Below are 288,358 nucleotides of genomic sequence, written 5' to 3' on the forward strand. Positions count from 1 at the left end.
AAAAATGTGCAGGTTCGGTGGATAACCTATGGTAAATGCATGGGTTACAGAGATAGTAGGGGGTAGCCTGGGTAAGATGCTCTTTTAGAGAGTGTAAGCTCAATGGGTTGAATGGCTTCCTTCGGCATCATCAGATTCTATAGCTCTATACTAATCTCCACATCCAAGAATGAATAATAAAGGACCTGATAGCCCATTTGATCAACACCCCATCTGCCAGCTTAAACAGTCACTCCCTCCACCAACAGCGCACAACGTCAGAGATCTGGACTAACTGCAAGGTTCACTGCACCCATGTTCCTTCAAAACCACCTTCCAAATCACAACCTTTCCAAATCAGAAAGACAAGGGCAGCAAACACATGGGAACACCACCGCCTGCAAGCTCCCCTCCAAGTTAATAATGTTCTGACTTGGGATATTGCAATTCCTGCAGTCACAGGATCCATTCCTGACAGCATGTGGGTGTACATACACCACACAGACAGCAGCAGATCAAGAAGGAAGGTCCATCACCTTTAATGGAACAATTAGGGATGGACACAAATGCTGAATGAATATAAAACATCTGGCTGTCTTGGCAAAGTCTGAAAGGTTCAACTGATTATTTGTTGCTGCTCCGTGGGGTTCAGTTGGAAGGTGGACAAAACATTTGGACCTGGAAACTGTTGGTTCTACCAGGGCTGGGAACTGCTGGTATCTGGTATCTGCCATGCAGGAGACAGGCTGAGCTGGGAGCTGCTGGTTTCCTGCTGCAGGGGCTGGGCTGGGAGCTGCTGGTTTCCTGCTGCAGGGGCTGGGCTGGGAGCTACTGGTATTTACTGGTTTCCTGCTGTAGGGGCTGGGCTGGGAGCTGCTGGTATTTACTGGTTTCCTGCTGTAGGGGCTGGGCTGGGAGCTGCTGGTATTTACTGGTTTCCTGCTGTCGGGGCTGGGCTGGGAGCTACTGGTATTTACTGGTTTCCTGCTGTAGGGGCTGGGATGGGAGCTGCTGGTATTTACTGGTTTCCTGCTGTAGGGGCTGGGATGGGAGCTGCTGGTATTTACTGGTTTCCTGCTGTAGGGGCTGGGATTGGAGCTGCTGGTATTTACTGGTTTCCTGCAGTCGGGGCTGGGATGGGAGCTGCTGGTATTTACTGGTTTCCTGCTGTAGGGGCTGGGATGGGAGCTGCTGGTATTTACTAGTTTCCTGCTGTCGGGGCTGGGATGGGAGCTGCTGGTATTTACTGGTTTCCTGCTGTAGGGGCTGGGCTGGGAGCTGCTGGTATTTACTGGTTTCCTGCTGCAGGGGCTGGGATGGGAGCTGCTGGTATTTACTGGTTTCCTGCTGCAGGGGCTGGGATGGGAGCTGCTGGTATTTACTGGTTTCCTGCTGTAGGGGCTGGGATGGGAGCTGCTGGTATTTACTGGTTTCCTGCTGCAGGGGCTGGGATGGGAGCTGCTGGTATTTACTGGTTTCCTGCTGCAGGTAGGGGCTGGGTTACCTTTACGTTCGTGCACCTGACGTTACGCCAGGTCGCAGTTTGCGGAAGTTTCTCTGCGGAGTTTGCAGTTGGGGTGAGAGTGGGAATCGGAGCAGACATTTCAATAATATAAAAATTACAAACCCCAAAAAAAAGAAGCGCAATTTCACGGGCTGAAGGTAAAGGAAATTCTTATTTGTTTTTTCTCTCTGTTCAGCGGGATGAATCTCAAACGAAAGTGTTACTGATACAATTGGTTCAAAGTTGTGAAACATTTCCGGAAAGTTCCCAATAGTTTGAGGATAAATGTTTCTTTTGAAATGGGGAGTTTGACGGTTCTTTGGGGTGTAGAACATCTTCTGCTGTCAATTCCTGTCTCACTGAAGATTGATAGGGTTTTGGTTGAGGTTATTGTTACTGTTCAGGTGTCTTGCTGGCTTTGATTCAGGGGAGGGGCAACTCCCAGGACATAGGTAACAACAACATCTATTTATAATAAAGGCTTTCCTATAGTTGAACGCGCCCCCAAGGTTCTTCACATGTGTGACATGAATGAAATATTGACATCAATCCTAACTTAACATTTCTGTCAAAGTTTTTGGGAACTTCTAACAGCAGAAAGTTTTCTTTTGGTAATGTCTTTCACCGCCTGGTGATATCCCAAAGTACCTTCCAAACAATGAAATACTTCTGAAATGTACTGCTAGAAATCTGAAATGAAAACAGAAAATCCTGGAAAAACTCAGCAGATGTGGGCAGCACGGTGTCACAGTGGTTAGCACTGCTGCCTCACAGCGCCAGAGACCTGGGTTCGATTCCCGGCTTGGGTCACTGTCTGTGTGGAATTTGCACATTCTTCCCGTGTCTGTGTGGATTTCCTCTGGTTTCCTCCCACAGTCCAAAGATGTGCGGGTTAGGTGGATTAGCCATGCTAAATTGACCCGCACTGTCAAGGGGACTAGCTAGGGTAAATACATGGGGTTATGGAAATAGCGTGTGGGTGGGATTGTGGTCGGTGCAGATTTGATGGGCCGACTGGCCTCCCCCTGCTCTGTGTGATTCTATGAGGTCAGTTAGTATCTATAGAGAGAGAAAGAAAATCAAGTAAATGTTTCAGCTCGATGATGAAAAGTCATCTTGACCTGAAATGTCAGGTGTGTAATTTTGAGAGACTAAGCATCTGTCTATCCCGGTTTAATGATGAAACATCCACAACTCTTGAGGCAAAGAATTCCAATGTTTTGAGTGAAGAAATTTATTTTCATCTCAGTCCAAAGTAATCAACCCCTCATTCTGGGACTGTGCTTTAGATTCCCCGACCAGGGTAAACAACCTCTTAATGTCCACCCTGTCACAGAATCGTAGAAACCCTACAGTGCAGAATGAGGCCATTCAGCCCATTGAATCTGCACCAACAACAATCCCACCCAGGCCCTTTCTCCATAATTTCACAAATTTACCCTGCAAACCCCCCAACACTAAGGGGCAATTTAGCCTGGCCAATCAACCTAACTTGCACATCTTTGGGATGTGGGAGGAAACTAGAGCATCCGGAGGAAACCCACGCAGACACGGGGAGAACGTGCAAACTCCACGCAGACAGTGACCCGAGGCCAGAATTGAACTGGGACCCCGGCGCTGTGAGGCAGCAGTGTGCCACCCCGTTTAAAAAAAAATTTACCCCGTGACATTTAAGTGGCGTTTTGACAAATACATGATTGGGATGGGAAAAGAGGGATATGGTTCCTCCTACCGGTAGGGTAAGGGGTTTTGCTTCAGTCAGGCAGCATGGTCAGTGCAGGCTTGGAGGGCCGAAGGGCCTGTTCCTGTTCTGTAATTTTCTTTGTTCTTTGCTCTTTAATCCGTCTAACCTACACAGTCTGGGACACTAAGGGACAATTTACCAATGAGCCTAACCCGCACAGCTTGTCAAGCCTCTTCAGAATTTATACGTTTCAGGTCCCGAGGGAAAAGGAATTTGCACTGTTGGGATGGTTTGCACCTGAACTGTGCTGGGGCTGGCGTTTTATCGAGAGGGAAGCAGAGAGGTTGTTAAACTAAACAGGGGGGAAAGGGAATCATATTTGTGAAGATCTGGTAAATCAAAGACTAAAGACAAGGCTAAAGAAAATGTTATTATTATGGGAATGAAAAACAGACGGTGACAGGAAGAGATGGAGGGTTCAACTCCAATAGTAAATCAACAAATGAGACTAAAAGTTATTTAAAAAAAACATAGAAAATAGGGGCAAGTGGAGGCCATTCTTTAAACCTGCTCCACCATGCATTCTGATCATGGCTGATCATCCAAATCAATAATCTGATCCCTCCCCTCCCCCATATCCTTTAATCCCCTTTGCCTCAAGTGCTATATCCAACTGCTTCTTGAAAACACTCAACTACTTTCTGTGGTAGTGAATTCTACAGGCTGACCACTCTCTGGGTGAAGAAATTTCTCTTCATCTCTGTCCTAAACGGTTTACTCTATATCCTCAGATTGTCATCCTTGGTTCTCAACACCCCCCACCATCGGAAACATCCTTCTTGCATCTACCCAGTCTAGTCCTGTTAGAGCTTTATTGGTTTCTATGAGATCCCCCCCTCATTCTTTTGAACTCCAGCGAATATGTTCCTAACCGACTCAATTTCTCAGTCTGCACGGAATCTGCACATTCTCCCCGTGTCTGCATGGATTTCCTCCAGGTGCTCCGGTTTCCTCCCACAGTCCAAAAGACGTGCTGGTTAGGTGCATTGACCATGCTAAATTCTCCCTCAGTGTACCTGAACGGATGCAGGTTTGTGGCGACTAGGGGATTTTCACAGTAACTTCATTGCAGTGTTAATGTAAGCCTCCTTGTAACATGAATAAATAAATTGAAATTTCTCCTCGTATGTCAATCCCACCATCCCAGGGAATCAGTCTGGTAAACCTTTTCTGCACTCTGCAATAATATTCTCAAACCAAGTGCTCTGTATCTGAATGCACTAAACATTCAAACGAAACAGATGAACTGTGAGCACACACAGTAAATAAATATGATTTGATTACAGAGGTATGGCTGCAGGAGGATGTGGATTAGGACCTGAATATTGAAGGGTACAGGACAGGAAGCGAGGGAAAGGTGGAGGCCTGGTTCTGTCAGTTATGATGGGATTAGCACGAGAAAGAGAGATGATTTAAGTTGTGAAAACAGTTTGGGTAGAGATGAGAAATGGTATCGGCAATAAATCACTTGCAGTGGTCATGTACTAACAGTAACCACATAGTGAGGTGGATCATAAAGGGAGAAGGGATTAAGGGGATTAAGGGTTATGGGGAGAGGGCGGGAAAGTGGAACTGAGCCACGACAGATCAGCCATGATCTTATTGAATGGCGGGGCAGGCTCGAAGGGCTAGATGGCCTACTCCTGCTCCTATTTCTTATGTTCTTAAGAAATAATGAGAGCTCGTCAGAGAGGCGCAGTGATAATCATGGGAGATTTTAATTTACATACATGCAAAAGTCAGATGGACAAAGGTAGCCTAGATGAGGAGTTCATCGAATGTTTTCAGAATCATTTCTTTGGACAATACATCCTGGAGCCAATCTGAGAGCAGGTTATACTAGGTCTAGTATTGTGCAATGGTTAATTAATAATCTCCCAGTGAAGGTCCCCCAAGGTAGCAGTGGCCCTAGCATCCCTCCAGTGCAGTCGAGTCTGCACTGACTCTCTGACATCTTACCCAGGCTCTCTCCCCCACCCTATCCCGTAAAAGTAACCTCACACATTTACCATAGCTAATCCTCTGAATCTACATATCTTGGCACACAATGGGGTAATTTAGCAAGGCCAACACGCCTAACCCACACATCTTTGGACTGTGGAAGGAAACCCACAGGGAGAACATGCAAACTCCACACAGGCAGTTAGCCAAGTCTGGAATTGAACCGGGATCCTAGGCGTTGTAATATAATTCAAGTTTACATTTTGGCTTAAGGACAGTTATGAGGACACCAAAGTAAGCTGGGTAAAAAGAATGAGGTTAAGGGATAGGTCAACAGAAATGCCACAGCAGCCATTATGTGGAGATGCTGGCATTGGACTGGCGTGGGCACAGTAAGAAGTGTCACCCTTCATCAGATGAGTAACACCTTTCCTCACCTGATGAAGGAGCAGCGCTCCGAAAGCTTGTGATTCCAAATAAACCTGTTGGACTTCAATTATGGCAATCATTTACAGAGATATTTCAGAATACATAGTATAGATACATTCCAACGAGTCTAAGGGGCAGACACACCACCTGTGGTTAACTAGAAAGGTTAAAGATAGTATCAAATTTAAAAAAGAAGCATATAGTTGTGCAAAGACAGGCAGAATGTCAAAAGATTGGACAGAATTTCATGCACAGTGAAAGATGGCTGAAAGATTAAGGTGGGAAAAAAATAGAATACAAGAGTAAACTAGCCAGTAATAGAAAAACAGACCGTAAGGGTTTCTATAAATATTTTAAAAAGAATGAGTTAACAATGTGAGTATTAGTCCTATAGAAAATTAGTCTGGAGAATTGATAATAGATCATTTTGTTTAAGGAAAGATGTAGATGCTTTGGATGCAGTGCAGGGAAGCTTTGCCAGATTAACACCTGGAATGGGTGGATTGTCTTATGAGGAAAATTGGACAGGCGAGGCTTGTATGTGCTGGAGTTTAGAAGAGTGAGAAGTGACTTGACTGAAACATATAAGGTCCTGAGGGGTCTGGACAGGGTGAATGTGTCTAGAACTAGGGGCCACTGTTTTTAAAAAATAAGGGATCGCCCATTTAAACAAGAGATGAGACACAATAATTTCTGAGGGTTGTGATCCTTTGGAACTCTCTTCCTGAGAAGGTTTTGTGTGGAGTTTGGAGTCTGGAAATGCTGACCAACTCCATTCGCACACTTGTGGATCCAACCATGATGCATGACCTGATGGACAATGTTGCAGCTTCCGCACAAAATCTTACCCAAAATCTGAGTGCCACAGTAGGAGCTCAGAACATTGTTTATTTATTTATTAATGTCCCAAGTAGGCTTACATTAACACTGCAATGAAGTTACTGTGAAAATCCCTTTGTCACCACACTCTGGCACCTGTTTGGGTACATTGAGGGAGAATTTGGCACGGCCAATGCACGTAACCAGCATGTCTTTCAGACTGTGGAAACTGGAGCTCCCAGAGGAAACCCACACAGATACAAGGAGAAAGTGCAAACTCCACACACACAGTGACTCAAGCCGGGAATTGAACCCAGGTCCTTGGCACTTGAGACAGCAGTGCTAACCACTGTGCCACCGTGCCAGCCTCTTTTGGAGTTGGACAGAGAGAGAATGTCCCCTTCTCTTCATATTCTGCTTCTTTCTTTCAGCTCACGTCCAATCCTTGTCGCACCCTGTTATGTCTTGCCCTTCTACCGACATGGTGGCTGTGAATTCCCTTGTGATAATGGACTTGTGGGATCTCCCATCAGTTCAGCAATCTGATCTTGAACACATTACTAGGATTGCTGAGAGTTCGCCTGGTTCCAATGGAGCACAAACTTACTGTGGCTCTAAGGATGATAGCATTCATCCCTCACTATGGCCTCTCCACCATTGTGCTTACCCTTCAGTCAATGAACCTAGACTGCTGCTGCACACATCAACGTGACACAGTCCACGGCTGGACCTTCTGGCCGACAGTTGCCTGAAATTGGCCTTCAAGGCAGCTACAGACTCCACCAGTGGAAACCGGCATCTGTCTGGCTGTCGCCGCAGGTGTAGCAGTGCAAAGGAAGACTAGGACAGGCAAGAGCACTGAGGGAATGCACAAGGGGAGTTATCGACTTATGAAATAGGGTCATAATTTTGTTAATAAATCTAGTTTGGAATGAGTTTGTACTGTGGCCGGTCAAACCCATGATGGTCAGTGACAGGAGGAAGGTAAGAATTTGGGGCTGCTACTGAATGGCCAATCCAGCTATCACATCCAGAGGATTTTCCTAAGTGCTCAAGCAGAAAGAGGTTGTCCTGACCACCACCTCATGCTTGTCATGCTGCTGTTCCTCAGCTTCTCACTGGTGGCAGGAATTTTACGCTGCCATTTCCTTCATTCCTTAATAACCTGGCCTCTTCCCCAGGGGGCAGGAGTTGGAAGTCGGCAGATATTGGACAAGGACTCCCTTCAGCCTCCCCCCCAATAGGGAATACCTGAGATGTAGTCTTAAAGGGGCAGGCCAAGTTAAACACTGCCGCAGTTTAACAGCTGAATATACTCTGGGTCCCAGACCACCCTTGAGTGTTGCCGAGGGGAAACAGCTGGAATAATCGCACATGCTTTTATTTCCCAGTATTTTGTTTGATTAATCGTAGTTCTTTAAATGAAACTGAAATTAAGCTTTGCTATGCCTGATTACATGAAAACCGATCTTCTAATTCTACCACCAACTCTTGGTCGACCAGTTAGCTGTGGCTTAGTGGTAGCATTCTTGGCCCTGAGTCAGAAGGTTTGTGGGTTCAAGCCCAACAGAGATTTCTAGGCCAACTTCCAATGCTATACCGAGGGAGTGCTGCAATGTTGGTGGTACATTCTTTCAGATGAGATGAGACCAAAGACCTATTTGCCCTCTCAGGAAAAGATCCCAGGGCATTATTTTGAAGTTCAGGCTTAGTTTTCCAGTGTCCTGCCCATTATTTATCCCTCCAATCAACATCATTTAGAATTATAGAGTGCAGAAGGAGGCCATTTGCACTGACCACAATCCCACCCAGGTCCTAATACCATAACCCCATTTACCATAGCTAGTCCCCCTCAAACTAAGGGGCAATTTTAGCCTGGCCTGTGCATCTAACCCGCATATCTTTGGATTGTGGGAGCACAGTGGTTAGCATTGCTGCCTCTCAACGCCAGGGGCCCGAGTTCAGTTCCGGCTTCGGCTCACTGTCTGTGTGGAGTTTGCACATTCTCACCATGTCTGTATGGGTTTCCTCCAGGTTCCTCTTGTGTCCAAAGATGTGTGGATTAAGTTGATTGGCCACACCAAATTGATCCTAGCATCAAGGAGATTAGCAGGGTAAATACGTGGGGTTATGGGAGTAGGATCTGGGTGGGAATGTGAATGGTGCCGGCCAAATGGCCTCGACCTGCACTGTAGGAATTCTATGAAACTGGAGCACCAGAGAAAACCCACACAGACACGGGGAGTACGTGCAAATTCCACACAGACAGTGACCCAAGTTGGGAATCGAACCCAGGTCCCTGGCGTTGTGAGGCAGCAATGCTAACCACTGTGCCACCCAATTATCATCTGTTCAATATCTCATCGTTGTCTGCATTACAAGATGAATTTTCCTTGAAAGATACTTCAACCAATTGTAAAGCACTCTTAGGAAGTATTGAGGTTATGAAAGGCGTTGAAGCTCTCACGACTTTTAATTTCTGTGTGTTCTATCCCCTGGGAGCTGGTGTGGATGCAGGATTAGACAAAAGGGAGAATGCTGAGCGTGTGAGCACAGCTTCCTCGGCTGTGCTGCTGTAGGATGATTGGGGCGAGTTTGGAGCTGAATTTGGCAAACAGCTTACCGTGTGACTGAGCTGCAAGTGTGGTCTTGTTAGTCTGTCATAGAGGAGGAACCCACTCTTTCCCACGTTTCATTCTCAATTTCCTTGGGGCAGTGCAACTTTCTGTCAGTCGAAGAATCATCTTACAATTATTTACATCTTACATCTCACAGCCTCAGGATATCTGAAAGTAAATTCTGATAGCCAATTAAATCACTTAGAAGTGTAGTCGCAGTGACAATGTAGGAATCTCAGTAGCGAATTTGTGGACAGCAGCTCCCTCGGACAACACTATGATAGTTAGATAATTTTTTTTGTGTGACGTTGTTTGAGGGATAGCTTCCCTCTCCCCAACATTTGTCTGAGACTGAACCTGACTGCTCACAATTTTGGGTCATGTTTGACCCTGAGATGTGTACAACATTATGAGGGACGTAGAGTAGATAGAAGGAACTTTCGTCTAAGTAAAGGGGTCAATATCCAGGGGCATAGCTTTAAGGGAAGGGGCAGCAGGTTCAGAGGGGATTTGAGCAAAGCCATTTTCACCCAAAGGGTGGTGGGAGTCTGGAACTCGCTCCTTGAATCCACCATCTGCCATGGCAGGATTCAAACCTGGATCCCCAGACATTTGCTGTGTTTCTGGATTAATAGTCTAGCGACAATACCACTAGACCATTGCCTCCCCACTATTGCCCATCCTGAATTGTCCGAGGGCAGTTAAGAGTCAACCACATCACTGGTTCTGGAGTCACTTGTAGGCTAGACTGGGTAAGGATGGCAGATTTCCTTTCTTAAAGGACATTATTGAACCAGATGGATTTTGCCAACAATTGACAATGGTTTCAAGTTCATCTGTAGACTCCTAATTCCAGATAATTTTTATTGAATTTAAATTCCACCATCTGCTGTGATAGGATTCGAACCTGGTCCCCAGAACATTAGTTTAGTTTCTGGACTAGTAATCTGGTGATAATATCACTAGGCCATCGCCTCCGTTGAAGGCTTTGTATCCTCAAAGTTAAAGAACAAAGAAAATTACAGCATAGGAACAGGCCCTTCGGCCTTCCAAGCCTGCACTGACCATGTTGCCTGACTGAACTAAAACCCCTTACCCTTCTGGGGGCCATATCCCTCTATTCCCATCCTATTCATGTATCTATCTGCTTCCATGACCTCCCCCAGCAGCGAATTCCAGGCACCCCACACCCTCTGTGTAAAAAAAAACTTGCCTCGTACATCTCCTTTAAACCTTGCCAGTTGAGCCTTAAACCTATGCCCCCTAGTAATTGACTCTTCAACCCTAAGAACGTGCTTCTGATTATCCACTCTGTCCATGCCTCTCATAATCTTTAGTCTTCTATCAGGTCTCCCCTCAACCTCCATCATTGCAGTGACAACAAACCGTTTCTCCAACCACTCCCCATAGCTTATGCCCTCCATACCAGCAACATCCTGGTAAATCTTTTCTGTAGCCTCTCCGAAGCCTCCACATCTTTCTGGTAGTGTGGCGACCAGAATTGAACATTATGTTCCAAGTGCGGCCTAACTAAGATTCTATAAAGCTGCAATATGACTTGCCAATTTTTAAACTCAATGCCCCAGCCGATGAAGGCAAGCATTCTTGACTATCTTCTCCATCTTAACCTTTTAGATACTGCCACTTGAGGACATTACCCTTCATCCAAATCTTTGAGTCTATCGCTGGAAACTCGACTTAACTCGTTTTAGGTGTTGACCTTAAGTTCAGTGTTGTTCAGAAGTTCAAAAGGCTGGGTGTTCAAATCCCACTCTAGAGACTTGAGCGTAATGTCTAGGCTGACACTCCAATGCAGTAAGAACATAAGAACATAAGAAATAGGAGCAGGAGTAGGCCAACCAGCCCTTCGAGCCTGCCCCGCCATTCAATAAGATCATGGCTGATCTGTCGTGGCTCAGTTCCACATTCCCGCCCTCTCCCCATAACCCTTAATCCCCTCTCTTATCAAAAACCCATCAACCCGCGTCTTAAAAATATTTAGCGAGGCAGCCTCCACCACTTCAACGGGCAGAGAATTCCAGAGATTCACCACCCTTTGAGTGAAGAAGTTCCTCCTCAACTCCGTTCTAAACCGCCTCCCCTTTATCTTGAGGCTGTGCCCTCTAGTCCTACTATCCTTTCTGAGCGGGAAGAGTCTCTCCACCTCTATCCTATCCATCCCATTCATCATCTTATACGTCTCAATGAGATCTCCCCTCATTCTTCTAAACTCTAACGAGTACAAGCCTAATCTATTCAGCCTCTCCTCATAGCTCAACCCCCTCAACTCCGGCATCAGCCTAGTAAACCTCCTCTGCACTCCCTCCAAGGCTAAAATATCCTTGCGTAAGTACGGCGCCCAAAACTGCACACAGTACTCCAGCTGCGGCCTCACCAATGCCCTATACAGCTGCAGCAAGACCTCCCTACTTTTGTATTCAATCCCCCTCGCTATGAAGGCCAGCATCCCATTCGCCTTCCTGACCACCTGCTGCACCTGCAAGCTGGGTTTTTGCGACTCATGCACAAGGACCCCGAGGTCCCTCTGCACCGTCACCTGCTGCAGTTTTTCTCCATGTAAGTAATAATCCTTCCTACCATTATTCCTACCAAAGTGGACCACCTCGCACTTGCCAACATTAAATTCCATTTGCCATTTCCTGGCCCATTCGCCCAGCCTATCTAGATCCTTCTGTAGACTCTCCCCATGCTGCAGAGTACAAGTGAGATGTTAAATTGAGGCCATGAATGTTCTTCATGGTCAATGGCCATGAAGATCTTGTGGCATTCGTTCAGAGAACTGGCTAGTATTTATCCCTCAGGCAGCATCCTGAAACAGGTTATCATTATTGCATTGCTGTTAGTGGGATCTTGCTGTGTGCAAATTCTATATTACATCAGTGACTACACACCAAAAGGTGCTTCATTCACTGTGAAATGCTTCAGAGGTCCTGAGGTTGTGAAATCCATTGTAAAATGACTCAAATTCGAACCCTCTAATTCTCAATCCCTCCATCGCCACCCCTGACTTTGTTATTTCTGCAAACGCAGGGGACAGGGTGACTCAGGTGAGATTAGTTAATATGTTCCCACCTCTGAATGTGAGGAGAATATAAAGCTTTAGATAAGACGACTGCTGGTCCAGCCCCCAAAAGTTTATGTTTGGAAAATGAAAATGCTATGTTGTTGCATTTTGACGGTTTGCCTAATTTTGGGGATAAACATGACCTTTAACTGGAATTCTGATTCAGCATGCCATAAACCTCCTGTTATTGGCTGGGAAACGTGCAGCCAATGATGAGACAAGACAACGCCTGGCTTTTCTTTAGCCCTGTCACCCAACTGCTGACTAATTTGATGACTTTTCAACTGATCCTGGGCTAGCCCAGGCTTTTTTAAGGATGGTGCAGTGGTCAGCACTGCTGCCTCACAGTGCCAGGGACCCAGGTTCAGTCCCAGCCTCGGGTCACTGTCTGTGTGGAGTTTGCACATTCTCTCCGTGTCTGCATGGGTTTCCTCTGGGTGCTCCGGTTTCCTCCCACATTCCAAAGATGTGGAGGTTAGGTCGATTGGCCATGCTAAGTTACTCCTTAGTATCAGGGGGACTCGCTAGGGTAAATGCTTGGGGTTATAGGATAGGGCCTGGGTGAGACTGTGGTTGGTGCATTCTTGATGGGCTGAATGGCCTCCTTCTGTACTGTAGGATTCTATAACTTTGTTACCTCATTGATTTTTCTCAATGCCTGATGACAGCTGAACAAAAATGCAATTTTATTTTCTCTTTTGGTTTGCAAAAATCTGCCACAGTTTGAAAGGTTGATGCTTGGCAAGATCTGGTACAAGTGGCCATTGTGTGTGTCAGCCTGGACAGTAAGCTATCGGACTGTGGGAGGAGAGGAGGAGGGTGAGGGAATGGTCAGACCCTGTCCTTCTTTGCACTTTCAAGATACGGTCACTGGGAATCATTGAGGAGCAGGAATCTAAATGATAATTCCCTGCATGCCTTAGACACTAGATAACAATGTCAAGTGTGAGACCCGACACTATCTAACTTGGCACCGCAAAACTTCAAAACTGGGATCTTAGAATCCTACTGTGCAGAAGAAGACCATTCAGCCCATCGGGTCCCCACCAACCACAATCCCATCCAGGCCCTATCCCCATAACTCCATGCATTTACCCTAGCGAGTCCCCCTGATACTAAGGAGTAATTTAGCATGGCCAATCCACCTAACCTGCCTATCTTTGGACTGTGGGAGGAGACCGGAGCACCTGGAGGAAACCCACGCAGACACGGGGAGGATGTGCAAACTCCACACAGACAGTGACCCGAGGCTGGAATTGAATCCAGGTCCCTGGCACTGTGAGGCAGCAGTGCTAACCACTATGCCATCTTGCCAACCCTTCTTGGCCTGGGTAGCTCAGTCCCACATCTGACAGTGATTTTGCCAACCAATCTTGCTTGATTGATAAGGGGATCGGGGGTTATGGGGAAAAGACAGGAGAATGGGGATGAGAAAAAAATCAGCCATGATTGAATCTGCTCCGCCATTCAATGGGCCGAGTGGCCTAATTCTGCTCCTATGACTTATGGCCTAACCAAAACATTAGGGGAGTTCATGAACTCTGACCTGGATTAGATTCCAGTTAGAAATGACCCCCGTCTCTCTCTCTCTGTCTCTCTCTCTCATCCATATTGAGTTTCTTTATATGTTGCAGTGTCCCCACGGTAACCCAAATAATTCTCCACCGCACAATGTGCTCACTCGATTAGAACGATGTGCGTTGGGTGACATTGAGCTGTCAAAGCTGAACCTTTTTCCCTCGCTCTGAATGGGGATCGGTTCCAATCTCCCAGTGACTAACATATTAAAATTATGCCCTGCTGGTGCGATATTGACTTGAGAGGCGAGAGTGGTCTGTGCAGCTGGCATTCCCCTCACTGCCCCCACCCTCAACTCCTCTCAAAAGGACAAAATGTTGTTTGGCTGATTAATAATTCCACTCAAAAGTTCTCGAACCGACGCCTGAATGTCTGCCATGACCTTTGATCCTGTGGGTGTCTGCTGGTTCAAAATGATCTTTTTGTTTCTGAGAACCGCACAGTTTGTGTTCGAGCAAAGTTTAAGCTTTACTGACAGCCTCCCCCCATCATGGCAGTTGCAACCCAGGGAAACGCTCTCGGCCATCCAGGGAGGTGAGTCACCCTATCGGAGAGCCTGACTTCATACAACTTTATTAGTCTGTAGCATATGGGGAAAACATCACCTGACCCTTTTCAAAATTGTAATTCGTTCAAAGATTAAAGCTGATTTAGCAACACGAGGTTTATTGGGCCTTTAAACCACACGTAGTCTCACATATGTGCTTAAAATAATTAAAAAGCTTTTCGGAAGCTTGCAGCTGTAATGAAGGGAACTCCCTGATAGAGGCTGGCTCTAGTTTCTCCCTCCTCCTGAAAGTGCTGACTCACTCCACCATTGCGGGATGAGTAGGCCCCAGTCACCCCATAATAGTTCATCCAAAGGTCTTTCTCCTCTCGTGAGCATCATTAGGTTATGGGGAAAAGCAGGATTAACCTATTGAGTTGGACGATCCACCGTGCTCAGAATGAATGGCGGAGCAGGCTCCAAGGGCCAAATGGCCTACTCCTGCTTCTAGTTTCTATGAATTGCTTGTTTGGAGCAACTAAGGAGCTTTGCTCACCACGGGATCTGTCATTTTTTAAAATTCATTTGTGGGACATGGGCATCGCTGGCTGGCCAGCATTTATTGCCCATCCCTAGTTGTCCGAGGGCAGTTGAGAGTCAACCACATTGTTGTGGTTCTGGAATCACGTATAGGACAGACCAGGTAAGGATGGCAGATTTCCTTTCCTAAGCAGCATCAGTGAACCAGTTGGGGTTTTCCGACAATCGACAATAGATTCCTGGTCATCAGTAGATTCTTAATTCCAGATTTCTTTTTTTATTGAATTCAAATTCCACCATCTGCTGTGGCGGGATTCGAACCCAGGTCCCCAGAACATTAGCTGAGTTTCTGGATGAATTGTCTAGTGATAATACCACTAGGCCATTGTCTTCCCATGAATCGGTTGTGATCTTGTGCTTCATTTTTCTTGCTTTATGAAGATGAGAAGTTTGCGATTGGACGATCACGAGGCCTCATGAGGAGATGACAAGTTGAGGAAGCAGTCCGTCCAACTTGCTAGACTCCTGACTCTTCCATCACTGCTACCTAAAACCCTCGCACAAAAATGTCTCAACGGCATTCAGACAGTACCCTGGACGAAAAGTCCCAGGCCTTGATGTTGGAGCAAAAGTTTGGATCCAACTTTCGGATTAACTCTGATTCGGAGAGGTTGACTCCCATGAGTGGCAAATCTTCACTGCTCGGAGTAGACAACCTGGGATTGGACAACGCCACTTCCATGCCATCACTCTCGGACATGCCAAATGTGGTTTTGAGCACTGACAGTCCAGCTGCACTGAAGACTGGGCACCAGCAGATTATCCCCAGTAAATTAGCCATGGCCACCAAGACAAAAATGCGGCCTCAGGGCAGTTCGCCCACTGGTCGGCGGGACAGCGGACGGAGGGAAGTTCAGAGCATGCCACCGACTGACTTGCGGTACGAAGATGGAAGGGAGATGGGGGGCTCGGGTGGGACCCTGCAACGGAATCGACGTAATATGTCGTATAAAGTGGCCACGGATGGATTCTCCGACTTTGCGGATGAGAAGAGGCTGTTACCTCCTGCCACACTGCAACCACTGACAGAAACAGCAACAGTACACCGAGCACCAAGTCCATCCAGGTCCAAGGTAGGGGAAAAATTCTTATCATGGATACAGTGTGTGTCTGTCAACAGTGACATCTCAACCAAGTCTGAAATATTGATCCCCCACCCACCACCACCATATTAAAGACCCTTCCCCCAGTCCCAACAGGTTCTAGCCCCTCCCATGACCCCCCATAATCTCCCACCCCCACCCCCCCACCCCGGGTTTTCTCCCCCCAATAATCCCACCCCCCCGGTTCCCCTCGCCACAGTCCTCCCCCGCCCCCCCACAGTCTGCACCCTGCTGCCAGCCTGTTGCCCCCCCTGCCCTTTGCCAGCCCCTCTGCCCCCCCACCCCCAGCCTTCCCGCCTGGCCTTCCCCCCCCCCCGCCTTCCCCCCTCCTTCCATCCCAGGCCATAGTGATGAAGCAGATCTTCATGTAATAGTGCATATTCCTGATTGGCTTTCCACAATGTTGACTGACTGTTTGAACCTGAGGAACCAGCAAGTCACAGGCGCCAACTCTTCCCACCCCCGCCCCGGGAGAGCCTGCACCTTTGGGACTGCAACCTGGGGTGAGGGGTTCAAATAGATTTGGTGTTGGGGGGAGTGGGGTAGATTTTAATAGTTAATGAATATCGAATCAATTGTTGGTCTCCTCTCTTGCAGCGAACACTAGGACGAAAGAAAGGGCCCAGAAATCGGAGCTCCTTTAAGGATGGTAAGGAGTGTGAGAGTGGACTGTGTGGGAAAGTGACCAATCTCATTGAGAGAGTAGTTTGAACAGGGCGGGTTGGATATGGGTGTGGGGGGTGGCAGGGGAGTGGGTTTGGGTCCAAAGCCTTGGCAATATTATGTTTTTCAGGCAAGTACACCATCCATTCCCCCTGAGAAACATCCCACTCTCAGCACTGAGACAAAAACCCTGCTAGCCTAAATTTGGTGGTTGAGGGAGGGTTATTGCCCTGGGGAGAATTTCCTGCTAATCTTCTTCAACAGTTCGAATCTTGTTTGGATGTCTTGATTTTTCTGTATGGGGGAGGGGAGAATGGAAAGGGATTTATTATCACCTTCCCCAGGGAAGGGGGAAATGTTCAAGTGGTTTTAATGTTCTATTTAAAGTTGCATGGCTAGCCTCTAATTTTGAAACATTGGATAGATCAATGAATGGGATGTGAGACGTGTTCGAGAGTTTTTTTCAAGTGAATAAAGTATATTTTTGAAATTTAAAAAAAACACACACTTTAGAAACACACTTCTCTAGGAAAACAGTATAGAAATGATCCCTAAAAGTATTCCCAAGGGGTGGGTGAAATTTTGCTTTGCTTCTGGCAGTAATTATCCCGAGTTTAAATCTGGCTGCTGGGGTTAATGAGGCGGCAGAACAATACTGTCATTAGTTAAACATTAATTGGCACTTGAAGAGGTTACAGAATTGGCTGGTGTGGGAATTGGAAAAAGTGCTATTTAGTTCCTGTAGGGGGAGCTCACTAAGGAAGGCAAGGGTAACCAAGAGATAGATAAATGTTTGCTCAAAAGCAGGGTAAAGGGCTATGGAGAAAAGGCAGGGATGAGATGGAGATCAGCCATGATCATATAGAATGGCGGAGCGGGCTCAAAGGGCTGAATTGCCTACTCTTGCTCCTAATTTCTATTTTCTTAACCGTTACTATGTAACCATGTCATCTATCTGACACACAACCCAGCACTGATAGCCTGAACCTGGATGAGTGCAGCAAACGTAATTGAACAGGAAGCAAGTAGAGTTTGCCATGGCTGGTTGATGCTTTGGTCATCTAGTTGTTAGTGGCTGGTTAGAATCCAGCAGTATCCTTGCTCCCATTTGACTCATAGAATCCCTGCTGTGCAGAAGGAGGCCATTTGGCCCATCAAGCCTGTACTGACAACGATCTTGCCCAGGTCCTAGCCCTGTAACCCCACATATTTAATCTAATCTAATCTCCCTGACGTTAAGGGGCAATTAGCATAGCCAATCAACCTAAGCCTCACATCTTTGGAGAGTGGGAGGAAAGCAGAGCACCACATGGACACGGGAAGAACATGCAAACTCCACACACACAGTCACCCGAGGCTGGAATTGAACCTGGGTCCCTGGCGTTGTGAGGCAGCAGTGCCAACCACTGTGTCGTCCATTTGGTTCTGCTAGTCTATGCCTTGGCTCTGTGGACTGTGAGGAAAGTGAGCTGTGTGCCTCTCAGAAGAGACTGCACTTTCAATACAAGAGAACACAAACTTTACCTGTGTGGACCCTCTCAACGGATTTTGAAATATCACAATGGACTTTCATGCATTTCTAACATTAGGTTTGACCCTGAAGATGGCGGAGAGTTAGGAGAGAGTGGTACATCCACTATTGAGAGTCAGTACCTTCAAGAGAGCGGAGAATTGGAATTGATTAAAAGTCAGTGTCCTCAGGAAAGATGTACTTTAAATTACTGCACAGTGTCAACAGGTTAAACTGGAATGTTTTAGGGATAAGTGTCAGGTGAGCTGGTTGGAAACCCTGGGATTTGTTTATGGTTTGCCTCTTGTCCAATGTGTTGAGAGGGTTTTAATGAGGTGATTTGTAAGTCAGAATACTTCAGCAAAGTTCCTCGAGCTAACCTGTCACATTCCCCATCAACACGTCACCTTCACAGAGCTCCCAGAACAGGACAAGAACCAGAGTGAGGGATCCAGGCCTCCGGTACAAGAGGAAAGTTTATTTATTCAAAACCAGTTGGTCAGATATTTTATCAGGAAGTGATGGATCCCGAGCAGCCAGCAGAGAATCCCATCCTGGGGGCTTTCCGGCGTCTCTCCCTCTGGCAGCGGGAAGGTTTGGCAGTAGGTTTGTTCCAGGGCTCAGAGGAGGCCAGCGATAGCCAGGGTGGTGGGGGAGGGATGAGTTACCTGTGCGAAACCTTCAGCTCCTTCCTGAGTAAACTCCTGTCTTCAGACCCGAGGTTATACCAGGAGGTACGGGAGAGAGGCCTGACCAGCGTTCCTGAGTCGGACGATGACTTGCTGGATGACACCGGACATTTGGAGTCCACAGAACCAGATGAGAAGATTGTGGTTCAGAATTACCGCCCGGCACAGATGACGTGGAGTCAGTTACCGCAGGTGAGTGCGAGTTCGAGGGGTTGTTTTATCCTGATTGTTGCAACATGAAGTGTCTGTTAACTTTATAATCGCTACCATTAGAGGAGCTGTAAGCCAGCACACAATCCATGCCAACTCTCCTGGTGCAGTGCTGAGGGAGTGTGACACTGTCTGGAGTACTATCTTACAGATCAGATCTTAAACCCAGGTCTATGTACCCATTTAAAAGATTTTGAAAAGTAATTAGTTGGCTGTAAAGTGCTTTGAAATTTCCTGATGACTTGAAAGATGCTGTATAAAATACATAGAATCCATACAGTACAGAAGGAGGCCATTTGGTCCATCGAGGCTGTACTGACCACCCAGGCCCAATTCCCATAACCCTCCTTTACCCTGCTAATCCCCCAACTCTATGAAGAGTCAACTTTGAAGGTCGAAATGGAGAAGGGTTCCATGTGAACAGCAGTTGAACATGGGTCAGTCGGTCCTAAGACTGACCCATCAACCAAACCCGCACATCTTTAGACTGTGAGAGGAAACCCACGCAGACACAGGGGAAAGTGCAAACTCCACACAGACAGTGACCCGAGGCTGGAATTGAACCTGGGTCCCTGGCACTGTGAGGCAACAGTACTAAACCACTGCACCACCAGGCAGCCCTGGCACATGGTTCTTACTTTACCCATTGAGGGCAGAGCTCTGATTACTGAAAGCTGCTTAATGATACTTGTCTCTTCTTACTGCTTTCAGGTGTTAGAGCAAGGGATTCTACAGAAACTGTCTGCTGAGGAACGCAAGAGACAAGAGGTACAGACCCGTGTTACACTGGAATGTGTGGGACAGCAGGGAGTTTCCAACACAAGAGGACGTTGTGGGAAATAGGCTGGAGGGTAAAGGGCAAAGGTCAGACCCTCGCGTCACTCTGAAAAAGCAGAGCAAAGGGCCAGAGGCCCTGCTGCTAGGCAGATCCAGAGAGAAAGGCCAGGGCCCCCAGTACATGGTGTATCCAGAGGGTGAAGGGCCAGAACCCCCAGTGCAAGGCGCTGCTAAAACAGGAAAGAGGAACAGATGAGCAGGATAATTTGAGAAGTAGTTTGGTGACAGCAAAGGATTTGGGATTTTAAGGCCTGTAAGCAAAAGGGGTGGCTTCAGCCAATGAGATGGAGAATCTGCAGTGAGAGGTTTGGTCAGTCAGTCAGTGATGAGTAGTGTGAGGGAAATGTCAGAATTCCACTTGTGGAGACAGTTTTTGGGTAGCATTGTGATGATGATCCCCTGATACTCCAGCGGGTGAAAGGAAACCGGGATTCTCAAAAGGGCACACGGTTAGTTCCTGCACACTGGGGGCGACGCTGCGATTAGCATCAACTGATTGTCACCCTGTGAGTGTGCTGTTAAAGACACTTTCTGTCATTTAGTATTCAGCACAGAAAGAGGTCAACAGCTCGGTGCCAATCTGAGACTCCACGTGAGCCTCCTCCCATCCCACTGAATCTCATCTCATCGGCCTATCCTCCCATTCCTTTCTCAATTATGTTTATCTTGTGTTTCCTTAAATCCTGTTCACCTCCACTCTGGCTGTGATCACATTTTACCATCTTCTGGGCAAAAAAGGTTCCTCTGAATTCTACAGAAGGGAATCCCAATTGGTGCAACTTTCCTGATCGATGTAACTTTTACAGTTATGCTGTCATCTTTGCAAATCTTTCTATCTTCTCCATTTCTTCCATGGTCTTTATTCATTGTAATATGGAGACCAGTACAGTGCACAACTCAAACATAACTTCTGTCTTTTTCAGTTCTGTCCCCCTAGAAATAGTTGGAGTATTATTGGGACAGAACCGAGGGGGCAAAACTCTGTATTCCTGCTAAGTGTTTGATGCTTTCATTGAGTGTCTGAAACAGAGTGTGTTGGAGATTAGAATATCTGAGATTAAAATATCAGAGGGTCCCAAGGATTAGAATATTTTAAATTAAAATATCAGAGGGTCCCAGAAGATTAAAATACCTGCTAGACTTCCCTTTCCTGGTTCCTGCCCAGGAAATGTGTGGATTTTTGGTGGAAAGTTGCTTGGTCTGAAATGTGAGGTTTCAAGGGTTGAATATCCACCAGGTACTCTGTCTGGACTTGCATAAGAAAACAAGTCACTTTGGGAGACACCAGAGTTGTGTCCTACAGGAGTAGGCTGATGATTAAATGGAAAGAGTTCCCTCTTTACTCTTTTCTTTCCCACAGGCCATCTTTGAGATCATTGTATCTGAATATTCTTACCAGCACAGCCTGACCGTCCTAATCAATATGTTCAAGAACTCAAAGGAATTGCAGATGACTATGACCACCACCGAGCACCATCATCTCTTCTCCAACATCTGTGACATTCAAGAGGCCAGTAAGAGGTAGGAGAGGATGTTGGGGACAGTGTGTAGGGGAGTTGGTTGGAGAGAGGCTTGGAGGAGGGAAAGGATAGGAGGGAAAGATTGATGGAGGCAATGGGGGAAATGGAGGGCAGTGTGGCGGGGGAGTGGATGGGGAGAGGGTGAAGGAAGGTGGGAGAGTGTCTCCTGCGCTGCTCTGGTGGGTCTTTTATGGGATGCACAATCTCTCTACAAGCTTCAAATACACAGACAATCGCAGACTGTGGGTGTTTGTTAAGAGGCTCCCAGTTCGTTAACTCTGGTGTGATCTCAGCTAATCCATTATCAGCTTCAATTGAAAGGAAAACTTGCGTTTACATAGCACCTTTAATGATCTTTGGACCGCTACTGATTTGTCACAGCTGTGATATATTTATTTATTAATGTTACAAGTAGGCTTACATTAACACTGCAATGAAGTTACTGTGAAAGTCCCGTAGTCGCCACACTCTGGCACTTGTTTGGGTACACTGAGGGTTAATTTAGCATGATGTGGGTATGCCGGCGTTGGACTGGCGTAAACACAGTAAAAAGTCTGACAACACCAGGTTTTAGTCCAACCTATTTATTTGATAATATACTCACTAGCTTTCGGGGTTACCCCCTTCGTCACCTGACGAAGGGGGTAACCCCGAAAGCTAGTGAGTATATTATCAAATAAATAGGTTGGACTAAAACCTGGTGTTGTCAGACTTTTTACTAATTTAGCATGGCCAGTGCACCTAACCAGCTTGTCTTTTGGGCTGTGGGAGGAAACTGGAGCACCCAGAGGAAACCCACATAGACATGGGGAGAATGTGCAGACTCCGCATAGACAGTGACCGAAGCCAGGAATTGAACCCAGGTCCCTGATGCTGTGAGGCAGCAGTGCTAACCAGTGCACTGTCCAGGTATAGATGATGATGTGGAAGATCTGATTAGTATCTCGGATATTCCAACACATTAAGTTGACCTTTTGTTCTCCAACATCACACTGCTGAAGCTGCTAACTCGTGCTGTGCTGCATTCCAATGGCACCAGGAACCTCCTGAGCAACGGTGACATGAGTGAGCTATTTGACTGCAGGGACATCACATAAATTGAGAAATCCAGCTCTCATCTGGCAGTCATACTTGGGCAAATCACAACTGGGAGTTTGACAGGTGATGCTTGGGGGTATCCAGAGGAAACCCACGCAGAAACGGGGAGAATGTGCAGACTCCACAGAGACCCAAGCTCCCAGCCCCCACCCTTACTTAGCTCAGGAGCAACTTGAAACCAGTTTGTATCTCTCCAGTGAAGCTAAGCAGAGGTTGTTGGGTGAGGGATGGGATTGTTAATGTCCCACCATCACTTCATGTTTAGGCTGCAGAATTGTGCATGTTCTCGGCCACGAGGCAGCGAAAATTAGTGGAACTGCCCCCGGCAAGTCAACAATTTGCCAAGAAAGACTTGTATTAAAAAAAAAGGTGAAGTATAGTGACCTCACCTTGCTTAGCAGAAGTGAAATGAATGAGTCACACCTGGAAAACTGAGTGGTTGGAATTGAGTTTATGCCAATAGTTCATGTATTTTCCATACATTGTCTTACAGTGGAGAATTAACACTGCTTTGTTGGGAGATTTTTCTGTCTATTCAGCCATGTTTTCAGAAATAGTGTTTCCTCTGCCCAGCATTCAACTCATTGGCTGACACAGTGCTGTAAATATTCACCCCAGGAAGTATCATCAACTCCTCAAAATGGCACTGTTTGGATGGTAGTTTGTGTCAGTCCTGGTATCACTCATTCTTTGACCCCCTTCTCTCCCCCCCCCCCCCCCAAACTCCATGAACTTGAATTAATCCAAAAACCCTGCGTCCCATATCCTAACTCTTTCCAAATCCCTTTCAGCTATGTTTCCTGTGCACACTGCTTTTTAATCCTGCAATGCCTCAGTTACGAAATGTGCACCCTTGTTAACAAATCCATCCATTTCTTCATGCCTCCCTATCCCTAAATCTCCTCCAGCTTCACGACCCTCCGAGATTTCTCCATTCATCCAAGTCGGAGGTCACGCTCCAGCCCACTGAAAAACAGCTCCTTCCCTGCCGCCATCAGAGTTTTGAATGGATCCAGCTCACATTAAGTTGATCTTTCTTTACACCCTAACAATGACTGTACACTACATTCTAGAACATAGAAAAGCTACAGCACAAACAGGCCCTTCGGCCCACAAGTTGTGCACTCACTCCTTTCCTTCTCTATGAACGGTATGCTTTGTCTGTATAGCATGCAAGAAACAATACTTTTCACTGTATGTTAATACATGTTACGATAATAAATCAAATTAAATCTTGTGCATCCCCGACTTTAATCACTTCACCGTTGGCTGAATGCTTGTGCTTCTGAGTTCCCGCATTAAAACTCTTCACCTCATTCTTCTTCAAGCCACTCCTTCAAATTTCCTTCTTTCACCAAACTTTTGGTCATCTCTGATGTCCTCTTCTGTAGCCCAGTGTCAAATTTTGTTTGATTGTTGTCCTATTGAAGCAGCTTGGGGGAGTTGACTACATTATAGACGCTATATAAATGCGGGTAGTTGTTGTTGGCCTGGGCTGCACGAGACAGTGTCTGGATGTTGGTGAAAGCTGAATGGGTTTTGTGCTTTCCACTCGTAGCTGCAATTAGCGTGTTGGGGCAGGAAAACCACCCAAGCTGCTTCATGTGCAACAACTCCAGCGACAGTTGGAGGTAGGCCAGGACTTGAATGTTCTCAGGGTGTTTTTTCTGAAAGAGGTGTTCTCCGTGCTCCTGAGAGGCAAATCAGGAGTTTCACCAAAGCAGTGAGCAAGGAAGTTGACTTTTTGCGGGGGATATAGTGTGGTACCTAGTCCATGAGGCAGTTGTGTGTGTTCAGGTCCGATGCCAGCCTGGGTTACAGGACGTGGCTTAAGTCGGCAGCAAGTTTACCAGGATCAGGTTACAACGCTGGTCTGGAAAGCTGACAAGCTTGGGTTAGCCTGGTTTTGTCTGGTGTTAATGTTGTTTGTGAATGTGCGAGCTCTATTCCTTCATTTCCTGATGATGCTGAATCTTGCCTCATTGGTGTGGCGTGCACCCCGTGACCTCTGCCCTGTAACCTCTGCCCCATGACCGCTGCCCTGTGATAGCTGCCTTTCCCGCTCCAGTCCTCCTTTGAGAGAGTTTGGATAGTGAGATTCAAAGGATTGCATTGAATCTGCAGGCCTATTTAGTCCATCCTGTGGTTTATCCTCCCAGTCTAATCACCCTCCCCAAACCCCTCTATTCTCTTCTCCCTCATCAAACCTCCCCTTAAATGCTTAAAGTTTATTTATTAGTGTCACAAATAGGCTTACATTAACACTGCAATGAAGTTACTGTGAAAATCCCTGAGTCACCACACTCTGATGCCTGTTCAGGTACACTGAGGGAGAATTTAGCATGGCCAATGCACCTAACCAGCACGTCTTTCAGACTTTGGGAGAAAATCAGAGCACTCGGTGGTTGGATCACTTATGTTACAACAATGACTATTCTTCCAAAAAAGAGAGTACTGCATTTACTGTAAAATACCTTGAGATATCCTGAGAAAGTGAACGGCGCTATACAAATACAACTTTTCTTTTCACCTAATTCTTGTAAATCATTGTTGTGCTGTGGAGACCAGAACTGTGCCTGATAGTCCACAAGTGTGGTCGAATCAATGGTTTATATGAATTTAACATTACCTTCCTGCTTTTATATTCTAATCCTCTACCTATCATCTCCAACTTTTATGTGGGTGAGGCCTCACTGCCAGTCACAGTGCTATCCTCACTCACTGTCTATTCTTATGGGCCTTTACAACAACATCCGAAGTTGCGTTTATATAGCGCCTTTCAGGTAGCAAAATGTCCTAAAGCATTTCACAAAAAGGTATTATGGTCCAAAATTAGACACCATAGAATCATTACAGTGCACCAACTGCAATCCCACATAGGCCCTATTCCCGTAAACCCCACATATTTACCCTCTTAATCCCTCTGACACTAAGGATCAATTTAGCATGGCCAATCCACCTAACCCACACATCTTTGCACTGTGGTAGGAAACCCAAGCAGACACGGGAAACTCCACACAGACAGTGACTAGAGGCTGGAATTGAACCTGGGTTCCTGGTGCTGTGTGGGAGCAGTGCTAACCACTGTGCCACCGTACCGCCCATGTGCCACTGTGCTGCCCAAGTCACATCACCACCAAGTCTCAGGGAGGCGATGGCCTAGTGATATTATCGCTGGATTATTAATCCAGAAACTCAGCTAATGTTCTGAGGACCTGGGTTCGAATCCCACCATGGCAGATGGTAGAATTTGAATTCAATGAAAAAATATCTGGAATTAGGAATCTACTGATGACTATGAACCATTGTCAATTGTCAGAAAAACCCATCTGGTTCACTGATGTCCTTTAGGGGAGGAAATCTACCATCCTTATCTGGTCTGGCCTAAATGCAACTCCAGAGCCACAGCAACGTTGTTGACTCTCAACTGCCCTCACCCTACTAGGAGTGGGCCACAAATGCAGTACATTTTGGGCAGTACATTTATATAAAGGTGTTTCTCTTTCTGTCGGGGAGCACTTCAGCGGTCATGGGCATGTGGCCTCTGATCTTGAGGTAAGCGTTCTCCAAGGCGGGCTTCACGACACATGCCAACGCAGAGTCTCTGAGCAGAGACTGATAGACGAGTTCCACACGTGTGACAGCCTCAACCAGGGTCTTGGGTTCATGTCAAACTGTCTGTAACCCTCACGATTTGCCTGGGCTTGCAACATCTCGCTAACTGTCCCGGCTGAAGACAATACACATCTCTTTAACCTGTGGTTGACGCTGTCTCCACTCACATTGTCTGTACCTTTAAGACTTGATTATCTGTAAAGACTCGCATTCCAAACATTATTTTGTAAATTGAGTTTGTGTCTTTATATGCTCTGGTTGTGAACAGAACTCCCACTCACCTGATGAAGGAGCTAGTGGCTTGTGCTACCAAATAAATTTGTTGGACTTTAACCTGGTGTTGTGAGACTTTTTACCACAAATGCTGGCCAGCCAGCGACTCCCATGTCTCACAAATGAATAAAAAAAACGATATTAGGACAGGTGACCAAAAGAGGTAGGTTTTAAGCAGTAGCTTAGATGAGGAGAATTCGAGATCTTTAGGGAGGGTGTTTCAGAGCTTGGAGGCAACTGAAGGCATGGCTGTCAGTGGGTGTCTGATTAAAATGAGGGAGGGGAAAAATGAGTGAACCCACAGAGCTGTTGGGCTGGAGGAAATTAGAGATAAATGGGGGCAAGGTTAGGGAGGGATTTGAACCCAAGGATAAGAATTTTAACATTGAGATGTTACTGGAACACCAGGCTGGAATGTGACCAGGCCTTGGAGCGAGTTAAAATGCAAGCAGCAGGATCCCAGAAGAACTCGAGCTTGTGGGACTGGGGAATATTTGAGCGTATGGAGATTTATAAAGGCAGAAATTTGGATGAGCTGAGACAAGAGGTCACACAGGTGAAATGAGGCAGTGAAATGAGGCAACTCCCTGAACTGGGCCTTGAACTAATAACCTTCAAGGACAGCGTGCTGCTCACTGAGCCACAGCTGGGACTTGGTGTTTTCTGTGGCTGTCGCTTAGCATATTGGGCTTTGAGAGATATGAAACTATGTCATTCACTAACTGTGAGAGAATTTGATAGTTGGGGGTGTAGGGTACGGGAGCAAGACCATTAGAGATTGGAGTTAAACCAAATTGCTACGAGTGGGGTAAATATTAACCAGTAGGTCCACGGGGCAGATAACAGAATCTGATTCCTTGGTTGTAAGGCACAAAGGTCACCTTCTGGAAACTTCTGTTGGGTAGTTGAGAAGTATTAGAAAAGCAGATGGGATAAAGAAGTTAGTGATCAGAGTTTGAGCTCCTCAGTTTACTGTTAAGAATAGTAATTCCTTAATGCCTATTTTTTAAATTAGAGAAACATCACACACACACAAAATGACCATCTATTTAATCTGAACAGGTGAACATTTTTCCAAGATTTGAACAGTGTGTTGTCAGGATGGTCTTTGACCGAGACCTCTGTTTAAACCTCAATCTCTTGTCCTTGAAGAAGCTCCTTCACCAATATGGAATACACGGTGGCACAGTGACTAGCCAGGGACCCAGATTCAATTCCAGCCTCGTGTGACTGTTTATGTAGCGTCTGCATGTTCTCCCCAAATCTGCGTGAGTTTCCTCCGGGTGCCCCAGTTTCTTCCCACAGTCCAAAGATGTGCAAGTTGGTTAATCGGTTGGCCACTTTAAATTGCCCCTTAGTGTTAGGGGGACATACAGGGTTATGGAAATAGGGCCTGGCTGGGATTGTTGTTGAAGCAGGCTCGATGGGCTGACTGCCTCCTCCTGCACTGTATGACTACCCACAAAACATCTTGGGATGATTTGCTGCGTTAAGGTCTACATAAAGGCAGGAAAGTTTGGCGGCGATAACTGCTGCAGAGTTGGCCCTTAGTTTGATTTGGCCGAGTTTAGTTTCTGGAACATCCTGGGGTCAATGACCGATTTGTTGGCTGTTGCTGGGAGATGTTCAGGAAATGTTGCCTGTTAATTACTCTGTCCTTCTCCTTAGGTTTTTTGATGACCTCGAAACGCGGCACAAGCAGCACCCAGTTATCCGGGATATCAGTGACATTGTGGAATATCACACATCACACCGCTTTGATCCTTATGTCATCTACTGCTCAAATGAAATTTACCAGCAAAGAACACTCCAGAAGCTGCTGTAAGTCCAGAGTGGTCTGAGGCTGAAACTTTCGCATGTTGTCAAGTCAAACATTGTGTCAGGACTGAGAGTGAAGCCTGGGCCTACCAGGTTAGGCTGTGTTGGTGGGTCACTGATGCCGAGGTGTTGGTTAATGCTCTTTCTCTGTCTCTCGCAGCAATTCAAACACACATTTCAAGGAAACCCTGCAGCAGATTCAGAGTAAACCGGAATGTGGAGGTTTGCCGATCATCTCCTTTCTGATTTTACCCATGCAGAGGGTGACCCGACTGCCACTCCTGATGGACGTAGGTTGCCTGGAATCTCTGTTATCTGGTTTTTGATCGCTAGCTGGTGGGTTATTGGTGACTAAAATCATGACAGTTGATGGTTGACATCTTTACTCATAATCCTTGATAGGACAGGGGCTGGAATAGAGACGGGCTCCTGAACTGCTGAGACCGTTAAAATTCAGGCCAGCTGATGGAGGTGTGTCATGTGTGAAAACTCAGCCCAAAGATGTGTGGGTTAGGTTGATTGGCCATGCTAAGTTGACCCTAGTGTCAGGGGAATAGCAGGGTAAATATATGGGGTTACGGGAATAGGGCCTGAGTGGGATTGTGATCGGTGCAGACTCAATGGGCCGAATGGCCACCTTCTGCACTGTAGGGATTCTATGACTGTGGAACTCTTGCTGGGTGGAGTTGAGTATGTGATGGAGCAGATTGCTCATGAATTATGGAAGGAACTCGATGGGCTGAAGGAATCCAATCTCATTTCCAGTGAATGTTCAGTACCCAGTCTGTTACACAGTACACAGGTACACTGTACTTACAGCACAGAAATGGGCTACTTGGCTCAAGAAGTTGTTTAATGCTCCATGTCAACCTTCACCCACCCCATCAAAATATCCATAATTTGGGGAGGTGATGGCCTAGTGGTATTATTGCTAGACTATTAATCCAGAATCTCAGCTGATGCCCTGGAGACCCGGGTTCAAATCCCATCATGGGATTAATAAAAAATATCTGGAATTCAGAATCTACTGATGACCATGAAACCATTGTTGGTTAACCATCCGGTTCACTAATGTCCTTCAGAGAAAGAAGTCTGCCGTCCTTACCCAGTCTGGCCTACGTGTGATTCCTGAGACACTGCAGTGTTGCTGATTCTCAACTGCCCTCGGGCAACTAGGGTTGGGCAGTAAATGCTGGCCCTGGCAGTGACGCCCATATCCCACAAATGAATTTAAAAAATACTAAACTAGGTACAAGCGGGTTCCCTGAAACTACAATAGTCTCTGATAAAGCAACCCCTTCACATTTCAGTTAGAAGAACTGTGAAGCTGTATTGGGATTTGCGACCAGGGAGACCAGTGGGTTTCACAGAATCCCCACAGTACGGAAGGAGGACATTCAGCCCATCGAGTCTGCACTGAGAACAATCCCACCCAGACCCTGTCACCATTACTCCCTGTATTTACCCTGCTAAACCTCCTGACACTCAAACAATTTATTACGCCCAATCAACCCAATCCGTACATCTTTGGACTGGTGCATCTGGAGGAAACCCAAACAGACATGGGGAGAATGTGCAAGGCTGGAATCGAACCCAGGTCCCTGGCACTGTGAGGCAGCAGTGCTAACCACTGTGTTGCCCAAGCAGTCCCTGTTTCACTCATCACTTTAAGGCTAGGGTGGAATGTCCGTTTTATTCCTCACTAAGGACATTGCCTGATGAAGTGGAGGGGGCTCCCTGAGAGTCTCCCAGCCAATATTCCTCCCTCAACAAACTGTTTCCAAATCACATTGGCTCATTCATCTCAATGCTGCTTGTGCGAACTTACTATGCACAGATTAGCTACTACATTTAGGTCTATGCACTTGGGATGTTTCTGAGGGACATGTGGAAGGTGATGGCTCCAGTATCGTGCCCTTGTCTGTTTCCCCACACCCCCACCCCCTACTTTGCTTCCATCAACCTGGAATAAAACATCACTGGAAATGGAAGTGAAAAGCGACAGGGAATCATTTGCCATTCCAGTAATGGTTTCCAGAAAATTCTCCCCCCACCAAGGATCTGATACTTCTACCAAACTGCTCCCACCACCATTGCTATTGACCCTCGCTGCACCATGTATCTACATGGTGTCAGTTCAGTCAGACTGGGAAAGCTCCCTCTGCTGTGACCACTCCTCTCTGGACCTAGCCCTTGTGCTGCAGAGGGAAGCTGTGGGCTTTGCTGGCAGTCAGTCTGAGTGCAGGTGTAATCCAGTGCCCTGTGATCTGGACTCTCAAGTACTTGAGTATTTGGCAGGGAGAGCGAACGGTTGTTTCACACTTTCAAAGGGGAAAGCTGGAACGTGTATCTTTTTTTTCCCCCCAAAAATAGACTTTATTCATAACATTTATAAAAGTACATTACAAAATGTTACAGAGAGTGCAGTACAATTCAGCTGGTCTCCAGACAGCATGTTCCATTCTGAGGTGCCTCAATCCAATTAGAATATAACCAGGTCACAGCATGGCCTGGCTCTCAATCCCTGATCATTACCTGTACAAAGTGACTTCTGTGCCTTTCCCTCTAATGTCGCTGTGTTCTCACACTAATCCTTTCTCATTTGTCTTTCAGACGATTTGTCAGAAAACAAACCGTTTTCAAGCGGAGTACGATGCAGCCACCAGAGCTTTGAAAGCCATCAGTAAGGTGCAGGACAAGATTATATAACCATCAATTCCCCTCCACCCCCACTGCCAAACACACACACACACACACACACACTCTGTGCAGTTTAATAGTTGGCCAATCCCTCATCCTCAGTAGAGACAGCATGGATTGGGAACAGGCAACTGTTCATCAGCCCTACCGTCACGTTCTGCCAGCTGCTGCGTTTCCATTCAATGGCTTCCCCCCAACCCACTTTCGATCCGGGCTTTGGAATCTTGCCCACACCAAGCAGACTCCTCTGATATCCCACTCGCGGTGCTGGAACAGATACAAGTTGTTGGAGGAGCAACACCATCCATGTTCTCGTTTGTGTTTCTCTGCACCCGTGTGCCTCTTCAGTGTCGTACTGAGGGGGTGCTGTGCTGTTAGAGGTGCCGTCTTTCAGCAGAGACATTACACTGAAGCCCCATCCTCCCTCAGGTTTTAAATAAGTGCAGGGAATTGCCCCAACATTAGAGAGTCGTTATTGCTACTTGTGGGATCTTACTGTGCACCAATTGGCTGACGAAAGCTCTTCATAAAGTGTTTGGTTGGTTGTGAAGCACTCTGGGATGTACTGATAAGATGAAAGGTGCAAAAAATACAGGGGTTTTTTTTGCCCTGTGCCCTCGTATCCACACTGACCCTGCCTTGCATTTTGTTTTGGAGTGGTGTGTGGATGTGGGGGGGCTCCCAAATCTCTCAAAGTCATTGCAGAGAATTATGGGGGGCAATGTCCAACTCTATCTTTGGAGATGATGATTACCTGAATAGGAGAGGGAGAGATCAGGTTCAAATCCCTTCTCCTCATTACCTGTATGTCAGATACACTGGGGCCAGCACTGCATCTGGGTTTGATCCCTGTTACCTATGCACAGTTTGTCTTCTGGTGAAGTTCCTGCTGTGGAACTGGAAGAATAATCCAGAGAACATCGAGTTAAACTCCTACCAGGACAATCCGAGAATCTGAATTAAATTTTAAAAACGAATCCTGGAGATTAAAAGCCAGTGTTGATGAAGTGACAGTGCAGTTGGATTGTCTTCATAGAATCTATGGCACGGAGACAGGTCCTTTGACCCAAACTGGTCCATGCTAACCAAAATGTCCATCTAAGCTCATTCATCTGCATTTGGTCTATATCACTCTAAGCCTTTCCTATTCATGTATCTGTTCAAATGCCTTTTAAATGTTGTCAATGTCCCTGCCTCAACCACTCTCTCTGGCAGCTCATTCCACGTACATACCATCCTCTGGGTTAAAAAAAAGTTGCTCCTCAGGTTCCCAATAATTTTTTCCCCTCTTAGTTTAAACCTATGCCCTCTAATTCTCAATTTTTGTATAATCCTCAGACTTTTGTATATTTTATTCCCAATGGAAGAAGGTGGAACAGAGAACGTTTGGGGTGTGTGGGGTCTTTGATTATGCTGGCTGCTTTGCCAAGGCAGCGGGAAGTGTAGACAGAGGTTAGTTTGCATGATGGATTGGGCTACATTCATGACCTTTTATTGTTTCTTGCATCTTGGGCAGAGTAGGAGCCATACCAAGCTGTGATATAACCAGAAAGAATGCTTTCTTTGGTGCATCTGTAAAAGTTGGTGTGAGTCGTAGCTGACGTGCCAAATTTCCTTAATCTTCTGAAAAAGTAGAGGCATTGGTGGGCTTTCTTAACTATGGTGTTGGTGTGAGGGGTTGTTGGTGATCTGGACACCTAAAAACTTGAAGCTCTCGACCCTTTCTGTTTCCTCCCTGTTGAGGTAGGCAGGGTCATGTTCTCCTCTACGCTTCCGGAAGTCGAAGACAAACTCCTTAATTTTGTTGACATTGAAGGAGAGATTATTGTTGCCGTACTAGCTCACCAGATTCTGTATTTTATCCCTGTACTCTGTCTCATTATTGTTTGAGATCTGACTCACTACAGTGGTGTCGACAGCAAACTTGAAAATTGAGTTGGAGGGGAATTTGGTCTGTAAGTCACAGGTGTATAATAGGCAGCTGGGGGCACCGGTATTGAGGCTGATTGTGGAGGAGGTGTTGTTGTCTATCCTTACTGATTGTGGTCGGTGGGTTAGGAAGTTTGGGATCCAGTAGCGCAGAGAGGAACCGAGACCCAGGCCACGGAGTTTGGAGATGAGTTTCATGGGAATGTTGAAAGCTGAGCTGTAATCAATAATTTTTGGAAACAGTCACAGTAAGAACGCTTTTTTCCCTGTGGCGGCCATATGTAGCAGCAGTGAGTGTGCCGGGGAGCTGGGGACAAGATGCACTCCTGGAGTGGGAGCATGGGAACCAGAGATAGGGATGTGAGATGGCTGTAGGCCTTAACACCCAACATTATCTCCTATAATCTGTCCATTTTGGCTGAAACTGCAGGAGCGAATTTTCCCCGGTGTTTTTATGAAGTTATAACAATGAGAGGTTAGTCTCACATTTACTTCTTGACACTGTCAAGCCAGGTCTGTAAGAAATGATGGTTTTTACCACAACCTGCACTAACAGGACATGGAATGTTGGAGATAAATGCAGCTTAGATTCTGACCTCCTGAAATTTAACACAAATTATCGCCTGGTTTTTGAATTCTTTGCCAACTTTCCAAGTTGTCGATCAGTTTCTGTTACCAGTAACTATGGTAACAATTTCTCCAAGGCTTGAATCTTTGAACCCGAATGAACCCAGCAGCTTTCTGTTGTAAGGTTGTCTGATGTCCCAATAAGAGGCTTGTATGGTTGTATAATAACTGTTTATTAATAACACACAGGACTGTATCCTGTATATATGTAAACAGTTAATAAGGTGCTATTTCCATGCTGACCTCTACCAGACTACACCACCACTCCCATATGACTCTTTATATCATAATGTGGGCAATACTGTTTCCCCAGCCCCACATTAACCCTTGCAGTCCCAAACACCCTAATACTACACTACCCCTCAAGTCTTTACCCAAATGTATTTATAATAATATTTACATGCTACCCCTTCTCCACCCCCATATAAAGTCAGTCTGGAGACTCTCCAACTCTTCTAGATGGTGTTCTTTTCAAGTTTTAGGGAGGAATAGTTTCAGCTGCTTTGGTCTGGAGCTGGTGTTATAGCGCTGCTGTGACGCCAAATACTCGGGTACCAACATCTGATTCACTTCTTATGCTGCTGAGTGTTGTTATTTATCTTTGTTGACAATCTGTCTTCCTTGCTTGGACAGCATGAGCTCATCCCTCTTGTTCAAGAGGGAATATTTGCTCTGTTCGTTCATAGAGTGGACTTGGGTTTTGTTTCTCAGTGGGGTCTGCCAGGTTCTTCTGGAAGTTGAAGGTTTACCTCTCTTATGTTTGCTTGTTTCTCATTCTTGAGCTCAGCCTGCAGTTTGGCTTTTAAAGCTGTGCTCTCTTTCTTCATATGCATTTGTGCTTCTCAGAAATTTGTCTGGATAACTTGGTGGCTGCTTCTGTTCTGCTCCAGGATTGATTTCATGTTGTGTACGGGCTTGAAGCTCCAATTTGCTCACTATAGTTTGTGACATGCTTGCCTCGAGATTCGGGCTTGACTTTCTTACTGCTGCTCCTTCTCCTCTGCATCTTGTGTTTTAAGTATGTTGGTGCTCATCCAGAGTTTTGGCTGTCTGACTGAAGGAGAATAATGTTTACTGCCTGCAAAGGACCTGAAATAACTGCCCTTGTAAAGAGTGGGAATAATTCTCCACTGAAGTCCCAGCTGGGATTGTCAACACTGGTGCATCTATTGGGAGTCTCCACTTCAGTATAGGTGACTGCAGTGGTTGTTTCTGCTGCTCTGAGGAGGTCGGGGGCAACACAAGCATCAGGGCTGAGGAGAAGAAAAGGATGTTTGTGGATGACATACAGAATTTCAATTCCCTGCTTATTGCCAATCGAGAGTGGCTTTTGAATCACTGCCAGTGACCGATAATTGTATTCCTCTGGAACTATACAGTGCTGTGGCTGATGTCTGTAGTAGAGGTTGTTCAGCTGTGGTTTCTGATCCAACAGATCATTGCATTCGCTCCTGTTTGAAATTTGTGAGGTGTCCATTTATAGATATGTCAGAATTTCAAAATATGTATCTGGGATCCTTAATCTCTCCCAAGAAGCATTCACAGAATCATAGAATCCCGACAGTGCAGGAGGACGCCATTGACTGTCTGACAGAGCATCTTACCCAGGGCAAACCTCAGCCCTATCCTCATAACCCCACATATTTACCCATTAATTCCCCTAACCTGGGAAACTAAGGGGTAATTCGGCATGGTCAATCCGCCCAGCCTTCACATCTTTTAAGTGTGGGAGGAAACCAAAGCACGCCGAGGAAACCCACGCAGACACTGGGAGAACATACAAACCACACAGTCACTCAAGGCCAGAATCAAAGCTGGGTGCCTGTTGCTGTGAGGCAACATGGCTGGACTTCCTCTTAGTGTGGCTAATCTATCCCATGGATCCTCTGCACGTCTCGAGGTTTTGGACTTGCACATCTTTCCAAAGTGTCTCGGGCAGTTCCGCTGGAAGTGCTGCAGACTGAATGCTGGACATTGCTCACATCTGTGAGCTCCTTTGACACCATAACGTTGACAAATCTGCCACCATCTCCAGTTTCACTTGCTCTGGAGTTTCCTTGTCCTTGCCTTGATTTATCAGCTGGACTGCCGGGTTGGACAGTCCCATCATTTCCCTTAGCCTCGCAAAATAGATCAGTTTGCTGGTGAACTGTCCGCGAATTAGATGACTTTTTCCCAAAATCAGATCATCTTTAGATTGGAGCAGGATATCATGGCCACCCTCACTACTGTTCAGTCTGAGTTCTGACTTAATGTCACCATAGTTACAGCCTTCAGCCAATCTGAATAACTCATTGATGTGAGGGGTTTCCTGGATTTTCTCTTGTTAAGTTTTGCTCACTCCAATGCTGTTGCTTCTTAACAGCATTAAAGTAGGTGTCAAAGGACTTTGTGACCTTTCAAAGTTATTCAAATGTCTATTTATTTCTTGCCTGGTAATTATGTCACCGGCTATGGGACTTTCTGAATATAATAGTGTATTCACTTGTATTGTATTCACTTGTTCAGAATCTTTTTCATTCAAGTCTGATGCTATCATAAATCATAAAAGTCACCTTCTTCATAATGCCCAAATTTAACGCTCAGGTTTGGCCTTTCCATCTGAAAGTAGTAACTACTCCTCCAAAGTGATTTTTAACACGATAGAGGTGCTGCTTTAAAACATTATTCTTTCTTTCTTCTCTGGATTGTTGGGATTTGACAAGCTACAGCCACACTGAAGGAGCCGTTTTAAATTTCAGCGATCCTGCAGAAAATCTTTTGAACAAATTGGTTTAGCCAGCTATCTGCTTTCCTGAGTTTGGAATATTGAACTGACGCTGGATTTTCACTCTGGCTTCTCTTTGTGTGCGGTTGCTGTAACTCTGGATCTGGGTACAGTTGTGCTGATGAAAACATTTGGTTTGCCGGAACTGCTTGATTATTGTGCCAAATTTTAAAGCTTATTTCTGCCTTTTTTTGGGGTTTGCTCAGTCTTTTGCTATAAGGCTAGATCCTTTGACTCTGCTTTCAGCCAGTTCTCACAGGGACCCTCCCCACGCTCTGGTAGAGTCGATTTATGCTGCAAAATGGATTTTTCTTCAGTCTCCTTTTAAAAAAAAAAGTTTACTCCATCCTTAAAGTTACAAAAGCCAATGCGCGGGGTGGACTGGGTGAACCCGAATCCTTCTCCTTGCTCCAAAATCCAAATTAAAATTGAATCCGCTCCATGGTCCCCACCAGAATCATAGAATCCAGCAGTGCAGAAGGAGGCCATTCAGCCCATCGAGTCTGCACTGACCACAATCCCACCCAGGCCCCATCCACGTAATCCCATGCATTTACCCTAGCTAGTCCCCCTGACACTAAGGGGAAATGTAGCATGGCCAATCCACCTAATCTGCATATCTTTGGAGTGTGGGAGGAAACTGGATCACCCAGAGGAAACCCGTGCAGATACGGGGAGAATGTGCAAATTCCACACAGACAGTGACCCGAGGCTGGAATCAAACTTGGGTCCCTGGCGCTGTGAGGCAGCAATGTTAACCACTGTTGCCACTGTGTCTCCAAAAGAGAGAGACAAACACGATTCAAGCTGACAAGAAAAAATTGCACCCCGTCATAGAACGTGGAACAGTACAGCATGGAAACAGGCCCTTCGGCCCACGATGTTGTGCTTGATCTTAATCTTTGTTCTGTCCTTCAGTCTGTATCTGATAAGCAGCATCTTGGCTGCGATCTCCAGCTGTGTATTTGAGATTTTGAAGTTAGTCAGACTTCCAGTCAGACTGTAGTTCCATTATGTCTACATTCTTGGGGTTTTTGCTTTTGCCGTACTGTGAAGTTTTACGATGAACAATAACTGTTTATTCATAACACCTACAAGTATATGCATAAATACATCTGTACAAGTTGCAATCCTGGTGAGGTGCTATCTATATGCTGACTTCCACCACACTCTCCTACTCCCCTGTGACAATCCACATTGTGATGTGGCTGTTGCTGTTTCCCCAGACCCACATTAACCCTTACCATTCCAAGTACTCTAAGTGACACTTTCTACTCCTTTCCAGCTGGTTAAGACGTGCAATGAAGGAGCTCGGAAGATGGAGCGAACAGAACAGATGTTCACGATCCAGACACAACTGGACTTTGGGAAAATCAAGGTAATGTATTCTGGTCAGATTGGGCCTGTATTTTGTGCGATTGTTTCCCTCTTTGTGCTCACTTGTTCATTATTATCCTGTCATCCATTCACTCAAACTTTGATTCTTTTCCATTCGGATCCACAATTACTCACTGACCGTGTTTAGTTTAGACATTTCTGTCACTTCTCCTTGTTTCCCATTTGTCCAGAGATGTGTGGGTGAGGTGCATTGGCCATGCTAAAATCACCTCTGTGTCCCGGGATGCGTAGGTGAGAGGGATTTGTGGAGTTACAGGGATAAGGCCTGGATGGGATTGTTGTTGTTGCAGACTTGATGGGCCAAATAGCTTCCTTCTGTGCTGTGGGGTTTCTATGTTTCTGTGGTTTTTCATCTATTGTTTCTCTGTTGCTCCCTCCTCGTCCTCCCTTCTCCTCCTCCTCCTCCTCCTCTCACTCCCCCCTCCTCCCCCCATCTTTCATCCCCAGCCCTCTTTCCTTGCCTTCACCCCCTCCCCGTCCCACAGACGGTTTTATGTGAATCTCTCTTGTGTTCCAGGGTTTTCCTCTCATCTCCACTTCAAGATGGCTGCTGAAAAGTGGAGAGTTGACCGTGTTTGTGGAAGAATCCGGAATCTTTCGCAAAGTGTTTGGGAAGCAAAGCTGCTTCCTCTTCCTCTTCAATGATGTGTTGATTCTTACTCGAAAACGAAGGTATATTAGTCTGAGCTGGTTGCCCTAGAAACGCAGAGTTTGTGTAGTAACCAAGAGCAATTGTTGGCCCTGGAGGAAGACCAGTTAGGGAAGGGTGGGTGGTGGGCAGGGTTGGGGTTGGTCCCAGCTAAACTCAATGTCCTCATTCACGCACTGCACCCCCCACCCCACCCCACCCCACCCCATGTCATTAGATAGTCATCTAACACTGGTCCTGGCTGATAGATCCCTCTGCGGCCCACCAGACCCTGGGACGCACCACAGTGTCTTTCCTGCCGATCAGCTAGACATCTGAAGTACTTGTGAATCCCTTGGGCCTCAGTACTGCATCAGCAGCAAGGTGGCACAGTGGGTTAGCATTGCTGGCTCTCAACGCCAGGGACCTGGGTTCGATTCCCGGCTTGCGTCGCTGTCTGTCGGAGTCTGCACGTCTGTGGGGGTTTCTTTTTGGGTGCTCCGGTTTCCTCGAACAGTCCAAAGATGTGCGGGTTAGCTGGATTGGCCACTCTAAATTGCCCCGTCATGTCAGGGGGATTAGCTAGGGTAAATGCTTGGGCTTATGGGGATAGGGAGTGGCTGGGATTGTGGTCAGTGCAGACTCGATGGGCCGAATGGCTGCCTTTTGCAGTGTATGATCCTAGCTGCCTGAAATGAATGGGGAGGGGTGGGGGTAAAGGTGAGTTTGGGACTAATGATGTCCAAATCCCAGTGAGTCACATGACTCCATGTGCTGGTGGAGGGAGGGTCAGGTGACTTCTGCTCTGACTCACTGTGGGAGGATCCTATCTTCTGTCTGGAAGGGTTCCCTGGGTTTGGGGATGTTGGAAGTCTGATGTTGAGTTGCTGCTACCTGTGGTTTTGTCCTTTTCTGGCAGTGAGGAGAGTTACACGGTGCAGGACTACGCCAAGCTCGACCAAGTGGAGGTGGAAGCGGTGGAGACTAACGAGTCACTGAACTCTCCCCCAGGGAAAGCCGTGGGTGGTGGAACCTTCCCTCGCAGTGGCTCCAACACTCATCTCTTCAAAATAACCATGAAAAAGAACAGCGCCGGTGAAATGGAACAAATTGTGTTGGCCGCAGATTCCGAGTGAGTGCAACCAACAAACTGCCTGGATTGGAGGTTATTGGGTCGACCAGGGCAGAATGTTCCAACTCTGGAATAGTGGAAATCCTTCTCTGACAATCTATCCTTGTTTTTAGGCCTTTTTCTGTTGCTGGAGCCTCCTCTCACATCAGGTTTTTTTTTAGTCAAAATTTGCAACTTGCCCTGGTGGGATTTGAGTTCAACACCTCCAGGTGATTGAGCCGTCACTTGGCAACTGCTCCCATCTTATCTATTGGTCCAGTGGGAGCCAAAATGGCCAGATTCGGGGAACATGCGCCATGAAACATAGGGAGAGTCAGAGACCAGAATCCGCAGGGATTTTCCCATCCTGCTATAGTGAACGGAGATTTGGCCGGACACCAAATTCTCCAACCTTACTGCAAGGAGAGCGTGACGTGAATAGCAGCAAGATCGTGCCCGTAGAGTTTTATAGCACAAAAAAGAGGCCCTTCAGCCCATCAAGGGTGGCATGGTGGCACAATGGTTAGCACTGCTGCCTCACAGTGCCAGGGACCCGGGTTCAATTCCAGCCTCGGGTGGCTGTCTATGTGAAGTTTGCACATTCTCCCCGTGTCTGCGTGGGTTTCCTCTCACAGTCCAAAGATGTACTGGTTAGGCGGATTGGCCATGATAAATTGCCCCATTAATGTCAGGTGGACTAACAAGGATAAATTCATGGGGTTTTGTGGATAGGGCCTGGGTGGGATTGTGGTCGGTACAGACTTGATGGGCCGAATGGCCTCCTTCTGCACTGTAGGGATTCTATGATATCTGTGCCAGCCATCAAGCACCTATGTATCCCAGTGCCATTTTCCAGTTGGTCCAGGGCCTTGTATACTGTGGCATCTCAAGCGCTCCTCTAAATGCTTCCTGAGTGTTGTGAAGGTTCCTGCTCCTACCAGCCTGCCAGGCAGTGAGTTCCTGATCCCCAACACCCTCTGGGTAAAAAAAAATGAAATGAGATGAGTATATTTGCAGAGCAGAGCAAAGATCCTGCCTCGAATGGATATCACAGGGTCATGTTCAGGGTAAGGGGTATAATGTTCCTGTTGCTATCCTATTTTGATCGCTTCAATGCTCAGTTTAATCGCAAACCGCCACTCTGATCATCTTAAACCTTTGTTGGAGGAGAGACAAACGTTTGTAGAATTGATGGCTGCTCAATATATTAAAATTTAGACATGGTAACTCTTCAAACACATAAATACATATCCTCCATTAGCATTGGAAAGAGATTAAATGGAATATTTGCTTTCGGGAGGTTTAAGAGATGCAGGAGATGTTGGTCAGATACCACCATCTGCTGGATGCCAGAAGTATTGCATAGAAGTGTCAGTTCTTGGTTGGGTAAACATTACCAGTGAGCTGCCAAGGGGCCTTGGGAAAGTGTATGCGTGCATGTGCATGCACACATGTGTGCATTAGAGAGTGTGCGTGTGTGTATGTTGGGTGTGGGGCGGCACAGCGGTTAGCACTGCTGCCTCACAACACTAGGGACCCGGGTTCAATTCTGGCCTTGGTGACTGTGTGAAGTTTGCACATTCTCCGTGTCTCTGTGGGTTTCCTCCGGATGTTCCGGTTTCCTCCCACGCTCCAAAGATGTGCAGGTTAAGTTGATTGGGCACGCTAAATTGACCCTCATGTCGGGAGGAATAGCAGGGTAAATATGTGTGGTTACGAGAATAGGGCCTAGGTGGATTGTGGTTAGTGTAAACTTGATGGGCCAAATGGCCTCCTCCAGCACTGAAGGGATTCAGTGATCCAAAGCAGAGGCAACTTGGGTGGAAGCACATTATGCTCTCCCTGGCAGGTGCCACAGTGGGACAGTGGTTAACACTGCTCTCTCAAACACCAGGGACTAAGATTCAATTCCTGGCTTGGGTCACTGTGTGGAGTTTGTATGCTGTACCCGTGTCTGCGTGGGTTTCCTCTGGGTGCTCAGGTTTCCTCCTGCAGTCCAAAGATATGCAGGTTAGATTGATTGGCCATGCTAAATTTCCCCTTAGTGCGCCAAAATATATAGGTTAGGGGGATTAGTGGAGTAAATATGTGGGGTTATGAGGATAGGGCCTGGGTAAGATGGTCTGTTGGAGAGTCAATGCAAACTTGATGGGCTGAATGGCCTCCTTCTGCACTGTAGAGATGTGATGGTGCCTTCAGGCTGTGGGGTAATGTGGACACTATTTTTCTTTACGGCAGGAGTGACCAAGCGCGGTGGATCAATGCCCTCCAGGAGAACCACGATGACCTCGTCAACAAGGAAGGTACGGACCCCAGTGGGTTCACACGGGAGAAACTGAAGCAGCAGCTTCACACACACAGCCAGACTCCAGCTGGGGCCTGGACAGACAGAACAAACACAATCCCGCTCCCCACAATGATAACAGTAAAATACTGCGGATGCCAGAATCTGAAACAAAATACTGGAAAATCTCAGCAGGTCTGGCAGCATCTGTGGAGAGAGAATAGAGCCAATGTTTCGAGTCTAGTTGACCCTTCGTCCATTCTGACAAAGGGTCGTCCAGAGTCGAACCGTTGTTTCTGTTCTCTCTCCACAGATGCTGTCAGACCTGCTGAGATTTTCCAGCATTTTTCTGTTTTTGTCCCGCTCTCCACAAACTCTCTCACTCCCACCTCCACATGGCCTTCACTTCAGTTTGAAAACTGGGTGTGATTGTCCTGAAGGGCTCCAGAATTAGGAGGAAAGTTTTGAATTATTATTGCTAATCATGGGTCAATTTTCTGACAGTGACTTTAAATTGCTCCTTGTTTGTTGAGGTAAGGAGGACTCTGCCATGCTCCATCTCTCGTTTCTTTGCGATGTCATAGAGGAAATCTGGAGATGTTTCTGCTCATAGGGCAATTCGGTAAAAAGCAAGTGAATCATTGGGCAGATTGTTGCTGTTAGTTGAGAGATGAAAGGTTTGCTGGAACACCAGATGGAGTCCCTGTCCCTCCTGAAATAGTGTCATTAGATTCACCATTAGGAGTTTTGTTTAATGTCTCATTGAAGTCACACCTCTCTCAGACTGCGACATTCACTCAGTGCCAGCCTAGTTAGGACCTAGAGTAGGGGCTACATGGGGTACAACCTGCATGCAATCGAGGGACATATGAGGAGAGGCTGAATAAACTGGGCTTGTACTCGTTAGAGTTTAGAAGAATGAGGGGAGATCTCATTGAGACGTATAAGATGATGAATGGGATGGATAGGATAGAGGTGGAGAGACTCTTCCCGCTCAAAAAAGACAGTAGGACTAGGGGGCACAGCCTCAAGATAAAGGGGAGGCGGTTTAGAACGGAGTTGAGGAGGAACTTCTTCACTCAAAGGGTGGTGAATCTCTGGAATTCTCTGCCCGTTGAAGTGGTGGAGGCTGCCTCGCTAAATATTTTTAAGAAGCGGGTTGATGGGTTCTTGATAAGAGAGGGGATTAAGGGTTATGGGGAGAGGGCGGGAAAGTGGAACTGAGCCACAACAGATCAGCCATGATCTTATTGAATGGCGGGGCAGGCTCGAAGGGCTAGATGGCCTACTCCTGCTCCTATTTCTTATGTTCTTATGTTCTTATGACACAACCTGACTTGAAACTGACAAGTGGGCACCCCGTTTTTTTTTAATTCACTTGTGGGACATGGGCATTGATGGCTGGCTGACATTTATTGCCCATCCCTAATTGCCCTTGGAGGGCAGTTGAGAGTCAACCACATTGCTGTGGCTCTGGAGTCACATGTAGGCCAGACCAGGTTAGGATTGTAGATTTCCTTCCCTAAAGGACATTGGTGAACCAGATGGGTTTTTCCAGCAATCGACAATGGTTTCATGGTCATCAGTAGATTCTTAATTCCAGATTTTTTTATTGAATTCAAATTCCATTATGTGCCATGGCGGGATTCGAACCCGGGTCCTCAGCATATTAATTGAGTTTCTGGATTAATAGTCTAGCGATAATACCAACAAGCCATCGCCTTCCCTGTCAGCTAATTACTGATGTGGAGATGCTGGCATTGGACTGGGGTAAACACAGTAAGAAGTCTCACAACACCAGGTTAAAGTCCAACAGATTTATTTGGTAGTAAATGCCACTAGCTTTCAGAGCGCTGCTCCTTCGTCAGGTGAGTGGGGAGTTCTGATCACAAACAGGGCATATAAAGGAACACACAGTTTACAGAAAACTGATTAGAATGTGAGTCTTTACACCTAATCAAGTTTTAAAGGTGCAGACAATGTGAGTGGAGATGGCATTAAGCATAGGTTAAAGAGATGTGTATTGTCTCCAGACTTGCCTGAACTTGCAACATCTCACTTACTGTCCTGTCTGGAGACAATACACATCTCTTTAACCTCTGCTTAATGCTATCTCCACTCACATTGTCTGCACCTTTAAGACTTGATGTAAAGACTCGCATTCTAATCAGTATTCTGTAAACTGAGTGTGCTTTTACATGCTCTGTTTGTGATCTGAATTCCCCACTCACCTGACTACCAAATAAACCTGTTGGACTTTAAGCTGGTGTTGTGAGACTTCTTACTGAGCTAATTACTGAACAGCAATTATAAAAGAATTAGAAAGTTAACACCTTTTCCCAAAGGTAGAGGAGTCTAAAAGTAGAGGGCATAGGTTTAAGGTGAGAGGGGAGACATACAAAAGGGATTAGAGGGGCAATTTTTTTACTCAGAGAATGGTGAGTGTCTGGAACGAGCTGCCAAAGGCAGTAATGGAGGCAGGCACAATTTTGTCTTTTAAAAAGCATTTAGATAGTTACACTGGTACAATGGGTATCGAGGGATATGGGCCACATGCAAGCAATTCGGACTAGCTTAGTGTTTAAAAATAAAGGGCTGCATGGGCAAGTTGGGCCGAAGGGCCTGTTTCCATGTTGTAAACCTCTGTGACTCTAAATGTTGGACCCCAGACATTGTTAACAGTATGTGTGAAGTTATTTCAGGTTTGTGGAGACTGGGGGAGTTGTGAGGGTAAAGGTTTCAGCTGGAATTCGCACTGTGTGAGGGATGAAGAAGATTACCCAATATTATTCTGCAGCATCCTAATGCTGCCAGTTGGACCTGGAGGCTCCCTGAATAGTGACTCAGCTGGAAAGGGGCAAGAAAAGCAGATCAACAGGTGGAACCATTCCACCCTCGCACCGGGGAAGTGGCAACACCAAGAGATTGGGCTGTTCACACACAACTAAGTATGGGTGTGAACGTATACTGCAGGTTGGGAGTCAGGCCGCAGTGATCTCTTGTGCACTGGTTTCCTGGTTCTTGCTAAACTGATAGTGACTCCTGGATAAAAGCAAATGACTGCGGATGCTGGAATCTGAAACCAAAAGAGAAAGCGCTGGAAAATCTCAGCAGGTCTGGCAGCATCTGTAAGGAGAGAAAAGAGCTGACGTTTCGAGTTCAGATCACCCTGTGTCAAAGCTTGGACAGATATTTACAAAGTTTTGACAAAGGGGCCATCCAGGACTCGAAATGTCAGCTCTTTTCTCTCCTTACAGATGCTGCCAGACCTGCTGAGATTTTCCAGCATTTTCTCTTTTGGTGACAGTGACTCCTATTCCCCAAACACCTTTTTAAAAACTTCTGATCCTCTTGTCCCTCAGTGTCAATGTTGAGATTGTGAATCACTCCTGTGAAGCTGCTTTTGGGAATCTATTGTATTAAAGGTGTTTTTATTAATGCAGGGAGTGACTGTGTTTCCATTCTTTCTCCTAGGTCTCCCACAGGTAGAGATTATCAAAGCGTATCTTTCCAAGCAGCCAGATGAGCTGTCGCTCCAGCAGACAGATGTGGTAGTCATTCTCCAGAAGGTTGGCGGTAAGTCTGAGGCTGTGAGCTCTGCCCTATAGGTAGTGTTTCTCTGCCGCGAGTCTCGAGTTAGATTTCCAGAAAGGTGCGGAGCTGAATGATTCCCAAGTGAGGGAAACCTGTGGAAATTTCACTGTTACAATCGGGTCTTGGCCTCCCAGGACAACAGCGAGGGAGAAACACAGTGAAGAGGGGTGGTAACACAGACAGTGATCTACGTCACCCCCTCTTGGAAATCATGTGCTTGTAGCCATTGTTTGGGAACAGTTTTGGATCAGCTGTCATCCCTCGAACATTGTCAATGACGATGGCTGCTGCTACATATGGAGTCCCAACCCCTCCCTCCTGTAGCTTTCATTTTGAATTAGATTTGATTTATTATTGTCCCGTGTATTGGTTTGGGCCCCATATCTAAGGAAGGATGTGCTAGCCTTGGAAGGGGTCCAGAGGAGGTTCACAAGAACGATCCCTGGAATGAAGAGCTTGACGTATGAGGAACGATTGAGGACTCTGAGTCTGTCCTCCTTGGAGTTTAGGAGAATGAGGCAGGAATCTTATTGAAACTTATAGGATACTGCAAGGCCTGAAAAGAGTGGACGTGGAGAGAATGTTTTCACTAGTAGGAAAAACTAGAACCAGAGGGCACAGCCTCAGGCTAACGGGACAATCCTTTAAAACCGAGATGAGGAGGAATTTTTTCAGCCAGAGAGTGGTGAATCTGTGGAAGTCTTTGCCACAGAGGCCAGGTCATTGAGTGTCTTTAAGACAGATAGGTTCTTGATTAATAAGGAGATCAGGGGTCATGGGGAAAAGACAGGAGAATGGGGATGAAAAAAATATCAGCCGTGATTGAATGTGGAGCAAACTCAATGGGCTGAGTGGCCTAATTCTGCTCCTATGTCTTATGGTATACAGTGAAAACTATTGTTTTTTGTGCTATACAGGCAAAGCTTACTATTCATAGAGAAGGAAACGAGAGTGCAGAATGTAATGTTACAGTCATAGCTTGGGTGTAGAGAAAGATCGACTTAATGCGAGGTAGGTCCATTCAAAATTCTGATGACAACAGGGAGTACAGAGGGTGGGACAGTATGAACAGAAAGGAGAGAATCATACAGCACAAGACAAGGCCATTTGAAACTGTCTACCAGTTTCATAAATGCTATTAATTAGTTCCATTTCTCTGGTCTTTTGGATGTTTTAATTTTCAAATATTTTCCCAATTCCCTTCTAAAAGCTTTAAAAGAGGTTTCTAGCTTCTAGTCAAACATCTCTCATCCTGTGTGTGTGTTTTTTCAAGAAGACCCAGCTGTTCCTTGCCTTTCACCATTTCCTCTGAATTCCACTTGTGGAGCAGATAAGGTTTGGTAAACGGAGTGATTACTGGCTGCTTCACTCACTGAGCTAAAGGCTGGGCTGTTTATAGGAGTCTCCCTCTGAACCTGTGACTCAAAGTATAGCAAAGTTGCCGAATTTAAAAGTGTGTTTATATCCCCAGAACATCACAGTAAATTACAGATAAATAATGTGCTTCGAATTGACCCAATCGCATCTGGCAGTGCAGTCTCCCAGTGTGATTGGGTAATTACCCTGTCAATCATGCCCACCAGAGCTTGTGGACTAATTCTGTGCGACCAGTAAATTTTGCATCCAGATATTCATTTCAGATAGCTTTCTCTCTCTGGAGTGTTCACCAGTCCTGGGTGAGAGACAGCTCCACTGATGCCAACTGCCCCTTGGTACCTTGGTCCAGCGACTGACAAAATCCACCCTCGCCCATCAATCTCTGCTGGGCTGTGGGCCTTATGAAGTGATCCAATTGGTTTTATCACTCCAGGGTTAAGGTTGGAATTGGAGGCTGGAAAGTGGACATGGGCAGTTGTGTGGTGAGAGCAGGAATGCTCAATTTCTGTGATGCCCTGCAGCCGAATTGCCTGTGTGAGGTCGAGGTTACCCGGGCAGAATATTTGGGGTTTGTGATGCCCTCACTATTGTGAATAGATCAGCTGGCTGCCACTTGGGCAAAGTACCCTGTTCCCTCATTACCAGCTTCCTGCACCCTCCACCCTCCCTCCCTTCTGTGAGAGTTTTCTGGAGACTGCTCCCTGCCTCTGACAGGATATCTCCTTTGTCCCAATAGGTTGGTACCGGGGAGAGAGGATCCGTGATTGGGAGAGAGGCTGGTTTCCTGAGTCGTGTGCCAGGGAGATAACCAATCACATTGCAGTACAACGAAACGTCCAGCGAATGGAGAGGCTGCGGATCGAAACTGACGTCTAGTTCTTACATCCGAACCAAAGTCCCATCTGCCTGGGTGCCAGGGCCTTGTCAAGATGGAGAATGGATTTAACCAACTGCCAAAGCTGTGGTTACGGACTTGGTATTTGGCTTTTGCCAGTAGTTGTTGCCACTCGGCCTGGTAATTGTAGCACCCGGGCTGAATGACCTGTTGAAATGTTTGACGTGGATCCCTGAGAATTGAAAATATTAGTAAGGGGCAGTGAAGCAATATTTTTTTGAAAAAGACATTTGACTATAACCCTCGTCACCACTCTTTGTTGATGGTTATGCCACATATGTGCGTGTGTGCACGTGTGTGCGTGTGTGAGTGTGTGCGTATGTGAGTGTGTGTGTGTGTGTGTATGCAAGCGCGTGGCAAGGCACATTCAGAAAGATAATTTGAGATGATTTATGTTTTTAACGCCAGATCCCCAGATCAATGTGAATGTGGGGGTGAAGGGGCTGGGTGTGGGATTAAACCCACTGTTACTGATCTTCCTGTATATGAATTTAACTCTGTTTGGGAGTGTAATTCCAGACTTGTGGAATTAGATCCAGCGCGGGTGATTTTGAGCATTTTGTACAGTTTGCTTTGCTGTAGATTGTTGCCCATCAGTGGGGATTATTGTGGAGATCCTGTTCCAGCAGACCAAACCACTGACCGTTCTGGTTAAGAGGGCCTGCTGATCCATGTTGAACATTGAAGGGTCGAATTTGAGCTAAGTTCCCTGTGTGCGTTTCCTCCAATGTGGAGGAGGGAGGCGCGGTTGTGTGTATGAGGGAGAGTGTAACAGGGAACTTCAGGCCCTTGGCTCAACTTGCTTACAAATCATTGACTTTCCCAAAGATTCTTGATCAAATCTCTCTCTTCACAATCTTGTGACTGGCATGCATATTCCCAGCTACAGAGTCCCTGGATTCTGGTTCTCTCCCATCGTAATTGGCCGTGTTTGGGAGGGAGGGTGAAAATTTTAGGCTGCAGATTCTCTCCGTGAATCCCCAAATCCTCCTGCTCACTCTTCACACCAGTCTGGTGCTCACTGTCATTGGGTGCTAACAAAGCGGTTGCCAACTCTGCTTTGCTGTGTCCCTGGAGGTGACATCAAAACCTGCCTCCAGACATCCCACCTCAATACTCCTGCTATTAACTGTCTGATACAGCCATCATATATACATCAAGGCACAACAGTCATTCAATCAGAACGGACTCTTCATTGCCAATTGGATCATTCTTGACTGTTGACCAAAACTCTTCCTAATCCATATCCAATATTTTTGTCACCAGTAAACACCTATTTTTTCTCCTAGGGTTTTGTTTATTGCAGTGTCCTGGAGATTAGTCTTTAACTCTTGGGGGAAAAAAACAGGGCATTCCTGGTGGAGTCAGCATCCCTACCTCCCATTTGGAATCATCCAGTCCTACATAATCGAAATTCTTGGTGGCGGGGGGGGGCTTGTACATGTGAACTGATCACTGGGGGTGTCTGGAGTTACAGAAAGGAAATTGACCTAAGAGTTTGAGAGCATTGGCAGCGTTCAACTCACCTGTTTGAAACGATTATCCCAATAAATATGAAGATCAGGAAGGTGTCTTTTTGACTCCTGCTTCGGTTTGTGAAGAAAGTGGGTAGAAAGGTAAAGATTTGTTCAGGCCTGTCTGTGTTATGTACCAGGTACATTTTCTGCTGGTAATTTGTACGAAGATTTTAGAGAATGATTATCCCTTGACTTCACTCTCCAATATCCACAAACTGCCTGCTTCACCTCACAGAGACACTAATGAATTATGAATTCTGTCACTGAGAACCCTTCCCTGTGGCTTGACCTGGTGTTGCACTGTAGTTCCTCGAATGACTTGATCTGTTATTGCACTGTCCACCTCCCCCGGTCCCCTGTGTGATTCCAGCTGGTGAGTGTTGGGACACCTCCTGTCCATTCCAAATATGAATGGTTTGTGAAATCACCACCTCCTCTGCCAGGGCTTCTGTTGATCTTCCAAAATTATGGACAGAAAGCCTTCACCAAATACCCCGTCTGCCCACCCCCTGCCCCTCAACAACGTGCTCCAGAGCCAGGTAGAGTAGGAGATTCCCCAGGCCTGATTCCCACCCTGAGCTAACATGTTTAAGGATTTAGGAGCCAGTTAAGGAGAGACTGCATCAACATTCCTGGTCTTGGGAGCTGGGAAAAGACCAGTCAGGGTCTCCCCCCACCCATCTCCCTGTAATGCCGGCTGTGCACGTGTATGTGGTCACTGGGTAATGCTCTCTCCACCATTCCTAGCTCATTTTCCATCTCATCCCATTTCTCTTCCCAGAATCAGTGAGAAACGTAATGGGACAGGTGTACGATGGATGGTTGTTTCACTGTCACCTGTTTTGCATCGCTGCCCAAGACACATTTTAGTCTCAGTACCTTATGGGCAAAGGATTTGGAGTAAAGGAGAATTGTTTAATTTTGAGCAAGGTTTTGTGGTTGCCTAGTATATTTTAACAAAACTAACCTGCAAAAGACTGAAATGTAGAAGTGGGCTAAAGGCTGAGAGTCTGAAGAGGGTAAACCCCACTTTGGTATCGATGTGCTAAGCTCCCCTTTGTGAAGATTCCTGGCTCGTAACTGAACTCCTGCCACCTAGTGGCCAGGCTGGAATTTGCCAAATGTTTATCAATTGAATGCCACATTTTCCTGAGATTGGCAGGTTTTAAATAATGCACAAATAAATGGTTATTTTGATTTGTTTTGTGTTTTTCTGGAATTCTGTCCAACATTTTCCTCTGCCCTGTGTTAGGGACTGGAGAATTAAGTGAAACAAAAGCCAGGAAGAACTCTATTACACATTGCTGTTTCCAATCTTAACTTGATACACTTCGCAGCCGAGTTAGAGAAGGTTTAATTGCTTTGTAATGTTGGAGGTTGCAGCAGCTAATCACGCAAGGTGTCACAAACAGGAATATGATAATGAGCAGAGAACCTGTCCTAAAGTGGTGATTGTTTAAGGATAAATATTAGGCTGGGACACCAGCGATAACTTCCTAGTTCTCTTTGTAGGTGTCATCTGATTGTTTACATTAGCCTCAGAGAGAGTTAGTACCTCGTGAAAACTGGCACCTCCAACACTGCAGGACTCCCTCAGCGTTGCAAAGGAAAACAGAAAATGCTGGAAAATCTCAGCAAGTCTGACAGCATCTGTGAAGAGAGAATAGAGCCAACATTTCGAGTTGGGACCCTTCGAAGGGTTGGCCAGACTCAAAACATTGGCTATAAATGAACATCGAAACATTGGTTCCATTCTTTCTCCACAGATGCTGTCAGTCCTGCTGAGATTTTCCAGCATTTTCTGTTTTTGTTTTAGATTCCAGTATTCGCAGTATTTTGTCTTTTCCTCTGGGATTGTTAGCCAATGTCCTGTGCAGTGGGACTTGAATCTATTACCTATTCGTTCAGAAGGGACAGCAATAATAGTGTTGACCTTGGGTAATGGTCTTTATCTGGTCTTAATGATACTTGTTGTAACTTTTGGCTTCAATTTACTTGAAACAGGATTTCGTCATAGAATCCCAACAGTGCAGAAGGAGGCCACTTGGCCCATCGAGCTTGCACCGACGATAATCCCACCCAGACCTTATCCCTGGTAACTGCGTGCATTTTCCCTATTAATCCCCTGACATTAAGGAGCAATTTGGCATGGCCAATTAAGCTAGCCCATGTATTTTTGGACTGAGAGGGGAAAGCAGAGCACCTGAAGGAAACCCACGCAGACACGGGGAGTATGTGCAAACTCCAAACAGACAGTTACCCGAGGCTGGAAATCGAAACTGGGTCCTTGGTGCTGTGAGGCAACAATGTTAACCACTGTGCCACCCTTCCTAGCAGCTGTCAGGGTGTTTGCCCCTGTGCACGTTTCATTCCATTAATCTGAGTTCATCACAAACTCAAAGAACAGCAAAATGCTGGAAATCTGAAATAAAACCAAAAAATGCTGGATAATCTCAGCAGGTCTGGCAGCAGCTGTGGAGACAAACAGAGTTAATGGAACTGATGTTACCGGCATGCCCACCCCGAAATAGGAGCAGGCAAGACTCGCAGAATAGCATTCTCCGTTGGTCTCGGGCAAGATCTTACAAACTCAGGTGGGTGTGCCAGTAAAATTCCGGCCAATGTTTCAGATCTAAATCAGGCCAAACTCTGAAGTTCTGGTATTTTCAGTCAATGGTCCCATTCCTTTTAGTATTAACGCTGTAAATGGATGATTTAGCCATTCTTCTGGAGACAGCAGCATGGACTGAGTTCTTTTAATACTCATAGAGTCATAGAGGTTTACAGCATGGAAACAGGCTCTTCGGCCCAACGTGTCCATGTTTGTTTAAACCCTGAAGCTAGTCCCAATTGCCCGCATTTGGCCCATATCTCCCTATATCCATCTTACCCATGTAACTATCCAAATGCTTTTTAAAAGATAAAATTGTACCTACCTCTACTGCTACCTCTGGCAGCTTGTTCCAGACGCTCACCACTCTGTGGAAAAAAATTGCCCCTTTGGACCCTTGCATATCTCTCCCCTCTTACCTGAAACCTACGCCATCTAGCTTTAGACTCCCCCACCTTTGGGAAAATATATTGACTGTCCAGCTGCTCTATGCCCCTCATTATTTTATACCTCTCTATAAGATCATCCCTCAGCCTTCTACGCTCCAAAGGAAACAGTCCCAGTCTATCCAGACTCTCATAACTCAAACCATCAAGTCCCGGTAGCATCCTAGTACATCTTTTCTGCACTCTTTCTCGCTTAATAACAGCTTTTCTATAATAGTGACCAGAACTGTACACAGTATTCCAAGTGTGGCCTTACCAATGTCTTGTGCATCATCAACATACACCCCAAATCCTGTATTTAATGTTCTGACCAATGAAACCAAGCATGCTGAATGCCTTCTTCACTACTCTGTCCATCTGTGACTCTACTTTCAAGGAGCTATGAACATGTACTCCTAGATCTCTTTGTTCTATAACTCTCCCCAATGTCCTACTATGAATTGAGTAAGTCCTGCCCTGGTTCAATCTACCATAATGCATCGCCTCGCATTTATCTAAACTAAACTCCATTTGCCATTTGTCAGCCCACTGGCCCAATTGATCAAGATCCTGTTGCAACCAGAGATAACTTTCTTCACTGTCCATTATGCTACCAATCTTGGTGGCATCTGCAAACTTACTAACCATGCCTCCTATATTCTCATCCCAGTCATTAATATAAATGACAAATAACAATGGCCCCAGTACTGATCCCTGAGGCACATCGCTGGTCACAGGCCTCCAGTTTGAAAAACAACCCTTGACAACCACTGTCTGGTTTCATCAATCCATTTTTGTATTTATTTAGCTACTTAACCCTGAATCCCATAAGATTTAACTTACTGCATGGTAGGTTGTTGCATAATCTTGTCAAAGGCCTTGCTAAAGTCCATGTAGACAACATCAACTGCACTCATCTACCTACTTGGTTACCACTTCAAAAAACTCAATCTAACTTGTAAGTCATGCTTTTCCACTCACAAAGCCACGCTAACTGTCCCCAATTAGTCCTTGCATCACTAAATGTCTTTAGATCCTGTCTCTCAAAATGTCTTCCAACAACTTTCCTACCACAGATGTGAGATTCACAGGCTATAGTTCCCAAGCTTTTCTCTGCAGTCCTTTTTAAACAAAGGCACAACATTTGCCACCCTCCAATCTTCAGGCACCTCACCTGTAATTGATGATTCAATAGTCACTTGGGTAGTCAAAATTAGCACTCTGCATTCAACGTGCAAATTGGATGGTGAGAATGGGGTGGGAAGGACGCTACCCAGGATCTTGTTCCTTCAACATCTTGGTGTTTAAAAGACACTGTCATGTGACCTTTTTCTGTCCAACTGCCCAGTGAGCCAAATATGGTCATGGCTAGTGTATCTTGATTAGATCATAGCTGGGAACTTCTCTCTCAGTCAGGATCTCAATGTCCCAGTGATCATACCTAATGGCTTGTCTCCATCCAGCTGAGTGCTCAGGTCATTGCCTGGCTGCGCTGTTAATGGGATAGGTCAGGAGATGTCTCCCTATTTACTGCGACCAATGCAATTGTTCCTGGTGCAGCTTTGTGGATCAGTTGCCTCCATTTCAATAGTTTTGGAATGCAGAAGGCAGAGTGATACAAATGTGCAGCCATCTTGGACTGTGATCCCAAGTCACTGGAATCTGGCTTTAAATAAAATCAGTGAGGAGTTACCACCCAGTAAATTTGAGAATCTTTTTTCTTTATAGAAAGCATGGTTTCACAACAGTGATATATAATACAAGTAATTGTTCAAATCTGCAGGTTAAAATAGCATCAATAGAAATGCAAGACAAATGCAATAACCATTGTATTAACAACTGGGACCATGGGGAAATCAGAGCTCCTTGATCTATCTTCTATGAATCATTAAGCACTTAAAATTCAACTGGATTTCCCCATTGCCAGATTAAAACAGAAACATGCCAGGTGAGTTCAAAATCCTTTTATTATAGTGTAACTGTGTACACAGGAATATAAACAGTTTCACTCGAAAACCATGTGTGTATAGCACATCAGTACAAATAAAACACAAATGCCCTGATAATTTATTCATAATAGCACCTTTTAGTTTTTACTTAAAATCAATTGTTGCTCTTTGTGAGATGTTTGGGTTCAATCTGTGAGAATCCTGTCCATTGATTCAATAAGGAACAGGTTCCCCTGATCCACTGAATCACAACTCTGATGAACTTGTTCCATCAGCAACTTAAAGAAAAAAAATTGATATGTATCTGTTCACTATTATGTCACTGGGCACTACTGGGAAAAGCAGCGAGATATCATCGACGAGACTGATGCTTTCTTTTTAAAAATTGTAAACCAACTGATAACTACAAGCCAAGCTGGGTCATGTGGAATGTTGGGGTTGGCACTTTTTAACTGTTCTAGGACTGAGCCAATTCTTAAGTTTAAGTGTGTATTCCACTACTGGTGCAAATGCAGTGAAAACTTATAACAGGAGGGGAGAAAATCTACCTCCTGTTTATAAACCAGAGTGTAATGACTTCAATTAGGCCTATTGGAGTATGAGCTCCCTGATTAAGAATCCAATTGCTGGGCCAATCAGGGAGTTTTTACTTTTACTGAACCAGGAGCTTCAACTCCTCTGGGAGTCTGGAGTTAGACTGCTATCCGATAGCACTCTGCGTACTAGTGTTAGAGTTATAAATAAAGGGATTTTGGTGAAGGGACTTCTGTGGCATAGACATATTACACAGAGCAGTGTGGGAGAGACTGCTGTTACTCAGTGCTCCTACTCCACCCTAATGTGCAGTTGCCGGCATTGGACTGGAGTAGGCACAGTAGGCAGTCTCACAACACCAGGTTAAAGTCCAACAGGTTTATTTGGTAGCACGAGCTTTTGGAGCGCTGCTCTTTCATCAGGTGATCAGCACTGTTGGTTATGTATAAATCTGTTTGCAATATATATAAATGATTTGGAGGAAAATGTAACTGGTTTGATTCGTAAGTTTGCAGACAACACGAAAGATTAGTGGATTTGCAGATAGCAATGAGGACATAGACCAGTTGGAGACATGGGCAGAGGATGGCAGATGGAGTTTAATCTAAACAAAGGTGAGATATTGCATTTTGGAAGGTCTAATACAGATAGGAAATACAGTAACTGGCAGAATCCTTAAGAGTATTGATAAGCAAAAGGATCTGGGTGTACAGGTACACAGGTCACTGCGAGTGGCAATGCAGGTGGAGAAGGTAGGCATGCTTGCCTTCATTGGCCAGGGCACTGAGTTCAAAAATTGGCAAGTCATGTTGCCGCTTTATAGAATCTTAGTTAAGCCGCACTTGGAATATAGTGTTCAATTCTGGTCGCCACACTACCAGAAGGATGTGAAGGCTTTCAAGAGGGTACAGAAAAGATTTACCAGGATGTTGCCTGGTATGGAGGGCATTAGCTATGACGTTGGAGAAACTTGGCTTGTTCTTACTGGAACGACGGAGATTGAGGGGCAACCTGATAGAAATCTACAAGATTATGAGAGGCATGGATAGAGTGAATAGTCAGAAGTTTTTTCCCAGGGTGGAAGAGTCAATTACTAGGGGGCACAGGTTTCAGGTGCAAGGGATAAGGTTTAAAGGAGATGTATGAGGCAGATTTTTTACACAGAGAATAGTGGGTGCCTGGAACTCGTTGCTGGGGGAGGTGGTGGAAGCAGCTACAGCTGTAACTTTTAAGGGGCATTTTGACATACATGAGTAGAATGGGAATAGAGGGATATGGTCTGCATAAAGGTAGGGGGTTTTAGTTCAGTCAGGTAGTATGGTCACTGCAGGCTTGATGGGCTGAAGGACTGTTCCTGTGCTGTATTTTCTTTGTTCTTTGAAGAGGCAGCGCTCCGAAAGCTCGTGCTACCAAATTAAACCTGTTGGACTTTAACATGGTGTTGTGAGACTATTTACTGTGCCAACTCCACCCTGACTCATTTCCCTGGAACATTAGTGATGTGGGGTGAGTTGCCAGAGGAATTGCTGTCTCTAGCAGGGAGTTCAGCATTGTAGCAGCTGTGAGGAGGCATGAGTACCCGACTGGAGAATCTCAGATCTACTTTAGAAGCTTTTCTGGCTGAAATTGAGGTAGGGGAGATCTTTTGGCGGGGCCCTTCTTTCACTGTCATTGGGGCCGTTAGCACTCAGTGCCCCAGGCCAACTGCAGCCTGTATCTGGCAGTTCGAGGAAACAGTATTAATCAGGGATGAGGGGAAGGGAATAGGCCAAAGGGCAGATCAAACCAACCCTGGCCAGAATTTGCATGGGGTGACCAGGGGAAGGGTTGCAGCAGGAGTGGGAGGGGATGAGAAACACAAACATGAGGCGAGTAGCTGCAGGAAGCCATTTGTCAACCACAATCCTGTCTGATTTAGGGATGAGTTAGAACGTCCAACCTTTAGTGTCCAGACTTTTCACTCCAGAAATTAAAGTTTAAACATTTATTAGTGTCACAAGTAGGCTTACATTAACACTGAATGAAGTTACTGTGAAAATCCCCTAGTTGGCACATTCCGGTGCCTGATGGGTACACTGAGGGAGAATTTAACGTGGCCAGTGCACCTGCAAGTCTTTTGGACTGTGGGAGGGAACCGGAGCACCTGAAGGAAACCCACACAGACATGGGGAGAATGTGCAGATTCTGCACAGGCACTGACCCAAACTGGGAATTGAACCCAGATCCCTGGCAGTGTGAGGCAACAGTGTTAACCACTGATCAAAGTCTGTTCAACATTTGGCACGGGTTTGAAGACAGGCCCTTCCCAGCTCACCATCAAACATTCTCCAGGAGTTACCCTGGTCTCATGCACACCAGTGGTGAAGTCTTTGAAGTTCATTTACATAAAGCAAAGCCTGAACACCTGAGCTAATTGACATGGAAGGTCCCAGTCGGAAAATACATTTCTTATTTCCCAGTCTTGACTCTTTTTTCCCTCCTGGGCGGGGAGGTCACAAGGTTATCTGGTGTTGACTGGGATTCATTTTGGAATACTGAGGTGGTAGATACATGGAATTATATGGCATTTAGAGTTAAAAATCTACTGCTGCAGTTAAACAGAATAAAATGCAATTTTTAAAAAATCTTAATCTAATACTGTGGTTGTCATGGAATCTAGTCAGGTTAATACGTAACGGTTGATTCTTTTAAATCTACTTAAATACTGAAATGACCATAACACATTATATTACACACTTAATTATTGAAAGTCAAGTGATATGAAAGGAGGTTGTCATGGAGACAGCCAGCTTAGCTTGTTTCGCAGTGCGGCACCATCCCTGATTCTCTCTCCCATTTTAATTTCATCCGTTCTTGTGCAGGAGAGGAGACAATGGCAGTGAGTGAATTTGCTTCTGCTAGTTTGCTGGTTTACACAGGGTGGGATCTAGCAGGCCTGTCCGCCATGGGCTCAAATCCCAATATGTCTGTTAAATCTCACAAGAGGGCCAGAACTGGGATTTCTGCCGGTGAGATCTCCGTTTGAGGTCCGTCACTCTGAGCCCATTGTCCAAACCTGGAGCTTCGCTAACACGAATTAAAAACTGTTACGCCCTCATTGCAAGGCCTCCGATATCTGCCATACTTGTGGGAGGACCAACTCTATTGGATAACTGACCTAAAAGTTTACAGATGTTTGAAACTTATCGTACATCTCATAGTACAGAAGGACGCCATTTGGCCCATCAAGTTTGCACCAATCCCATCCAGGCCCTATCCCCATAACCTCTCATACTTACTTCACTAACTCTAGGGTCAATTTAGCATAGCTAATACACCTAACTTGCACATCTTTGGACTGTGGTAGGAAACCGGAGCACCTGGAGGGAACCCACACAGACATGGGGAAAATGTGCAGACTCCGTATAGTGACCCAAGGGCGAAATTGAACCTGGATCCCTGACACTGTGGGGCAGCAGTATTGACCACTGTGCCACCGTGCCGCCCAGTATTGCAGCTGGGAGTAGGGTATGGTGGGGAGGGAGGCCGTAAGGGAATAGGTCAAGCTTGAACATAGCAGAAATGGAACAGCTGCAGCAGGCTATGCCTGGGACCTGAGAGGGAGAAAATAAGGGAAAAAAGCACTGGGAGGCTTTAAGAACATAAGAAATAGGACCAGAAGTAGGCCATTTGGCCCATTGAATGTGGAGCAGGCTCAATGAGATTATTGCTGAGATCTTTGACCTCAACTCCACATTCCAGCCCAATCTCCATTTCCTTGGTGTCCAGAAGCTACCAATTACAGCTTTGGATATCTCCAACCACAGTGCAACTCTCTGAAGTAGAGAACGCCAAAGATTCCTCATCTCAGTCTTCAAGAGCTGAACCCTTACCTTGCTTAGTTCCAAACTTTCCAGTCAGGAGGGACCACCTCAATGTGTCAAGTCCCAGCAGAATATTATGTTTCAATAAGATCATCTCTCATTCTTCTTACCTCCAGAGGTCAATTCTATTCACTCTCTATATGGGACAGCTCTCTTTACTGTAACACCTCCAAAGGCAGGCATATTCTTCCTATAGCAAAGAAGTCAAAGCTATACTCCAGAGGAGGTCTCATCAATATCCTGGATAATTGTAACAAGACTTGTGTATTCCAACCTTTCCTTTCAGTAAAGACCAACACGTCATTTGTCTTCCTAATTACTGGCTGTATTTGGATGTTAACTTTATATTAACTGCATAGTTCTGTTGCAAGGTCACAGGCCTAGAATGTTAACACTGTTTCTCACGCCAAAGATGCTGCCAGACCTGTTGACTATTTCCTGCATTTTCTATTTTTATTTCAGATTTCCAGCATCTGCTTTTTTTTTAACATTTGTATCAACTTTATGTTTCTTGTATAAGGACACCCAAATACCCTCTAAACAACATTTATAAACTTTTCACCATTTAAAAAATTTCAATTTTCCTCTGAGTAACCTTACATTTCCCATATTGTATTCCATCTGCCAGCCTATTTAGTTAGCTTGCCTATGTCTTTTTGTGTCCTCCTCACAGCTTAATGTCCCATATGGCTTGGCATCATCGGCAAACTTAGATGAAGGCACCAAGAGTAATGTATCCAAGTCATTTATATAGATAGTAAATAGCTGAGGCCCCAATACTGATCCTTATAGCAGACAGAACAATAATAGCTGCTAACTTGAAAATGCCCTGTTTATCCCTACTCTCTGCTTTCCATCTGTCAACCACTCCTCTATCCATATTACCTCCAATGTCACAAACCATGATCTTCTCTAACAGCCTTTCGCAGGGCACCGTGTCGAATGCTTTTTGGATATCCATGCCAAGGTGCCATACAGCAGGAAGGTGAATTTTTTAATTACTTGGTGACCTAGCGAAGTTGCTATTTTTGACAAAGCTTTATTCAATCATTCAGTGTGGGTTCTGTCTAAACCATGTAATCTCCAACTAGCAGCGCAGGATAGCGATCGATCAACAGGTCCCACTCGGCCAGAAGGTGAAACTAGGATGTGTTGGTCAATAAAGGGAGGCAAGGCAGACTGACCAACACTGAGGATGGAATCAGTTTTGACTTGATAAATGAAGCAGTCTGTGATGGGGAGTTCATGTCCAGATCACATTCTCTCAACAAAATCCCATTCCAATCAGCTTCATCCTGAAAGTCTGTGCAAAGGCTAACACTCATCATTTACACTGTGATGCAGAGTACGTTGAACTCCACATTATCTGCTCCTGAGGTCCTGTGTCGTGGCCACGTTGCGGTGAATGAGAACCATTGGTGTCAAGTTGTAAATGCCCACCTTGTGATGAAAAAACACACACTGGTCAACGCACCCTGCCAGCTACCATGTGATGGAAGGTTTCATGTATAACTTCCTTGGTCAATTACTTTCGTGCTTAAGTATCAGGATTACTATTCACCGTCTCACCAAACTGGAACTTGGTCGCAATCTCTATTAATCTTGCCTTCTGGAACTCGGTTTATAAAAATAAAATATAATATGTATATGTAAAAAAGAGCAGTCTTGAAGGTATCCAAAATGTTTTCAATGCCTATAGAGATTGAGCCTGTTCATTGTTCAGCAATTCCGATCCTTGCTGCCTGACAAGGGTCTATAGGTTTGAAGGTCTTGCTTCAATGCCTGGCTCTTGAGCCCAATGGGCAGCTGGGTCCATCGGCATCTCCACTTTTTAATGCAATATCACTGTTCAGAATAATGGCGGGGGGCACATGGCCATTCCTCCAAGTCTTCCATTGTGGTTTCACCACTTCATTGGTTTGCTTTCAACAATGTCTCGGGAAGCTGGTTTTTGATGGGCGGGGGAATGTGCAGAAGCAGTCTCGTTGGCACTGGTCAGAGTGAGGGCTGGCTTCGCGCTCGCTTAAGTGACAATAACCCTGATGCTGAGGCCGATGCCACATTTCCCTGGGGCGCAGGTCACAGGTGGTGCGGTAGTTTGGGAGGCCCTCCTGGAATCAGAGAGTGGAAGGTGAGGAATGAACACCAGCCCAACTTACATCAACAGAGCAACGTATCCAATACCAGTGTGGAACTATTCTAATCACTGAACGTTGTACCAAACTCTGGCCACCAGAGAGTTAACAGTCTTGACCTGTAACTTCTACTGAGAGAGTAGGAACTTGCGTTTCAATAGCAACATCCAACTTTGTGGGGAAGCAATGGCCTAATGGTATTATCGCTAGGCTATTAATCCAGAACATCATCTAATGTCCTGGGGACCTGGGTTTGTATCCCGCCATGGCAGATGGTGGAGTTTAAATCCATTAAAGAAAATCTGCAATTAAGAATTTAGACTTCATGGTCTATTGACACTATTGTTGGAAAACCCCGTCTGGTTCACTAATGTCCTTTAGAGAAGGAAATCTGCTGTCCTTATCTGGTCTGGCCTACATGCAACACCAGAACCACAGCAATGTATTGATTCACAACCGCCCTCCAAGGACAATTAGGGATGGGCAATAAATGCTGGTCAGCCAGTGACGCCCATGTCTCATGAATGAATAAAAAATAACCTCAGAATATACCAAAATCTTCTACAGCGAATGAAGTGAAATTTTTTGAATTGTAATCACTGTATACAGGAAATGTAACTGTCACTTTGTCCACAAACAGCAAGGAATGGCAGATGGTCTGTTCCCCTGTTGCTGACTGAGGGATTGATATTGTCCAAGATATCAGAGAGAATTCCCTCTTCTTCAAGTGGGATCTTTCACAATCACCTGAGCAGGCAGTCAGAGCCACTCTTACTATATCAGCTGCAAGATGGCACCTCTGACAGTGCAGCACTTCCATGATAGTGCACAATCTGGATCCTGGAGTCAGATCCCTGGAGTGGGAGCAGCACAGTGGTTAGCACTGCTGCCTCACAGTGCCAGGGACTTGGGTTCAATTCCCGGCTTGGGTCATTGTCTGTGTGGAGTTTGCACATTCTTCCCACGTTTGCGTGGATTTCCTCCGGGTGCTCTGGTTTCCCCCAACAATCCAAAGATGTGTGGGTTAAGTTGATTGGCCATGCTATATTGCCCCTTAGTGTCAGGGGGATTTACAGGGTAAATGTGTGCGGTTACGGGAATAGGGCCAGGTGAGATTGCGGTCGGCACAGATTCGATGGGCTGAATGGCCTTCTTCTGTACTGTAGGGATTCTATGAACCAACAATGTTTGTGTTCAGAGGTAAGGCACAGAAGCACAGCTAACAGTTAGTTAGCTTATTGCAGCAGGAGCAGAATTGAACAGTCCTATATCGGGGGACTGGGAATCCCCACTCCCATCACTATCCGGAGATGCTGCTGTACAATGTGCTCGTTTTAACTAACCTGATACTGATCACTGGCTCAAAGATGAAGGAAGAGATATTTTAGGAACTCAGATATTTGGAGCAACAGTCAACAACTTTCTAAGATGGGGGAGAGAGGATGGAGTGAAAATAAAAACATTTTTAGCTGAAGCAGTAAAAGTGACGCTTTAATCACCAATATTCATTCGAGTGATACACTGGAGCTCTGACGAAAGGTCATCCAGACTCGAAACATGGGCTCTATTCTCTCCCCACAGATGCTGTCAGACCTGCTGAGATTTTCCAGCATTTTCTGTTTTTGTTTCTGATTCCAGCATCTGCGGTATTTTGCTTTGACTTCATTGGAATGATTCCGGGGAGAGCAACTGGCAAATCAACTCTTTCACCTCCCTAAGACAAGGTGGGGAGTCAAGGTTCAGTGCGACACTGAGTTCAAATCCAAGCACACTCTCGAATGATTATTTTGGAGCTGGGGCTGTTCAGGGTGGATGTCGGGAACCACCTCTTCTCCAAAAGGGCTGTGTCAATTTGCAATTCTCTTACCCCAAAAACCAGATGGTTCAGCTGAAAAATTCAGAACTGACACTGGTTGTTTTTTGTTCGACAAAGATGTTAGAAATTGTGGAGCTAAAGTGTGTTGATGGAGTTAGGATCAGCCATGATCTGATTAAACACGGCTTGAGGGGCTGAATGGACCTCTCCTCCAAGGATGAAGAGTTGATGAGAAGACTTAGCACACCAGGCAGATTAAGTTCAGCCCAACATGAAGATTCCTCCCCAGATGCTGTTGAGGATGTCAACAAGTCCAAGAGTAGTTTTTTATTTATTCACTCGTGGGACATGAGCGTCACTGGCTGGCCAGCATCTATTGCCCATCCCTAGTTGCCCTTGAGAAGGTGGTGGTGAGCTGCCTTCCTGAATCACTGCATTCCCTGTCTCTATCTCAACCAGCAGGCAGTTGGTGAAGGGTTCGATTTTGAATGAAAGGCAACATCTTTACCTTCCTCACAGGTAGGCCCAGACCAATCATACAGGCAGGTACAGTGTCCATTCCGAGAGTCACAGCGAGCATTCTTGGAGCATCTGCAACTTAAGGAGCAGCTTGGACCATATCGATTGGCTCGGCAATCTGAGGAGGGCAAGAAATCAATCACTCACTAACTGCAATGTCTGCTGAAGTTTCAACCTCTTCAATACTTTAACGCGCAGAGGCCTGTGTAAAGCTCTCTCTTGTTAAGGATCCTGATGGACCCATACCTGTACCCCATCTTCAATCTGTGGACAGCCAATCTTTATATGTGGGTGAGGAGGAATTTGAGATACTGAGACTCTTTTTCCTGTAGAACTGGAGGCTACATTAAGAAGAAGAGAGTAACTAAGGAAAAGCTAAGGCCTATCAGAGATATTCATGATAACTTATTGGTTGATGCAGGGCAGGGTTGTCAACGAATACTTTATCTCTGTCTTCACTAAGGCGAAGCGTGACGCAGACATTCTAATTAAAGAGGAGGGTGAAATATTGGATGCAGTAAGTATAGTGAGAGAGGAAGTGCTGGGAGGATTGGTATCCTTGAAGGTGATAAATCACCAGGGCCAGATGGATTGTATCCCAGGATACAATTGAAGGAAGTCAGGGAGGAACTAGCAGATGCTCTGAATTATTTTAAAATCCTCATTAGGTATGGAGGAGATCCCAGAGGATTGGAGGATTGCAAACTGGGGACGAAGTAGAAAGCTTCAGGTTTTTAGGTCACCAACCACAACATGCTGAAAGTATAGATAAGAAAGCCCACCAATCCCTCTACTTTCTCAGAAGACTAAAGGAATTTGGCAAGCCAGCTACGATTCTCACCAATTTTTACAGATGCAGCATAGAAAGCATTCTTCCTGGTTGTATCACAGCTTGTTATGGCTCCTGCTCTGCCCAAGACCACAAAGAACTATAAAAGGTCATGAATGCAGCTCAATCCATCACACAAACCAGCCTCCCATCTATTGACTCTGTCTACACTTTCCGCAGTCTCAGCAAAGCAGCCAGCATAATTAAGGACCCCCACGCACCCCAGACATTCTTTCTTGCACCTTCTTCCTTCGGGTAAAGGATACAAAAGTCTGTGGTCCTGTATCAACCAACTCAAGAACAACTTCTTCTCTGCTGCTGTCAGATGTTTGACTGGACTTACCTTGCATTAAGTTGATCTTTTTGTACACCCTAGCTATAAATGTAACACTACATTCTGCACTCTCTCGTTCTCTTCTCCATGAACAGTATCTTTTGTCTGTATAACGCGCAAGAAACAATACTTTTCACTGTATCTTAATACATGTTACAATAATAAATCAAATCACAATGTTGTACTATCATTTAAAAAGGATGGAAGGGATAGGCCAGTCCATCTGATCTCGGTGGTGGAAAAATTATTGGAATCAATTCTGAGAGACAGGATAAACTGTCACTATGAAGGGCACAGATTGATCAGAGATAGTCAGCATGGTTTTGTTAAGGGAAGTCTGTGCCTTTGAGGAAGTAACAAGGAGGATTGGTGAGGGTAGTGCAGTGGATGTTGTCTATCTGGATTTCAGTAAGGCATTTGACAAGGTCCCACATGGCAGATTGGTCAGAAAAATGAAGTATCATGGAATATACGGAAAGTGGCAAGTTGGATCCAAACTTGGCCCAGTGACAGGAAACAAGGAATGATGGTTGATGGATGATTTTTGGAACGGAAAATGGTTTCCAGCAGTGTTCTCCAGGGCTCAGTGTTATAGGCCTTGCTGTTTAAATCTAAATCATATTCATGATTTAAATTTAAATGTGGGAGGCATGATTGGAAAATTTGCAGATGACAAAAATTGACTGTGTGGGTGATAGGTTTTTGAGTGCAGTAATCACCAAACCAGGCGATAGCTTCTGCAGTGGCTAAATGGAGCTTTCAATGTTATCATAATAATGTGAATTATTGATTGGGGCATCACAGCTGCAGTCTGGGTTCCCTGCAAGTCCCCGTTTATACCAATCCACTGTACTAAGGTCTTAGCCAGTGAGGAGATGGTAGTGGAATGCCCGAAGTGGAGACTGAGAGTTGCTCTAATTGAGGTTACAAAATTATGATGGGCCAAGGCAGGGAAGATGTGTTTCCCCTGGCTAAAGGGTTAATTACCAGGGGCATAGAATTAAGCTGATTGGTAGATGGATGAGAGAGGGCATGAGGAAAAGCTTTTTCACCCAGAGGGTAGTGGCTATCTGGAATTCATTGCCCAAGTCAGTGGTTGAAGTGGAAATGCTCCATTCACTTAGAAGGTACCTGGATCCACGCAAACCCACAAAGCTACAGAGCAGGTGCTGGAACATGGGATTAAAATGGCCAGTTTGTTTCCTTTTGGCTGGTGCTGACATAATGGGCTGAATGTCCTCTTTCTGCACTGTATCCTTTCTATGCTTGTCTGCTTCTAAAAAGAGATTTAATTGAGATTTTTATTTTTAAATTTTCAAGAGCTTTAACATGGCAAATGTATTCTGGTTGGGTAGTTGGTAATGACCAATTTAAAATAGTCACTGGGAATAAAGAGAGATTGGGGCCATTGACTTTGTACAGTGCACTCCGCCTATAGTGATATGGCACAGAGAAATGACAATACTCACCGATATCACACCTACTGCCAGTTTTCCCTGGGGGACAGACACACTGCCCTGTTGCAGGTTCACAAGATGCATCTCCCTCACAGTCACACTGCTGCTGGCATCTCTCCCCGTATTGTCCTTCCTGGCATCCTACAACGAAAAGTAAAACAACTCAGATGGCTGAATACCTCAATGGCAGAGGGGCAAGTTTTTCACACACACTGTGTCTGGAACGAGCTGCCAGAGGGAGAAGTGAAGGCGGATACAATTTTGTCTTTTAAAAAGCATTTCGACAGTTACATGGGTAAGATGGGTATAGAGGGATTTGTGCCAAAGAGAGGTAATTGTGACTAGCTTAGTGGTCTAAAAAAAAGGCAGCATGGACGAGTTGGGCCGAAGGGGCTATTTCCATGATGTAAATCTTGATGACTCTGTGGCTGCTGTCGAAGCTGGCTGCACAGACTAATAACTTTAAGGCAGACAATGCTCTTCATGTAACCTCAGACAGTCACCATGTCCTTAGGGAAGGTAGCACATTTTTGCCCATCTGGACAGGCAACAAACGTTGATTACCCTTAACAGAGGCAACATTATCCCAATTGTGAATCTTTCTGAATTGATCCTTAGACTGGGTGAGGAAGACTGTTCCTGATGGTGAGGGAGTCGAGAACTAAGGCTCATAGTTTGAGGATAAGGGATATGCCTTTTAGGACTGAGGTGAGGAGACATTTCTTCACCCAGTGGGTGGTGAATGTGTGGAATTCACTACCACAGAAAGTAGTTGGGGCCAAAATGTTGTCTGATTTCAAGAAGAAATTAGATATAGCTCCTGGGGCTAAAGGGACCTAGGGATATGAGGGGAAAAGAGATCGGGATATTGAATTTGATGATCAGCCATGATCAAAATGAATGGTGGAGCAGGCTCAAAGGGCCGAATGGTCTACTCCTGCTTCGATGTTTCTATGTTAGATGGAGAGTCACAGGGCATCTCCAGAGTTTATATTTGCAGGTATCTTAAGTTGCTGCGGGTTATCTTGCTGATTTGCTGATAGCTTTAAGAGCAGCTTTTTGCAAATCTTCACAAAAAGGCAGAGAGTTTAGGACAGAGTTGCCTTAGTTCTAAGGCCTGGGGTTAAGTTTCCTGCTCCAGCCAGCAGTCAAAAGTGTCATGGAAGAGACGGACAACTGGATGGACCATTGAAAGGTCGGTTGAACTCAAGTGGGGAATTTCCACCTCCAGTTGGGCAGGACCTGAAAATTCCACCTTGCTAAGACTCAGTGGCCTACAGCTGGCCAGCAACACCAACGCCAAGTAATGAGGTCCATTCAACCCTGGAGGGGGAGGGAGCAGCAGTAAAGAACTCAATAACACGTCACTGTGGCCGTAACCAAAGAATGCTTTGCTAGAACAATTTACCTTTTTCACAGCGCTCTCCATGATAACCAGCTGAACACAGGCATTCTCCCGTCACTGGGTCACAGTGTTCATTTCTGCAGTCACACAGATGCTGACAATTTTGGCCATAAAATCCAGACGGGCAGACTGTAAACAGAAAAAAGCCGATACTCAGAGTGGGTGAGGAAAGACAAAAGTAGACATCTCAAGGGTGTTACAAATGTTGTGCCAACCTCTATCTCTCAAGGGACAAAATGTTGATATAATTGGTGCAGTTCTGAGGGAGTGCTGCACTGCCTTTTGGAAGAGGCATTTAACCCGAGCTCTCTCACGTGAATGTAAAAGATCTCATGGTACCAACAGAGGAAGAGAACAGGGTGATCTCCCGTTCTGTACCTGTGTGGAAATTGTCTGTCATTCCTTATTATTAAAGCTGGATTCCCACCAGCAATACGGGACACGCAACCCACTCTTCAACCATCACTGTGCCCCCTGTCACTGTGCAGGAACGGGAAGTCAGTGCTGATAATGTCACAGCCCCTCATTGGTCCTGGTCAACTCCCCATTCCCAACCCCTCGCCACCTGCTGCACCCCCTCACTGCCCTCACCGCTCCCCTTCCAGGCAGCGAGGGCTAAGGTGTTGGGAGCAGGGCAGAGGGTCAACAAGATGGGCGGCGAGGGGACAACTACCTGAGGTGTTGCTGCCAGTGAGATCATAGGCACTGCGACTACTTGCGCAGTGAGTGCGTCCCCGACAATTGCACCAACAGCAAATTCAGCCTTTTTAAAAAATCCTTTTGTTCGATTTCTAGATATTTTGGTTTACACAGGGAATGTAAATGTAGGGAGTGAACTGCCATCACTGAACTGCAGATGACTGAGTTAAATCTCCTGTCAAGGCAAACCCAAGCAGCAGGTGGCGATGTTGTACAATGAATATAACTTTGTATCCTTGTGGAATGGAGGTTAGTGTAGCAAAGAGTGAGGCCATTCAGCCCCTCAGTTAACACTGCCCAAGACCGTGTCCAGGATCCAACCTGGCTCTTGTTCAACCTTTTCTACCACACAACTTGCAAACCCCTGCAGAATAAGGAATAATTCCAAATCCCCTTTAACTTGCTGTCCCATTCCACAAGCTAGTCACGCCATACAACACTGGAGGCCACTCAGCCCATTGCCTCTATGCAGGCTCATGATGTTTCTGAATAAGTTCAGCTGATCTCAGTTATCAGTTTTGCCTTTACATTCCTTCATTTCCGAATCACCTGCCCACGATTCGCATCGTCAGCCACTTCCATTAATGTTTTAATTTGTTTAAACTCTGAACCCAACTTCATTTTGTGAGATCCACACTGGAATTTTACTGCCCCACCTGCCACGGGAACTGTAGTGGACATGGGGGGGAGGGATGGGGGTGGCGGTGGGGGCGGGGTGTTGGACCATGAGAAGGTCTGTTGACCTCGGGTGCGATTTTCCGGATTTGGGGCCAGCGCGCCCAGAGAAACCCTCTCCTGATCTTCATCCCTTAAGAAGGGTCACAGAACGCAACCCATCCTGTTCTTCCTCCAGCTAACTCTCACTCCAATTGCACATAAAAAGAATATAAACGGCAAGTATTTCCGGAGAATATCTTTCCAATTCTAATTTAACCTGACCATATAGGGTGAAATATTCCCATCCCACCCACCCACCCACCCACCACAGGAATTGAAGCAGGTGGGACAAAGAATTCTGTGTAACATGCAAAGACCTGTTGACCTTGGGTGGGAATGTCCAGTCTTGGGGCGAGCGCGGCTGAAAAATCCCACCCACAGTGTTTGTTTACCACAATACTTCCAAACACACCATGGCCAACATATGTCTTCCTCTCCTCAGCACTTGGTCTGGTGTTCCTTAACTCTCTCTCTCCCACTTTATGTCCTCTCTCAGGATTTCTCCCATTAGGCATTTCATGCCACAGTTTCTGCAACCCCCCGCCAAGGCTGAAACCCAATCCAATCTTCACGTGGATGTAAAAGATCCCATGGCACCAACAGAGGAAGAGAACAGGGCGATCTCCCGTTCTGTACTTGTGTGGAAATTGTTTGTCATCCCTTTCCATTTAGGCCGGATTCCCACCATTCATTGCAGTGCTAATGTGAAGCCTTATTTATAACTAATAAATAAACTTAAAAAAAATCACTCCTGGAGCATTCACAATTCTACCCCTGATGGACAAGTTTAATAGTGAATCCAGTTATGAATCTAGTGGTGCGCTGGCTATATCAGTGGGTCAGTAATCTCACTGGGGAAGTTTGAGAATTTGAATTCAGTTTTTTTTAAATTCTGGAAATTCAGTGAGATTGACAATGAAGCTGTCATCGGCTGTTGTCCCTTATGCAAAGGAAACCAGCTGTCCTTCCTCAGTCTGACTGATGTGTGACCACAGTCGCGTAAAATGACACCGCTGACTCTTCCCTCTGAAACAGCTGTGGAAAATGACTCAGTTGTAACAAGGGGTTTGCCGTGTTGAAGAAGGAGGATGCACACTACTGCCATCTTCTCAAGGACAATGACACACAGTGCAGGGAAGGGATAAAGAATCTGGTGAATTGGTGAGATGGCAATAATCTCTCCCTCAATGTCAGTAAAACGAAGGAGATTGTCATCGACTTCAGGAAGCGTCATGGAGGGCATGCCCCTGTCTACATCAATGAGGACAATGTGGAAATGATCGACAGCTTCAAGTTTCTAGGTGTCCAGGTCACCAACAATTTGGCCTGGTCCCCCCATGTTGACATGGTCAACATTATAGTTAATGTTAAGAAAGTTAAGAAAGCACATGCCTTTACTTATTCAAGAGGCTAAGGAAATTTGGCATGTCAGCTCTGACTCTCACCAACTTTTACAAATGCACCATAGCTAGCATCCTTCCTATTGTATCACAGCTTGGTATGGCTCCTGCTCTGTCCAAGACCACAAGGAACTACAAAGTGTTGTGAACATAGCCCAATCCATCACACAACCAGCCTCCCATCTATTTCTCCGTCTATGCTTCCTGCTGCCTTGGCAAAGCAGCCAGCATAATCAAGGACCCCATGCACCCTGGACATATTTCCTTCCACCTTCTTCCATCTGAGGTCACGTACAAGAACAGCTTCTTCCCTGCTGCCATCAGACTTTTGAATGGACCTACCTCGTATTAAGTTGATTTTTCTCTACACGCTAGCTATGACTGTAACACTACATTCTGCACTCTCTCGTTTCCTTCTCTATGAACGGTATGTTTTGTCTGTATAGCGGGCAAGAAACAATACTTTTCACTGTATACTAATACATGTGACAATAATAAATCAATTCAAATCATAAATCTTACCATGCTCACAGTTGTGCCCGTAATACCCTCGGGCACACTGACAGTACCCGGTTACACGGTTGCAGGTTCCATTATTTTGGCAGGCACACTCCAGTTGGCAGTCTGCACCGAATTTCCCGAGGGGGCATTCTGGAAAAGATAAAACCAAACTGGGAATGCCGACTCTGTGAATTCGATCTTAATCCAAACCGTCGGCAGAAAGCAAAATACTGCGAATGCTGGAATGTGAAATAATTACAGAAAATATGGAAAATACCCAGCTGGTCAGGCAGCATCTCTGGAGTGAGAAACAGTTAACGTTTCAGGTTGGTGGCCTTTAGTCAAAACTGGAAGACTTTGGGAATATAACAGTTTATACGCAAGCACAGAGTCAGAGGAAGGGGCTGTAACTCAAAGAGAATGGTGACAAGAAATGCTACAGAAGAAGAATAATTAAAAGTAAAAATAGCAGCATGCTTTTACACATGTTTGTCTTGCTGCCACATTTTCACCCAGTTTTCTCTCGTTCTTCTCATTGCCTCTGCTTCTATCTCTGATTCGGTTCCTGTCTCTCTGTCACTGTCTCTACCTTCTCCCCGTGTCTGCCTGGGTTTCCTCCGGATGCTCCGGTTTCCTCCCACAGTGCAAAGTTATGCAGGTTAGGTGAATCGGCCATGCTAAATTGCCCCTTAGTGTTCTAAGATGTGTAGGTTAGGAGGGTTAGCAGGATAAATGTCTGGAGTTAAAGGAGTGGGACGGGGGTGGGTCTGGGTAAGACGCTCTCTCGGACAGTTGGTGCAGACTTGATGGGCCAAATGTCCACCTTCTGCACTGTAGACAATCTATGATCTTTTCCAGTCTATGTCGCACTCGCTGCTCTGTTTTGTTTTGAAGCTAAGATGTCAGACATGGTTCAACTGGTAGCCTTCTCCCCTGAGTGGGCGGCACGGTGGCACAGTGGTTAACACTGCTGCCTCACAGCTCTGGGGACCAGGTTCGATTCCTGGCTTGGCTCACAGTCTGTGCACATTCTTCCCATGTCTGCATGGGTTTCCTCTGAGTGCTCCAGTTTCCTCCCACAGTCTGAAAGATGAACTGGTTAGGTTCATTGACCATGCTCAATTCTCCCTCAGTGTACCCAAACAGGCACCAGAGTGTGGCAACTAGGGAGTTTTTTACAGTAACTTCATTGCAGTGTGAATTTAAGTCTACTTGTAACACTAATAAGTAAATGAAATGAAACGAAACTAAACTAAACTGAGTCACAATTTCATGAGTTTAAGCCCCAGGAACCTAAGTTGGTGACTTGGGCTGGTTCTCCAGTACAGCCCTGAGGGAGGGCTGCAGTGTTGCAGGGAGTGCTGCAGTCAGGGGGGTGCTGTCTTTGACGGATAGCTGGGATATTCATACACCTCTGTTCCCAAGGTTAAATTGCTCTTTCTGACAGCTCTGTCTGCTCTGGGAATTTCCAGCTTTCCCTCCTTCTCTGTTGATTTTTTTGGAGGGAAAAACAACTTCTTGTTAAAGGAAGAGGTTTTACGTGCTGGAAACCAACTTTAAACACATGTTTACAGCCAGTGAAAAGCACAGAGCTGGAAAATTAACAGCTGACAGAGCAAAAAAAAACCTAAACCAGATTGCCAACTCTGGTCATATTCCTGAAGGTTTCATCATGTGACCTCCAAGAACTCCACTCGATTAAACAACCTATATTCACAACCTCCTTTTTTTTACAATTAACAAAGTGTTCAAAAGATATTTTAAAAAGTTTAAATTTCTTGTTTTTTCTCTTGGGATCTCGCAGGAGCTTAATTTTTTAATTCTGGAGTCTCCAGGGCAATCCTGGAGGGTTGGCAACATAACTACTGCTGATAAGAAAATCCTCAAAGAGTTCTGTGCACTGAATATTAGAATAATTAATTTCAGTTTAGAGTTGATTCCTCATCAAGTTTAACCCCAAATTTCAACTTCAGTTTTTGCATAGGGAGGCTTCAGGAGTTGTCCTCAAATTTAGGTGAAGCTTTTCCTGGTGAGTGTTTCCAGGCTTGTGTTGAATGTGTAAAGCACTCACCCTGTCCACACTGGGGTCCCGTCCAGCCCAGGCCACAGGAACAGGAGCCATTGGCCGGGTTGCAAGATCCTCCATTGCTGCACCTGCAGTCATACCGGCATCCCTCTCCATACCTGCCCTTGGGGCACACTGCACAGACAAGATAGTGATACCATTACCAAGGAAATTCCAACAGCACATGGCAACACAGAGTTCCGAGGCTAGAGCTGAGAACTCATTCAGGTTTCAATTCACCTTTTAGGACCTAAGGGTGGCACGCTGGCACAATGGTTAACACTGCTACTTCACAGTCCCAGGCAATTCCAGCCTCGGGTGACTGTCTGTGTGGAGCGTGCGCATGTTTGCACCGTGGGTCTCCTCCGGGTGCTCCAGTTTCCTCCCACAGTCCAAAGATGTGTAGGTTAGGTTGAGTGGCCATGCTAAATTGACCCTGGTGTCAGAGGATTAGCAGGGTAAGTACATGGAGTTACAGGGATACAGCCTGTTTGGGATTGTGGTTGATGCAGGCTTGATGGGCCAAATGGCCTCCTTCTGGACTGCATGGATTCTACAACTGACCAGCTGTGATTAGATCAAGTGTTGGTGTCACTCTTCTGTGGCTCATCTGGACATTCTAAAGGCTGGTGATCATCTGTTACAATTTTACTGGTGGGGGATGTTTGGATGTTCCAAGGCACACTGGATCATTAATAATTTTCCCCATTGAACAACAAACCAGTATATATTCCGCTCCCTTCGAAGGCAATAACAGCCTGGAGGCCTCACACTTGAATAACGCACAGGACAGACCTGCTCACACACAGCCCGATTCCATGGGTGGCGCTGAATGTGCATACGTGACCCTATTGGTGGACCGGCATGCACATGTATGAACACGTGGTGTAACTGCTGGCATACGTTCAAAACATGGCTTCAAATCTTGGGATTGAGCTCTGAGCAGTCGTTAACTCCACAAATGGCCCAACCCCAGTCTGATGCCAAATTGGGTGGTTGGTCATACATTGGCATTACCCACTCTGCAGTCTGTCAAATGGCAAGTGCCCATTGCCCAACTTACTCACCATGCTGGCATTGAAAACCAGTCCTGCCTGGTGGGCAGATGCATTTTCCAGTCACATGGTCACACTTTGCACCTTCTCCACAAGAACAGGCCACTGCGCAGTCCATTCCATAGTGACCAGCTGGACAGGCTGTAGGGAGTAAAGAGGTGCAGCATTATAGAATCCATACAGTACAGAAGGAGGCAATTCGGCCCATTGAGCCTGCACTAGCACGTAACCCCATATACTTACCCTCCTAATATCCTTGACACCAAGGGACAATTTAGCATGGCCAATCAATGTACTCTGTACATCTTTGGACTGTGGGAGGAAACCGGAGCACCTGGAGGAAACCCACGCAGACACAGGGAGAATGTGCAAACTCCACACAGTCACTCGAGGCCGGAATTGAACCTAGGTCCCTGGCGCTGTGAGGCAGCTGTGCTAACCACTGTGCTACCGTGCTGCCCATTAACCTGATGTAACCCAGTTTCTCTATAAACCAGATAGAAACGAGCAGATTTATGGCAAGGGTGGATGCCATTCAGCCCACTATGCTCACCTTCACTCTCTGCAAGAGGTGTTTACTTAGCTCCAATCACCTTCACCTTCTCCACGTTTTGCTTTTTCAAAGATTTACCAACCTCTTATTCAAAACCTGACGTGGATTCTGTTTTCATCAGTGGGAACACAGGATGAATGGAGAGTGATTTTGCCTTATTGATTTGATTCTCAGTTCAGCTGAGGGTTGGAACGTAACACAAAGTGGTAAATCAGCCCCTCCCTCCAATGTCGCTCCCTTCAAGAGCAGAGTCACCTCGGTTCACTTACTTTGATTGCAGTCAGCTCCGATATACCCAGGCGGACAGACACACGTCCCAGTCACTGTCTCACACCGGCCTCCATTCAGGCAGCGGCACGCTTGGGCGCAGTTGGATCCGTACCTCCCATCTGGACATCCTGGAGCGTTAGAGGAGAAACAGGGCATCACGTCACCGGACACTCTGGGTATCTGTCTGCCTCTGCTGGGAGTTCACATTATACTTAGTGCACATTCCCCCATCACCCTCTATCATTCTGGGCTCCACCCTCAAGGGTTCAATTCTTCTTTAGCATTGTCTCGTCTAGGCATTTAAGGCAGAGGCAAAGTATTTCTTGCCCGAAGTACTCTGATAAGGAATTCTCTTCCCCAGACACTGTGCTGTCTGATTCTTCGATTAGCCCTGAGGAAGAGCCAGCCCCTAATCTGAAGGAGCCTGTTTAGGAGGCCTGAAACCTAGTGTAATGGACAGCCTGAAGCTGCCCAAGGGGAGAACTGGGGAAACCTGAAAAATTAGGCAGGTTTTTAAACAGCATTTACAATCAATGGCCCTCACAGAATCATTGAACGATGCAGCACAAGAGGCCATTCTGTCCATCGTGGCTGTATGAGTTCTTTGTGAGGGTTGTTTGTTAGTCCCACTCTGCCTTGCCCATTCTCCAGAACCGTGCAATATCTTCTAAAATATTCACCCAATTCCCTTTTGCTTCCAATACTCTTTCATGTTTTTTGGCACCTTGCTATTTGTGGAATCTTGCTGTGTGCAAACTATGGTCCCTGTACTGAAACATGTCAAAAAAGTACCTCATTGGCTGCAAACATCTTAGAGATGTCCCGAGGATGTGTAAGGTGCTATAAAAATGCAAGTTCCTATCTTTCCTTTATCATTGCTAATGAGATCAACAGATAGCCATCACATAAACCAGCCTCCCATCCACTGACTTTGTCTACACTTCCCGCTACTTCAGCAAAGCAGCCAGTATAATTAAGGGCCCCACGCACCCCGCACATTCTCCCTTCCACCTTCTTCCATCAGGAAAAAGATTCAAAAGTCTGAGGTCATGTACTAACCGACTCAAGAACAGTTTCTTCCCTGCTGCTATCAGGCTTTTGAATGGACCTACTTTGCATTAAGTTGATCTTTCTCTACACCCTAGCTATGACTGTAACACTACATTCTGCATTCTCTCGTTTCCTTCACTATGAGCAGTATGCTTTATTTGTATAGCACGCAAGAAACAATACTTTTCACTGTATACAAACACATATGATAATAATAATTCAAATCAAATCATAATCAAATCAGGGAATGAACACAATGTCACACACTGTTCAGGTAGCACATTTACCCACCGAACAATTCAAGAAGATCTCTTGGTGTCTCTCTCTCTAGTTTATTTTGACTGATGTTGAGGATACAGTGACCCTTTCCAAATCATACAATCAAATTGAGCAAAACTCACTCAGGTTACAGCCGTCTCCATGGTAACCGGGTGCACAGACACATTCCCCGCTGACTGGGTGGCACTGTTGGTTCTGAGCTGAACACTGGCATACCTGGTTACAGTTCTGTCCGTAAGTACCCGGCAGGCAGGCTAAGGAAGGAGGCAAGAAATGGAAAAGTTAACTGGAGAGACGAGCCACGGGACCCCCAGAAGGAAATAAAAGCTGCAGTTGTTGGAAAGACGGAAGGTGCTGGAAAGGCCCAACCAGTCCAGTCAGCATGGAAAAGACAGGTCAACAAATCCGGTTGGTCTTTCAACCATAAACCTCAAGGCTGTTCCTGCAACCCAATATTCACGCTGTAACTGCTGCCAATTGTAACTGTGGCACTGGGTGCTCCTTGATCAAGCTTTTGGTCACTTGTCCTAATTAAAGTTTTTAAAGTTCATTTATTAGTCACAAATAAGGGTTACATTAACACTGCAATGAAGTTACTGTGAATTTCCCCTAGTTGCTACAGTCCGACGTCTGTTTGTGTCAATGCACCCTAACCAGCACGTCTTTCAGACTGTGTGGGGAATCCGGAGCACGTGGAGGAAACCCACGCAGACATGGGGAGAATGTGCAAACTCCACACAGACAGTGAATCAAGCCAGAAATCGAACCCAGGTCCCTGGCGCTGTGAGGCAGCAGCACTAACTACTGTGCCATCATGCCTAACTAGGCATAAACATTTGTCTCCTTACCCTCACATGAATGTTTTACAACAGTAAAGGCAGCGGTATATAAATGCAAGTTGAGTAGAAGGTCGTGGGTTCAAGCCCTGCTCCAGGACCCAGTGGCTCATCCGTGCAACACTGCCGTATTTCAGCTGAGTCTCTCTGTGTTCCATAATTGAAGATGGGCAGAGAGTTTTCTCAGTATCCTGATCAATAGTGTTTCATAGAATCTACAGTGCAGAAGGAGGCCATTCGGCCCATCGAGCCTGCACCAACAACAATCCCACTCAGGCCCTAACCCTGTAACCCCACGTATTTACCCTCCTAATCCCCCTGACACTAAGGGACAATTTAGGTCAATCAACCTAACCTGCGCGTCTTTGGAGTGTGGGAGGAAACCTGGAGTGTGGGAGGAAACCTGAGCACCCGGAGGAAACCTGCACAGACACAGGGAGAACGGGCAAACTCTCCACAGACAGTGACCCAAGGCTGGAATCGAATCTGGGTCCTTGGCGCTGTGAGGCAGCAGTGCTAACCACTGTGCCACTCTGCCACCCGTAATGACCAAAAGCAGATCATTTTACTGTTGTGTGTGTCTTACATAACAGTCACAACACCGCTAAATAATGTGAGGTGAACTGGGTTGGGGTATTAACCAATGCCAGTCTCTCTTACATTTGCACGAGAAATAGTTGGACCGTGATGTAAGGTCACAGCTCGAAGGTTAACCTAGTGTTTCCCTTCCAGACATGAATCAGCTTAATTTCAGTTTTTCCAACAATTTTATTAATGGCTGTTTTCCTGAATAGCTCCAGGATAAAGGCAAAGGTTGTGGAAAACTTACTCTGTTCGCAGCCATTGCCCATAAACCCTGGAGGGCAGCCGCATTCACCCGTCACATGGTTGCAGGGAGTGTTGGGGGAACAGTTACAACGCTGCACACAATTGTCACCATAGTAACTAGGCAAGCAAGCTGGAGGAGAAAATAAAATGAGGATTAGAATCAGCAACAACCCTAATAGTAAATCATAGAGTTTGCATACATGAGGAATAAAAAAATCCAGTTATCTGGATAAAAGTCTAAGTCAAGATAATTCTCTGGGTGCTCCGGTTCCACCCACAGTCCAAAGATGTGCAGCTTAGGTGGATTGGCCATGGTAAATTGCCCCTTAGTGCTAGGTGGATTAGTGGGGTGAGTATGTGGCATTACAGGAATAAGCCTGGGTGGGATTGTAGTCAGTACAGATTCAATGGGCCAAATAGCCTCCTTCTGCACTGTAGAAATTCTATGATTCTAAGATCAGTTGGGCAAATGATTTTGTTCCATGAAATTTATTATACAGTTCAAATACCCTACAGCCTGGAACAATAGCAGTTTCTGAGCAGCTTACAGTAATAACAAATCATTAACCTAACGGACAGGTGACACTGTGCTTGGCTGTTTAAACCCTGTCACTCAAACCAATGAGGTAAAATTGAGAGAGCTGAAAAACAAATTAAACTCTGCTTTTAACTTAGGTGATTTCCGATAGTTCCAGTAACAGGATGAAATGAAAAGCTGAACCTAGCTGTACTTGGAATAATAACCCTTTGCTTTGCGGCTTCATCAGACTCACAACTGGAGAACTCTGCTTGGTATATTGGGATTCGGTTGCCATGTTGGCAACCGAATCCCAAAACTTGAGTTGGCAAGGTGAGGTTGAGAGGTTGTTGGAAACATATGAGTGTAATACAGATGAGGCTTGTTTCCTGAATCATTAGTAAATGGTTTGATGTAATGTTTATTCGTTGTGGACATCTTTGGAAGTTATGCATTTATTTCTCAGAAAGACACCCTTGTAACTCTAGGTCAAAGTCTCAATATCTCTATCAACATATAGCAGGGGCTAATAGGGGTAAGGTGATGAAGCGTTTCCATCTTAGGTACCATTGGAAACAATATTTTCAAGAGTTTGCGAAGAAGCGACTGTAAGAAGCATTGATTGGGAAAATAATACATGAATTTCATCTAGACCAATTCTAGTTCAGCCGTTTTCATCTGATGCTACTTTCAATCCTCACTGGCTCCTTTAGCTTCTCTGTATTCTTTCTGCTATAAATAAACTGTACCCAGTAGTTTTAACCTGTTGCCATCAATTAGAGGGGGAGTTGATTTCCACCTTTTGGAGGTGACAGGAGCTTGAAGTGGTATTTCTCCAGTACGTGTATTACTGCAATTGGGGATGAAGTGTTAGTTAGGGCATCCTAACTTGTGCACTGTGATGAAAAATGACATTGATTGTGAGTCACATAGATTTATTATTATTACACAGAATCGCTACACTGCGGGAAGCCATTTGGCCCATCGAGTCTGCACTGACTGTCTGACAGAGAATCTTACCCAGGCCCTATCCCCATAACCCCATGCTAACCCTGCTAACCCCTCTAACTTACACATCCTTGGACACAAGGCGCAATTTAGCATGGCCAATCCACCTAACCTGCACATCTTTGGGGTGTGGGAGGAAACCGGACCACCTGGAGGAAACCCACGCAGACACGGGGAGAATGTGCAAACTCCATATCGACAGTCATCAGAGGCCGGAATTGAACCCAAGTCTCTGGTGCTGTGAGGCAGCAATGCTAAGCACTGTGCCACCGATTCAGTTTGATTTTGGAAGCTGCCACCTAAATGGGAACATCACCAGTTAAAAATGTTGGTCGGTGAGATGATGGTAAAATCTGAACTGTAACAGTAAGAAGTTTGATAGATACAAAGTCCTCATTAGAGAAGGGGGCAGTGGGAGATGTAACAACAGCACATTCCTGATTCTACAGAATATGAGATATTGTCAGAGCAGAAAACAGTCATGAAGACAAAGTAACCAATCCACTTCTCAAACCCACTCCCATCCTTGGCACCACATCACCATTATAATGCCCAGGCTTATGAGCGGCACAGTGAAATGATGGTAGGAGTTTTAAAATCAAGGCTGTAAGGCTGTTTATGAAATTCTGGGACATGATTCTCACAGAAACCACTTCCCTGACCTTTCTCACACCGTCTCCCTCTCCATCCCTTGGTGCATTGGCAGCTTCCTGTCACATGATGGCACAATGATCCGTGCTCACAGTCGCAATGTTCCTCACAGCGCTCTCCATAGGTACCCTCAGGGCAAGCTATCACACAGAGAAACAGATAGGGGTTAGGGTCAGAGGGCAGTCACAACAACAGACAGATGGTGGTTGTTGGGGAGCCTAAAGCTAGGGACCTTAAAATAACAATCACTAAATAACTTAATAAGGAATTCAGGAGAATCATCTTTAACCATGTGGAACAGCTGGTGGAATTTGAATTCCATAAAACATATCCAGAATTAAGAATCTACCGATGACCATGAAACCATCGTCAATTGTCAGAAAAACCCATCTGGTTCACTAATATCCTTCAGGAAAGGAAATCTGCCGTCCTTACCTGGTCTGGCCTATCCTGACTCCAGAGCCACAACAATGTGATTGGCTCTCAACTGCCCTCCAAGGGATGGGCAGTAGATGTTGGCCAGCCAGCAATGCCCATGCGCCATGAATGAACAAAATAAACATGCTACCACATAGAATGATTGAGGCAAATTGCTCTTGTGGTAAAATTAGACAAGTGCATGAGGAATAAAGGATTAGAATAGGCTGATCAGTGAGAAGAAGAAAAGTGGGAGGAGGCTTGTGTTGAACATAAGCATTGATATGAAACAATTGGACAGAATGGAATGTACTATTTAATGATCTACATTGTGATTGATGGACAACCACATACCCAATAAAACCTGACTGATATCTACCTGAGCTCTTGTTTCTAGAAAAGAAGAGGAAACATGAATGAGGTTTTTTTTAAATTATGAAGGGATTTGAGAGAAGGGATGTGAAGAAACTGCTCCACTGTGAGTAAGCCAGAACAAGGGGTTTAGATGTAAAACAGCCACAGACTTAATGGAGTATTGAGGAGATTCTGTTATACAGAAAATGGTGAGAATGTGAAGCTACATAGAATGATTGAGGCAGGCTGCACTGATGCATCTAAGGCGATACTTGATGTATAGGGCATTGGTGAGGCCACACCTGGAGTATTGTGTGCAGTTTTGGTGTCCTTATCTGAGGAAGGATATAGTGGGGGTACAGCGAAGATCTACCAGGCTGATTCCTGGAATGGCAAATCTGTCATATGAGGAGCGACTAAGTCGGTTAGGATTATATTCACTGGAGTTTAGAAGAAAGAGAGGGGATCTCATATAAAATTCCAACAGGGTTACACAGGGTAGATTCAGAAAGAATGTTCCCAGTGGTGGGGGAATCCAGAACTAGGGGTCATAGTTGGAGGATAAAGGGTAAACCTTTTAGAACTGAGGTGAGGAGAAATTTCTTCATCCAGAGGATGGTGAATGTGTGGAAATCACTATCGCAGAAAATAGTTGAGGCCAAAATGTTGTCTGATTTCAAGAAGAAATTAGATATAGCTCTTGGGGCTAAAGGGATTAAGGGATACAGGAGGAAGGAGGGGATCAGGATATTGAATCTGATGATCAGACACAATCAAAATGAATGAGCAGACTCAAGTGGCCAAATGGCCTACTCCTGCTTCTAGTTTCTATGTGTATACAAGAGAGGTGGGAATACAGGGATACGGAGAGAGGTGGGAAGAGGTCATCAGAATTGAAAAGGCTCATATGAAGTATAAACATTAGCATAAACCACATTTGGGCTGAATGGCCTGTTTCTGTGCTGTAAATTCTACATCAGTAAAGTGGTAAAGGTGAGGTAATACAAAGCTTGGGTTTTATAGGCTGCAGAAAAAGCAAAGACTGCGTGAAATGAGATGGCATAACGTTTGGAGGTACGGATAAAAACTGAGTAAAGAACTGTTGATGGTACAATAATCCTGACTTTAACACAATAAATATATCGGGAAGAGGGAAAGAGTGCAGGAGCGATGAGAGAAAAGACTGGGAGCACTGACGCCTACAGCATAAAGAAAGGCAGGATTAGTAATAAATTTCATTAATTTTTAAAATCACACAAGTCGTTGATGAATTCAGAAGGCCTGTTTATGAAATGATAGTGTTGTGGTTAGAATTATTGGAAAAAGTTACCCATGAAACGTAAGTTCCAATCTCAGGAAAGCAGTTTCCTGAAAGCACGGTCAGTAAAAATGACCATGTTATGAAAATCCAGCTTGATCACTAATCTCCTGCGGGGAAGGAGACCCTGTCACCCTTACCTGGTCTGACAGAATCACAGAATTGTTACGGAGCAGCAGGAGGCCATTTGGCCCATCATGCCTGCACCAAAATGGTTGACTCTTAACCACTCTCTGAAGTTATCTAGCACACCATTCACAATTGTACCAAACCATCACAAAGAAGAAGGAAGCCCACAGTCACCTTCTGCGAGGGAAGTAGGGATGACCAATAAATGCCAGTCTTGCTAACGGTGCCCACAGCCTCAGAATGAGTGAAGCAATGATCGGCTGGTGGAACTTCTTTATTTATTCAGTTGTGGGCTTTTGGTGGCTAGGCCAGCATTTATTGCCCATCCCGAACTGCCTTTGAGAAGGTGGTGATGAGCTGCCTTCTTGAGCCACTGCAGTCTGGGTGATGTAGGTACACCCGCAGTGGAAGGCATTAACAAATGCCCTCTCTGGTTGAAGACAGTGTATTTTTACTCACAGATTTCACATTTGTCACCTATCCATCCTGGACGGCAGGTACATTGACCACTCTGCCGATTGCACAGCCCCCCGTTTAGACAGTCACACAGTTGTTGACAGTCCAATCCGTACTTTCCTGGGGTACACTCTGTTGAAAACAAGAGCAGGTTATCTGATATTGATAAGCTAGTCAGACACTGGGGGCGATAAGCATAAATCAGTCCAATTCTTAAACCCAGAACTTAATTCTGTAATCTGAGCCTTTTCAAGGCAAATTAAAGCTTTAAATTTATTTATTGGTGTCACAAATTGGCTTACGTTAACACTGCAGTGAAGTTACTATGAAAATCCCCCAGTCACCACACTCCGGTACCTGTTCAGGTACACTGAGGGTGAATTTAGCATGGTCAATCTACCTAACCAGCACGTCTTTCGGGCTGTGGGAGGAAACTGGAGCATCAGGGGGAAAACCACAGAGGCATGGGGTGAACATGCAGACTCCAACAGACAGTGACCCAAGCTGGGAATCAAACCCAGGCCCCTGATGCTGTGAGGCATTAATGCTAACCACTGTGCCACCGTGCTGCCCCAGGTGTGCAAAAGATCCCTTGGTACTATCCAAAGATTAAATGAGTTATTTTCAGTATCCTGACCAAACAGGGACAGCGCGTTGGCACAGTGGTTAGCACTGCTGCCTCACAGCACTAGGGACCCAAGTTCAATTCCCAGCTTAGGTCACTGTCAGTGTGGAGTTTTCATGCTCTCCCTGTGTCTGCGTGGGTTTCCTCCGGGTGCTCCGATTTCTTCCCACATTCCAAAGATGTGCGGGTTAGGTGAATTGGCCATGCTAAATTGCCCCTTAGTATCAGGGGGACTAGCTAGAGTAAATGCATGGAGTTAAGGGGATAGGGCCTAGGTGGTATTGTGGTAGGTGCAGACTCGATGGACTGAATGGCCTCCTTCTGCACTGTAGGATTCTATGATTCTAAACAGAATCACCACAAACAGACTATCTGACCATCAGCCCATTGGAAATTGCTGCTACATGATAATTGTGATTACATTTCATGCGAGGAGGTCCTGTGGAGCAGTGGGTAGCACCCCTGTTCCTCCCCCCCACCCTGCTTTTGAGCCAGAAGCTTCAAGTTCAAGTCCCACCTTCGGACTCAATGGCCAAGAAAGATATGTTCGTAAGATGGTTGAATATCAACCTGTAAATCTTTCCAAGCATGCCAATGGCTGATGGTAAGAGTGGGTGAGATTTCTAGTCAACCACTTTTGATATGGGGTGGCACCCCTCAAGCAGTAAGCCTCGGGTGACAGGCTAGTGACATGTTCCAGGAATAACTAGCTATGGACACAGACAAACATCTGCCTTAATGCACCACTAGGTGCAGGAAGAGAACTGGAGTTGAAACATTTCATATGGATGACATTTCATTTTGGTACCATAAAACTGCAAATCTGTCATTCTTCTTATATTCACTCAGAGACTTCAACGACCTCATAAAAAATTGACAGGCAAGCCCAAACCTGTAGAGCTTGTTAATTTTCAGTACTTACCCAGCTCGCATGCCACTCCTGTCCACCCTTCTAGGCATGTGCAGTGACCAGTCACGTGATCACACGTTCCGCCATTTCGACAGATGCATCTTTGTAAGCAGCCAGCGCCATAGAAACCAGCCGAACATGCTGGGAAATTCAAACAGTGGCATTTAGATCGGGATGTTGTGTTTGTCTTCAAGGTGCTGCACACCAAACTAAGCACTGGTGAATTCTCCAAACAATCCAAGAACACCACGGGCCCCACACAACAACATTCAGGAAATGGACACAGTTAGGTGCCAAAATTGGTCACAACTGATGTGCAATTCAAGGGGAGGCATTGGCCTAGTGGTATTATCACTAGGCTATTAGTCCAGAAACTCAGCTAATATTCTGGGGACCGGGGTTCAAATCCCACCACGGAGGATGGTGGAATTTGAATTCAATAAAAAATATCTGAATCTACCATGAAACCAGTGTCAATTGTCAGAAAAACTCATCTGATTCACTAGTGTCCTTTAGGGAAGGAAATTTGCCGTCCTTATCCGGTCTGGCCTACATGTGACTCCAGAGCCACAGCAATGTGGCTGATTATCAACTGCCCTCTGAAATGGGCTAGCAAGCCACTCAGTTCAAGAGCAACTAGGGATTGCCAGTAATTGCTGGCCCAGTCAGCGACACCTATGTCCCACAAATGAATTAAAAAAATGTAAATTATGAAATTCTCCCACCACGTGCAGGTGAGAGTTGAAGTCTTTGAAAATTGCAGTGAGTTACATGCGACCAATGGGGTTTGAGTGTCGAATTGCCAATTCCTGTTGCTGCTTTCCTGAAGGGTCATCACACATGTACTAGCAGCAAGGGGTGGGTGATGGGATAGGATGACATGGGGGGGAGGCGAGAGAGAATGAAGATTGAGAAGAGGAGGAGGCAGGGAAGTCAGTGATGGGGAAACAGGAGTGAGGAGAGGGAAGAGAAGGAAAGAATGGGGAAGAGGGAGATGGACAGGGAGAAGGCAGGTAAGGGGACAAAGGGAAGGGGAGAAGAAGAGATGTGGGTCCTCAGAGAAGAGTCTTTCTTAGAGAAGCTGTGGAACTTTATAGCCAATTAGTTGTGATTGGCTCCTGGTCACAGGGCATCTCTTATTGAACTATGAAGCCGACTGAAACTGACACATATATAGACAACTCTGACACAGACTGGTTAGAACCCTCCCTCCGTAATATACAGCCTGTATAGCAGGCCACAGAGAAAACCTCAGAAAACAAGTTTCCTTTCCTGCATTATGCCTGTTTTTTATGACCCATTTTACAGAGTGGTGGCCACGTGGATTTAGTATAAGGCAGGACATACCTGTCTGGCATGTGGTTCCTGTCCAGCCAGGAGCACAGCTACACTGACCGGTCACGTGATCACAGCGGGCACCATTGTTACAATGACAAGACTGGCTGCAGTTCTCCCCAAATGTTTGCCCCTGGCACGCTGCACCAACCGGAAAAAAAACATAAAGGGCAGAGAATAAGGATCTTCTCTGAATGCACAAAACCTTAGCTTAGCTTACCAACAACTCAAAATTTCACACAGCACCTTTAACATAATAAAAATATCCCACAGGCATTCCCCAGGATTGATCACCAGACAGAATTTGACACCAAAGGAGATATTAGGACAGTTGAACAAAGGTTTGCTGAGGCAGAGCTTGAGGGAGGGAATCCCGTTGCTCAGGGCCTCAACAACAGAAAGCATAACAGTCAATGGTGGGGTGATTCAAATTGAATATACCCCAGTAGAGTGCTATAGGGGGTTGTATAATATTTATGTTACTGAGCTCTTGGTAATCCAGAGAAAGGAAGTTTGAATGCACCTTGGTAGCTTGATGATTTGAATCCTAAAATCTAGAAATCATTGAATCCTACAGTGCAGAAGGAGGCCATTCGGCCCATTGAGTCTGCACTGACCACAATCCTACCCAGGCCCTATCCCCATGCATTTACCCTAGCCAGTCCCCCTGATACTAAGAGGCAATTTAGCATGGCCCATCAACCTAACCTACACATCTTTGGAGTGTGGGAGAAAACCGGAGCACCCGGAGGAAACCCACACAGATACGGGGAGAACATGCAGATTCATACAGTGACCCAAACTGGGAATCGAACCTGGGTCCCTGGCGCCGTGAGGCAGCAGTGCTAACCACTGTGTCACTGTGGCACTATGCCGCCCAAAAAAAGTGGTGGTATCTGTAAAAGTGAGCACAAATTTGTCAGGTTGGTATAAAAACTCGAGTGGTTCACTGATCTCATTTGGAGAAGGAAATCTGCCGTCCTGATCATTCAGTCAGGGTCTGCGAGTGAATCAGTTTCACATTTTCTGATTCTGAACTGCCCTCTGAAATTTCCTCATACTTTTTCCAGGATAACTGGGGTCTCCTTCCAATCAGGCAGGGACATGGGGTGAGGTCAGGACTCAGCCTGTCAGTCATGTCCTCACACTGAAATAGCCTGTTAACAACTCACTGTTTAGGCCTGCATCTGTAGAATGACAGACCGGAAGGGATATTGAGCATTCCTGTAGCTGGACATTAATAAGAATCATTCTTGAGAGGACAAAACTGGACGAAGATATGAATTTAGGATCAGTCAGAAAGACTAATTAATGACCAGTTCCTACCTGCCAATCAATCCAATACTATTGGAGTCAAAACACACTGATATTACTGGCATGGTGAGAACTTGCTACTTTGGATCGGAGAAACAGGGCAACAATCAAAAACTGACAGCAAAGGAAGACGTGAACAAAGGCAGAATAAAATGGATAAATTTGCTGTGGCATCCTCAATACCAGTGGATGACTACATTGCAGCCAGGAAAAGGATTTCAGAAACATGGTCTATAGAGGAGGAGGTGATGGCCTAGTGGTATTATCACTAGACTACTGATCCAGAAACTCGGCTAATGTTCTGGAGACCCAGCTTCGAATCCCGCCACGGTAGGTGGTGGAATTTGAATTCAATACAAAATATCTGGAATTTACCATGAAACCGATGTCGATTGTCAGAAAGAACCACCTGATTCACTAATGTCCTTTAGGGAAGGAAATCTGCCATCCTTACCTGGTCTGGCCTACATGTGACTCCAGAGCCACAGCAATGTGGCTGACTCTCAAATGCCCTCGGCAACTAGAGATGGACAATAAATGCCGGCAACACCCATGTCCCATGAATGAATTTAAAAAAACCCAAAATGGACAGAGTGTTTAACTATATTAGAATTAAAGGATCATATGGTGTAGAAGAGGCCCATTGGCCCATTGAGTCTGTACCGATGTGCAAGAAAACACCAGAGCTCGTCCCATTTACCAGCACTTGTTCCACAGCGTGACATGGCACAATTAAACAGAAAATGTTGACATAGCAACTATAATGGGAAATGTTAATGGAAAGGTACACGTGACAAAAGAAGATGGTAAGAGAGAGCAAGGCTCATGGACAGAAAGTCCTGTCCTATACAAGGTTTTGAATAAGATAAACGTGCAGAAACCAGAGTTTGGTGAACTCACACTGATTGCAGCTCAATCCAACCCATCCAGGAAGGCATGAACAGGATCCTGTCACATGATTACACTGTCCACCGTTGTGGCAATGACACATCTGCCGACACTCCATGCCATAAAACCCATCTGGGCACGCTGGGGAATAAACATTTAGCAGATCAGCACTCAGTCCGTTCATATTGTATCAGGGTCCAGGGAAACGTAAGGAACTTTTTAACCCAGTCTACTGAATTGAGACGTGACAGTTTGTATTCCAAATGCCCCATTCACAAAAGGCAGGGTGCGATTATAGAATCCCTTCAGTGCAGAAGGATGCCAATCGGCCCACTGAGCCTGCATTGACAACAATCCCACCCAGACCCTATCAACATAACGCCACGTATTTACCCTGCTAATCCTGGGTTTCCTCCAGGTGCTCTGGTTTCCTCCCACAGTCCATAAATGTACAGGTTAGGTTGACAGGCCATGCTAAATCGCTCCTTAGTTTTAGAGTGCTGTCAGGGGGATTAATAGGGTAAATATGTAGGGTTGTGGGGATGGGGCCTGGATGGGATTATTGTCGGTGCAGACTCAATGGGCTGAATAGCCTCCTTCTGCACTGTAGTGATTCGATGATTCAATCCTCTATAATCCCCCTGACACTAAGGGGCAATTGAACATGGCCAATCTACCTAACCTGCACATCTTTGAAGTGTGGGAGAAAACTGGAGCACCCAGAGGAAACCCACGCAGACACGTGGAGAAGGTGCAGACTTCACACAGACAGTGACCCAAGGCTGTAATTGAACCTGGGTCCTTGCGCTGTGAGGCTGCATTGCTAACCACTGTGTCATTGTGTCGCCCATAAGTAAAAGCTTTTTGCTTTTAATTACTTTGCCCCTGCAACATTCACATATCTCCATTTGCAATCACTGCATCTGAAAAAAAACAGTCAAAATGCAACGTACCTCTTTCACAGAAGGTTCCGAGCCAGCCAGCTGTACAGTTACAGGCTCCACTCACGTGATCACAAGCAGCTCCATTGTCACACTGACATCGGGATCGACAACCTGCTCCATAACTACCTTCAGGACACTCTGAGAAAAGAGAAAAGGCCTGAGGTGCTGTAACTGGGTTTGGGCCAATACTCCTTTTAACATTCGCTGTGCGTGGTCTGGCTTTTCACTGCGCCGTCCCTTGAAATTTTTTTGGTGACAATGCTCCTGTGGCATTTCAAAGAACAAGGCCCTTGTGGTATCGCTTTTCAGGACGCTGTGTGACCACACATTCACACAGCTTCGCGGAAACTCTGGTGATGCAATAGGCCTGAGACATTGCAATCAGGTTAGGACTAGGCCTGTAGCACTGTAACCAGGTTAAGATCAGGCCTGAGGCACTGTAACCAGGTTAAGATCAGACCTGAGGCACTGTAACCAGGTTAAGATCAGGCCTGAGGCACTGTAACCAGGTTAAGATCAGACCTGAGGCACTGTAACCAGGTTAAGATCAGGCCTGAGGCACTGTAACCAGGTTAAGATCAGGCCTGAGGCACTGTAACCAAGTTGGGGCTAGGCCCAATCAAAGCAATGTAGCCGGGTTATGAGCCTGAGACACCGTAAGCAGGTGCGGATTAAACTGGAGACTCTGTAATCGGGTTAGGGCTGGGAATGGAGATAATGCAACTGGGGTTACGCTGGGACAGAGGCATCTGCTGAGATGTTTAAATTTAGTGGAATTGGAACACATTTTGTGGCGTTCCAATTGAGTTTCTGTCTTTAGGCTCATGATAACTATGAGGGATATGCAGTCTCCAATATACACATTCCCTGGAGAAGGTGTGGGAGGATGGTTGCAGGAGTGGAAAGCATGATGCAATGTTTGTTACTATCTGAAGAACACAAACAGGAGAAATAGTTAAGCCCGCTGAGTACACCACTCTATGTTCACTGTATCTGATGTTCCTACTGGTGAAATTAAAGAATTGATGTAGGATGACACATTTCTTTAAATTTTAATATATCCACCCAGGCGTCATTGGAAGATGAGTGAGAGATCCCAGCCCCTGCCATTAAATTGAGGCTGGACCTAACATTGTAATCTCGCTTCTCCATTATGTGTTAGCTTTGGCCAAGTTACATAGCACCTTTTTCAGAGACCTCAGCACATATGCAGGCTAACCCTACAGAGATGGAGCAGCCTTCTATTATGGAAGATCCTGTCGTATGGATGAGATGTTAAACTTCAGCCCCCTTTGCTGTTCAAGGTTAACATGGCGCAATGGAAACCAGGGCAGAAAGGTCTTCCAATATTCACCCCTCAATAAATGCCAACAAAATATTTGGTTATCCAACTCATCTGGTGTTTGTGGAAGTTTGCAGCGCACAAACAGGCTTTCATATTTGTCTAGAAAACATTAAATGCATTTCAAAAAGTACTTCATTGACTGAAAACACTGCATTGAGATGTCCTGAAGTCATGACAGAAACTATAAATAGTCAACTTCTTTTATTCCTGAGCTGTACAATGGGTCTCAGTTTTCACCCATGTTTGTTGGTGTTCCAACATTAGTATCCTGCATCATGAACACAGAAAATGCTGAAACACTTAGCCTGTCTGGCAGCATCCATGAGGAGAGAAACAGAGAGCAGGGCTGTGCTCGCCCCAAAAGCGGAAAATCCCGCCCGAGGTCAACAGACCTTTGCATGGTCCACCGCGCACCACCCACCACCCCGCTCCTCCTCCAGGCACTCCACCCCCTACAGACACTGTCAGACCTGCTGAGTATTTGCAGCACTTTCTGTTTCTATTTCAGGTTTCCAGTATCTGTGGTGCTTCACTCTTGTACTGGCATCCCATTAAAAGCTCCTCTCATCTCTCTTTGTGAACGAACAAGAACTCCTGAGTTTGGATTTTTTTCTTTTATTCATTCGTGGGACATGGGCATCACTGGCTAGGCCAGCATTTATTGCCCATCCCTAGTTGCCCTTGAGAAGGTGGTGGTGAGCTGCCTTCTTGAATTGCTGCAGTCCACATGCTGTGGGTTGACTCACAATACCCTTAGGAAGGGAATTCCAGGATTTTGACCAGCAACTGTGAAGGAGCAGCGATATATTTCCAAGTCAGGACGGTGAGTGGCTTGGAGGCGAACCTGCACGTGGTGGTGTTCCCATATATCTGCTGCCCTTGTCCTTCTAGATGCAAGTGGTCGTGGGTTTGGAAGGTGCTGTCTAAGGATCTTGGATGAATTGCTGCAGTGCATCTTGTAGATAGTACATTCTGCTGCTACTGGGTGTCAGTAGCGGAGAGACTGAATGTTTGTAGATGTGGTGCCAATCAAGTGTGCTGCTTTGTTCTGGATGGTGTCAAGTTTCTTGGGGGAGGCAATGGTCTAGCGATATTATTGCTTGACTCTTAATCCAGAAATCCAGATAATATTCTGGGACCTGGGTTCGAATCCCGCCATGGCAGATGGTGGAATTTGAATTCAATAAAATATATCTGGAATTAAGAGTTTAATGATAACTATGAAACATAGGGTGGCACGGTGGCACAGTGGTTAACACCGCTGCCTCACAGCACCAGGGTCCCAGGTTCAATTCCAGCCTTGGGTCACTGTTTGTGTGGAGTTCTCCCATGTCTGTGTGGGTTTCCTCCGGGTGCTCCAGTTTCCTCCCACAGTCCAAAGATGTGCAGGATGGGTTGATTGGCCATGCTAAATTGTCCATTTGCATCAGGGGGATTAGTTGGGCAAAATGCGTGGGGTTGTGCGAATAGGGTCTGGGTGGGATTGTGGTCAGTGCAGATGCAGTGGGCTGAATGTCCTCCTTCTGTACTGTAGGGATTCTATGATATTGTCGGAAAATTCCATCTGGTTCACTAATGTCTTTTAGAGAAGGAAATCTGCTGTCCTTACTCGATCTGGCCTACATGTGACTCCAGAGCCACAGCAACGTGGTTGACTCTCAAATGGCGTAGGAAGTCACTCAGTTGTACCAATTGCTATCTGACTGCTGCTAAACTTAAATCAAACCATTACTGCACGGATGTGATTCATCAATCTAATTGTTAGTTAAACAGGAGTCTACAACTGCATCTCAATTTCCCATTCCATCCCCACGGTCATCACTTACAACTGAAAATAAAAACAATTATGATACGTAGGCAACCTTATTTCACTTAGTGACTGACCTAGGGGCTCCTTCTCTGCACACACAAAGTCCCTATATACCAAAATTAATTATTATTTTTAGCATTCATCTTTGGAATCCAGTTTTGCAGATGTTTGGCGATATTTATCAGCACTTTGAAAGCTCTGGAGGAAGTTCAGTATTTAAAGTGCTACAGTTGAAAAGATTTTCATTAGTCTTCCTCTTTCACCACTTGACTTGCTTTCTATTGAATTTGGCATCGAAAGATGTACCTTTATGTGCCACAGTGCTGGGCCAAACAAGCTCACTGGGACCAAGCGCACACTAAATCTCTCCCAGATGTGGACTATTTTATACTCGAACTATGATTTTGATAAGAAAAACAGCCCAACATCACAGATAGATTGTGATTAACCAGATCAGAGCACAACCACAAAGATATGACAGCAATTCTGTAGGCATTCTCAAGACGGCCTTCACGATACACGGCAGCGCACAGTCGCTGAGCAGAGACTGATAGCCAAGTTCTGCACACATAAGGATGGCCTCAACCGGGATCTTGTGTTCATGTCAAACTATCTGTAACCCCCACGACTTGCCTGGACAAGATCTGTGCTGTGCTGGCTGGAGACGATACACATCTCTTTAACCTGTGCATAACCCTCTCTCCACTCACATTGTCTGTACCTTTAAAACTTGATTGCTTGTAAAGACTCGCATTCCAATCATTATTTTGTGAATTGCATTTGTGTCTTTATATGCCCTGTTTGTGAACAGAACTTCCACTCACCTGATGAAGGGGCAGTGCTCCGAAAGCTAGTGGCTTGTGATACCAAATAAACCTGTTGGACTTTAACCTGGTGCTGTGAGATTTCTACAGCAATTCCAAGTACAGCATAGTTACCTTTACTCAGGCAACACGGAACACACTAGAAGTCTTTTCTCTATAATAGAGAAAACGAGGCAGGGGCCTGACAGGGAATCATTACATTTATGATGGGACATGCTCGGCAAAGAAGGTTTCCATCTGTGGAAAATCCAAAACCAGGGAATCATAAATATAAGATGGCTCATAAGAATTCCAATGAGGAATTCAGGAAAAGCTTTTTCTCAAAGAATGGTGAGAACATGGAGCTTGCTACCACATGGAATGGTCGAGCTGAATAGCAAAGAGGCATTTCAAGGGGAAATTGGATAAGTTTATGAGGAAGAAAAAGATAGAAGGATACATCAACACAGTGAGATGAGGGAAGATGGGAATTGAGAGCAAACACCAGGATAGAAGGTCCATTTCCATGCTGTAAAATTAATCTAATTCTGCAATACAATTTCTGGCAAATTTTGCAATGCATTCAGTTTGGTGTAATGTGGTGTTTTATTACAGTAACACTTCAATTTAAATTTAACACCTCATTATGTCACTGGAAATATCACAAATAATTAATTACTTTTGGAGTTCAGTGATTGGGTGGCACGGTGGCACAGCGGTCAGCACTGCTGCCTCACAGAGCCAGGGACCCGGGTTCAATTCCGGCCTCAGGTCACTGTCTGTATGGAGACTGCACATTCTCCCTGTGTCTATGTGGGTTTCCTCCAGGTGCTCCGGTTCCCTCCCACAGTCCAAAGATGTGTGGCTTAGGGTGATTGGCCATGATAAATTGATCTTAGTGTCAGGGGATTGGCAGCGTAAATATGTGGGGTTTTGGGAATAGAGCCTGGGTGGGATTGTGGTTGGTGCAGATGCGATGGGCTGAATGATCTCCTTCTGCACTGTAAGGATTCTATGATTATTGTTATTAGGCAAAATATTTAAATACTAAATACCGTAAGAAAGAAGGAACTTAATAAGGACTATAAAACCATAAGACAAAAGAGCAGAAGTAGGCCATTTGACCCATCAAGTCTGTTCCACCATTCAATGGCTGATCTGATGTGATAATCCTCAACTCCACTTTCCCGACTTATCCGCGTAACTCTCGATTCCTTTGCTGATTAAGAATGCGTCTGTCTCAGTCTTGAACAATCTCTACAGCACTCTGCGGTAACAGATTCCGCAGAATCACTCCCCTCTGAGAGAAGAAATTCCTCTTCATATATGTCTTAAATTTTTAAAGTTTTATGTTTTTTACTTATTAGTCACAAGTAGGCTTACATTCACACTGCAAATTAAGTTCTGTGAAAATCCCCAAGTCGCCACAGTCCAGCGCCTGTTCAGGTACACTGAGGAAGAATTTAGCATGGCCAATGCACCAACCAGCACGTCTTTTGGACAGTGGGAGGAAGAATGTTTGGAGTGTGGGAGGGAACTGGAGCACCCGGAGGAAACCCACGCAGACATGGGGAGAACGTGCACACTCCACACAGACAGTCACCCAAGCTGGGAATTGAACCTGGGTCCCTGGCGCTGTGAGCCAACAGTGCTAACTACTGCTGCCCTTTAAATGGGTAGCCCCTTACTCTGAAATTATCCCATCTGGTCCAAGACTCTCCCACAAGGAAAAACAAACTCTCAGCATCTGCCCTGTCAAACCCTTGAGGATTTAACATGTCTCAATGAGGTTGCGTCCACAAAGCATCTTTCATGACCTCAGGTTGCTTTGAAGTGACTTACAGCCACAGAACTACTGTTGTAATGTTGGGCAATCCAAGTTGCAGACAGCAAGATCCCAGAAAGTGTTAGAAGATAAATGATATTTTAGGTGAGGGTGTTTTTGTGATGTTGGATGAGGGATAAAGTTTATTTATTAGTCACAAGTAGGCTTATCTTAACATTGCAATGAAGTTACTGTGAAAATCCCCTAGTCACCACACTCCAGCGCCTGTTCAGGTACAATGAAGGAGAATTTAGCACGGCCAATGCACCTAACCAGCATGTCTTTTGGACTGTGGAAGGAAACTGGTGCGCCTGGAGGAAACCCACACAGACAGTGACCCAGGCCAAGTATCGAACCTGGATCCATGGCACCATGTGAGGCAGCAGTGCTAACCATTGTGCCACCGTGCCGTCCCGGCACAAACTGCTCCTGTTAAGCTTCTGCACATTGCCTGCAGGTACACTAACAAGGTCATTTATGCTCCAACTGGAACATGCTCCCAATCAAAGGTCCATCTGTGAAAACCAAAAGTCATGGGAAGTAGATCTGCATTCCTGGTGTTTGCTCTGGTGATGTGAAGGAATGTTCATTAAATGAGCACCAGTCTCCCAATTGTAAAAGATACTTACTCTGATCACAGTGCTGAGCAGTAAAGCCTGCCTCACAGATACACTGCCCTGTGACACTGTTGCAGCTCCCATCACTGTTCTTGCAGTCGCAGATGTTCACACAGTCCGGACCCCATCTGCCAGCATCACAAGCTTGAAACAAACAATACAAGGATTAATGCCCTGGCCAATATACTGAGGAGAATCTCAACAGGACCTACTTCTTACTTACTAACTACTGTAAGTCCCTCAACATCAGCACTTGGATAGTCACTGTTGACCAGAACTTTCATTGGACTAAGCACAACAATACTGCGCTACAAAAGCAGGGCAGAGGCTGAAAACTCTGTTTTCTCCTGGCTCCTTAAAGGCCAGTATATAATCAAACACTCACCATCCATCTGGATGGGAGAAGCAGAATACCCAAGAAGCTCAACACCATCTGAGGCAGAGCAGATTGATTTGATTAAAAGCAACAGACGCGGATGCTGGAATTGGAAACAAAAACAGAAAATGTTGGAAAGTCTCAGCAAGTCTGATAGCCTCTGAGGAAAGAGAATAGAGCCAACATTTCAGGTCTGGATGACCCTTCTTCAGAGCTAAAGGCAAAGAAAATCAGAAATGGTTTATACTATGAGGGTGGGGGAGCTGTAATTGGGCAAAGGGAATGCAGGACTGGAAAGGGACTGTTCTAGTTCAGTCAGGCAGCATAGTCGCTGTAAGCTTGGAGAACCAAAAGGCCTGTTCCCATGCTGTTATTTCCCTTGTCCTTGTTCTTTGTAAATGAGGATAAAGACGGCTGAGAGACGTGCTAAAAGAATCATAGAACCCTACAGTGCAGAAAGAGGCCCTTCGGCCCATCAAGTCTGCACTGAACACAATCCCACCCAGGCCCTATCCCCATATCCCCACCTATTATACCCACTAATCCCTCGAACCTACGCATCCCTGGACACTAAGGGCCAATTTCTTAGCATGGCCAATCAACCTAACCCACACATTTTTGGACTGTGGGAGGAAACCCATGCAGACACGAGGAGAATGTGCAAACTCCACACAGACAGTGACCCGAGCCGAGAATCAAACCCAGAACCCTGGAGCTGTGAAGCAGCAGTGCAAATCACTGTGCTACTGTGCTGCCCTAAGAGATCAGAATGTGTGAATGACAGAACAGAGGTAGAGATGGTTATGGCAGTTGGCGTGAAAGGGATGGGGTGGGAGGTAGTAAATTCCCCCTGACAGTGTGGCCTCAGTCCCAGGACAGTCTGTTCAATATTCCCCCCAACAGTGTGGCCTCAGTCCCAGGACAGTCTGTTCAATATTCCCCCCAACAGTGTGGCCTCAGTCCCAGGACAGTCTGTTCAATATTCCCCCCAACAGTGTGGCCTCAGTCCCAGGACAGTCTGTTCAATATTCCCCCCAACAGTGTGGCCTCAGTCCCAGGACAGTCTGTTCAATATTCCCCCCAACAGTGTGGCCTCAGTCCCAGGACAGTCTGTTCAATATTCCCCACAACAGTGTGGCCTCAGTCCCAGGACAGTCTGTTCAATATTCCCCCCAACAGTGTGGCCTCAGTCCCAGGACAGTCTGTTCAATATTCCCCCCCAACAGTGTGGTCTCAGTCCCAGGACAGTCTGTTCAATATTCCCCCCGACAGTGTGGTCTCAGCCCCAGGACAGTCTGTTCAATATTCCCCCCAACAGTGTGGCCTCAGTCCCAGGACAGTCTGTTCAATATTCCCCCCAACAGTGTGGCCTCAGTCCCAGGACAGTCTGTTCAATATTCCCCCCGACAGTGTGGTCTCAGCCCCAGGACAGTCTGTTCAATATTCCCCCCAACAGTGTGGCCTCAGTCCCAGGACAGTCTGTTCAATATTCCCCCCCAACAGTGTGGCCTCAGTCCCAGGACAGTCTGTTCAATATTCCCCCCCAACAGTGTGGCCTCAGTCCCAGGACAGTCTGTTCAATATTCCCCCTGACAGTGTGGCCTCAGTCCCAGGACAGTCTGTTCAATATTCCCCCCAACAGTGTGGTCTCAGTCCCAGGACAGTCTGTTCAATATTCCCCCCAACAGTGTGGCCTCAGTCCCAGGACAGTCTGTTCAATATTCCCCCACAACAGTGTGGCCTCAGCCCCAGGACAGTCTGTTCAATATTCCCCCCAACAGTGTGGTCTCAGTCCCAGGACAGTCTGTTCAATATTCCCCCCAACAGTGTGGCCTCAGTCCCAGGACAGTCTGTTCAATATTCCCCCCAACAGTGTGGCCTCAGTCCCAGGACAGTCTGTTCAATATTCCCCCCAACAGTGTGGTCTCAGTCCCAGGACAGTCTGTTCAATATTCCCCCCCAACAGTGTGGCCTCAGTCCCAGGACAGTCTGTTCAATATTCCCCCCAACAGTGTGGTCTCAGTCCCAGGACAGTCTGTTCAATATTCCCCCCAACAGTGTGGCCTCAGTCCCAGGACAGTCTGTTCAATATTCCCCACAACAGTGTGGCCTCAGTCCCAGGACAGTCTGTTCAATATTCCCCCCAACAGTGTGGCCTCAGTCCCAGGACAGTCTGTTCAATATTCCCCCCAACAGTGTGGCCTCAGTCCCAGGACAGTCTGTTCAATATTCCCCCCAACAGTGTGGCCTCAGTCCCAGGACAGTCTGTTCAATATTCCCCCCAACAGTGTGGCCTCAGTCCCAGGACAGTCTGTTCAATATTCCCCCCAACAGTGTGGCCTCAGTCCCAGGACAGTCTGTTCAATATTCCCCACAACAGTGTGGCCTCAGTCCCAGGACAGTCTGTTCAATATTCCCCCCAACAGTGTGGCCTCAGTCCCAGGACAGTCTGTTCAATATTCCCCCCCAACAGTGTGGTCTCAGTCCCAGGACAGTCTGTTCAATATTCCCCCCGACAGTGTGGCCTCAGTCCCAGGACAGTCTGTTCAATATTCCCCCACAACAGTGTGGCCTCAGCCCCAGGACAGTCTGTTCAATATTCCCCCCAACAGTGTGGCCTCAGTCCCAGGACAGTCTGTTCAATATTCCCCCCCAACAGTGTGGCCTCAGTCCCAGGACAGTCTGTTCAATATTCCCCCCAACAGTGTGGCCTCAGTCCCAGGACAGTCTGTTCAATATTCCCCCCAACAGTGTGGCCTCAGTCCCAGGACAGTCTGTTCAATATTCCCCCCAACAGTGTGGCCTCAGTCCCAGGACAGTCTGTTCAATATTCCCCCTGACAGTGTGGCCTCAGTCCCAGGACAGTCTGTTCAATATTCCCCCCAACAGTGTGGTCTCAGTCCCAGGACAGTCTGTTCAATATTCCCCCCGACAGTGTGGCCTCAGTCCCAGGACAGTCTGTTCAATATTCCCCCCAACAGTGTGGCCTCAGTCCCAGGACAGTCTGTTCAATATTCCCCCCAACAGTGTGGCCTCAGTCCCAGGACAGTCTGTTCAATATTCCCCCCAACAGTGTGGTCTCAGTCCCAGGACAGTCTGTTCAATATTCCCCCCAACAGTGTGGCCTCAGTCCCAGGACAGTCTGTTCAATATTCCCCCCAACAGTGTGGCCTCAGTCCCAGGACAGTCTGTTCAATATTCCCCCCAACAGTGTGGTCTCAGTCCCAGGACAGTCTGTTCAATATTCCCCCTGACAGTGTGGCCTCAGTCCCAGGACAGTCTGTTCAATATTCCCCCCAACAGTGTGGTCTCAGTCCCAGGACAGTCTGTTCAATATTCCCCCCAACAGTGTGGCCTCAGTCCCAGGACAGTCTGTTCAATATTCCCCCCGACAGTGTGGCCTCAGTCCCAGGACAGTCTGTTCAATATTCCCCCCGACAGTGTGGCCTCAGTCCCAGGACAGTCTGTTCAATATTCCCCCCCAACAGTGTGGCCTCAGTCCCAGGACAGTCTGTTCAATATTCCCCTGACAGTGTGGCCTCAGTCCCAGGACAGTCTGTTCAATATTCCCCCCAACAGTGTGGTCTCAGTCCCAGGACAGTCTGTTCAATATTCCCCCCAACAGTGTGGTCTCAGTCCCAGGACAGTCTGTTCAATATTCCCCCCAACAGTGTGGTCTCAGTCCCAGGACAGTCTGTTCAATATTCCCCCCAACAGTGTGGCCTCAGTCCCAGGACAGTCTGTTCAATATTCCCCTGACAGTGTGGCCTCAGTCCCAGGACAGTCTGTTCAATATTCCCCCCAACAGTGTGGTCTCAGTCCCAGGACAGTCTGTTCAATATTCCCCCCAACAGTGTGGTCTCAGTCCCAGGACAGTCTGTTCAATATTCCCCCCAACAGTGTGGCCTCAGTCCCAGGACAGTCTGTTCAATATTCCCCCCCAACAGTGTGGCCTCAGTCCCAGGACAGTCTGTTCAATATTCCCCCCCAACAGTGTGGCCTCAGCCCCAGGACAGTCTGTTCAATATTCCCCCCCAACAGTGTGGCCTCAGTCCCAGGACAGTCTGTTCAATATTCCCCCCAACAGTGTGGCCTCAGTCCCAGGACAGTCTGTTCAATATTCCCCCCCAACAGTGTGGCCTCAGTCCCAGGACAGTCTGTTCAATATTCCCCCCAACAGTGTGGCCTCAGTCCCAGGACAGTCTGTTCAATATTCCCCCCGACAGTGTGGCCTCAGTCCCAGGACAGTCTGTTCAATATTCCCCCCAACAGTGTGGCCTCAGTCCCAGGACAGTCTGTTCAATATTCCCCCCAACAGTGTGGCCTCAGTCCCAGGACAGTCTGTTCAATATTCCCCCCAACAGTGTGGCCTCAGTCCCAGGACAGTCTGTTCAATATTCCCCCCAACAGTGTGGTCTCAGTCCCAGGACAGTCTGTTCAATATTCCCCTGACAGTGTGGTCTCAGTCCCAGGACAGTCTGTTCAATATTCCCCCCGACAGTGTGGCCTCAGTCCCAGGACAGTCTGTTCAATATTCCCCCTGACAGTGTGGCCTCAGTCCCAGGACAGTCTGTTCAATATTCCCCCCAACAGTGTGGCCTCAGTCCCAGGACAGTCTGTTCAATATTCCCCCCAACAGTGTGGTCTCAGTCCCAGGACAGTCTGTTCAATATTCCCCTGACAGTGTGGTCTCAGTCCCAGGACAGTCTGTTCAATATCCCCCCCAACAGTGTGGCCTCAGTCCCAGGACAGTCTGTTCAATATTCCCCCCGACAGTGTGGCCTCAGTCCCAGGACAGTCTGTTCAATATTCCCCCCCCTGACAGTGTGGCCTCAGTCCCAGGACAGTCTGTTCAATATTCCCCCTGACAGTGTGGCCTCAGTCCCAGGACAGTTGTTCAATATTCCCCCCCAACAGTGTGGCCTCAGTCCCAGGACAGTCTGTTCAATATTCCCCCCAACAGTGTGGCCTCAGTCCCAGGACAGTCTGTTCAATATTCCCCCCCAACAGTGTGGCCTCAGTCCCAGGACAGTCTGTTCAATATTCCCCCCAACAGTGTGGCCTCAGTCCCAGGACAGTCTGTTCAATATTCCCCCCCAACAGTGTGGCCTCAGTCCCAGGACAGTCTGTTCAATATTCCCCCCAACAGTGTGGCCTCAGCCCCAGGACAGTCTGTTCAATATTCCCCCCAACAGTGTGGTCTCAGTCCCAGGACAGTCTGTTCAATATTCCCCCCAACAGTGTGGCCTCAGCTCTAAGACAGTCTCAGACCTTTATTTGGACACTCTTATAATTCTTGTCCCTGGATAGTCTTTCATCACTCCACTGTGATCCCCAAATCCTGTCTCCATCTCCCTTATCCCCTCTCCGCCCTGGTCATGTCTCTGTCTCCCTCTCCCCCTTTTGTGTACCACCACCCCCTGCCAGCCATGCCTCCATCTCACCCCCACCCCCACTAGTCTTGCCTCCTGTTCCCAGGCTTGATGCAGCTTGTGCCACTGGGCCACTCAGTATCTAGCAGCTGCACTCTGAAAGGAAAGTGGAGGCAGCATCTGTTGAGGTGAAGCTCATCAGCTGCACGCCATTTAGATACCGCTGTGAAATAAGACCGTCCTAATTCTTCACTGGCAGGGCATTTACTTTGGAGGGGCAAAGTAATTCTAACAAGTTGGCCTTTTAATGAGCATTCATGAGATGTAAAAGAATCCAAGAGTGGTTCCCGATGGAGATGGGGAGAGACCTGCCTTTACAAAGAACAAAGAGATCAAAGATCAGTATAGCACAGGAACAGGCCTTTCAGCCATCCAAGCCTGCACTGACCATGATGCCTGCCTAAACTAAAACAATGCACTTACAGAATCTGTATGCTTCCATTCCCATCCTATTCATGTATTTGTCTAATTGCCCCTTAAATGCCGCAATCGTACTTGCCATTTAAACTGCCATTAAAATCAGGAGAACAAAGTTCCAAACAAATTTATTTTTCCGTCCACCGAATTTAAGTGCCCCCTGGCTGCCAAGATTGGTGTCGCTGGTGGGAGTGGAAAATCCCACCCAGAGGATCTATTTCCTTTGGTGAGGAATCAGCTGCGTTGGGAACGTAATCTTAAAGTGAGAGCTAGACCATTCAGGAGTTAAATCAGGAAACATGGTTTTCCACAAGTGGTTTTGGAAATCTGAGATTCTCTCCACCATGAGGTGGGTGCTGGGGAAATTTGGAGCTTTCAAGGCTGATGTTGATTTATTTTTGTTGGGTAAAGATATTAAGGGAGCAGAGGCAGATAAGTGGAGCTGTGATAAGGGTTCAGCCCTGATCTAACTGTACGGATGGAATTCCTGGAGGCCAGGAATTCACACCCGAGGTCAACGAACCTTTGCATGGTTTGCCTCCACACCACCTGCCCCCCCCGCCCCCCACCAAACCACCACCACTCCGCCCGCCCGCTACAATTCCCTTGCAGGATGGGAAAATTCTGCCCCGTGGCATAACAGGCTCAAGGGGTTAAATCACCTGTTGATGTTCCTCACACAGATATCCTTCACCACCTACATACCACCATGTATTACATGATATTTTGGTGGATTCTGTGGACAGCACCTCTTTGTATTAACCTTGTTGCGCCAACTACATTTAAATAGCACCATTAATGTTGTAAAGTATCATAAGGCACTTTACAGGACTGTAATCAGGCACAACATTGACTGTAATCCAAAGGGAGGAAATATGACAAGTGACCAAATAACTGATCAAAAGAAGGGCTGCAAAGGGAAGTGAGGGGAATGTGGGGAGATTTGGGAAGGGGAATTCCAGGGTTTATGTTGGCTGGATATGGATGGTTCTTACCTCTCCTGCAATTATGGCCAGCCCATCCTGGAGAACATTTGCAACGTCCTGTCACTGGATGGCAATCACCCTCATTCTCACAAGTACATCGCATCTGACACCCTTGGCCATACTGACCTGCGGGGCACACTGCAGAGAAAAATAACTCATGTTCGGTTCCGGTTCCCAGTTCTCAAAAAGAGTTACAGTGAAAATATTACATTCTTGCCAGAGATTATTTTTTGTATAATTTTTACATCAAACCCAATTGTTATCCAGCAGCTGTACTTCTTAGAATCCTACAGTGCAGAAGGAGGCCATTCAGCCCATTGAGTCTGCATTGACCACAATCCTACCCAGGCCCTATCTGCAAAACCCCGTGCATTTACCCTAGCTAGTCCCCCTGTCACTAAGGGACAATTTAGCATGACCAATCCACCTAATCCACACATCTTTGGACTGGGGGAGGAAACCGGAGCATCCGTGGGAAAACCACACAGACACGGCAAGAACATGCAAACTCCGCACAGACAGTAACCCAAGCTGGGAATCCAACCTGGATTACCTGGCACTGTGAGGCAGCAGTGCTAACTATTGTGCCACCGTGCCACCCTTTGTATACTCTTTGTGTTAAGTACCTGGTTTTTGAGTGTTCCTCTAAGCCCTGGCTGGCACTTGCATTCTGACTTTCCTGAGAGAAGGGCTCCAGGAGTGTTTTGAAAGGAAGGCAAAAAATATCACGAGGAGGGGCCTTGCAGGTGGGATCAATGAAAGGGAAGCACTGAGATGGACAACTGAAGAGATGAGGACAGAAGTTAATGCTGAGTTAAGGTTGGTCAGCAAGAAAGAACCATCAGCAGCCCCAGAAGTTATGAAAAGAACACCATCAGAGGGGGTTGCTGGAACAGAAATGGGTAGCAGCTAGGTGCTGAGTCATGATTCCTGCTGCAGTACACATAGCCGACAGGTATTTACACGCACCTTCATCATATTCCAATGCTTTTATCACAGAACATCACAAGATATATAAAGATAAAAATGAAAGCAAATCACAAATGCCAAAGAGCAAAATAAACTCACATCGAACTGGCTGAGCAGTCAGTCATTGAACATCTATGTCAGAAAGATTGTTTAATGAGTGTCCTTGCTGTAAAGGGAGTACAGCAAAGGTTTACTAGGCTGATTCCTGGGATGGCAGGTCTGTCATATGAGGAGAGACTAAGTCGGTTAGCGTTATATTCACTAGAGTTTCGAGGAGTGAGAGGGGTTCTCATAGAAACTTACAAAATCCTAACAGGATTAGACAGGCTAGATTCAGAAAGAATGTCCCCGATGGTGGGGGAGTCCAGAACTATGGGTCATGGTTTCAGGACAGACAGTAAGCCTTTTAGAACCGAGGTGAGGAGAAATTTCTTCACTTAGAGAATAGTATATGTGTGGAATTCACTACTACAGAAAAGCCAAAACATTGTTTGATTTCAAGAAGAAATTAGACACAGGTCTTTGTGCTAAAGGGATCAAGGGATATGGAGTGTATGGGGAAAGGGGTGCAAGATATTAAATTTGATGATCAGCCATGATCATAATGAATGGTGGAGCTGGCTGGAAGGGCCGAATGGACTACTTCTCCTTCTAGTTTCTATGTTGCTATGTAAAGGAATTTTCAGAGTTCCTTCTCTTCCCTCACTCCCCATAGTTTGCTGAAGTGCACTCCCCCACCCAACCCCCAGTTCCAGAAGATGAGGAATCTTGCTGAGATTCCCTGGCGATCCCACATACATGGTCAATCTTCCCATGTAGGGGCTAAGGAAGTGAATCCATTGACTAGTCAGCTGTGGAACGGTAGTGGAGTGGAGAAACTCTGAGAAATTCCAGGCAAGTAATCCCTGGAGATTCTACGATTTCAGTGTTGGGACGTTGGACTCACCAACCAAAGAAAGCAACGTAACTAAAGAACAAACCTTTCCAAACATTCCAGGAAATTCAAGGACAAAAAAAAAATAGGCCATAGGCTACAGGTAATCTGAAACTCCCTCAAAGGCTGCTGAGGCCAGAAGCCAACTGAAAATTTCAAACTGAGATTGCTAGACTTTCGTTGGGTTTTAACGATGACAGAACCAAGGCAATGGAGTTATGCAAAACAGTGAGAAATATAAGCACAAAAGGGAATGAACTACCTTGCATTGGAGGCCATTCTGATGAGGTATACAGGCCCTATTTGTATCAGGGGTCTGAGGGGAGCACTTTACCCAGAGGTTTTGATGGAGAGAGCTAGATGGTCAGGTAGGCACGTATGAGGTTCACCGAGCTACACGTGGCAGAGTACCTACTGTTCTGACACAGCCTCCCCATGAAGCCTGGTGGACAGGTACACAGCCCAGTCTTCTTACTGCAGGTCCCATTATTCTCACAGATGGGGCAAATCCCCTTACAGGCAATGCCCCAGTGACCCGCTTGGCACTCTGTGCAAAGAAATCAGAGGAACACACACATGTCACAAGTTAATGGGAAAGATCCGGTCAAAGTTAATGTAGCTTAAATAACAACTGGATGCAAAAAATGTTTTACTTCATACTTTGGGAATTGGAATTTCCGAGCCTTGTTCTGCAATCTTAAAGAAATGGCCCAATAATTTTGAAAAAGCACTAAGTTCTAATAACTCTGCCTCTACTGGCAGCCTATCCAATTCAACTTTCCCCTCTTCCTGTCTTAAAGTTTGTTTATTAGTGTCACACGTAAGCTTACATTAACACTGCCATGAAGTTACTGTGAAAATCCCCTAGCCACAACACTCCGGCACCTGTTCGGGTACACTGAGGGAGAATTTAACATGGGTCAAGACACCCTAATCAGCACATCTATCGGATAGTGGGAGGAAACCAGAGCAACCGGAAGAAACCCACACAGACACGGGGAGAACATGCAGACTCTGCACAAATAGCGATGCAAGCCGGGAATCAAACTCGGGACCCTGGCGCTGTGAGGCAGCAGTGCTAACTACTATGCCACCGTCGGAAGGGATTGACTCAGGCTCTAGGTCCACAAGTACCAGGCACTCTCTGGGACCTCACCACAGTGATCTGCTGAGTACAACTTGTACAGGAGGTCTTTCCTTGTGATGATTAGTATGGATTAAAGAACTTGTCTTGGTGCAAGGCTCACTCAAACGACTCAAAAACTCGTGCAAAACTAAAACCCAAGATACAAAACAGTCCCCAAAACTTATCACAATCCCATTGATGTTAACCTCAGTGGGCAGATGATCAAACTGAAAGGGTTCAGTTAAGCAACATATTTTTTATAAAAACAAGAATCCTCCATTAACCTCTCTTAATGGTTAGCTGATGCTGAGGCAATTGAACTTGAACCAGGTGCAAGTAGCTGATTAAAACCACTTGAAGACAAGACTGGCTGACATCAGCAGAGCTTTTAAAATGGCAAATTACTCATAAAACAGCCAAAGTAGCCAGCATGCTTATTAAACAGTAAGTACGCCTCTGCCATCAAACTCCTGCGGCGATGACACATGGTTAGTGCTATTTGCTTAACACAACTGGCTGTTGTTTGTGAGTGTGGATCGTGTAAGTGATGGGGACTGGATACATGACATTCCCTGAAGCAACTGGGGGAAGGATCTTTACACAGTGCTGTTCAGAGATATGGTGCACAGAGTAACATTTCTATTATTTACAAATGTTTCAAAATTTACCTCTAAATAATAATTCTGTCCAGACTACATTAATGAGGGGAACACAAAACAAAAGCAACGTTGCTCGTGATTTTTGCTCTCTCACCTTTCTTGCAGCCAGGGCCCATTTTCCCAGGCGGGCAGCTACATCGTCCGGTCACACGGTCACATGGAGCTCCTCCGCAGTCGCATGTCTGCAGGCAGTTCACGCCAAACCGGTTGCTGGTGCATTCTGCAATCAAGAGACATGGATGGAGTCAGTTCTTTGGTCCAATGCCTCCTAGTTCCATGCAAATGACTTCTATCAATGTATCTTTCAGTTGTGCTGGCTTTTAGGGAAAAAATCTACCATCTGTTTATGGCTATTACATTGAAACGCTGTCATCGGCCATTGCCGCATTTGGCTAATTTGGGAATATAGATGTGACTGAATTGCACTCTTGATAAAAAGTTTGAGTATTGGGTATTGCTGTTGGGACCCAACAACGCATTATTGTAATTTCCTGTGCATTTATTGTTCAAAACATTCAAAGGAAATCAGGCAAGACTTTAACATCATGGATGTACTAACACCAACGTAATCTAGGTGACCATTTGGGATAACTCCTCTGGATGGATAGGGAGCCGTTCCCCTTAGTTGAAAGATCATTTACGAGGGAATACAAGTTAAAGTGAGAGGTGGGAGATTTAGGGGGCATTTGAGGAAAATCTTTTGTACCCAGAGGGTGGTGACAGTCTGGAATGTGCTGCCTGGGTGGGTGGTGGAGGCGGGATGCCTCATGTCCTTTAAAAAGTACCTGGATGAGTACTTGGCACACCAGAACATTCAAGGCTATAGGCCAATGCTGGCTAGTGGATTAGGTGGGTAGGTCAGGGCCTTTCAGGCATCGGTGCAGACTCAATAGGCCAAAGGGCTTCTTCTGCAGTATAGTATTCTGTGATAAACCAGCAGAAAATAAGAAATCCAACCAATTACAAGCAGCTCCAACAACACAAAGAATGAAAAACATCCAACTGAGTTGTAGATAGAGAAGAGGGCGTCGCTCCAGATGGAGATGGGGGCCACGGGGGGGGATAGTTCTGGAAACAGAGCAGGAGTTGGGGTAGCTTTGGCTGGACAACAGGGGTGGGGGGTTGAGTTTTTTTATTCACCCATTTGAAATATCCCTCAAATCTGGTTCCAAGTGAGTATGATCCCAGTACAGTCTCTAATCTGCCAGGCTGGGAAACCTTGAGGTATGGAGCTAAGAAGTAGAAGAAGCTTTACTCTGATCGGACTGCTTGGGAATATTTGACGCTGACACTGAGCACCTGAATGAGGAGTGTTCCATTCCCCAGTTTGATGTGCGGACATCGTAGTCGACAGAAAGATCTAGAGGGAAAAAACAAACAGGCGAACCACTGGGCTTCCATTCTCCTGTCCAAACCTCAAAGCAACTTCAAAGGTAACTCAGCTGCACTGATGTAAATGGATTTGCAGGTGCTGGTGATTTTAATGACTGCTTCAATAGGTTTCATGTCAAAATGTACTTTAATAAGTTTGAGATTACCATCCAAAAGGAACCTGCTGGGAGGTTCATTACAACCATAAGGAGACAAGGGAAAACACAAAGCGGAACCAACAGAAGCATTTCCAGACCTGGCAAGGGATGGCCTTTGATCCGCATGACTCCTGCTGTGATCTCGAGCTTTTATCATTTAACTTATTAAAAAAAAGGACTTGCATTTATATAGCGCCGTTCACGACCTCAGTGAATCCTAAGATGCTTTATAACTAAGTACTGTTGTAATGGGCACTAAAGCAGATAGTTCAGCTGTAAACCTCACATAGTTTGCAAAAGAAGGAGGTTGATACAGAATTTAGAGTGCAGGAGAAAGCCATTTGGCCCATTGAATCTGCACTGACAACAATCCCACCCAGGTGCTATCCCCGTAACTCTACATTTTTACCCTACTAATCTCCCTGACAGTAAGGGGCAATTTAGCATGGCCAATCAACCTAACGTGTACATCTTTGGACCGTGGGAGGAAATGGGGGCACCCGGAGAAAACCATACAGGGGAGAAAGTGCAAACTCCACACAGTCAGTCACCCAGGGCCAGAATCGAACCTGGGTCCCTGGCACTGTGAGTCAGTGCTGTGTCACCGGGCCAACATGAAAGAATGACCTTCTGTAAAGCTTTTCTTTTTCATTCGTATATACTCTTTGGGATAATCTATTGTACATGAAGGTTGCCCTATTAACATTGCTCAGTACAGATGTCCAGTTGGTGAGGTAAAGACTGTTTCAAATGATGGATAAAGTGACATTTGTTCTCAAACTTTTATATCCCAAGATGATGTCAGAGGTTACATGACTATGGAAAGCCACATTTCACACAGGCTCTTCTCCAAACATCCCTCTTTTCACAAAAAAGAACTCTGCATATACTTTCATTTGCAGTTGTAGGTCAGTGTAGGTCACGTCTCCAATGAAAATCATCACACATGTACAGAAAACTGTGGGTCATGTCTGACCCACTTGTGTATGTCCCTGCACATGCACTGTACACACAATTCTCAAACACCTTTCATTGGTACAGGTGTGGATTATTATTGGCTGTATGTCTGGTGTCTGCTTGTTCCTGGGGTGATCTTGTCCCTCTGGACAATGCTGTTGCTGCTGTGGTAAATGTTGCTGGGCAACTGTTGACCTCTGGGACTGTTGGTCATTCAGTTCCTTTGCAGCTGATAAACTCACAACTTCCTTATCAGCTGTCTATTGTGAAGGAACAGCTTCTCCAGCTATACACATATGATTCCGGTTACAACAATATATTTGGCTGCTCTTTTTCACTGTGTACGATCAAGATGACACTTCTCTACACAGGTCTCAAGTTGCCAAGTGGACTGACTTTATCTTCAGTGCGGGCCCATATTACGTGGCTAGGAAAGCAGCCCAGAGGAACGTTGAATGATCAGCTAGTGGGTTAAGGTTGGTCTGTTTCCCTGAATATCTGAGAAGGTCCTTCCTAATTATTTTTCAATATCTAGCATAGAAAGCATTCTTTCTGGTTGTATCACAGTTTGGTATGGCTCCTGCTCTGCCCAAGACTACAAGGAACTTCAAAAGGTTGTGAATGTAACCCAATCCATCATGCAAACCAGCCTCCCATCCATTGACTCTGTCTACACTTCCCACTACCTTGGCAAAGCAGCCAGCATAATTAAGGACCCCAGTCACCTCAGGCATTCTCTCTTCCACCTTTTTCCATCGGGAAAAAGATACAAAAGTCTGAGGTCACGTACCAACCGACTCAAGAACAACTTCTTCCCTGCTGCTGTCAGACTTTTGAATGGACTTATCTTGCATTAAATTGATCTTTCTCTACACCCTAGCTATGACTGTAACACTACATTCTGCAGTCTCTTGTTTCCTTCTCTATGAATGGTACATTTTGTTTGCATAGCGCGCAAGAAACAATACTTTTCACTATGTTAATATGTGACAATAATAAATCAAATCAAGGACATCAGCGTTACATTTTAGGAATTGTTATCTTCTGTCAGACTGATCAGTCATTACTGGCTAAAGTTTTTTTTATTTATTTTATTAGTGTCACATGTAAGCTTACATTAACATTGCAATTAAGTTATTACGAAAATCCCCTAGTCGCCACACTCCGGCACCTGTTCAGGTACACTGAGGGAGAATTTAGCATGGCCAATGCACCTAACCAGCGTGTCTTTCAGACTGTGGGAGGAAACAGGAGCACCCAGAGGAAACACATGCAGACACGGAGAGAACATACAGACTCCGCACAGAGAGTGACCCAAGCCAGGAATTGAACCCAGGTCCCTGGCGCTGTAAGACAGCAGTGCTAACCACTGTGCCACCGTGCCATCCAGACAGTTACATAGTCATCACTATAACAGGAGCCCCTGTAAGAAGAAGTCAAGAAGTTGCAATCAAAATCTGAGTAGGTGTTATTGGCACAGTACTGAGCTAAAATTTAAGAATAACTTTTCATGAAGGAAAATCTCCAACAATTCCATTAAATTATTCTGCCTGTTGCAGCAAGACTATATCTGCCAAAAATCTCTGACCTTGCCTGTGGCTGGGATTGTCTGGTGCTGCTGCCACGAATGGAGTTTTGGTTGAGCGCCAAATTCTCTATTCTTGCTGGCAGTGGGGCGGGGTTTTTTAAATTCATTTGTGGGACATGGGCGTTGCTGACTGACCAGCATTTATTTCTCACTCCTAATTGCCCTTAGAGGGCAGTTGAGAATCAATTACATTGCTGTGGCTCTGGAGTCACATTGAGGGCAGAGTAGGTAAGGATGGCAGATTTCCTTCCCGAAAGTGAACCAGATGGGTTTTTCTGATAATTGACAATGGGTGCAGGTGATATTAGAGAACCCCGCCCATCCTTATCTCATCACCAAACAACAAAAGTGATGCATCAATCGGTGAACTAACATAGGATAACTGATTCTAATTAGGGTTTACTGTTGATACTTTCTTATAGCATTAACGAGGGCAAACTCAGCACTGCACGTCTCGCAAAGAGCTTGGTCAAAAAATTAGGTTGTGCAGTTTTTGTGTGATTCATCTTCATTACGTCTCAGAGCCTAGCACCATCTGGGTTTGTGGACAAGCAAGAATATAATGCTGAAGTTCATTTCATTGCACAGATATTTAGGTTAAAAACATCTGGGGTAGGATCATAAAAACTGCACGTGCCAGGTCAGGTGTTTAGATATTGCCAAGAATTGTGTTAAGCAATTTCTATTTTCCAAGGCTTTTTTTAAAATCAGAGTACTAAGGTTCTTGAAGCATCGATGAATAACATTTCCAATGTCAACACTGGGCAAATCTGATCTGTGAGATTTTTAGTCATGAATCTTATACTGCGGAACTGCTCACTGCCAAAACATAAACATAGTCAAAGGTTAAAATGGTGATTTCAAACGGGGAAATTTTCTTGTCATTTTTTTCCCTTGTATTTTCTTCCTTTCACTTTCCTTCTTCTAACTCTACACAGCTATTCGAGAAGATATTGTCATAGCAGTAGTGAAAGCCTTATATTAAAACTACAGACCCTATTGCTTTAACTGAGAGATGTTATTACTGCAATAGTTGCATGCTTCTAAGCAATATCAAAATCAGATCATCTGGGACTCAAAGAGAAAACGCTGGAAAATCTCAGCAAGTCTGGCAGCATCCGTAAGGAGAGAAAAGAGCTGACTTTTCGAGTCCAGGTGACCCTTTGTCAAAGCTAAAAGGCATAGAAAGTGGGAGGTATTTATACTGCAGGGTTAGGGAATGAAAGATGAGTCATAGTCATAGGAAACGGGGAAAAGACTGCTAATAACTGTCCTGCTCCTGTGCCCACATGTCTGTCCTTGGCTTGCTGCAATGTTCCAGTGAAGCTCATCACAAACTGGAGGAATGGCATCTCATCTTCCAGCTAGGCACTTTACAGCCTTCTGGTCTCAACATCAAATTCAACAACTTCAGATGATCTGCTCTACCCCACCTCAACCCCCTTGTTTTCATTTTATTTTATTTAATTTTTTACTGTTTTCTACCTTTTATTTCTTTATTGTCTTTCTTCATTTCCTTCCCCCCCCACTTCATCCTCCTTCCCTTTTCTTTTCTCTCCCCGCTTCCCCTTTTCTACCTCTGTCCCATTCTCCCCCCCATCCCCCACTTCGCCGAACATCTCCACCTGTCACAGCTTACAGCTTCTCTGCTGTTTAGCCATTCACACCCTTTAGAACATAAGAAATAGGAGCAGGAGTAGGCCATCTAGCCCTTCGAGCCTGCCCCGCTATTCAATAAGATCATGGCTGATCTGAAGTGGGTCAGTTCCACTTTCCCACTTTCTCCCCATAACTCTTAATTCCCTTGTCTATCAGAAATCTATCTACCCATGACTTAAATATATTCAATGAGGTGGCCTCCACCACTTCAATGGGCAGAGAATTCCAGAGATTTACCACCCTTTGAGTGAAGAAGTTCCTCCTCAACTCTGTTCTAAACTGTCTGCCCCCACCCCCCCCTTATTTTGAGGCTGTGCCCTTTAGTTCTGTTTTCCTTTCTAAGCGGAAAGAATCTCTCTGCCTCTACCCTATCTAGCCCCTTCATTATCTTGTAAGTCTCTATAAGATCCCCCCTCATCCTTCTAAACTCTAACAAGTACCGGCCCAGCCTATTCAATCTCTCCTCATAAGCCAACCCCCTCATCTCCAGTATCAGCCTGGTGAACCTTCTCTGTACTCCCTCCAAGGCCAATATATCCTTTTGCAAATAAGGGGACCAAAACGGCACACACTACTCCAGTTGCGGCCTCACCAGTGCCTTGTACAGTTGCAGCAAGACCTCCCTGCTTTTATATTCTATCCCCCTCGCGATAAAGGCCAGCATTCTATTTGCCTTCTTGATCACCTGCTGCATCTACAGACTGAATTTTTGTGATTCGTGCACAAGGACCCCCAGGTCCCTCTGCACAGTAGCATGCTGCAGCTTTTCACCCTTTAAATAATAATCCCTCCTACTATTATTTCTACCAATTTCTATTTATTCTCTCTGTGGACAGATTTTAGTAATTTTTTCCCCTGTTTTCATTCTCTCACCTTGCAGTATAAATACCTCCTACTTTCTGTGCCTTTTAGCTTTGAGGAAGAGTCATCTGGGCTCGAAACATCAGCTCTTTTCTCTCCTTACAGATGCTGCCAGACCTGCTGAGATTTTCCAGCATTTTCACTTTTGGTTTCAGATTCCAACATCCGCAGTAATTTGCTTTTATTCAGATTATCTGGGCATTAGCATGTTGTTGTTTGTGGAAACTTGCTGTGCATAAATTGGTTGTCATGTTTTCCACATTAGAACAACAATTACACTTCAAAGAATATTTAATTGGCAGCCAAATGCTCTGGGACATCCTGAGGTTGTAAAGTACACTGTATAAATGTGCATTATTTTCACTTCTCAACAACCTCACCAATACAGTGATCAAATGAATCATTTTCACAAACTCTCTAGAACAGTATATATATGTATAAGAGGGGACAGAACAAATACAATCTCAAATGTGAATCTCATGTTTAATGTGGCAGCTTCTGTGAACAGATGCAGGTAACCTAATTGAAACGTGGGTAGAATGGTGGAAATTAGATTGAATAAATCAGTCCGTCAGGTTCATTCTGGGTTTCATTCGTCCGTACCTGCCATTTAATCACACCTCAAACATTCTGGCCGTAACGAGCTGTGTCTCCATAAGTATTTTTATTTGCGTGTTGTTTTCACGGTCAGAGATTTTGCAGCATTCCTCATGAGCGTGTGGAGCACAATTGTGACACTTAAAGTGTGACCTTAGCGGTTGTTCACGGCACGCTCCCGTTGCAGCGAGGTCAGAGAATTTGGCGCGCGGCCAGATCTCCGCTCACAACAGCGGGATGGGAAAATCCCATCGGCATGAACAGCTGTAACATCCCAGCCGTAGTTCTTATTCCCACTAATCCCTTTAAGGCCAAGGACTGCCTGCAGAGCAGAGGTGTGAACAGGCAAATCCAGGTAATTGGAGCTAATCGTGAGGTCGTGAGGTCAATCAGAAATGACTGGAAATTTTGCTTCTAGATATAGGACTGAATTGGTAACATCTATACATTGCTGAGTTCAGGGAGTGAGGTGGAGCTGGGGGGAGGGGGCAGGCTGCACATTCCTACATGAAGGATTTGGAATGACCATTGTGGGAGATCTGCTGTAAGACAGTTAAATAAGTGTACCTTGATTGGTTTCTGGAATAAATAGTATTGTCCTTAAATAAATACAGTAATAAGTCTTACAACACCAGGTTACAGAAAACGGGTTTATTTGGAGCCACGAACTCTCAGAGCACTGCTCTTTCCTCAGGTGAGCGGAAAGGTCAGTTTATATGCCGTGTTTGTGAAACCTACCTCTCCACTCACCTGATGAAGGAGGCCAGACCCCGGTGGGGGGGGTCTGCCAGGGTGATGGGAGAGGGGGGATTGCTTCAGCTGGGGGGTGGGCTGGACATCAGGGTGCTCTGGGATGGGGGGGAAGTTGGGGCTGGCCCTGGAATTGTTGTGGGGGCCACGATTAGGGTGTGTGGGGGCTGGAGGGGCATCACTGTGGGGGTCCCGGGCTGACCAGCAAATGGGGAGGCCGACAGATCGGGACCATTGCACATCCACAGAATTCCGGAACTGTCAGATTCCGGGGTGAATAGGTCCCGACTCCTGGGTTTTTAATGAGATTCACAATTGTGACCTCTGCAGTGCAGAGTGGGGAGATTCGAGTGACAAGCTGCAATTTAAAAACAGTTGTGATGTAGAGCCGTTTTCCCACCGGTTTCACACTTTTGGGAGAATCACTCCCCTTGTTTCCTTCTCCAGTTCCCATATTCCAAATTGTGTACCTTAATTTTATATCAAAAATGTTTCTTATATTGGCATTAGATGTGTCAAGTTCTGATATTCTTTTGTTAAATGCATATCATGCATTTGGTTATGGATCCCATACTCTGATCCTATGCCTATATACATTACATTGCATCACAGGCAGCACGGTGGCTCAGTGGTTAGCACTGCTGCCTCACAGCACCAGAAACCCCAGTTTGATTCTGGCCTTGGGTGACCCTGTGGTTTGCAAATTCTCCCCGTGTCTGTGTGCACTTCCTTTGGGTGCTCTGGTTTCCTCCCACACTCCAAAGATGTGCAGGTTAGGTGGATTGACCATGCTAAATTGCCCTCTGGTATCCTAAAATGTGCAGTTTGGGGGGATTAGGGGATAAATGTGTAGAATTACGGGAATAGGACTTGGGTGGGACGCTCTTTCGGAGAGTTAGTGCAGACCTCCTGCACTGTAGAGATTCTAAGGACCTATGATCTGTTACATTCCAAAATACTTTGCTGTTCCATGATTTTATGTTACTTCCATATCTCTGAGCTTAATCACTCTAGCTGCTTCTGTCACCTAACCCCATGCTCCATCTGCTGCCCCTGCCTCCTACGTCTTTGCTCCAAATGCCTCACATGGGGCAGTCGTGTTTCACAGCTCAGCTTGAGGTCACCCTTTCTTTCAGCACTGTTAAACAGCTTCTTTCCTATGCTCTCCTTCTCTCTAATTGATGGCAGATGTCTATCTTTGCTTGTTTAGCAAGGCTGTAAGCATTTCCAGATCCTCTCAGTGGCCCACAAACCAAATGTTTCGACAAAATATTTCTGTTATTTCCCGTTCCTCAGCCGGAACAAAGAGATCGGCGTGTGCTGGAAAGAATTCTCCAATTGAATATTTCCAATTTTGTTGATGGAAAATTTACTATTAATGCCAACACAATCCAAGTGTGTGAACTTAAAGGGCCTGGATGACAGCCTAGTGGCATTATCGCTAGACTATTAATCCAGAAACTCAGCTGATATTCTGGGGACCTGGGTTCGAAACCCACCTTGGCAGATGGTGGAAGTTGAATTCAATGATAAAATATCTAGAATTAGGACCCTACTGTTGACCATGAAAGCATTGTTGGAAAAACCCATCTGGTCCTTTAGGGAAGGAAATTTGCCGTCCTTACCTAGTCTGGCCTACATGTGACTCCAGAGCCACAGCAATGTGGTTGACTCTCAACTGCCCTCAGGCAACTAGAGATGGGCAGTAAGTGCTGGCTAGCCAGTGACGCCCAACGTCCCATGAATGAAAAAAATTCTGACTATCTTTTGGTTCTTTTGACCCCTTCGATACCATTTGATAAACATAGGTTACAGATTTCCTCTGCATACGTGTTAGAGTTGGGGATGTCAGCTCAGCCTTGAACTTAATGTCACAATGCAACTTATTGTAAGTTGAAATGGATTTTGGTTACATGGAAAATAAAAGGCCTTCTGGATCATCCATTCTCAGTCTCACAGGTCAGAATAAATGTTGAATAACACATTCTCCAAACTGTTCCATTAAGAAGCCATTCGAAGCACCCATTCATAAGACCTCAAAACTGGGATTCATCGTCTTCCCGCCAATTTCACATCTTTCTTCTACCTGCTAATTTTCAAAACTCAGGCTATCACCTAACTACCATTAATTGTTGATCATCTATCTTTCTCAATGCAAAAAGGGATCCATTTCACAGCTCCCATTACAACGTCCCATTCAGCATTTCTTGGTTATTTACAGCATGGAATCATAACCAGGCGAAACACTGCTCCTGAAAGCATTCAAGTATAGCATAAGTGATACATGGGGTAGAGCTCTCTCCACAAGCCTCCATCAAACACATGGATTAGATACCTTAAGGATTAAATAGAGGCTAACTGACTCTCTACATTGTTTTCTTTATCCATTCATGGGACATGGGCATCGCTGGCTGGCCACCCTTTATTGCCCATCCCTAGTTGCCCTTGAGAAGGTGGTGGTGAACTGCCTTCTTGAATTGCTGCAGCCCACGTGCTGTGGGTTGCTGAGACTTTGTAGCGATTGATACAACTGAGTGCGGCTTGCTAAGCCATTTCAGAGGGTAGTTGCGAGTCAACCGCATTGCTGTGGCTCTGGCGTCACCTGTTGGCCAGACCTGGTGAGAAAGGTGGATTTCCTTCCCTGAAGGAAACATGGCGGCACGTTGGCATAGTGGTTAGTGCTATTGCCGCACAGTGGTTAGTACTATTGCCTCACAGTGTGAGGGACCGAGGTTCGATTCCCAGCTTGGGTTACTGTCTATATGGAGTTTGCACATTCTCCCCACATCTGCGTGGGTTTCCTCCCACAGTCCAAAGATGTGCAGGTTAGGTGGATTGGCTGCGCTAAGTTGCCCCTTAGTGTCAGGGGAACTAGTAAATGCATGGGGTTATGAGGATAGGGCCTGGGTGGGATTGTGGTCGGTGCAGACTCAGTAGGCCAAATTGCCTCCTTCTGCACTGCAGGATTCTGTGTTCTCCAAATGTGTGCTGGCTAATATTTTTCCTTCCGACAACATCACTAAAACACAAATTATCTGGTTGTTATCACACTGCTCTGTGTCTGCACCTGCTGTGTGCAAATTAGCTGGAACATTTCCAATGTTCTAACAGTGACTACACTTCCAAATTATATCCTTGGAAGTCCTGAGGTCATGATAGGTGCTATATAAATGCAAGTTCTTTCTCTTTACTCAATAGTTGCAACATAAACTATTCCCTCTTTCCTGGCCAATTCAGGTTAGAGATTTATGCTAAACTGAAAAATCATCTGGCAACAATTAATTGGGAAGGATTTGAATGGAGATTAATTGAGTGGATTAAATGGGAACATGGCTTGTAAATTCTATTCATTTAAATGCAGCAGATACTTAAACAAACAAAAGAGTCTTGTTCTCACTCCATTAAAGACATCCGTTGGGGAATGAAGTACAGTGATCGGCATCCAGGGTCAGGTAAAGAAAGAACAAACTTGCATTTTATTGAGCACCTTTCACAACCTCAGGACACCCTACAGCACTTTGAAGCCAATGAATCATTTCTGAAATGGAATCTCTGCAGTTGTGTGGGCAAACGTGAAGGACAAACAGTGCACAGCAAGTCTCGGCAAAGGCTTTCAATCATCAGCTAACCTACTTAGTGCTATTGAGAGAGAGGTCAATGCTGAGGCCCAGTCACCAGGAAAACCTTCCACTCCCTCACTGAAAATGTACCACTGGATCTTCTAAATCCCACCAGACAATCAGGGGAAATCAATGGCTTAGCGGTATTATCGCTAGACTAATAATCCAGAAACTCAGATAATGTTTTGGGCACCTGGGTTCGAATCCAGCCATGGCAGATGGTGGAACTTGAATTCAATAAAAACTATCTGGAATTAAGAACCTATTGATGAAAATGAAACAATTGTTGATTGTCGGAAAAACGCATCTGGTTCATTACTGTCCTTCAGGGAAGGAAATCTGCCGTCCTTACCTGGTCTGACCTACACGTGACTCAGAGCCTCAGCAATGTGGTTGACTCTCAACTGCCCTCGGGCAATTAGGGATGGGCAATAAATGCTGGCCAGCCAGTGACACTTGTGTCCCACAAATGAATAAAAAAAAGCCAAAGCTGTGGTTTAATGTCTCATTTAAAAGACCTCTCAGTCAAGCAGCACTTCCTGCAGTACTGGAATCTCATTCTAGATTATGTGGTAACTAGATGCAGAGTAAAATTCTCTTTATTCCATGTGCACAACAAGGAAAATCCCTTGTAATATTAGCATACAAATATCGAAAGATACATCTGAACTATCTGATGTAAAATAGGTTGAGTGTGTTGGCCAGTTGATCCTTTTGGCAAGAGGATCTTATCAGTGCACTGCAGGCATGTAGATGGGAACTCACAGACTGCAGACCGTGGCAGTATCATGGGAACTGGAAGCCAATCTGGTTTTGTCTGGGGGAGCTGATGGCAGAGGGAAAGAGCCTGAGGAAACAGCGGCCACCATTATTCTTGTGGAGTATTCCTACGTCTCCTGGCCTAGGTTTTATCTTCAGAGTTCTACCTCCATCAGGCAACTGCATGACTGAGAGGTGTGGGCTGTGGGATAGGTGAGGGTGGTGGTGGACTGTGTATAGTCTAGTCATGGTATTCTGGTCATCAATTACCATACCATAGAACCATAGAATCTGCTAAAGTGTAAAAAGAGGGTCATTTGGCCCATCGGATCGACGATACCAGCTCTGCAAAAGAGCACCCCACTCAGGCCCTCCCTTCTGCCCTATCCCAATAATCCAGTGTATTTAGCATGGCCAATCTACCAAAACTACACACCTTTGGACTGTGGGACGAAAAATAGGCCAAAGGGCCTGTTTCTGTGCTGTACTGTTCTTTGAAACAAGAACACCCAGAGGAAACTCACGCAGATGTGCAAACTCCAAACAGGTCACCCAAGGACAGAATCAAATCCAGATCCCTGGCGCTGTGAGGCAGCAGTCCTGGCCACGAGGCCACCGTGTCAAAAAAATTCAGAGTGTAAAGTTTGCATTCACATGTTCTTTGCACTGTTTGGTTTTTCCTTTCATTTTGTTTTCGGACAGGAACACACCAGCTCTTGACACATCTTCTGAATCTTTTCTTGCCCCATAACCAACTCCTTGGCTCTGTAATTTCTGTCATTCAATCCCTCTTGTCTTCCCCCCTATTAGAGGCCTTTCTTTGTCCTTACCCCAGTGCAATCCTTAATCAAAACCATTCCATCTCTAACTCCTCCCAATTCTGATAAAAGGTCAGTAACCTCAAATGTAACCTCTGCTTCTCTCTCCACAGGTGCTGCCTGAACTGCTGAGTGTTTCCAACATTTTCAAATTTTGTTTGCATTATCCTGCACTGTGGGCTCATATTCAGCAGGACAACATGGTGGCACAGTGGTTAGCACTGCTGCCTCACACTACCAGGGACCTGGGTTCAATTCCTGGCTTGGGTACTATCTGTGTGAAGTCTACATGTTCTTCCTGTGTCTGCGTGGGCTTCCTCTACGTGCTCTGATTTCCTCCCACAGTCTGAAACCCATGCTAAATTCTCCCTCATTGCACCTGAACAGGAGCCAGAATGTGGCGATTAGGGGATTTTCACAGTAACTTAATTGCAGTGTTAATGTAAGCCTACTTGTGACACTAAAAAAACCTGGTTTTGTAGCTAAAGAGGGCAATTGATTGATCAGTTTGATTTTGATTTTGGAATGTATGACTAATATGACTCCAAGTGTACAGAAACATTGGCTTGTCTGCCTGCTCCAGTTCACAAGAACCTTTGCAATGCCACATATCATAATCAGAGATTGACTCTGATAATATCATAATGTGAATCTGAAGAACTGATAATAATGTATAGGATGAAGAAATGAGGATTAGTATAACTAATGCTGCCTGTCAATGCTTTTCATTAACACCAGGGTTTCCTTGATCATTTCTGAAAAGTGAAACATTATGATTTATGATATTTTGCATCTTAATATTTTTCTGTTGCTCCAATGACAAAGAGCAAAGCGCCAGCTCGGCTGAATGCACAGAAGATAACACGTAGGATGGGATTTTATGGCCTTGCTCAGGCGAGATTGTAAAATCCCACCCGAGCCAACACATATTTCCGTTCTGTGGGCCTTGCCTGCCTGAAATCGGGGCTGGCGAGGCGGTAAAATTCTGGCCATAGACTTGGCAGCCTTGTGCCATTGTTGAAATGCAAAGACTATACTCTGGTTTATTATTAAAAGCTGATATCCCGTGGCATTGCCCGCAGTGAGGTGTGAACTTTAGCTGCTGGAATGGACAGATACCAAACCTGGCCTGTCTCTTTAATGCCAATGTATCGCATGTCTTTGTAGGGATGCTCTGCAATGATCAGAACATGATCCTGCAGGTTGGAAACTATTGTTAAGTCTCTGGTTACTAGAAGGAGCAGGTACTCATGCACAGAAATGTAAAAGTTAAAAACTGATTTTCGTCTTTTTAAAACTTCTGACAATTTAAAGTGTGATGATTGTGCTCTGGATGAAAGGTAAACACTTACAAATCACATTTTTAAAAATGAATTTTCACTGTCGAGGTTGTATTTACTGCCCATCCCTAGATGCCCAGGTTACAGTAAGAATGGGTGGCGGGGTTGATTACGAGTCAACCATGCAACTTTGGGACTGGAGACTAGACTGTCTAAGAACTGAATGAGCCAGTTGGCATTTCTACAATGATTCAGTGTTAATTTTACTGGTCCATTTTTATTTGCAGATTTAAAAAAAACTCAATTAAAATTCTTTATCCGCCATAATGTGATGTGAATGTTTGGATTATGAGTCCAATTTCCATAACACTTCATGCACCTAAATACAAAGTGGAAAAAATCATGTTGGCACAAGATTGTCGCTTGGTGAGGCATGTGGGTGACTCAGAGGCCATTCACCTCTATTCTCCTAAGTAGAGGTGTCACAAAGGCTCCCTATAAAAATGCAGTTACTTGTTTATTCTTTTCCTTCCTGTCCTCCTCTGTTCTTAGGAGGTGTTAGCCTTGCCTCAGTGGGTGGTACTTCCACATCTGAGTCACAGTAAGAAGTCTCACAATCTCAGATTGAAGTCCAATAGTTTTATCTGGTAGCACGAGCTTTCAGAATACAGCCCCGTTATCAGATGAGTCATTCACCTGATGAAGGGGCAGTGCTCCGAAAGCTCTTCCTACCAAATAAACCTATCGGACTTTAACCTGGTGTTGTGAGACTTCTTACTGTACTTACCCCAGTCCAACGCCAGTACGTCTACATCATGACCTGAGTCAGAAAGTTGTGGGTTCAAGGCCCACTCCAGCCTTGAGCACGTTACCAAGCTGACACTCCAGGTAGTACTGAGTAAGAGCTGCATGACAGGTCTCATCTTTTGAGTGAGATGTTAAACCATCAGGTAGACATTAAAGATCCCATGGCACAATTCAAGGGAGTGCAGGGGTGTTCCACCTGGCCACCTGTCCGATATTTATTCCTCTACCAACTACAAACAGACTATCTAGTCATTACCTCATTGCTATCTGTGGGACCTTGTGTGTAAAGTGGTTGCCGTGTTTCTTACATTACAATAATGCCTACACTATACCTGTGCTTCATTGACTGTAGAGGACTTCAGAACAGCTGGTGGTTGTGAAAAGTGCAATGAAAATGTAAATTCTTTCTTTTGTACAGGAGTGAAGATGGCGAGGATTCCCCTTTTCCCCTTACAGGGAACATGCCCAACAAAAATGGCCTTTCGGAGAGGACTGGGAAGAAACCTTTCACTCTGAATTCTAAGTTTGGCGGTGGGTGTGAGATTGTGAGTGATTGCTGCAAGGGGAGGCCGGGGGACAGGGGAAACTGTGTACTGCAATCTTGCGCTCCTCAACTCACCACATAAACATCCATTTGGCGGATCTCACAGTGGGGCAGGCAAGAAGTCGCCTTCTTTCAAAAAGGTCCTTCTGTCATTTTTAAAGGGCCATACAGCCTCCCTGCTTTATCCGCTTTAAATTGCCTCCCAGGCTCAGCCTCTGCTCCACCACTCCACCCTAAACCCCCTTCTCACCTTGGCACAGCCTGTGTTATGAGTGAAGTCATGAGTGGTACCCAAGAAGGCGAAAGCAGCATCCACTGACGTCAAAGTCGCATAACACTTACATACAGTCACAAAACTGGACGTACTCATTTCCTGCTGCTGGTGGAGCTTAATTCTGGCGAGGTGTCCTCTTAATGGACGTGTTTGACACGGTAATGCAGGCAAAAGGGCTTCCAGACATCATTCATCGGGAAGCTTAACCTGTAGTTAATGTCCTGAGAACTTAACTCCGACAGTTCAACCTGGCCTTGGGAAAATGATTTTTGGCCTCACACCAGGTTCCCCCGCCCGCAATACTTCCTGCTGCTGGCGGGACCGGAAGATCCCACCCTCGGAATCAGACCATTTGGATTTAGCCGTGCTTGTCTCTTCAGGCCAAAGGATGTCATTTCCTGCCTCGTGGTATATCATGCTGCTGAAAACACTGATTCTTCACAGGCCTCTCCACTGCTCTGTGTAAGGGAGTAACTGTCAGGAAGGTAAAGTCTGTTTGAATTATCTGGTTAATTTTATCTTGAGATATTGCCTCTCTGAGCTGTCAGTATACTGACTTGCCTAATGGTAAATCATTCCAATCTGTACACAATGCAGCCCAGGGGGAATTTAACAACAAGTTTATTACTCAAGTTTACATTCAATCTTACTGTTATGATTTCAGTCCAATTCCAAACTGCGCTGTGTGAAGCTTGATACAAAACTCAAATCCCCTTGGGAAATCAACACCCACTGTCAGCATTAATCACTGCCAGCAAAGTCAGGTATAGCCATTTCTTAATAAACTTCCCCGTAATGTAATACGAAGGGCAGCACGGTGGCACAGTGGTTAGCTCTGCTTCCTCACAGCGCCAGAGACTCAGGTTCAATTCCCGGCTTGGATCACTGTTAAAGAACATAAAACATAGAAAACTACAGCACAAACAGGCCCTTCGGCCCACAAGTTGCACTGGTCATATCCCTACCTACTAGGCCTATCGATAACCCTCAATCCCATTAAATCCCATGTTTACGTGGAATTTGCACGTTCTCCCCAGGTCTGTGTTGGTTTCCTCCAGGTGCTCTGGTTTCGTCCCACTGTCTGAAAGACGTACTGGTTAGGTGTACTGGCCATGCTAAATTCTCCCTTAGTGTACCTGAACAGGAGCCGGAGTATGGTGACCAGGGGATTTTCACAGTAACTTCATTGTAGTGTTAATGTAATCCTACTTGTGACAATAAATAAAAACTTAACTTTAAAAAGAATTCCTTTGGTCATGATAGGCGTGAATCAGTGATTCACAATTTTCCAGTGGGTGTACAAGTCAGAGGTAAGGCTTTTTAAAATTCATTTATAGGACATGGGCATTGCTGGCTGGCCAGCATTTATTGCCTACCCTAGTTGCCCTTGAGAAGGTGGTGATGAGCTGCCTTCTTGAATCGCTGCAGCCCATGTTCTGTGGGTTGACTCACAATGCCATTAGGGAGGGAATTCCAGGATTTTGACCCAGCGACTGCGAAGGAAAGGCAATATATTTCCAAGTCAGGACGGCGAGTGGCTTGGAGAGGAACTTGCAGGTGGTGGTGTTGCCATGGATCTGTTGTTCTTCTCCTTCTAGATGGAAGTGTTGTGGGTTTGGAAGGTGCTGTCTAAGATCTTTGGTGAGTTTCTGCAGTGAACCTTGTCGATAGTACACACTGCTGCTACTGAGCAGCCCCAAGATTCGCATGCTTTGGCCCAATTGGCCAAACAGCTCACGTGACTCTCCAAATCCTCACCCCCTTAAAGGGGCTCACTGCTACAGGGGTGAAAGCGTGAACATGTTCCGACAAAGTGGATGGTGACATAGCAACATGGCAGTGTCCAATTCCCCCATCAGCCCCTCTGTAGGAGAAATGAGAATGAACTATTTTACAGAGTTGCCTCGTTCTTGCCAAGATGCAGGATGAGAATTTTCAAACAGATTTCACGAGAATCATCTTCCTTGCTTGTGCTCCTTCTTTCCTCATAAACTGCAAATCCCTCTGACCGTTGCTCTCTTTTGTCTTTATTCTCAGAATTAAGACTTGTTGCTCCACCTCCTCCTCTAACTCATTCCTTTCCGACCTCTCAGGAGCATCCATCGTGTCTGCAATCAGCCAGCTTTCCAAACCCAAGCATGATATCACCCAATAACTACTTCCTGTATCTCATGTTCTTTCCCATTGGCAAGGAAATGGGGAGGAGATGAGAAGCAATTTAGTTACACAGTGAGTTGCTGAAATCCGGAAAGCCCTGTCTGAAAGCATAGTGAACGGATATTCAAAAGTATTTGTTACTAAGGGAGTTGGGTATAGACTTCAAAAGGAAAAACTTATATTGTTAAGGGGAGAGGACAGGGGAGTGGAACGGTTGGAAAGAGCTATCACGGACACGCTAGGTTGACTGATCGCTTGTGTTGTTTGGAAAGGCTTTCAGACTTGCTAATGTTACAAAAATGGACCCACATTTCTCAATTTCTTTTCACAAAGTGAAAACCTCCACTTACCTTGACTACAGTTCCTTCCGTGATATCCCTTGGGGCATCGAATCTCACACTCGCCAGTCACGTGGTCACACGAAACGCCAACTGAGCAGTTACACTTAGCGTTACATCCAACGCCATAAAAACCCTGATCACAAGCTTGGGACAAAAGGAGAAAAGGATGAAACTTTCATAAGTCCAAGGATGTTATTCATTCACTCATTCCTGAGGGGATTGGATGAATTTTACTCCAGTATCCAGGCAAACATCCAACCCTTTCACAAATAATCCCAAAGCAAAGAAACCTAACTATGCTGTTGATTAGCTAGCTTCATGCCTTATTACAAACTCTTGTTCTGTTGAAATGTTAATTAATGATTTTATGAATTATAAAAATAAAGTGAGGGCAAGGAGATGAATTTATCAATTATATTTTACTTATTTATTTAAAAACATTTTTTAATCCATTCTTAAAGTTACAAACCCAGGGCGCAGAGTGGACTGGGCAATCCCAAATCCATTGCTTGCTTGCTCCAAAAACCAAAATCAAAATCTAAGAACATAAGAACATAAGAAATAGGAGCAGGAGTAGGCCATTTGGCCCTTCAAGCCTGCCCCGCCATTCAATAAGATCATGGCTGATCTGTCATGGCTCAGTTCCACATTCCCGCCCTCTCCCCATAACCCTTAATCCCCTCTCTTATCAAAAACCCATCAACCCGCGTCTTAAAAATATTTAGCGAGGTAGCCTCCACCACTTCAACGGGCAAAGAATTCCAGAGATTCACCACCCTTTGAGTGAAGAAGTTCTTCCTCAACTCCGTTCTAAATCGCGCCCCCTTTATCTTGAGGCTGTGCCCCCTAGTCCTACTGTCCTTTCTGAGCGGAAGAGTCTCTCCACCTCTATCCTATCCATCCCATTCATCATCTTATATGTCTCAATGAGATCTCCCCTCATTCTTCTAAACTCTAACGAGTACAAGCCTAGTTTATTCAGCCTCTCCTCATGGATCAACCCCCTCAACTCCAGTATCAGCCTAGTAAACCTCCTCTGCACTCCCTCCAAGGCCAAAATATCCTTGCGTAAGTACGGCGCCCAAAACTGCACACAGTACTCCAGCTGCGGCCTCACCAATGCCCTATACAGATGCAGCAAGACCTCCCTACTTTTATATTAAATCCCCCTCGCTATGAAGGCCAGCATCCCATTAGCCTTCCTGACCACCTGCTGCACCTGCAAGCTGGGTTTTTGCAACTCATGCACAAGGACCCCGAGGTCCCTCTGCACCGTCGCCTGCTGCAGTTTTTCTCCACGTAAGTAATAATCCTTCCTACCATTATTCTTACCAAAGTGGACCACCTCGCACTTGCCAACATTAAATTCCATTTGCCAGTTCCTGGCCCATTCGCCCAGCCTATCTAGATCCTTCTGCAGACTCTCCACACCCTCCGCGCAATTTGCCGTTCCACCAATCTTGGTGTCATCAGCAAATTTCGACACCATACACTCGGTTCCCTCCTCCAGATCATCTATATAAATGGTAAATAGCTGAGGCCCCAGCACCGACCCCTGGGGCACTCCACTAGTCACCAACCACCAATCCGAATAGCACCCATTGACCCCCACTCTCTGCCTCCTATTTGACAACGAGTCCTCTAACCACGCTAACACCCTACCCCCAACTCCATGTCCCCTGACCTTCTGCAATAACCTCTTGTGAGGTACTTTGTCAAACGCCTTCTGAAAATCAAGAAAGACCACATCAACCGGCTCTCCTCTATCCACTGCCCTAGACACATCCTCATAGAACTCCAGTAAATTTGTCAGACACGACTTCCCCTTAACGAAACCGTGCTGCGTCTGCTCTATCAAGCAATTCCCCTCAAGATTCCTCGCTATTTCCTTCTTGACGACGGATTCTAACATTTTACCTACAACAGACTAATTGAATAGCGTTACAAATCTAATTGAATCCAATTCAAGGTCCCCTCAGGAGAGACAAACAAGATGCAAGCTGACAAGATCAGACATTGCAGCCCATCTTAGGCTTGATCTGACACTTGATCTTAGCCAAAAGGCCGAGAAGTGGTATTTTATTAGGGACATAAACTTGGCTTGTGTTCTCTTGATTTCTGATGTTTGAGGGGGTGATCTAATTGAAGTGTTTAAAACAATTAGGAGAATCAAGGGGGAAGATATGGAGAAGCTATTTCCTTTGGCGGAAGAATCCATAAGAGGGTATATTGTTAAAATTAGAGTTAGGCCTTTCAGAAATAACTTCTTCACACAAAGGCTAGTACAAATCGTACACACTCTCACAAAAAACTGCAGATGCCAAGACAATTAAAGCTTTCTAGAATGCGATGAATATATTTTTATTAAAGTTTGTTTATTAGTGTCACAAGTAACCTTACAGCAATATGGTTACTTTGAAAATCCACTAGTCACATTCCGGTCCCTGTTCAGATACACTAACGGAGAATTTAGCATGGCCAATACAGCTAACCAGCACGTCTTTGGGATTGTGGGAGGAAACTGGAGCACCCAGAGGAAATCCACCCAAACACAGGGAGAACATAGACAGTGACTGGGAATCGAATGTGGGTCCCTGGTGCTGTGAGGCAGCAGTGCTAACCACTGTGCCACCGTGCCACCCCCATTAGATAAGGGGAGGGTTTTAAGGGGTATGTGCAGAAGCAGGTAAATGGAGTCGAGCTGCAGAATGGCCATTATCTAATTCGTTGGTAGAACTGGTTTGAAAGGCTGAATGGCCTCCTCCTGTTTCTATGACCTCTGCCCCAGCCATTTTGGAAAAGGCATCGATTGTTCCCATGCAGTATTTACCGCAAGCAATGGTTTCAGGTTTTTAAATCTGTATTTTTTGAAACAGAGTACATTTTCACAGTGCAATAAAAAGTATATATTTTGTGTTATCAACACCCTTCAATTTTCATCCCAATGTATATTGTTGCACATATTAAGCTGGCAATTAGAACCGCGAACACTTATAGCACCAAAGGAGGCCATTCAGTCCACTGTGTCAGCTCTTTGCTGACCCAATCAAACACTAATTTCACTGGCCTGTTACCCCCAAGTGTGAGATGAATTCCAGAATATTGCTCCACCTTCGCTGTCCCTTTCCACAAACAACATTTCTTGTTCCTGGAAACGGAAGGAGCATTGTATTCCATGGAGTATTTGATCATCTTCACTACCCTTCAAACTGAAATAACTTTCCTAACAGTTGGGCACTCACCTTTGTGGCAAGTGTCGCCCTGAAAGCCGGGCTTGCAGGTGCAGCTTCCATCTTTGCGGTTGCATTGCAGCGTGTTGCGCTGTTCACATCGGCATTCCTTCGAACAGCCAGGCCCATGTGTCCACTTTGGACATGCTGGTGGAACACAGGAAGAGAACAAAGGAGAGGTTAGCCATGCCTCATGGTTAAAACAGACACTTTGGGTGAAATTTTCCCAACCTGGGAATCGTAGCGTGCAGGGCAGACCATGCAAAGATCTCAGGCGGGAATTTCCAGCCTTGGGTTGAGCATGGCCAGGAAATCCTGCCCTTTGTTCTTCAGGAAGACCTCACACAAGTACAAACATTATAAGCAAACTCAACTGCAGCAGGTTTAAATCAAAACCACTAAAACAAGAGGAAAAGTGCTTCTAACATGAAATAAGGAACTTGATTTTAGTAAATTTGGTGCTGAAAGAGCAAGCCCAAAAGTTTCCAGGAGGTTTCTTTTCTCCTATCCTTTAGGAAATGGCACTGCCATCTTTACCAGTCTGGCTTACACGTGAATCCAGTTCCACACCACAAGTGGCTTGCTGTTGGTTGCCGGCGGGATCATAGAATTCCTACAGTGCAGAAGGAGGCCATTCGGCCCATCGAGCTTGCCCATCGTGCAATCCCACCCAAGCCCTATTCCCCTAACCCTATGTATTTACCCTTCTAATCCTCCTGACACTAAGGAGCAATTTAGTGTAGCCAATCCATCTAACCCGGAGGGTAGGAGGAAATCAGAGCACCCGGAGGAAACCCATGCAGACAAGGGGAGAACGTGAAAACTCCACACAGACAGTCACCCAAGGCCAGCACAGTGAGGCAGCAGTGCTATCCATTGTGCCTCCGTGGTGCTAATGTCCATGCCAATTTGCATGGCTCACCTGTTCCGTCACTGGGGAACCTACTCTGGATGGTCACCTTCAGTGGAACTGGAAGATCCCAGTAGCAGGAAGGACCGGAAATGACATTTTTAAAAATTCATTCATGGGACGTGGGCATTGCTGGCTGGCCTGCATTTATTGCCCATCTCTAATCGCCCTTGAACTGAATGGCTTGTTAGGCCATTTCAGAGGGCAGTTGAAGTCAACCGCATTGCTGTGGCTCTGGAGTCACATGTAGGCTAGACCAGGTAAGGATGGCAGATTTCCTTCCCTAAATGACATTAGTGAACCAGATGGGTTTAACATAATTTGGGCAACAACGGATAGACAATAAATGTTGCTTACCAAAGTTGCCACAATGTGGATTCCCTTCTGGAGACCTGAGCGCACAACCAAGACTGACACTCCAGGTGTATTACAAAGGGAGTGCTGCGCTGTCAGAAGTGCCATCTTTCCTCTGACACATTAAACTGAGGTCCTGGCTACCATCCCAGTTGAAAGGAAAAAATTCAACAGCACTGTTTCAAAACTAACATGGAGTTCTCCGGGTCTCCTGGCCAATATTTATCTCTCAACCAACATCAGAGCAGATTCCTTAATCATTGTCATATTGCTGTTCATGGGAGAGTGAGTGTACCTTGTTTCCTACTTACTACAAATGCTTTAAAAGTAATTCATTCATTATAAAGCACTTTGGGATGTCCTAAGGTCACAAGAAGCTCCACCGAAACATAATATTGTCCTTTGTTTCTAGCAGACTTGATGCTACAATAACCTTTGACTTTTTACTCTGATACCATTCACCTGTTGTCTTTTACACTGGGCACCACTGTCTAATGTAACTGCTTTATTCTTTTATCCAGTGTGTAATGTAATTGCTTTATTACTGTCTGTACAACAGGCTCATTGTTGGTGTGGGACACTCTGCATCATTGCCAAACCAGCTGGCAACCAAATTCACCTTAGTAAAACAGAACTCAGCAAACTCCAATAAACATTACATTCCTTAATCGCAAGGCCCAGCTTTCAGGAAGCCAGCTCCGACGTCGCAAAAGACGTGCCAACCCGAGCCACACTTTACAAGAATGGAAACACGCCAGGTGCCAAAGAAGCTAGACACAACTAAAACTGACTGGCATTTTAGGCCCCAGGAGATTTCAGCTGCTGCAGAGTAAGTGATGGATTTGTCTGATGCTAAATGAAGTAATTAGGTGTAAGAAGTCAAAGTGATTGCTCAAAAACAAGGCTGAATTAGAAGTTCTGCCTTCGGATCTGAATCCATCCTGCAGCAGTGACAGGACTTTGTCCACAACATTCTGTTATCGTTGTATGTCTTAGATGGGGTTGTTCATGATCTGGACTGCTTGAGGTAAGGCTGTTAGTAAACTCTACCTTATTAAACATTATACTAACAATACACAATGCAGACACAGCACAAGGCTCTACATAAAACTTTCTCCATGCTCTGTTTCATGTGATCTTACATCATTGATGATATACACTTACATATTTAACATTAACCATTTATTCCACAGTTGCTACTCCAGAGAGACAGGGTTCTGGATCTTCACAGAGTTATGGAGGTTATGTATCTTATCCAAAATGAATATAAATATCTATTTTTATAAGGGATTAAGTACTTGAGGTTGCTTGAATGTTTTAAGTGGACTTTTATCAATAAGAGTGTTTTTTATACAGTGCAGTCTGTAATAGATACATTGAACTTTATTTTCTTTCATCTCAGCATGGATCCTGAGGTCTGCCCAGGATGGATACTGGGTGAGTTAGCATGGAGGGTGTAAGGGTAAAGAATAGGGTCATGGGTTGGTATAGAGGCTAAAAGTGGTCATCAGGATGGGTTGGGGGGGAAATAGGTTGGCATGGAGGGTATTAGTTTGGCCATTGCTGTTGAGTGGAGGGTTGTGTGTTGGCATGGAGCGTATGAGGGAACATTTAGGTGGGTGAGGCATGGGGTGACATGAGATTGAATGGGTGGGGCATCAGGACTGAGTGGAGAGCTATGAGGTGTGTGCTTTAAAGGGCCTAGTTTTCAAATACATAACTGGGACGAAGATCCAGAGTACCAAATTAGGCTTTTTAACAAGCCCACTCAGCACTGGCTGCCTCCAAACTGTTTCCAGAGACAGTATGCCCAAAGCCAGCATGCAATCCACCCTCCGGAACAAAGATCCCATTAGTCGAAGCACTCAGAAATTTCCCAATTGTGCATTTGCCTCAGGTGCACAAATTCAGGCCAACACAGCGACCTGTGGATTGAATTTGGATTCCACTGTGTACAAATCTGCAGAACTCGGCAGGCCATTCTTTTGCAACAAATTGACCTTCACTTGAAGGGGCCACTTGAATACCAGGTGTAGCAAATAAACAATGGGATGCTGGTACCACTGATAATTAATGGCTAGAAATTCCATGTATGTTAGAGTTATTGTCCAATTCACATTTCTCTTCCATTTAAACACGGGCAACTTTCTGTACGTTCCCTGCAGCCTGTGATGTACCCTGGTCCTGGGATATGAGACCTCCGCCACAGCTAGTCCACAGATCACTGCCAGAGGGAGCTCAGTAGAGAGACCCAATACCTGCCCCACACCTTTCACCAATAGCCGCACCATTTATTTAGTGTGTTGCTGGGTTTTTTTGGCTATAATTAAGCACTGGCAGTGCCAGCCTACAAAAGACACAGGCCACTAATAGTACAGTTAGAGGGCACAATTCATTGATGTGGAACACAGAATCCCTATAATGCAGAACCGAGGCCAATCGGCCCATCAAGTTTGCATCGACAACAATCCACCCAGGCCCTATCCCCGTAACCCCACATATTTACTCCTAATCTCTCTAACGTATACATCCTGGGACACTAAAGGGCAACTTAGTATGGCCAATGCACCTAACCCACGCATCTTTGGACATGATCTGTATTTGTCAGAAAGGGTCCCTGGGTGAAAATTTAAGGTATTGTTCCTGTTTGGTTGAGAAACATTGAATTACAATATGACCAGTATGATTCCTGAGATATGGGCAATAGGTACTGTGATGATAAACTGCAGTGATTTATGCCATTATCCATTTGTGCATGTTTGTGTGTGCAAGTGTGTGTTTGTGCACACATGTATGTGTGCATACAAGTGTGTGAGTACATGTGAGTGTGTGCACCTGAGAATGTGTGTTTGTGTGTGTGAGTGTGTGAGTGTGTGCGCACGCCAGTGAGTTGGAAAAGGAAAGGTTGCCCATAACGGGTACTCACTCACTAGGGGAATGGCAGGCACCTGTGCACCCTGCCACCCCTCCAATTTCTAACAGACAAAAAGAGGAACCAAACTTCCCAACTTACGTAGATGGCAGAAGCGCCCGTAGAGGCCTGGATCACAGAGGCAGGCGCCATAGATGCGGTGGCAGCGCCCATTGTGGGCACAGTTGCATTTCTTATTGCAGGTCTTCCCATACAATCCCTTGGGGCAGCCTATGAGAGAAGGCAGTCAGTCCCTGGACATCAACCAGTTTTACTTCAAAGCAAAATTGAGACATTTTAACATAAGATCAACCGCACAGGGAAGATGTGAGAAATGGAAGGGGGGGAATACAGAGAGTCTGGGCTCAGGGTGAGTGTGGGGATGGGGTATGTAGGCAGTTAGCACGGAATTACAAACATGTGAACACACACATGCACACACACCACAAACAACATAGATAAGAACACCCACATAGAGCTTCACACACAAAGGAACAGTATTTATATAGGGCTTCTAACCCTCGGCACTGTCCGTGGAGTCTCTGGGAATTGTAGATTAATCTCCCTGACACTGCAGTGAAGGACCCAGGAGAAAAATCATAGAGGCGTTAAATAAAAATGTTTCTTCTTTTTGTTTCTTTGAAGACTTTTGTATATTATAGCTGTTGTCAAAATATTGTAAGTGGGGATAATGGTTTTTTGATTGACAGTTAAGATTAATCTAATTGGATCACAGAGAGACTATTAGGTATAAGAAAGGAGCGAGCCCAGAGGACGAACCATGTCAGGACTGTGGAGTTGGGATGGTTTCAGACAGACCATGCGGCAATGAAACCTTCAGAAATGCACCCAAGCAAAGTTGGCAAGGCTTTGGGGTTTCTGTTGAGACCATAAGACTCAATGACCTGGCCCCCACAGCCTCTGTGGCAATGAATTTCACAGATTTCGTCACCCCCTGGCTGAAGAAATTCCTCCCGATCTCAGTTTTAAAGGAGCATCCCTTCACTCTGAGGTTGTGCCCTCGAGTTCTTGTCTCTCCCATTACTGGAAACATCCTCTCCACGTCCACTCTATCTGGCCTCTCAGTAAGTTTTGATTAGATACTCCCTCATCCTTCTAAACTCCATCGAGTATAGACCTAGACTCCTCAGCCACTCCTCATATGACAAACCCTCCATTCCTGGGATGAACAAGGGAAGGCCCCGAGGAGATTAAAGACCAGATAAAGTCAGTATGCTCTTCATCATTGGCCTCACCATGGATTTTAATGCAACAATGGAGGTCAATTGTATTACAATATAATGTTCCATCAGATACAAGCAGCTTACCGTCCTCACACATCTCCCCACTAACTCCTGGAGGGCAGCGGCATCTCCCAGTCAGGGGGTCACACGTGGCACCGTTCTTACACTTGCACGGGAAGCTGCAGTTTTTGCCAAATGTTCCCTCTGGGCAAGCTGGAGCAAAGGAAAAGAGAAAGAGCAGAATATTATTCACCGAACACAGTTTGCATAATTGGGCAGAGACAGCAAGGCCTGGAGACAATGCCTTCTTCATTCATGGGACGTGGGCCTTGCTGGCAAGGCCAGCATTTTATTGCCCAAGACTAACAATAATAAATGTGCCAACACCATATTAAACAGGGTCTGTTCTATCTGGTTGGCACTTTCTAACATAGACTCAGCTTGGCTCAGTTACTGGCATTCTGGTCTCTGAGTCAGAGGTTTGTGGGTTGAAACTTCACTCCAGGACTTGATTGCACAGTCTCGACTCAGCGGTATACTCTGATTGTTTGTTTCCTGTTTTATCTGTAATGTCAAAGATTTGCATTGATTTGTGTTTTTCACGAATTCAGAAGATCCTGGAATGTAAAGTGTTGTTACTGTAATAATGTCAGAAGTACATCAAGATCACACAAATTGGGAATGATAATTACCAGCTAAGCCAGTGGCATGGTGGTACAGTGGTTAGCACTGCTGCCTCACATAACCAGGGACCCGGGTTCGATTCCCGACTTGGGTCACTGTCTGTGTAGTGTCTGCACATTCTCCCCATGTCTGCGTGGATTTCCTCCGGGAGCTCCAGTTTCCTCCTACAGTCCAAATATGTGCTGATTAGGTGCATTGGTCATACTAAATTCTCCTTCAGTGTTACCTGTACAGGTGCCGGAGTATAGCGACCAGGGAATTTTTGCAATAACTTCACTGCAGTGTCAATGTAAGCCTACATGCAACACTATTAAATAAACTTTAAAACTGATGTGGATAATATTAGCAAGGACACCCAGAGAACTCCCCTGCTTTTTTGTTAACTTGTACTGTAGGACCTTTTAACATCCATCAGTGAAGGCAAACAGGGCCTCCTTTTAATATCTCATCTGAAAGCACCTCTGCCAGTGTAGCATCCCCTCAGGAATGTTAGCCGGAACTTGCTCAAGAATCTGGAGTGAGACAACTCTCTGATTCTGAGGTTAGAATGCTTCCTCTCAGTCTGGGTGGGGGGTTTGCAATAGGTCACAGATTCCCGCTGTGGCTGGGGGTACTGCTTTATAGGGGCCATGAAGACTGGCTAAAAGCAGCAGAGGCTGAGTGACAGGACTTTGCTGCTAGAGAACTGCACATGTGCAATAGTGCCCTCTGCTGCTCCTAGCCAGCTTTTGGGCGATTTACGCCCCGCCCCTTCCTCTAAAGGTAAGAAACTATTCTGCTGTTTTATTCATGCACTGAGTGCATAAGATCGCAGATTTGAACTCGCCCAAAAAAATGGATCTGAAACTCTCCCGTTTTCATACACATCCTGGACTTAGAATTTTTTTGGTCAGATTGCCCCCAAATCTTTTCGACTATTTCCGCGATTAACCTTAACCAGTTTTCCTCTCATGTCAATCTAATTAACTTTGTTCAAGATTAATTTTCTTGTCTACGATTGGAATATGTCACTTTCAAACTTAACATGGAATTCAACGGATCACTTTCCCAGTAGATCTTTCATGATGATGTTACTAACTAACCCTGCTTCATTACACAATACTAGCTCTAAGATAGCATTAGCACTAATCAATTCCACCACATACTGCTCCAAGAAACTGTCACAAAAGCATTCCACAAACTTATCTTCTAGTCAAAGTGGGGCAGTAGTTAAGGAGGGGAGATTAACCTGGGTCATTCTGAAGAATTGGGCAGGATACTGGCTGGCCATACTGAGCTGTCACATCCACTGGCCCAACTCTAACCTGACTTGTTCAACCCAAATTCTATGATCCGGTGATGCAGAGCTCACACCCCCAGTAGCTGCTGCACCCGTGTACAGCCTGCTGAGCACCTTCTTGCACTGGATTTTCTGTCTGGTGCCATCAGTTGTGTGAGTCGATATCACCAGACTGGGGTGAGAGCGGATTGGAAGGAGATTAAGAGCAAAGCCGGTATTGATGGAGGCCAGAAACAAGGTGGTGGTTGGGCAGGATGAGCATGAAAGCGGAGCCAGGGATAGGGGTGGAGGTGGACACTGACAGTGGGGCCCTGGCTGAGAACCGGGAACTGGGGTTCGGGCTCTGATAGTTGACCCTCTGAGTGAGTGGGGACTGCGTTGGATGGAAGGACACATTAGTGTATGCAATAGCAAAATAAAATATGCTTGTAAAGGTTATCATGGTCCTGCGACATTCAAATGTTTGAAAATAATTGTTTGCAGCTCCAAGGTTCAGATAGTTCAGCATGCCCTGGTCTAATTGATAGAGATCGATTGCTACAATTAACTGACAACTCCATTATCATCATATCTTGCGCCTAATGGGATGGTAGAAGGTGAACTACATGAACCTTGGTCTTTATATGTGTAATAATCCCTCTGTTCCCACAAAGAGTAGCAGGCTGGCATTTCTAGTGTCCACAAGTGACTCACACATCCCCAATGGTTGTAGCTGGGATGTTTATTCTCTCACTGAAATAGCATCTACTGTGCATTCAATTAATTCTGGAATTCTAGCTGCAGGGAATGTGCCTGTCGTGAGGCTGAGGTGAAGTGAATTCTTCCACACTTCCAACATCTCCACACCAAAGTGATCGCTTGCTATGTCCCTTATAAACAGCATTCCTCCCCTCGACTGTTTAAACCGCCTGCTGCTGAATTCAACCTCTTTAATGTAACGCAGGCATTTAATTTTTGAAATACATAAAAAGAATGCGCTCCCCTGTTGGTACTGTGAGGGTTTTGAGCCTCACAGATCCAGATGGTCCACGGTTCAATCTTGGTGTTTGGAATGAGTTAACTGATCTCACTCAGGGCAGTATTATTGATGCGAGAATTGGCTTGGAGATGGGTAAGGGGAGGGGGGAAATCAGTCAGGAATCTCATACTTATTGCAACCCAGTGATAATTGCTGAAACTTGTGGATATGACATAAGGACAGGTTTGGCATTTATTTCCATTTTAGTGAACCTGTTGGTCTCCCGATTTGGGTTGGGAAGCCATGATCTTGGACATGTTGATTGGCCAATGGCAGCAGCAAGTTGATTGGAGGCAGGAGGACATGTGACAGAATCTCCAGGAAGATGTTAAAACAGAGTTGGCAAGTTTCCAAAAAGGTCTTCTACAGGCCAGACCATTACTCCCAATAGTTTTAAAACTGCTCAATCAGCGACCTTTCATTTCCCTTTTTTTAAAACACAAATACCCTCAGCCAAGCCACACACATTGCAGATTCACGGAAATGAATAATGGCCACCTGTATTCTATCTGTTAAAATATAAACTGAGAAAATGGTTGATAACTCATCAGTTGACTTTCTTCTACTTCAGCTGAGGAAATAGAACCAGGGATATGGTCCCCAGAAGGGTGTGGGGGCTTTAGTTCAGATGAACAGTATGGTTGGTGCAGGCTTGGGAGTCTGAAGGGTCTCTTCCTCCGCTGTAATTTTCTTTGTTCTTTGTTCCTTTTATGGTTCAATCTCACCATTTCCAGGTCTGTGTTTCTCCTTCCAAACTGACCACCTAAAGATTCAGGTGTCTGGAGCTGGCTTAACCTTTGGTTCTCCATGTGGGAAAGCACCTTTTCTCCACTATGTGAGAAACTCCAATCGTGACCTTACTTCCAACAGTCATATATCATTTCACAGAGATAAAGGTAAAATATTGCGGGCGCTGGAAACTGAAACAAACACAGAAAACGTTGGAAAAACTCAGCAGGTATGACAGCATCCGTGGAGAGAATAGAGCCAACATTTCGAAACATTGGCTCGATTCTCTCTCCACAAATGCTACCAGACCTCCCATTTTTCCAGCATGTTCTGTTTATATATCATTGCACGCTGAAACTTCCACGCACTGTTGAGAATTCTTTGACTCTAAATCTTTTTCCTGACACTGCCACACAGCAGGTTCAGTTGTAGTTCCCATGTTTATGAACTGACAAGATGTATACATGGCTCAAAAATATACAAGTGTCACATCACGCTTCAGAGTTTAAGATTTACTTACTCTGGTTACACAAGATCCCGGTCCAGCCCTCTGGGCAAATGCATCCATCTCGAGCCTCATTGCAAATGCCACCACTCTTACAATCCTCACAGGTCAAGCTGCAGTCATGTCCAAAGGTTCCATCCCAGCACACTGCAAACAATATCCAGAGAGTTATCCAAATAAATCCCATATAGAATTTCAGTGAGATATTATAACTATATTATGGCTGTGGAGGCCAGGTCATCGAGTGTTTTTAAGACAGAGATAGATAGGTTCTTGATTAATAAGAGGATCAGGGGTTATGGGGAAAAGGCAGGGGAATGGGGATCAGGAAAATATTAGCCATGATTGAATGGTGGAGCAGAATCGATGGGCCGAGTGGTCTAATTCTGCTCCTATGTCTTATGGTTTTATGGTCTTACAATATTGCAATGTCCCTCCAAACCCATTGCAGAATTCTACCTGCATATAATGGTAACCTGCTGTATCCAAAGTACTGATCTCTTCAAAACTACTCCAAAAACATCCTACCCTTCCAAAATAATGACCATCTTCTCATCCATTCAGAACTACTCCAGAACCATCTCCCTGTGCTGATTAAATCATTACATGACCTTCTCATTCTCCCTGCAAATGAAATCCTGTCTCACTAGCCATCAAAAACCACCAGACTACCTTTCTCAAACCCAGTAATGACCATCTCTCAATGTCCCCAAAACTGCTTCATTAATAATTACTGATTTCTCTCATCCCATTCCAATTCTATCTCCGTATCCCTCCACAATTACTCTGTTACCATCTCACTCAGCTGAAACCAACCCCCAAGCATCACCTATCCCTTAACACGCCCCTCCAACCTCTTCAAAGTTATTCAAAAGTTAAATTTGCTCACCTTTTCTTTCTTAAACTCTGAAAGCTAAGCCATATGAAGCCTGAAAATCTGTTCTTTCTGCTATTCAATAGTAGAATATAATCTGTTTCTTGTGAGGGGTTCACTGATTCAGCTGCAAGTTCTTATACCAAACACCCACATATTAGGCTATCAAACACACTTGAAACACTCCAAAGCTCAGTCACAAAGCTACAATTGTGCTAAATCCTATCCTAAATACATCAAGACAACGTCCTACATACTTAGAATAATCAAAGACCTCAAGCTCATATCCCACATGTATTTGGGTTTAACTCCTACACTGTGGAATGTGTGAATCAACGAATGTATATTGTTGTTCAGCAAAATAAAACGCACACCATACTCCATTTGCCAGATCTTTTCGCACTCACTTAAGCTATTGCTATCCCTCTGTAGTCTCCTAATGTCCTCTTACTTTCCTATCTATCTTTATACCATCAGCAAATTTAGTAACCATACCTTTAGTCTCTTCATCCCAGTCACTCATATACATTGTAAAAGGTAGGGCACTGATTCCTGTGGCAGACAACTCGTTACATCTTGCACACTAAAAAATATCCATTTATGCCTACTCTGATTCCTGTTAGCTGGCCAAACTCCTGTCCATGTCAATATATTACCCCCTATACCATGAGCTTTTATTTTCCACAATAACCATTGACATGATAGCTAATAAAATGCCTTCTGAAAATCTGAGTACAGTACATCCACTGTCCTCCCTTTATCCACTACACATGCTGGTTCTTCAAAAAACTCCAATAAGTTGGTTAAACATTGATTTCTCTTTCACAAAACCATGTTGACTCTGCCTGATTGTCGTGAACTTTTCAAAATGCTCTATTAAAACATCTTTCATGATAGCTTTTAATATTTCCCCTATGACAGATGTGAAGCCTGTAATTTACAGCTTTCTGTCTCCTTTGCTTTCTGAATAAAGGAGTCACATTCACTATTTTCCAATCTAGTGGAACCTTCCCCGAATCTGGGAATTTTGGAAAATTAAACCCAACACCTCAACTATCTCACCAGCCAATTATTTTAAGATCCTAAAATGATGTCCATCAGGACTCAGGGACCATAGTCCTTAATGGTATTTAAGTGGTTCCATCAAGAATTACTGCACAAGTATAAAATACTGAAGTCCCCATGCCTTGTGGAACTGAGAAGGTTACAAAGACCATAGATTCCCTACAATGCAGAAGAAGGCCATTCAGCCCATCGAACCTGCACCACCAACAATCCCATTGAGGCCCTATCCTTGTAACTCCATGCATTTACCTTGCTAACCCTCCCCTGACACTAGGGGGCAATTTACCATAACCAATCCATCTAACTTGCATATGTTTGGAGTGTGGGAGGAAACCAGAGGATCCAGGGGAAACCCATGCTGACACGGGGAGAATATGCAAACTCCACAAAATTACCCAAAGCCAGAATCAAACCCAGTTCCTTGGCGCTGTGACGCAACAGTGCTAACCACTGTGCCACCATGCCACCCAAAAAGTTTATTGCACTGACGGCAGTCTCACCAAAGCTTTGGGAAAGGGTGAATTCCCCTCGTGCTTCCCCTTCCCCGCCTTCCTCGTTGCCATCATCGAACAATTGGGTTAGTTCCTCTCCGTGGTAGAATGTCACCTCGGGAATAAATCTCCCAAAGCCAGGCCGACCATTCAAAGCCTCCACGGTGTCTTCCAGAGCTGAAACGGAAGAAAGAATCAAGCCACGCTGAAAGAAGCAACACATTTCAGAGTTGTCGCGTCAATCACTCATCCCACCCGTCTCCAGATAGTATAAAATCTAACCTTTTACCTGGCTTGGATTTCTCTCTGACTGAACCCTGATCATTTCAACTTAGAGCTGCCAAAGAAAACAAGAATGTTCCAGGATTCTCAGTTCACTGTTGCTGCATCTCTCCCGCAAAGAACTTTCAATAAAAAACAAAAGACTCTCGAGGGTAAAATATAGAAATAACGTTCGAAGATTTATGCAAAAATAATTAATACTTTACACATGGCGCAGATCATTGCAGTCAATTCAGCCCCAAAGTTCAGAAAATCCTACATATTACTCTCATAACTCAATCACTTTCTATGTCAAACATGGAAACTGTTCTGTCCTGAATGTGTCACCACTATTCTCCAGCATGTTCCCTCTTCCAAGCATTCATCATCCACTTTGTAAAGCAGTTAAACCTGTTCACCTTGTCTCTACTGAGTCTGAATGCAAGTCATTTTGTAACGGCTGTGATTATTTTAATGTTGAGCATATTACTAAAGTTCCATTCATCAAGATCCCTCGCCACCACAATTAGATTTCCCACTTGAAAAAAATATTTAGAATAGTGATTCCTTTCTTTATAACAGAGATCTAGGCCTGACTCCTCCTGCACCACCTCAGACTGTTTTTTTTTGTGTTGGGGCTCACAATGTCACCATGGTCAAGGGGGGAAGGACTAGAGTGAAAGGTGGCGAATGTAGGAGGCCAGAAGGTCACTGGGGAGACCATAAAGGAACACAGCTTTCTTTAACAATGATGTGGAGATGCCGGCGTTGGACTAGGGTAGGCACAGTAAGGAGTGTCACACCACCAGGTTAAAGTCCAACAGGTTTATTTGAAATCACAAGCTTTTGGAGCACTGCTCCTTTGTTGGTGAGCCGCCTCAGATTTTCTCACAGGCTTTGCAGAGACATTGGAGGGACAAGCTTCCAGGAGGTGACCTGACAATTAACTGCCTCTTCACTCACTGTCCTAGTAAGGACAACAGGCATGTCCTGATGCTGCAGGCCCAAGCGGAGGATTCAGGAGAGATGAGTGCTGCTGACATGAGAGGACAAGAGGACAAGGCACCACAATTAGATTTCCCACTTGAAAAAAATTTTTAGAATAATGATTCCCTTCTTTATAACAGAGTTCTAGTGAGGCCTGACTCCTCCTGCATCACCTCACACTGTTTTTGTGTTGGGGCTCACAATGTCACCATGGTCAATAATAATAAGAGGAGTCCTCGCAAAGACTTTGGCCAATACCACAACTTTCAGGAATGAAGTGTCAGGGAGCAACTGGAGGGAGAAGGGTTCAGGACACGGTCACTACCAAAAGTTATTTGGCAGATTGTGATCAGGGATAACTGTGCCATCCATCAAAAATGGTCCCTGGGTTAGACTAAGAGGGATCTCTAAGCAAATGTAGCATCGCCACTAATACCAGGTGCTGGATTTTCCTGGGGTTGTGGAGATAGGATAGCAGACAGGTGTGCTGGGAAAACAGAGGGAGCACAGCCAGGATGGCACCTCGATGAGTTCCCACCACTGGGGACTTTCCTGGGGTCAGGCTGATCATTCCATCGAGGTGGGTAGCTGATGAGGCTGGTTAAGGCTTTAACCAGCGATGATTTTGCATCATCACTGGAACTTTTCCACATGTGGGACAACCTCCATCATATGCACAGATTGCCAGCTCATTGGAGGCACCTCCATGCAGCAGGCCTGGGGGCTATCAGAGTTGGAGGCCCCATGATCCTATGACAGGATATTATGGATGATTGGCTGCAAATATGGCTGCATCCAGTCCTGCAAAGGCAGTTCCCCTCCTTCCTGAGGTCCTGCCAGCTCCTGGAGCATTTCAGCACTTCTCTATTGTCCAGCAACAGTGCTTCCATGTTAAAGTTCCTTCTTCATCATTGAATTCCTACAGTGGAGAAGGAGACCATCCAGCCCATTGAGTCTGCATTTACCACAATCCCACCCAGGCCTTTCCCCGTACCCCAACATATTTACTCTGCTAATCCCTGAAACTGGGGTCAATTTAGCATGGCCAATCAACCATCTTTGGACTGTGGGAGAAAACCAGAGCACCCAGAGAAAGTCCATGCAGACATGGGGAGAATGTGCAAACTCCACACAGACAGTGATCCGACGCTGGAATTCAACCCAAGTCCCTGGTGCTATGAGACAGCAGTGCCACTGTGCCACCTTGTCCTCTTGTACTTTTTGTCAGCAGCACTCATCTCTCCTGAATCCTCCACTTGGGCCTGCAGCATCGGGACATGCCTGTTGTCCTTACTAGGACAGTGAGTGAAGGGGCAGTTAATGGTGAGGTCACCTCCGAGAAGCTTGTCCCTCCAATGACTCTGCAAAGCCTGTGAGAAAGTCTGGCCCCCAAAGGTCCATAAACATTAATATATGCAATCTTTTAGTATCACTGACTATGAAATGGTCCAAGACTCAAATATGGTATTCCTTTTTTAACATTGCAAGCAATTGAATCTAATCACAGTTGATTTTAAATGGGGTCTCATTCTATATGAAAATGCCTCCGGTATTGTTTTTTTAAAATTTTGCTTCTGTCCCATAAGAGCTTTGGCCATCTCCCAGTGTAAATCCCTGGCAAATAAAAGTTGATGCAAAGCATGTGAACGCTGGTTATTTTTGGTCAAGTTTAAGTGTTGGAGAGTCCACAATGTGTAACCGCAGACAATACTCTTTAGAATGACAAACACATCTTCAAATGATTTGCCACACGATCTCCAGGAAGAATGTTTCTGTTATTCAAATCCTGGTTAAACATTAATTCTTTTTCCATTGTCTTTAAAAGCATGCCTTAAATATTTGAATCATAATAGACTTCAGCATCCTAGGCTCTTGGAATTCTACAAAATGTCTAATTGCAACAAACTGCTGAGGGGCTGACAAAAGAAGCAGCTGGACCGAGTATTATTTCCGTGCATACTGCTTATTCGACAGCTTTGCTTTGGCAGAGATTTGTGCTGGAGTGGAGATGGGCCACTTCAGTCAAACTAAATAACCTCGACTCCATTAATATTCGGCAGGCTCTGAAATGACAGAACGAGTAAAGAGTGGAACAGGCGAAGCTGTGCTGGCGACAGCCTTGTTCGCTGCAGTCGAGAGCTGCGGCCAAAAACAACTGAAGGCGAGGGAGAGGTAACAAAAAAATGTCCAACACAGCAGAGGTACGGGGCTAAAACCTGGTGAGGACAGCGATGTTTATAGGACTATGGGTGATAAGGAAGAGAAACTTCCCACTGGGATTACACATGGAAATGGTGGGTGGAATTTTACCGCCATGTCCGCCCGCGTTTCACACGATCCTGCAACAGGCCAACAGAGAATGCTGTTCTCCGAGCCTCACCCACCCCCGGAATTGAGGCGGGCATGCCGGTAACATTCCAGGGAAGATGTTGCAATCTTGTTTAATTAAAGTTACACTGAGGAAGAGATTGCTTTGCAAACAGATTTGATTGAAGTATGAGCTCTGTTCACTGGTGTTGCTGCTGAGGCAGGACAAGGTGGGTGAATGCTTGAGCTGGGTTCAGAGGTGATGGTAGGAGAGAGAATTTGCGTTTATGCAGCAATTTTCCATATCCCCAGAGTGTCCCAGAACACCAATGAACTATCCTTCGAAATGGGGTCACCGGCGCATGCAAAACAGCAAGATCATACAAGCAGTTCCCCAGGAATGACTAGTAAATCCACCTTCACTGAGGGGTAAACAACACATGGAGAAATCCCCTGTTCTTTAAATATTATGATGTGGGTATGCCGGCGTTGGACTGGCGTAAACACAGTAAAAAGTCTGACAACACCAGGTTTTAGTCCAACCGATTTATTTGATAATAGACTCACAAGCTTTCGAGGTTTCCCTCTTCGTCAGGTGAATGGAGAGTTCTGGCCTCAGACACAGCATATAAAGCACAGACAGTTTACAGATTACTGATTAGAATGTGAATCCTTACACCTAACCTGCTGTTCAAGACCTGAAGTGGCTGACAATGTGAGTGGAAGGAGCACTGATCACAGGTTACAGAGATGTGTATTGTCTCCAGACAGTACAGTAAGTGAGGTTTTGCAAACCCAGGCAAGTCACGGGGGTTACAGATAGTGCGACATGAACCCAAGATCCCTGTTGAGACCGTCCTCATGTGTGCGGAACTTGGAACTTGAGACTGATAGCCAAGTTCTGCACACATGAGGACGGTCTCAACAGGGATCTTGGGCTCGTGTTGCACTATCTGTAACCCCCGTGACTTGCCTGGGTTTGCAAAACCTCACTTACTGTACTGTCTGGAGACAATACACATCTCTGTAACCTGTGATCAGTGCTCCTTCCACTCACATTGTCAGCCACTTCAGGTCTTGAACAGCAGGTTAGGTGTAAGGATTCGCATTCTAATCAGTAATCTCTAAACTGTCTGTGCTTTATATGCTCTGTCTGAGGCCAGAACTCTCCATTCACCTGACGAAGAGGGAAACCTCGAAAGCTTGTGAGTCTATTATCAAATAAATCGGTTGGACTAAAACCTGGTGTTGTCAGACTTTTTACTTTAAATATTATCCAGGATCTATCTATGTCTACCTGAGGGTGCAGGCAGCTTTAATCTTTTCACGTAAGGGGCTACATTTCCATTTTCTTATCACTCAAAGGGGATAGTGAGCAAATTTTGGAATGATAAGTTTTGGTATTGAACATGAATTTCAAAGCAATAAACTGATCATTTAAAAAAACCAGGTTAGTAATAAAAATGCCCATTAAAATGTGCCAAGCAGCAGAGATAACCAATAAAATCATGTTTGCCTGTTCATTAAGAAGTAGAGCTAGTGAGAGGCAGACTAGGTGCCAAGTCCTGGTCGCCCGGGAAGGTAATAGCACTGGGGCGGAGATAAGGAGTTGGATTTAACTAACACAAGCCTTGTTTTTGTCTCTGGTGGCACACACTCTGAGCTGGCCTCGGCAGGATCCAAATTAAATCGGGGATTGGAAATGGGTTGCCTTTCAGCCTACGTCTTCCTCCTCTGCCAGCCTGCTTTGTCTGGGGAGGGCGGAGGAGGAGAGGAAGAGTGTGTGTATGTGTCTGGCTCATTCCCAGTCTCAGATTCTCACTCGTGCATATTCACACTCACTCACACAAACTTTCACTCTCTCACACACACTCTCATATCACCAAAATTTGCCTGATTTCAAGAAGAAATTGGATATCGCTCTTGGGACCAAAGGGATCAAGGGATATGGGGGGAAAGGCAGGGTCAGGATATTGAGTTCAATGATCAGCTATGATCATAATGCCAGAGCAGGCTTGAGGGGCCGAATGGCCTACTGCTGGTTCTATATTTCTATAATGCTTCTAGTGTCTCTATGTTAAAGGTGCAAGAGAATTGCTGTTGTTGGAAATTTTGTAACAATAGTTTAACATTCATTTTGGATCTCGACATGGCTACATTGGGCTTAGACAGAAGTCACTGGTTATAGAGTCATACAGCCATACAGTCGTAGAGGTTTACAACATGGAAACAGGATCTTTGGCCCAACGTGTCCATGCCGCCCTTTTTTTTAAACCCCTAAACTAATCCCAATTGCCTGCGTTTGGTCCATATCCCTCTATACCCATCGTACCCATGTCACTAACTAAATGCTTTTTAAAAGACAAATTGTACCTGCCTCTACTACTACCTCTGGCAGCTTGTTCCAGACACTCGCCACCCTCTGTGTGAAAAAATTGTCCCTCCGGACACTTTTGTATCTCTTCCCTCTCACCTTAAACCTATGCCCTCTAGATTTAGACTCCCCTACCTTTGGGAAAAGATATTGACTATCTAGCTGATCTGTGCCCCTCATTATTTTACAGATCTGTATAAGATAACCCCACAGCCTCCTATGCTCCAGATTCATTGAATAGACAGTGTACATCCCACCCCACCTTCCCTTTGTGATTAACTCCTGGGGCAAATTTCCTAATACATCTCAATGTGACCCAGCCTTTGCAAAACGGAATGTAAGCAGTTGTGCAAATGTGAAATCCTCTCAGTAGTGCTGTCAGTGAGAAAGAGAAACATACGTGCACAGCTCCTCCGGTCCTCCTCCAGCTTGTGTCCGATGTCACAGAAGCACTGGAAAGATCCAGCTGTGTTCTGGCAGGTGTGCTCACAGATGTCATTTTCTGCACTGCATTCGTCAACATCTGGCAAGAAAACGCAAAGAGTCGTCAGTGCGGACGTCAGAAACGCATCGATTCATCATTCCATTAATCTCAAAGCTCTCACTGAATTGAGAAAGAACCAGCTGCAGGGGAAATGAATATTGCTTCACTTGGTCAAGACTAAACTTTACGGCCTGAATTATATCGAATACTCTGGTGGCCACATCAGTCTGTTCTCTAACCTAATATCTTCAGGCTTTTAAAATCCAAGCACTTTTTGATAGATTTTTTCATTCATTCGTGGAATATGGGTATCGCTGGAGGGGCAAGGGGTGCGACTGGACTGGGTAGCGGGGTGCGGGGAGCTAAGGGGAACAGTTATGTTGTGGGGGTGGGGCTGTATGTGTGGGGGCTAGGGGAAGGCATTATCCGGCCTGGGCACGAGGTGGAAGGGGAGCATTTTTCAATATTTTTTACTGCGCATGCGCAGTTGAAGGCCCCGATCGGAGCTGCTGTATTTCGGGTGCATTAAGCCCCGGCCACAGGCATCTGCAGGATGATTCCGAATCACTGCTTTCTTTTTCAGGCAGAGTGTGTATGCGGTTGACGGGGGGGGACCGAGAACAGGTCTAAAAGTTGGATCTGAAACACTCCCAGATTCAAGTCCCCCCAGTACTGAAAATCAAAACGGTAAAATGGGGTCCATTAGCTCCGAGCAGGATGCAGCTGTCAAGCCAAAAGGATGTGCTGCCTATCACACTATCGAGCAATGTGGGAGGCAGTGGCATAGTGGTATTGTAGCTGGACTAGTAATCCAGAGGCCCAGGGTAATGCTCTGGGGGCACGGGTTCGAATCCCACCACAACAGAAGGTGCAATTTGAATTCAATACAAATCTGGAACTAAAACTCTAATGATGATCATGGAACCATTGTTGACTGTGATAAAAGCCAATCTGGTTCACTAATATCCTTTGGGGAAGGAAATCTGCTGCCCTTACTCGGTCTGGCCGATGTGTGACTCCAGATCCACAGCAATGTGGTTGACTCTTAAATGCCCTCTGGGATGGGTAGTAAATGCTGGCCCAACCAGAGACACCCACATCACATGAATAAATTAAAAAAAACATGTCCCCTCCACTCTTTACAAGGAACAGACCATATCCACCTCAAAGCACAGTCTCCAACATTAGATGTGATATTGTGATTGGACAACCATTGTTAAATAATCCTCAGTATGCTAAGAATGACTCTGACAATCAATTTAAGGTTGTCAGTTGGGGCTGCAGTGTGACACATCCATCTCTACATATTTATGTTCATTAATACACAGGACCCTGCTCTTTACAGACAGAAACAGCACAAAAACACAGTGAATAAAATAAGTGACAGCCAACCAATCAGCCCTCTCTCCTCACAGGGTATACATTTGTTGGCTGGGATTTTTCCCAAAAAATCCGAAGTGTCAAATTTGGGTAAAAACTAGAGTAAGTCACACTGGTTATTTTTTCAGCGGGAGTTTAAAAAAGAATCTCCCACACACTGTGACTGCTGAGTACACTAGCATAAATCATGCTAAAAATCAGTGGGTGGGGCCTATTCCTGTTGGAGAGGCCGGCAGCATAGCCCTGAATGGGCCACGGCACATGCGCTGATCTGTCAGCACTGAGATCAGTGCACGCACAGTGGCCCCTGTCTGCCGGCCTCCTGATCGCTGGCCAGCCCCATGATCCTGCAATGCCGGCTGTGTGACACCCCTCCCCCCCCCCACCCCTACTGCCTGATTGCTGGTCTCCCAAATATGTCTGGGCCAATCTCAACCACCTCCCCACCCTCATCAGACCCCAGCTCCATTAGGCTCTGCCTCTGGGCACTGGCCCATGCCTGGTAGGCAGTGTCAAGGTGCCCACTGGGCATTGACACTTTGCCCTTTGGGCAGTGCCAGGGAACCCAGACTGGCACTGCCAAGATGCCAATGCACAGCGGGTGTGTCCCCTGTTGCCTGACCCTCTCGGCGGAGGCCTTGATTCCCCCCCCACCCTTCACTCCAGCGAGGTTGGGCTGCCAGCTCCCTGCATGTGGGGGGCTACTGTAAACCCCGCTGGATTGAACCACTCCTGGCAGGGTGGGGGGAGATGCTAACAGGCCCAGAGATTTCAGTCCGGGGTCCACTAATGGCATTTAAATAGTATGCAAATCAGGCACTGCATACATTATACAGCTCTGCACCAATTTCCAGCGCAGAGTTGATGGCATTGGAAATCCAACACTAGGAGACACGCTCAGGCCCAAGCGCTCAGCAGGGAGCTCACATAATGACCCCCGCTAGAGTCTCCCAGCCCGCTGTGCTAAAAAAAGCAACGCAGCAGGATGGGAGAATTGTCCCTGTTGTTTCCCCTCATATTGGTATTCCTGCAAATAGTCCTGATGAGTGCAAAACAAAAAGCTTCAACAAAAAATTTCAGCAATGTTTCAGTTCTGTACCAGTAAACAATTATTCTTGGACATTCGATTTTATTCCAGTTTCTAGCATCCTTAGAATTTTTTTGACCCAAAAAACCCAGTTTTTGCCAGGGTTCCTGTGAATGTATCAATGTTTACAGAGGGTTTCTGGGAAGATGCCAATGTATGAAGGGAGATCCTGGGAAGATGTCAATATTTGGAGGAGGTTCATGGGAACATGCCAATATTTGGACAGGGTTCTTGCAAGGTGTGAATAGTTATATTCCTTGATTGTGTCAAATTTCTCTATAGTTGTGAGGGGTGGTGGTGAGCCCTTAGGGTTGCTAACTGTGATTAAATGTATTCCAGGAGGTTTCATCACATGGCTTGCCCTCATACTCCAGCCATTCATTGGCTGACACATCCATATTTGTGGTGCACTGTCTTCTTACGCCAATTGGAAAGCAAAAAGACTCAATTGGATGATGCTCAACTGTCAGCCTTTCCTTTCCCCATTTTCAATATTTTTATACCTGGTGAAGTGAAATGTTCAAAGAAATTTTTAAGAAAGCAATCTTTTTAGCTGCCCCGATGATTTTTCTCCAAGGTTGCACACAGCAGTATCTTAGAGATTGAGCTTCAATCCAGACCAACTGTGGAGGGTTGGCAACCCCACACAAAAACACTCAAGACCCATGTTATCATAGAATGTTGACAACTCAATCTACTTCATCCAAGAACACCTGTTTCTCATTGCCTAATAAGGCCAAACCAATTAGAGTTAAGTATAAAATCCCTTCCAGCCATGAAATATTTTATAGAATCAAAGAATCCCTACAGTGCAGAAGGAGCCTGCACCAACAACAATACCACCCAGGCCCTATCCCCATAACCCCATGTATTTACCCAGCTAATCCTCCTGACACCGAGGGGCAATTTAGCATGGCCAATCAACCTAACTTGCATATCTTTAGAGCGTGGGATGAAACCGGAGCACCCAGAGGAAACCCACACAGAAAGAAGAACGTGCAAAGTCCACACAGATTTGAAATATTCACTCCCCTCACACCACCAACCACCTGCTTTGGTTAATTATGGACAAATCTGCGAGGGAGGCTGCTCAGAGGAAAAGCAACGAATTCTAAAAATTATGACCAAAACATTTAAAGGGTTAAAAAGGAAATAACCTTACATGAAATAAAATTGAGTTCGTCTCAAGACTGACTAAAATTACAGCTCACAAAGCTTTCCTATCACCCCGGGACTTGGGAAAGTACATGCATCATTTCAAAGTAAATTTGGTACAGAATTTCCAATTACTGCTTCCAAGGACGAGCAAAGTCCCTTACCTCCACACGTCCCTCCTTTTGGAACTGGTTTCAGTGCAGAGGCAGCAGATGGAACCTGCTGTCTCAGAAACATTCACATCAGCAATTTCTCAACTGCTCACACAGCTAATTGTTACAGGTTTTTAAAAACTGAAATATTCTATTTTTGTTTTGCTCTGTTGCTTCACAACCACTGACTCCTGTCCAACATCAACAGTTCAAGAACCACTGGAGATGGATCTCAGTGAGCACAGTCCCTAGTCTGCCAGCTCAGTTAGGTAGAGTAGCAATTTGGGCTTAATTCATTCTGCTCTGGAAGAAATTCAATCCTAAATGCATGAAAAATGAAATGGGTGAAGTTCTTCTCTTTGGTGAAAATGTTCAGGCAACTGAAAGGACAGACAAGGATATTGCACAGGCTAAGCTATAGCAAAGATAAGCTTAAAAAACAGCAGAGTAGAAACTACCAGTAACATTAAAGTCCAGACAAGCCTGAAGCACAGGCAAGTAGGTATAAAGTACATGCAAATATAGGATACAGATAAAAGTAACGAACACTACCCTACTTTCAGTATAATGACACAGTGGTTAGCATTGCTGCCTCACAGCACCAGGGGCCTGGGTTCGATTCCTGGCTTGGGTCACTGTGCAGAGTATTCATGTTCTCCCCATATCTGTGCGGGTTTCCTCCCACAGTCTGAAAAGACGTGTTATTAGGTGCATTGGCCATGCTAAGTTCTCAGTGTACCCAAACAAGTGCCGGCGTGTGACTCGGGGATTTTCACAGTTATTTCATTGCACTATTAATGTAAGCCTACTTGTGACACCAATAAATAAACTTTAAAACTTCAAATCTATATTACAAGCACACTTAAAGTACAGGCTCACCTATAGCACAGGCCAATCTATAGCACAGACAAACCTATAGCACAAACCTAAAACAAGGGCTGGAATCTTACTGCCATGTGATTTTCCCATCCCGCTGCAATGAATGTAGAGTTGGCTGAACGCTAAATTCTCTGACCTCACTGCCGCGAAAAATGGCGTGAACAACCAGTAAGATCACGTCCAAGCAAGCATAAAGTACAAGCAAGCCTAATAACACAAGCAAACCTAAATAACAGACAAATCATAAAAGTAAAAATGTGTGACAATCACACCAATTTTATTATTAAGATTAACAACAAGGTTTTCACCCAATTGGAGTTTAACTCGTACTGAAAGTAAATTTACAATCTTGTCACAAAACAAGATCCCATGTTGTTACTGCTCACAGTTATCACTCAGGCCATCTTTGCAAAGAGTTTGTGCATTGTAATGTCCCACAAACAATAAGAAAATTAAATGATCAGCTGATCTATTTTTGGTGGTGCTGGTTGAATGAGGAATATCAGCCAGGGCATTAAAAGAGCTTAAAAGCAAAACACTGTGGATGCTGGAATCTGAAACAAAAACAAAAAACGCTGGAAAATCTCAGCAGGTCTGACAGCATCTGTGGGGAGAGAATAGAGCCAACAGGCCTGATTTTACTGGCACGGCTGCTCTGAATTCAGGGTGGGCGAGGCTCTCAGTGTGGCATTCACCATTGGCCTCGGGCACGATCTTATAAGCCTTGGCCAACCGTGCCAGTAAAATCAGGGCCAATATTTCAAGTCTAGATGACCCTTCATCACAGCTCTGACGAAGGAGCATCTGGACTCGAAACGTTGGCTCTATTCTCTCCCCACAGATACTGTTCGGCCTGCTGAGATTTTGCAGCATTTTCTGTTTTTGCATCCTGTTCTCCATCAAAAAGTGCTGTGGGAGTTTTTACATGCACCTGAGCAGACAGGTGAGGCTTAAGTTTAACAACTTATCTGAAAAATGGCACCTCCAAAATGTTGCACACCCTCTCTGCTGCAATGACCAAGCTACGTTGTGTAGATATTGAACCCCAACTACCCCAACCCCAAAAGACTAGGGTCAGCTGAGCCAGGCTGATATTTATCTCAGGGGTTTCCAGTGGCTAATTCAGCAATATCGGATGGTTCTTGCAAATTTGATTTGACCTGAAATGAGGAAGAGCTCGAGTCGATGAGAAGAGCGAAATAGGTGGAAATGGTGTGTACTAAATATTGCTTTCTGCATAGTGAAGATGCCAAGGCATGGTACAGCGTGTAAGAGGGGCACTTGGAGGTTACAGAAAGAATGGAATTGCTACATGTATCCAGACAGATCTGGATGCGTTCCTGCATTAATTCATTAATTCAAGCTATAGAGGGTATCAGGTTCACGGAAGAATTACACTGGCCATCTCCAGTTTTCATTCTTCGAATTTTAAGGAATATCCCAGAGTTTATTCCTAAATTTCTCTAATTTTTTTTCCCTCTGATGTTCTTATCTCTCTCCCAGGGAATTATGTGCCCCTCATCCAATCAAGGGAATTGGACGATACACATAAGGGTGAGTGTAATGACTTTAATTAGGTAATTGAGGTGGGCCTGTAAGAATATGAGCTCCCTGATTAAGGGTCAAATTGATGGCCAATCAAGGAGCCTCTTGTTTTGTACTTAACCAGGCATGTCAGTTCCTCTGGCACTCCGAGTGTAGATTGCTAACTGATAGCACTCTGTATGCTGCTGAAAGACTTGTGAATAAAGGGATTTTGGTGACTTCTGCCTCCGAGAACTATTACACGAATCAGCCTTCATAAACTAAAAGAACATTTCTTCTCCTTTCTCTTATGATCAGCAAAACAAGGAAGGGAATTAAAAGAACAATGATACCGGAAAGAAAGTCTGAGCAAAACTGGAGTATAAAGCTATCAAAAGACAATCTTTGTCTTGTTGCATTTGGCTAGAAGCATTGTGGGTATTGAGTTTAAATCCAGCCACGTTACATCCATAACTGAACGGTCAATTCTCACCTTCACATGTGCAGCCGTCCAGACTGAGTCGGTAGCCTGCATGACAACCACACTCGTATCCCCCAGGAGTGTTGAAACAGTCCTGTTGACAGCAGCCAGCACCAGCGTCACACTCATCCTCATCTGTATGAGACCAAGACAAAACGTCAATCAGCCTGTCTGTGTGAAAGGGGTCACTTGGCATTGTTGGTTATTACAAAGAACAAAGAAAATTACAGCATAGGAACAGGCCCTTCAGCCCTCTAAGCCTGCACTGACCACGTTGCCCGACTGAACTAAAACCCCTTACCCTTCCAGGGACCATATCCCTCTATTCCCATCTTATTCATGTATTTGTCAAGACGGCCCTTAAAAGTCACTATCACATCTGCTTCCACTAGCACCCCTGGCAGCAAGCTCCAGGCACCCACCACCCTCTGTGTAGAAAACTTGCCTTGTACATCTCCTTTAAACCTTGCACCTCACATCTTAAACCTATGCCCCCTAGTAATTGATTCTTCTACCCTGGGAAAAAGCTTCTGACCATCCACTATATCCCTGCCCCTCATAATCTTGTAGACTTCTATCAGGTCGCCCCTCAACCTCCGTCGTTCCAGTGAGGACAAACCAAGTTTCTCTAACCTCTTCTCATAGCCAATGCCCTCCATACCTGGGAACATCCTAGTAAATCTATTTTGTACCCTCTCCAATATTGTTGGTTATTATTGATTATTGGTATTAGTTGCCATCCAGAACCTGGGTTTAAATTTGACACACGGTGCACTGGTTCAGGATGATTCATGCCTCCATACCTGAATAAGCTATTGAGAGTTCCATGTCTTTACATTTTATTGCTGCCCCCAATCCTCCAATAACTGCACTTGCCTCACCCCAGCATTTTGATGCTTCATCAAATCCTTCCCTTCCCATATCTGAGTTATACTCTTCAGCCCTCCAACCACAGGCAGCAGCCAACAGATCCCGAGGCTTGAGATTGTTGATCCACTAGATATATCTGCTCAGGATTTGGAGACATCACAATCTCAATCAAAATATGCTTTTAAATTATGATCTGAGTTCCAACAATGCTGTATAATTTAAACAACTTAAAGAAGGAGGACGCATTTATATAGCGCCTTTCATGATCATTCCAAAGCACACTACAGCCAATTGGGTACTTTCTTTGGAGTGAGGTCTCTGTTGTAATGTATTTAAAAGATGATCATTGCTTTTATTCATTGACCGATTGGTAACTTTAATACCACTCAGGTAAGGCAGCTCAATGTAAAGTGGCAGCTAGGGTGCTACATAGAACACAATAAATACCCAGGCTGGGGAATTCCTCAGAATTGCTGCTGACCTGTGAGGAGTGCAGCGAACACGGTTTACATGAAGTAACGTTGGCGGTGTGGGAAAAAAGTCAAGCAACTTCCTGCCACGGTGTTCCGACTGGGAATGGAGTAAGCCGGCACCAAGCTTTTAATCCCCATGGATTTTCAATTCATTGATCCTCGAATGTGCTTTCAGGAAGGAAATCGGCCGTCCTTTCTCGGTCTGGGGCTTCATGTGACTCCAGACTCACAGCAATGTGGTTGACTCTTAAACCCCCTTTGGGGTGGCAATAACATTTTAAAAGTTTATTTATTAGTGTCACAAGTACGCTTACATTAACATCGCAATGAAGTTACTCCAACATTCGAGTACACTGGGGGAAAATTTTACCAGGCCAATGCACTAAACCAGTATGTCTTTTGGAGCATGGGAGGAAACCGGAGCACCCGGAAGAAACCCACACAGACACAGGGAGAATGTGCTGACTCCGCACCAACAGTGACCCAAGCCGGGAATTGAATCCTGGTCCCTGGCGCTGTGAGGCAGCAGTGCTGACTACTGTGCCACCTAAATGCTGGCCCAGCCAGCAACACCCACATCCTATGAATGAAGGAATATATTTTGTATATTTCACACCTTGAACACTTATCTGGAAAAACTGGACTCGGAACTCGTTCAAAACTTGAAACCAAGGGAGAAATTATATAATCTCCCACACACATCGCAGAGGCACACTACAAACTGTAGAGAAGCATGTGAGGGGATTACAAAGCTGTGTCTCAATGGGGTTTAGAATTTTGGTGTCGCTTGATATCATTCGCACCCGATATTGGTATTGGTATTGATACAGCGTTGGTATCTGCATGTTACAGGTATGGGTACTGGTATTGATACACCAGGCTTTGGTTCCAATACCACTACAATGAGGACAGAAAGGAAAACAGGAAGAACAGGACTTGGGTACAATTGGGGGAAAGAATTACATTCCACTGCTATAGAACCATGAAACACTGAGGTCAATATCACTTTTTTTTAATGAGCCAGACTTCTTTCTGCCTTGGTTATGTTTTATTGGTCCAAATTTGTGTACCTCAGTTTATTGTATGCAGTACTCTGCAAAATGCCACAAACGTTTGTGCTGTAGAGTACCTGGAATTGATCAGAAACACACATGTAGATATGTGGTAATGCTGGTTTGCAAATTCAGACAGTGCACGAACATGTAACCTAATCACATCCTCAATGTTCCCCTCTGGGAACCATCAGTGTAATAACAGTGAATGCAGCAATAAACCGCAAATGAGGTTATTAATCACTGGGCTAGTAAAGCAGTAACAAAAACAGCAACCTTAACTCTTCCCATCACTGAATTCTATTCGTTAAGCAGAACTGGTTTTATGGAGAAGGGGTGAATCTCCCCACGCCCAGGCTTTTTCCAAACATGGTGCTGCCCTCTAGCTGTGGTGGGGGTCTTGCACCTGCTGACTGGAGTCCGAAGTTGTGTCTGCATTTACCATGTAAACTTTCGCCATGACCCAATAGTCAACTACTGGCCATGGGGTGCGTCACATCTGAGCCTGTTCCTCTCCTCAGCCCCTGGCCCTATTGGTGCATTTTCCAGCATGGGTCTTTGGACAGTGATCAAGAGTTTGGCATTTTTGTGGCATGGTTGTGTTACAGGCCTAATAAGAAATTGAGTTCAAATCCACTGTTGCATTTTGAGAAAGTAAATTCAGTTTGAAAACAAGCTGGAAATAAAAATGTAGCATCAATAAGAATGCTTAAATGTAGCATCAACAAGAGTGTTTAATTGTTACAAAAATGCATTGCTCATTTAGGAAAGAAAAATTGCTCTTCCTTAACCAAATCTGACCTATTTGTGACTTCAGCTCCCACTATAAGGGTGGGACAGTGGTTAGCACTGCTGCCCCACAGCGCCAGGGGTGTGGTTCAATTCCTGGCTTGGGTCATTGTCTGTGTGGAGTTTGCACATTCTCCCTGTGTCTGCCTGGGTTTCTTCCAAGCGCTGCGGTTTCTTCCCACAGTCCAAAGATGTATAGTTACATAGAAATATAGAAGGTAAGAGGAGGACGAGGCCATTTGGCCGTTTGAGGCTGCTCTGCTATTCATCCCGATTATGGCTGATCATCCAATTCAATAGCCTAATCCTGCTTTCTCTCCATAACCTTTGATCCCACCCACCCAAGTGCTATATCTCTTGAATACATTCAAGGTTAGGTGGATTGGCCATGCTCAATTGCCCCTTAGTATCAGGGGGATTAGTTAGGGTAAATGCATGGAGTCATGGGGATAAGTCATGAGTGGGATTGTAATCAGTGCAGACTAATGCTGGTTAGGCTACAACTGGAGTACTGCATGCAGCTCTGGTCACCACATCATAGGAAGGATGTGTTTGCACTGGAGATGTTGCAGTGGAGATTCACCTGCATGCTGTCTGGGCTGGAGGGTCTAATCTATGAGGAAAAACTGGATAGATTGGGGCTGTTTCCTTGGAGCAGTGAAGGCTGGGAGTGGGCCTGATGAAGGTGTATAAAGTTTTGAGGGGCAGAGATAAGGTGGATAGGAAGGCATTTTTCCCATTACTAAAGGGGTCAACAACCAAGGGGAATAGATTTAAGGTAAGCAGTAGAAGGATAAGAGGAAAATTGAGGAGAAAGAGAGGGGGGTGAGAGTCTGGAACTCACTGTCTGAAAGGGTGGTTGAGTCAAAAACTTTCATAATACTTAAGAAGTATTTAGATATTCACTTATACTGCCATAGCCTCCAGGGCTACAGGTCAAGTGCTAGAAAATGGGATTCGTGTAGTCAGATCTTTGTAAGTTAAGCTTTATTTATTAGTGTCACAAGTAGGCTTTCATTAACACTACAATGAAGTTACTGTGAAAATCCCCTAGTCACTGCATTCCAGCACCTGTTCGGGTATGCTAAGGAGAATTTAGCATGGCAAGGCACCTAACCAGCATGTCTTTTGGACTGTGGGAGGAAACCGGAGCACCTGGAGGAAACCCACGTAGACATGGGAAGAATGCGCAAACTCCGCACAGACAGTGACCCAAATCAGAAACCAGTTCTATCTTATATTCATTCAGTATCAAACTATTCACACATCTGCTACGGAGGAAGCTTGATACAAAACATTTATCGCCAAGAATGCATCTTAACCCCAATTTCAGAAGCGTGTTCCTTATTGCACCAAAGCAACATTTCCCACATTAACCATTCTGTAGCATCTCCAAAAGCAAGTGTTGTTTCAGTGTCAAAGTGCAACTGAAATCCTCTCCCAAAATCAATGGACGTTTGGGCTGCCTCTCTGAATTTTGCATCCTGCCCATGACAAATCCCATCCGGAAAATCCCAGCCAAAGTGTCTCCCTAATTATGGTAGATTAATGCTATGCGCTGAAATTATTGACAGTAATTCCTTAACAAACTCATAGTCTGTGCAATTATCATCAGGACTGAATTCCAAACCCAGATCCTAGAAGGAAAGACTCCTTTCTAACCTCAGTGTCAGACTCTGGAGCGATAGATCACTCAAGGTACCACCTCAGTATCAAACAATCAAGTATGGTGTGTTATTTTCTATTTAATTGTGTTGTTGTACGTTAATTAAACCCTCACTGCTGAGGTACACAAACATGATTCAACAATGACTGATGAAACATCACCTTTGTTAAGCACTACCTACCCACACATGTCTTCTGATCAGTGTCTAGGTGAAAGCCTTGATTGCAGCTACAGAGAGGACCACTGGATGTGTGGCGGCAGTGATGGGAGCATCCTCCATTGTTTGATTCACAGCTGTTGACGATTTCCATCTCAATTCCTGAAATTGAAGCAGTCGGATCACTTCACTGCTCCGTTAGCACCTTTTTCACTCCTTTCTATTCTGGTGGGCAAGCTGACTGATTTGTCAAGGTTTGCCTGAACGCAGTAGAATATTTATCAAAGAGCAGGCTCCTGCCTGATTCCTGGCCAATGTTTATCCCTCAATCAACATCACCAGAACTGACTATCTGGTCATTACTGAACAAATGCTCAATTACACTCATCCAACATGTGATAGAACATTTTGTAATCATTTCACAAATAACTCCAAGCGACAGAAGCATCCCAAAGTACTGGGTGATCGATAAGCTTGGTGTAGTCACTTTGTGATGTAAAAAACTCGACTGTCAGTTTGCATTCTGCAAGGTTCCAACAACAGTCAATTAAATAAAATACTCGATCAACTGTCAACTGAAAGGAACTCTTCTGCAGGTATTTTGCTGATGTATTTTTGATCATTTTAAAGCTCCCTCTCCACTATCCCCATCAAAAACTCTGAGGACAAGTACAGCGCAAGATTAGATACAGAGTAAAGATCCCACTGAAATGTCCCCATCAAACACTCCCAGGACAGGTACAGCATGGTGTTAGATACAGAGTAAAACTCAATCTATGCTGTCCCCATAAACACGGTAAGAAGTCTCACAACACCAGGTTAAAGTCCAACAGGTTTATTTGGTCATAAACACCACTAGCTTTCGGGGTTTGCCCCCTCGTCAGATGAGTGGGAGTTCACCTGACAAAGGGGCAAACCCCGAAAGCTCGTGGTGTTTACTACCAAATAAACCTGTTGGACTTTAACCTGGTGTTGTGAGACTTCTTACCGTGTTTACACAGTCCAACGCCGACATCTCCACATCACAACTCCCACCAAATACTTCCAGGACAGTACAGCATGATGTAAAGCTCAATCTATGCTACCCTTATCAAACACCTCCGTGGCAGGTATAACATGGGTTAGGTACAGAGGAAAGCTCCCCCGACACTCCCAGGAAAGGTACAACATGGAGATAGATACAACGCAAAGCTCCCTCTACACTGTTCTAATCAAACACTGCCAGGACAGGTACAGCACGGAGTTAGATACAGAGTAAAGCTCTATCTACACTATCCTCCATCAAATTCTCCCAGGACAAGTACATGGGGTTCGATATAGAATAAAGGTCCCTCTACACTGTCGTCCATCAAACACTGCCAGGACAGGTACAGCATGGTGTTAGAAATGGTGTAAAACTCCCTCTACATTGTCCCCATCAAACACTCCCAGGACAGATACAGCATGTGGTTAAGTACAGAGTAAAGCTCCTTCTACACTGTCCCCACGAAACACTCCCAGGACAGGCACAGTATGAGTTAGGTTCAAGATAAAGTTTCCTCTATGTTGTCTCATTCTTATTTTAACATTACAGCCAATAAATAAAGGAGACATTAAACTCCTAGGCCTGGGCTGGGTTCAATCCAGCCTCACCAGATAAAATAGCACAAACTGGACTAACTAGTTCTCAATAAAATATATTTATTGTGCCTTTCTTGCAGCTGCTTTTACAGTGCACTGTGTCATCATCCCTTAGTGACTCCTAAATACAGAAATGAGATTCTCCCCTCCATTTATAGAATGGCAACTTACAATGCTTCCTTGTGTGTACAGGGAAGTTATTACTATTAATGCTTCACCATTTCTGTCCTTCAGTACAGACTGTCCTTCAGTGGGATATCATTGAGGTTTTTGCAAGATGGGATGAATGGCCTTGCAATGAATTGTACTCAGGAGTCTATATGTCAGTGGGATTGGTCTGTTCATCCTTTATCCTGATATTTTTCTCACTGCTGATGGCTCTGTACCAGTATGAAGGATCAACAGGTTAACTTACGATAGCACTGCTTCCCATCGGCACCCAGTTCATAGCCTGAGTTACAGACACAGGAAAAGGATCCACGAGTGTTGAGGCATCCATGCGAACAATCAGCTAATCCAGTCTCGCACTCATCAATATCTGGGGTGATGGGAAGAGAGAGACAGAGACCTACAAATTACTGGCCTGGTTATGTACAGTAATAGCAATAATTCACCCATTAGCCCTGTGCTCAGTGACCTTGACTCAGACCCATTCCAGCAATGTCCCAGTTTTAAAATTCTCACCTTTGTGTTCAAATATATCATAACCTCACCTCTCCCACTTGATGTAGTCCTAAACTCTGGAAGCCTCTCCAATTCTCTGCCACAATGTTCTCCTTTAAGATACTCATTAAAACCTGCCTTTTTGACCGAGCATTTGGCCACAGACTGTTTGATGTTACCTGGGGAAGGTTGTGGTGGCACTCTTCTAGTGATCCAGAGGCCCAGGCTACACTCTGGAGAAAAGAGGTTCAAATCCTGCCATGACAGCTGATGGAATTCAATTAATAAATCTGGAATTGAAAGCTCATTTCAAATCTGGTGGCTATGAAACTACCATTGGCTGTTATAAAATCCTCATCTGAGTCACTAGGGGAATTTGCATGTGACTCCAGATTCACAACAATGTGGTTGACTCCTTACTGTCCTAGCAAGCCACTGAGCTCAAGGGCAATCAGAGATGGGTAGCAAATGTTGGACTTGTCAGTGACACACACATCCTATGAAAGGAAACTTATCCTTATTTGTCTTGGTGACATGTTTGCTTTGTTAACACTCCTGTGAACTTCACTGGGATGTGTTTAGAAATTCTATACGAATGCAAGTATTTCTAATATTGGTCATAGTAGCACTGGAAAAACATTGAATGAGACATTGATGGTCTGAATGTCTGAAATAATAAACATGTCTGAATAATAAATGAGGATGTTACTGTGGTACATCCATGATTTCCCAGGATGTGGACAAGGCTCCCTGACAGCCTAGTGATAATATTGCTAGACTATTAATCCAGAAACTCAGCTAATGTTCTGGGGACCCGGGTTCGAATCCTGCCTCAGCAGGTGATGGAATTTGAATTCAATACAAAATATCTGGAATTAAGAACCCAGTGATGACCGTGAAACCATTGTCGATTGTGGGGAAAACCCAACTGGTTCACCTGTGCCCTTCAGGGAAGGAAATCTGCTGTCCTTACACAGTCTGGCCTACATGTGACTCCAGAGCCACAGCAATGTGGTTAACTCTCAACTGCCCTTGGTCAACTAGGGATGGGCAATAAATACTGGCCAGCCAGCCATGTCCCACAAAGGAATAAGAAAAAAGGATCCTCGGGTCTCTCAAATCCAAATGATGGGAAATGATGGGATGTTTTCAAGGCGATTGATCCAAGCTAATTGTTCACATTGGGAAGGGTTCAAAAACTTGGAGATACCAATAAATTCACACTCTGAGGAAATGCATCCTTTAAACTGTGTGGATTTCCCCAAATTTTGTCCCAAGATTGCCCTTGAGAATGTGGTGGTGAGCCACCTTTTTGAATTGCTGTTGGCTGTGCGGTGAAGGCACTCTACACTGCTGATGGGGAAGGAGGTCCAGGAGTTAGGTCCAGTGATGATGAAGGCATGGTGATATACGTCCAAACCAGATTGGTATGGAGGGAACTTGAAGGTGGGTGATTATGTTCCCATGCACACATTGCCTTGTCATTCTGGGAGGTGGGAGGTTGTAGGTATGGGATGTTCTGCTTCACTCATTGGGAAGGTGATGTGTTGCCACTCGGAACTTACACTCCACAATGACCTTCTGTGCACAATTATAAAATACAAATTGTGTTGTGTGCTACAAAATGTAAACATTTCCAGGATTTGTGGCACTCATTTCCAAATCAGTTGCCAAGTTCCATGTGTGTGTTGAGTTTGTTGGAACAGGATATGTGTCTAGGTTGCACTGTACATGAGGGGCTAGATTGTTAGCTCCTCCTCATGTTCCACTGAGATTTTGATGCTGAGTGGGTTACAAGAACAGGAACACAAGAAACAGAAGCAGGAGAACATCACACCACACACTGAGCTTGTTCTGCCACTCTTGCTGTTGTTTCTAAGAGCAAGATGGCGCCAGAGCATGGCAACTTCTTGCAAGCTGTGCCCAGTGTACCTACAAATTCTATTTTTCACTCTCGTTTTATGCTTCTCAAACTTCATTCTAACTCTTTTAAACTCTGTAACAATGCTTTAATTCATTAAGTTGATCTTTCTCTACACCCTAGCTATGACTGTAACACTACATTCTGCACCCCCTCCTTTCCTTCTCTATGAATAGTGTGTTTTGTCTGAATAACGCACAAGTTACTTTTCACTGTAAACTAATACATGTGACAATAATTAATCAAACAAATCAAATTACTCAATACAGTTATGGTTGATCCATTCTCCCACCACTCCCCATATACTTTAATTCCCTTGAAAACCAAAAATCTGTCAATGCCACGGAAGGCCTGATAGAGCATGCTGTAGGGTGTAAGTACAAGTGATAACAAAACCTTTACCTTCACATCCTTTGACATCATTAGCCAATTCGTATCCTGGGTGACATTCACACTTGGCAACTCCATGGTAATTGCGGCACTTGTGCATACAGCCACCATTTTTATCTGTACATGGATTCTTCACTGTAGAGAAGTGAGTACACAATTAACGTAGGCTCCAACAGTTTATATTACTCGTAGTGCTTCTTTTGCACCTCCAGGATGCTCGATGGTTATTCTTGTTTGTAACCATGGTAACTATCCCTCAATGGCCAATCTTCATGTGTGGCCCTGTGCTGGGATAGCCTGTGGGCCAAAATCCAGCCTGTGCACATCCAGCAATCCTTCCAGCAGGTGTCCCTAGAGAGCTGTCAAGACTGAGAACATCCTTTTGCAATCATAGAAACCCTACAGTGCAGAAAGAGGCCATCTGGCCCATTGAGTCCGCACCAACCACAATCCCACTCAGGCCCAACCCCCACATCCCTACATATTTACCCGCTAATCCCTCCAACCTTTGCATCTCAGGACACTAAGGGGCACTTTTAGCACGGCCAATCAACCTAACCTATATATCTTTGGATTGTGGGAAGAAACTGGAACATACGGAGGAAACCCATGCAGACATGAGGAGAATGTACAAATTCCACACAGACAGTGACCCAAGCTGGGAATCGAACCTGGGTCGCTGGAGCTGTGAAGCAGCAGTGCTAACCACTGTGTTACCATGCCGCCCCAACGTAGAAGCTTGTTGTAGAATCACATCACTGCATTGTTCTAATCAGACCCATATCCTAACTTGAGAATGAATAGCAAGTTTGAACGACCAGGCTTCTTGGTAACACATTACTCCCGTGGCGGTAATGAAAGTAGATCGTAGAATCAAAGGAGCAGATTTTCCCCAGGCTCCATTTTTGGGCTCAGACCTGACACCATGGGTGGGATTTTACGGCCTCGCTCAAGCGAGACTGAAAATTCCAAGGTCAGTGGACATTTCCGTTGTCCATTCCTCGCCTGCTCCGATTCTGTGGCGGATGAGGTGGTAGAATTCTGGCATACGTGGGGATCATTCACCTGAACCAAGCCATCCAAGGACCTATGTAAGTTAGTCTTCAAGCTTTCTCAGCACCATGGAGAAGGCAGTGGCGTAGTGGTATTGTTGCTAGACCAGTAATCTAGAGACCCAGGGTAAGACCAGGGTTCAAATCTCACCAAAGTGAAATCTAAATTCAATAAAAACCATGGAGTTAAAATCTAAAGATGGCCATGAAGCCTAGTGATGACCTGTGACCATGGATTTTGACAATTGTCAGAAAAACCCATCTGGTTCATTGATGCCCTAAGCTGTTCAGAATGAAATTAGTCGTCCTTACCTGGTCTGGCCTACACGTGACTCTAGATCTACAGCAATGTGGTTGATTCTTAACTGCCCTCAGGAATGGGTAATAAACGCTGGCCCAGTCAGCGACACCAACATCCCATCAACTAATAAAACGGACTATGCCTGAGCCGGACCAGGTAAGGACGGCAGATTTCCCTCCCTAAAGGACATCAGTGAACTAGATGGGCTTTTCTGACATTCATTTCATTGTCATCACTAGATTCTTAATTCCAGATTTTTTTATTGAATTCAAGTTCCATCATCTGCCATGGTTACATTCAAACTCAGGCCCCCAGAACATTAGTTGAGTTTCTGGATCAATAGTCCAGCAAAAATACCACTAAGCCATCATCTCCCCTGAGAAGGATAGGTCCTGGATGCCTAAAATAGGATTCCGATGGGTATATAGGTGAAACCACTGTCTGTGTAAATTGGCCGCAGGCCGTCCAGCTGCGAATGGAATGCTTTGCAGCCGGAGAAATGGTGAAACACATATCTAGTTCAACTCTACGGACATTTACAAAACAGGAGGCCATTCAGCCCATTGTGCGTGTACTGGCTCTCTGAAAGAACCTTCCACTTAGTCCTAGTCCCCTGTCCTGTTTCATATTCTTTTAAATATGCAAATATTTCTCTATTTCCCTTTTAGATATTGTCTTCCCTGATGTTTCTAGATCAATGATTTATGATCTATGATCAAGAAGGCGGATGGGATGCTGGCCTTTATAGCGAGGGGGATAGAATATAAAATTAGGGAGGTCTTGCTGCAACTGTACAGGGTACAGGTGAGGCCGCAGCTGGAGTACTGTGTGCAGTTTTGGTCGCCGCACTTGCACAAGGATATTTTGGCCTTGAAGGGAGTGCAGAGGAGGTTCACTAGGCTGATACCAGAGATGACGGGGTTAGACTATGAAGTGAGACTAAATAGACTGGGTCTGTACTTGTTGGAGTTTAGAAGGATGAGGGGGAATCTTATAGAGACATATAAGATAATGAAAGGGATGGATAGGGTAGAGGTAGAGAGATTCTTCCCGCTTAGAAAGGATAGCAGGACTAGAGGGCACAGAGTTGAGGAACTTCTTCACTCAAAGGGTGGTGAATCTCTGGAATTCTCTGCCCATTGAAGTGGTGGAGGCTACCTCGCTAAATATATTTAAGACACGGGTAGATAGGTTTTTGACAGACAAGGGAATTAAGGGTTATGAGGAGAAAGCGGGAAAGTGGAACTGATCCACTTCAGATCAGCCGTGATCTTATTGAATGGCAGGGCAGACTCGAAGGGCTAGATGGCCTACTCCTGCTCCTATTTCTTATGTTCTTATGTTCTAGTTGAGCATTTTATGCCTTAGCCCCCTTTATAAATCTATTTCTCCTGGACTCCCAGTTTGCTTTTTGAGGGTGACATAGTAACTAGCCCTGCTGCCTCACATCTCTAGGGACGTGAGTCCCATTCCACTGTCTATGTGAAGTTTGCACATTCTCCCTGTGTCTGTGTGGGTTTCCCCTGGGTGCTCCAGTTTCCTCCCGCAGTCCAAAGATGTGCGGGTTAAGTTGATTGGCCATGCTAAATTGCCTCTTAGTGTCCTGAGGTGTGTAGGTTAGGCAGATTAGCAGGTTAAATGTGTGGGGTTGTGAGGATCAGGCCTGGGGTGGGATTGTGGCCAGTGCAGATTTGATGGGCCATATGGCCTCCTTCTCCATGTAGGGTTTCTATGAAGTTCTATTCTATGATGATGATCCTAAAATTCTACCTCTGACTGGCAACCTGAGCAAGAGCCAATGTTATTCTTCTGGAAATGGGCAATTGTGGCACTGCCAGGCCAAACCTGTCCCATTCTCTTTTCAAATCCCCATTATATTCTCATTTGTAAAGGTAATTTTTATGACTACAGTTCATTTTGTTTATTGTTTAAGATTTGAATGACTTTACTTAATCAACCCTTAAAAAAATCACTTGACCTTTCCCACTGAATGAATATAAAGGATAGTTTATTTGTTCTGGTAACTCAGTGTATCAATAAAAGAATGTTGGAATTTTTACCGCACAGAAAGATGCCCTTTTTTTTAGAAAAATCCAAATGTACAGCTGTGGCCCAGTTCCCTCAACATAGCCTTGTATTTTTACTTCCTTCAGACGTTTATCCACTTTAACCCCTAGCTACCAACTCACTAACTAAAACTCAGCTCCAGTAAAACTCCCAAATCCTTTTTGTCTTTTTATATGTTATGGAATTAGAGAATCCAACAGTGCAGAAGGAGGCCATTTGGCCCATTGAGTCCGCACTAACTACAACCCCACCCAGATCCTATCCCCATAAACCCATGTATTTACTCTAGCTAATCCCCCTGTCGCCAAAGAGAAATTCAGCATGGCCAATCCCTCTAACCCGCACATCTTTGGACTGTGGGTGGAAACCAGAGCACCCAGAAGAAACCCACGCAGACATAGGGAGAGTGCGCAAACTCCACACAGACAGTGTTCCGAGGCCGGAATCGAACCCAGGTCCTGGCATTGTGAAGCAGCAGTATTAACCAATGTGCCACCATGCCGCTCTCTCTGTTTATCCCACTCTGCAACACCTCAACCATTTCTTGTAGATACAGTCACTCTCGGACTAAAGAATATTTTCCTTATTTCCCTATGGTTGTGTGAGTAATTAGCTTGGATTTATATTACGGATTGCGGAGCCAACACGGATATGGAGTTAAGTCACAGGTCAGCCATGATCTCACTGAATGATGGAACATGTTTGAGGGGCTGAATGGCCTGCTCCTGTTCTCCTCTTTTCAATTCTTTCTTCTTCTTTTCAAATCTTAATTGGCTGCGAGATTTGCAAGTGTTATCCCTGTTGCCGACTGGGGGCAGTATGGTGGCACAGTGGTTAGTATTGCTGCCTCACAGTGCCAGGGACCTGGGTTCAATTCTGGCCTTGGGTGATTATGTGGAGTTTCCACATTCTCCCCGTGTATGCGTGGGTTTCCTCTGGGTGCTGTGGTTTCCTCCCACAGTCCAAAGATGTGTGGGTTCGGTGGATTGGCCATGATAAATTGCCCCTTAGTGTCCAAAGATGTATAGGTTATGGGAATTAGCAGAGTAAATGTGTGGGGCGATGGGGAAAGGGCCTGGATACGATGCTGTCTTGGGGGTTGGTGCAGACCCAATGGGCTGAATGGCCTTCCTCTGCACTGTATGGATTATATGGATCTATGACTGGGGAGTGAATGCAAACAATATTTTGGAGGTGTAACTATTCCAGCATGCATAGCAATACTGAAAGCCCTCTATTGAAGCTATGAGTGGAATATATTGTCCTCCCCAATACCGAGTTTGGTGGTGGGTGTCATTTAACCAGGCAGGAGGGTGTGGGGACGCTGCCACCTTCCCACCTCCACCCTATGAAGCCCCTTAGGAGCCTTCAATTGGGCACTCAGCAAGTAAGACTTCCTCACCCATCCCCTCCCCTGGGACTTGGGGAATGTCTGGCACTGACCTGTCAAATGCCTGAGTGGCTCTCCAGCCTGTGGCCAAGGATCCCATCACCTCCATCAAATCCAGCACATAAGAACAGAATTTATCATTGACATATTTGCAAATACTTCATTCGATGTTTTAAACAGATTAATGGCACTGTTAGCTTTTGCGAAGATTCATTTGACTTCCCCTTTCATTTTCCTGCCCGTCTTAAGGTCAGGATGAACCTGCAGAGGGGGCAAGAGAGCAGCAGAAACATGGGATGGGACCGGGGCTTACACTTTAATGTTTGCTTGGCTATTATTGAAATTGATTAAAGATGTTAGTAATTATGTTTCTGATAGTTAACTAATAAAGACCTCCACATTGCAAAATAGAGTCAATTAACAGAAAACCAGATATTATAGAAATTTCTGGATTGTATGCTCATGAACTGTGTTGTCTGGTTGGCCAAGGAGTGGGTGACAATCTTAGTGAGATCTCCTCACAGCATATAAGGTTCTGGTACATGTCCACGTACAGCAGGATAAGCAGATAGTTACCTCCCTCTCATCACACTCTGGCTGGTACTCACATGTGCAGTGCTTTCCATCTTCCTTCAGCTGGTAGTTGTGTCGACACCTACACTGGTAGTGTGCTAACGACAGCTGAACACAGTCATGCTCACAACCTCCATTACCAATTGAGCAGGAGTTGACACCTAGGAAATGAATAAAGTTATTGTCAAATATGCCTATCACAAGAAATACACAGGACATTGAGTCAATTTTGTACATGACACATTGGTGACTATAATCCCTAATTGCTCAACTCTGTTATCTAAGAGTTATTCTGTCGCTTCTTGTCTTCTTCCTTGTTTTTCCTCTTATTCTTCTTTTAGGTTTTCTCTTTCCCTTATCTACTTGTCTGTCTTCATTTCTTGATTCCTTTTAAAAGGCAGGAGCTTGAATACAATTCTGTCTCTGCAGACAGCCCACAGCACCTCATGGATTCCTAATTTTAACCTTTTAGATCTGTTCTAAATCTATCCCATCTATCACTGTGACAGTGATGGATAGTATCCTCAGTTGAGGACAGGACTTTGTCTCCACAGGGTTGTGCAGTGGTCACCCGTACCAACACTGATATGGGTAGTTTCACCTATGGGCTTTTCCAACACTTTCAAGGTTGCTTTATCAAAGAACTTCTAACAGATTTGTTCAAGACAATTTCCCTTTCGCAAAGCCATGTTGGGCCCACCTGATCAAATCATGATTATCTAGATATCCTCCTTAATAATAGATTCTAGCACTTTCCCTATGACAGATGTCAAGCTCATTAGCCTATAGTTTCCTGCTTTCTGTCTCTCTCCTTTTCTGAATAAGTGTGTTACATTGGAACGGCACGGTGGCACAGTGGTTAGAACTAGTGCCTCGCAGCACCAGGGACACGGGTTCAATTCCAGCCTTGGGTGACATTCTATGTGGAGTTTGCACATTTTCCCTGTGTCTGTATGGGTTTGTCCTGGCTGCTCCGGTTTCCACCTACCGTCCAAAGATGTGCAGGTTAGCTGCATTGGCCATGCTGAATTACCCCTTAGTGTTTGGGGGATTAGCAGGATAAATATGTGGGATTATGGGAAATGGCCTGGATGGGATTGTTGTCACTGCAGGCTTGATGGACTAAACGGCCTCCTTCTGCATTGTAGGGATTCTATGATTAGCTATTTTCCAGTCTACAGGAATTTCTCCAGAATCTAAAGAATTTTGTTCCTTGGTGCATTACCAGCGCATCTGCTATCTCTGCCATCCCTTCTTTCAAGATCCTAGGGGGCTTATCAGTGTTTAGTTTTCCTAACACCCTCCCCTGGTGATAGTTATAGAGTCATAGAGGTTTACAGCATGGAAAAAGGCCCTTCGGCCCAACTTGTCCATGCCGCCCTTTTTTTTAAACCCCTAAGCTAATCCCAATTGCCTGCATTTGGCCCATATCCCTCTACATCCATCTTATCCATGTAACTATCTAAATGCTTCTTAAAAGACAAAATTGTACCTGCCTCTACCACTACCTCTGGCAGCTTGTTCCAGCCACTCAACACCTTCTGTGTGAAAAAATTGTGCCAATGGACACTTTTGTATCTCTCTAGTTTTATTTAGTTTTGTATCCCTCTAGTTTTAGACTACCCTACTTTGGGAAAAGATATTGACTATCTAGCTGACCTATGCCCCTCGTTATTTTATAGACCTCTATAAGGTCACCCTTCAGCCTCCTACGCTCCAGAGGGAAAAGTCCCAGTCTATCCAGCTTCTCCTTATAACTCAAACCATCAAGTCCCAGTAGCATCCTAGTAAATCTTTTCTGCACTAGTTTAATAATATCCTTTCTATAACAGAGTGACCAGAACTGCACACAGTATTCCAAGTGTGGCCTTACCAATGTCTTACACAACTTCAACAAGACATCCCAACTCCTGTATGCAATGTTCTGACCAATGAAACCAAGCATGCCGAATGCCTTCTTCACCATTCTGTCCACCTGTGACACCACTTTCAAGGAGCTATGAACATGTAGCCCTAAACCTCTTTGTTCTGTAACTCTCCCCAATGCCCTACCATTAACTGAGTAAGTCCTACCCTGGTTCAATCTACCAAAATGCAGCACCTCGCATTTGTATAAATTAAACTCCATCTGCCATTCGTCAGCCCACTGGCTCAATTGATCAAGATGCAATTGCAATCAGAGATAACTTTCTTCACTGTCCACTATGCCACCAACCTAGGTGTCATCTGCAAACTTAATAACCATGCCCCCTATATTCTCATCCGAATTATTAATATAAATGACAAATAACAGTGGACCCAGCACTGATCCCTAAGGCACAATAGTGATTGTAATTGTATTAAATTTGGTGCTCCCTATCATCACCCGATTTGGGAGGTTTTCTAAGTCTCTATCTTGAAGTCAGACACAAAATACCTGATAAGCGTTGCACCATTTCTCTGTTTTCCATTATCGATTCCCTAAATTCACTCTCTCAGAGGACCAACACTTGCTTTAGTTACTCTTTTCTTATTCAAATAATTATAGAAACGTTTACAATTTGGGCAGAGTTTTAGCCATCTATGGGTTGCTTTATGCTTGTTAGTTTGATAGCGGTAAGTCATAACTCAGGATGTAGCATTTGCATTTATGTGACAGAGGGTTGTGATACAGGCATAACCACAGCGGGTGGTGATAGTGAAAGGCATCACCAAGCAGGGGAACTGGTGGGCCCTTGCGGGAGCAGTTTCTTTGGCAAAAGCTTCTAATGTTGGCTGGAGAAATGGGAAGGTGAATTAGGGCAGCATTCAGCTATGGAGACCTAGTCAGACTGACTGGGCAGCACACCTGAGTCCGAGAAACACCAAGAGAAAGATTCCCTTTGTGTCTGGGAGACAAGGTAATCTGGATCACAGGCTCTTGGGAAATTAGCAATAAGAGTTCAACCAACTGAATTCTGCTAATGAAAGACTGTCAATGGTGTCCTGATGGATCTGGAGCAGTGGCCGTGAACATCCATTGTAAATAGGCTGTTCATCTAACCAAAGCTTTTCCATTGATATTGATGAAGATTTATGAGATTGCCTCCCTTTTCAATAAAAATATCTGGAATTAAAATGACCATGAAACCATTGTCAATTGTCAAAAAAAATCTGTCTCGTTCACTGATGTCCTTTAGGGAAGGAAATCTGCCGTCCTTACCCAGTCTGGCCAACATGTGACTCCAGAGCCACAGCAATACTCTCAGCTGCCCTCTGAAATGGGTAGTACGCCACTCAGATATATCGATTGCTGCAAAGTCTCGGCACTGTGGGGCTGCAGCGTTTCAAGAATGCAGCTCACCATCACCTTCTCAAGGGCAACTAGGGATGGTCAATAAATGTTGGCCAGCCAGCGATGCCCATGTCCCAAGAATGTATTAAAAAAATTGAGGCCAGTGGAAAAGAAGAACCCCTACTTTATCATCTTCATGCAGTTTGTGTACTTAAATTGCATGTAATACAAACTGCAGAGACTTCAACACAAGATTCATAGTCAGCATTGCAGTGCAGTACAAAAGGCACACTGCCCTGTCAGACGTGCCAAGTTTCAGATGAGATATTAAACCACATTTGAGAAGGGCAATATTTATCTCTCAACCAACATCAACAGAAAGAGATTATCTAGTCATTATCATGTTTTTGTTTGTGGGAGCGTGCTGTTGCTGTCTTTCCTACATTACAGCAGCGGCTACATTTCCAAACTACTTTATTGGCTGTAAAACGCTTGGGGGATATCTGGATATTATGAAAATTGCAAAATAAATGTAAGTTCATTCATTCTGAACTCTCCTGCCCTTTGTCTTTAACTAACAACTTTTCATTTTTAAGTCTCCAAGATCACATTCTTGTGTAATTTGGGATTTTCCACACAGCATGGAAAATTGCTCTCCAGACACTCCCACTCACTCTCCAAATGCTGGATGTCTGAATTAATGGTGTAGTTACAGATTCAGCCTTCATCTTATTGTTCAACTCCTGTTCCATGTAAAGACAGGGGGATTTCTACAAATGCTTTCTACAGAAACTTTGATTTCTCCTTCCCTGGTAACTAAATACCCCACTAAAATGGATACACTTCCCCAAGCGGAATTTCATTTGATAACAGGCCCCCATTCCTTATGGTGCCTCTTAGTTCATTCTTCACATCTCTGAGGACTTTCCAAACTGCATAGTACTGCAATTGGACCAGTGATTCCTTCTGTGCAGCGTGACATTGAACTGAGACATCCCAAAGTGTTTCACATACAGGAGATCTATTTTTGCACAACTGTGACAGTGATTTTTGCATCTTTCCCAACTTCAGTGGAAATAAAAATGAGGAGTGAAGTGAATCTGGCTGCTGATGCGACTGACATCTGTTTTATCTTATTGTATCAAACAAACATTTCAAGCAGAGCAGAATCCGAGAGTTTTGCTGCTGTTGTTTGACCAGGACATCATGGGGAACTCCCTACGTTCCTCTTTGAATAATGCCGTGCGACTCTTCCTAACTACCTTGACAGTCAGATGAAGCCCCAGTTTAATGTCTTGCAGCTTATTTGAGAGGTGGCAGCTGGCTCAGGCCCGCACTGATGTGTAGGCCGAGATTATGTGCCCATACTTGGGCTGACATGACAAACTGGCCTCTCAGGTGGACATACAAAATAACTCGGCACTATTTGGAAGAAGACCAGAGAAGTTCTCCCAGGAGTCCAGGCCAACACTTATCCCTGTACCAGCATCACTAAAAAACAGATAATATGGTCATTTACTTCAATGTTATTTGTAGGATCATACTGTGCACAACTCTTGTTAAGAAAGCCCACCAATACCTCATAGAATCATAGCACCCTACAGTACAGAAAGAGGCCCTTCGGCCCATCGAGTCTGCAATCCCATCTAGGCCCTACTCCCTTATCCCTACGTATTTTACTCACTAATCCAAGCATCTCAGGACACTAAGGGGCAATTTTAGTGCGGCCAATAAACCTAACCTGCACATCTTTGGACCGTGGGAGGAAACTGGAACACCCGGAGGAAATGCACGCAGACACAAGGAGAATGTTCAAACTCCATACAGACAGTGACCTGAGCCGGGAATCGAACCCAGGTCCCTGGAGCTGTGAAGCAGCAGTGCTAACCAATGTGCTACCATGCCACCTCTACTTCCTCAGAAGGCTAAAGAATTTCGGTATGTCCATAACAAATGGACCATAGAAAGCATTCTTTCTGATTGTATCACAGTTTGGTATGGCTTCTGTTCTGTTCAAGAAACTACAAAGGGGTGTGAACATAGCCCAGTCCATCATGCAAGCCAGCATCCCATCCGTTGACTCCATCTACACTTCCCGCTGCCTCAGGAAAGCAGCCAGCATAATCAAGGACACCACGCACCCTGGACATACTGTCTTCCACATTCTTCTGTCGGGACAAAGGTACAAAACTCTGAGGTTTCGTACCAACCAATTCGAGAACAGCTTCTTCCCTGCTGCCATCAGACCTTTGAATGGTCCTATCACACATTGAGCTGATCTTTCTCCTCACCCTATCAGTAACTGTAACACTATATTCTGCACCCTCTCCTGTTCTTCTCCCCTATATACTCTATGAACAATATGGTTGATCTGTAACAGTGTGCAAGGGACAATACTTTTCACTGTATCCCAATACATGTGTCAATAATAAATCAAATCAAATCAGTTCAAAACTGGCTGCTGCATTTGCTGGATTCCCGCACAAATCCACTTCAAAAGTATTTGATTGGCTGCAAAGTGCTTTTGGGAAATCCTGAGGTCATAAAAGGTGCTATATATGCATTTAAATTCTTCCTTCTTTCTAAGAACTTATATTTAGCACTACACGGAATTCCACCTCTCAAAAACCTAAGGGCATCATCAAAACTTCAGTGAAATAAGTGTCAGGCTCTTTTATTCTGACACAGGTACCAATCTTTAGCCAATTCAGTTCACTCCACATGATATCAAAAAAGGGCTGAAGGCACTGGATACTGCAAAAGCTATGGGTGCTGACAATATTCCAACAGTAATACTGAAGAGCTGCACTCCAGAACTTGCTGTGCCCCTAGCCAAAGTGTTTCATTACAGTTACAACACTGGCACCTACCTGGCAATGTGAAAAATTGCCCAGGTATATCTCATCTGCAAAATTCAGGACAAATCCAACCCAGCCAATTACCACCTCATCAGCCTACTCTCCATCATCAGTAAAGTTATGGAAGGAGCCATCGACAGTGATATCACGCAGTATTTGCTGATCAATAAGCCATTCCCTGATGCTCAGTTTGGATTCTGCCAGGGTCACTCAACTCCTGGTCTCATTACAGCCCTGGTTCAAACATGGACAAAACAGCTGAACTCCAGAAATGAAGAAAGAGTGACTGTCCTTGAGATCAAGGCAACATTTGTCCAAGTGTGAAACCAAGGAGCCCTCGCAAAACTGGGATCAATAGGAATCAGGAGGAAAACTCTCTTCTTACTGGAGTCATTATTAACACAAAGGAAGATGGTTGTAGTTGTTGGAGGTCAACCATGTCAGTGCCAGGACATCACTGCAGGAGTTCCTCAAGGTAATGCCCCAGCCTCAATCATAAGGCCTCAGATGCTTCATCACTGACCTTTCTTCCATCATAAGGTCAGAAATGGGGACGTTTATTTATGATTGCACAATGTTCAGCACCATTTGTGACTCCTCAGATATTGAAATAGCCCATGTCCAAATGCAGCAAGACCTGGACAATATCCAGGTTTGTGCTGACAGCTGGCAAGAAGGATTTGTGCCAGACATGTGCCAGACAATGACCATCTCCAACAAGAGAGGATCTAACCATCGGCCCCTGACATTCAATGAATTCCCCCAATATCAACATCCTGGGAGTTACTATTGACAGAAACGGAACTGGATACAAATATTATGGCTTCAAGAGCAGGTCAGAGGCTGGGAATGCCACAACAAGTAACTCAACTGCCTGTCCATCATTTGCATGGTGCAAAAAGCTCTTTAATAGATCATGTTCTGTAACCCTCCCAACAAATACATTCCAATAAAGTCCCAGAGGTACTGCGTCCCACTGAAAAGGAAACGCACAATGAAGAAAGTGTTGAATGACTATCTACATTGAAAGAAATTCCTGCAGTTTGAGCAGGACAATCATTATTGTTTCTTTGGAATATTTTTTATTCTTCTCTTTGTCCATCTGATTTATTCACGGTTGAGGTATTACATAAAACTTTGTCAGTTGTGGCAATTGAAGTCTGTGGACCCTCTGCAGCTATTCAAATCTTCACAGGAGCTGAACAAGCTTCATTCTTTCAAGCAAGGGCAGCCAGCCATCCAGTCTTTCCACAAAGTACCAAGGAGAAGGGAAGACAAGGAAAATCCGTATTCGTCACCTTGATACTGTGTACCAGAGGCAGACATTTGTGTCTGAGGAAGTCAATGCTTCACAAGGAGAATATTCTGAAAAGTATATGTCCCAAACATTCTCAAAGAGAGCCAAGAACACAGTCAGAGATTGACATCCATGGTGCAGGAGGCTTTGGGGGGAGGTGTAGGATAAAGACTGACGGGGGGGGTAAAGGGTTAACTCTAATGATAGTTACTGAGCATGTGTAGCTGTGTAACAGCGGAGATGAGTATGAAATATCTCAGAGAATAGCTCCAGCTATGTCTTGGCCTTATTTGACCTTTGTAAGTAGTCAGAATATAAATTTAGTTTAGTTTATTTATTAGTATCACAATTAGGCTTATATTTACACTGCAATGAAGTTACTGTGAAAATCCCCCAGTTGCCACACTCCAGTGCCTGCTTGAACACACTGAGGGAGAATTTAGCATGGCCAATGCACCGAACCAGCATATCTTTCAGACTGTGGGAGGAAACCCACGCAGGCACGGGGAGAATGTGCAAACTCCACATAGTGGAGTGATCCAAGCCGGGAATCAAACCCAAGCCCTTAGCGCTTGAGGCAGCAGTGCTAACCACTGTGCCACCATGCTGCCCAGAAAAATGGCTTTGAACAAAACACCTCCTCTTACCTTCAGCAAGGTCTGTTCTAAAGTAACAAGCCAGCAAAGCCCAAGGTAAATCCACAATGATAGAATTCTAAGGCAGGAACAAGCATTGCATACCATACCATGATCCTGTCCTAGCGCAGGAATGAGCATTACGTTCTGTACCATGATCACGTCCTGGGGCAGAAACGAGCATTACATATTGTACCATGATCCTGTCCTGGGGCAGAAACAAGCATTACATACCATACCATGATCCTGTCCTAGCGCAGGAATGAGCATTACGTACTGTCCATTACCCTATGAGGATGTGTCTAGGGTGGTGGATAGAGGAGAGCCGGTGGATGTGGTCTTTCTGGATTTTCAGAAGGCGTTTGACAAGGTACCTCACAAGAGGTTATTGCAGAAGGTCAGGGGACATGGAGTTGGGGGTAGGGTGTTAGCGTGGATAGAGGATTGGTTGTCAAATAGGAGGCAGAGAGTGGGGGTCAATGGGTGCTATTCGGATTGGCGGTTGGTGACTAGTGGGGTGCCCCAGGGGTCGGTGCTGGGGCCTCAGCTATTTACCATTTATATAGATGATCTGGAGGAGGGAACCGAGTGCAGGGTGTCGAAATTTGCTGATGACACCAAGATTGGGGGAAAGGCAAATTGTGCGGAGGGTGTGGAGAGTCTGCAGAAGGATCTAGATAGGCTGGGCGAATGGGCCAGGAAATGGCAAATGGAATTTAATGTTGGCAAGTGTGAGGTGGTCCACTTTGGTAGGAAGAATGGTAGGAAGGACTATTACTTACGTGGCGAAAAACTGCAGCAGGCGACGGTGCAGAGGGACCTCGGGGTCCTTGTGCATGAGTTGCAAAAACCCAGCTTGCAGGTGCAGCAGGTGGTCAGGAAGGCGAATGGGATGCTGGCCTTCATAGCGAGGGGGATTGAATATAAAAGTAGGGAGGTCTTGCTGTATAGGGCATTGGTGAGGCCGCAGCTGGAGTACTGTGTGCAGTTTTGGGCGCCGCATCTGCGCAAGGATATTTTGGCCCTGGAGGGAGTGCAGAGGAGGTTTACTAGGCTGATACCGGAGTTGAGGGGATTGAGCTATGAGGAGAGGCTGAATAAACTAGGCTTGTACTCGTTAGAGTTTAGAAGAATGAGGGGAGATCTCATTGAGACGTATAAGATGATGAATGGGATGGATAGGATAGAGGTGGAGAGACTCTTCCCGCTCAAAAAAGACAGTAGGACTAGGGGGCACAGCCTCAAGATAAAGGGGAGGCGGTTTAGAACGGAGTTGAGGAGGAACTTCTTCACTCAAAGGGTGGTGAATCTCTGGAATTCTCTGCCCGTTGAAGTGGTGGAGGCTACCTCGCTAAATATTTTTAAGAAGCGGGTTGATGGGTTCTTGATAAGAGAGGGGATTAAGGGTTATGGGGAGAGGGCGGGAAAGTGGAACTGAGCCACAACAGATCAGCCATGATCTTATTGAATGGCGGGGCAGGCTCGAAGGGCTAGATGGCCTACTCCTGCTCCTATTTCTTATGTTCTTATGTTCTTATTACCCTGTCCTAGGATTCGCCTTTGTGATCACTCGCTGCAGTTAATTCCAGTAGAACACAGTAACTCAAGTAGCATTACTATCTCCATGCTGCAGAGCCCCAGTGGGAATAAGTAGAGGCAAAACCAAGAGCTGTTGATATGATTCGAGAGAGAAACTGTAATGCATTAAGCAATAACTGACCAGCTCAGCTGCCATGGTTTTGATTGGATGTCAACCAGGTCTGTTTCAAATCTCATCAAGCATCTGCCCTTTGTGTTTGAAATCCGTGTCAGTTACAAACGTAGCCGCCTCCCACTGAATAAAGATAGATGAAAATCATTTTTTTTCCAATCTGTTCCAGTTTTCTCTCTTCTCCTGAACACATCAACTCTTGTTGGGGTGCAGGAATTTATAATCGATGACCTCTCTGGACTCTGTGGTCTTGTCAAAGCCCTGGTCAGTTTAAGTGTGTTGCCATGGCAGCTGGGGAATATTTGATATATATTAAATAGCTGCAGATGGGGAATTGTAATCCAGTGGAGTTCAAATCAGAGTTAGGACTACAGCACAGTCATCTGTTCTCATTGGTCTCCCCACTGGAAACATAGCATCAGAAGGGTGACCATAGTCTCTCCTGGAATATTTGTCAGGGGCTACCATTTACAATCAGCACGTTAGGGAAGAGGTCGCTCTCAGTGATGTTATTGTACAAACATTTGTTATGTTCAAACCTCCTGTCTCACTCTCTTTATACATGTTAACACCTCCGCTAAAAACAAAAATAATGCATTACCAGCAAGTTCAGGCACTAGTGACAGTCATTTCTACCTTTCTCGTGGAGGAAGAAGTTACTTATTTTCTTTATTTTTCCCTTCCTGCTTTCTGCAGGTTTCCTCGCGCCAACCATTTCCTAACCGGAAAGTGTGAGCGCAGAGAATCGTAGAATCGCTACAGTGCAGATGGAGGCCATTCGGCCCATTGAGTCTGCGCCAACCATAACCCCACCTAATCCCTATTCCCATAACGCCACCTAATCTCTATTACCATAACCCCACATATTTACCCTGCCCTGACATTAAGGTCAACTTAGCATAGCCAATCAACCTAACCCACACATCTTTGGACTGTGGGAGGAAACTGGAGCACCCGGAGGGGAGAATGTGCAGACCTCGCACAGAAGATGACCCAAGGCTGGAATTGAGCCCGGGTCCCTGGCGCTGTGAGGCAGCAGTGTTTAACGACCATGCCAGCGTGCCGCCCTTCAGAGGTGGCAATTCAACCAGTAATTTAGTTCTCTGTCCATGTCCATTCGACGGTTATTTTACCTGTTCTGCAGCCAAGATGGTGAACCCACTTGTGAACATTTTGGGGTTTTATTCAGATACTTGAAGAGAATTGGATTTCTACTTGAAGAGGGAATAAGTTGCAGTCTCTGCCTGTTGAAGTGGTGGAGGCTGCCTCGCTAAATATTTTTAAGAAGAGGGTTGATGGGTTTTTGATAAGAGAGGGGATTAAGGGTTATGGGGAGAGGGCAGGAATGTGGAACTGAGCCACGACAGATCAGCCATGATCTTATTGAATGGCGGGGCAGGCTCGAAGGGCCAGATGGCCTACTCCTGCTCCTATTTCTTATGTTCTTATGCTACCTGGGTGTATTGGTGCATAAGTCATTGAAGGCAGCAGGGCAGCTTGAGGGAGTGGTTAATAAAGCTTACAGCATCCTAGGCTTTATTATAGGGCATTGAGTACAAGAAGAAGGAGGTAGGTTGAACATGAAAAAGACTCTAGTTAGACTTCAAGTGGAGTACTGCTTCCAGGACATTTGGAAAGGCAATGGAGAGGATACAGCAAAGATTTACAAGAACAGTTCCAGGGATGAGAAACTTCAGTTGTGAAGATAGGTTTGAAAGGTTGGGACTGTTTTCCTTAGAGAAAATTGAGAGGAGATTTGATAAAGATATTCAAAATCATGAGAGATCCAGACAGACCAGAGAAGGAGAAACTGTTCCCATTCATGGGAGAATCGAGAATGAGAGGACACGTATTTAAGATAATTGGCAAAAAGTGCAAAAGTGACAGGAGGAAAAGCTATTTCATGCAGTGGGTGGTTAAGGACTGGAATGCTCTGCCTGAGAGAGTAGTGGAGACAGATTCAATCGGGGCATTCAAAAGGGAATTGGACTATTTTCTGTAAAGGAAGAATGTGCAGGGTTATGGGGGAAGGCAAAGGAATGGCACAAGGTGAGTTGATCATTCAGAGAGCCGGTGCCCATACTGTGGGCCAAATGACTTCCTTCTGCACCATAACAATTTAATGATTCTATTGGCAAAGATGACAGTGGGGTTGTGGTAACTTCTTCAAGATGGTTGTGTAGGCATGATGGGTCAATAGTGTCCTTTTTTGTAAAATTCTATCACATAGGAACAGTGCCAAAGGCCACACCATTACGTAAGACTTGACTCCCTTTGAAGCTGTATACATTGACAGGGGCGAAATCCAAGTCAGTATGCAGGAGGGTCTAAGTCCTGAATAGAAATCCCATGGAAAGTCTTCCTGCAAGTATGAACAGGACAATTTATTGGAGTGCCTTTTTAAAATGTGAAACATGGCCTACACTTCACCTGCAACTAAGGAATTCATGTTCATCTTTCTCAGAATCACACTGATGAGTCTTTCTCCAATCTTTACCAAAATATGTGTATAACCATGCTACATAATCTAGCAAAACTATGGGTGGTATTTTGTGATTCGTTCTCACGCCACCTTCACATTTCTGCTTTGAAGCACATTTTCTTAATCTCATCCAATACCTTAGAATCATAAAGGAGGCCATTCAGTCCATTGTGTCTGGGGTAGTAACTTTCAAATTAATACACAATTGTTAGCACTGCTGCCTCACAGTACCAGGGAAATCGGGTTCGATTCCTGGCTTGGGTCACTTCCTGTGTGGAGTCTGCACATTTTCCCTGTGTCTGTGTGAGTTTCCTCCCACAGTCTGAAAGACATGCTGGTTAGGTGCATCAGCCGTGTTAAATTCTCCCTCAGTGTATCCGAACAGGCACCAGAGTGTGGCGACTAGGGGTTTTTCACAGTACCTTCATGGCAGTGTTAATGTAAGCCTACTTGTGACACTAATAAATAAACTTAAACTTAAACTTAGGAATACGAGTAGATTGTTTGAACCTGACCTGTATCCCAACTCCATCCACCCACCTTGTTTCTATATCTTTTTACACCCATAGCTAACTATATTCAATCACTTTCAGATTTAAAATTATTATTGCACTAGTATCTATGCTTGTGGGAGGAAGTGCCACACTTCCACCACCTTCTACGTAAAAAAGTGTTTCCTAATCTCTTTCTCAATGGCCCCATTCTAATTTTATAATGATGTCCACTTGTCCTAGATTCCTCCACCATTTGAGGAAGTTTCTTTACATTTGTTCTATTATTTTCTTTCAATATCCTAAAGCAAATCAACTATAACCTCCTACATCGCAGGAAACACAAGTCTACATGATGAGATCTCGTATACTCTATGTCTTGAAGCCCTGGTAATTTTCAGAAACTGTACTGCCCTCCTCCCACTGGCAGTATATCTTTCCTAAGGCATGGGGCCAGAACCATACACAGCACTCCATCATTATGAGACTAATAATAATGCAGTTGGATTGTTGGCCCTGGTTGCTGCATTCTGATCTGTATCTCGCTTTCTTCAACTGAATTATTATGGTCTTCATTGTGTTTGGGAAGATAAAACTAAATTGTTTACAAATTCAATTTTACATTCCTATTAAACACAAGAATTGGATTCAGGACGTTAAACACAGGCTTTGTAGCATTCCCTGGTTGAGATGTTGGGCAGGAAATCATTCTCCACAGATGCTGATTTGCGTTAACTGCTCCAAGTTCCTCTATCCTGTGGATCACCAATTGGCTTTTACCAACTTATATCCCTCCTTTACTGCAGAGCATACTGACCTTACAACCCAGATACCACTCTCGCTCCACCTCGCTTCTACTTTCTGCCCTCTGAAGATTTGTATTTTGCTCAGTAGGGTAATTCTACACACAGGAATTACCCCCAATGTGTAAAAGTCTTCAGTCTACTGAGGAAGTGTATACTTGTAGACTTGCTGTGTACACATATCTCCACACTGTAAGTTCACCATAAGCATTACTGGAGATTATTATAAGTTTGGAGAGTGCATGTCACACATGAGAATTTGTGTTACATTCTGGGTAAAAAGTTAGGAACAAAGGATTTGACTCATTTTCCGGCATCTGCAGTATTTTGCCTTTTATTTTATTTGGTTTTTTAAATTTGTTCTTGTAGTGCAATCACCTCTACAATCTGTACTCAAACCTGATCAGGTCTGGTCATGAAAAATATGGAACAAATGGAACAATCTACCCATTCAAACTAACACAAGCTCAGTAAATTTGTATCCCACATACTACGTCAAAGACCAACAAAACAGTTCATCCAGAGAAATCAAATTATCCTTTTTTTCAGGTGGTGCAATGACTTAGGACATTGTCCTGCCACCATTTTGACCTGAGTTTAAATCCTGTGCAAATGGAAAGCAAAATTGAGAATACTAGAAATCAGCAATAAAATCAGACTATTCTGGAAATACCTGCAGGTTAGGAAGCAGCCATGGAGAGAGAGAGAGACAGAGTTAATGGGGCAAATTCTCCCATTCTGCCACCATGGAAATCGGGGCAGACAATGGAAAGGTCTGTTGACCTCAGGAGGGATTTTCCAGTTTCGAGGTGAGCACGAACAGAAAATCCCACCCAAAAGGTCTGTGATCTTTAATCAGAACTACAAGAAGTTAGAAGGGTGACACTGGTTAATACTGCTGCCTCACAGTGCCAGGGACCCAGGTTCGATTCCAACCGTGGGTGATTGTCTATATGGAGTTTGCATTCTCCTCGTGTCTGGGTGGGTTTCTTCCGGGTGCTCCCGTTTCCTCCTACGCTCCAAAAATATGCAGGTTAGGTGGATTGGCCATGATAAATGGATGGAGTTATGGGTAAAGGATGGGGACTGTGTTTGGATAAGATGTTCTTTCGGAGAGTCAGTGCATCCTCGATGGGCCAAATGGCCTCCTCCTGCATCGTAAGGATTCTACGTGTGAAGATTTTAAGCAAATGAAAGGGGGAAATAGAGCAGAGTTGATGATCAGGCCCAAAGAGTGGGACAGACAAAGAAATGAAAGATGTGTCTAGCGGAGGGGTAAATGGCAGACTGATGAACAGCTTTAATGTGAATGTAAATACAGGAGAAAAACAGGACCAAAATTAAAAGCTGTAAAGAGAAAGGGAAACAAAATGGGCAGAGATTAAAGTCTGAAATTGCTGAGCCCACTGCTAAATCCAGAAGGTGCCTAATATGAGTTCCTCAAGGTTGCACTGAGTTTCATTGAAAAATGGCAGGAAGTCGAGAACAGCGAGTCTGCATGAAAACAAGGTGGAGGATTAAAGTGAGAGGGGACTAAAATGCTCAAACCTGTCCAGGGTGAGCAGGAGTTTCCTTCAGCTAAATATTGGGAAGAGCAAAGCCATTGGGCAGAATGTTGCTGAGGCATTGTCTGCTGGCTGGAGGGCCGGCAAGAGACCCATTCTGCCCCTTTACGCCAATGTCCACCGAACCACAGGCAATGGCATGGACACCAGCGCCGGGGCCTTCCCCTACAGTCACGATCCTGGGAGGTGGAAGTCTCGCTTATCTACAGCCACTGGCCAATCAGAGGTTGGCAGCTCTTGTGCGCAGCAGCACCACTGGAGAGGCCATGGCTACTGCAGGCAAAAAACACCAGAGTCACAGGATCATGCAGTAACTCAGGCCAAGGGTAAGTAACGCTGGGGAGAGAGGGTTTCACAGGCTGGGCATTACGGGGTGAATAGTGCAGAAGGATCAGCAACAAGGTAGAAGTGTGCCTCTCAGCAGTCCTCCACATTCCCTGCCTTTGATTGAGGGACCCTGCTCCACCTCCCCTGAGATAACAGGCTGGCACACAGTTTTACCTGCCTTGCACACTGCATGGGAGAAAGATGCACGCCCACCATTGGTGGAATGAGGATGCTCTCTCCCCTTAAGAGATCATTAAGTGCTACACAAGGGCCTCAATGACAGTGGGGTGGGAAGGTTGGCCATGCACCTTTCTGCCCAGGCCTTCTCTCTGATGAAGGCAGCAGGGTTCTGGTGTACCACCATCCTGTCAAATTACACATGCCCTTCCTACCTCCAAGCACGCCACCTGCAAAAGCATAAGATTCCGCCCAATGTCTCCAATGCCCACCACAAACTCTGTTTGCCTGCCACCAACTTCACCCTTCTTCCTGGACACTGTCTGAGGCTGTTCATAACTTTTGGTGTCATATTGGACTCTGCATCAAGATTACCTCTTTCCACCTTCGTAACTTCATCTGACTCAGCCACATTTCAGTCTATCTACTGCTGAAGCCTTCATCCATAAGGTCATAGAATCGATAGCGCAGGAGGCCATTCGTATCTGCACTGACAAAACTTCCACCCAGATCCTATCCCTGTAACCCCACACATTTACTCTCCTAGTCCCCCTGACACAAGGGGGCAATTTAGCATGGTCAATCAACCTAACCTGCACATCTTCGGGGTGTGGGAGGAAACTGGAGCAACCGCAGGAAACCCATGCACTCATTCACATGTTGTTGCCTCTAAATTTGACTATTTCAATGAACCCTAGCCTCCCACATTCTATCTTGCACAAACTTCAGTCATGACAGTTTATGCAACTAGTTCCATTTACTCAACACCCCTGTGCTTACTGAACTACACTGACTCCCTGATAGTCAACACCTGGATTTCAAAGTTGCCAACCATATCTTCAAATTCCCCCAGGCCCTCGCCCCTTCCTCTTTCTAGTTAACTCAGCCATACAATTATCCAGTGTATCTGCACACCTCGCAATCCAACCTCATGGACATCTTCCATTTCAATCCCTTCACAGCTGGTGGTCGTACCTTCAACCTTCAAGGCCTAAACTCTGAAATGTTCTCCCTAAGCCTGTCCACCGCTCTTTGTTCCTTGAAGACACTCTGTAAAACCTACCCTTTTGACTGGTCCAATACCTCCTATGTCTCCAAAAGCACCTCGGGATGTTTTATCACGTTGGAGGTGCTATTTAAGTACAAGTTGTTATTGCCGTCATTGTTTAAAGAATACCGTAAAAGAAAAGCAGCATCTCTTTTGTTGAGATGAAGCAAAAATAAACAGGAATGTGGTTGGCAAAGGACCAGAACAACTCAATCCTCAGGAATAGAAAGAAAATCACTTCCAGGAAATAGTCGGATCTTCTTCGGGAAATTGGGCATGTCTGTGGCTATATGAGAATAGACTGTCCATTCATGTTGCTGTAGCTTTGGATTACAATTGCACCCCAGAGTGTTTATTAAGACACCACCTTGGCAGTCAGATGAAATTCCAGTACCTTGCGCAAAGAACAAGCATCTGGAAATCCTGGAGACCCTCCAATGTTCCATGAAGCCAAACTGGTGGGAGAAAGAGTTGCCTGCCCATTCTCAGTTTACTCATGGATTGTAGACATCACAGTCACTCAGTGTCAGCATGAGTCACTGACCACTAGGCTACAGAATGCAGACGTACATCATTAGTATGTCATTAAAACAAAACAAGCGCTTGAAATCACATGATGTGACAAAGAGAGCTTTTCTGATTAAGTTTCAGCCACACAGAACTATACAATGGCAGAGGGAGTTATCCCGTCCTGTGCACTACGATTCCTGTGGCAGGGGTAGACTATACAAAGGTCTGTTGACCTGGGGTGGGATTTTGCGTTTGTGGGGCTGGAAAATCCTGCCCAGCTTGTCCATCTTCTTTTTAATCATATTTTTGGAGTTTCTTTTTTCTAATGAGACAGAGTTGTGGGGGAGGTGACTCATCAATCCCACTTCCAAGTCAGAGGTGGAAAGTGGCCCACGATGGCAAACTTGCCTGTTTGCAATGAATTACCAATTAGGTTCATTTATGAGTCAGTCGACGTCAGTTATCCGAGTCCGTGAAAAATGTAATAGTGGATCAGGGATTAAATGGGAGTTACAGAGATTTCCCAAGGGGCCACCCAGCAAACCCTGTCACCAGCAGCCACCAAGCAGGTTCTCTCACTCGATCGAGTGACCTGTCATTAGGAAGAAGGGGTGTTTTATTGCCCTAATTTCTGTCTAGCCTGACCCCACTCCCATGACCCCCTCCTCATGACTCCCTTCTCACTCTCGCTCACTTTAATCCAGGGATTCCACAAAAATCCCTGGAAAGGAGTCACCGACAGTGCAATCAGGTGGTGCTTGCTGAACGTTAACCTGCTCACTGAGGCTCAGTTTGGGTTCTGCCAGGGTCAAGCAACTGCTGCCTCATCACACCCTTGATTCAAACATAGACAAATGGGGCTGAAGTTCAGAGGTGAGGTGAGAAAGACGTCAAAGCAGCATTTGACTGAGAGTGGCATCAAGGAGTCTAAGCAAAACTGGAGTCAGTGTGGTTCGGGGAAACCTCTCAGGAGTCATACCTGTCACATAGGTGGATGGTTGTGGTTGTGGAGGGTCTGTCATCTCAGTTCCAGGACATCTCTGCAGGAGTTCCTCAGGGTAATGTTCTCAGCACAACCATCTTCAGCTACTACAATCACCTTCTTTCCATCTTAAGATCAGAAATGGGGATATTCACTGATGATTGCACAATGTTGAGTACCTCTCATGACTCCTCAGATACTGAGACAGTCCATGTCCAAATGCAGCAACTTGGACAATATCGAGGCTTGAGACAATCAAAGGCGCAAATTTATTTACCATTTGTTGCCTTTCAAGTGCCAGCCAATGACCATCTCCAATAAGAGAGAATCTAACCATTGCCTCTTGATATTCAGTGGGCATTACTATCGCTGAATGCCCCACTATCAATATCATTGAGATAACTATTGACCAGAAATTGAACTGAACCAGCCATATAAATATTGTGGCTACCAGAGCAGGTCAGAGGCTGCGAATCTTGTGGCAAGTAACTCACCTCCTGATTCCCCAAAGCTTGTCCACATTTACAAGGCACAAGTCAGGAATGTGATGGAATACTCTCCATTTGCCTGGATGGGTGCAGCTCCAACAACACTCAAGAGGTTGGAAGCCATCCAGGACTACACAGCCTGCTTGATGTGCACTCCACCCACAAATATTCACTCCCTCCAGCACTTGAGCACAGCAGCAGCCACAATTACTATCTACAAGGTGCACTGCAGAAACTCACCAAACCTCTGTAAACAACACATTCCAAACCCACAAGCACTACCATCTAGCACAAGGCCACAGATGTATGGGAATACCACCACCTGCAAGCTTCTCTCCAAGCTACTCACCATTCTGACATGGAAATATATTGTCATTCCTTCAAATATTGATGCATCAAAACCCTGGAATGCTTTACCTAACAGCACTGTGTGTGTTAGTGCCTGCACCACATGGACTGCAGTGGATCAAGAAAGCAGCTCACCACCACCTCCTTCAGGGCAATTAAGGATGGACAATAAATGTTGGCCAAGCCAATAATGCCTGCTTCTCCTGATCAATATGGAAAGAATCATGGTCAGTGGCGTAATAGGGTGCAGGTTTATTCAAAGTCAGCAGAATTACAGACTGAAAGCTCAGGTGGGGTCAAAGGAGAGTTTGGCTGGTGTCTCTGGCTGTGGTCAGTGGGGAACTTGGCCAGTGTCTCTGGCTGGGGTCAGTGAGGAGGTTGGCCAGTGTGTCTCTGGCTGGGCTCTGTGGGGAGTTTGGCCAGTGTCTCTGACTGGGGTCAATGGGGTGTTTGACCAGTGTCTCTGACTGGGGTCAGTGGGAAGTTTGGCCAGTGTCTCTGACTGGGGTCAGTGGGGTGTTTGGTCAGAGTCTCTGGCCGGGATCAGTGGGGAGTTTGGCCGGTGTGCCTCTGGCTGGGGACAGTGGGGGATCGGCTGGAGTCCCCAGCTGTGGGGAGTTTGGCCGGTGTCTCTGGCTGGGGTCAGTGGGGAGTTTGGCCGGTGTGTCTGGCTGAGGTCTGTGCGGGATCGGCTGGAGTCTCTGGCTGGGGTCAGTGGAAGTTTGGTCAGAGTCTCAGGCTGCGGTCAGTGGGCAATTTAGCCTGTGTGTTTGGCTCGAGTCAGTGGGGAGTTTGGCTGGTGTGTCTGGCTGGGGTCAGTGGGGAGTTTGGCTGGTGTGTCTGGCTGGGGTCAGTGGGGAGTTTGGCTGGTGTGTCTGGCTGGGGTCAGTGGGGAGTTTGGCTGGTGTGTCTGGCTGTGGTCAGTGGGGAGTTTGGCTGGTGTGTATGGCTGGGGTCAGTGGGGAGTTTGGCTGGTGTGTCTGGCTGGGGTCAGTGGGGAGTTTGGCTGGTGTGTCTGGCTGTGGTCAGTGGGGAGTTTGGCTGGTGTGTATGGCTGTGGTCAGTGGGGAGTTTGGCTGGTGTGTCTGGCTGGGGTCAGTGGGGAGTTTGGCTGGTGTGTATGGCTGGGGTCAGTGGGGAGTTTGGCTGGTGTGTCTGGCTGTGGTCAGTGGGGAGTTTGGCTGGTGTGTCTGGCTGGGGTCAGTGGGGAGTTTGGCTGGTGTGTCTGGCTGGGGTCAGTGGGGAGTTTGGCTGGTGTGTCTGGCTGTGGTCAGTGGGGAGTTTGGCCAGTGTGTCTGCCTTGGGTCAGTGAGGGAACGGCTGGACTCTCTGGTTGGGTCAGTGGGGGATATATTAAATGGGTGGATTCCCCACACTGCATTCAGTTGCTCCAGTTACACAAACATTATAACAAGAACAACTGGCCATACTGTGCAGACTGGCTTATTTTTTTCCCCATTGTACTGTGCTCTCATTAAGTGACCTCATGCCTATGGAAACATAATCCCTATCTGAACTCATTCCTGTGGTTTCCGGGATTGTTTGGTCCAATTTCAGCACAGCCACAGGAATTTATTTGTGCTGGAAACAGCATTGTGGATGCTGCCAAATCTGGAAGATGAGAGAAAATCTGTGGCCTTGTCAAATGCGCAATTTACCTGTTTTGTTTCTTTACAAATTGAACTGAAGGTTATTAAACTTTACCTTATAGAGTGGCAGAAACTGTCAAATGTGAGGTTAGCATTACGTTGGCAAGATTCAGATTTATTTTATTTTGAGATACTAAAGGACAAACATGACAGGACGGTTTCCTCTCCACTTGACGTGGATGTATACCACCACCTGCAAGCTTCTCTCCAAGCTACTCACCATTCTGACATGGAAATATATTGTCATTCCTTCAAATATTGATGCGTCAAAACCCTGGAATGCTTTACCTAACAGCACTGTGTGTGTTAGTGCCTGCACCACATGGACTGCAGTGGATCAAGAAAGCAGCTCACCACCACCTCCTTCAGGGCAATTAAGGATGGACAATAAACGTTGGCCAAGCCAATAATGCCTGCTTCTCCTGATCAATATGGAAAGAATCATGGTCAGTGGCGTAATAGGGTGCAGGTTTATTCAAAGTCAGCAGAATTACAGATGAAAGCTCAGGTGGGGTCAAAGGAGAGTTTGGCCAGAGTCTCTGACTGCGGTCAGTGGGGAATTTGGCCAGAGTCTCTGGCTGGGCTCTGTGGGGGATCGGCCAGAGTCTCGAGCTGGGGTCAGTGGGGTGTTTGGTCAGAGACCCTGGCTGGGGTCAGTGGGGTGTTTGGCCAGTGTCTCTGACTGGGGTCAGAGGGGTGTTTGCTCAGAGTCTCTGGCTGGGATCAGTGGGGAGTTTGGCCAGTGTGTCTCTGGCTGGGGACAGTGGGGAATTGGCTGGAGTCTTGGGCTGTGGGGAGTTTGGCCGGTGTCTCTGACTGGGGTCAGTGGGGTGTTTGGCCAGTGTCTCTGACTGAGGTCAGTGGGGTGTTTGGCCAGTGTCTCTGACTGAGGTCAGTGGGGAGTTTGACCAGTGTCTCTGACTGAGGTCAGTGGGGAGTTTGACCAGTGTCTCTGACTGGGGTCAGTGGGGTGTTTGGCCAGTGTCTCTGACTGAGGTCAGTGGGGTGTTTGGCCAGTGTCTCTGACTGAGGTCAGTGGGGAGTTTGACCAGTGTCTCTGACTGGGATCAGTGGGGAGTTTGGCCAGTGTGTCTCTGGCTGGGGACAGTGGGGAATTGGCTGGAGTCTCGGGCTGTGGGGAGTTTGGCCGGTGTCTCTGACTGGGGTCAGTGGGGTGTTTGGCCAGTGTCTCTGACTGAGGTCAGTGGGGTGTTTGGTCAGAGTCTCTGGCTGGGATCAGTGGGGAGTTTGGCCGGTGTGTCTCTAGCTGGGGACAGTGGGGGATCGGCTGGAGTCCCCGGCTGTGGGGAGTTTGGCCGGTGTCTCTGGCTGGGGTCAGTGGGGAGTTTGGCCGGTGTGTCTGGCTGAGGTCTGTGCGGGATCGGCACAGATACGCAGAGTTTGTTATAGTACAAAGGCCATGCCTAGTGATATTATCACTTGACTATCAATCCAGGAACTCAGCTAATGTTCTGGGGACCTGAATTCAAATCCCGCCACGGTAGATGGTGGAATTTGAATTCAATAAAAAATATCTGGAATTTAGAATCTACTGATGATCACAAACCGTTGTCGATTGTCAGAAAAACCCACCTTGTTCACTAATGTCCTTTGGGGAAAGAAATCTGCCATCCTTACCTGGTCTGGCCTACATATGACTCATAAGCCACAGCAATGTGGCTGACTCTCAACTGCCCTCAGGCAATTAGGGGTGGAAAATAAATGCTGGCCCAGTCAGCGATGTCTATGTCAGTGTACGAATATAAAAAAAAGACTGCATTACAAAGGGGACAAAGTAATATTTTCACTGCACAGAAATTGGGTCAGACACCATCTGGAGTACGTTGTTCAGCCTTAGTCAAAGCACCTCAGGTCTTGAAGGGTTGCTGTATCAACAGAATGATGCGCAGGTTAAAAGGGTTAATTTAAGAAAGCAAGTTGCATAAACTTGGGGGTACATTTTCTGCGTCTGGAAATCGTTGCAGGTGGGAAGGATAATTTGACAGACCAGTGAAAGGTCCCTTGGCCTCGAGCAAGAATTTCAGGTCTCAGGGCAGGCAGGACTGGAAAGTGCCATCCTTGGTGTGTATTTCCTCGGGCAGGATTTTCCGTCTGCGCTGGGAAAACTTTGCCCCTTGAGTATAGATGATTGAGGAATGACATGAGCAAGGAGCTTAAGATGTTAACACCACTCAACAAGGTGGATTAGGAGAAACTATTTGACCTTCAGGGGCAAAATCTGGAAGCAATTTTTCATACAAAGAGAAATGGAAATCTGAAATTCTCTCCTAGAAAAAATTGGAACTTTCAGGACTGAAAGCAGCAGATTAAGGTGAAGGGTATCAAGGAGTATGGAACAAGGACAGGTAACTAGAGTGAGGTGCAGATTAGCCATCTTCTGACTGAATGGCAGAACAGCCTCCAGCTTCTATATCCTTAAATCATGTCGTGAAATATCAGTTTATCAGTTTCAGTTTATTTATTTATTAGTCGCAAGTTGTTTTACATTAACACTGCAATGATGTTATTGTGAAAATCCCCTTGTTACCACACTCCGGCACCTGTTTGGGTACACAGAGGAAGAATTTAGCATTGGACAATCCACCTAATCATCTTTGGACTTTGAGAGGAAGGTGGAGTACCCGGAGGAAACCCATGCAGACAGGGGGAGAACATGTAGACTCCACACAGACAGTGACCCAAGCCAGGAACTGAACCCATGTCCTTAGTGCTATGAGGCAGCAGTGCCACACACTGAAATATCAGTAAATAATGTGTTAATACACTTCGACACAGGGTCATCTGGACTTGAAACATCAGCTCTTTTCTCTCCTTACAGATGCTGCCAGACCTGCTGAGATTTTTCAGCATTTTCTCTTGGTTTCAGATTTCAGCATTCGCAGTAATTTGCTTCTATGCAGTGCTAATACACTTGCTTGAAACCAAAATGTTTTTAATTTCTTCTCAGGATATGGGTGAGGCTCAGAGAATCACATTTATTGTCCATCCAGGTTATCTTTAGAAGCAGTTGGCGTTCCTACTGGCGATTATTTACTTGGCCACTTGAAAGGACATTTAGTGAGGCAAGTGTAGGTCAGACAGAGCAGAAATGGCAAGTTCCCTTCTCTAAACAACATTACAACCAGTCAAGAACCTTTCCTGAGAAGTTATCTGTTACCAGTTCACAAATGACCAAATTTTAATTAAAATTCAACTAATTATGTTTCTGGAATGGGGAGATTTGAAGTTATGATTTCTATGTTTCAGACCAGAACCATAACTAGTGCACCACTGTACGTCTAATCCATGTTAAAAGACTTAAGGAAGTGAAGAAATGACACGCAGTGAAATAAAGCTTTCATTTATATAGTCCCTTTCACAACTGCAGGACAAGGTAAGAACGCCGCTTATCAATGGAGGGCTGTGACAAATGGTGTTCCTCAGGGATCAGTGCTGGGACCTTTGCTGTTCGTTTTATATATATAAATGATGCGGAGGAAAATGTAACTGGATTGATTAGTAAGTTTGCAGACGACACAAAGGTTGGCGGATTTGCGGATAGCGATGTGGACCATCAGACGATACAGCAGGATATAGATCAGTTGGAGACTTGGACAGAGAGATGGCGGTTGGAGTTTATTCTGGACAAATGTGAGGTAATGCATTTTGGAAGGACTAATACAGATAGGAAATATACAGTAAATGGCAAACCCTTAAGAGTATTGATAGGCAAAGGGATCTAGGTGTACAGGTACACAAGTCACTGAAAAGGGCAATGCAGGTGGAGAAAGTAGTCAATAAGGCATACTGCATGTTTGCCTTCATCGGCCAGGGCATTGAATTTAAAAACTGGCAAGTCATGTTACAGCTTTATAGAATCTTCATTCGGCCGCACTTGGAATATAATGTTCAATTCTGGTCACCACACTACCAGAAGGATGTGGAGGCTTCGGAGAGGGTACAGAAAGGATTTACCAGGATGTTGCCTGGTATGGAGGGCATTAGCTATGAGGAGAGGTTGGAGAAACTTGGTTTATTCTCACTGGAATGACTGAGGTTGAGGGGAGACCTCCTTGTAGATGTCTACAAGATTATGAATGGCATGAACAGAGTGGATAGTCAGAAGCTTTTTCCCAGGGTGGAAGAGCCAATTACCAGGGACACAGGTTTAAGGTGTGTGAGGCAAGGTTTAAAGGAGATGTACGAGGCAGATTTTTTACACAAAGTAATGGGTGCCTGGAGCTCATTGCCAGGGGAGGTAGTGGAAGCAGGTACGATAGTGACTTCTAAGTCTTGACAAATACATGAATAGGATGAGAATAGAGAGATATGGTCCCCGGAAAGATAGGGAGTTTTAGTTAAGTCGGGCAGCATGGTCGGTGCACGCTCAGAGGGCCGAAGGGCCTGTTCCTGTGCTGTAATTTTCTTTGTTCTTTGTTCTATTATTGAAAGATACTGCCTGATGTAATGTAGGAAATGGGACAGCCATTTTGAGCACAGTTAGAAACTTCAAACAGCAATGTGAAGGTGAGCAGATTGTCTGGTTGAGAGTCACATTGGCTGAGGTTTAAATACTGGTCAGAACTTCAGGACTGCTCTTCTTCCAATAATTTAAAACTGAAATGAGGAGGAACTACTTCTCACAGAGGGTGGTGAATTTGTGGAACGCGATGCCCCATGGCAATTGAATTGTTGAATAGTTTCAAGATGAAGACAGATATATTTCTAATTAAAAAAATGATAACTGGATATGAGGAACAGGTGGGGAGGTGGATTTCAGACCAGAGAGAGATCAGTCATGACCTGATTGAATGGCGGAGCAGGCTCGAAGGACTGAAGGGCTTATCTCTGCTCCCAATTCCTATGTTCCTATGTAATGTCAACCTTCTACAATTCACCTGAGAGGGCAGATGGGGCTGAGTGCCTCATCTGAAGAATGGCACTTTGACAGTGCAACTCTCCCTCAGTTCTCTGCTGAGTGTGTCAGCCTGGCTTATATGGTCAATTATCTCAAGGGGGGTCTTGTTAATATTGGCAATGGGAGTAACAGGAAAAAATCATCCCCGTCACTCAGTTCCTGCTGGATTTCAACCCTGAGGGAAAAAAGGCTGGTTGGAGTGAATTCCCACAAACTCCCTATGCATTCATCCATGGCAGTGGCACAAGCTGGCAGTAGAGTTCCCATTCCCAGCGCTTTCAGATATCCACAAAGAGCATCTCAACATGACCAGCCCCACACCTCCTCCCCTGAACACCCCCTACCCCTACCCCGGGGAACAATGACCTCTCTGAGGGGTGACACTGGGAGGTACAAACACAAGATTACTCAGACTTCACGAGCTCCAGTAACCGCAGGACATTCCAATCCAGTACAATTAGTATTCGTGGGAACTCGGCCAGAAACCACTTGTAAAATATGTAAGTCAATCAGTGCTGTATGTCTGGAATCCAGCAATGTGGTCACTTAGTACAGTTAACTCAGCAATGCACCATCTTCAATCAACCAAGCAAAGAAATCAGTCTTAAAGCTGAAAATGTCCTTCTGAAGTTGCTCTTGCCAATGAGAATATAAGGTTTGCCTAAAGACAGACCCGAAAGATAACACATGGCATCGCAACTGAACTGTGGGAGCACAATGTTTGCCACAGGAGAATGTGGCCAAAAATGCTTCACAGCAGTGCAAGAAAGCTGGAAGCAAAACAGTTCAAACTAGTTGAACAAAGAGAGGTCTATGGAAATCAATGAAATATTCACCCTGAGGTCAAACTGATATCCAAAGTCCTGTGTATGGAAAAACATTCCTTGTGGAAATCAAACTTCATGATTGTTACAGTAACAATACTGAATTATGGAGATTAATCATCATTATTATCACAGGGAACAGCAGGGTGTTGCTTAGTCATTCAAACAAAATAGGTCCCAAGTTTAATTGCCGACTCTTGGTTTAATGTCGATCAAGTTGGAGAGAGGAAGATAAAGGGCTCGCTACTAAACACTTAAAGTTTATTTATTAGTAACAAGTAAGGCTTACATTAACACTGCAATGAAGTTATTGTGAAATACCCCCAGACAAAGAACAAAGAAAATTACAGCACAGGAACAGGCCTTTCGGCCCTCTAAGCCTGCACTGACCATGCTGCCCGACTTAACTAAAACCCCCTACCTTTCCAGGGACCATATTCCTCTATTCCCAACCTATTCATGTATTTGTTAAGGCATGCCTTAAAAATCACTACCGTGTCTGCTTACATTACCTCCCTCAGCAATGAGTTCCAAGCACCCACTACTCTCTGTGTAAAAAATCTGCCTTGTTCATCTCCTTTAATTCTTGCCCCACACACCTTAAACCTGTGCCCCCTAGTAACTGACTCTTCCACTCTGGGGAAAAACTTCTGACTATCCACTGTGTCATACCTCTCATAATCTTGTAGACTTCTACCAGGTCACCCCTCAAACTCCGTCATTCAGTGAGAATAAACCAAGTTTCTCCAACCTCTCCTCATAGCTAATGCCCTCCATATCAGGCAACATCCTGGTAAATCTTTTCTGTACCCTCTCTAAGGCCTCCGTATCCTTCTGGTAGACCAGAATTGAACATTATATTCCAAGTGCGGCCTGATGAAGGTTCATATGACTTCCCAATTTTTAAACTCAATGCCCTGGTCGATGAAGGCAAACATGCTGTATGCCTTCTTGACTACATTTTCCACTTGCTTTGCCACTTTCAGTGACCTGTGTATCTGTATACCCAGATCCCTTTGCCTATCAATACTCATAAGGGTTCTGCCATTTACTGTATATTTCCTATCTGTATTAGTCCTTCCAAAATACATTACCTCACATTTGTCTGGATTAAACTCTATCTGCCATCTCTCCGTCCAAGTCTCCAACCGATCTATATCTTGCTGTATCCTCTGATGGTCCTCATCACTATCCACAAATCCACCAACCTTTGTGTCATCCGCAAACTTACTTATCAAACTAGTTACATTTTCCTCCACATCATTTATATATATTACAAACAGCAAAGGTCCCAGCACTGATCCCTGACGAATGCCACTTGTCACAGCCCTCCATTCAGAAACACACCCTTCCACTGTTTTTTTTGACCAAGCCAGTTTTGTATCCACTTTGCCAGCTCATCTCTAATCCCATGCGACTTCACTCTCTGCACCAGTGAGGGACCTTGTCAAAGGCTTCACTGGTATCCATGTAGATAATATCCACTGCCCTACCCTCATCAATCATCTTCGTCACTTCCTCAAAAAACTCCATCAGGTTCGTGAGATACGACCTCCCCTTCACAAAACCATGTTGTCTCTCACTAATACTTCCACTTATTTCCAAGTGGGAATAGATCATGTGTCGAAGAATCCTCACGTTGGATAAAAGTAAACCAACAGAAAATTACTGTAATGGAATGGGGCCAATCGGGTAGATTTTTCCTTACTAATGATTTTGCTAAATTCTTCCCCAGTGGCCAATGGTAAATACATAGGAATAGGAATAGTCCATTCGGCACATCGAGCCTGCTCTGCCATTTGATAAGATCTGGGCTGACCGGACATTTCAATGCCTTTTACACCCACTATCCCTATAGCCATTTACATTATTGTTAATCAGAAATCTGTCAATCTCAGCTTTAAGTATATACAACCCAGTCTGGTATTAATCATGATGGGAGGTTTCAGGTCTTGTCCCTGGCCTGTGCTAAATTAGTTTACTTCACAAGCTGTGCCAACTTGGAATGTAACACTGGCCTCAGGTTCAGGAGAGGAAAATAACGCAAAGTTCCCACTCCCGACTGTCATCCTGTGATTCCTGTTAGAAACAACACATTACTGTGGGGCAGCATGGTGGCACAGTGGTTAGCACTGCTGGCTCACAGCGCCAGGCCCTGGGTTCAATTCCGGCCTCTGGTGACTGTGTGGAGTTTGCACATTCTCCCTGTGTCTGCTGGATTTCCTCCGGATTCTCCGGTTTCCTCCCTCAGTCCAAAGATGTGCGCGTTAGGTTGATTGGCCTTGCTAAATTGCCCTTTAGTGACAGAGGTATTAGTGCAATAAATACTTGCGGTTACGGGGATAGGGCCTGGGTGGGATTGTTATCGGTACACGTTGATGGGCTGAATGGCCTCCTTTTGCACTGTAGGGATTCTATTCTATGATTTCTTGAGCCCAGGTGAGAATGGGACTGACTCTGGTGGTGATGATCTTCATGGCCAAAGAGCTAGTGTGCACCCACACTCCATATATCAACACTGCACATGGTCAATCAGGTACGATGACCTCAGTGTCAGAAAACCCAACAACATATCTGATGCACAAAACAATAAAGCAGACCACCGCTGCCCCATCACATAGCCTAGGAGGTGTCAACAACTTTACAGGAGGGAAGGTAGAATGAGTTTCCTAAAATGCAGACCTCTGTTTTTTTGTTAATCTCCTCGTATTCTTGCACTCTTACAGTCAGCTTGTCAGCGCCTATTCAGCTCCTACTCCGAGTGCAGGTCCTATGGACCATGAATCTCTGTACAATCTGAAAGCCCCTGAAGGTTTGAGTGAGAGGCCAAGAATGTGCTGATCTGCTGCGGGCTGTGGTCTGGATCCCACCTGTCACATTGAAGGCATCTTTTCATCAGTCAAACACGTCCAGAATGTTCATCTCCTGAAGCTCTCCAATTACAGGGATCAGCCAATTTCATGCTTCATCTCTTCCCAGTCCAAATATTTACCGAGACCAGAAGCCCGGGGGCGGGTGGGAGCAAGTGGATTTGTCCGACAATTCCTCTTGCACAGAGAGTCAGCGAGCATATTCGCAACTCAGGAGCAATCAGTCAGCCCGTCAGCTATCAGGACAATCGGAAGATTCCACAAGACTTTGCCCCTTTGGCGCCTCCTGGAGCTTTCAATTACACACTCAGTCACACTGTGGTCCTCAGGCAAGGGGGAACATATGATAACTTGTCCTTAACCACACTATCATCCTTCCCCGTCCCAAAGTATATTCGGTTTGGAGCTGACTCGCTAGACACAGCCTGCCCCGCAGTCATGACATTCTTGGATTGGACAGCAGTCCCAGAAGCACAACTGAGGGCATTGTTGGGACTGCAAGCAGGCCAAAGAAGAACCAAAAGACCATAAGACATAGGAGCAGAATTAGCCACTCAGCCCACTGAGTGGCTAATTCTCAACACACTGACTCAGAGCCTAAAGTGCTTGCAATTGAGCTACCTGTCAACTACAACAATATGTATTTATATAACATCTGTAAAACTCCAAAGGGACATCATTTGACACTGAGTCACATGAGGTGATATGGGTACAAAAGCTTGGTCAATGAGTTAGGTTTCACAGAACTTCTGAAAGGATGACAAAGAGGTGGAGAGATTCAGGGGGCTATTCCAGAGCTTAGGGTATCAGCAGCTAAAAGCATAGCCCGCAGTGGTGAAGCGGAGGGATCTGGGAATGCTCATGAGAGCGGAATTGGAGGAACACAGATACCTTGAGGAGTTGGAAGACTGGAAACGGTTACGGAGTTCGGAAGGAGTGAAACATGCAGGAGGAAACAAAGGATAAACAATCAATGGTGAAGAGGACTCGGAGTGGAGAATGGATTGTATCTTTAAACGTAAGCAAAGGCGGAAGGGTTATTGCTGCGTCGCTGTGCCACATCAGCAAGTGACACAGGAAAGCCGACAGGAATCGCAGTGCTCCTTCCTTGAAAAGATACAATTAGCCTTGAGGCAGGTTTATTATTTTAGTGTCTAAACCCTTCAATCCTCGTTTCTGCTTAAATAAACATCTCCAAATGAAAGTTTCATTCCATCGTGATTATTTTGCTTTCTTGTGAAATATCATTAAATGCAGACAGGCTTCCCCCGTGCACCAACCCCCATTGGTGAGATTACATCACATCCAAGTGGACTATTAAAGAGTAACTGAAGCTGACCATAGCACAAGCCCAGGGCCAACTTGGCAAACTTAAAGCTGCCTTCAATAACTAACTCCCTTAACATGGCAACATAAATCTTCTTCAGCCGGCAAGACAGTGTGACGTACTGGCCAGACCCTTCACACACAACAATTTCAGAACTGGATCAATACACACGCACACATGCGCGCACACAAATATTTTTTATTCATTCGTGGGACGTGCACATCGCTGGTTGGCCAGTATTTATTGCCCATACCTATTTGCCCTTGTTCAGAGGGCAATTGAAAGGCAATCGTGTTGCTGTGATTCAATATAAGCCAGACTGAGTAAGGACGGCAGATTTCCTTCCCTAAAGGACATTAGTGAACCAGATGGGTTTTCTGACAATTGAAAATGGATTCCTGGTCATCAGTAGGTTCTTAATTCCAGATTTTTTTACTGAATTCAAATTCCACCATCTGCCCTGGCGGGATTTGAACCTGGGTCCCCAGAACATTAGCTGTGTTTCTGGATTAATACTTTAACAATACTTTAACAACGGAGACTTGGATGTCTCAGGGACAGGACTGGGTACTTCAGGTGCCAGGCTTCAGGTGCTTCAGGAAGGACAGGGAGGGTGGCAGAAGGGGTGGTGGCGTGGCACTGTTGATCAGGGATAGTGTCATGGCTACAGAGAAAGAGGATGTCGTGGAGGGATTGTCTACAGAATCTCTGTGGGTGGAAGTTAGGAACAGCAAAGGGTCAAAAACTTTGTTGGGTGTAATCTATAGGCCGCCCAATAGTGACAGGGAAGTTGAAGTGCAAATAGGGAAACAGATTCTGGAGAGATGTTTTAATAACAGAGTTGTCGTGATGGGAGACTTCAATTTCCCAAACATCGACTGGAATATCCCTAGGGTAAGGGGTATAGATGGGGAGGAGTTTGTTAGGTGTGTTCAGGAAGGTTTCCTGACGCAGTATGTGGACAAGCCTACGAGGGGAGAGGCTGTACTTGACCTGGTACTGGCAAATGAACCAGGGCAGGTGATGGATCTTTCGGTAGGAGAGCATCTTGGATATGGTGACCATAATTCTATCTCCTTCACAATTGCGTTGGAACGAGATAGGATCAGGCAGGCTAGGAAGGTGTTTGTCTGGGGTAAGGGGAGATACGAAGAAGTCAGGAAGTTACTTGGACAAATAAACTGGAAGGAGGCGTTCTTAGGGAAAAGTACCGAAGGAAGGTGGCAGATATTCAAGGAATGTGTGTCTGGAGCTCTGAATGACAACGTTCCGATGAGACGAGGGGGTTTTGGTGGGTCGAGGGAACCGTGGTGCACAAAGGATGTGTTGAACCTAGTCAGGAAGAAAAGGAAGGTGTACAAGAGGTTCAGGGAATTAGGAGATGTTAAAGATCTTGAGGAGTATAAGGACTGTAGGAGGGAACTTAAAAGGGAAATTAGGAGAGCCAGAAGGGATCATGAGAAGACCTTGGCGGGTAAGATTAAGGAGAATCCCAAGGCCTTCTATAAATATGTGAAAGGTAAAAGGATAAGAAGAGAAGGGATAGGACCTATAAAAGGTGAGGGGGGAAAGGTTTGTGTGGAACCAGAAGAAATGGCGGAGGTGCTTAACGAGTACTTCGCCTCAGCATTCACGGTGGAAGCCGATCTGGGAGATTTTGTTATGGATTTGCAGCAGATGGAAAGGATTGAGTACGTGAATATTAAGGAGGAGGATGTGTTGGAACTTTTGAATTCTATCAAGGTAGATAAGTCGCCGGGACCAGATGGGATGTACCCCAGGATACTGTGGGAGGCGAGGGAAGAGATTGCAGAGCCCCTGGCGATGATCTTTGCGTCGTCAATGGAGACGGGAGAGGTTCCAGAGGATTGGAGGATTGCGGATGTAGTTCCTATTTTTAAGAAAGGGAACAGAGATAGCCCGGGAAATTACCGACCGGTGAGTCTGACCTCAGTGGTTGGTAAGCTGATGGAGAGGCTTCTGAGGGACAAGATTTACGAACATTTGGAGAGGTTTGACATGATCAGGAATAGTCAGCATGGATTTGTCAAGGGCAGGTCGTGCCTTACAAGCCTAGTTGAGTTCTTCGATAATGTGACTGAACACATTGACGAAGGAAGTGCCGTGGACGTAGTGTACATGGACTTCAGCAAGGCGTTTGATAAGGTCCCCCATGCAAGACTTCTTGAGAAGGTGAGAGGGCATGGGATCCAAGGGCCTTTGGCCTTGTGGATCCAGAACTGGCTTGCCTGCAGAAGGCAGAGAGTGGTTGTGGATGGGGCTTTTTCTGAATGGAGGTCAGTCACCAGCGGAGTGCCTCAAGGATCTGTTCTGGGACCCTTGTTGTTTGTCATTTTCATAAATGACCTGGATGAGGAAGTGGAGGGATGGGTAAGTAAGTTCGCTGATGACACGAAGGTCGGTGGTGTTGTGGATGATCTGGAAGGATGGCAAAAGCTGCAGCAGGACATAGATAGGATGCAGGACTGGGCGGAGAAGTGGCAGATGGACTTCAACGCGGATAAATGTGTAGTCGTCCATTTTGGCAGAACCAACGGGATGAACGAGTACACTATCAAGGGCAGAAGTCTGAGTAGTGTTGAGGAGCAGAAGGATCTTGGGGTCCGGGTCCACAGGACTCTTAAATCGGCCTCGCAGGTGGAGGAGGTGGTCAAGAAGGCGTATGGTGTACTGGCCTTCATTAATCGAGGGATTGAGTTTAGGAGTCGGGAGGTAATGCTGGAACTTTATAAGACCCTTGTCAGGCCTCATTTGGAGTATTGTGCGCAGTTCTGGTCGCCTCACTATAGGAAGGATGTAGAAGCTATTGAAAGGGTGCAGAGGAGATTTACAAGGATGTTGCCTGGACTGGGAGGCATGCCTTATGAAGTTAGGTTGAGGGAGCTGGGACTCTTTTCCCTGGAGAGACGAAGGTTGAGAAGCGACCTGATAGAAGTTTACAAAATGTTGAGAGGAATAGATAGGGTGGACTCTCAGAGGCTATTTCCCCGGTTTGAAATGGTCGCTACGAGAGGACACAGATTTAAGGTGCGGGGAGGGAGGTTCAGAAGTGATGTTAGGGGTAAGTTTTTCACTCAGAGGGTGGTGAGTGAATGGAATCGGCTGCCGTCAGTGGTGGTAGAGGCGAACTCGCTGGGGTCTTTTAAAAGACTTCTGGATGAGTATATGGGGTTTAATGAGATTGAGGGTTATAGATAGGTCTGTAGGTTGGTAGGTGATGATGTGATCGGCGCAACTTGTGGGCCGAAGGGCCTGTTTGTGCTGTAGTGTTCTATGTTCTATGTTCTATCACTAGGCCATTGCCTCCCCATTAACATTAACACATTTTTAAAACATAATCATCAGCCCTGGGACAGGGGAAGGGGAAAGTAAGAACTTTTGGTGTCAGAGCTTTTAGTGATGATGGTTAGTGAGCAGAGAAATGAACACTCCTGCCTGGGTGTGTTGACTTGTTTCTATCTGCTGGTAAAGCAAACTAAATCCATGCAACCCAGAGACATCTCAGAATATTACATAAAGCTTCAAACAAGCTTCTGTCACAGCTAATTCAAAGGTTCTGCCACCCCCCCGCCACCTGCAGCTCCCTGCTTTCCATCACATCCCAGCTCTCTCTCACCATTCCATCATCCCCATACTTCCTGTAGCACAGTAGCACAGTGGTTAGCACTGCTGCCTCACAATGCCAGGCAGTCAGGTTCATCTCCAACCTTGGGTCACTGCCTGTGTGGAATTTGCAATTTCTCTCCTTGTCAGTGTGCGTTTCCTCTGGGTGCTCTGGTTTCCTCCAACAGTCCAAAGATGTGCTGTTTATGTTGATTGGCCATGCTAAATTCACCCTAGTGTCAAGGGGACCAACAGGGTAAATGAGGGTTATGGAACTAGGGCCTGGGTGGGATTGTGGTCAGTACATGTTCAATGAGCTCAATGGCCTCCTGCTGTACTATAAGGATTCAATGATTCTCTGATTCATCCCTCCAGCCCAGGTCTCTCTGTATTCTGACAACCCCTAGTTTCTCTCCATTCTCCACATTCATCCCCAGCTCCTGCAGGTAGCTACATTCTATCACCAACCCTGCAATCCGGGTCCATCTCCAACCTACCACCTACCCCCTCTCCCCACCATATCCCACTGCATTCTCCCCCACTCTCTCTCCCCATCACCCCACTCTCTCTCTCCACCCAACCCAGTCTCTCTCCATCCTTTCAGTCTTCCAAAAGGTCCGACAGTCAGAGGTGCCAAACCAATGCCCTTTCTGGTGGATGTTAAAGATCCAATGGCACTGTGCCACACCAGGGTTAATTTTAATCTAAACTGCCCAGCAGGAACAGCCAGGATTAAACCAGGGAGCCAACAACCCAATAAAATCAGAAAATGTGGAAAAATTCAGCAGCATCTGTGGGGAGAGACAGCGTAACTTTCCGTATGACACTTCTTCAAAGTTAAAGAGAGGGGGAAATGTGATGGATTTTACGCTGTTTAATCCTATTTTATGCCCTGTCTGACTTAACTTCCCGTTGACTTCCGTGAAAATCAAGTGAGGTGTAAAAGGGACGGCCAATTTGATCCGTTCGGGGAGGTGGGGGGGAACAGGTTAATACTATCCCCTCCAGGAAATGAAGCAAGGAAAGCAATGCCTCTGATCTCAGTTAAAACTTATAAAATGCACAAAACACAGATCAGAGTTATCCATTCATATCATTCATCTTATAAATATGCTACATTGAGCAAGTGCCACACAGCACATTCTGAGTTCAATCAATTTCAAAGGAAGAACTTGCATTTCTATAGCCTCTTTCTTTACCTTAGAATGTCCCAGAACATTATACAACCAATGAAGTACTATGTACAAAATAGCCCCAGTCATAATGCATTAAACATGGTACACAATGTGCACACAGAAAAGTCTTACAGACCGGATTGTGATAACGACTGGGTAATCTGTCAGAGTAACATTGGGATAAATTTGACCAGGACATTGGTAAGAATTCCCTCATTCTTCCTTGAAAAAGTGTAATGGGATCTTTTATGTATACTTGAGTGGACAGACTTCAGTCTCATGCCAAAGACAGTCACCGGAAATCTACTGCCCTGCTCGCCATAGGAATCGGAGTGGGCGAGGGGCGGACAATGGGAAGCTCCATTGACCTCGGGCAGAATTTTCCAGTCTCGGGTCGAGTTAGCCTGTAAAAGCCTACCCAGTGCCTCTGAAAATGCAGCATTGAGTACTTGCCTTGACTTCATACTCTCTAGAGTGAGGTTTGAACCCAAAACTCCAAGGATACGTGTTTTCCAGCTGCTAATTCAGAGCGGACACATAGAAATACAGAAACACAGAAGACAGGAACAGGAGGAGGCCATTTGGCCCTTCAAGTCTGCTCCACCATTCATTACAATCATGGCTGATCATCCAACTCAATAGACTAATCCTGCTTTTTCCCCATAACCCTTGAGCCCATTCGCCCCAAGTGCTATATCTAACTGCCCCTTGAATACATTCAATGTTTTAGCATCAACTACTTCCTGTGGTAATGAATTCCTCAGGCTCACCACTCTTTGGGTGAAGAAATGTTTCCTCATCTCCATCCTAAATGGTCTACCCTGAATCCTCAGACTGTCACCACTGGTTCTGGACGCCCCCACTATCGGGAACATCCTCCCTGCATCTACCCTGTCTAGACCTGTCAGTATTTTGTAAGAATCTATGAGATCCCCCGTCACTTGTCTGAACTCCAGCGAAAACAATCCTAACCTAGACAATCTTTCCTCATACATTAGTCCCACCATCCCTGGAATCAGCCTGGTAAACTTTCAGTGCACTCCTTCGAGAGCAAGAACATCCTTCCTCAGAAAAAGGAGACCAAAACTGCAGACAGTATACCAAGGCCCTGTATAGTTGCAACAACACATCTCTGCTCCTGTGCATCTTAGTCAAAAATGTTTTCCAGTAATTGCAGGGCAATGCAAAGGAACTTCATATTCTACAAATCCTTGTATCTAATTAAAATACAAGCTTTTTTTGCTTAAATCAATATCAAACTCAAAATTGATGAGGAAATGACTGAGACAAGCTAACCCAAAGGGGCGAAATTTCCATTCCAGTTGCCATGGGAATTGTAGTGGGCGCGGGGTGGACCATTGAAAGATCCATTGACCTTGGGCCGGATTTTCCAGTTTCGGGGCCAGCGTGGCCGGAAAATCCCTCCCAAAGAATTTGAATCGTAGAATCGTACAACCCATACAGTGCAGAAGGACGGAAAGAGCTTGGTTCCAATTTCTCAATGTTCAAAGAAGCTGGGAGCTGGGTTGAAGAATGGATGATGGAGCTGAGATCAACTCAACAGTAGAGTGTGGTTCAACCTTGTGAGTGGTTTTAATCTTGGTAGGATTTGATTGACATGGGACTGACCCACATTGTACCTGCACATTCACTATGAAATTTTAGCTCAGCACTTTGGAAAGCCAGTAATCGAAAAATCTCAGCCGAGTGTAATTCAGTCATCACTAATGACAGCATCGTCTGAAACTGGGCAGAAGCATGATTAGGATCCAAAGTTAGCTTTGGCCCACATTCAAAGTTGGCTGGGCTCACTCCAGTTATATTGTTGCTATATTAAAACCTCGTGTATTTATTCAGTCTCCATTGTTTCTTCCAAACATTCCTCCTCAATCACGGCCATTTCTATCACTTGCATAATTGTGCTCAATACCAGAGGCAAGAGGTCAATATTGTGTCTGGCAACTCACCAGGAACTGGCCCGCTAAGTGACAACAGAATGCGATTGGATTTGGGAAAGTCTTTGTTCCTAGTGGGTACAATTGTACTCAGCACAGCTCCTCTCGTAGTGAGCACTCATAAATGGAGGGGGGGGAACCTTTACCCTCCCGCAAACACCCCAGCCAAGAGTATGTGAGGATTGTGTTTACTCTGCAGTAATTCAAGCTACATGTCAGGAATTAATGTCACAATTTAACTACTGAACTACAATAACTAAATAACTTAAACACGACTTGTCATTTCAAACATGGACACACACAAAGAAGTACTTTATAGGCTGGGATTTTCCTCCCCCAGGCTGCGGATTTTCCTATGGCAGACATGGCAAGCCATTGGCCGCCAGCAGAATTTTCCAGACCACCCCCACCCCTCCCCGCCAAAGCTCTTGCATGATTTTCCCGCTCCATCACCAGGGGACCCACTACAGGGGGCTGAGTTTGCTAGTTCTGGAAGTTCCTGCCAGTGGGAGTTAAGGGCTGGGAAATCCTGCCCATAGAATTTTACAACCCAGAAACAGGCCATTCGGCCCAATAGGTTGATGTCAGCCTTTATGTTCCATAAGAGCGTCCACCAACTTTGGGGGCGATTCTCCAGCCTCCCAGCCGCGTGCTTCCCACTGGCAGGAGGTGGTGCGTTTTTGCTATCAGCAGGATTCCCTGGAACTCCCACTGACGTCACCCTATGCCAGTGGAAAATCCGCAGGCGGGAGTGCACAACAAGCAGGACCAGAGAATCCAGTCGGCGTGAACGGCAGGAGAAATCTGGCCTTAATATCGTTTCATCCTATCAGCAGGTCCTTCTACTCTTCTATGAGTTAATTCCACAATCCCGTTTTCCCAAATGGATGCCACACTCATGGGCATTGTGAGTCGGGAAAGTCAAGGCTACACCCTACCTACCTATCAATCCACCTACCTACCTATGACTCCCACTCTTTGATGCAGGCGTGGATAAAATATTCATTAAAAATTAATACAAGTCATTGAAAGTGAGGGGGCCTTGACAAGTGCACTAAAGCATAGAACAGAAGGCCAGCAGGAGACCTATAGCACAAGAACACTGAGCTCTACAGCACAATTAAACAATGAGGCCCAACATTATGGGACTAGTGAGGCCTACAATATGGGAACAGAGTGAGGCTGTAGGATGAGGGAATTGCAGTTAATTTAGAACCAGTGTTTATTCTCATGTCAGAACAACTTACCTTTGTGAAGAAAATAAAATGGGCATTGAGCATGACAGAAGGCAGAAAGCAAGAGACAGAATCAGGAGGTGCGGCCAAAAGAACTTTAAAGGCCTTTGAGAAAGTTTTCAAAAGCAAAAAGGGAAGATGTGAGACAGAGGTACCTGCCCAGGGCAGCATCAGTATGGCTGACAAAGCAAAGATTCAGGGTAAAGGATTGTGAACAAGAGGCAAGAGGAGACCAGCATCTGCGTGAAGGTCGCGGGAAGTGGGGGAGGTGCTGGGACACTGGACTGAGGAGGTGTAAGCATTCGATGGTAAGGACTGAGATCTATAGGTTGATTAGCATCATGAGCAGACCCGGTGAAAACCAAGTCAACAGGCTGGTGAGTGGGTAAAACTGCAAATAGAGGGCAACTTATGGACTATGGAGAGTGGAAGCAGTTTGGAGCTTGTTGGGACAACATTAAGAACAGAGTAACATGGTGGCATCAGGAGACAAAGGATGGGATAGAGATGGTAATATTTAAAAGTGGGGGGTGGGACACTCAAGCGGAGGCCATGTAGCTGTAATCAGCACAGAGCTGTATAATTTATGCAAATTGAAATTTACATAGCGTTAGTGAGCCCGGGACTGAAATCTCTGGGCCCACTAGAGTCTCCCTCTCGGAGTGGCTCACTCCAGCAGGGTTCAATATGGCAGCCTGACCCCGCTGGAATGAAGGGGAGCCATCAAGGTCCCCAGGAGGTCGGGGGTGAGGGGGTTGTCCCCTGGGCATTGCCAAATAGGCAGTGCCCAGCCTGCCCCCCTGACACGGCCCAAGGAGCAAAGAGGCAATGTCTAGGAGGTGTCAATGGGTATTGGGCAGGGCCAGAGAGGGACAAGAGGAGGCAGGGTCCATAGGGCCAGGGACTCAGGGGCGATCGGTGGGGGCGGGGGGTGGAGTCCTGCTGCCACTCTGCACTTTGGATCAGTGACAGAGATAGGGAGGCCAGCGATAGGGCTGGCTATTGGAGTGGGGGTCGGCCTGCTGGGGTGCAGGGGGGTGGTCAGGGCTGCCAGTGGGGGGGATTAGGATCAGGACTGGCCTGGACATATCCGGCAGCCCAGCAATCGGTGCGTGGTGGGGTGGGGGTGTTGGGGGTGGGGATGCAGGAGGAGGGGCTAGGGGGAGGGTGAGCAGGGCCAGTGATGAGGGGTTGCTGTGCTGGCCAATGATCAGAAAGCCAGAATGCGGGGAAGCTGTGCATGAGCCTATCTCAGCGCTGACAGATTGGCGCGGGCACAGTGGCCTGCTCAGTGCTATGCTGCTGGCCTCTCCAGCGGGAATAAGCCCTGCCCACTGATTTTTTTTGTGTGATTCACACTAATGTACTCTGTGATGCATAGAGTGGGGGAGGTTCATTTTGAAAATCCCGCTGACAAAACTAGTGGGATTTCCTGCAGTTTTTACACAAATCCAATGTTTAGAATTTATTTTGGAAAATCCCACCTGCGATCTTGATAATGGAATGAAAAGGTAGTTGGAAGGATTCCTGGGGTAAGGAGGGAGACTGGCACTGAAGGGGTTGCTTGTGGACAGCACTGGGTAACACTGGCCCTGACAGAATGCCACAGAGTCGCTCTTCAGTTCACTCAGGCTGTAGATCAGCAATACTCACCAATACATGTTCGCCCATCAGTATGAAGTCGGAAGCCTGAGTTACACTCGCAGTAATGTGACTCCTGGGTATTGATGCACTTGTGCTGACATCCTCCATTATGGACTTGGCACTCATCCACATCTGCAGAGAATAGAGGAGAAAATTAATCACAAATCATTGTAACAAGGACCAGTAATTGTGTGTAGTATAGAAGGTCTTTAATGCTTCACAGAGCCAAACCGATAAGAGTATGTACCAGTGCCAGACCTGCACCCATTCCAGACTTGTACCCATGCCAGACCCGTACCAGCCAGACTTGTATCCATGCCAGGCCTGTACCAGTGCCAAATTTGCTCCAGTCTTAGATCTGTACTAGTTGCAGACCCGTTCCTGTCCCAGTCGCAAACTTACAATAGTACCAGTTCAGTATCAATAGGGAAACAGCATCAGTGCCAGACTAGTAATAGTGGCCAACCTGTCCCAGTGACAAATCAGTTCCAGTCCTAGATCTGTATGAATACCACACAAGTAGCAGTGGCTGTACAACACTAGTGGCAAACCTGCTGCCAGTGCCAGACCTGTACAAGTGATGGACCTGTATCAGTCCAAGACTAGTCCATGCCAGGCCAGATCATGTGTTAGGTCTGTTCCATTCTCAAACCTGTAAAGAGACAAATAGCTGTAGCGAACTTCTACCAATGCTACTTGTACCAATGCCAGACAAGTTAAGTCCTGATCTATACCAAAGGCAGATGTGCAATGTGGGAGAGCCAGATGTTGATAGGTTCTTATGTGCTAACAAAACATGCCCAATCTGTGAGACTCCCACACACTGACTGCAATCTGCTGCTTCTTGTTATGGCTCAGTATTAGTTTGATTGAATAAATCGACCTGGTTTCAGGGCGTCAGGCTTTGCAGGACAAATAACTTGAGCAGCTTTGGTCAGGTTTATAACCCTCAAAACCTGTGGGTTCAAACACTGCAGTTGCCAAAGCTAGCAGACTTTCTGAGTTTGATACAAGTTCTGGTCTGAATGAGTAGAATTGAGTGGAGCCTGCTGCAGCAGGCAAGATGGCAGGTGGTCACTGAGAATCATGCAGGTTCCACACATCCCACTCTCAATGGCTGGAAACTGCCCAATGCTAAGAGACTGGCAGGAAGGAACCAACTTGGGAAATACGGCCACTAACAGCAGGAAGGCAATGAAATTTGTTAATGAGCCACTTAAATCCAATTATGCACTGGGACCTAATGGAGACTCTCAGGGCTGTCCCATTCCACCTGTATGCTGTCCTGCAAACCCTGTCAAGGTGGCCGACCAGGGACATCCCACGTTCACAGGCATTCAGTATCCAATTGAGGTGCCTGGCATCGGGACGAGAGGGGCCTGGAGAAAGCAGCCCCCCTCTCCGCGACCCCCATTCCTCTCTCCAGGCTTCCAGCAACAATGGCTGGTGTGGTTTATCAGTCTCCTTGTATCAGGACTCCCACTGAAAGATGATGCAGGGTTCCCACTAGCCCTCCGTTTGGTGGACGGGACCCCCATCACCATAACTAAATTCCACCCATTGTGTCTAAAAATGTTCAATGGGGCTGTCTTTCCCAGCATTGTCACAACGGCCGTGTCAGTCAACACACAACAGAACAAACTGCCAGTATGTTCTTTCAATATATTCATGTGAAATGGGATCATAAACACTAGGATATGGCACCCATGTTGTTCAGCTGGTACATGTGTTGCCCTGCATCATGAATATATAGACATGAGATTACAGATATTTAAGTACAGCTGTTTGAAAAGCACAAGTTTGCTGAAAAAGAAATTCAAAAAAGGCCTTCGTTCATAAAAGGATGTCTGGGCAGAAAATCTGACACCCTTCTGTGTTGGTACAAAACCTTCATCAGATTGCTTATCTCAAGAAGGCTCACAAAAGACATTTTGAATTTCAATGAGTGTTCCATGAGTGTAAATCTGACCCCTGGACTTGGTCTTCTTTCGGGACAAAGGCAATTAACTGATAAGAATCTCAGTGAAAAGCTAAAACATGCAAGACTGTTAGAATGGCCAATGTCCGATATAGAAGCATGATTCGTCACTTTGAAAGCAGCCATCTTTGTTTAGTTTAAAGTTTATTTATTAGTGTCACAAGTAGGCTTACATCAACACCACAATGAAGTTACTGTGAAAATCCTTTAGTCACCACACTCTGGCGCCTGTTCGGGTACATGGAGGGTGAATTTAGCATGACCATTGCACCTAACCAGCAGAGGAAACAGGAGCACCCAGAGGAAACTCACGCAGACAATGTGTAGACTCCGGACAGACAGTGATCCAAGCCAGGAATCGAACCCGGATCCCCAGCGCTGTGAGGCAGCAATACTAACGACCATGCCATCTTTGGGTTTCATGCCACACAAAAAGGCTGGAAGCTGCCTAAAGGGAAAATCCATCTTGATCATCCTGAGAGTCACACCTTGAGACACAAACTGCTTCTCAACAGGGAGAGACCAAGGAAGATTTCTGGAAACAACAGTCAGACTGCAAATCAGGCCAGCAAGGACCACCACCTACAGTTAACAGAAGCCTTTGATCCATCCTGCTTGTTGAGTCCACTTGCAAAGACTAACACTAATCATTCAGCTACAGAAGCCATCATAGCTGCTAACCGAGCCTCAATTCCTTCACTTTGGAAAGAATTCAAGCAGTGTGCCCACAAAAATATCTCACAGAGACTGATTTTAAATCTCAGCTTTAAATATCTCTCCTTCTTTTACTGCATTTTTCATCTTCGTATCTGTATTTTCGATAATAATTTTACAATCCAAAGATTTGCGGGTTAGGTGGATTAGTCAGGCTAAATTGTCCCTTAGAGTCAGGGGTACTAGCAAGTATTAATACATGGGGTTATGGGAATAGGGCCTGGGTGGGATTGTGATTGGTGCAGACTCAATGGGCCGAACAGCCTCCTTACGTACTGTAGGATTTTATGATCAATGATTTATCATTTTAACCTTAAAAAACTTTCAGCAGTAGTTTATAATAAACTCACCTTTATTTTGTTTGAGACTTAAGAACGGCATGGTGGCACAGTGGTTAGCACTGCTGCCTCACAGTGCTAGGAACCCGGGTTCAATCTGGTGTTGGGTCACTGTCTGTGTGGAGTTTGCACATTGTATCTGGGATTTCTCCAGATGCTCTGGTTTCTTCCCACAGACCAAAGATGTGTGGGCTAGGTTGTTTGGCCAAGATAAATTGATCCTAGTGTCAGGGGGATTAGCAGGGTAAATACGTGGGGTGCAGGAATAGGGCCTGGCTGGGGTTGTGATCAGTGTAGATTCGATGGGCTGAACTGCCTGCTTCTGCACTATAGGGATTCAATGATTCCATAAAGCTTGTCTGTTGGGTTATTTTTAAACTGAACCATTCATAAGTTAAAAGGGGGTTATATACATACACACAAATTCTTAGCCTTTAGACCACTTTAAGGAAATGACCTTTACGTTGTCACCAAAAGAGCAAACACTGGGAAATCTCAGCAGGCCTGGCAGCATCTGTAAGGAGGGAAAAGAGCTGATGTATCGAGTCCAGATGACCCTTTGGACAAAGGGTCAAAGATGACAAAGATGGTCAAAGGGTCAAAGATGACAAAGGGTCATCCGGACTCAAAACGTCACCTCTTTTCTCTCCGTACAGATGCTGCTGGACCTGCTGAGATTTTCCAGCATTTTCTCTTTTGGACTCTAGCAAGGAGTTGGTGGAAAGTGCATGAGAAACTTTTATTTAGGGTTGGAATGTTACAACTCTGTGGTTTAAAGGGTTAAATTACTGACTTGTATTCTCTTGCCGGAGTTTAAAATATTGAAAGGATTTAACCAGGTAGATTCAGAGAATTATTTTTCCTGGTGGGGGAAGGGAAAGAGGCCATTCAGCTCTTCCAGCCTACTCCCCAAGTCACTCCATTTAATCTGCTGCTTTTGAATCATATCCTTCGTAACCCTCATCCGACAAAACTCAAACGATCCAGTTCATTAAAGTGTTAATTGATCCCCAGACTTCGTATCTTTGGGGGGAAATGCACTGGTCTTTGTGTGAAAAACTGCTTTCTGATTTCATCCCTGAGAAACCTCGCACTAATGTTAACTTCACGCTTTCCCCCTCCATCCTATCGAAGCTTTAGTGGCTCAGTGGCTCAGTCCCTGTTTAATATTCTTGTAGTGATGTGCCAGCTGTCTCCAGAGGCTTCATCTTACTCGCCTTGGGCAGACGCAGTCTAAGGTATCGGCTTGGAAACTGCAAACACAGCAGCAATTAGCTCAAAGTGTTCCAATGTGTTCATTCCAAAATAAATGCTCCAGAGGGGAAAGAATTAAAGTGACAGCCCTCCTTCTTGGATCCTTGATGTACAAGGTGTGCCAACAAGCACATGGCAACTAGGTTATTTATTTGGCTACCTATTTGCTTTACATTTGCCGGGAGGGCACTTGCACCATCAGGAAACATGGTGAGTTTGTCCGAAGGGTGGGCTTTCAGCTACTTTTCTCTGTTATTTGCCCCCCAGACCCTGTCAGAGCATATGCTAAGAATGAGGCAAATAGACTGCAGATTAGTAAAGGAGATGTTTTTGTTCCTGATACCCATCCCTCCCATTTTGTAAAGGTAGGGGAACTTGGCTATGATGGTTTGCAGAGGTGCTGAGTGGATTTCTTTTATATTCAGTCATGGGGCATGGACATTGCTGGTTGGCCAACACTTATTGTCCATCCCTAGCTGCCCTTGAAGGGCAGTTGAGACTCAACCACATTGCTGTGGGTATGGAGTCACATGTAGACCAGACCTGGTAAGGATGGCAGATTTCCTTCCCTAAAGGACATTAGCGAACCAGGTGGGTTTTTCCGACAATGATTCATGGTCATCATTAGATCTTTAATTCCAGGCAGATTTTATTGAATTTAAATTCCACCATCTGCTGTGGCTGGATTCGAACACGGGTTCCCAAAACATTAGCTGAGTTTCTGGATTAATAGCCTAGCAATAATACCACTAAGCCATCACCTCCCTGATGCAGAGGCTTCAGAGAGGCTTATTAGAAGCAAAGAGGGCTCTTGTGAATTTCAACTGGCAATTTGACATATCCTCTTTTCCAGGCCACAACATCTACCACCAAGAAGAACAAGAGCAACAATGTTATAGGAACCTTATTAGCTTCACCAATTAATATATTATTCTGACTTGGACTCACTCTGTACCTGCTGTCAATGGGTTGGCGTAGAGGGAATTTTCCTCTGTAACTATCATATGCCGTGCCTGCCCTGGGACTGATTAACAGGACAGTGAAGAGGGAGTTTTAGTTTGGATCCAGCCTGTGTCGTACCTGCCCGGGAATGGTTAATGGGACAGAGAAAAATAAGGAATTTTGCTTTGAAGTTTGTGCCACTCTTTCACTGAGTGTTGAATCCTGACACCAAAGCAATAATGGAATCATCCAATTTGCCGATTATATGAGGAATACAACTCACAGTTTTTTCAAAGCTGTGATATAAAATGGTTTAAAAGCAAATGTCTGCGGATGCTGGAATCTGAAACCGAAAGAGAAAATGTTGGAAAATCTCAGCAGGTCTGGCAGCATCTGTAAGGAGGGAAAAGAACTGAAGTTTCAAGTTCAGATGACCCTTTGTCAAAGTTGTCATCTGAACTCAAAACATCAGCTCTTTTCTCTCCTTACACAGGCTGCCAGACCTGCTGAGATTTTCCAGCATTTTCTCTTTTGACTATTAAAGAGTTTAACTGACTCTGATTACATTTCCCAGGTACTGATGTCCTGACAATATAAAGCAACGTCCACACACCAGCTTTCTCTTTGAAAGATCTTAAATGTCACAAGTTAAATCAACATTTGCCAATGCTCAGCCTGGCCCACGCTGGTTCCAAGATTTCCATCTCAGCTCCATATTGGATTCACAGCCAGTTTTCCTGATGTTCCCTAATGAGCTGTGTGAAATGCAGCACTGGCTTTCACTCAACCCTTCCCTTTTAATCGCAGAGTGTTTGCTGCAATGTGTGTCGGTAATTCTACATCGCTGCCTCTTATTAAGCTGCTTCTCTGGGAGGTGAAGGAGGCGTGTGTGGAATTGCGCAACAGTCAGCATTTTGAATCCGTTTGTGCTCATCTCTAAACAAGTGAACAATTTTCAGAGTTTTCGAATTGTAAGCCAATTAAAAAAGAACTTTGAGAAACAGTTTCAGCATTTAATAGGGAAGCAATACTTTCTGATTTCTCCTCAAAGTGTACCTGTGCCAATCAACACAGCCTTGTGCATGACAAACATGGGCCCCATGTTCAGAGTTTAGTGCATTTTTTAGCTTTTTTTTGAGAGACCACGAGTCAGTACAGATAGCAGATATATTTAATACCCTTTCTGAGCGTTGTGTGTGACCGTGACAGGCTTAATAAGCCAGTGCTACATTATATCTTATCACAATGCAGAGTATTTTGCCATGCAATGTAAACATAGAATCACAGAAGATTGGAGCAGGAGGAGGCCATTCGGCCCTTTTGAGCCTGCTCGCCATTCACCATGATCATGGCTGATCATCCAACTCAATCCTGCTTTCTCCCCATAACCAACTCTCACCAACTTTTACAGATGCATCATAGAAAGCATTCTTCCTGGTTGTATCACAGCTTGTTATGGCTCCTGCTCTGCCCATGACTGCAACAAACTACAAAAGGTGTGAATGTAGCCCAGTCCGTCATACAAACCAGCCTCCCATCCGCTGACTCTGTCTACACTTCCCACTGCCTTGGCAAAGTGGCCAGCATAATTAAGGACCCCACACGTCCGGACATTCTCTCTTCCACCTTCTTCCTTCAGGAAAAAGATACAGAAGTCTGAGGTCACATACCAACCAACTCAAGAACAGCTTCTTTTCTGTTGTTGAAGACTTTTGAATGGACCTACCTTGCATTAAATTGATCTTTCTCTATACCTTAGCCATGAATGTAACACTACATTCTGCACTCTCTCATTTCCTTCTCTATGAACGTATATTTTGTCTGTATAGCGCACAATGAACAATACTTTTCACTGTATGTTAATACATGTGACAATAATAAATCAAATCAAAAATGACCTTGGATCCCATTCGCCTCAAGTGCTATATTGAGCCACCTCTTGAATACATTCAATGTTTTGACATTGACAACTTGCTGTGGTAATGAATTCCACTCTGTACCCAGAGTGTATTATATTTTTCAGTCACTATCTCTTGACAATATTTTGTTTCTCTTGTTCCTTCTTCATGTATTTAGGTTGATCATGAGGTATCTGCCTAAACAATGTTGTGACTCAGCTCCCATGTTGGGTAAAGCTAGTCTGTGTGTGAGATTTAAGATGGTGACATTGCTGGACCGGGAGCTGGAGTAGATTATTGAGCACAGAGATGCTGGGTAAATAGGATATCAGTAGGATATCAGTAATTGAGTTTTGGATGAGCTCAAGTTTATAGAAGAATGGAAGGTGAATGGAAAACCCAGTAAAGCTTGGAAGTTAAGGGTAGTCATAGCTTCTTTACAGTGCAGAAGGAGGCCATTCAGCCCATTGGATCTGCACTGACCCTCCGAGAGACCATCTCACCCAGGCTCTATCCCCATAACCCCATATATTTATCTTGGGGCACTAATGGGCAATTTAATGTAGCCAATCCCTCTAACCTGCATATCTTTAGACTGTGGGAGAAAACTGGAGCACCCGACGGAAACCCACGCAGACAAGAGGAGAATGTCCAAACTCCGCACAATCAGTCACCCATGCCAGGAACTGAATCTGGGTCCCTGGCACTGTGAGGCAGCAATGCTAACCACTGTGCCACCGTGCCGCCCAGGGCACAGGAGAAGACGGTGGCAAACACTGGTGCTTGGAGCCTAGGCAGGGCTCAGTGTTGGTGACAGTTGCGACTTTGTTTAAGCTGGAGTTACGCTAACAGTCACTGCAATTATGAGCAACTGCCGCTACCGACTTCAGGCAGCTTCGTAGTTCTGATTTATTTGAAAAGCCTGCCAAAAAATCCACAAATCTACCTGAAAGTCAGTTCCCATTCACAGCCACTATCAGAGGAGTGCTCACTGCTGAATAGCTGCTTGCAAAATGGCAACTCCATGGAACCACAGAAAAGTTATTCAGCCCATCTTGTCAATGCCAGCCCGAGGACATTCAGGTGTTCTTGCTAACCCCACCTTCCTGCACCCAGCCCATAGCCCTGTGGTTTGCACAGATGCAGATACTTTTTAGAAGTGTTTAGTGTCTCTGCCTCCGTGTAATCATTTTAGAATGAATTGGACGCTGTGATGGTGGTGGGGGTGGGGGGGGATGCTTGTATGCTGCGGTAGGGATTTTGGGGTGTGGGGATGGGGCAAGGTGTGTGGGGTGAGAGGGTGGGTGGCGGGCTTTGGGGTGAGTGGGGGAGGAGTTAAGAGTGGCTGTGTCGATGGGCACAGAGGTTGAGTGGGTAGACTGGGGGTAGGGTGGGGTATTAGAATGGGGTATGGGGTGGAGGATGGGCTGGAAAATGTGAGGATGAGGTGGGGGAGTTGGCAGGGTCACCTTTAAGGTTTACTACCACAAAATTAAATGCTGGGCACTTCTCAAAATTCTCTTTTAAACTTAAACCAGCAAATAAATAGCAGACTAAATTTTCATTATCCTCTAAAGTAGACACAATTCTGCTGCTTTGTTGTGTTGATGTATCAGAGGTTTGAGATTCTTGGGTCTTATCAAAATAAATGTAAGAAAATAAAAACCGGGATTCTTGCAAACCAGGGCGCTGACTCACTTTCCTTCAGCTTATTACTCTTGCAAAGTCAGGGGATTAAATCCCCATTTGTCACCAAGACTTTATTAAAAAGAGCTTTCACAAATCTCTACCCCATCCCAGGTTCACCCAGGACAGTCAGTTCAAAGTGTAAAACACAATTTGTATGACAGTTTCTGGTGGAAGTTCTAGACTACAGGTTGTACTAATTTTATGTACCATTCTTCTCTGAAAAATTCAGCACAACAATTGAAACTACATTTCTCCTTGGCAGCTGAGATGCCTAATTGACAAATCTTGGGGCTTGTCATTGATGTAACAGGAGCAACTAAGGGGCCTGAAAATAAGAGGAGACCCAGCTCCCAGATTTCTCTCCCAGGCCCTGGTACCAGTAAAACTTGCCCAGCCTAGTCTTGTGTACCTCAAAATTATTAGTGCTGATATCACTGATTTTCGAACATCTTGAACTGTTTTTCCTTCTGGGAGATAGTGCCCAAGAGTGTTGGAAGAATTGAGAGTGGAGGTAACAGAGGCATGGATAAGGTCTACAGATGGGCTGAGACAGGGTAGAGGGTGATTTTTTTTTTAAAGTTTATTTATTTGTCACAAGTAAGGCTTACATTAACACTGCAATGGAGTTACTGTGAAAATCCCCTAGTCGCCACATTCCAGCACCTGGTTGGATCAATGCACCTAACCAGCACGTCTTTCAGTCTGTGGGAAGAAACTAGAGAACCTGGAGAAAACCCATGCAGACACAGGGAGAACATGCAACTCCGCACAGACAGAGACCCAAACCGGGAATCAAACCCAGCTCGCTGGCGCTGCGTGGGTGCAGTGCTAACCACAGTGCCACCATGCCACCCTATGGAGCAGAAAGTAGATGGTCAAGTGATGGAGTGTTGGGCTCAGCTCTGGGCCCAATAGAATGCTGAAGGTGTGAATCATCTGGTTCAGACAGTAATCAGGGAAAGGGATTGAAGCTTTAACAAGGGAATGAAATTTGTGCCAGGGGCCAAAGACAATAATCTTCCCAATGTTTAGTTAGAGGAAATTTCTGCTGATCTAATATTGGATGTCGGGGAGGCGATGGCCTGGGGGTATTATTGCTAGGCTATTAATCCAGAAATTCAACTAATGTTCGGGGGACCCAGGTTCGAATCCCACCATGATAGGTGGTGGAATTTGAATTCAATAAAAAATATCTGGAATTAAGAATCTACTGATGACATGAAATGATTGTCAGGAAAACCCATTTGATTCACTACTGACCTTTAGGGAAGGAAATCTGTCGTCCTTTAACTAGTCTGGCTTAATGTGAATCCAGAGCAACAGCAATGTAGTTGATTCTCAACTGCCCTCCAAGGGCAACTAAGGATGGGCAATAAATGCTATGACGTGATTTTATCTTGTAAATTGAGTTTGTGTCTGTATGTGCCTTGTTTGTGAACACAACTCCTCACTCACATGAAGAAGGAGTGAGACCCTGAAAGCTTGTGCTACCAAATAAACCTGTTGGGCTTTAACCTGGGTTGTGAGACAATAAATGCTGGTCAGCCCCAGACACGCATGTCCCACAAATGAATATAAGAAAAGATAGGTAATATAACAAACAAGAGGCAATGGAGGGGTTGACGGAGATATTGGTGAGGTAGAAATGGATATTGTCAGTATAAATATAGAACCAGACACTGTCGTGCAACTAGCTGCTCTCTTTTTTTCCAATGGGTTTTCCCAATGGACTTACAGCAGAAAATCAATGGGGCCAGCAATGAAATGTTGAGCCTGACAGGACTGATCCAAAGCAGTGAATTACATATCAGATGGATAAGCTGTATGTAACGTTCCAAGAACATTTGGCACGTTACATAACTATATTACATGTATATATTATCCAAAACGTATTTTGCTTCATTTTTTTTAAACCTTCTCTCTCCCTTGGGGTAAGTTTCCTGGTCTGAAGCCACATTGGATTCTCACCAAAGCTGGAATATATTATTCCAGGACACTTAGAAAATCATGACTTAGCAGAATCAGTACGCACCTACAGGCCGGAATTCCCACCATGGGAATCATAATGGCCGAGGGGCAGGCCACGGAAAAGCGGGATTTTCCGGTTTTGGGACGAACAAGGCTATAAATTCCTGCCCCATAAAACAGAAACTGTGTTTGATCAATTTGTTCATTTTCAAGTTTGCAGCTGGAAACCGGTGGATGTATTTCATTTGGATTTTCAAAAAAAGCATTCAATCAAACTTACAGAGAGTATTACACAAAATTATGGCTCATGAGATTGGGGAGAATATATTTACACTGATTGAGGACTGATTAATGGACAGAAAGCAGAGTGGGAATAAATGGGCCATTTTCAGATTGACAGGCAATGTCTAGTGAGGTACAAGGAAATGTGCTTAGTTATTTCCATTGTATATCAATGATTTAGATAAGGAGACTGAGAATGAATCCAAGTTTGCCATGACACAAGCCAACCAGCTCATGGGCAGCAAAATGTTAGCCTTGTCAGTGATGCCCATATCCTATGAAAAAATAAATAAAATCCTTGTTTTCAAATTCTTCCATCACCTCGTTCCTCCCTATTTTTGTTGTCCCTTCCAGTCCCACAACCACTGACCCCTCTAATTCCCCTTTGTTGAGCCCAGCCTATTCATTTAAGTGGGCAGGACTTTTAAATATTTTGCATGGCCACACGTGCAGGCTAATTTAGAGGGGTAAATTTATGCTCAGCTTCTGTGGGAACCTCTGGGCAGCCCACTACCACCTTCTCAAAAGTAACTAGAGATGGGCAATAAATGCCAAACTTCCCAGCAACCCTCTGGGCAGCATGGTGGCACAGTGGTTAGCACTGTTGCCTCACAGCTCCAGGAACCCAGGTTCGATTTCTGCTTGTGTCACTGTCTGTGTGGAGTCTGCATGTTCTCCCTGTGTCTGTGTGGGTTTCCTTCGCAGGCTCCAATTTCCTCCCACAGTCTGAAAGGTGTGCTGGTTAGGTGCATTGGTCATGCTAAATTTTCCCTCGGTGTACCCAAACAGGCGCCAGAGTACGGCGACTACGGGATTTTCACAGTAACTTCACTGCAGTGTTAATGTAAGTCTAGTTGTGACTAATAAATAAACTTTAACTTCAACATATCACAACAATAAATAATAATCAATTTTTGGACAGAGATTCCTAGTAGAATGTATATAGTCAGATCATAATGTTCAGTAGGATTGAGTCAATTACCTGGCAAAGCAGCAGGTTATAGAAGGAAGCAAAGGCTTTTTATTTTCGCAAAGCATTCTAATCACTTCACAGCCAATTAATTACTTTTGAATTGTGGTCAGTGTTGTTTTGTAGATAAATGTGCCAAAGCAATGTCTCACAAACAGCAACGGAGAGAAATGAGAGCTATCACCAGTTAACCAATTTTGCTTGAGGGAGTAATGTTGGCCAAGACCCTACTCGTGGGGGAATGCTCCCACCCACTGACATGATGTCATGCTGGCAGGAATCACTACTGGTCTCCAGCAGTCAAGATGACCACTCCATGAGATTGGAGGCCAATGTAGCCCCTGGGTGGTCAGGGAGCTGTCTGGGCAGTGACACCCTGGTAGTGTCAACCTGGTTAGCATTGCCAAGGTGCAGGGCCTGGGGGTAGGGACTCAAGGGTACCCCAATGGGGGCAGATCCAATTATGTGCGGTAGGTGGGGGGGTGAAGAATGGGGGGGCTGATGCCACAATGCTGACAACTAAAGGGGGAAATGACACTGGTGAGGATGGATGGCAGGGTGGGGGTGTGTGCATAATGCCCCAAAGACCCACTGCCAGAAAGGATGGGTCACCCTTGTGCCTGTGTGTTGTGGGGAGTGGGGAGAGTGGATGACGGGGGGCTGTTGACCTGAATATGGGGAGGTTGTTCCATCTGTGGTCAAGGGTTGGTGTTGTTTTCCTTGTCTGCAGGGGGTTACAATGTCAATGGGGGAGGGTGAGGGGCTGTCACTTTGAGATTGGGGCACCCTTTAAAAATGGCACCCCAATCTCTGTGGAATTGGCCTTGCCTACTTTCTATGAAGGCCCGCACTCTTAGAATGACAGCCAAAAATATGCACCCCCCATGCTTTGTTTGACAAAGTGTCAGAAGATCTGGATTCGGTTTTCAATCAGTATTTTGGAAAATTGCACCTGGCATTTCTAATACTGTAGCACTCCCTCAGTAGCACACTCTAAGCGTCAGCCTAGATTGCAAGCGCGGAACCCATACCCTTCTGACAGAGAAGAAAGAGAATACTACCAAATGAGCCAAGCTAAAACCTTTTTTGGAAAATAGTTATCCTGCTGACTATATTTCCATGTCCTTTCTTAAAAGCTAATTCATCCTAGGGAAATGTTAATCGGTTAACTACACGTTATGTGTTGACTATGTGGCCCAATGGACAAGGCATCTGACTTCAGAGGTCATGTCAATGATGATATCAGAAGGTTGCAGGTTCAAGTCCTACCTTGGTCGCTTTACTTTTTTTCCAAAGGTTGGGGAATCTAAAACTAGAGGACATAGGTTTAAGGTGAGAGGGGAAAGATACAAAAGGGTCAAGAGGGGCAACTTTTTCACGCAGAGGGCAGTGAGTGTCTGGAACAAGCTGCCAGAGGCAGTAGTAGAAGCAGGTACAATTACATCTTTTAAAGCATTTAGACAGTTATGGGCCAAACATGGGCAATTGGGACTAGCTAAGTGGTTAAAAACTGGGCAGCATGGACAAGTTGGGCCGAAGGGTCTATTTCCATGCTACAAACCTCTATGACGCTATAATGGAGTGTTGTTGCTCAAAATGCTTGCAATCACCTGGCACGCTTCTGAATCCGCCTCTGACTAGACCTTAAAGGCAGTAAGAAGTCTCACAATACCAAGTTAAAATCCAACAGGTTTGTTTGGTAGCAAACACCACTAGTTTTCAGAGCGCTGCTCCTTCGTCAGATGAGTGGGAGTTCTGTTCACAAACAGGGCATATAAAGGCACAAACTCAATTTACAGAATAATGATTGGAATGTGAATCTTTACAACTAATCAAGTCTTAAAGGTACAGACAATGTGAGTGGAGAGAGCGTTAAGCACAGGTTAAAGAGATGTGTATTGTCTCCAGACAGAGCAATTAGTGAGATTTTGCAAGTCCAGGCAAGTCATGGGGGTTACAGATATTGTGACATGAAAACAAGATCCCAGTTATGGCCGTCCTCATGTATGCGGAACTTGGCTATCTGTCTCTGCTCAGCGACTCTGCGCTGTCACGTGTCGTGAAAGCCGCCTTGGAGAATGCTTACCTGGAGATCAGAGGCCAAATGCCCGTGACCGTTGAAGTGTTCCCAACAGGAAGGGAACAGTCTTGCCTGGTGATTGTCGAGCGGTATTCATTCATCCATTGTCATGGCGTCTGCATGGTCTCCCCAATGTACCAAGCCTCGGGACATCCTTTCCTGCAGCACATCAGGTAGACAACGTTGGTTAAGTTGCAGGAATATGTACCGGGCACGGCACATTGACCAAGTTCCTGTAGCGTATCAGATAGGCAATGTTGGCCGAGTTGCAAGAGTATGTACTGGGCACGGTACGTACTCTTGCAACTCGGCCAACGTTGTCTACCTGACACACTGTAGGAAAGGATGTCCCGAGAATGGTACATTGGGGAGACCATGCAGACGCCATGACAATGGATGAATGAATACTGCTTGACAATCACCAGGCAAAACTGTTCTCTCCCTGTTGGGGAACACTTCAGCGGTCACAGGCATTTGGCCTCTGATTTTCGGATAAGCGGTCTCCAAGGTGGCCTTCATGACACACAACAGCACACAGTCACTGAGCTGAGACTGATAGCCAAGTTCCGCACACATAAGGACGGCCTCAACCAGGATCTTGTGTTCATGTCACACTATCTGTAACCCCCATGACTTGCCCGGACTTGTAAAACCTCACTAACTATCCTGTTTGGAGACAATACACATCTCTTTAACCTGTGCTTAACGCTCTCTCCACTCACATTGTCTGTACCTTTGTGACTTGATTAGCTGTAAAGACTCGCATTCCAATGTTATTCTGTAAATTGAGTTTGTGTCTTTATATGCCCTGTTTGTGAACAGAACTCCCACTCACCTGATAAAGGAGCAGCACTCCGAAAGCTAGTGGTGTTTGCTACCAAATAAACCTGTTGGACTTTAACCTGGTGGTGTGAGACTTCTTACTGTGTTTACCCCAGTCCAATGCTGGCATTTCCACATCATGGATACCTTAAAGGAACAGCAACATCACTGTTATGGAGCTGTCTCTTTTAATCAGTGCTGCTTCCAAGAAATTGAAAGTCCCTGAGTTAACATACCATTTGTATGAACATTTAACAACACGTAAATTAGACACAACCAATTTCTTACACATTTCCCAAGACAACTGTATAATCCCACTCCCCCCCACAGAGAGGCTGGCACAAGGGTCGACAAACAGACAGCGCTACATAAAATTAATCACTAACCGAGTAACAGAGTGCAAACAAAATGTCCTGTGATACATTACTCACAGCATTTGTCTGTGTGGATTTGCATAACATCATAAAGATTTACTGAAAGTGCTGTTCCTTGGTTCCTCATCCAAGTGGCCACTCTTCATGTTATGGGGAGATGGTGAGATTTCAGGAACCTTCCAATACCCAAGGGAACTACACCTCAGTAGACATCAAGGGCTTTCCAGGAGAAAGCCCTAGCCCACAGAGGGCCTTTGCAAAAGGAGAAGGCTGGGGCGTAACATTTCAAAATGTGAAAGAAGATGATGGCAGCTCATTAATATTGAGGATTGCCCACACCTATGGTTGTTTGCAGTCAAGAAGCATCACAAATAATCAATGAACAATGCGCTGATTCACACCACTGCTAGAATCTGTGAAGAAACCACTTTGTTCTCCCCAAGTGATTTGAGAAGTAAGGTATACCATTAAGAAACACATGCAATATTAAGGTCAGACCCAAGTGTGTGAAATGGTCAAAATTGTATTTTTTGATTATTGTAAGTTGGTAATTGTATTCAGCATTACTGCAAAACTATTCATTTTTTCATTCATCATGGACATTCTGCAGAAGACTGCATAGCTCAGTGTTGTTACTGTAAAAAAAAACCCCTAATATTCCAAGCCCTACAATGCAGCGTACTCTCCATTATGTACAGCAGGAGAATGGGTCAGAGACATGGAAATCAACACGCATCATTCACGGTCTAAAGATTTTCAATTGTTGGATTTTTATTAGTGGAAAAGTAACACATTTTTGTCCTTTACCTCTAATACTCTTCATCAGATGTGGCTCTGTTCTGGGCATGCTGCCAATTGATTTTCCCTGAATTTGTTCGAACAATAACTTTCTGAGCTGTAATGTCTAAGCTCTCCAGCATCATAATGGGGGGAGGGTGCCCAAAGGTGCGCTTGGGAATCTTGTGTAGATATTCCCAGGTAAGGGTCTCAGAATCTGAGCAAATGCCCTGCACTGAGGACCATCTGAAAATACAATTTAACCTGCAAACTTTGGATAGATCTGCCTTAAATAGCTACTCAGGAAATGTTAGAAGAATTGAAACCTCTTCTAACATCTGGGGAACTATTGTACAGACTTAGATCACCTCCCTCACCCCCATATCCAGCCCAACTGCCTGCAATATCCAACCCAATGCAACCATCCCCATGATTAACTCATCCCCACCACTCAGCCTCCCCAATGTCCAACCCCTCAAAATCCAATCCACCCCACCAAGGTCCAGTTCCCCCAGACAGATCCCTAATCTCCTGCCCAACATCTGATCCACTCCCCAACCTCCAATTTCTGCCACCTCACCCCTAACTCCCAGACCCTCTCCACTTACATTAGATACTTACGTTCTCCCTGGCTTGTTAAGGACCTTGAAATTTCATGGGACCTTTACTTGGTTTAGTGCTGTAAAGAGAAGGCATGCCCTCTTTCAATTCAATGGAGATCAGCCTCAGTTGATAGTTTGGGTAGGGCAGCCTCTCATATTGACTGCCATTCTGAGGAGGTTACAGCCTTTCAGGTAAGGATTTGTGTATCTCATCTGTTGTAGTCAGGTGGTACATAGTGCAGAAGTAGGCCACTTGGCCTATCGAGCTTGCACTGGCAGCAACCCAGGCCCTATCCCTGCAAACCCATGCATTTACCCTGTTAATCCCCCTAACTCTAAGGGGCAATTTATCATGGCCAATCCACCTAAACCGCACATCTTTGGAACATGGGAGGAAACCCACGTCGACATGGGGAGAATGTGCAATTCCACACACATAGGCCCCAACTTAACACAATAAATATCAAACAGGTAACAGCATGTGGAATACATTGATCTCAATCAAAGAACATTGGTTTTTCCAATAAGGATAATGTAGCATCACAGTGAAACACACTGCCATTACTCATAGAGGCAGACTTTTAATCCAAATATTTCACCACCACAAGCTCAATTCACTCCAAACCTAGTGGAAATTCTGTTACAGACAGTAGAGGAAACCTCAGGAAGCAGTCCTGGGAGCAAACCCTATATCAGCCCCTGTCCTTCAGTTTCTAGTAGCAAAGTTTCAGTGCATGTTATAGAAGGGCCAATTTTAACTTGCTAAAATTATGGTTAACAGTGCGGTAATGTAGAATTACAGAGAAAATACAGCACAGAAATAGGCCATTTGGCCCGACATGTCTTCGCCAGAGTCCATGCTCATACAAAAGTCCTCTCACCCTTTTAACATATCCTTCAAATCTTTTCTCGATCAGTTATTAATCTAACTTCCCCTTAAATGCTATTGCTTCAACTGCTCATTGTAGTAACAACATTCACACAGTGAGGGCGGCACATTGGCACAGTGCTCAGCATTGCTGCCTTACAACGCCAGGGACCCAGGTTCAATTCCCGACTTGGGTTACTGGCTGTGTGGAGTCTGCACATTCTTCCCGTGTCTGCATGGTTTCCTCTGGGTGCTTTGATTTCCTCCCACACTCCGACAGACATGCTGGTTCGGAATTTAGCATTAGCCATGCTAAATTCTCTCTCAGTGTACCCGAACAGGCAATGGAGTGTGGTGACAAGGGGATTTTCACAGTAATTTCATTGCAGTGTTAATGTAAGCCTACTTGTCACACTAATGAATAAATTTTAAAAAATTTTCACCGATTTATTGGAATTGCTTCGCTACCATCTTGTATTTATGGTTCATATTTCTGAACTCCCCCTACAGGTAAAAATATCTTCTTTACATCTTACCTATTGAACCCCTTCATAATGTTACAAGCCTCCATTAGGTCACCCCTCAACCTTGTTTATAGGTCACAGAATCCCTACAATGCAGAAGGAGGCCATTTGGCCCATCGAGTTTGCACCATCCACAATCCCACTCAGCCCTTATCCCCGTAATCCCACATATTTACTCCACTAATTCCCTGACATCAGGGTCAATTCAGCCTGGCCAATAAACCTAACCTAATCTTTGGACTGTGGGAGGAAACCAGAGCGCCCAGAGGAAACCCACGTAGACACAGGGAGAATGTGCAAACTCCACACAGACAATGACCCAAGTCAGGAATCGAATCTAGGTCCCTGGCACTGCGAGGCAGCAGTGCTAACCACTGTGCCACCATGCCACCTATGCTACAGAATAAGCTGAATGGCCTCCTCCGCTTCCTGTGAATAAAGAATGGTCATTCTTCTGGCGATCCAACCCCTGTGAAACTGACCCCAACATGGGTCAGGAGTGACAAGGGAAGCAATCGGATGGAAGAAGGAAGCAGCTCAGAGCCTGAACAGTTAATATACATACCCTACAATATCCCAAGATTTTGCTTTGCTCAACAGTAATAATTCACAACAAAACAAAGAATGAAGACCAGCTGCATCTGAATTAAAGCAAGAAGGAGAGGAAAATCTGTTCCTTATTTACTCTGTAATTACTGTAATGGTTTTAGGGCAAACTGGCTCCTGGGGTAATCAAATTCTGTGTAACAGTGTCTGAACAATGTAAGTACAAGGTTTGTATAAGAGGGGAATTGCTAGGGCCTGCCCCCCACCCCCACCCCCACCCCTTCCCTCACCAACACAGAGGGTATTGCATACAAATTTCAGTAACTCGACCCAGGTAAATCGCAGGTTAGTTTCACTGAGGAAATTCACTGCCAACTCTTACAGCTGTCATTTACGTCAACATTAATCAACCCAATCTCTGGTTACCATTGGAAAAAGTACGAGGCTACTGGTGGCACAGTGGTTAGCACTGCTGCCTCACAGTGCCAGGGATCTGGATTCAATTCCCAGCTTCGGTCACTGTCTGCAGAGTCGGCACCTTCTCCCCGTGTCTGCGTGGGTTTCTTCTGGATGCTCCAGTTTCTCCCCCCACAGTCCGAAAGACGTGCTGGTTAGGTGCACTGGCCATGCTGAATTCTCCCTCAGTGTACCCAAACAGGCGTTGGAGTGTGGCAAAGAGGGGATTTTCACAGTAACTTCATTGCAGTGTTAATGTCAGCTTACTTATGACACCAATAAATAAACTTAAACTATCAGTGCGAGCCCACAGGTGTGTCATAGGACATTGTAGTTACAAGGAAGGAGTTGGCTTCATTGTGATTAGGTTGAGAAAACCACAATTTTAGGATTAGTTTAACAGGTAGGGATACCGGTGAGTTCCAGCTAATGTAAATGTTGCTGTTCTACTGCCACATCTTTCATCTGTGTTGATGCAATGAATCTTCACTGAGTCAACTGACAATACTAATTAAAAATTGTAGAAAACAGTACTTCTCAGCACTGGGCTTCTTCATATTACTGTGTGGGGTAGCAGATTGTTCATTTTCCTCCCAGTCCTCTTTTTTCTAATACATTTGTTGAACTAGGGCGTCACTGGCTGGCCAGCATTTATTGCCCATCCCCAGGTGCCTGGGTTCAGAGGGCAGTTTAGAGTCAACCATATTGCTGTGGTTCTGGAGACACATGTAGGCCAGACCAGATAAGTTTGGCAAATTTCCTTCCCTGAAGAACATTACTGAACTAGATGGGTTTTTTCAACAGTCGACAGTGGTTTTGTGGTCATCAGTAGATTCCTTTTATTATGTTGAAATCAAATTCCATCAGCTGCCATGGTGGGATTCGAATCCAGGTCCTCCAGAATATTAGCTGAGTTTCTGGATTAATAGTCTAGTGATGATATCACTAGGCCACTGCCTACCCCAACATGTACAACGGCTCAAGGGTCTCCTACCTTTGCAACTCCAAAGCCACAAGCAAAAGCAGGGGGCTCCCCTGCAGCTCAGTGGATAACTCTCTCATCTCTGACGCAGAAGACATATGTTCAAGCCCCCCTCCAGAGACCTGAACACAATCCAGGCTGACATCTCAACTGCTATACTGTTGGAGTTGCTGTTGTTCAGATGTGGCACTAAGCTGAGCTTCTTTCTGCTGTTTCAAATGGGTATTAAGGCACTATCCCAAAGAAGTTCAGGTGAATCCTTTATTATGGAGTATCATGTCTCATTCTGGGCCATCAGAATTTGGGAAGAACATGAGGCTTTGGAGAGGGTACAGAAGTTATTTATCAGAACACACTAAGGAGAGGGATCACAGTCCAATGATTAGACTGGAGAAACTGGGGCTATTTCTCCATAGGACAACAAAGAGGAAGTTTGATAAAGTTGTTTAAAATCATGAATGATTTAAATGGAGTGAGTAAAGTAAAATTGTTTCCATGGTTGGAGGGTCAATAACTATATGGCACTGATTTAAAGTAATTGATAAATGAACCAGAGGTATCATAAAGAGTGGGTAAATTTTGGAACGCACAGCCTGATGGGCTGGTAGAAATAGATTCAACGGTAGCTTTCAAAAGCCCTCCTCCAGAGACCCAAACACCATCCAGACTGCGGAGAATTATAAAACAAAGAGATCAAGGGGTACAGGTTCATAGCTCCTTGAAAGTGGAGTCACAGGTGGGCAGAGTGGTGAAGAAGGCTTGGTTTCATTGGTCTGAACATTGCATACAGGAGTTGGGATGTCTGTTTGAAGTTCTACAAGACATTAGTAAGGCCACACTTGGAAAACTGTGTACTGGTCACCCTATTATAGAAAGGGTATTATTAAACTAGAAAGATATGAAAGTGTCCAAAAGGGCAATTTTTTCACACAGAGGATGGTGAGTGTCCAGAACAAGCTGTCAAAGGTAGTAGTAGAGGCGGGTACAATTTTGTCTTTTAAAAAGCATTTAGACAGTTACATGGGTAAGACGAGATATGGGTCAAACACGGGCAACTGGGGTTAGCTTAGTGGTTAAAAAGTTGGGCAGCATGGACAAGTTGGGCTGAAGGGCCTACCTCCATGCTGTAAATCTCTCTGACTCTATGACTCTAAAGAGAACAGGAAAATACTTGAAGAGTAAGAGGAAAAGGAGATGTTGTGGAACTAACTGAATTGTTCTTCCAATGAGCCTACACAGGCTCAATGGGCCGAATGGTTTCCTTCTGCCTTGTACAATTTCATGATTCTATGGATTGGATTTTACAGCCTACCCGCCATTGGCTTATCTGAATGTGAGCAGTGTTTGTAAAATGGAGTGCATGACTTTCCCATAACCTCCAATCTGTCTCTTATTTTATGCTCGGCAGTGAGGCCATTTTAGTGTGTCATCCTGCCTCTGGTGCTATTTTATCTGCAGCTGGGGATAGCCCACACCAGGTGGGTAGCCTGCTAAATTTTACTATGCAGGCTAGTGTCAGACAAGGTTGCAGGGAGACCTCCTTTGAGAGTCCCTGAGATGCCTGGAGGCACCTTTCTCTCGATTTTCTGCTTTTAACCCTCTCCCCTGGCTGCTCATATCCAGATTCCCACCGCTCCTGGGCTCACATGCTGGGGTCGGTAGACCAGACCCTGTCGATACCCCCAGATTTACCTTAAGCCCGGCTCCATAACCTCCACCTGTTCAGGCACAGCTTGCACCTGATGTTACTGGGATTACAGAGTTGCTGGCCAATCAGATTACCTGATATCTCTCTCAGGTGGGATTTCCATCCCGAGTGGGAGCAGCATGATGGCACAGTGGTTAGTACCACTGCCTCACAACTCCAGGTTCCCGGCTTCAATTCCTGGCTTGGGTCACTGTCTGTACGAAGTTTGCACATTCTCTCCGTATCTGCATGGGTTTCCTCTGGGTGCTCTGGTTTCCTCCCACAATCCAAAGATGTGCGGGTCAGGTAGATTGGCCATGCTAAAATTGCCCCTTTGTGTCACAGGGAGTACCTAGGGTAAATGCATCGGGTGATGGGGGATAGGACTGGGGTGGGATAGTGGTCGTTGCAGACTCGATGGGCTGAACAGCCTCAATATGCATTGTGGAATTCTACAATGATTCTTTAATACAGCAAGTACTCAAGTTTCTACTGTAGTAGTATGAACCTACAGCCTTTTGGACTAGGAGCAAGGTTGTTAGTCACTGATACACAACTGATCAATATAAACATTATGTTCACCCAGATATGGAGAGGCCTGAGGATATAACCAGGAAAACTTTCTGCTCACAAAGATGCATGGACTGTGTGGCCGATCTAACCAAGCATCAGCCGGCCTTGCTGAACAACTCATCCAGCCTTCAGCGCGTTGGCTGTTGGTCTGTGGGGGACTGGCCACTCCTTTGACTGCAGTCATCAAAGTTGATTACTTGCACTGTCAATCAGAATGCCACTGATCGCTGCTCATTAGACTCACAAACCAAGGCAATGACTCAAACCTAATCACTTTTCCCTGAAGCATTTGGTTCATAATCGCAAATTCTATGGACCTGGCTGAAAGAATAATTCAGGAGCTGAGCTGTGTGGAGTTAGGGTCAAAGGTTAATATTAGTCAAGGGCATGGCAGGAAAAGGAAGGGAATTACTGAGCACCAAGTCTGCGGGGCAGGCAGGTTGAGGACACGAGTGAGGCCTCTGAAAGATAGAGCTGCTGAAAAACTTGTTGGAAGGTAAACTCAGTCCCGACCCATTCAGCAAAAGTTGGCAAACATTTACTCCAGGTGTATTTGCAGAGAAACTGCACACAAAATTCTGCTGAACTGCACCTTTGTGCAACACCATGATAGTTGAAAGAGCATTTCATCTCTTTGCCGTTCACAGAGTAAGAACAGAAATGTTCAGTAACGCAGGGTTAAGGTGCAAAAGTGACTTACTAGCTCTACCTGTAGCTCCTGTTTACATAGAATCCTACAGTGGCAGAAGGAGGCCATTCGGCCCATCAAGTCTGCACTGACCACAATCCCACCCAGGCCCTATTTCCGTAATCCCACATATTAACCCTGCTAATCCCCCGACACTAAAGTCAATTTAGCATGGCCAATCAACCTAACCTGCACATCTTTGGAGTGTGGGAGGAAACTGGAGCACCTGGAGGAAACCCACACAGGCACGGGGAGAAAATGCAGACACCGCACAGACAGTGGAATTAAGCTCGGGCCCCTGGCGCTGTGAGGCAGCAGTGCTGGCCACTGTGCCACCTGCTGGCGAGGGTGATTTCGACAAAAGCAACAGTGGGATGAGCCGTAAGCAAACTGCACGCTCAGCAAAGAATTCACTATTATCTAAATACCTGGGTTGGCAACGCCAACAGTTGACTGGCTGAACTGCTAAACAGACTGACTGTAGCCAAAACAAGATGTACACAGAAAAGAGAGCAAAAGAAAACAAACTTGTCTTTTATGTTGCTCCTATTCTGGTAAAGCCATTGACAACTCCCAAATTGCTGCAGCTGAACTGTACGGAGTTATGGTCAAAGATTAATAGAAATTTACAGTTGCGTAAAATTCTAGATAGAACCCATTCTGTTCCCGTTCTGGACCCTGGATCCCAGGTTCGATGCACTGGCCATTCGAAGAGTCTCCCTCAGTGTACCTGAACAGGCACTGGACTGAGGCAACTAGGGATTTTCACAGTAACTTCATTGAAGTGTAATGTAAGCTATTTGTCACACTAATAAATAAACTTTAACATATTGTTGTTGGAGTGTGGGTAGGGGGGGTGGTCTAATGCAGATTCACCAGAATTATACTGGAGATAGCTGGTATAAGTAAAGGAGACAAGTTGCATGGACGGGAGTTGTATACCTTGTGTCTTTAAGCACAGAATGAGGGGGTGATCTAACTGAGGTGTTTAAGATAATTAATGGATTTGATTGGATGGACAGTGAGGAACTGTTTCCTGTGATGGGGAAGTCCACACCAAGCAGGTGTAACCTTTATATCTGAACTGAACCATTCAGAAGTTGATGTCAGGAAGCACTTCTTTGCACAAAGAGTAATGGAAATCCAAAACACTCCCAAAAACACTGTTGAAGCAGGAAGTCAATTGAAGATTTCAAAACTGACACTACTTGATTTTGCTCAACAAGGCTATTAAGGGCTAAGGATCCAAAACAGGCTGGTGGAGTTGAAAAATAGACCAGCAATGTTGTAATGGAAGGGGGCACACAGACCAAAGGGCTGAATGGTCAACCTCTGCTCTTATATTCTCTATGATCACAAACACCAAAAAGCATTGTCGGATCCTCTAAGGCTGGGATCAATTATTAAGACGGATGGCCAAAAACTTGGTCAAAAAGGCAGATTTTAAAGAGGGTCTTGAAGGAGGAAAGCCAGGTTTTGAGGTGTTGAGAGTTCGGGAAGGAATTCCAGTGTGCTGAAAGCCCAGCTTCCAATGGTATAGCAATTCAAGCTGGGATAAGAAAGGGCCAGAGCTGAAGGTGGGCACACAGGGAATATTGCAATGCTCTCAGGGATGGATTGGGGAGAAGACAAGAAAATCAATGCAGATTGAATTTTATAACAAAAAAAACTCCTGAATCTAGAATTAATGAGGACAGGAATACAATACACTGGAGCTGTTAACACTGGGCAACAGGATTTAACAACAGCTTTGATCAACACAAGATGCAAATCTCTCTGACTGGAATTGTGATTGTATTGTGAAGAGTATGTGCGTGTGTGTGCATACGTGTATCCATAAGTGTGGTCATGAGCATGCACACATGTGCTTGTGTTTTCATGTGTGCATGTGCATACATGTGTCTGCATGTGTGTGCTTGTGTGCATGTGTGTCAATGTTTGTTTGTGTATGCATGTGTGAATGTTTGTGTGTGTTTGCATATGTGTGTGTGTGTGTGTTCAGCTTCATAAACTAGCCTTCGTGACTAGTTTTGTTCATCTAAGGGTGTCAGGAGGAATTGTCCAGATTTTGTTCTCAAATCCACTTGAGATTTGAGTTGTTGTTTTAATTCTCCTGGGAAATGATCCTAAATGTACTCAGCTGGATCTGGAGAGTTGTATTTTAATGCACTGGACCAAGATAACCATAAAGCCAGAGGTCATTTCCTGTCTGTTGTTTGTTTCTGTGTGTGAATATGAGCAAGAGTGTGTGTCTATGCACATTTGTTTGAATGTGTTCATCTTTAAGGTAGGTCAAATAGCTCTAACTGGGTATAGAAACACATCTGGAAGAAATAGTTTAAGCTGAGGTGTGATGCTCCAGTCCCATTGACTGCATCTGATCCACAGCTGGTGAAGAGGTTATGTTCTCACTTTGGAGAAAGTGCAACTTAATAAGCAGCTTGATAAATGGGGGAGAAAAGCAAAATACTTACCTCTGACGAAGGATCATCCAGACTCGAAACACTGACTCCACTGTCTCTCCGCAGATGCCGTCAGACACGCTGAGATTTTCCAGCATTTTCTGTTTCTGGTAAATGGGAGTTTTTCCAAAAGATATCCCACCAGGATCAATTATGATGCTGCCTTTTCTGCAGCGTATCCCACTTTATGCTCAAACCAAACCAAGCACCTACAACTGAGGCTCACTGCCCCCTGTAGCACGCAAGGTGGCACAGTGGTTAGCACTGCTGCCTCACAGCACCAGGACCTTGGGTTAATTCTGGTCTTGGGTAACTGTCTGTGTGGGGTCTGCACATTCTCCCTGTGTCTGCGTGGGTTTCCTCTGGATGCTCCGGTTTCCTCCCACAGTCCAAAGATGTGCAGGTCAGGTTGATTGGCCATGCTAAATTGACCCCAGTGTCAGGGGGTTAGCAGGGTAAATGCATTGAGTTACAAGAATAGGGCCTGGGTGAGACTGTGGACGGTGCAGACTCAATGGGCCAAAATGGCCTCCTTCTGCACTGTAGGAATTCTACCTATTCTATGCACTAACATTCATTGTCAGCATCAGATATTTTGATGCTGTTAGTGGTTGGTCATTATATACGCTTCTCATATAAGTGTAGCCCACTGCACCTCATTGGTTCCCAAGTATACACAACACCAACTAAAAATAAAAGAAATGAAGGGAATGAGAGAATTAAATCAGAACAATTATCCTTTTCAGATCTTGAAATCTCTTCATGACATGTGCAAGGATTGGGATTAATTCCCTTAAAATCCTCTTTTATGAACATGGATAATTAGGAAAGGCTTTCAGACGCGGCAGTAAATCAAACACAATAGCACAACTGAAGAGGTTTGCTCACACAGAGAAGTTTCTGGAAGGTTCATTGGTCCACATTGTGCCCACTTCTGAGGATGGGAACAGGAAGGTATAAAAAGACAGCAGGATTAAGCAAGCGGGCAGACGGAGTTCAGTGCAGAAAGTGTGAAGTCATCCATTTTAGATCCAAGAAAGACAAATCGGAACATTTTCTGAAGAGCAGGAGATTAGAAATTGTGGGTACAGAAAGGAATTAGGGTGTCCATGAATACAAATCACAAAAAACTAGTGCAGGGCCACAAAAAGTAATCAAATCAGCTGACAGAATGTTAGCATCCGACTCAAAGGTATTAGATTACAAAGTATAGGAAGTTCTGTTTTAGTTGCAGAGACCCTTGATCAGTACATATCTGGAGTATCGTGTTTAGCTTTATAGCTGAAGGATATACTGTTCTGGGAGACAGTGTAGCACACATTCAGCACAGTGATACAGGCGCTAAAAGGGTTAATTGAGGACGAAGTAGAAATGGTCGAAAGCTTCATGTTTTTAGGTTCCAGATCACCAACAACCTGTCCTGGTCCCCCCATGCCAATACTATAGTTAAGAAAGCCCCCCTTCACCTCTACTTTCTCAGAAAACTAAGGAAATTTGGCATGTCAGCTCCAACTCTCACCAACTTTTACAGATGCACTGTAGAAAGCATTCTTTTGGTTGTATCATGGCTTGGTATGGGTCCTGCTCTGCCCAAAAGCACAAGGTCTTGAATATAGTCAATTCGTCACGCAAACCAGCTTCTCATTCATTGAATCTGTCTATACTTCCTGCTGCCTCAGCAAAGCAGCCAGCATAATTAAGGACCCTTCACATCCCGGACATTCTCTCTTGCACATTCTTCCATCGGGAAGAAGATACAAAATTCTGAGGTCACATACCAATTGACTCAAGAGCAGCTTCTTCCTTGTTGTTGTCAAACTTTTGAATGGACTTACCTTGCATTAAGTTGATCTTTCTCTATACCCTAGCTATGACTGTAACATTACATTTTGCACTCTCTCCTTTCCTTCTCTATGAACAGTGTGTTTTGTCTGTATAATGCGCAAGAAACAGTACTTCTCACTGTATAACAATAAATCAATCATAATCAGAGTTGGGAGGACATTGAATCACAGATACATTTGATGTTATTCCCCAACAATCTGACTGCTGAGCTGACAGCAAGTCACATTCTATCTCACCCTCACCTCCAGCTGCTAGATCCCAACAATGTCTGTCTCGCCACCTGAACTGGGTAATAAAAGGTTTTGTGTCACATCTGGGGTGGGAAGAATGACTTTCTTCACAGGTCTGGCTGCTTCTTACGGTGTTCTTCATTAATAGAATCATAGAATCCCTACAGTGTAGAAGAAGGCCATTCAGCTTATTAAGCCTGCACCAACCACAATCTCGCCCAGCCCATATCCCCTTAGCCCCACATATTTAACCTGCAAGTCTCCCTGACACTAAGGGCAATTTAGCATGGCCAATCAACCTGACCCACACATCTTTGGATTGTGGGAGGAAACCCACGCAGACACAGGGAGAATGTGCAAACTCCACATAGGCAGTGGCCCAAGCTGGGAATCGAACATGGGTCCCTGGCGCTGTGAGGCAGCAGTGCTAACCACTGTGCCACCGTGATGATTTAATAGTCTTACCTTTCCCTCCTGGATGGCCTCTCTCTCTCTCTCTCCCTACTTTTCTGTCTTACTGACTTTCTCCCTCATCCTCTTTATTTGTCATTTTCCCCTCTCTTTCTGCCATAACTAAATTAAGGGCACAGTGACGCAGTGGTTGGCACTGCTGCTTCAGAGCACCAGGGATCCGGGTTCGATTCCTGGCTCGCGTCACTGTCTGTGTGGAATTTGTACATTCTCCCTGTGTCTGTGTGGGTTTCCCCATTTCCTGCGGATGCTCCTGTTTCCCACAGTCCAAAGACGTGCGGGTTAGATGGATTGGCCATGCTAAATTGCCCCTTAGTGTCAGGGGGACTAGCTAGGGTAAATACATGGGGTTATGGGAATAGGATCTGGGTGGGATTGTGGTCAGTGCAGATTCGATGGGCTGAATGGTCTCCTTCTGCATGTAGAATTCTATTAAAAAAATCTTCTGATCTTCCTCAGACCGTATCTCTCTATCCCCTCCCTACTCACGTACCCAGCCAGCTGCCTCTTAAATGTTGCTAATGAGTCTGCTTCCACCACATCCTCTGACAGATGTAACACGGTCCAACACATCTCCATCAAATTTGTCACATGACAATTGGCAAATCAACAGGCTGTAAGGATAGGTTTTCATTGTGAGAAATAAAAGCTCAAGAGCTAAGAAAAGGTTAACCTCATTTGCATCCTAAGCTATCAAAATCACATTTATATTCAGGACTTTCCATCCATACCTTTCTTTCAAAACTCCTCACTCAAATAGTGAAAGAACTTCCAAGATTTCCCTGCCTTGGGTTTGCCTGTTCTCTGCTGTTACGCTTGTTGTGCTCTCTCAGGAACACAGAAATTAATGTTTTAAAAAAAGCGTGTCAACTGCCAACAACCATTCAGAACACAGAACAGAAAGAAATGCAATCCAAGATTTCAAATGTTTCCTTCCACTTGCCAAACCTGCTCTGGAGTCAGGAGGTCTACACGTCAAGAGCAGTACATCGTAACACTGCGGATACCGTGTGTTTTTCTTACAATTCCTTTCCAACCACCCCTAACCTCCTCCTGAATTTAAACTTCACTGTGTATTCTTTATGTGGACGGAACAGATTGAAGGCACAGCCACAAGCAGAATGAGACCGTGTCAAATTGCAGCTCAGTTAGAATTCATACTGACAAGTGCCTCTGCAACATGCTGAAAGATAGAGGGGTGGGGGGAAACAAGGGAGATAGGTGCGATAGAGCCAACTCTCCTTAAGTTGCCCAAATGGATGATTCCTGCACTCAGCCGCTGCCTCCGATATTCTTAGAATCATTAAGCGGAAGCGTCCAAAGAAATTATTTTAATGTGCTGGTGATTATTCACCTGGACCACTTACAGCAGTGTCTTGGAGATTAACCTTTCACTCCCTGGAGCCTGTAGGATGGGGGGTTGGTGACTCCGAGAGAGGACAGAGACCTGGATCATCCTGAGAGGTGGGGCGTGTGTGTGTGTGTGTGTGTGTGTGTAGCATTCATATCACAGAATAGAAAAACCACAAACCAAAGCCACTATGTACAACAGAACAGGGGAATAGGTCTTAACTTAATCATAGGATAGAATCCCTAAAATGCAGAAGGAAGCCATTCAGCCCATAGTGCCTGCATCGACAACAATCCCACTCAGGCCCTATCCCTGTAACCCCATATATTTACCCTGCTAATCTCCCTGACACTAATGGACAATTTAGCATGGCCAATCAACCTAACATGCACATCTTTGGACTGGGAGGAAACCGGAGCATCTGGAGGAAATCCACGCTTTGTTAAACACTGTTTGATTAAAGCTGAAAGATTCTGAGGGGGTTGGGCACCTCGATGGTAACCATCCCCCCAACCCCCAATAAAGCTGGAAGTAAAGAAATAAAGAATGAAGCAAATTACTCCAAAAAAAACTCATGAAAGCCTAAAAGTGATGGATTGGTTATCATGGGCTGGGAACTTGAATTTCCCAAAGAGCACTATTTTCTCCCCAACTCTCTTGTCTTGCCCTTTAAATGAATTTCTACCTCTGGCACGGTAGCACAGTGGTTAGCACTGCTGCTTCACAGTGTCAGGGACCCGGGTTTGATTCCTGGCTTGGGTCGCTGTCTGTATGGAGTTTGCATGTTCTCCCCGTGTCTGCATGGGTTTCCTCCAGGTGCTCCGGTTTCCTCCCACATTCTGAAAGACATGCTGGTTAGGGTGCATTGACCCAAACAGGCACCGGATTGTGGCAACTAGGGGAATTTCACAGTAACTTCATTGCAGTGTTTATGTAAGTCTTACTTGTGACTAATAAATAAACTTTACTTATAGTGTGTGTGTAGCAACGCAAGACACTCATTATAAATGGGGCTGATTAGAAAGTGGACACTGGTTAGTTAATAAAGCAGGAGTCACGGTGATATCCCTCTGGCATCATTGCAACATCACTACAAAGTTCCTGCTAATGAAAGACAAGGGTTACTTTAAAAATGACTGAAATTAATACAACCTCAGAGTCCCCAGAGTATTTTCTAGCCAATGATGTGTGGCCACTGCTGTAATGAAGGAAACACGCAGCTAATTTGAACACAGCAAGATTCCACAAACCGCAAAGTCACTCTTCCCCCACCCAGAGTCAGCTGCGAGCCACTCAGCTCTCCAGCAACATTACCATTCTCAGCATGCAATTACACAAGGAGTCTCTTTTTTAATGTATCTGCATTTTCGTGATGTGGACATTTATTGTCCACCTTTTGATGATTTGAGGGTGTTAACAGTTGACCACATAGTATGGGACCAGAGTCATGTATAGGCCAGACGTGGAGGATTGACAAGTTCCTGAAAGACATCAGTGACTTTATCTGGTGCCAGCCCACAAATCCACAGAATTAACTTCTCCACATGTCACAGTGGGATTTAAACTCATGACTTTAGAAATACTAGCCCAGTATCATTACTGCTGTACTCCGAGTTTGCCAGTGAAAGTAGGATCTGGGGATCTAGCTGATTATCCTAGTCTTACACCAGGGAATATAACATTGGTTAATAGTGTCATGGCTAATTGTTAGTGAATGGATTTTAATGAGTCTGGAGTCTCGGATATCTGGTTCTTGGGGAAAAATACATTGCCCCCTTCCCATTTTTCATATAATCTCTACAGAATAGAATCCCTATAGTGCAGAAGGAGGCCATTCAGCCCATCAGGTCTGCACCGACCACAATCCCACCCAGCCCTATTCCCGTAACTCAGCATATTTACCCTGCTAAGCCCCCTAACACTACGGTCAATTTAGCATGGCCAAACAACCTAACCCATGCATCTTTGGACTGTGGGAGGAAACTGGGGCATCTGGCGGAAACCCACACGGAGAACATGCAAACTCCATATAGACGATGACCCGAGACCAGAATTGAACCCAGTTCTCTGGCTCTGTGAGGCAGCAATACTAACCACTGTGCTACGTGCCGTCTAGCAAGACCAGCACCCCCACCCCACCCCCTCCACTCCAGCCCACCCACAATGGGGCCAATCCTGAAGTAGTGTCTCAGAGTTAATGGATACCTTTACGTTCTTTATACATGTGCCTGGCCCATTTAAGAAACTCAGTGATATCTGATTCTGCTCCCCAATGTGCTACAGGATACGAATGGAAGAATGGGATTAGAAAGAGTGGCTTTGAGCCATGGCATGATAAGCATGTGCAATAACCTCTTTGATCTCTGCACAAACACGTTTTCCACCCAGAATTATTAGACACTAGGATGGACAAGTCTCTCTTTAGTTTAGTGCGCACTGATGTCAAACTCAGCTCAGGTAAGCACCGAACAGGATTGAAGCCATGATGCTCATAGTCTTGTGTCGACCAGTGGTGTATTCATACACTGAACTATTGAGGTCCTTGGACTCAGGAGAATGAGATTTAATTATAAATATTACAACTTTTTTACACAAATCTTTTAAATTCTTAACTAGGTGGGAGTAGTTACGTCCTCCTAACAATTACCTTCTCCTTGAAGGGAATTATTCAGATATTTAAGCAATAATGTGCTGTTGCCCCTCACCATCTAGAGAATTTCTCTGCAGATATTGTATGAAAATAGGGAAAAGGCCATCAAGCCTACTTCACACTCTACATTCGCTGCAGAAATGTGACAAAACACTTCTGACCCTCATCCCATAGCTTTGGTGAGACAAAAAATGGAAAGGTTTAAAGTTTATTTACTACTGCCACAAGTCAGGCTTACATTAACACTGCAATGAAGTTACTGTGAAAATCCCTGAGTCGCCACACTCCAGCGCCTGTTCGGATACAATGAGGGAAGAATTAGCGCAGCCAAAGCAGCTAACCTGCATGTCTTCCCGACTGTTTAATGTTTAAAGTTTATTCATTATTGTCACAGGTAGGCTTACATTAACACTGCAATGAAATTACCGTGACTGTGGGAGGAAATGGGAGCACCCGGAGGAAACCCACGCAGACACGGGGAGAACGTGAAATCTCGACACAGACAGTGACCCGAGCTGGAAATTGAACCTGGGTTCCTGGTGCTGTGAGGCAGCAGTACTAACCACTGTGCCGAAAAAGCCAAGGGAAATAAGGGAAAATAATAGACTGGAAATCTCCCCTCCGACCCAGAGAAACACACAAAACCAGTTCAGGATATCATACCAACACTGAATTGATCAACATTGCATGGACTGGTCAAATGTCAACTGCAGTATAGTGGGTAACACTCTCACCTCTGAGTCAGAAGGTTATGAACACAATGCTCACTCCAAAGACTTGAGTACTAAATCTCTGGCCACATTCACCTTGTAGTACTGAGGGACTGCTGCACTCTCAGAGGTAACAGCCAGAATTTTACTGACCTGCCAGCCACAGGAATCAGAGCAGGTGAGGAGCTGACCATGGAAAGATCCGTTGACCTCGGGGGTGGGATTTCGGGATGAGCGAGGCCGTAATATCCCACCTATTATCTTTCCAGCAGGTTTCTGTGGCATTAAATCAAAAAAGCAGGCAGGTTCTTCCCAGATAGCCTTGGCCCAATATTTACCCCTCAACCAACATGACAGAAAAAAAGAAAATCGCACGCTGCTTGTGGGATCTTGCTGTGCACAAAGCGGCTGTTGCGTTTATCTACATTACAAGAGCCTCGAAAAGTACTTTGCGGGCTCGAAAGCGCTTTGGGATGTCCCAAGATGGTGAAAGGCGCTACACAAATGCAAATCGCTTCTTTCTACGAAGGAGTGGGAAGCAGGTTTCGGCGGCTACTTACCGGGAGCCTGCTCCACGCGGTGGTTGCTGTAGGATACAAAGCAGGTGTAGCAGTTCTTCCTGTGGTAGCGGTAACGGATGCTGGATCCTGACCCAGATACTCTGGCCAAGGCGCACAGCAACAAGCACAGCCCCTGGGCTAGCCTCATGTCCACCTTCGCCAAGGGAAGTGCTGGAACAAGCGGCGAGTTTCTCTGGCACTAAGCAACTTGATGCACCCCCCCTCGCTGCACCCTGCCACCCACTCCCCCCAACTGCAGAGAGAGAGGGATGTCAACAGGGGAACAGCAGGTTAACAGCAGCACAAGAAGCAGCTGGTGGCTGTAGTAATTCCAGCCGGCAACACGACTTTCTATCTTTTCCCTGCCACTGTGCTGAGTGGAACCTCAGTGAGCTGTTGGAAGATCCTCCTCTGGCTTTAACAGTGTCTCAGCTCTGAGCTGGCCTCCCCCCAGGTAAGGATCCGCCCCCTTATTCCTGTCAGCAGCCGACAGCTGAGCAAAAATAAAAACCACTCACAGCAAAACAAATCGCATTCCTAAAAAATTAAAACAATAAAGAAAAATTCCTGCCTGATGCCTCTCAAGCCACAGGCCATTTGGTCAAAGCTGCTTTGAAGCTGAACTGGAATCTCAGCCTGGACTGTTAGGCTAAAAGAAAAACCAACTCACTAACTCCACAAACCAGAGAGGATTCCCACTCAAGCCCGCTCCAAGGGGTTTTTCGAAACGTATAATGACTTTTCTCTGCTGCTTGCTGCAATGCTGGCATGTTCCACAATAACCCACAATGGTTGTCACAGGCTTTCGTGTTAAAAGGACCTAGCATTTTTTTTACATTCAAAATTGTGAAATAGAAAACAGATGCTCAGTTATTTTTTTTTCCCTTGATTACCAAATCGACAAATCACTCAAACAAGGAGGATGGTATCTGGATAGAGAGAAAGAGAGAAAAAGAGAGAGAGAGAGAGTTAAGCCAGCAAGTGAGAAACAGAGAGAGAGAGACAAACAGAGAGAGAGAAAGAGAGAGAGAGATATAAGGCAGAATGAGAAACAGAGAGAGAAAGAGAGAAAGAAAGAGAAAGAGAGAAACAGAGAGAGAGAGTTAAGGCAGAGAGTGAGAAACAGAAAGAGAGACAAACATACAGAGGACAGCGGTACAGATGGAGATGGAGAGACAGAGTCCAAGGGACATAATAAAGGGAGGGAGAGACATACAGGTAGAATGGGGGAGAGTGAAGGAGAGAGAGAAAAATAAACATAGACAGTGAAGCAGAGACAGAAAGGGACAGAACCAGAGCGAAAGACAGAGGCTGAGAGAGACAGGGACACAGATACAGGGAAGAGAAAGAGAGAGGCAGGGACAAAGGCAGAGACAGAAACATCGAGACGGGCTGACAAACAGAAAGAGAAGCAAAGACTGGGACAGAGGGAGTGAGGAAGAGAGACACAGGCCTGGCAATCAGCATGCACACAGCTCACTGTCGCCATTCATGCCACTGGCCTCATCAAACATCTTCAGAGTTCCTTTAGTGACTGGCAGCTGGCCAAATGCATTCATTCACTCAGCTAAGTCTGTGCCAGCATGCTGTGTTCACTGAGACCCCAGGACAGTATTCAACAGTGACTGTCAGGATCGAGAGGCTGGACTCGACAGTAATTCACTTACACAAGTGTTTTGTTTCTATATATATGGTACGTTGTTTAATTTTCTTGTAAATCTGTTAAGGTTGCAGACATGTTCAATAAAGAGGCAAATAAAATTAATTAGTTTTGAAACTTATAGTAACAGTAAATTGGAATTTCAACTGGGAATTTTGCACAGGGCTTTACCCACAGTGGGTAACACAAGGAGCAGCTGGTAGCAAGAATCCCTCACTGCACCTCAGTCCCCTGCAGGAGGCACAGAACCAGAGGAGCTGTGAGATTCTTGGAGAGAAACTTGCATGAGACATTTAGCATCATTCATTCATTCGTGGGACATGGGCATCACTGGCTGGCCAATATTTATTGAGAAGGTGGTAGTGGGCTGCCTTCTTGAATCGCTGCAGTCCATGTTCTGTGGGTTGATTCACAAAGCCGTTAGGGAGGGAATTCCAGGATTTTGACCCAGCGACTCCGAAGGAACAGTGATATATTTCCAAGTCAGGATGGTGAGTGGTTTGGAGGGGAACTTGCAGGTGGTGGTGTTCCCATATATCTGCTGCCCTTGTCCTTCTAGATGGAAGTGGTCATGGGTTTGGGAGGTGCTGTCTAAGGGTCTTTGGTGCGGCACATCTTGTGGATAGTACACACTGCTGCTATTGAGCATCAGTGGTGGAGAGATTGGGTGTTTGTAGGTGTGGTGCCAATCAAGCGGGCTGCTTTGTCCAAATGGTGTCAAGCTTCTTAAGTGTTGTTAGAACTACTCCCATCCAGGCAAGTGGAGAGTATTCCATCACACTCCTGACTTGTGTATTTTCCCAAATGACCTAGTCATATGGTGCACAAAGCCTCATGCACCATGATTATCGCACCCCTGATCTGTGCTAAATTCACTCACTCAGACAGATGTGTGTCCTAAGAATAGGGTGGAGCAGGGAGGTTAGGTGGATTAACCATGGGAGATGTGTGGGGTTGCAGGGATGGGGTGAACATAATAACATAAGAACATAAGAAATAGGAGCAGGAGTAGACCCCTTGAGCCTACCCCACTATTCAATAAAATCATGGCTGATCTGAAAGTGGTTCAGTTCCACTTACCTGCTTGCTCCCCATAACCCTTAATTCCCTTATTAATCAGAAATCTATCTACCTGTAACTTAAACATATTCAATGAGGTAGCCTCCACTGCTTCAAAGGGCAGAGAATTCCAGAGATTCACTACCCTCTGAGAGAAGTGGGGGAGAGGGCCTGGGTGGGATGCTCTGTCAGAGAGTCAGTGTGGACTTGATGGGCTAAATGGCCTCTTCTGCACTGTAGGGATTCTATGATTCTATGAATGGGGGGAGAGGGATTAGAAATAAAGCAGTCAGAGTTTCCCCTCTGATCACAATTCAATGATTGCTCTGGCTGTGCTGAAAAGCATACAGGTGAGAACAGAATTGGGTGTGCATGTGATGTATACCACAGTTGAATATCCCACTGCCATTCACTGTCTTGCACGTGGAGACTGTCATTTGGGGGAGGTGTTGAGTGCAGCTGACGCCGCACTTAAGACCGCAAAGAACTACAAAAGGTCATGAATGTAGCCCATTCCATCATGCAAACTAGCCTGTCCTCCATTAACTCTGCCTTGCTGCCTCGGCAAAGCAGTCAGCATAATTAAGGACACCATATACCCAGGACATTCTCTCTTCCACCTTCTTCCGCCCGGAAAAGATGAGTGGCACAGAACATCGATGCGTACATATGAACATGTTGGTGTTGTGAAGTCGAGATGGAGTGTCAATTTATAAATGACATAATTGCTGTTTGCTGTAACTTGAACGTCGTAAAGTCGAGGACTGCCTGTACTGTGTACACACAGCGACCATGCAAAAGAATTCAAAGAATTCAAGAGCGGTATGGTGGCACAGTAGTTAGCACTGCTGCCTCACACTACCAAGGATCCAGGTTCGATTCCTGGCCTCGGTTCACTGTTTGTGTGGAGTTTGCGCGTTCTCCCCATGTCTGCATGGGTTTCCTCCAGGTGCTCCAGTTTGCTCCCACACTCCGAAGATGTGCGGGTTAGGTGGATTGGCCATGCTAAATTGCCCCTTAGTGTCAGGGGGATTAGCTAAGGGTTATGGGGATAGAGCCTGGGTGGGATTGTCTTCGGTGCAGACTCGATGCACTGGAGGGATTCTACGAAAGAGTCCTCGCACTCAGATAAATAGACTGTGTATGGCAAAAGAAATTAGAGAGAACATCATGTTCCTTATTTCCAGTTCCCTGGTTATCTTTTGCAGTTTTCCTGTCTCTGTGTCTCCAACATCTTTCTCTGTCATTCACTCTCTCTCTTCCCCTTTAGTTTTCAATCCTTCTTTCAAATGTCTGTACATCAACCATTTATCTTCATTTAACATGAATTAATACTCTAACTCTCTGTGATAAAATCCCACCATAAACACTGCAGTATTATTACACATTCCAAAATGCTCAGAAACTGTAACCAGAAAAGTAAGAGCCAGTCTTAAAGGGACTTATCAATTTTTGAATATTTTTACCATCTTTAAGGGACCTGTTAAAACCGAAAATATCGCAGCTTTACAAGGGATTTCTCAAAGCCGAACATTTTACTTGTCTGTGTTTTGCTCGATTAATCCCCCTCTGCTGGGCAAGACGGTGACCCTTATCTGTGGAGGCAGACTGCAGAATCAAGCAACGCATTCTGTAACTTAACCAGTAAATCAGCCCGGGTGGGCTCAATGCTAAATCAGCTCAGAGCTGCCGTGCAGGACTCAGAAAGGCAGCTGTCACATGAATGTCTACAGAGGGGAGAGTTCCATTCACGCGGAAGTCTGTTAGAGACAAGGAAAGTGCATTCCACACCTGCAGCCAGCTCTGATTTCCCTCCTGCTATGTATTAATGGAGAAATATTGAGCTAAATTACACCCAGGTGTTAGTACCATTCAGCCAAAATAGAAGATAAGTATTCATTCAATTTGATTAATGTGATAAATATTGCCAACTGTGCTCTTTGGAGGTGCAGTTTGGACAGAATCCAATGAATCAGATTTATTTATTTTAAAATTGTCCTCAAAGAGGCGAAAAGCTGATCTATCTTTGGACCACCTGCACTGCCTAACTCAGGAACACCCTGGAAGGTACACTTCCCAATTGGGAGCGATTCTCTTCTAAGGGGCAGCATGGTGGCACAGTGCTTAGCGCTACTGCCTCACATTGTCAGGGACCCAGGTTTGATTCCTGGCTTAGGTGACTGTCTGTATGGAGTTTGCATGTTTTCTGTGTCTGTGTGGGTTTCCTCTGGGTGCTCTGGTTTCCTCCCACAGTCCAAAAGACGTGCTGGTTAGGTGCCCTAAATTCTCCCTCAGTGTACCCAAACAGGCACCGGAGTGTGGCGACTGGGGGATTTTCACAGTACCTTCATTGCATTGTTAATGTAAGTCTACTTGTGACACCAATAATAAAATAATTCTCTCTGTTCATATTAATTACTTTTGGGTGGAGTTGTTGTCAGGTAGCTGCCTGACACAAGTGGAATCCCTTTGCTACAGAGTACCTTCGAACAAGACTACTGAGGGATCCACACTGGTTGACAGTTTGTGTATTCTCAATGGAGTGCGCACAATCTTCCCTGACACACACACTGCTCTTACCCAAGGCCAGAGAGCTAAGGCATAGTTCAGCTGAGCCAAGGAATTGGACCCTACTGCACACTACCACCCTACGGGGCGACACGGTAGCACAGTGGTTAGCACTGCTGCCTCATAACGTCAGGGATGGGTTCAATTCTGGCCTTGGGTCACTGTCTGTGTGGAGTTTGTACGTTCTCCCTGTGCCTGTGTGGGTTTCCTCCAGGTGCTCCGGTTTCCTCCCACACTCCAAAGATGTGCAAGTTAGGTGGATTGGCCATGCTAAATTGATGCTGGTGTCAGGGGGTTAACAGGGTAAATATACAAGGTTACAGGAATAGGATTTGGGTGGGGTTGAAGTCAGTGCAGACTTGAAAGGCTGAATGGCCTCCTGCTGCACTGTCGGGATTCTTTGGATATATGTATGGGTATTGTTGGAGTTTAATCAATGGGTAGACATTCCACTGCTTGTTGATTGTATAACAATCTGGCATTTTTCATGGTTATTTTCTGCAGTACAGCCACACGTTAATACTTTCTTAGGAGTTTGATTGCAGGGGTGAGGTGAGAGTGACTACTCTTGACATCAAGGCAGCACTTGACTGAGCGTGGCATCAAAGAGCCCAAGCAAAACTGGAGGCGATGGGAATCTGTGGGAAGCTCTCCACTGGTTGGGGTCATGCCTAGCGCAGAGGAAGCTGGATGTGGTTGCTGGAGATCAAACTTCTCAGTTCAGGACGTCATTGCAGGAGTTCCTCAGGGTAGTGTCCTTGGCTCAACCCCCTTCATCTGCTTCATCAATAATCTTCTTTCCACCATAAGTGGGGATGTTTGCTGATGACTGCATAATGTTCAGCACCATTCATGGTTCCTGAGATACAGAAGCAGCCCAAGTTTAACTGCAGCAAGACCTGGACAATACCCAGGTTTGGGCTTACAAGCAGCAAGTAACATTGGTGCCACACAAGTGCCAGGCAATGTCCATCTCCAACAAGAGAGAACATAACCATTACCCCTTGATATTTAATGGCATTACCATTGCTGAATCTCCCATTATCAACATCCCGGGGGTTACCATTGACCAGAAAGTGAACTGAACTATCTATATTAATACTATGGCTACAACAGCAGATCAGAAGCAAGGAATCCTGTGGTGTAGATTCGAAAGGTCTCAAAGTATGTCCACAATCTACAAGGCACAAGTCAGGAGTGTGATGGAATACTCTCCACTTATTTGGATGGTGCAATGCCAACACTCAAGAAGCTCAACACCATCCAGGACAAAGCAGCCCGCTTGATTGGCACCTAATCCACACCCTCTCGACCACTGGTGCAGTGACAACAATGTAGGCCATCTACAAGATGCACTGCAAGAACACACCAAGACCCCTCGGATGATACCTTCCAAACCTACTTTCGCTACAAGGACAAGGGCAGCTGACATATGGAACACCACCACCTGGAAGTTCCCCTTCAAGCCACTCACCATCCTGACTGGGGAATATATTGTCATTCATTCACTGTCACTGAGCCAAAATCCTGGAACTTGCTCCCTAACAGCACTGTGGCCGTACCTATACCACGTGGACTGCAGTGATTAAGAAGATAGTTCACCACCACCTTCTCACATACTGTTAGAGATGATCAATGAAAGCTGGCCTAACCAGTGAGGCCCACATCTCAGGAATGAACATAAAGGTTGTTCAGCATTTTGCATTTATTTTTGCTTAGCATTGAACTTTATTGTCAGCCTAGATTAATGTATGGGGAGTACACAGCTTTCTGACTTGGAGGTGAGACAGCTACCCACCCAACCTGGTGTTTACAGCTTTACTGATTCATAGTTTAACATGATTCACCTTACCCCACCCCCCCCACCCCTCATTGGGGCACTGGCTCTGCCCATGGCAGCTGCTACCTGCCTATAGCTCAATCATAGGGTTACTGATCTACCATTGAGGGTTCACATGGTTTTGTGTCACCCTTCGCTCCTCTCCTCCCCTCCCACCTACCAGGGGTGGGGAGACAGTGGTGGGTCATTGTTGTTTTGTTGCCTCCTGGATGCAGTGCCCAGATGGGGGTAACAGGTCCGTTGCGTCACACAGACCTCATCACGGAAACAATTACTTGCATCAAAGTGTCAAAGAGACAAGGATTAAGGATCAGGTTGACTTTTACCCATTTGAAGGACTCAGCCCTTTGATGTGGTAGCTTTGACTTTTGAAACATAATTGTTGTGAAATTACAGAGGAGGTGGTAAGCTACAAACAGGTTCCCTGCAATATCCCCTTCAATTATGCCCCTGCACACAGCGGTCTATCTCGCTTGCAAAGGTAGAAAGTCCAACTCACAATCTTCCACTGCCCAATAGCCTCGCTGAAATGTTGCAGACTAAGAAAGTCTTGTCTTTGATTGCAGGTTTGTGATGAGCTAGCTTCTCTCAGCCGGGGTGCCACTCAGGGTGTTACTCAACGTACCACTTGAGGGATTTATTTATTAGTGTCACAAATAGGCTTATCTTAACACTGCAATGAAGCTGCTGTGAAAATCCCCTCGTCGCCACACTCAGGCGCCTGTTCAGGTACACTGAGGGAGAACTTAGCATGGCCAATGCACCTAACCAGACCATCTTTCGGACTGTGGGAGGAAACCAGAGTACCTGGAGGAAACCCATGCAGACACAGGGAGAACGTGTAAATTCCACACAAACAGTGACCCAAGCTGGGAATCGAACCTGGGTCTCTGGCACTGTGAGGCAGCAGTGCTATCCACTGTGCCACTGTGCAGGTGTGACTTCAGGGATGGATTTTGTATTCCTTTGCCCATTTGTCAGGACAGATTCAGCACTCGCACTGCAGCACAGGCTCAGGAGTTAAAGGTCCCTCGAGGCTCCCTCCATCATATGGAGTTACACAGGGAGACTTTGAGGTAGCATGATCCATCTCAGCAACTGCACCTACAGCAGGAATCTGGGAAACTGGGAGCAGTTCACACTGTTTCCATCACACTGCATTCCTTCTCAGCATGACTTTCCAATTCATAAGTTAGGCATTTAAATACAGCCTGCGATCGCTGGAACAGAGCAGGCCAGTCGACCCCCAAATGTGCTCTGCCATTTAATTAGTTCATGGTTGGTCTGTAGCTCCATTTACCTCATTTTTTTTATCCATATCCCTTTATACCCTTAATAAATTTTGGTCTTGACAATTTCAATCGATCCCCAGAATCCAGGGACTTTGTGGGGAGAATGTTCCACTACTCCTGGGTGAAAATATGTTTCTGATTTCACTCCTGAACAGCCCAGCTCTCATCTATATATTCAACACCCCAACAATGACAATTTGAATTTATATAGCATCCTTAACACGTGCTCAGCACCAGCTGGAGCTTTCCACCTCTGTCGAACACTCCGCTGTCAGATTTGACACTTTGCTTATCCAATATTCACCTCTGGCAGAGTAAACATCTCCCCCAGCTGCTTTCAGTCTCTGTCACAAACTTCATTCTCAAGTCATTGACTCCATCTCTTCCTGGCAACTCTATAAGACTAGACCAGAACGGTCACAACCTTGGTATGGTATCTGCTCCTCCCCAAATTTCTCCTCTCCCCCCTCCTTTAAATTGCTCTTTAAAATCTACTGCTTTGACCAAAGCTTTGGTAATCTGACCTAATATCTCCTTGTGTGGCTTAATCTCAAATAACATTCCTGGGAGGCACTTTGAGGAGTCTTGCTATGTTAAAGATGTGGAGATGCTGGTTTGGACTGGGGTGGGCACAGTAAGAAGTCTTACAGCACCAGGTTGAAGTTCAACAGGTTTATTTGTAATCACAAGCTTTCAGGGCACTGCTCCTTTATCATCTGACGAAGCAGCAGCGCTCCAAAAGCTCGCAATTCCAAATAAACCTGTTGGACTTTAACCTGGTGTTGAGAGACTTCTTGCTATGTTAAAGGTGTTATATAAATGCAGTTGACTGTTGATGAAATCTCTATCTATATCAGTTAAACATAATATTAATTTAAACACCCCACTGGTGTTCTAAACTTAAGGGATACAAGTTAAATTTATGCAATTGTCCCATTCAGTTGAACCCATATAAGCCTAGGTATGAGTTTGGTAAATGTACACATCATCTTGAATATTCCTGAGATGTGCTGCCTGAAACTGGGCATATGCAGCTGCAGTGTGGCTGTGATTGAAGGAGTGAACAGACTCTGAACAGGGCAGGACAATTTCTCTGTAAATGAACTCTAAATAAACACAGATTAAGGGTCAATTATTTGTACGGGAGGAATGAGAATTAACAGACTCTGAATCAAGTGACAAAAGGAAGTTGCTTAATCACTGTAAACTCCAACCCTACCCTGTCAAAAAGTCAGCTTTAAGAAGGCAATTTTCTAAAGCTGTGTGCTGCCATCAGCACTATTCTCAGCTCGGGTTGAGAAAGAATGGGCTAATCTAACATCTCACACCAATAACCCTGGCAATGAGTGAACAAGGAGCGGATAACTGTCCACGCAGGCCACTACTCGATATGTTATGGATTAGCCCAGTAAACCGGTCTGAGCAGGGTTAGAATCCCTACAGTGCAGGAGGAGGCCATTCAGCCCATCAAGTCTGCACCGACCACAATCCTATCCAGGCACTATCTTCATAATCCATGCATTTACCCTAGTTAATCCCCCTGACACTAAGGGGAAATTTAGCATGGCCAATCCACCTAACCCACACATTTTTGGACGGTAAGGATTCTATGATTCTAACCCTACTAAGGCTGGTTTACTGGGTTAATCCATAACATGTCCAGCAGTGGGCTGTGTAGACAGTTATCTGGCTCTTTGTTCACTCACAGGAAGAAAGTACAGACAGTGACCCAAGCCAGGAATTAAACTCGAGTCCCTGGCGCTGTGAGGCAGCAGTGCTGACCACTGTATCACTGAACTTACTTTCCATTTCGCACCAGACCATGTACAGAGAGTGCCCGGTGTGAAAATAAAAGCATTGCGCAAAGTGGACTTTAAGGGCTGTAGTTAGATGACTGTTACCAGTTTCTGGGGCCAAAGATGGTCTGACAACGAAGGGTGCAGAAGAGGTTCATTAACGTGGACGCAGTGACAAGAGGCTTTGGTTAGATGGAGGGACAAGGAGAAAGAAGAGCTCTTCACATTCAAACAAATGAGGTTAAAAGATCAGATGGAAGTTGAAAATAACAACAGATTTTGATCTGGTAAATCAAGATAAATTATTTTCATTGATGTAAGAAGAGAGATTAGGGGAATTTTGTTTATAAAGAAAGAAGCTTGTGTTTGTACAATGCCTTTCACAGCCTCAAAGCATAGAGCAAGGACATTGCACTGCTGATAGACATGGCTCCCCCAGTAAGGCAGCACGGTGGTATAGTGGTCAGCACTGCTGCCTCACAGCTCCAAGGACTTTGGTTCAATTCCTGCTTGGATCACTGTCTGTGTGGAATTTGCACATTCTCTCCATGTCCGTGTGGATTTCTTCCGGGTGCTCTGGTTTCCTTCCATGGTCCAAAGATGTGCGGGTTAGGAGCATTGGCATGCTAAATTGCCCCTTAGTGTCCTGGGTTAGAGGTTTTGGTGGGGTAAATATGTGGGGTTGTGGGGATAAGGCCTGGGTGGGATTGTTGTGGGTGCAGACTCGATGGGCGAATGTAGGGAGTTTACAGTGATTAAGCAACTTCCTTTTGTCACTTCTGCATTGTAGGGATTCTTTGATTCTATACTGCACGTGAGTGTTATCCCAGATTCTGTGTTCGAATCTCTTGAACACACAACCTTTGACTAAGGGGAATGTGTTACCCATTGAGCTGTGGTTGAGGAATGGGATGTCCCAGCAGATGCAATGGTAGAAGCAGAATCTATAACAACTTTAAACAGAGAAGTGGATACATATTTGGAAAGGGTAGGGGAGTGGGAGTAAGTGGATAGTTCTGTCAGAGAATTGACACAGTTTTGATGGGCTGAATGGTTTTTTTGTGCTGTGAATTTCTATGGAGCTTGACAGCATTGTGATTTTAGGAGTTTGGATGAAGTGAACTGATGTGGTGCAGATGGAGGGCACGCGGGTAGAAAAGAGATGGGTCCGCTTCACTTACAAAGGTGAGAATAATCAGATGTGAAACTTCCCCTCAAAGGAGCGAATCACCGCCCACCAGGTATATATCAACATATAAATGGTAACAAAATTGCACGGACAGAGTGGATAGTCTTTTTTGCCAGGGTGGAAGAGTCAATTACAAGGGGGCATGGGTTTAAGGTGCGAGGGGCAAGGTTTAAAGGAGATGTACAAGGCAAGTTTTTTACACAGAGAGTGCTGGATACTTGGAACTCACTGCCCAGGGAGGTAGTGGAAGCAGATACGATAGTGAGTTTTAAGGGGCATCCGGACAAATACATGAATAGGATGGGAAAAGAGGGATATGGTTTCCGGAAGGGTGGGGGTTTTCACTGCAGTTTGGCAGCGTGGTCGGTGCAGGCTTGGAGGGCTAAAGGGCCTGTTCCCGTGCTGTAATTTTCTTTGTTCTTTGCTCTTATTACACCCCGAATCAAGAAGAGTGTGAATTTAAATGCAACAACAGGTCAGTTAATTTAATTTCAGAGAAACATCTAGGAACAATAATTTTGAATAAAATGAATAGTCACAAATCCAGGTTAAGTAAGGAAAGCCAGCATGGATTTCTTAATGGAATATTATGCTGAGCTAACTTGCTGCAGTTTCTTGAAGACATGGTGCAGTGGGTTGATGAGGGGAATGCTGTTGATGTGGTGTAATGGACTTCCAAAAGGTACTAGATATAGTGGAATAAAACAAACTTCTGAGCAAGATTATAGCTCATGGAATTATAGGGACATTGGCAACATGAATACACAATTGGCTGAGTGGCAGGAAGCAGGGAGTAATGATTAATGGATTTTTTTTATGAAGGAGGAAAATTTGTAGTGGAATTCCCCAGAGTTCAGTGTTGGAACCCTTGTTTATTCCCGACATATATCAACGACTTTGGTGTACAGGACACAATTTCAAAGTCTGTGGATGACACAAAACTCGGAAGTATTGTGAACTGTGAGAAGAATGGTGTAAACTTCAAAAGAACATTGACAAGTTGGTGAAATGGGCAGACAGGTGGCAGAGAAACGTGAAGCGATTCATTTTGCAAGGAAGAACATGGAGAGTCAAGACAAAATTAGGGGTATAACTCAAAAGGGGGTGGCGGAGCAGAGGGACCTGGATGTATATGTGCAAAACCCATTGAAGATGTAGGATAGATTGAGAGTTATTAAGGCACACATTATCCTGACTGCGAAAATGGGAGCTGTTGTGTTCAGGGACTTGTGATTTTCAGCCTCTTCCACCATTTTTTAAAGTTACAGGCACAATATAAATGCAAGTTGTTGTTGTGCTCAATGTGTACCTGCATTGAGTCAGGTATCTGAGAGGAAACGTAGGACGGTTGTGCACAGTATGTTTGCTGTAATAACACAGTAAGAACATTTAAAGGCGTTTCCTGTCTTAAATGTCGACATTTCATCATCAGTTTGAGCATGTAATTTAGAGTCATTCTCCAAACAATCCCTGTCTGACAATGTATCTATTAGACAATCAGTTGGGCCCAGACTGCATTAACCAGGAGTCTGCTAGATGGAATTTGTAAGTAATGTTTAAGCTCCTTCGTATAAAATGGGTTCAAACCATAACAGTTATTTTCAATTCAATTTAATGTTGAACAACAATGAATTTCTCAGCTAGGTTCAGAAGAAGAAACTTTAACGGGCTTGGGGGATAATTTATGAGGAGAGGTTACGTAAACTTGTAATATAGAAGATTAATGAGTGATCTGATTAAGCAGCACGATGGCATTATGGTTAGCACCGCTGCCTCATCACCAGGGACCCAGGTTCGATTTCCGACTTGGGTCACTGGCTGTGCAGAGTCTGCATGTTCTCCCCATGTCTGTGTGGGTTTCCTCTGGGTGGTCCAGTTTCCTTCCACAGTCCAAAAAACATGCTGGTTAGGTGCACTGGCCATACTAAATTTCCCTCAGTGTACCCAAACAGGCGCCCGAGTGTGGCGACCAAGGGATTTTCAGAATAACTTCATTGCAGTGTTAATGTAAACCTACTTGTGGCACTAATAACTAAACTTTAAACTTAAAGCTGTTTGAAATGATAAAAGGAGTCATTAGAGTTGGAGATACTGGCTGGAATTCTCCAACCTTGCCCATGGTTGGGATTCTCCAGTCCTGCTGCAGTAAATGGAGATTTGGCTGAGTGCCAAATTCTCCGTTCTCACTGGCAATGGTGTTGAGGCATATGAAACCAGAGAATTCCAGCCACTATTTTTTCTGATAAAGGAATCAAGGACAAGTACCATCATGTTTAAAAGAGTCAGGCCATTCAAGAGCAAACTCAGTAAACCATTGACTGTTTCTCAATTCGAGAAGCTCAGGATTGCAAGTTTACACTTGGGGTCATCACGCAACTCAGCTTGGTAATATGTGACCCATTGATCTTTGGGCACATACAGCAGGACGTCCCACAACATCACGAGATCTGGAGAGCAGGCAGCACTTTCTCAGAGTGCTGGAATTCTGGAATTCTCCCTCCCAAAAGGCTGGAAAATAAATGGAACTTTGAAAGCCTTAGGTCGATAGATTTTTGTTAATAAGGACAGCGAAGGTTCTGGAACAAAAGCGGATAAATGGCATCAAGATGAGGATCAATCATGATCTAACTGAATGGCAAAGCTTGCCCAAGGAGCTGAGCTTGCCCCTGATGTTCCGAACTGACACCAAGTTTGGGTCTGAAACTTAGCAAGCTAAATCAAATCTATTTGCTCCATATTTTGCATAGTGGTTAGCACTGCTGCCTCACAGCACCAGGGACCCAGGTTCAATTCCAGCCTCAGTTCACTATCTGTGCGGAGTTTGCGCATTCTCTCTGTGCCTGCGTGGGTTTCCTCTGGGTGCTCCGGTTTCTCCCAAAAGATGTGTGGCTTAGGTGGATTGGCCATGCTAAATTGCCTCTTGGTGTCAGGGAGATTAGAACATAGAACATAGAACAGTACAGCACAGTGCAGGCCCTTCGGCCCTCAATATTGTGCCGAGCTATGTCCAAACTCAAGATCAAACTATCCCACTCCCTATCATTCTGGTGTGCTCCATGTGCCTATCCAATAACCGCTTGGAAGTTCCTAAAGTGTCTGACTCCACTATCACAGCAGGCAGTGTATTCCACACCCCAACCACTCTCTGAGTGAAGAATCTACCTCGGACATCCCTCCTATATCTCCCACCATGAACCTTATAGTTATGCCAAATTAGGAAAAGTGTGTGGAGTTACGGGGATAGGGCCTGGGTGGGATTGTTGTTGGTGCGGATGCGATGGGCTGAATGGTCTCTCTCTGCACTGTGGGTTCTGATTTGCTGTTTCCCTATTTAAAGCCTGTGGGCTAAAAGTTTTGGAAAAGGCTGTTGATGTTTGTAATACTGCTGCCTCATTGATGCATTAATCCATAAAATGGAACAGTGGGATTGTTTTAAACTGTATAATTAATATCAGGATCATTTTAAATGCTGACGCCAAGTGAAAAAGAAGCACTTTTTAAAACACAGGCCCAGTGATTTTTCTCCCAGGTTCTGTAGATAACAATGTCCCAGAGATTAATCTTGAATTCCTGAAGATAATCCTGGAGGCTTGGCAACCCAAAGGCGAATACCAACCTCAAACTCAGTTTGAATAAAGGACTTGCATTACCACATAGAGCACTCTTAGGGCCCACAGCCCTGGCAGCTGCCAGTTGCCAACTAGACAACTCAGCATGCTGCGTTAATATGTTTATTTGTTTGTTCTTCCACTCCAGTTTATTTCATATCTCACCAGCTGCTAGACCTTACCAAGCACTGAAAGTGGAAGGATTTTATCTTCCTCACCATTGACTATCTTTCAACTTGACAAGTACAGGGTTTCTTCTGAGAAAAATGAGAGGCTAAAAGTGCTTTCTTACCATTAGGATAACTGAATGAAAACCCAAGACCCAGCAGAAAGATGCAGGAGTTCAAGATGATCATACAACTCATCAGACTCATCTTTCCATAAAAACTCCAGCAATTATCAACATCAAGGTGGTTAGCACTGCTGCCTCACAGTGCCAGGGACCTGAATTCAGTTCCAGCCTCAGGTCACTGACTATGTGGAGTTTGCACATTCTCCCTGTGTCTGCCTGGGTTTCCTCCGGGTGTTCTAGTTTCCTCCCACAGCTATGTGCGGGTTAGATGGATTGGCCATGCTAAAAAAAAATTGCTCCTTAGTGTCAAGGGAACGAGCTAGGATAAATGCATGGTGTTATGGAGATAGGGCCTGGGTGGGATTGTGGTCAGTACAGACTTGATGAGTCGAATGGCCTCCTTCTGCACTGTAGGATTCTATGATTATATCGCAACATCTAACTATCCTGGACAGCTCCAGTAGTTTTGACGCCATCCTCTAACCATCCACTGCTTGCTGAAGTCTAGGTCAGAGGCATTCAAATCAGGTGACTTGAACGCCTCAGACGCCTCGTATTGAGACAGGATACGATCTACGGAGAATGATCAAAGATGCCAAGAGACAGTACTGGACCAAGCTAGAGTTCCAGGCCAGTTACATGGACTCCCAGTGACTGTGGCAAGGTCTGCAAAACTTAAAGATACAAGATGAAGGCATATAGAATCTCTGGCAACAATGCATCCCTCCCCAATGAGTTCAATGCATTCAATGCCTGTTTTGAGCAAGAAGACATCAGCTGCTCTGGAAGCCTCGGCTGATCCATGGTCACCATCGCAGATGCCAGATCGGCCTTCTTGAAAGTTAACTGGCGGAAAGTGTTTGGCCCGGATGGGGTACCTGGAGGAGCACTCAGATCCTGGACCAGCTGATGGGGTATCCGCAGACATCTTTAACCTCTCCTTACATGGATCTGAGGTCCCTAAATGCTTAAAGAAGATGACCGTCATCCCTGTACCAAAAAAAAGCTAGGAGTGTGCCTTAATGACCCGGTGGCTCTGACATCCATTATTATGAAGTGTTTCGAAAGGTTAGCAATGGCACAAATCACTGCCAGCCTCCCAGGTTGCCTGGGTCCACTCCAGCTCACCTACCACCACAACAAGTCTACAGCAGGCACCATCTCCCTGGCCCTACACTCCACCCTGGAATACCTGGATAACAAGGACACTTATGTCAGACTCCTATTTATTGACTGCAGCTCAGCCTTCGACAACATTATCTCAACAAAAATCATCTCAAACTCTGTGACCTGGACCTCGGCTTCTCCCTCTGCAACTGGACCTCGACTTCCTAATCCACAGCTGCAATAAGTAAGGATAGGCAACGACACCGCCTCCATCTTATCCTTAGCACTGGTGCCCCACAAGGCTGTGTCCTCAGCCCCTTACTACTCTGTTTATACACTTACATAACCAAATTCCCCTCCAACTTCACTTCCAAGTTTGCTGATGACACCACTGTAGTGGGTTGGATCGCAAACAAAAGACACCTTTCAGCTGTGCTTTAACTCAAAGTTGCAAAGGTCACAGCGAAAATTGAAATCAAATTAAATTGAATTAAATCAAAAATGATTAAGCGACACTAAAGTTCAGTTTATCAATGAAAAGTAAAGAATGAGAGAGGGTAAAGAGTTTCTGAGAGAGAAGGAGCAGAGATGGTGCCTGTGACTATATAATGAATACCAGACTGTCTATTATAAACCCTGAGGCAGAACAAACATTGTACTTATGTCTGTGTCAAAATCCTGTACAACTGTATTCCCAACAGGACTTCAGGATTTTGTCCAACCTGGTAGTTTGAATGAACACAGTGAGAAGTCTCACAACACCAGGTTAAAGTCCAACAGGTTCATTTGGTAGCAAAAGCCACTAGCTTTCAGAGCACTGCTCCTTTGTCAGGTAAGTAGGAATTCAGTTCACAAACAGGGCGTATAAAAACATAAACTCAATTTACAAAATGATGGTTGGAATGCGAGTCTTTACAGGTAATCAAGTCTTAAAGATGCAGACAATGTGAGTGGAGAGAGGGTTAAGCACAGGTTAAAGAGATGTGTATTGTCTGCAACAGGGACAGCTCGTGTAACCTCCACAGTTTGAACGAAGGCAGTGAGGCATGGAAAATTGGTGGTGGTGGTGGGGGGTGGGGCAAACTTAATTTGTGCAGTGAGACCCTGCAAATAGCACTGGGACGTAGAACCTGCAGACAGCACTGGGAGATGGAACCTGCAGACAGCACTGGGAGGTGGAACCTGCAGACAGCACTGGGAGGTGGAACCTGCAGACAGCACTGGGAGATGGAACCTGCAGACAGCACTGGGAGGTGGAACCTGCAGACAGCACTGGCAGGTAGAACCTGCAGACAGCACTGGGAGGTAGAACCTGCAGACAGCACTGGGAGGTAGAACCTAGTAGTACATGAAATCCCTGACATTCTGGAGGCCAAATAAGCTCCTTAACAAATTCAAGAAACGATCAATATGTGCTGAAATCTTAAAACAGGTTAAGGGAAACTTCCTCTTTTTTTCCAAGAAAGCTACAAAGCAACAGAGGAATTGTTCACTGATGAAACAACATTGACAGAAAAGTGTGATCCAAAATTGGGATACAGGAAGAAAAGGCGTGTGGGTAGGTAGCGTGTACCCTATAGAAAACACTTTGAAAGGAAAGGAATTCTATTTCTATTTATATTGTAACAAGGACCTGATCTCAGGGTACAAATCCACTCCCCCCTTGAGGTCCCCAGTTCCATTCTGGCCTGTCCAGAAAAAAATCTTTCCAATTCCCCCGCAAGTCTTAATTGTATCCATTCTCCTGACATTACAATCACCCGATTCCTCATTGCCTATTACCTGGCTGAGAACTTTGATTAATGACCTTTCCAGAAAAAAAGATTTTGTTTACAGGGTTCAGCTAAAAGTGGGCATGCTGCTGCATTTGATTGTGAACGTGAGCGTAGCTCAGTCCATCACACAAACCTGCCTCCTATCCATTGATTTCGTCAACACTTCCCACTGCCTCAGTAAAGCAGCCAGCAAGGACCCCACACACCCCAGACATTTTCTCTACCACCTTCTTCCATCGGAAAAAGATATAAAAGTCTGAAAACATATACCAACTGACTCAAGAAAAAATCTCTCCTGCTGTCATCAGACTTTTGGATGGTCTTATCATCAATTAAGCTGGTCTTTCTCTTCACCCTACCTGCAACTGTAACACAATATTCTGCACACTCTTCTTTCCTTCTCCGAAAGTACTCTAAGAATGATATGCTTTGTCTACATAGCGTGCAAGAAACAATACTTTTCACTGTATCCCAATACGTATGAATAAAATAAATCATATCAAATCAAATCAAATACAATGCCCTATTGGCCTGTGACAGCAAGAATGTTCCAAACCTGCATCAACACAACAGGGAGGTTCCACAGATAGTGCAGATTTCTCAACGTCCATTTCCTTCCTCAGACGCACACAGTTTACAATTACATGGATCCTACACACACTCGGGAAATCCTGTTCCCACCCTCACTGAATCTTAGTTTTCTGCACTGCCACTATTGTCAGTGCTGCACCTGCAATTGTGTATGAGAGAATATCCCTCAGTACTTAGTAATCAGCTGTAGACACCACCCTTTCACCCAGAGCCTATTTTGAAATCCAGATGGACGGATCAGTGATTTCCTCATTCTAGAGGTTAGAAGAATTCTCCTGCTGTGAGATAAGGGCAGGATATCTCAATGCTTCTCCTGTCTCTGTGAGTGTCTGTGTTTACTGGAGTTCCCTAGGAGTTTATTCATATGTCCAGGTGGGCTCTGAGGATGTCTGTAAGTATATAAAGGGGGTCCCTGGGAGTGTCCATTTTTATTGCGAGTTTCTGAGAATTTTTGTATTCTCACAAGTGTCGATATGGGCGGCGCGTGGCATTGTAGTTAGCAATGCTGCCTCACAGCACCAGGGAGCCTGGTTCAACTCCCGGCTTGGATCACTGTCTGTGTGGAGTTTGCGCATTCTCCTCGCATCTGCGTGGGTTTCCCCCGGGTGCACTGGTTTCCTCCCACAGTCCAAAGATGTGTGGGTTAGGTTGATTGGCCGTAACAAACTGCCCCTTAGTGTCAGGGAAGTCTAGCAGGATAAACATGTGCGGCTACGGGGATAAGGGCTGGATGGAATTGTGGTTGGTGCAGACTCGATGGGCCGAATGGCCTCCCTCCGCACTGTAGGGATTCTTCTATGATGAATAAAGGTTCCAGGAGTGACAGTATTTACAGAGGGTCTCTAGGAAGAAGTGTATTTACAGAGGGTGCCAGAAGTGTCAGTATTTACAGTGGTTCCCCAGAGTGTCAGCATGTGCAAAGGTTCCCTGGAAGTGGTAGTATTTACAGGAGGACTTTGGGAGTGTTACTATTGACAGCTGGCTGTTAGGAGAGTGCCAATGTGGCCCCTGGATGTCTGTTATTATTTACAAGTGGTCCCCAGGAGCATCAGAATATTTAGTGGCGATTAGAGGCTCCAACAGTTTTAGACATACTGTTGTTATTTTTACATTAAAATGTAAAACCCAGATTTGTTACTACTGTCAGTCAGCTTAACACCCACAAACAGCTTGAGCAGAACATTCCATGTAGATGTGTCAGAGATCGGCAGACAATGTGTCATTTCAGAAAAATCATAACGAGGAGCTTGACTTTGGCAACAACATGTGATGAGGGTGAGCAGAGATTGGCCTGAGGTGACCCAGCATCTGATGGTCTGGTCCAGGGTGGTTTGTCCAATATCTCATCTTTCTCTCTCTCTCCACAGGAAGGTGATGGAGCCAGAAACTAGAACTTATACCTTGTACACACATACTACAGTCAGCTTTACTCTGCCTTGTTTTTCTTTCTGCCATTTTTTCACGAGATTGGCCTCTGCATGCTGGTCATCTATATTTATATCATTACCTTGTTCTATTCCCTATATCCACTTAGAACGCAGGCCTGTTTCCTGGCACCATGATCAGGGAGTACGATGGTGTACCCAGCCCCAATTCACAGCATGTTTCAATCTCTACCCGAGTCATTGCACAGTAATACTGAAACCAGACCAGCCTCTATGCTTTTCTTGAATTCATCACTGATATAAGGTCAACAGTCCATAAATGTGCAGGTTAGGTTGATTTGTCATGCCAAAGTACTCCTTGGTGTGAGGGGCTTGTCAGGGGGATTAGTAAGGTGAATATCTGGACCTGAGGCATTAAGGCCAGGGTGGGATTATTGTCAGTGCAGATGGGCTGAATGGTTGCTTTCTGCACTGTAAGTATTCTATTCTATTTGCTGATAGGGTCAGCATTTATTGCCCTTCCATAATTCCCTTCCCCTCAGAGAGTTTTTTCTCTATTAATTCATGGGACATGGGTGTCGCTGATTGGCCAGCATTTATTGCCCATCCCTAGTTGCCCAAGGGCAGTTGAGGGTCAACCACATTGCTGTGGCCCTGGACTCATGGAGGGCAGATCAGGTAAAGATGGCAGATTTCCTTCCCTGAAGGATATTAGTGAACCAGATGGTTTTTCTGACAATTGACAATGGTTTCACGTTGATTCTTAATTCCAGATTTTTTTTATTGAATTTAAATTCTGCGTCATCTGCCATTGGGGGGCAGGATTTGATTTGGGGTCCCCAGAACATTAGCTGAGTTTCTGGATTAATAGTCTAGCAATTATACCATTAGGCCATCGTCTCCCCTGTCATTGGCCTTCTTAACCCTCTGTTTAATATAACTGAGTCTCTGACTAAACCACTTCAGAGGAAAGTTTGGCAACCCTTGAGGATTGTCCTGAAATCTCTAAGAATTAAAGATTGATCCCTTGGATGCTGTTACAAGAAAACTTGGGAGAAAATCAGAGGAATGTTGTGTAATTTTGAGGGTTTTTCTCTCTTTATGAACACTTTAATTTATGAGTTATTAAAAATTGAAGATGGAACAAAAAGCTATTTGACTGGGCAAGGCAGTGGGAGATTATGTGATAAGAACATCAGGAATACGTCCAGCCAGAGTTGACAACCCTGATCAGAGGCAGCTAGAAGTCTAATATGTCAATGGAGTGTAAGAAGTCGCCTTGTAAATAGCCTAACAAAATCTAAAGGGATTTATTGAACGTTGTAGGATTAGCTCCCTCTTTCAAGAGCTCCTATAGCAGCTGTCAAACAACACTGCAAGCCTGTTCCTTCTATCAAGGACATGTCCCCCGCACAAGCTCTGAAACAAGACATTCTTAAGGCCTGACAAGATGTGGATCTCATGACCCATATGTAAACTAACAGTCTGACTAAAAATTAAACAGGATGTCTTGCAGGCGATCAGCCATACAGGATGACTTTGGGGCCACAGTGGTGGACCGTAGAGAGGTTTGCCTTTTGTATCTGTTCTTTGGTGATTGGATAAGTGGGACCAAGTAAGTAATTGACATGGGACATCCACCAACTTCTAGAAATAAGGTATATAAACAAGTACATGTAGAGGGTAGGAGAGATTTAAGCCTTCATTGGACGGAAGAAGACCAGAGGATAGCCGCTTAACACTGAGACAGAGAGCAGAACAGATCAGCTGAGAAGATCACCAGCACCCACTCAGTGTCTTACATCCAATGGGGGAGGCGATGGCTTAGTGGTATTATCACTAGATCATTAATCCAGAAACTCAGCTAATGTTCAGAGGACCCAGGTTTGAATCCTGCTACGGAAGATGGTGGAATTGGAATTCAATTTAAAAAAAACCTGGAATTAAGAATCTACAGATGACAGTAAAACCACTGTCAATTATCAGAAAAACCCATCTGGTTTACTATTGTCCTTCAGAGAAGGAAATCTGTTATCTTTATCTGGTCTGGCCTACATGTGACTAAAGCCACAGCAATGTGGTTGACTCACATCTGCTCCCGGGCAACTAGGGATAGGCAATAAATGCCGGTCAGCCAGCGACGGCCATGTCCCATGAATGAATTTTTATAAAATCATCCTCTTGAGCTGGTACGCCATTCTCATGTATATTTTTTGTGTCAATTTAGCAGAGGTATCATATTTAAACTGAGCTTGATCCCTGTTTTTGAGTAATCTGTGACTCCCACACTCAAGGCAGAATTGTCCAGCCCTCCTGCAGTGGCTTTTCCCATGGCGAAAGTGGTTCGCTGTCAGCTGCAGCAGGGATCTTCCAGACCGGTCAAAGTTGACGGCGATGTACAGACCTCGCCCGTCCGGCCTTCGGGGAACCCACGACTTCAGCAGGACTGGAGGATCCTGCCAGCAGGAAAGGCTGGAGAATCCCACTCCAAATCTTACGGAGTCACATATGGATCAGGCTGTGTAAGGACCTTCCTTAAAAGGACATGAGTGAATTGGATTGGTTTTTATAACAATCCCACAACGTCACAGTCACTTTTACTGATCCCAGCTTTTTATTTCCTGGTTGTTTTTTTTTCTGAACTTTTTTCAAATTGTCAAACTGCCCTGGTGGGATTTGAACTCACGATTCTCTGTATTGTTTGTCTGTTCTCTGGATTACTCATTTGGTACAAAAACAGAAAATGTTTGAAAGCCTCAGCAGGTCAGGCAGCATCTGTGTTTTATTAATTTGCTAACAACATCACTGCACCGCCATATCTGTAACATTTATCTGACTATAACAGGAGCTGCTCCACAGGCAGAGTGGGGAGAATCGGAAATAAGAGATAGAATCCCTACAGTACAGAAGGAGGCCAATCAGCCCATCGAGTCTGCACTGACCACAATCCTACCCAGGCCTTATCCCCTTAATCCCACATATTTACCCTGCTGACCCCCTTGACACTACGGTCAATTTAACATGGCCAATCAATCTAACCCGCACATCTTTGGATTGTGGGAGGAAACCAGAGCACCCGTAGGAAACCCACACAGACACAGGGAGAATGTGCAAACTCCACACAGACACTGACCCGGGGCCGGAATTGAATCCGGGTCCTTGGTGCTGAGAAGCAGCAGTGCTAACCACCGTGCCACCATGCTGCCCAGGTCACCTTTTCCTGAGATGAAGGAAGATTGGGTCCTCTGTTCATGAAGGAGGCTTTGAGAGGGAGAATCACATTTTGTGGAAATGATAGATCCTCATGATTCAAAAGCAGACGTGTCACACCATCAACTGCATCATAAAGGTTGACAATTCATTGAATCATAGAATCCCTACAGTACAGAAGGAGGCCATTCAGCCCATTGGGTCTGTACTGACTCTCCAAGAGCATCCCACCCTATCCCTGTAATCCCACATATTTACCCCATAACCTATACATCTTCGAACACTAAGGGGCAATTTAGCATGGCCAATCCACCTAATCTGCGCATCTTTGGACTGTGGGAAGAAACCAGAGCACCTGGAGGAAACCCACGCAGACACGGGGAGAAAGCGCAGACAGACAGTCACCCATGGCTGAAATCGAACCCGGGTCCCTAATGCTGTGAGGCAACAGTGCTAATCACTGTGCTGCCCACTTCCCAGGTATTATTCAGCTGAAGGAAGGAACCAGAGTTACAGAGTTGATTTTGGGATGTTCCCTTGAGAATCAATATCTGACATTCATTGATGAAAAAACCCCAGCAAATCCTGGAAAGTTGAAATGGAACCGTAGGGGCGATACTGGAAATATACAGTAGGTAGTTCAGTGTCTGCAAAAGCACAAGTGTAAGCTTGGAATTTTAACCTTGTCGGTCTAAACGAAACTGGACTCTTGAGCATCTGCGCTTTAAGTCGCTCCACCATAAAGGCCATGCCTTCAGCTACCTGAATCCTAGGCTCTGAAAATCCCTAACCACACACCTCCACATCCATGCCTAAATTTCCTTATTTAAGACATTCCCTAAAAGCTGCCTCCTTGGGGCCTAGCCTTTGGTCAGATCCGGGTTCAATTCCAGCCTTGGGTGACTATCTGTGTGGAGACTGTACGTTCTCCCTGTGTCTGTGTGGGTTTCCTCCCACAATCCAAAGGGTTAGATTGATGGGCCATGCTAAATTTTCCCTTAGTGTCACAGGGATTAGCAGGGTAAATATGTGGGATTAGAGCTTGGGTGGGATTGTTGTCAGTGCAGACTTGATGGGCCGAATGGCCTCTGTCTGCACTGTAGGGATTCCATGATTTTATGATCTGCCAGAATATCTCCTTCTGTGACTCATCATCAAGTTTTGTTTTATAACTCCCCTTTTAAGCACCTTGGGACATTTTGTTATGTCAAAAGCTCTTATTGCTGTTGAGAATCAATGTTAAGAACTGCTGTATGGAGTTAATTTATATATCCCTTTTATTCAAATCTTGGATTATAAAGAACCTTAAAATCTTCATCACATCTGAGGAAACAAGGTAAAGAGACAAGGCTCACAGAATTGAACACCATCAATGTTTACAAGTGTGGAACAGAAGATAAATTGAGGAGTAATGAATGGATTAAGCCGAGCTATTACAACCATTGGAGAAAAACCAGATGGACAGAGGTGAAGAATTCCAAGATTTGAGGATCTGGGTGAAAATGGGCAATGTGGGAGATATTATGAAGAGAAATTGAACAGTTTAGGCTCACACCCTCTGGAATTTAGAAGAAGTAGGGGAGATCAAATTGAGACATACAAGATGATAGAAGATATGGAAAAGAGTAGACGTGGAGCGGATGCCTCCTCTTGTGGAGTATTCTAGAACGAGAAGTCATAGTCTTAGGATAAAGGGTAGCAAATTTAAAATAGAATTGAGGAGAAACTTCTTCTCCCAAAGGGTTGTGAATCTGTGGAATTCGCTACCTCAAAGTGCGGTGGATGCTGGAACAATGAGTAAATTTGAGGAGGAGTTAGACAGATTTTTAATTGGTTATGGGTTGAAGGGTTATGGGGAGAAGGTGGGAAAATGGAGGTGAGGAGCATATCAGCCAGGATCAAATGGTGGAGCAGGCTCGATGGGCTGAATGGCCTAATTCTGCTCCTATATCATATGAACTTACTAATAATGGGGTCGTTTTCAACTTTGGCATCTGGACTGCAATTTGAGAGTTTGGATTGTCCATCCTGTATAGAAGCTGCCTGATTTGTGTGTTCCACTGGCTTGCTAGAGCTGGTGCAGTGTGTAGTGCTCTCAATTCTCAATGTGTTCAAATCCCAATCCAGAGAATTGAGTGTGAAAAGCTAGACTGGAACTTGAGTGCCAAGATAAAGGATGTGATGCACTGTTGGAGATGTTAGCTCTTTGATCAGATGTTAAACGGACATAAAAGGTTGCATGGTACAATTTCAAAGAACAGAGAAGTTCTGTTTTGGGGTGTTGGTTGAAGAAAGAATGTTGGCCAGTATATCGGAAAAACACCCTCTTCTTTGAATAATGTCACCGGATCTTGTATGTCTAAATGAACTAGGCAGACAGGGTCTTGATCTAATATTTCATCTGGAAGATGAGACCTCTGGCAATGTACCAGTCCCTTGGTGCTACACTGAGTATTCAGGCCAGACTGTGCTCACCTTCTGAAGTGCAGCACAGCAACTCAATCAAAGCAAACTTGTTTATTGAAGTCTCAGCGTTTTACTTTTGGGTTTAGCTATTGGCTTAGAATGTGCGGAGCAGCAAATTCTTTGTTCTCATCTTTAATGCCTGTTACAAATCGGAAGCCAGGACTGAGGAGAGATACAAAAGGGTCCAAAGGGGCCATTTTTTCACACAGAAGGTGTTGAGTGCCTGGAATGAGCTGCCTGAGGCAGTAGTAGAGGCGGGTACAACTAATCTTCTAAAAAACACTTAGGCAGCTACACAGGTAAGATGGGTATAGAGGGATATGGACCAAATACAGGCAATTGGGACTAGCTTAATGGTTAAAAAAAAGGGTGGCATGGACAAGTTGGGCTGAAGGGCCTTCTTCCATGCTGTAAACCTCTACAATTCTAATCTCTATGATTCTATGCAAAACGAGACTTTGGAGTTATGAACTGTGAGACAGCATTGGCTGCCATCGAGTTTGGCCAACATCTACCAGACCCCTTTAAATCCTCATCCTTTACTCTACTGGTGAGGTGCCCTAGTGGATAGATCATTGAGGGTTGATTGCTACTACAAATGAACCTTGTGCAAAGATAGTGTTCCTTTTCTTTAACCCCACCGCCCCCCTTGATCTGGCCTACATGTGACTCCAGACCCACAGCAATGTGGCTGGCTCTTAAATATATGCCGAGGGCAATTTGGATTGGGCAATAGATGCTGCCCAGCTGGCAATGTCCACATCCTATGAAGGGACAGAGAAAAAAAATTCTCACCATGCTGATCTTCCATTCACCCCAACACCCACTCACCCACCACCACCATCACCAACTCCCCCCACCCCGCCTCCAACATCCCTGCTTATTATCACATTATTATTCGCCCCCATTAGCCATGTTTTTGGTGGGCCAGTACATAGAGTGGGTGCCAACCCCACCATCCTCGCACCCACCTCAAAGCTCAACCCATAAGATGTTGAATTGTCAGAGTGCTGAAATCAGTCTGCCATATTTAAATAAATAATCAAGGATCAATTGAGCTTGTTAGCAAGCCAGCTGGCCCTCATAATATGCTGTCCTTGCCATAATATGTTACCATGGGCAAGAATAGGAAGGAAGGGGTGTATTATCTTTTGCACATTGTGGGAAAGCTTCCCTATGATAGTAGTCCACCTCTCTTCTTACCTGCTTGTTCAGTTAAACATGGTGCCTTCACCCCCACACACCCAGTCCCCTTGATCTTCCAGAGCAAAGATTTGTCCTCGGCCGAGTGTTGCAGGCTGGCACATTCCAAGTTCCAGGATTACGTGCTGAGGGATGCTGTCAAGCTTGGGGGCAGCCGCCACAAAGGCACAACGGGGAAAGGCCACCATTTAAAGCCTTTTAACCAAGGCAGACCGAGGGGCTGTAAAAAAAACCCCCTCAGACTGCATAACTGTGTGCAACTCTGTAAAAACAGCACACAGTGAAATGTGACAAATGTATATAGTTTGTTGAAGAATTGAACTGTAATGAATGTAATGTCATGGAACTGAGCACTGTAAAATATTGTAAATATGACTGACTTTTTTGTTCTATTTGTAGTTATTGGAAATGTCGTTTCTGCGATGGTTTATTTCAGAGCATTTGTGAATTAAGTATAGTTTTGAAATTAAAAAAAACTGCCCAGTCGGCCTTTTGGCTAGGATCAAGTGTGGTATTGGCAGTCCTGTACTTGGCTGAAGTCATGAGGCTTCACTTGAAGCAATTTTTTAAAGCGGCATCAAGGCCTTTTGGCTAAGATGCAAATGAGGCCAAGCCTTGGAGGAGGTGCAGTGCCTGTTCCCATCAGCTTGGATCATACGGATGAAGCCCAAGACAGGAAGTGGTGGGACTGTCTTGTCAGGTTGGATCTGGAATGTCTCACTTGCTGAGACTTTGAATTGGATTGAATTGGATATAAACAAAAAAAAAACTGCCCAAACCCTCCCCACCCAATACCTCAGACTTAATTCTCTCCAGGATCAAATGGGCCTTCTACTTAGGCCTGCTTGTAATCCCAGCAGTGCCCACTAATGTGCTCTTGGCACTGCCAGGGCTGCTGGAGCTGCTGCCCAATCGGAATAACTAGCAGTGCCTGAGGACAGGATTTCCTCTCCAGCGAGGGGTGCAAGTCCCACTCTGCACCAGTTGAGCCCACTCGCACCATGTTCTGGCTGTAGGGGTGGGCGAGACTAGAGTGAGTTGGCTCCACACCGCCTTTGCCCCCATTGGACCACCTGTAGTATGCCCAAGCTCCAAGCAGCCTCCAGCCCAAAGCAAAAAACCTCTGCAATCCCACACACAATACTTTTCAAAATCCAGCGCTCAGTCTGTGCACGACAAAGTCTCGCAAGAGGCTGTTTTTATATACTTTCTCAAAGTCTTCAAGCACCTCACTGCCAAAGGTTGCTTTTGAAGTTCCTGGGCGGCACAGTGGCATAGTGGCTAGCACTGCTGTCTCACAGCGCCAGGACCTGGATTCGATTCCCGGCTTGGGTCACTGTCTGTGTGGTGTTTGCACATCCTCACCATGTCTGCGTGGGTTTCCTCCAGGTGCTCCAGTTTCCTCCCACAGTCCAAAGACGTGCAGGTTAGGCTGATTGGCTGTGCTAAAATTGACCCTAACATTAAGGGGATTAGCAGGGTAAATGTGTGGGGTTACGGAAATAGGGCCTGGTTGAGATATGGTTGGTGTAGACATGATGAATTGAATGGCCTCCTTCTGCACTGTAGGGATTCTATGATTAAATTGTCCTTTAGTGTCAGGGGGACTAGCTATGTTAAGCGTATGGGGTTATGGGGATAGGGCCTGGGTGGGATTGTGGTCAGTGCAGATTCGAAAAGCCAAATGGCCTCTTTCTGCACTGTAGGGATTCAATGATTAAACTGGCCCTTAGCGTCAGGGAACTAGCTAGGGTAAATGCCTGGGGTTATGGGGATCGGGCCTGGGTGGGATTGTGGTCAGTGCAGCTTCAATAGGCCGAACGGCCTCCTTCTGCACTGTAAGATTCGATGAAGTGCAGTCACTGTTGCTGGAGAGGAGCCAGTTTGAACACAGCAAGATCCCGTAGGCAGCAAAGTGAATGAATAACCTATTTTGGGGTGACGTTTGAGGCAAGAATGTTGGCAAAGACACTTCTTCAAATAATGCCATGGGATCTCCTACATCTTTATGAAAAGAGGCAGATCATCTTGATTTAATATTTCACCTATGCAATGACACCTCTGGCAATGGACCACTCCGTTGGTGTCACACTGAATGATCCACCCGGACTGTGTGCTCACATCCTAGGGTGGAACTTGAACCTGCAGTCTCTGACTCAATCAAAGTAGCTAACAATCCCGTTTATTACACTTCCAGCATTACGTCTTTCAGCTTTAACTACTTGTTTAGAAATGTGCAGGCCATTTGTTTTCACTGTATTTCTCAGGCAGAAAACACAAATAATTAAATCAATCCATAAGAACAGGAGAAATAGGAGCAGGAATATATTATTCAGCCCTTCAACTCCGTGCTGTCATTCAGTAAGATTCTGCATGATTTCATACCTCAACCCCACCTTCCTACACCATCTCCTATCCCCTCACTCCCACAGTACACAAAGGTTTATCACTTCCTCTCTTAAATGCATCTATGCGCTCTGAGGTAGTAAATGGATGAAGAAACTTCTCTCATCTTAGCTTTGAACAGCAACCCCTTATTCAAAGACTGGTTCATAAAGTCCCTACAGTGCAGAACAAGGCCGTTTGGCCCATCAAGCCTGCACTGACAACAATCCCACCCAGATCCTATCCCCATGTAATAACTCCACAGAGGCAAAAGTCCAATCACCAAGTTATTTTATTTACACCATACATCTGTACACAGCCAGTTCTCCAGTTGTTCCCTGCTGAATGCAGGCTAGGAGTCTGACACACCTGCTTTAAATAGGGAGAGTGAGGCTCCCTGATTTAACCATCAATTAGGACTCATCAGGTAGTTCTTTTATGTACCCAATGAGTAAATGAACTCAAATTAACTTAGGGACAAATTAAGAGGGGCAGCCCCCCAAAAGGAAGGGGGGACGGCCCGAACAGAAACCAAAGTCCAAAGAAACTTAAAACATTAAATCAAAATGTGATTATCAGCGGGCACGGAAGGCGTCAACTGTGCCCGTGGACACCACATGCTCCCTCTCCAGGGACACCTGGCCGCGAACATAGCCACGGTAGAGGGGCAGGCAGTCGGGATGGACGGCCCCGTTGATCACCCGCTGCCTGGACCTATTGACGGCGCGTCCTGCCAGGCCCAGGAGCAGGTTCACAAGGAGGTCGGCGTCCCGTCCCGCCCCTCTCCGCACCAGGTGCCCGTAGATCAGGAGTATAGGACTGAAGTGCAAACAAAACATCAATAAAAGGTGTTTGAGAAAACCAAAAAGGGTGTGCAATCTATAACACAAAGCGTAGACATGGTCCACAGACTCCACGAGGCCACAGAAAGGGCAGTTGTGGGAGCCCGTGTACCGGAAAAACCTACGGTTGTACGGCACCGCTGCGTGCAGCACCCTCCACCCCAGGTCCCCAAGGTAATTGGGGGAGATCCCTCCGAAGAGGGACATCCGCCGCCCAGTGGCAACAAGGCCCGCCAAGGTGTATCTGGGCGACAGGTGAGGACGCGGTAGTGGAAGGTGTGCAGCAGCAGCCCATACCCTTTTGAGGTACCAAGCAAATAAACTAACTCAAATTAACTTAGGGACAAATTAAAAGGGGCAGCTCCCCAAAAGGAGGAGGAACAGCCCGAATAAAAGACAATAAAACATCAAATTAAAATGTGATTGTTGGGGTTTATAATATACACCAGCCCCTGCGGTGCCCAGCAGGCAAGACTAATCAGGTAACTCTTTTGCATACCCAACAAGTAAACAAACTCAAATTACCTTAGGGACAAATTAAAAGGGGCAGCCCCCCAAAAAGGCAGCAGTGCTAACCACTGTGTCACCATGCCACCCTTACAACCCCTAGCTTAAGATCATAGGAACTAGTAGCAGGAATAGGCTGTCTGACCCTCAAGCCTGCTCCACCATTCAATAAGATCATGGCTGATCTTTCATGGACTCAGCTCCATTTATCCGCCCGCTGAACCTTAATTCCTTTACTGTTCAAAAATTGCCTTAAAAAATTCAACCCGGTAGCCTTGAGGTAGTTTAAGACTCTCCAGCTCAGGAAAATATCCTCCTGGCATTTACCCTGCCAAGCTCCTCAAAAATTTTATATGTTTCAATTAGATTACCTTTCATTCTTCTAAACTCCAAGAAATCCAACTTCCTTTTGAATCAAATGTTAAAATAAAGCCCTGTCTATCCTCTTAGCTGGAAGTAAAGATAATATTTCAAGGAAAGCAGGAATTTTCCCCCAGGCTCCAAGGCAATACCTATCTCTTAAGCATGTCACTAAAACAGATAGAAACATAGAAACACTACAGTGCAGAAGGATGCCATTTGGCCCATCAAGTCTGTGCCAACAACTATCCCACCCAGGCCCTATCCTCACAACCCCATGCACTTAACCAGCTAATCCCTCTAATTTATGCATCCTGAGACACAAACTTAGCATTGTCAATCCACCTAACCTGCACATCTTTGGACTATAGGAGAAAACTGGAGTACCCAGAGGAAACATGCGCAGACACGAGGAGAATGTGCAAACTCCACACAGTGACACAAATCAGGAATCGAACATGGATCCTGGCACTGTGAGGCAACAGTGCTAATCACTGTACCACCTCACTGAATAACTATTACATTCCTGTTTGTGGAATCTTGCAGTGTTTCCTACACTACAACTGTGACCGCACTTCAAAACGTAACTCCTTGAGGATGAAGTGCTGAGGTGTAAAATGTGCTGTGGAAACAAGTATTTTCTGCTTTTGCATTCAATCCCGACATTAAACCAACATGCCGCATTTCAGCGATGCTCAGGAATTGGATATCCCAAAGAGTCATCGGCATTCTTCCAAACTCACGTCAACCGAGATTCCTTCAACCACAAATATCGCTACTGACACCAGGAATCTGCAAAGAGCCTTCAACTGCAACTAATTTATCATTCTCTTCCTTACAGTTAATTATTTTCAGTTGCATGCTCCACTTGACAAAGTGATGAGCAATGTCAGGGATGACAAACAGCTGAAGTGACATTTTATTTAGTTTTAAAGAAATTCCACAACTTTATTAGATTATTTGCCATTTGGTCTCGGACCACAATGTCCACATTCGATGGTACTTTTGGCTGAACTCCCATCTTTTGAGGTAGACAGGTGGTTTCATTTCATTGACTGCAGTTGCCTAGTTGTTATTGCCCATTTTCTGGGTTGATCTAGTGCTTACACCCCTTTTCTATGGTTACCCAGTGCAGTGGTTCTCAAACTTTTTGTCTGAGGAATCCTTTCAAATGGATTAATAATCATGGATGCTGACCAATCTAATAACTCATTTCCAGATGTATCATATGGTATGGCTCCTGCTTTGTCCAAGACTGCAAGAAACTCTAAATGGTTGTGGACGTAGCCCTGTCCATTGTGCAAACCAGCCTCCTATCCATTAACTCCTTCTACACTTCCCATTGTCTTGGCAAAGCAGCCAACATATTCAAGGACCCTACGCATCCTGGACATAGTCTCTTCCCCCTTCTTCCTTCAGGAAAAAGATATAGAAGTCTGAGGTCATGTACCAACCACCTCAAGAACAGCTTGTTCTATGCTGCCATCAGTCTTTAGAATGGACAAATCATATATTAAGCTGATCTTTCTCTCTATGCGCTAGCTATGACTGTAACATTATTTTACACCCTCTTCTTTCCTTCTCTCCTATGTATTCTATGAACAGTAGGTTTTGTCTGAATAGTGCGCAAGAAACCATACTTTCACTGTATCCAATACATGCAACAATAATAAATCAACTCGAAATCATCATGCCTTGTATTTTGGCACCCTTCCTTTGAGTTTGAGTAAATCATACTTAAATATTTTTTAAAACTCCACATTCTTGAATAAGGCTGAACTCTCTTGCTGGTACTCACCGTAAGCCTTGTAACTGTGGGTCCACCTGATAGTCTCCCTGTCACTCTCAGAGTTCCTCTAAGTGCTCTTCACTCCTGTGAACACCAGTTTGAGAAACCCTGGCCTAGCAGTTACATTTTTGATGGTTGCTTGGTATTTATTGTAATCTAAAAATTGTTGGCCAAATTCGGAGACAGTCTTTAACTATGTGACCTTTATCTACTCAAATCTTCTCATCATGTTATATATTTGAATGATGGTTTAAGGAATACATCTTTTTCTTGTCTGATGAATTAAGGAGTTATGCATTCAGTTTCTGCAGTAGCCTGTATGCCTGCATGATCTGGTAGCAGTGAAGCAACTTATGTAGAACATAAAACATGGTGTCTTTTCACTAAGAGAGTGAGGAAAGAGTGTAGGAAAAATCTCTAAACACATACGCCTTGCACTGCTTTGCTACAGAGAGGCAGAGACCACTGAAAAGAGAAGTAAAGAATCTTCTGAGGCAGAGGGAGATACATGATTAGGAAGGTTGAAAGCATAGCAGTGGGGTTGGAGTTGGGCTGTTTTATCAAAGACCTGATCTTTTTCTGTGCGGTAAACCACGATGGTTAATATTGGCAGCATCGCAGCCATTTGCCTTCCAGTGAATTTGTGAAGAACATTATAGCTGCATTAACAGGGGAAAATCAGATCCAGTCATTGTGATCCAGCTTTATGTTTCCCAATCACCGAAAGGAGATCTTCTCTTAGCTTTCATCTCTTCAAGGAGAACAATCCAAATCTCACCCATCTATCCTCAGAACTGAAGTTTCGCATCCCTGGAACCACTCTTGTAAACCTCTTCTGTACTCTCTCCAATATGTTCACATCCTTCCTATATTGGGGTGCCCAGAACTGTGCACAATATTCCAGATAAGTCTAACTAGAATCTTGAATAAGTTCGGTGCAACTTTCTTGTTCTTGGACTCTATGGCCCTGTTAATAAAGCTCAGTACCTGTCCCACCACATCAAATGATCTATGCACATGTATACCCAGGTCCCTTTGTTCCTGTACCTCATTATGAACACCATGTTCTTTCTACCAAAATGCATCATCTCACACTTCTCCACATTGAACATCATCTGCCACCTATCTGCCCACTTTACCAACATGTCCACATCCTTTTGAAGTTCTACACCATTTTCCTCACAGTGTACAGTACTTCCAAGTTTTATGTCATCCACAAATTATGAAATTGTCCCTTGCACAGCAAGATCTAGATCATTAATATATATCAGGAGAAGCTAAGGTCACCATACTGACCCCTGGGGAATTCCACTGCAAACCTGCCTCCAGCCTAAAAGATATTAATTGACCATTACTCCCTGCTTTCTATTACTCAGCCAATTTTATATCCATGTTGTTGCTTTTATTCCCTAAGTTGTAATTTTTCTCAGAAGTCTGTTGTGTGGCTCTGTATGAAATGTCTTTTAAAAGCTTATGTGCACCACAGCATTATCCTCATCAACTCATCAAAGGGAGTGCAGAGGAGGTTTACTAGGCTGATACCGGAGTTGAGGGGAATGAGCTATGAGGAGAGGCTGAATAAACTAGGCTTGTACTCGTTAGAGTTTAGAAGAATGAGGGGAGATCTCATTGAGACGTATAAGATGATGAATGGGATGGATAGGATAGAGGTGGAGAGACTCTTCCCGCTCAAAAAAGACAGTAGGACTAGGGGGCACAGCCTCAAGATAAAGGGGAGGCGGTTTAGAACGGAGTTGAGGAGGAACTTCTTCACTCAAAGGGTGGTGAATCTCTGGAATTCTCTGCCCGTTGAAGTGGTGGAGGCTGCCTCGCTAAATATTTTTAAGAAGCGGGTTGATGGGTTCTTGATAAGAGAGGGGATTAAGGGTTATGGGGAGAGGGCGGGAAAGTGGAACTGAGCCACAACAGATCAGCCATGATCTTATTGAATGGCGGGGCAGGCTCGAAGGGCTAGATGGCCTACTCCTGCTCCTATTTCTTATGTAACTCTTTCTGTTACCCATCAAGTTAACAAAAGGTTAGCTAAACATGATTTCCTCTTTAGAAATCCACGCTGGTTCTTCTTAATCGACCCACACTTTTCCACATGATTACTAATTCTATACTGAATAATTGTTTCTTGAAGTTTCCCGACTACTAACCAGCCTGTAATCGCTGGGCTTACCCTTACAACCTTCTTGATCAAGGATGTAATGTCTGCAATTCTCCAGTCCTCTGGCATTTCCAGGGTTTTCACTGTCATTTCCTTCAATGGATACATATCATGTGTGATGTGTATATGATATGGGGCGGCATGGTAGCACAGTGGTTAGCACTGCTACTTCACAGTGCCAGGGACCCGGGTTCAATTCCCAGCTTGGGTCACTGTCTGTGCAGCGTCTGCACGTTCTCCTCATGTCTGTGTGGGTTTCCTCCTGTTTCCTCCCCCAGTTTGAAAGACGTGCTGGCTAGGTGCATTGACCTGAACAGGCGCCGGACTGTGGCGACTAGGGGAATTTCACAGTAACTTCATTGCAGTGTTAATTTAAACTTATTACAAATAAATAAATTTTTAACTTAATATCACCTAATCCTTGCCAACTTGAAGTACCACAATCCATCCAACACTTTCTCTTTATCAACTCTGAACCCTTCTAGTGGCAGAGTTTCCTCCTCTGTAATGGCCTAGTTAGCATCTACTTCCTTGGTAAAGACAGATACAAGTTCGTTGAATCATAGAATGCTATGGTGCAGAAGGAGGCCATTCAGCCCATCGAGCCTGCATTGATCACAATTCTACTCAGGCCCCATCCCCACAACCCCATGCACTTTTCCTAGCTAGTCCCCTGACACTAATGGGCAATTTTGCTTGGCCAATCCACCTAACCCACACATCTTTGGAATGTGGGAGGAAACCATAGCACCTGGAGGAAACCCACATAGACGGGGAGAACGTGCAAACTCCACACAGACAGTGATACAAGCTGGGAATCGAACACAGGTCGCTGGCACTGTGAGGCAGCAGTGCTAACCACTGTGCCAGCGCGCCACCCATCCCAATGTATCTTTCACCTCCACTCTGAACTTTCTGTATTTCTCTTGGTTTTCAACTATATTTTCTACCTGATATCTGCCATAAGCACACTTTTATTTGTTTTACCTTAATTTCCACCTCCTTTTTGTTAACCCTACCTTTCCCTTTTGAGGGAGGATATCTTGACAGAGCCCGAATATTTCTTCTTCAAAGATAGCCCATTGTTGAGCTACTGTTCTTCCCACCAACCTTTCAGCCTCTCCAGCCCAGCTCCATTCCTGCCCTGTTGGAGTCACGTCGTCCACAGTGGATTGTTCGTTGTCCTTTTCTACCATCATCCTAAACCTTACAGTGCAATAATCACTGTCATCATTCAGCATATTAGTGTGTCTGTGTGAGTGTGTGTGGGTGTGTGTGAGAGAGAATGTGTGTGGGTGTGTGTGTACGTGTGGGTGTGTGTGACAATGTGCGGGCGTATGTGAGTGTGTGTGTGTGCGTGTGTGTGTTTTTGTGTGTGTGTGAGACAAAGTGTGTGTGTGTGCATGACGAAGTGTGTGTGTGTGCGTGAGGCAGTGTGTGTGTGTGCGTGAGACAAAGTGTGTGTGTGTGACAAAGTGTGTGTGTGTCTGTGTGTGTGTGAGAGAGAGAGAGTGTGTGTGTATGAGAGAGTGTGTGTGTTTGTGAGTGTGTGTGTGCATGAGAGAGAGATGGTGTGAGTGAGTGAGTGTGTGAATGTGTGTACGTGTGGTGTGTGTGTGGTGAGTGTGCGTGTGAGTGAATGTGTATGTGTTTTTATGCGTGTGGTGCATGTGTGTGTCAGTGAATGTGTGTATGTGTTTGTGTGTGTGAGTTTGTGTGCATGCGTGTGTATGTGAGCGAATGTGTGTGAGCGTATGTACGCATGTGTGTGTGTGTGTGTATGTGTGTGTGTGAGTGTGTGTATGTGTGTTTGTGGTGTGTGTGTGTTTGATGTGTGTGTATTGGTGTATGTGTGTGTGTGGTGTGTGTGTGTGTTTGGTGTGTGTGTATGTAGTGTGTGTGGTGTGTGTGTGTGTGTATGTAGTGTGTGTGGTGTGTGTGTTTGGTGTGTGTGTATGTAGTGTGTGTGGTGTGTGTGTGTTTGGTGTGTGTGTATGTAGTGTGTGTGGTGTGTGTGTGTTTGGTGTGTGTGTATGTAGTGTGTGTGGTGTGTGTGTGTGTTTGGTGTGTGTGTATGTAGTGTGTGTGGTGTGTGTGTGTGTTTAGTGTGTGTGGTGTGTGTGTGTGTTTGGTGTGTGTGTATGTAGTGTGTGTGTGGTGTGTGTGTGTGTTTGGTGTGTGTGTACATATGTGTGTGTTATTGCTGTACTGCACAAAACAGCCCAACATATCCCAAATTCCATGTCGGAAAGTATTGAGCTTGCCTCCTCAGATTCAGGTGAAGAATGAAGCTGTTTGGCCACATTAAAATCAAACAAGCAGTCTAGACAGACGTTGTCTAGATACAACCATGGATAATGGCCACTTGGAAGGCAGCCAATGTCCTGCAGAACCATATCCAAGTGTGGAACGGAGGTTGCAAATAATTGTAATGAATTTGTATATGAAGGTGATGTTACCTTAAATGTGAACATGGTCAGGTGTTGAAGGCTCGGGTGGGGGAGCTGTGGGTAAGGGTGGTACAATGTGAACAGTGCTGGGGTTTCCTATCCCTGATGACACAGTGTTGCACAATGACAAGACACTAAGCAGAGGGAAATGGGAGCTGTGCAGAGAGGAAGAAGCAGTAACCAGTTAAGAGATATGTGAGCGAAGAAGCAGCAGAACTCACACTTAGTCTGGCTCCAGCCTATTCTCTCAGTTTACAGGCTGCTTTGATGTGGCTGAAGCCTGTTGCAATGCTTTCAGCCAGGCTGCCTGTGGGCAACACTGCCTTGTAATTAGCTCTTGATGAAGCATTAGGAAGACGTTTCTGCAGTTAGTGCCTAATTCATGGTTTGTTCTACATTTTTGTTCACAGCCTGCTCATCAACTCCAATTGCATTCCATGCACTTGGCTCAGTGGGGTTAAGGATAATTAAGTGCACCCCCTACCCCAGCAGTGCTCCCCGTGCTGCTGGAACTCAGCTGAATCACAGAATGACAGAAGTGTTACTGTGCAGAAGGAGGTCATTAGGTCCATCATGTCTGCATTGGGTGTCCAAATGAGCTTAATGAGTTAGTGCCATTCTCCTGCCTTCCCCCACACCCTTGCATATTGTTTCTAAGTCCAAAGATGTGCAGGTTAGGTTGATTGGCCATGGTAAATTGCCCCTCAATGTTTCAAGGTATCTAGGTCAGGAGAATTAGAAGGGTAAATGCATTGACTTCAATCAGGCCATTGAGATTGGCCCATCTATTGATAGGGAGTTCATTATCCAAAAGGCTAATCAGGGAATCTTTTCCTTGTATTTAACAGGGAATGTCCGTTCCTCTGGCACTCCTGAAGGTAGCCTGCTGATTGCTAGTACGCTGTTACTGCTGTTGGAATTGTAAATAAAAGGATTTTGGTGAAGGGGCTTATGCCTCCAAAGACGTATTACAATAAATATGTGGGGTTATGGGGATAGTGCCTGGTTAAGAGCCGGTGCAGACCCGACAGGCCGAACAGTCTCCATCTGCACTGTAGGGATCTATAATTGTGTTCAACTAATCATCTACTACCCTCTTGAATGCCTTGATTGAACCTGCCCCTACCTACCACACTTCCTGGCAGTGTATTCAAGACCCTAATAACACAGTTGACAATCTTGAACAGTAATGAGATTTGCATTTGTCTAGGCAGGTGAATATTAAAGATCATGCAGCCCTACTCACAAAGGAGCAGAGAGTTGTACTGGTGGCCTGGCTAACATTCCTCCCTCAATCAACATAATTCAAAACCATTAGTCTCTATGAAATAATGGACGCCATGTTAGCTGGCATAGTGACATTTTCATCACTTATTACACGTGAACTGTTACAATGATGGAGACAAAAACCCTGGAATTATATATGGAAATATTGGATTGTAAGAACAACTTGAGTTTTATATTTAAAAAATGGATATGGACCTGAGAACGTACAGCTAGCAGGAATGACTGCAGGGAGTTTCTCGAACGAACAATGAAACCTCCCTGTACTTCTGGATGAGATACTTATTAAACCAGTGAAAGACTGATTATCATGTCCAGTAAAGACAAAGGAACATAATGCCTATGTCATCCCAAAGGCCCTGCATACAATTGCCCAGCCAAAAGTGTATATCCTGGGTTTCCACCTGGAATGTACATAAGAGGATAAGTTTCTATAGAATTGCCTTTTCATGGTTGATTTCTCAAGCTTTCCATATCAAGACTCTTAACTAACCTTCATGTCACTGAAAGTCATGTTAGAATCATAGAATGGTTATAGGACAGGCAGAAGTCATTTGTCCATTCTTATTATTATTCCTTTATATGATGTGGGCATTGCTGGCTGGGCCAGCATTTGTTGCCCATCCCTAAGTGCCCTCAGACAGCATTTAAGAGTCAGCCACATTGCTGTGGGTCTAGAGTCACATGTAGGCCAGGCTAGGTAAGGACAGCAGATTTCCTTCCCTGTAGGACATTAGCGAACCAGGTGGGTTTTTACAATTGGCAATGGTTTCATGGCCATCACTAGACTTTTAAATTCCAGATTTTTATTGAATTCAAATTTCACCATTTGCTGCAGCGGGATTCGAACCCGGGTCCCCAGAGCATTAACCTAGGTTTCTGGATTATCAGTCCAGCTACTCAGAGAGTGGTTGGGGTGTGTGGAATAGACTGCCTGCTGTCATAGTGGAGTCGGACACTTTAGGAACTTCCAAGCGGTTATTGGATAGGCACATGGATCACTCCAGAATTATAGGGAGGGGATAGCTTGATCTTGGGATTGGGCATAGCTCGGCACAACATTGAGGGCCGAAGAGCCTGTACTGTGTTGTAATGTTCTATATTCTATATTCTATGTTCTAATACCATTAAACCATTGTCTCAGTGCCAACTCTCTATAAATGTTTTAGCTAGTCCCACAGCCCACCTTGTTCCTGTAGCCCTGTAAGTTTTTGCTCTTCAGATAATACCCAATTCTCTTTTAAGAGCCATCACTGAATCTACCTGATCCACCACACTTGCTGACATTGTGAATTTTAAACAGCTGCTGAGTAAAATGGTATTTCCTTTGGTCACCTCTGGTCCTTTTACCATTCGTCTTGAATTGATGTCCACGAGTTCTCAATCCTTCTGTCATTTTCTCATTTTCCTTCTATCCACCCTGTTTGCACCCCTCATGATTTTGAAAACTCTTTCCCAAATCTCCTCTTAACTTTCTCTCCTCTGATCTCTCCACATAAAGGAACCATTCTTGTAAATCCCTCCATAACATTGTCACGTGCTTTGTAAAGAGTGGTGCTCAGAATTGGACATGGACATTCAGCTAAGATCAAAGAACAAGGAACAAAGAAAATTACAGCGCAGGAACAGGCCCTTCGGCCCTCCAAACCTGCACTGGGTATGATTCTCCTCTCCCCCACCAGAAGTGGGCCATGTTTCCCACTGTCCAACATCAGGACCTTCATAATAATACCGGCCCATACACTGGGAACATATTTCCACCTTAAGTTAAACTCCCACAGTGGCATGGTGTCAGAGCGATGTGTGACTGGTTTCAAAAGGAGTGCACCAGGCTAGGGGGTTGTCTCAGAAGTGAGCACACTCCAGCATCCGCAGAGCGGCTCCACATCTTCAGGTGCTGGGTCACAGGCAAGCATCTTCTTCATGGCTGCCTTGTGGTGCTGAGGCACAGGTGTCTGTGCAGGGGTGAAAGGAGGGAAGGGAACCTCAGAGTACAGGCTTCAATGTAGGGCTGAAGAAAGGGAGGGCAAGCGCGGGGCATGGGCCTCAATATGGTTGGCTGTGATTGGTGATCATGGGCTGAAGGTTCTACACAAATCCGAGGCGTGGCGGGGGAGGAAGGTGGGCGCGGGCAGAGAACTTATGGAGGCAGGACGAAGACAAGGGCAAGGCAAATGGAAAAACAAAGTTGAGTGCTCTGTCACAGCTGAGGCCATTTAGCTTGTGCTGAACTGACGTGCTTGGAGTCAGAGTACCCCACGGTGCAGCAGCCTTTGCTGGTGGGACATGGCAAATACAGGGATGGTGACGGTGGTGTCTGGGACATTGGCTATAAGTTAAGACTCAGTGAGTGTGGGACAACTCCCCAGTTTTGGCACAAGTCCCCAAATGTTAGTAAGGAGGACTCTGCAGGATTGGCAGGGAGGGATGTGCCATTGTTGTATCCAATGTCTAAATCGATGTCAGTTGGTGTCCGGTTTTATTCCTTTTTGGCAGTTTGATACTGCTGAGTGGCTTGCTCGACAATTTCAGAGGGCAGTCACATTTAAATCAGAGCAGGTAATGGCTGCACACTTTATTAATAGACTTTAAATTGTACCATAGTAGGATTTCAATCCATGTCCCATGAGCATTAGCTTTGGGCCTCTGGGTTATTAGTTCAGACAAAACCACTATGTTATTGTCTTCCCTGCCCACTGAGTAAAGACTAACACCTCAGAGGAACAGAGAATGAAAGACATATTGACTGGAATTCTCTGGCTGTTCACTGCGGCAGTTTACCCCCATCCGCAGGTTTCCCACCAGCATGGGGTGACATCAATAGGAATTCCCATTGATGCGGCGGGACCAGGGAATCCCGGCGCTAGCAAACATGCGGCTGGAGAATCTAGCCCAATGAAGCATCAGAAACAGGTAAAGGAAAAGGTTTAACCGTGGGAGAGGAATGGGAAGAAGATCAACAGAGGGAGTGTGGAAAAGAAAAGAAACAGCGAGAGAGACCAAGGATGGAGGGGGATCCAAGCATATATCTTCATCATATTGGTTCCACTGGGAGTGAAGTATTAAAACAGTACTTTTATTGTGTCACATGTGGGTTGTATCATGCATTATACACTCTCACGAGCCACAAAGGAGCGTTAATTTGAAAGATAGTCTGCCGGGAATAATAACTCGACCTGTGTGGCACAAACAGGGCACTGATCCGCCAGTCAGCACGTGCACAATGTTATTTTGATGAGAGTACAGACTGACATTTCTTCAGGGCGATCTCTCAACTGGGCCAGTTAGTGAGCCCACTCCTACAACAGGAACATTGTGTGTTTAAATCCTCGGTCCAGTGAAGCAAAATTAACAAGGCTGACACTCGCTCAGTTCGTCAAACGCAAATGCAGAGTGAGGTGGAAAAGGCCCACATTTCACTGTCTTTCATTTCCTGGCTCCGCACCAAAGACTTATCCGACCTTGTTAATCAAGCCAGCATGAAATGAATCTGAGTCTCCCAGCTCCCATATATCAGTGCAGATTACCCACAAAATCCCAGAGCAGCCCTTGATCTCTGTACAGTAGGGACCACTTTCTTCAGGATTTGTGTTTCAGGGCCCAGTGCAGACATTTGTGTTTTGTTTCCTTACATATTTCAGAAGAATTCAAGAGATAAAAATCTCTTTACATTTCCCTCTTATGTTCACTTTGTTACAAAACCATTAACATTTCTCAACAAGCTATATTTCAGGTTGAAGCATTGTGCTTTAAGAGACAGGGAAAGCCGGTCAGACTCACAGGTTACTTTGTTCAGGTCTTGTCAGGCATCCTGGTTATCTAAAGATGCCTGCATTTGAGAGGTCATTGAATGCAGTGACCTCAAAATCCCTAGGATTGTAACAGGGAGACAGGGGAAGGCCATTTCGTTCCTCGAGGCTGCTCGGCCAATCGATTAGATTATGAATATCTGCCTTTTCCATTTACCAGTCTTTGCTCCTTATGCTTTTTGTTTATTCATTCATGGGACATGGGCATCGCTGGCAGGCCAGCATTTATTGCTCATCTCTAGTCGCCCTTGAGAAGGAGATGGTGATAACTGAGTGGTTTGTTAGGCCACTTTAGTGGGCAGTTGAGAGTCAGCCACATTACTGTGACTCTGAAGTCACAAGTAGGCCAGACCGGATAAGGATGTCCTTCCCAAAAGGACAAGAGTGAAATCTGCCATCCTTTTTTTTTGTCAGCTCCTTTCTCTCCTTACAGATGCTGCCAGACCTGCTGAGATTTTCCAGCGCTTTCTCTTTTGGTTTCAGATTCCAGCAACCACAGTAATTTGCATTTATTCAAATGTGACCCCTACCACAAATGGAAAAATAGTATCTGTCACCGGGTAGGCTGAAGACGGTGACCTTCCTCAACACAGCAACATAAGAATAGGCCATTTCGCTCCTTTAGCCTGTTCTTGTATCATGGCTGAAATGTGATACTTTTACCCATATCCCTTAACTTTATTTCTTTGCTCATGGGGTGTGGGTGTCGCTGACAAGGCCAACAGCTATTTCCCATCTCTAACTACCCTTGACAAGTGGGTGGAAAGCCACTTTCTTAAATCGATGTAGTCGTATGGTGGAAGTGCCCATTCCACATCAAAAACTACAGGCCTAGCCCTCGGAGAGGGGAGCCTTAAACAGGAAGAGAGCTGCTCGTGAAAATCTCCAGTGGTTGGTAAGTTTGCTGGCGAGGACACATGAATTACAGCCAAAACAATGTCGGTGCTGGCAAAGTATTATGTTGTAATACAGGAAACATGGTAATCAATTTGCTCACAGCAAGCTCCTACAAATGGGGCTAGCGATGAGATAGTGAGCAGGATTTTATTGCCTCATGCGTTCTGAAATCGTAAAATCCCACCCAAGATCAACAGACCTTCCCATGCTCCGCCACTCACCTCTCTTCCCATGGTAGGTGGGCCGGTAAAATTCTGGCTAATCTGTTCTTTCTGATTCTTGTTGAGGGACACTCAGAAGAACTCTCCTGCTTTTGTTTTTTAAATAGTGCCATTCAATCTTTCGCATCTACAAGAGAGGGCAGACAGACTTTGCCTATCCTGATTTGATGTGATTTTGATTTATTATTGTCACATATATTAGTATACAGTGAAAAGTATTGTTTCTTGTATGCTATTCAATCAAAGCATACTGTTCATAGAGAAGGAAACAAGAGAGTGCAGAATGTAGTGTTACAGTCATAGCTAGGATGTAGAGAAAGATCAACTTAATGCAAGGTAGGTCCATTCAAAAGTCTGACAGCAGTCTGGAAGAAGCTGTTCTTGAGTCGGGTGACCTCAGACTTTTGTATCCTTTTCCCGATGGGAGAAGGTGGAAGAGAGAATGTCCGGGGTGCGTGGGGTCCTTAATTATGCTGGCTGCTTTGTCATGGCAGCAGGATGTGTAGACAGAGTCAATGGATGGGAGGCTGGTTTGCATGATGAATTGGGCTACATCCACGACCTTTTGTAGTTCCTTTGAGGCCTTGGCAGAGCAGGAGCCATACTCAACTGTGACACAACCAGAAGGATTGATAACCTGTTATCAAAACGACTGCACATCTGACAGTATTCTAGCAGTGTAGCACAGGGAATATCAGTCTAAGTTTTGTGTTCAACTAACCGCTGACACTAGTTGACACTAACAGACGTAGGATTTAAAGGTCAAAGAAACACCAAAATCTTCTGCACCCACAGAATTCAAATCGGACAAAGCAAAGTGAGCACAATTAAACTGAACTGGCTGTGCTTGGAGAACAGGAATATCAGAGTTCAAGGCCTGTTTGCAGCCTTAGGATTGCAGTTTGTAGGCCCTTGGAATTGGTTACCATGGAAACACAGCCACCATTTTAAATACCCTGCCAGATTATGACACTGCACAGGTCCCTCAGAAACACATGCACACACAAAACACGCACACACAGGCGCTGTTTCCAATCTTTAAACAGAAGTCTCTGTATTGGAATAAATACCCAAAACTGCAAGTAATTTACCTACTAGATAACTGCCAAGTTAATTACATTTTACTTTATCTATAGCCTTTTATATCTATACGGTATGTTACAACTAGGTGGATTTTTATTTGCTTTTACATCGTGAATGTCAAAGCAAGAAACTATCATTAAGAAGCAAGTTACCCAAATGCATGTCATTCTTATTGAATTATCTTCTGAATCTAGCTCCATCTATTAACATTCTTGGCCTCACTACATGCTATGTTTTTAACTGGAACTCCCACATCTTTCCAGAGCTAAATCTGCCTCCAATAAATTCAATTTCACCTTTTTGTGCCAAATATTTCTGTTCTGTTCGACATTGCCTAACTTTTGAGAGTCCATGTCCGTGCAAGTCCTGAATTCAGACCCACATTTCTGGTGGAATTCTTTAAACCCCTCTCCTATCAACACTAAGGGGCAAATTATCCCATTCCGCCCGCCACGGGAATTGTAGCAGACGAGGAGCGGACTATGGAAAGGCCCGTTGACTGTGGGTGGGATTTTCCAGTTTCAGGACGAGCGTAGCTGGAAAATCCCACCCTGTGAGCCAGAAGGAGAGCTTCTGTGCCACCAGTTTCATCCGCGTTGCTGTAAAAACCACTCACTACCACCTCGTTTCCAAATAACTACAAGGCTTCACAAATCCTGGGAAACTTGGCCAGTCAGTGTTAAATTTAAATCAAGCTCCTGACTGCATTTTGGGAATGCGATTTAAATGCTATGATGGACTTTGCTGCTTCTCAAGAGCGGGACACAGCCACAACATTCAACCTGCTGCCATTAAAGTGGTAGTTTGGGGTCATGTTTTGCAATATTTAATTTTGAATGCCTACTCCTGTCTTCATGCCCTCGCAGGATTCACTTTGAAAATCAGGAGGCAGGGCCTATTCCCGCCCAAGAGGCCAGCATCATAGCGCTGAGCAGGCCACTGTGCATGCGTCGATCTGTCAGAGCTGAGATTGGCACGTGCACAATAACCCCACATTGCCTGCCTCCCAATCGCTGGCCAGCCCAATCAGTTGCCAGCCTTACAACCTCCTTTCACTTGCCTTGCCGAACCCCCCATCCACTGATTGCTGGCCTCCTGGACCTCCCCGAGCAATCCCCAATGTCGTGTCCACCCCTGCCCCCACCCCCCTCAGCCAGTCCCAATCTCCCTTACCCCTTACCCCCAACCCCCTCCCCCACCCACCCACCCACCCAGCTAGTCCCGATCTCTTGGTCCGCCCCTTACAGGTCTGCCCTCCCTCACCCGATGGCCAGCCCCAATCACTGTCCTCCTTCCCTCAGGCAGTGATCCCTGCGCAGAGAGGCAGCAGTAACCCTCCACCCCCACCAACTGCCCACGCCATAGGCCCTGCCCCCTCTGTTCCCACTCTCTTGGCACTGCCCGATGCCTGGTAGGCAGTGCCAAGGTGCCCACTGGGCAGTGCCACCACCCCTTGGGAGATGCCAGGGCTGCTAGGTTGGCATTATCCAAGGAGCATCCCCACTTATCACCCCACCTCCTGGGGCACCTCAATGGTCTCTCTTCCCTCCAGCAGGGCTGATCGCTTGTTTGCTGTTCGTGGAGAACAGTTGTAAATCGCATTGCAGTGAACCACTCCCGGTGTGGTCAGGGGGTAGACACTCGGGTGTCCAGGCTCCAGGCCCAGTAATGATATTGAAATCGTGATTTTCACATTGTTTCAGCTCTGCATTGATTTCCGACGTGGAGTTGATTACGCAGAGGCTCACGGAGGCCATGGCACCCTGCGGGGTGCTGCAAAATGGTCTCTGCTTAAGCAGCGCAGTGGACTGGGAGAATCATACCCCCAGTATCAAATGATCTAAAGCAATAGGTTTAACATCTTGCCTAAGCGACAGAGTGACACTCCCTCACTGTTATTCTGAAGTGTAAGCCAAGACTCTGTGTTCAGTTCTCTGAGTGAGACTTGAACCAAAGGCCCAGATGACAGTGACCCACTGAGTCACGCTGACACCTAATGGTCACTCCATGATTTTTACATAATTTCCCCATTACACTCTTCAGCTTGCTGATATTCTGTACTTGAGCTGTGACCTTTTACTAATTACTGTAGACACAATCAGACCTTTCCCACCTACTGGAACAATCAGCCTCTGTCTGTCTTTTAGAGCTTTTCTAAATGTTCCTTTACAATGTTTTTTGTTTCATTCCTCTCTAGTCTCAAGAAAATACAGGATCGGAATTCTAACTGATCTATATCATTAATGCAAGAGCTTCTACAGACCCCCATACCTTTATTGACAATCCACTTTATGATCTTCACTCTTCTTTGCCCTTTAGATTTCTGCCCTTCCTCTCTGAACACACTGGTTCATCTTGAGCTTACTACATCATAATCATTGTCCACCCCACCCTGGCTCATTCATCTGAGCTCCATTCATGTGTGTGTTTGAAAGTGAGTTTAATGTGTATTCTGAAACTGTTACGTCCGAATGTAACCTTTATTATTTGGCAGTTACGGTCTACCTGTTACAATTGTTAGGGACTAAATCAGAAACTCGAGGGTACATTAGGAAATTAATCCAGACCCTAACTTTGTTTGATTTTGGCATAGGGTGAGGATAAGATGTTTCACTCCAAGTGTGATTCTATTGACTCACCAGGTAGTTTTAAATTTAAACAAACTTTATTTAAGAACACAGTTAGACTATAACAAAAAGAAGCGGCATAACTTTTGCCAATTAAAATACCTCAACATGACAAAGGATTATTCTTGACAAATATTTATCTCCATAGTTCCAATTTAAGCAATATCCTCACAGACATAAATCCTACTTCAGAACCAATTTGCATCAAAGACAATGTGCTCACATGGATGCCAAATTTCCAGCCTTTTAACCCCTCTGAACAGATACAGAA

The 288,358-nt window shown here is 45.3% G+C and overlaps 2 protein-coding genes across 3 annotated transcripts; one reads left to right on the forward strand and one right to left on the reverse strand.

The window, feature by feature from the left end:
- Positions 1–1,533: 1,533 nt before the first annotated feature.
- Positions 1,534–48,608, forward strand: arhgef16 (Rho guanine nucleotide exchange factor (GEF) 16). Of its 2 annotated transcripts, none has more exons than XM_080215089.1 (15): positions 1,534–1,641; positions 15,166–15,857; positions 16,485–16,536; positions 18,775–18,941; positions 19,671–19,727; positions 21,157–21,317; positions 27,971–28,123; positions 28,281–28,410; positions 30,734–30,808; positions 37,429–37,521; positions 38,059–38,213; positions 39,089–39,301; positions 41,519–41,583; positions 45,039–45,140; positions 47,272–48,608. In XM_080215089.1, exons 2-15 carry the CDS (start codon positions 15,291–15,293, stop codon positions 47,409–47,411), a joined length of 2,130 nt encoding a protein of 709 aa, XP_080071215.1. In that variant the 5' UTR covers positions 1,534–1,641; positions 15,166–15,290; the 3' UTR covers positions 47,412–48,608. The 2 variants fall into 2 exon arrangements, with proteins under 2 accessions (XP_080071215.1, XP_080071216.1); XM_080215090.1 differs by lacking the exon at positions 1,534–1,641 and adding an exon at positions 14,124–14,231.
- Positions 48,609–55,171: 6,563 nt separating this feature from the next.
- LOC145360025 (uncharacterized) lies at positions 55,172–240,767 on the reverse strand. Its single transcript, XM_080214923.1, has 34 exons — positions 240,620–240,767; positions 207,338–207,460; positions 167,168–167,293; positions 161,762–161,884; positions 159,191–159,313; positions 157,180–157,317; positions 152,161–152,283; positions 145,407–145,529; positions 139,087–139,254; positions 136,663–136,794; positions 132,517–132,645; positions 131,291–131,419; positions 127,026–127,160; positions 123,793–123,927; positions 105,337–105,462; positions 103,873–104,004; positions 101,564–101,692; positions 94,356–94,487; positions 87,953–88,081; positions 87,012–87,140; positions 84,810–84,938; positions 83,475–83,603; positions 81,931–82,059; positions 79,265–79,393; positions 77,079–77,207; positions 75,536–75,667; positions 74,084–74,212; positions 73,274–73,402; positions 72,213–72,341; positions 70,163–70,291; positions 66,828–66,953; positions 65,432–65,560; positions 62,789–62,917; positions 55,172–60,440 (listed from the first exon to the last, which is right to left on the reverse strand). Exons 1-34 carry the CDS (start codon positions 240,765–240,767, stop codon positions 60,409–60,411), a joined length of 4,341 nt encoding a protein of 1,446 aa, XP_080071049.1. The 3' UTR covers positions 55,172–60,408.
- Positions 240,768–288,358: the final 47,591 nt, after the last annotated feature.

This window comes from Carcharhinus amblyrhynchos, chromosome 30 (genome assembly GCF_965287045.1).
Source record: "Carcharhinus amblyrhynchos chromosome 30, sCarAmb.v2.hapA, whole genome shotgun sequence".
NCBI classification, from domain to species: Eukaryota; Metazoa; Chordata; class Chondrichthyes; order Carcharhiniformes; family Carcharhinidae; genus Carcharhinus; species Carcharhinus amblyrhynchos.

Excerpts from the sequence above, each read along its gene's own strand:
- arhgef16 (XM_080215089.1), top strand. The coding sequence starts at position 15,291 with ATGTCTCAACGGCATTCAGACAGTACCCTGGACGAAAAGTCCCAGGCC. Across the intron at positions 15,858-16,484 it reads CAAGTCCATCCAGGTCCAAG|CGAACACTAGGACGAAAGAA; the intron begins GTAGGGGAAAAA and ends CCTCTCTTGCAG. Across the intron at positions 41,584-45,038 it reads TGACCTCGTCAACAAGGAAG|GTCTCCCACAGGTAGAGATT; the intron begins GTACGGACCCCA and ends TCTTTCTCCTAG.
- LOC145360025 (XM_080214923.1), bottom strand. The coding sequence starts at position 240,767 with ATGAGGCTAGCCCAGGGGCTGTGCTTGTTGCTGTGCGCCTTGGCCAGA. Across the intron at positions 167,294-207,337 it reads TGATGGGCGAACATGTATTG|GTGTCAACTCCTGCTCAATT; the intron begins GTGAGTATTGCT and ends TTCATTTCCTAG. Across the intron at positions 94,488-101,563 it reads TGGCCATAATTGCAGGAGAG|CTTGTGATGCTGGCAGATGG; the intron begins GTAAGAACCATC and ends GTTTGTTTCAAG.